This window comes from Podarcis bocagei, assembly GCF_964188305.1.
Source record: "Podarcis bocagei genome assembly, chromosome: Z".
NCBI classification, from domain to species: Eukaryota; Metazoa; Chordata; class Lepidosauria; order Squamata; family Lacertidae; genus Podarcis; species Podarcis bocagei.
In genome coordinates, this window is record NC_138140.1 from 18,922,500 (window position 1) to 19,194,814 (window position 272,315).

The following is a 272,315-nucleotide window of genomic DNA, read 5'->3' on the forward strand; positions in this document are numbered from 1 at the left end:
GCAGAGGCTGGGAACATCCCCTGCCTGAGCAGAGGCTTGACAACCATATGTCAGGAGTGCTCTGATGGTGTTTCCTGCTTGGCAGGGGGTTGGACTCGATGGCCCTTGTGGTCTCTTCCAACTCTATGATTCTATGAAACCCTAGAAAGTCCCTGCCAGTCATTGTTGACGGTACTGGATTCACCAATGGAAATCATAGAATAGTAGTGTTGGAGAGGACCCTGGGGATCATCTAGTCCAGTCCCCTGCAATGCAGAAACTTGCAACCTTGGCATTATCAGCACCACACTCTAACCAACTGAGCTATACAGGCTCAGTGCACTTACGGTACTTTGGTACAATCACACAAAGATTCTTTAGTTGTGCTTCCTGCATTGCAGGAGGTTGGACTAGGTGACACTTGGGATCCCTGCCAACTCTACAATTCCATTGTTCATTTGCTTAAGCTGTACAATTGGGCTAGTCTGCAAGTCCAGGTATGCTCTTTCCGTCCCTCAAATTGGCAGAATGGGTCAATGGGTCTTCTCGATTGAAAACTCCTTAGCAGACTTGTTTTGTACAAAACAACAACCACCTCCCTCCTAGAGCAGCTTCTACATTCCCACATGAAATGTCACAATGCAAGATGCAAAGCTGATTGTAGACTTGCATTTGAGGCAGTGAAAAGAAAGTCAGGTGGTTGGATGTGGGGAGGGAAATGATCTCCCACTCACCAGCCACCCCAGGAGGTGTGTCGTTGAGATTAGAAGGCCTTTCGCTCCAGGCCACACACATCAAAACCTTGCCTTCATTTGCCTGACACTGTACCTTCTGCCAGGGGTGGATTAAGTTGGAACGTGTTTTTCCCATGTTTTTCCCCACCTCTGAAAAAGAGCAAAGGCAGCAGAAGATCTGGGCACCCTGCCCCTGGCTGCATCTTTGAACGCTTTGCTGTTGATTGATGGGAGAGCTGGGTCCCCTTCATTTGCCAAGTCAAACCCACCTTCCAGTCCCTGCTGGTATTTACCAGTAAAGGGACCCCTGACCATTAGGTCCAGTCACGGACAACTCTGGGGTTGAGGCGCTCATCTCGTTTTATTGGCCAAGGGAGCCATTTACCTTCCCGCCAGAGTGGTACCTATTTATCTACTTGCACTTTGACGTGCTTTGAACTGCTAGGTTGGCAGGAGCAGGGACCAAGCATCGGGAGCTCACCCCGTTGCGGGGATTCGAACCGCCAACCTTCTGATCGGCAAGCCCTAGGCTTTGTGGTTTAGACCACAGCGCCACCCCCACCCCTCTTTTACTGGTACTTATTTTTTAAAAAACACAATTCACTTTTCATTGTAAACCACCCCAAGGTGTTGTACGATAAAAGGCAGCTTGGAACGACCTCAATCATAAGGACATAAGAAGCACTTGCTGGATCAGTCCAATGGCCCACCTAATTCAGCATCCTCTTCTCAGAGTTGCCAGCTGGATGCCCCAATAGGAAGCCCACAAGCAGGAGCCAAGTGCAAGAGCCCTCTCCTTTTCCAAGGCTTCCAGCTACTGGTAATCAGAAGCATTTACTGTCTTTGACTGTGGAGGCAAAGCGTAGCCATTCTGGCTGGTAACCGTTTATAGACCTCTCCTTCATGAATCTCTCCAGTGTCTTCTTAAAAATCATCCCACTTGGTGGCCATCACTGCCTCCTGTGGGAGTGAGTTCCACAGTTTAACTATACATTGCATGGAGCAGGACTTTATTTTATCCACCCTCAATCTTCCAATATTCAGCTGCATTGAATGTCCATGAGTTCTATTGTTGGGAGTGAGAGAGGAATTCCCTTCTCTATCCACTTTCTACATATCCGGCATAATTTTATAAATTTCTAACATGTTGTCTTGTCCTCTCTCCAAACCCACCTCCCCGCAAGTCCCAAACTCTGCAAGATTTGTGCAGTTGCTCCATCCCCTTGATCATTTTGATTACCCTTTTCTAACTTTACAATATCCTTTTTGAGGTGAGGTCACCAGACATTTACACAGTTAATAAACTTTAATAAATAAATAGCTAATAATTGAGGGGGAGGGAATGTTTAGGCAAGTGTACCCAGATATGTAGTTTGATTTAATAATGAACATTTTTAACTGCTGGTTTTATTTCTGTTTTTATTATTCTTTTTAGACCAGCTTCCTTTCGGCTACTGGAAAGAAAACCATGATGTCCATCAGATGTAGATATTGCATTTCAGCACCCTTAACAAACTATAGTTCCCAGGATTCTTTGTGGGAAGCCATGACGGTTTAAAGTGGCATGGCACTGCTTCAAATGTACAGTGCGGATTGTTCGAGAGGGACAAATTGGGTCAGTTCAGGCAAAATTCTCCCCAAGCCTAGCCTAGCGAGAGATGTTCTGCCTAGCAGGTTGCATCAGAACAATCTAACGAATCTGCCAGCTCTCTCTTTCCCTGCCTCTAGATCATAATGCTTTTTGTCTTGCTCTCCACTAGCAGATAAAAAACGTCAGCCAACTGTACTCATCAGCTCTTTATAGGATCAAGCCCTCGCACTGCAGGAAAACGTTCCCCCCCCCCCAGTTTATTAATTTGGTTTGCGACAATCTGCTCTCCATGTGTTTGACTGGAGATGGCTTTGTTATTCTGGCAAGCCTGTTGACAACTGCAGTGCATTGAAGCCACAAGCCCCCACCCCTTTAGCTGCTATTTTTTTTCTGGATCCCAGTCTCCAGTTCAAACTTCCAGAGAACAGGATGCTACACTGAGATACAGTCAGGAATGTCCAGCGTGTGTTTTTAATCCATAAAGGTTTTTTTGAGTTGGGAAATGTAAACCAAACAGGGTGTTATCCAGTGTTGGTCCTACTACAATCAGTAGACCCACTGAAATTGATAATACATTTCTAACCTAGCCACAATTATTTCAGTAGGCGTGCTTATTGCCTTGCAGGCGATTGGGTCATATAGGCATTTGCAAAAATTCTCTCTGGGAATAATGCATTATATCCCAACTAAGTTTTACTCAGGAGTACCGGTATATCCACTGAAATTAATGGACCTAAGGTAGTTGTGTCCATTAATTCTGTATCACACCAAGTAGAAGCAAGGAGCCCCACTTCAGATGGTGGTCTTTGAATGCACAAAGGACTATGGGGATAGGAGGTGGAGCAAGCACACTTGTCTCCATACACACCCTTTTGCGTGTGGAATTTCCTGTTTATGATGATAGAAATTGTGCTTCAATTGGGAAGAACAGTCGCTAATAGATAAAAGATGGTGTAAACGAGGGCTGTGCTCTTGCACACGCAGAGCTCAGTGGCAGAACATCTGCTTGGCATGCAGAAGGTCCCTTCTTCAATCCCCCATGGCATCTCCAGTAGGGCTGGGAATGTCCCCTCCTTGAAACTCCAGAGAGGCATTTCCAGGGAGCGTAGAAGGCACTGAGTTAGATGGACCAGTGGTCTGACTCAGTAGAAGACAGCTTTCCTTTGTTCCTATTGATATCAGCCCTATATTTAGAACTGTGAAGACTACAGGCAGCCATGCTTCTGAATCCTAGTTGCTGGAAGCCACAGGAGAGGATAGTGCTCTTGTGCTCAGATGATGCTTGCTGGTTTCCCATAATAGGCATTTGGGTGACTATGGTGAAAACAGGATGCTGGACTAAAGGTAAAGGTAAAGGGACCCCTGACCATTAGGTCCAGTCGTGGCCGACTCTGGGGTTGTGAGGCTCATCTCACTTTATTGGCCGAGGGAGCCAGCGTACAGCTTCCGGGTCATGTGGCCAGCATGACTAAGCAGCTTCTGGCGAACCAGAGCAGCGCACGGAAACACCGTTTACCTTCCCGCCAGAGCGGTACCTATTTATCTACTTGCACTTTGACGTGCTTTTGAACTGCTAGGTTGGCAGGAGCAGGGACTGAGCAACGGAGCTTACCCTGTCGCGGGGATTCAAACCTGATCAGTAAGTCCTAGACTCTGTGGTGTAACCCACAGCGCCACCCGCGTCCCTGGTTTCCCATAATAGGCATTTGGGTGACTATGGTGAAAACAGGATGCTGGACTAGACAGCCCATTAGCCTGACCCAGCAGGGCTTTTGCTATGGAGGCCTATTGTGATCGCAGAACCTTCGTGCTCAATGTCAGCCTACCTTTGAATACCAGATAATGGGGAACAAAAAATGGAGAATATTTTTTGTGTGCTCGTGTCCTGCTTGTGGGTTTCCCACTGGGGGCATCTGGTTGGCCACTGTGAAAACAGGATGCTTGTCCTAGGTGGGCTAGCAGGCTCTCCTTCGTTTCTGTCTTCCTCGTCTGCTCCCTGCCCCCCCCCCCTGTATAACTTCTTAGTTGGAGAGCAACTTAGGCTCAGCTTGAGCCATACTGTTCCTGGATGAGATGTTTTGCTGGAAAGAAGTGGGTCTCTTCTGGCAAATTTTGAAGTCTGATCATCGAAGACCGTGATGTCGACCCTGGAGGAGTCGAGCAGACTTCGAACTCTTCTCTGAGGACGTACCCCACCTTCATATCTCACCTACGTCAGGATTACCTCATGTTCATAAGTTTAGGAATTTCCAGTCAGCCCTGCCAAGCTGTTCAGCTGCTGCATTAAAAGTTTTCACCTTTCTTTGGACTGTACTTTGCCCCTTCCCCATTCATTCTTTCTTCCTGTCATTCCTTTCCCACCAGGCGGTAAGAATGAAAAATGGTTCAAGTTACACTGTCTGTGGCTGGCTGCTGTGAGGGCAGAATCATAGAATCACAGGGCTGTGGAATTTGAAGGGACCCCAAGGGTCATCTAGTCCAATCCCTTGCAATGCAGGAAACACAGCTAATGGAAATGACTAATCACAGGGTGGAGACATTGGAAGCTGTTGTGCACCAAGTCAGATCCTTGGTGCAGCCAGTTGAGCACTGTCTATGTTGACTGGAAGCACCTCTGCAGGCTTTCAGGCAGAGGATATTCCCCACTGCACTTGCAGATGTGAGATTCTAATCCTCATTTGTTTAAAACAAAGGGCTGAAGTAAATAAGAATATAAGAAGCTGTCTTTATTGCAAGTCAGGCCTTTGGTCCATCTAACTCTGTATTGTCTACACTGACTGGCAAGCACTTTCCAGAGTTTCAAACCGGGGTCTCTCCTAGTCCTGTCTGGAGTTACTAGGGATTGAAGCTGGGACCTTCTGCATGCAAAACAAATGCTCTACTGCTGAGCTATGTCCTTTCCTGTTATGTACAGTGGTACCTCGGGTTACATACGCTTCAGGTTACATGCGCTTCAGGCTACACACTCCGCTAACCCTGAAATAGTGCTTCAGGTTAAGAACTTTGCTTCAGGATGAGAACAGAAATCGTGCTCCGGTGGCGCGGCAGCAGCAAGAGGCCCTATTAGCTAAAGTGGTGCTTCAGGTTAAGAACAGTTTCAGGTTAAGAACAGACCTCCAGAACGAATTAAGTACTTAACCCGAGGTACCACTGTACTAAGCTTGGATCCTAAAACAATTGGCAGGTAGGATCCTAGAATGCAACAACTGATTGGCCTGCAGGAAAAGACCAATCAGGCTCCAGGAGGGGAGCAGAATCAGCCAGTCAGATGGGATTCATTGTGTAAATAATGTATATAAAAGTCTGAGGTTTGGGGGGGCAATTCAATCACTGTTTTACAAGCTGCAATAAAGAGCATGAAATCACTACAGGACTCTGAGTATCTTTCATTTCCCCTAAACATAAGTTTCTAGTCCTCCTTGTTCTGGATGAAAGACTAAATTAAGTGTGAACCTGGGAAGCTGTCTTCTAGATGGGCCCCAGCAGAGCTCATCTAATGTTTGGGACTTTAACTTCCACCATCTCTATACTGGGACAGGGGACTGATGGGAGTTGTGGTCCAAACCAGCCAGGGAAAGCTGCCTTGGGACTATTCTCCCCTACCTCCCCTATTCTCATCTACTTTTTTAAATTCCGGGGGCGGGTTTCTGTTGTCATTGCTATTAAAACGGAGGAACATTCTGGCCCTCAATCCCCCCACTGGCATTCTGAACTGATTCAACCCAGAAACAGTTTTACCAGCTCATTCTGTGAAATACGGAATAAATTTGCTTTCTCTGTAACCTCAGACACACAGAGAGTATTTTCTTCTACTTCTTGGACAGGTGCTCCATAGGAACAAGATGCCAGCCGCAATGGGCTATGTATGAGTTGCAGGAATGAATGAGGTCACTGGAGCAAAACTAGCCAGCCTGCATTTTCCCAGTTGCTCATGTGCTCAGCCTATTCCTCTCCTCCCAACTTAGCCCAAGACCTTAGCAGGGACATGTTCTGATGGTGGTCCATAAAGCCAAAGGAAAACTTGAGCCTTGATACTCATCAGGCTGCCCAAACTCTCCCTCTTCCCTCAATATAGGAAGTCACTCATTTGGCGCCTTCCAGGATTGTGTTACATCTGTGTTTCTAGCTGTCCAAAGACTTCAGTGGAATCGAAGTCTACTTTGGCCCGCTGAAGAGCAGAATGTAAGAAGAGCACTGCTGAATCAGGGCCAATGGCCCATCTGGTCCAGCATCCTGTGACTGAGCAAATGGCCATTATGGGAAGCCCACTCAATGATTTTGGTATAACATAAGGTTAATAACCAGAAAGCGAAAATGTTAATAAAGAGTACGACAACAGAAAAAAGCAGGGTTTCAAATTTGAAAAAGTAAAATACTCGGGTATTACTACAACAAATATGAATTGTATGTTGTTTCAAATTAACTATGTTAAAACATTGGCTGAAATTAAAACAAGGTATATCAAGATGGGAGGATCTAGAACTGTAATTATTGAGTAGAATCTCAGTGATAAAGATGAATGTTTTGCCTAGAATGTTTTTTTTTATTTCAAAAATATCTATTTTGACCAATGATTTACCATTTAAACAATGGCAAAAAGAGCTATCTAACTTTCTATGGCGGGGGGGGGGATTAAAGTATTGAACAATGCAAAGGAAATGGGAGAAATGGGTTTACCTGACTTGAAATTGTGCTTTGCTGCTTGTTGCTTAGTGTGGATGAAGGAGAGGGGGACACTGAGGAATAGGAAACTTCATTCAAGATTTGGATGGCATGGATATTTTTGTTATGATAAAGTCAAAGTTAATGTGGATTTTAAAAATCAAATTAATACACATGCCATAGAACTTGGAGTAGATGTAAACCTAGGTTGTGTGAAAAGATACTCTTACGAATTTCACCACAAGAAACTTTTCACACCAAAGAGAAATGGTTAACTCACTAGCGGAGGAAGAGGATTGCGGGGGGAGCGCACCGCCCCTGGCAGCGCGATCCTGGTGGGGTGTCATCATGGCTGTCTCCCCACCTGCGCTGGGCGCCATGCCCCCGCAGGCAGCACACCACGCCCCCAGGACAAGCGCCACGCCCCCAGGATGTGCGCGAGCCCCGCCCCTGCCTGCTCTCCGGCCCCCCGCCCCCCCCATGCCAGAGCATGAAGTTCCACCACTGGGTTAACTTATCAAGAGTTATTAGAGTGGAGTCAAGGAGATTATAACATCAAAACAAGGGAACAGTTAACAGTGGAATGTGATAGTTTCCAGTGATTTTCTCATTTACAACTAACACAGAGATTTTAGTTGGATAAAAAGACTTTTGGCACAGAAGAAAAAAAGATTTTGAAATACAATCGTGTACAGATGATGAGCACGTTATAAACTTATTGAAATTTGAAATACAAGAAGAACAAGTTAAAGAATGCATGATTAAATGGGCAAAAAACAACAACCTGGTTATAATATGGAACAGTGGGAACATATATGGATTAAAGGGTTAAAATATGTATTATGTTATGATCTAAAATTTTTACAAAATGATGTATCATTGGCACCTAACTCCCAAGAAGTTATTTAGAATGTATAAAAATGTTCCAAATGTATGTTGGAAGTGTAAAGAACATGAAGGGACGTTTTATCATGCTTGGTGGACATGTAAAAAAGCTAAAACATATTGGATACAAATACATACACTGATACAGAAGATTTTGAAGGTTAATGTTCAATTGAAACCAGAGCTCTTCCTGCTGGGATTTATGAATATACAATTAGAACAAGACAACGAAACATTTCAGTACATGATCACTGCGGTGAGACTTTTATATGGAAAGATTCTTCATTACGTACCATGGAGGAATGGTTGTCAAAATTATTGAACTTAGCTGTGATTGCAAAGTTAAATGTGTTTATTCAGAGAAAATTCACTATCAATATTTACTAAAGATAGGAAACTCTTTATATACCTCTAGCTTGAAAAAGAATATGAACTTATTCTATCTGGGTTTAAGGATTGAAGAAAATATTGGTTTATAGATAGTGGAAATGTTGAGTGTTATCTTCAAGTAGATGCTTTGAAATATTTTCTTAGAAACAAAAGCTCCTCTCCCCTTGCCTTTTCTTCTATTTGTTTTTTTATTATTTAAAAAATGGTTTATATCTTAAAAAAAAGATATTGGGTATTTGATATTCTTTTTCAAACTTTAATTTACACACACACACACACACACACACACACACACACACACATATATATATATATATATATATATTTGCTTTCGTAGATTTTCACGGGTACAGGAATGCAGGTTTTGGTGTCTTCGGGTGTCTTCCCGTGTAAGAGTTGGGGTGTCTAGGCGACGTTTCGACGAGGTCTCACTCGTCATCTTCAGGCTGGTGCTTTCGGCTTCTTGTTACTAGAACAGAGCAGGATCTCAGTGTTTGAGTTCCTATAAATACTGTTGAGGGGGTGTGGTGTATAGCCTCCAACGTTCTGGGCAGAGAGGAAGTTCCCAGGTTATTGTGCCTTTTCTTCTTTTGTTCATTAATTACTTGAGGGATATCACTCAAGATATCAGGATCTCAGTGTTTGAGTTCCTATAAATACTGTTGAGGGGGTGTGGTGTATAGCCTCCAACGTCCTAATCTACAAAAAACCTGATGGCTCCCTAGGACACACTATCTACCGGAAAAAAACACACACCAACCGCTACTTACATGCACAATCACACCACCACCCTGCACAAATAAACTCCGTAGCCAAGACTCTCATCTCCAGAACCAAACGCCTGGCTGACAAAGACCACTTGACAACTGAGTTACAGAATCTTTCAAATGTGTTAATCGCCAACGGATACCAGCAAAACAGGGTTACGAAGCTAATCCAAAAAGAAACACCCCCCAAAAACCAAGACACAGAAGAAAACAATGGCATGGCCCTCCTTCCTTATATCAAGGGCACTACAGATAAAATTAGCAAAATCCTCCATAAACACAATATCAAAACAGCCTTTTGCACCAACCAAAAAATAGCCAATATCCTCAGAAACCCCAAAGATAAAATCCAGTTAGAAAACCAAGGGGTCTATGAAATACCCTGCAAAGTCTGCCCAGCCACGTACATTGGACAAACAAACAGACGAATAAATGCACGTATCGCAGAACACAAGAATGCCGTCAAAAAAGAAGAAAAAACTTCCTCTCTTTACCAACACATGAAAGAAACAGGACACGAAATTAATTTTTCAGATTCCAAATTGCTCTTTAACATGGAACACCACCACAAGAGAATAATCATGGAAGCCATCGAGATAGAGAAACACCCTCACAACATGAACAAGCGTGACGATACGTCCCGCCTGCCAGACATCTGGAAAATAGCCCTCCCCACAAAAACCGACACCAGAACCAGAGGCACACAGAACGCCATCTCCAATCAACCACACCAGACCCAAACCCAGACCCTCTCCACAGATAAATTACAGACACCATCCAGTAGCCAAACCATAGTGGCACCTCCGGATGCTGCACCCCCCTGCAATCCCTACACAGATCTGGCTGGCACAGGGCACAAAACCACAGCTCGCCCCTATACACGAAGCCAAGCCAGAGCACAACTAAGTGCAGTACAGCCATCTTCTCAGAAAAAAACTCTTCACAAGCTCAAGAGGTCAAGACACGAAAGCTTTAGCAACTAATCCACACCTAATGACCCTCCTAAGTGGTACTCAGAATATCACTCAAGAAATCACTCAAGATATCCCTCAAGTAATTAATGAACAAAAGAAGAAAAGACACACTAACCTGGGAACTTCCTCTCTGCCCAGAACGTTGGAGGCTATACACCACACCCCCTCAACAGTATTTATAGGAACTCAAACACTGAGATCCTGCTCTGTTCCAGTAACAAGAAGCCGAAAGCACCAGCCTGAAGATGACGAGTGAGACCTCGTCGAAACGTCGCCTAGACACCCCAACTCTTACACGGGAAGACACCCGAAGACACCAAAACCTGCATTCCTGTACCCGTGAAAATCTACGAAAGCAAATATCTCACCTCTACGGGGAGGAAACCTTCCAGCTGACAAGAACCTACGAGAAACTAGAAATCCGAAGAGCCACCATCTTATGTGATCTCTTGTTCCTACGCAACTGCCGAGACAACAACTTAATTCCCACATGCTTCCAACTTAAATTCCACTCTAAAACCCCAGCTACCGAAAGGATCCTGAAACGAACTGAACTATCCCTAATCAGAAACGAACTACATAAGAAAAGATACCTACTAAACCAAACCAACAAAGATCTGCTCACTCTTCACCTCAAACTTTGTAACAAAATCCACCCTGCACTCTGGGACAAATGCAAACAACTAGCCGTTTGGAGAGCTGAAACGGAGTCCGCACATAAGACAGACACACACACCAACAAACTCCACAAACTAGAGAAACGCCAGAAGCCCAGCCACCCTCCACAACAACCCATGAAACAAACAGTACATAACATATCAGACAGGATCCTCACCTCAACTGAAACCAAAGTACTCTCCAAAGGTTTCAACTTTGCAGTCGCCCCGAGACGCATCCCCACGGAAAACATCATATGCGGAGTCGAAGCTAGCCTAACCAAAATCAACCCAGATGAAGCCAATAAAATCAGACTTGAAGTCACCAACATCCTCTGCTCCAGCAAACCACCCAGAAGCAATTTACACAAAGAAGAACAGAAAGCACTCACCAACCTGAGGAAAGACAACAACATAATCATTCTCCCAGCAGACAAAGGTAATGCCACTGTTGTGATGAACACATCGGACTACCAAGCAAAACTATCAAATCTACTCCAAGACCCTACCTACCAACCTATAAAAACAGATCCCACCACCTATCTGGAAAAAACCACCAAATCCAAAATAAAAGCCTCTCCTATCAGTGAAGAAATCCAGCTAAGAATCATCCCCAGAGAAAAATCATCCAGATGCCCCAAACTCTACGGTCTCCCCAAGATACACAAAGAAGGAACACCACTCAGACCAATAGTCAGCTCCATAGGCTCACCTCTACAAAATCTCGCTAAATTTCTCGCTAAGCAACTTCAGCCCTATGCAGAATCTATCGCTTCACACGTTACAAACTCCTTCCAGTTCATAGAAACAATAAAGAAGCAAAACCTACATCCCGACGACCTACTTGTGAGCTTCGATGTTGTATCTCTCTTCACACAAGTGCCCATTAATGAAGCCTTGACAGCCATTCAAAACAAATACAATCCCCCCGAATACATCCTGGACCTGACCAACCACTGCCTAACCAACACGTACTTCATCCACAATGGACAAAGATACAAACAGATAGAAGGAGCACCTATGGGATCACCCCTCTCACCGGTCATCGCAAATCTGTACATGGAACACTTTGAAACCAATGCTTTAGACAAGTCAGAACACAAACCCAAACTTTGGCTCAGGTATGTTGACGACACCTTTGTAATTTGGCCACACGGGAAGAAAAAACTAGATAGCTTCCTCACACATCTCAACAGCCTACACCCCAAAATACAATTCACTATGGAAATAGAAGCCAACAACCAACTTCCCTTCCTTGACGTCCTAATCTACAAAAAACCTGATGGCTCCCTAGGACACACTATCTACCGGAAAAAAACACACACCAACCGCTACTTACATGCACAATCACACCACCACCCTGCACAAATAAACTCCGTAGCCAAGACTCTCATCTCCAGAACCAAACGCCTGGCTGACAAAGACCACTTGACAACTGAGTTACAGAATCTTTCAAATGTGTTAATCGCCAACGGATACCAGCAAAACAGGGTTACGAAGCTAATCCAAAAAGAAACACCCCCCAAAAACCAAGACACAGAAGAAAACAATGGCATGGCCCTCCTTCCTTATATCAAGGGCACTACAGATAAAATTAGCAAAATCCTCCATAAACACAATATCAAAACAGCCTTTTGCACCAACCAAAAAATAGCCAATATCCTCAGAAACCCCAAAGATAAAATCCAGTTAGAAAACCAAGGGGTCTATGAAATACCCTGCAAAGTCTGCCCAGCCACGTACATTGGACAAACAAACAGACGAATAAATGCACGTATCGCAGAACACAAGAATGCCGTCAAAAAAGAAGAAAAAACTTCCTCTCTTTACCAACACATGAAAGAAACAGGACACGAAATTAATTTTTCAGATTCCAAATTGCTCTTTAACATGGAACACCACCACAAGAGAATAATCATGGAAGCCATCGAGATAGAGAAACACCCTCACAACATGAACAAGCGTGACGATACGTCCCGCCTGCCAGACATCTGGAAAATAGCCCTCCCCACAAAAACCGACACCAGAACCAGAGGCACACAGAACGCCATCTCCAATCAACCACACCAGACCCAAACCCAGACCCTCTCCACAGATAAATTACAGACACCATCCAGTAGCCAAACCATAGTGGCACCTCCGGATGCTGCACCCCCCTGCAATCCCTACACAGATCTGGCTGGCACAGGGCACAAAACCACAGCTCGCCCCTATACACGAAGCCAAGCCAGAGCACAACTAAGTGCAGTACAGCCATCTTCTCAGAAAAAACTCTTCACAAGCTCAAGAGGTCAAGACACGAAAGCTTTAGCAACTAATCCACACCTAATGACCCTCCTAAGTGGTACTCAGAATATCACTTAAGAAATCACTCAAGATATCCCTCAAGTAATTAATGAACAAAAGAAGAAAAGACACACTAACCTGGGAACTTCCTCTCTGCCCAGAACGTTGGAGGCTATACACCACACCCCCTCAACAGTATTTATAGGAACTCAAACACTGAGATCCTGCTCTGTTCCAGTAACAAGAAGCCGAAAGCACCAGCCTGAAGATGACGAGTGAGACCTCGTCGAAACGTCGCCTAGACACCCCAACTCTTACATGGGAAGACACCCGAAGACACCAAAACCTGCATTCCTGTACCCGTGAAAATCTACGAAAGCAAATTATATATATATATATATATATATATATATATATATATATATATATGAAGCCCACAAGCAGAACCTGAGACAACAGCAATACTCCCCCCTACTGCTGTTTCCAGCAACTGATATTCAGAAGCATTTCTGCCTCTGACTGTGGAGGCAGAGCACAGCCACCTTGGCTAGTAGACCTAAACAGCCTTATTTTCCATGAGAGAAGTTGAGAAGTGGAGGCTTTCTTGGTTATGCACAGAATGCTCATCTTGCAAAAAGCAGTCCTCTGCTTGGAGCAATTTCTGGACCAATGCTGGGTACACACCAGACATCTAAAGCACATTAAAGGTAAAGGTAAAGGGACCCCTGACCATTAGGTCCAGTCGTGACCGACTTTGGGGTTGCGGCGCTCATCTTGCTTTATTGGCTGAGGGAGCCGGCGTACAGCTTCCGAGTCATGTGGCCAGCATGACTAAGCCACTTCTGGCGAACCAGAGCAGTGCACGGAAACACCATTTCCCTTCACGCCGGAGCGGTACCTATTTATCTACTTGCACTGGCATGCTTTAGAACTGCTAGGTTGGCAGGAGCAGGGACCGAGCAACGGGAGCTCACCCCATCACGGGGATTCGAACCGCCGACCTTCTGATCAGCAAGTCCTAGGCTCTGTGGTTTAACACACAGCGCCACCCGCGTCCCTTCTAAAGCACATTACTTCCCCCCAAATCCTGAGAACTGTAGTTTGTTAAGGGAGCTGAGAATTATATCCTGGGAGGGGTAAACTATGGTTCCCATAATGTTTTGGGGTAAGCTATGTGATCCTGTCTTCACAGTGGCCAACCCCATGTGCATTATGTGAAACCCACAAGCAGGACCCAAACACTACAACAACTCTGGGCGGCTCCCAACAGAATATTAAAAACTTGATAAAACATCTAACATTGAAAACTTCCCTAAACAGGGCTGCTTTCAGATGTCTTCTAAAAGTCAGATAGTTGTTTATTTCCTTGACATCTGATGGGAGGGAGTTCCACAGGGCAGGTACCACTACCGAAAAGGCCCTCTGCCTGGTTCCCTGCAACCTCACTTCTCGCAGTGAGGGAACTGCCAGAAGGCCCTCGGAGCTGGACCTCAGTGTCCGGGCAGAATGATGGGGGTGGAGATACTCATTCAGGTATACTGAGCCAAAGCCATTTAGAGCTTTAAAGGTCAGCACCAACACTTTGAATTGTGCTCGGAAATTGGGAGCCAATGTAGGTCTCTCAGGACCGGTGTTATATGGTCTCTGCAGCCACTCCCAATCACCAGTCTAGTTGCCACATTCTAAATTAGTTGTAGTTTCCGGGTCACCTTCAAAGGTAGCCCCACACAGAGCGCGTTGCAGTAGTCCAAGCGGGAGATAACTAGAGCATGCACCACTCTGGCGAGACAGTCTGCAGGCAGATAGGGTCTCAGCCTGCATGCCAGATGGAGCTGATAAACAGCTGCCCTGGACACAGAATTGACCTGTGCCTTCATGGACAGCGGTGAGTCCAAAATGACTCCCAGGCTGCACACCTGGTCCTTCAAGGGCACAGTTACCCCATTCAGAAAGAGGGAGTCCTCCACACCTGCCTGCCCCCTGTCCCCCCAAAACAGTACTTCTGTCTTGTCAGGATTCAGCCTCAATCTGTTAGCCGCCATCCATCCTCCAACCGCCTCCAGGCACTCACATAGGACCTTCACTGCCCTCACTGGTTCTGATTTAAAAGAGAGGTAGAGCTGGGTGTCATCTGCATACTGATGAACACCCAGCCCAAACCCCCTGATGATCTATCCCAGAGGCTTCATATGGATGTTAAAAAGCATGGGGGAGAGGACAGAACCCTGAGGCAAACCACAAGTGAGAGCCCAGGGGTCTGAACATTCTTCCCCCACCACCACTTTCTGGACATGGCCCAGGAGAAAGGAGCGGAACCACTGTATAACAGTGCCCACAGTTCCCAGCCCCTCTAGACAGTCCAAAAGGATGCCATGATTGATGGTATCAAAGGCTGCCGAGAGCTCTCCCCACTCCTTCAGTATTATTCAAAAGCACTGCTGCCTCCCAACTGTGGAGGCAACCTTCCCTGGTGAATCTGGGGACTGAATCTGGGACCTACTTCATGCAAAGCACGTTCTCTACACTCAGCTATGCCCCTACAGGTTATCTATACTTTGCTACTTCCCTAAACATAAAGTCAGGTTCTAGTCATCATAAAAGTTCTGAAAATGGGCTGGATACTGTATCCATAAATTAAATAGGAACGTAGGAATCTTCCTTATCAGATTATTGGTCCATCTAGTTCAATACTGAATACACTGAGTTGCAGTATAAGGAAACCCTCCCTGTGCCTTTACTCCATTCATGTGGTATGAATCTGAGTGTGATTTTGCTTAGGATTTTGAAAATCTTCAAGCCAGTATCACTGTGGAGAATATTACTAAGATGAGAAAATAATAACCATCCATGCAGACAGTACCCAGTCAATGGAAGAATTAATCTTTCCGCCCACTTCTTAGCTGGTTCAACATTCCCCTGTGGAATAACCAACAGAATACGAAGACAGTTACTTACACTTTCCAGTTTTTTTGGACCTCCTTTTTTGCAACACACAGGCCCCACCCCCAAATTGCTCTGTAATAATGAAGAAATCTATTTCCAGTAGCTGAACTCACTCCGGACTCTCCTGGGATTAATTAAGTATCCTCACATTTCTGAGAAGTCTGTTTTCTGTCTGAGGAGGAACCTTGGCTTGGCAGCTGCCAGATAAATCTGCTAAAATATACCACAGGATTGAAGCACACTTTGCTGGGCTTTTTCTTTTTCTTTTTTGTAATAAAAAGGAAAGGCACAGACTATTCTTGGTGTCTTAAAAAAAAACAAATAGGATTAGGAAAATGAGAAATTAGCATACAGATTTAAGACCGTGATTTGGGACTCTCAGAATGAAATGGGTTGGAGCTCACAGAATAATGGAATTGTACATTTGGGAAGGAACCCAAAGGTCAACCCCAATGCAGGAACCACAGCTAAAGATTCCCAGATGGATGGCAGCCCAATCTCTGTTTAAAAACTTCCAGCAAAGGAGAGTCTATCACCTTCCAAGGGAGTCTATTCTACTGTTGAATGGATCTTACTGTTAGAAAATCATTCCTAATGTTTAGTCAGAATCTCCTTTCTTGTAACTTGAAACCATTGGTTCGGGTCCTGCCCTCCAGAGCAGGGAAAAACAAGCTTGCTCCATCTTCCATGGGACAGCTCTTGAGATATTTGAAGATGCCTATCAGGTCTCCTCTACTCCAGGCTAAACATTCCTTCAGCCTTTCCTCACAAGGCTTGGCTTCCAGACCCTTGATCATCTTGGTCGCCCTCCTCTGCACACATTCCAGGACAAGCTACATGTTATATTTAATGAAAAACTTGCAATCAAAATAATTTATTATTGTTATTATTTTTTGTGGTGGTGGGAAACTCCCCTGTGAGAAAGGGTACAAAGTTCAGGGCTTTTTCGTTTAGAGAAAGGGCACGCAAGAGACAACAAGGTCAGCCTTTATAAAATTATGCATGGCATGCAGAGAATGAACAGAGAAAAGTTCTTCTCCCTCTCTCATAACACCAAGACTTATGGAAATCTAATGAAGCTCAACATTGGAAGATTAAAGGCAGAAAAGAAAGTCCTCCTTCACCCAAACTATTTAACTTCCCCCTCTAAGATGCAGTGGTGACCAACAACTTGGATGGGTTTAAAGGATTATTGGACATATATCAATGGCTATTAGCCACAATGACTATGGTTCTGTATTCACTGCCAGAGGCATGAACACAAACTGCTGGAAACTACAGGAGGGGAGAGTTGCTGTTGCTCTTGGGTCCTGCTTGTGGGCTTCCCACTGGAGCATCTGGGGGGGGGGCATTTTGATATTGGACTAGATGAGCATCTCTTCTTATGACTCTTCTTATGACTTTCACTGAATCAGATCATTGGTCAACACTGGTTGCGAATTGCTCGGCAGTTTCAAGCAGGAAGTCAGTCCCAGCCATTACTGGGGATGCCAGAGATTGACGCTGGGGCCTTCAACCCACAAAACAGATGCTCTACAACTGAGCTGCAAACCTTCCCCTAAAAATAAAGTAAAACCGTAGTCCTCATGGTTCCAAGGACTATCAGTGCTCTAGCATTCCTTCCTCACCAAGGAAACCCAAACTTCCTCTTGCATTCCCTCCATATCTCTTGTGCATAATGGAATGCCCCAGGACATGAAAGACCCTCCCCTGCCATCTTCCTCTAGCAACAATCTTCATCCAACATCACAGCACTTATGGTAAGATGTATGAATACCCCTCAGACAATCAATGCCCTATTCGATTTAATTGCAATGTTCAAAGCATGTTGCCTTGTTGTATGTGGGACAATTGACATAGTGACATTTTCTTTGGGCCCAGGGAACAGCAATGAAAGACAGTCTCGGAGTTGTGAAGGGAAAGCAGTCCCTACTGATAGAGCAACAAGGCTGGTTTTAAGAGCGGTGGACTTGTAATCTGGGGAACCGGGTTCGATTCCCCGCTCCTCCACATGCAGCTGCTGGGTGACCTTGGGCCAGTCACACTTCTTTGAAGTCTCTCAGCCCCACTCACCTCACAGAGTGTTTGTTGTGGGGGAGGAAGGGAAAGGAGAATGTTAGCCGCTTTGAGACTCCTTCGGGTAGTGATAAAGCGGGATATCAAATCCAAACTCTTCTTCTTCTTCTATAGATCAAGCTTTCGTTTTGCTTTTCCAGTCTTGCCCTTGTAATGGGAATGCGGAGAGACATGGAGGAGCACTGTGCTCTCAGATGTCCAGATTCCAACTGGCAATCAATTGGCAATGGATATTCTTTAACCTTGATATGCAGCTCAAAAGTATTGCGTTTGGTACACCTGCATAAATCCCCAGAAAAACACACTGCAGAATGTTGCTGTCACTTCAGTACTGTTTAGAGATGGATAAATCTCTCTTATTTTCCAATTTATCCAGTCTTAAATTCAGTTTTTCGCATTTCTGTAGCAATTTATGATTTAAAAAAGAAACTTTTCTCATAGTAAACACAATTTTGTATGCAGTTCTGGCTAATTTACATATTTTAGCAGTGTGGTGTAGTGGTGTGGTGTAGTAAGAGGAATAGACTCGTAATCTGGGGAACCGGGATCGCGTCTCCGCTCCTCCACATGCAGCTGCTGGGTGACCTTGGGCCAGTCACACTTCTTTGAAGTCTCTCAGCCCCACTCACCTCACAGAGTGTTTGTTGTGGGGGAGGAAGGGAAAGGAGGTTGCTAGCCGCTTTGAGACTCCTTCGGGTAGTGATAAAGCGGGATATCAAATCCAAACTCTTCTTCTTCTTCTTCAAATGCAATGCATTTTTATAACTTATTTTCATTGATATCTGCGGATTTTATGTCCATTTCCACCTACCATATGCATTCTTGATTGGACATCTCCATTGCGAAATTCAGAGAAGTGTGAATCTTGAAGGATTTGCTTATTCTATGATTTGCTTATTAGTTTGATCATAATTAGTCTTTTCTAATTCAAATGCAAACAATTTCTCCTCTAGTGCTGTTAGGCACCTTTTTTCTTCTCTTTGGTTGTTGCTCCTGCATCTTGACACCAATTTCCTTCTTCTCTATTCACAGGCCTTAGAAATCATCACCCACATGGACTATTGTCTGTGGGACACACACACACACACACATATTGATTATGAACATGCAAAGTTGGTTAAGGAAAGCCATGATAGAGATGTAAAATTATGTGTGGCATAGAGAAAGTGGATAGAGAAAAGTTTTTCTTCTGCTCTCATAACACTGAGAGCAGAAAAATCTCTACTAAAGCACCCATGACAGATGGCCATCCAGCCTCTGCTTAGAAACCTCCAAGGATGGAGAGTCCACCACCTTCCGAGGGAGTCCACTCCACTGTTGATTATCTCTTACTGTCAGAAAGTTCTTCCTGATGTTTGGTTGGAATCTCTTTTCTTGTGACTCGAATCCATCCAGAGCAGGAGAAAACAAGCTTGTTCCATCTTCCATGGGACAGCACTTCAGATAATTGTTGACAGCTGGAGATTCAGCACAGATAAAAGAAAGACCTTCCTCACACAGCACATAGCTGAACTATGTGATGGCCACCAACTTGGATGGCTTTAAAAGAGGACTGGAGAGATACTAGCCACCATGGCTATGTTCTGCCTCCACAGTCAGAGGTAGCAATGCTTCTGAATGCCAGTTGCTAGAAACTGTAGGAGGGGAGAGGACTCTTGTGCTCGAATCCTGCTTGCTGGTTTCCCAAAGGCAACTGTTTAGCCACTGTGAGAACTGGATGATAGACTACCTGGACCATTGGCCTGACCCAGCAGGTCCTTCTTATGTTCTTATGCGCATGTCTGATCAAGAACTCATGGGGGGGCTGAGGGCCCCCAAAATTTTCAAAGAAGGGGCTGGGCCTCCTCAATATTAGGCCTTCTTGCAGCTGTGGCAGTGTTGGGAGACGCTGTGCGGGTCAGTGTGACCTCACACCAGACACACTGGTCCCCACAGTGTCTCCCAATACTGTGGGGAGCAGCACAGCTTAGCTAGGCTGCACTGATTCCTGCGATGTCTCCCGATGCTGCAGGGACCAGCATGAAGGCTGCACTGGCCTGCCCAGCATCGGGAGATATATGTGACATATGTGATGTCACATGTGTGTGCCAGGCTCCTTCAATCTTGGGGGCAACCCGGTTCCTGTATGGCTTATGCAGCTGGATCTACCAATAGCCTGACCTGGTATAAAGTCAACAGAGCTGCCAACATTTCTAATGACGGGCAGTGTTTGACAAATTCGGAGGGAATTCAGGTGGGATAGTAGTCTTCATAGATCTGGGTATTCAACAGAAATGGGGAAGTTAGACGTTCCAAGTGTTGCTGGACTACAACTCCCATCATTCCCGGACCTTTGGCCATGCTGGCTGGGGCTGATGGGAGTTGGAGTCCAGATAACCTCTGGAGGGCCACAAGTCCCCTCGTTTCCTGCGTTAGACAGATTGGAGTCATGGACTGTGGAAAAAATCTGTGCAGGGAAGTCGAGTGAAACATACCTCACCAGCCCCTCTTTCTCTCTCCCCCTTTTAAGGCCTGTTGTTGGAAACAGTGAACAGACAGAAGTTGGAGTTAGTCATGTTTGAGACCGCTTGGAAGCTGGATCCGATCCTTGGAGTGACTCACCCAAGCAAAACCACCGCTTTGCTTAACATTCCTGTGTCGCCCTGCAAAGCCTCATTTGCTGCCTTTGTTACCGAGTCTCCTCTAAATGGAGGGGTCGTTTGCTTCCTTGCATTGTGATTTGTGAGCCATCAGTGCCAACGGGGGCAGAGTGTAACATAAAATGCTTTTTTTAAAAAAGCCACAAAAATGAGAGGATTTGGAGCACTGCATAGTTCTTGGAAGAGGGAAACCTGTAATCTTGGGGCATCAAAGCTCTGACATGCGCTTCTCTTGGGGCTTGTTCTCATGCAAACAGATTTTTTGAGTGAAGGAAGGGCTGACATATTCAGAAATTCTGATCTGAACTTGGTAGGCAACTTCTGCCTCTGAACTTTGGCTCTTTTTATATTCCTGCTTTATTTTTCAAAGAAAGGTCACAACTGGATATGAGACCCTCCAAGTGTCCCTATTTTCCAGGGACGTTCCTGGTTTAGAGAAGCCATCCTGGTTTCCGATTTGATCCCAGAATGTCCCGCTTTTCCTTAGAACATCCCTATTTTCATTGGAGAAATGTTGGAGGGTATGGAGTTATCCAACCCCCAGGCCATCTTAAGGCAATCCTGTATGGGGAAGATTTTTTTTTAATGTTTAATGTTTTGTTATGTTTTTATATATGTTGGAAGCTGCCCAGAGTGGCTGAGGGAACCCAGTAAGATGTGTGGGGTATAAATAGTAGAATTATCGTTATGGAATGGGACGGCCCTATTTTCATCAGAGAAACGTTGGAGGGTATGGGATATGGGTGAATCTGTCAATCTTAAGTTTTCTCAGTTTCCCTCCTGCCCCCACCCCCAAATCATTGCATAAGAACATAAGAAGAGTCTGCTGAATCAGGCCAATGGCCCATTTAGGCCAGCATTCTCTCCTCACAGTTGCTGATCAGATGCCCCAATGGGAAGACTCCAAGCAGTATCCAAGCACAATAGCTTCTGCCCTTCTGTGGCTTCCAGAAACTGGTATTCAGAAGCTGCCTAAGCCAGTGGAAGTAGAACATAAGGAGAGCTCTGCTGGAACAGGCCAAAGACCCATCTACTACATCATCCTGTTTTCCCAAGGGCTAACCAGATGCCCCAATGGGAAGCCTGCAAACTGGACATGAGTATAAGAGCGCTTTCCCCACTTGTGGTTCCCAACAACTGCTGTTCAGAAGCATACTCAGTGGATAAGAGTAGCCCTGCTTCTGCATCTGGCCAACTGCTTGTCTGGTCCAAAATCCCACCAAACACCTCTGGGAAGCTGGAATCCAGCTCTTCTTATGGATGGCTTTACAAGGGGATTTTAAAAATTCATGGATGATAAAGCTATCAATGGCTGCTAACTACGATGGGTGTTTGACCCCCATGGTTGGAGGCAGTAATGCTTCTGAATACTAGTTGCTGGAAATGGCAGGAGGGAAAAGTTGTTCTTGCATTCAAGTCCTGCTTGTGGGCTTCTTCCTACTGGGGCATCTGGCTGTCCACTGTAAGGACTAGATGGACCCCCTTCAGTCTGATCCAGCAGCCAGGCTCTTTTTGTGTTCTCCCTTCACTGTTGGAGGCAGGAAATGCCTCTGAATCCCAGTTGCTGGGAATCCCAAGTGGGGAGAGTGCTGCTGCTGCATTCAGGTCCTCCTTTCTCATTGCAAAGGAGAGAAACTAGCAGGGCCTCTTTCCTCCACCACTGCCAAGGCAGCTTGTCTCTTACTTCAGTCTCTGTCATGTTCATTCATCTGCTCTGTTTGTAAGACAGTCTTGGAATTGACACTGCAAATGACTTTTCCAGCTGATTTGGGGCCATTTTTAATGTTTGACAGATGTGGACGGACTTTTTTTTCTGCCCCACCCCCTCTTTGTTTTCAGCGGAGCTGGAACTGGTGATGTTTTTGTTCCAAAACTCCCTGGCCTTGCTGAGAGCCAGTTGCCAAGCTCAATCTGTTCCCTTGGTCGAGGGGAGGCTGCCAGCACAGCTTTGGAGATGCCTCGTTATTGATGAACCGCTGCTGTGCAGGACAGGAGGAGGGCTCAAAAGCGGTGCTGCGCAGAGATTTCTCCCACATTCCTCACTCCCTCTCTCCAGAATCATAAACTTTTAGGGTTGGGAGGGGATCCCAAGAGTCACCTAGTCCAACTCTTTGCAATGCAGGAATCCCAGCTAAAGAATCTCTGACAGGTGACCATCCAAACTCTGCTTAAAAACCTCCTGTGAAGGAGAGTCCACCTTTTTCTCCTGACCAGGTAAGGTTATGTTTTCCTCCCTTCTCCCTTAACCCAGAGCTTGTGGACAGTCAATCAAGCTGAGTGTGTTGGTAGATTCAGGACAGACAAAAAGTCCTTCTTCACACAGCAAATAGTCAAAACTGTAGAACTTCCTCCAGCAGGAGGCAGTGATGGTCACCAACCTGGGTGGTTTTAAAATAGGATGAGACAGATTCAGGAGGAGGAGGCAGCTATCAATGTCTATGCTGTGCCTCTACAGTTGGGGGCAGCAATGCTTTTGAATAGCAGTTGCTGGAAACTTCATGGGGGGGGGGGAAGATGGCTCTTGTGCTGGGATCCTGCTTGTGGTTTTCCCACAGGCATCTGGTTGGCTTCCATTAAAGTCATTCTGATTGGTGGCCATCACTGCCACCTGTGGGAATGAGTTCCACATTTTAACTCTGTGCTGCTTAAATTAGTTCTTCATTTTATCTGCCCTGAATCTTCCAACTTTCAGCTTCATTGAATGTCAACAAGTTCTAGTGTTATGAGAGAGGGAGGAAATTTGTCTCTATCCTATGGATGGTACCTGACTCCCAGTAAATTAGTAGAAATGTATAAGTTGGAATCAGAAACCTGCTGGAAATGTAAAAAGAGAAGGGGTGTACCTTTTTCAATATGTGGTGGTCATGTAAAGTAGCAAAAGCTTTCTGGGAAATGACTTATAATGAGTTGAAAAAACTGTTGAAGATAACTTTTGTAAAAAAAAAACCAGAAGCTTTTCTTTTAGGTATAATTGGTGGAGAGGTACTTAAGAACAGATATATATATATATTTAAGTACGCTACTGCAGCTGCCCGAATGCTTTATGCCTAGAGATGGAAAGAAGAAACATTTACAATGAAGGAGGACTGGCATTTAAAACTGATGGAGTATGCAGAAATGGTGAAACTTACCAGAAGAGTAAGAAACCAAGAAGAGAGACTTTAAAAAAAGGAATGGGGAAAATTTATTGACTGTTTGGAGATGTATTGTAAACAACGTAAAACATTAGCAGGATTGACATAAACATGTGCAGCAATAAATAATTAAAAGGGAAAACAAAGGGAAAATTATTAAATAGGCTAGAACTGGATATGCAGTAACAAAAAGATATAAGCTAAGTAACTGCAGAAAGGAGGGGAGGGAAGTCGAGGGAAATGCAGATCAATTGTATAAAGACTCTGTTTATTCGTTAAAATATTTGTAAAATGAGAAAAAAAAGAAACGATAGTTCATTAGTCCTCTTGGGGGCCCAGCACTTACTAACAATGATACAAAGCAGTGTTTTAATGATACATTGTTTGTTTGTTAGACTATACATAACTCAGAGATTTTTTGAAATATTAATCAGTATATTAATGCTTTAAAATAAAAAATACATGACAAAATTTGCCTCCCTCCGCTTTCTCCATGCCAAGCATGATTTTATAAACTTCTATCGTGTTGCCTCTTACTCAGCTTTTCTCTAAATTAAACACTTCAACTTTTCTGCATGGGGGAATCGTTCCATCTTGTCGATTATTTTGGTGGCCCTTTTCTGAATCTTTCCCAAGCCCACATTATCCTTTCAGAGGTGAGGCAATCAGATGTGTACACCGTATTCAAAATGTAGTCACGGCATAGATTTGCATAACAACATTATAATATCAGCAGTTTTTGTTTGCAATTCCTTTCCTAATTATCCCTAGCATGGGATTTCCCTTTTTCATGGCCACAAAACACTGGGTCAACATCAGGACATTTTCGCTTTTTACTATCTGTCTTGGACAGATTCGAATTCCATCTTTGGTGATTTACATTCTGCTCATCAAATGATTGCAGTTTCTCAGACAAGCGAAAGCTCATCCTGCGTGTCAAAATGAACAAAGAGATTTTCATTTGGTAAGTACAGTACTACTGAGTTGGAGGAAGGGGGGAAAAAAAGACAAACCCTCCTAAAACATCAGAAAGCAAAGCTGTTGGCTAGTTTAGGAATTGCTATGTTAACAGACTCCTCTCTCTCCATCAGATTTCCAAGAGTTTCCCAAGAGCATTGACTTTATTTTCTTGCTTGTTCCTTAGCCATTAAAAAAAACCCAAAAAAATATTTAGGCTGTAGAATTGTATGGAAAGATTTGGAAGTCAGATTACAGTGCAGCCTTAAGACTCAGATATGAGTGAACAGAATCCAAATGATTATTTTTATTTTTTGCTTTAAGTAGCCTGGGCCAAAAATCCCTCCCACTTCTCCACCTCCTATCCATTCTCCAACAGTTAATGAGAGCGAGTGTTGCATAGTGGTTAGAAGTGTCAGACTAGGACCTGGGAGGCCAGGGTTCAAATCCAGCACTTGGCCAGAAGCTTGCTGGGTGGCCTTGGGCCAGTCACTGCTTCTTAATTCAAACTACATTGCAGGGTTGCTGTGGGAATTAATTCAGGATGGGAAGAGCCATGTGCGCCACCTTGAGCTTCTTGGAGAAAATGGTGGGATATAAATGCAATAAATAATAAAATAAATTGTATTTGCACATTTTCAAAGAGGAGGGGAAATTCTGGTGAAACCCCAGGGCTGCTGTGTGCAATAGAATTGCTGACCACGGACTCAGAAGGCTTACTTTCCCTTTGCCTCTCAACTACCTTCAGCCTGGTTAACACATTGAGCGTCTACACTCCCACAATGTGCTCTGACCAAGGACTAGTTCTACAAGGAACTGGACCAGGCTGCCAGGAGGGTCCCAGAGTTGGGAACCATCACATATGGGACAACTGCCACTTTGATATTGACAGCATCAATGAGAACGGACAAAGGCTCACAGTCTCTTTATCGCAAACACATTCTTCTCTATCAAGGCAAAACACTGAGTGTCCTAGAAACATTCAAGGTCAAGGCCACTGGCACCAGCCAGACTTGATTGTCACTAGGTGAAGAGCACTGAACTGTGTTTGTGTCACACAGAGTTACCGCAGTGCTGACTGGGACAAGCAAGATCCATCTCCAGCCAAAGTGAGTCCCTGGTGACAAGCAAGATCCATCTCCAGCCAAAGTGAGTCCATAGCACAAAGCAGAAAGTGTAGTCTCAAATCAACGCAAGAACAGTCATACCTGAACTTTGTGAATGCTTCTCTGATTCTGTCAAACAAGCTGTACTGAACTGCCTCACAGATAGCGTTGAAGCAAGGTGGAACCACATCAAAGAGGTAGCCTACAACACAGCTATGTCCTCCTTTGGCAAACGAGAACAACAGATCCCAGACTGGTTTGAGACTGACATTGAGCCTCTTCTGGCTGCAAAGTGTGAGGCTCTTGTGAACTACAAGCATCTGCCCTGCAGGAAGACATTCACTGAAAAAGGCAGGGAGCAGATTGCCAAACAATGTGCCAGTGACTATTGGCTAAAGCTGTGTGAGAGCATCCAATTCACTGCTGACACTGGCAAAACTCACATATGTACGAAGGCATGAAGGAAGCCTTTGGACCAACAGCCAGGAAAACTGCACTCTGAAAACTTTGTCTGGAGAGATCATCACAGACCACAGCAAGTAGATGAAGCAATGGACCAATCATTATCAAGAACTGTACTCACGGACACAGCAATCGACAGCATCCAGACTTTGCCTGTCTTGGAAAAGCTGGATGTTCCTCCCTCCCTCAACTAGCTGAATAACACCATCAACTCCCATGACAATGGCTTGCCTCTCCGAAAAACTATGAAAGAATGTCATGAAGGTCTACAAGGCTTGCATGTTGAGCATGCTGATTTTTGGAAGTAAGTCATAGGCAACTTACAACTACCAGGAGCAACACCTCAACTTCTTTCACATGAGCTGCATCAGAAATATTTTGGGTATCGCATGGCAAGATAGAGTCTCAAACAAAAATGTGCTCTCCCAAGTCCACATTCCCAGTATGTTTCCACTCCTGTCTTAATGATGTCTACACTGCCTTGGTCACGTCCACAGAATGGAAGGTGGCAGGATACCCAAGAACGTGCTCTATGGGGGAGCTGGCTTCAGATACCAGGCCCATTGGCAGGCCAACTCTATGCTACAATGATTACATGTCTGTAAACATGACATGAAGCCTGGCAACCCTACCATGTGGGAATCCCTTGCAGATAACCACAGTGCCTGGAGACAGATAGTCAGGTTATAGATCCACAGCAGTGACCACAGGAGAAATGACCCCTGGGAGGAGCGCAGGGAAAAGCACAATCAGATGTCTTCATCTGTCCCAGATGTAATAAAACATGTCTGTCCCGTATCAGTCTCTTCAAATACATGAGAGGTTGTCACATGGGAAATGGAGCAAGCTTGCTTTCCACTCCCAAGGGCAGGACCTGGACCAGTGGATTCAAATGACAAGAAATGAGATTTCAACCAAACAATAGGATAGAACTTCCTGAGGGCAAGAGCCTTTTGACAGTATGATGGACTACTTGGCCCATCTAGCTCAGTATCCTGTTCTCACAGTGGCCAACCAGATGCCCGTGGGCATGACAGACCTAAAATTCCCAGAGTTCCCTGGGAAGAGGTTCTGATGGTTAAACCACTCTGGAAATGTGAGAGGGGAGTTGTCTTCCAACACTTCTCAGAACCTTGAATAAACTACAGCTCCCAGGATTCTTTTTTTTGGGGGGGGCATGACTGTTTAAAGTGGAATTGTAATGCTTTCTATGGATGATGTGACCAGAGACATAGCCAACGTCCTCCTGTCAGGGGCGGTGGAGGAAGCCGCATGGGTGCCTGAGGCGCTGCACCCATAGGGGCAGGGTGCACCATGGGGCCTTTGGAGTCTGCCTGCCTCCTCCCACTCAGCAGCCCTACAGCTGTGGGGGAGGCAGCAGGCGGACCATTTGGGCAGCGCAGGAGAGACACATGTCTTGGGCGTGCTGCAGGCACCGCAGTGAGTTCTGCCCAGCATTTTGTCATCCCCTCAGTGGTGACACTCAGGGCAGACCGCACCCACGGCACCCCCCCTTCCTCCATCCCTGCCCATCAAATGTCAAAGAGAGAAATAATTATATGACTTTCCACCGAAGGCAATGCTGTATTGGGAAGTTTTTAATGTCTGGTGTTCTCTTATGTTCTTTTATATTCTGTTGGAAGCCGCCCAGATTGGCTGGGGTAACCCAGTCAGTTGGGCAGGGTGTAAGTAATAAATCATCATCATTGTCATCATCATCACCACTGCCTTGCACTGTCAGAACATTGGTCCACCAGCATCATAAACTCTGACTGGCTGAATGAGACTGAAAAACAGAATCCACATTCCCAGAGAAGAAAACTTTGGAGAACTTGGAGGGTAGATTTTAGACCAGCATCTTACCCTTATGAGAATAGGAATCTGCCTAATGAGTCAAACCCTTGGTTTATCTGGCTGATTATTACCTACACTGACTGGCAGCAGTGGATTTCTGGGGTTTCAGACAGAGGACATGCCTCGCCCTCCTTTGGAAAGGCCACTGGGGACTGAGCCTGGGACCTCCTGCCTGAAAAGATTGGGCCCTGGCACAGAGCTGTAGTCCATCCCCATAATATAAAGTAAGTTTATAGTCATTTTTCTGAATACAGAACAGAAGTTAGTAGGAAGGAAGGCCTTATGCCAAGTCAGACTCTTGGTCCATCTAGTTCAGTATTGTTGATGCTGACTGGAAATGCCACCCTAGAGCTTCAAGTAGAGAAATTCCTAGTCCAAGCTGGAGATGCTATCGAGGCTCAAAGCTGGGACCTTCTGCATGCAAAGCCGGTGCTCAGCTTATGAGCCATGGCTCTTCCCCTGAAAATATAGATTCCAGTCTTCATGGTTCTGTATAAAGGACTGGATTAAAACAGGAGCACGGATCCATCCATCTCAGTGCTGTCTACACTGAGTGGCAGCAGCTTTCTAGGCTATCAGGCATGGTGCCTTCACCAGTCCTACCTGGAGATGCAATTGGGGATTCAATCTGGAGCCTACTGCGCTAAAAGTTATTGCTGGCATTCATGGCTCTGCTTGTGGACCCCAGGTTCTCAGAAGGCAATGTGGCCCTCAGGATGATAAAGTTCATCCACCTCTGTGCGAATGTGGATCTGCTTTGAGAGGTCAGTGGCTGGGCCTGTGTTTGGCTAGCAAGAGCTCCCATGTTCAATTTCTGGTCTCTCCGGTTAGAAGAATAAATTGCCAGAAAATAGGAACAGAGGAAGTTGCTTTATAGTAGGAGTCAGGCCTTTGGTCCATCCAGTTCAGTACTGTACTGAGGAGAAGGAGCAGCAGTGAGATCCCATGAGAATTTCATGAGAACTCTCAAGATTTTGCTGGAAACTATCACTGCTTCACTATTCACTAGCAGCAGCAGCAGCAGCAGCTGGAATGGAATGGGGTGAATGGTAAGGACATGGGTGTGTCACCCCCATGGGATTCCTCTGCCTGAGCCCTCTCATCTGCGTGATCCAGCAGGCTTTTCTGACCATAGAAGCATATATTGTAGAGTTGGCAGAATCCCATAGGTCATCTAGTCCAACCCCCTGCTATGCAGGAACCTCAACTAATGCACCCATGACAGATGGCCATCCAACCTCTGCTGAAATCCTCCAAGGATGGAGTGTCCACCAGCTCTTCTCAGAGTTTATTCCATTGCCGAACAGCTCTTCCCACCTGAAAGTTCTTCCCCATGTTTAGTTGAAATCCGCTTTCTTGTAACTTGAAGCCATTGGTTCAAGTCCTACCCTGAGTCTATCTAGCAATACAGCTCTGTGGTCCTTAATCCCTTCATGTACTAACTAGCAGTTGTGCATAGTTATGCTTGACTGTAATCTCCGGTACTTTCCTGCTGACCAGTCTGTAGTCACCTGAGTCTCTCCCCCCCCCCCTCATTTTTAGGAGATGGGGACATTTGCCTGCCTCCTGTCTGCCGGTACCTCACCTGTTTTCCAAGAATTCTAAGATTACATTAATCCTTGGTTGCAGCTCATCAGGCCCTGGAGACTTGAATTCTAGGTGATGTAGCTGGGTGGTGTTCTTCTGCAAGCAGCAATGGTGCTTCCAAAGCAGACTTCAGCAGGACTGAACCCTCTTCCTCTAAGCAGGAATAAGTCCTCCAAGCCCTCCTGATATGTGTTTAATTAGGGTTTGAAAACCTCCCATTAATTTTTAGCACCGTCCCCAAATTGATTCAGACCTAGGCCAGATGTGGGTAGGGTGTTCCCCAAGGCTGGCCACAGATTTGGGGTCTGGAGGGTGTCCCTAGCGCTAGCCACCACCACCAGATGGATTATTAAAAATGAACACTGTGGCTGAAAACAGTTCACTAACGTAACAACTTCAGAAACCTGTGTAGTGTTGTTGCAAAGTATCAGCAGAGAGAGATGAACCTTTTTCTTTTTCTTTTGGCACTCAGACATCTCTCTGGCACAACAAACAGATTTCAGGTATGTGCAAATTCTGGATGATGGTTTGTCAAGAAATAAGCAAAATACACTAACATCCTATTCCACTTTGGTTGTTTTTATTTTATTGATTTGTTTGATTTGCTCCAACAAAGTCTAAAAAAAAACAAAAACAAAAAAGAATAAAGGCTGTTCCCACTAGCAACTATCTTTGTCTCTGAAATGTCAGAGGGCGTGCAAATGAGGGTGTGGGTTTGCACATTTCTATGTAACTGGGACGCTCCTAAGGAGGTCAGTGACCCTTTGGGCTCAAGTGATCCTCTCCAGTGGGGAAGATTCCAGCTTTTACCACAACAAAACCATACTTTTGACACACTGGAGAAATCAAGAGGGGAGTTGGCTGGGCTGCATTTGTGACCTCTAAAATGACAGCATGCAGGTCCTGACCAACTTTGTGATTCACTTGATATTTGTCATTCTTCATCTCTCTCTCTCTTTTTTTTTTGGTCTCCAGATGTGGGGCAACTCCCCCGCCCCTCATTTTGGTCGGCACAAATAGCTCATTGTCTGGAATCGTGACCTTTTCAGTTTAATGGCAAAGCACCAGCTACTGCAAAGGGAGATCTCGTGGATACCTTGATAGAGTCTCCATCGAAACTGTGTTGGAGACACTTCCCTTAGGGATACAGGGATGTGTGCATTTCAGCTTCTCATATTTAAAATCTTCTTTGGTCCACCACATTTCCAGCAACGCTTGCATTTTTTTTTAAAGTACACATGAAAGTCCATGCATATGTTCATGTACATTTCACGTTCATACTTGGTTGAATGGGCTGCAGATCTTCTTATTCTTGTATAATAAACATACCCAATAAGTCTCTCTCGTCTTTTTTTCTGAAGCTTTGTACTCTACAAAAAAAAAAAAAAGGTGAGTAAGGGGAGACACGATAAAAGTGAATGACATGGAGAAACTGGAGAGAGAAAAGATTTTCTCCCTCTCTCATAACATTAGGACTTTGTGTGGGCATCCAATGAAACTGAATGTTGGAAGCTTAAGGACAGATAAACGAAAGGACTTCTTCACATAGCGCAGTTAAACTTTGGCACTTGGGCTAGATCTAGACACATCCAACGTTTCAGTTTAAAGAGTTGTCAATTTAAACAGGGAAAACAGGTAGAGAAAAACAGGATTCCATATCACCATCTGGTGGCTCAATGTTATATTGCATATACAATGCATATAAATCACTTTTCCTTTACCAGTCTAGCTGACTCCTTGCTCCCACAGGAGGCAGTGATGGTCACCAACTTGGATGGCTTTAAGAGATTATTTGACAAATTCATGAAGGAACAGAAGGCTATTGATGGCTACTAGTCACAATGGCTATGTTCCACCTACATGGTTGGAGGCAGCGATGCTTCTGAATACCAGTTGCTGGAAACAACAGCGGGAGAGAGTGCTCTTGTGATTGGTTCCTGCTTGTGAGCTTCTTCCTATCGGGGCATCTGGTTGGCCACTCTGAGAACAGGCTGCTGGACTAGATGGGCCATTGGCTTGATCCAGCAGACTCTTTGTATTTTCCATCTCAGCTGTTGGGGGAAGTATGTTTCTGTATACCAGCTGCTGGAAATCAAAGCAGAGGAGAATGTTTCTGTTGCATTCAGTGCTGGAGAAAAGCTAATACATTTCATTCTGTTGAATTTGTAGTTAAACCACCAGCGGGCACTGCTTGTGTAGCAATCTAGCCAGCATTTGTTTGTAGCCCTCTGTTTAAGTTAATTCCACCCCCAAAAGCTGAGCTATTAAAAAAAAATCTCTCCACTTGTTGAGGCAAAATGTCTGCTGTTTCTCTGTCTCATCACCACTCATCCTATAAACAGTTCCTGCATGAATAAAACCTTCAAACTCCAGAAACCATAAGTGATCTAATTCTCCAAGCTGCAAGCTCTCCTAGCAGGTTTTGGGCCCAGACATTGATTTAGAACTCCAAAGTTTCCCTGAATTTTCCCTTCCAAAAGCCTTTTCATCTAAGCTGCCCTTCCTCAACAAGAAAGCAAGAAAGAAGGAGAGTGGATTTCAAGTGAAGCGAAAAGAAGCAGGTAGTGAGAAAAAAATAAAATGGACTAGAAAGAAAAGAGCAGGCTGCAAGATCTGCTAACACTTATATCCTGCTTGTGGGCTTCTTTTTTGGGTTCCTGTTCAGCCACTGTAAGAATAGGATGTTGGACTAGATGTGCCATTGGCCTGATCCAGTAGGATCGTCTTAACTATTAAGTTATTATTATTTATTAAATTTGTATACCACCCTTCACCTGTAGATCTCAGGGAAGTTAACAACACAAAAATAGAAGCAAAAACACAAAATATATAATAAAAAACTAAAACAAAACAATAACCACCCTCACCCCCTCCCACAAACCCATTAAATAGAACGTCTCGGTTTTCGAACGTCTCGGAAATTGAACGTTCTGGTTTTCAAACGCCGAAAACCTGGAAGTAACTGCATCGGTTTTCAAATGCTTTCTGGCTTCCGTATTGAGTTTTCTGTAAGTAAATGCTTCTGGAAGTAACTGCTTCAGTTTTCGAACGTTTCGTAAGTCGAACCATCTTCTGGAATGGATTATGTTTGAAAACCGAGGCACCACTGCAAAGGATGTTACTGAGCCAAAGGCTTGGTTGAAGCGGAACATTTTACCCTGGCATCTAAAGGTGTATAATGAAGGTGCCAGGTGAATCTCCCAGGGGTGAGCATTTCACAAACAGGGAGCCACTGCATAAAAGGCCCGTTCTCATGTTGCCACCCTCTGGACCTCTCTTGGAGAAGGCATATGAAGAATGGCCTTACATGATGATCACAGGGCTTGGTAGGTTCCTATGGAGAAAGTCAGATTTGGTAGATTTCTACATTGCTGGCTGGGAAACAGCTTTCCCTGCAGTCATGGCCAATTGCTGCCAGCCAGTGCAAACAGTACTCAGCTAAACAGATGAAATCTCTGTCTCTTCTACCCCGTGCTTGATCATTTTGCTCTGTGATTTTATTTCAATGCATCATTTTTCCAATGCACGATTTTTTATTTTTAAATGCATCACTTTTAATGCATCAATTCTCCAGCGACTGGATTTAAACTTCCCGCTGGGGTCTCCTCTGCCTGCCTGTTCTCACGCCCTAGTTGGAGGGGGAGCTTGAAAGGGTGGGGAAGACAGGCCTCTCTCTTTGCCACACACACAAAATTTTCTTTGCAAACTCCTTCCCTCGCCTCCCCCTCCCATCTGCGGAGAAGGGAAGAAGAGGCGGGGATTAGGGCTCTTCCGAGATCCTGATTGGCCGAGGCACCTCTGGATTGACATCCTATCCTCATCTGCTCTAAGAGGAGAAAGAGGAGAAGGAGGAAAGAAAAAAGTTTCACTCCCAGATCAGAGAAGGGAAAGGGGAACATCACGGTGTAGAAAGTCATCCCCGGAAGGCAGATCAAGCAGAGGGCCACTGGCAGAGGTGGAAGAGGACAGCAGTGGGCTCCCTTAAGGAAAGAAAGGAACGGCCGATCTTCCAAGCAAAGCAGCCACCAAGCAAACTTTTTGGAGAAGAGGCAGAGCAGCTGGAAGGAGACGTCCAGTCTCCTCCTCTTCCATCCCAAGCATCCAAACTCATGGCTTCGTAAAGAGAACATTCCTTTGGGGGGTGGGGAGGGATATATATTAAAAGAAAGAAAGAATATTCCACCAGGCTTGAGGCTGCGTCTTTTGCACAAGCAAAATAATAATTATCCCTGTTTTGTCTCGGTGGACGATGGATACTCACACAAGATGGAAAAGGAGGACTTGGGTGATGAGGTCCATTCACCCTTGGAGTCTAGTAATGTGTCTTCTCTATTCAGTAGCCCAGAGCCACGCAGGTAAGTGGGACCAACAACTCAATTGTTTTTGCTATAGATGCAGGTTGTTTATTTTACTTCTTTTTATTTCTAAAGAGTTTTTGCCCTCGGGTCACGCAATTATTTTTTCCCCATCGTGTTCATACATGATTCCTAGAGGGAAAGGTTTGAGGCAGTGCTTAGATTTGGAATTGCCTTATATATATACATATATATTCTCTCACTCACTCACTCACACACACATACATACATACATACATACAGTATATATATATGCAGCAGCAACTGAAAGAGATGCAGGAGCAAATCTAGGTTTTGCACTGTTTTTGCACTATCATGAATAATTTTAGCAGCCCCAGTCCTTTGAATGCCATTTATCAAGGGCTGGGACGGGCAAAAGGAGAAAACTTCAGAAATGCAAAGTGTTTCTTACCCGTTTCTAGGGAGGGAGAAAGGTTTCTTGCGGAAGATGATCTATACAGTTTGCAAAGGTCTGTTGCTTGGGATTATCTCTCCGTAGCGTAACTGTGTCCAGCTGCAAACTCCCGCCCCCCGCCCCGCTCCTGAGGAACAATCTGGGGATCAAAGGCAGGAACTTTGCAAACTCAAATGAACTTAGAAAACAGACGCCCCCTAATGTGCCTTAAGTGAACTTTATGGAAACAAATTCTTGCGTCTAAAACTCAGAGCGGGTCAGTGAGACCAACGCAGGAAATCATGTTACTCCAACCCCAAATCTGGGTTTCATGAAAGAAGACCAAAAATGTTCCATGATATATGTTGCCTTTGACTGGTGGGTCGTGGAAGAGATGTTTTCTTACTGTTACACCTGGATAGAAACCAGCTCAGACAGACTGTTCCAATAAGGATATCTTTGGAACAGTATTAAGTTTTGTTTTTCAAAGAAAAAAGTTGGACTGTTAGTTTTGAGACTGAAAAATGCCATGAAGTGAAATATTTGTGATAAACATTTGTTCTGGGCTTCCTACTGCTGCTTATGTATGTACAGTATTTACAAAGCGCCAGCAATGGGTCTGGAGTCTTGTAGAGAAGAAAGAGGAACGTCTCTGCCGCCTTAGGAAATAACAGGAGGGAGTGATGAGCAGAGACACCTGTATTACAGTGGGTTGGGGTCCATAACCCTTGGGGATCCCTTCCAACGCTTTGCTTTGGATTCAGTTACAGCAGGGTTTATTGCAAGTCATAAGAACATAATAAGATCCTGATGCTGCTGAATCCCCATCTAGTTCAGCATCCTGTTCCCACAGTGCCTGTCAGATGCCCTTAATGCAAAATCCACAAATAGATAGGACCCAAGCAGGACATAGGCTCACAAAGGCTACGCTCGCTTAGTGGTTTCTTATCAGTTTCTTGGAATTCATGGAGGACAACGCTATCAGTGGCTACTAACCATGATGCTCCATGTTGGACCTCTGGTACTGGGGCAGTATGCCTCTGAATGCCAGTTGCTCCCGTTTCTGCAGGCAGTAGTGCTGGAAGGTTGTCGGTAGTGTATAAAACAAGCTCTCTACATAGGGCTGGCCCTTAAACTGGGTCTCTGCATTTGCATGCTCTGCTTTGCATTCTGAAGGTCCTTGGTTCAATCTACGCCCGCATCTCCAGGTAGGGCTAGGGAATGCCTCATCATGGATACCCTGGGAAGCTGCTGCCAGTCAGTGTAGACAACACTGAAGGAGATTGACCAACAGATCTGACACTTGGTATAAGACAGGCTCCTATTTCCTATTTATTATCCAAAACAATGAGGATTAGAATCTTGCTTTATTGTAGAGAAAGGGCGGTAGCTCCAAGGTAGAGCATCTGCTTTGCTTTGCTTTCAGAAGTCCCCAGGTTCAATTCCTGCTGGGAACTCCAGGTAGGACTTGGAATGTTCCCCACCTGAAACCAGTTAGTGCAGATGGTCCTGAGCTAGAGAGACTAATAGTCTGACTCAGGATAAGGCAGCTTCCTGTGGTCCTATGTTCAGAAGTTGTTGCACTCCATCATCCCTGCTCATTGGACATGTAGGCTGCTGAGCCTGCTGGCAGCTTCTGTGGGGCTGCTGGGAGTTATACTCTAGCCGTTAATTAGATGGCACCACGTTGGGGAAGGCTGCTTTATGAGTTGTTTGACAGTGTGGCTGGGCGATATATATTGTCCAAAACTGTTTTGAAGTCCAATGTCATGATATCAGTTTCATAATTTTTGACCTGGCAATATATCATGAATCATGATGTTTGTGTGTGTGCGCGCGCACGCTATGCAAAAATCACAATGCAGGAAAAAGTGTGAAGCCATAGCTCTACATAGCTCCATCCTTATTTCAAACATCATGATATATCTGTATATCACAATGTATAGCTAGTGAAATATCATGATGTTGAAAATCAGATATTGCCCTGCTCTATTCAGCAGTGGAACAAACAAGAAACTTTATCCTTTGTTGGAGGTTTTTAAACAGAGGTTGGGTAGCCATCTGCCAGGGGTTCTTTAGCTGTGAATCCTTCATTGCAGGGGATTGGGCTAGATGATCCTTGGGGACCCCTCCCAAATCTACAATTCCATGATTCTATGACCTCATTTATCGTTCTGCCTTACTGAAAGCCTCTGGACTCTAGAGAATTCTGGAGACCCTTATGGGTATTCTGCTGTGGAGCCCTGACATGGGCTGCAGCATCTCTCGTAGATTATACAATCCATGCCAGAATTTTTGGCAGGACAGACCCTGTTTGCTAACACTTTTTGGAGAGGAATCCAGTGGTGTCCCTAAGAGTGACATGTCAAGAACCATCCAGTGAGTTTCATAACTGCACTAGGAACACAGGAACACAGGGATCCGTTTTGTACCACTGGTCCAGCTACCTCAATACCATCTATGCTAGCTGGCAGCAGCTCTGCAGGGCTTCAGGCAGGGGCAGAGCATGTTTTCATAGCCCCTGGGTGGTGCACATGTACCGGAGGGTGCAGAGGGCAAACAGAGCCTGCCACGCGCCAGCCCAGCCCTTGCCGCTGATGCTGCTAGAGCAACACCAACCCATGAGCCACTTTTCGAGTCTGGGATCTGGGGAGGGCGGCATGAGGGTGAGGCTAGGATTGAAGGGCACATAGTATCCTTCTCACACTGCCTTCCCCGAGCAGCTTTAGATCCCAGCCTCCTAAAGTGGTACAGGGCTGGCTCAGGGAAGGTGGCATGAGCAGCCAGCAGCTCCCCCCACCCTCTACTTCCCTGGGCATTCCTGAACCTATCTGGAAATGCCACCAGGGACCTGGGACCTTCTTTGTGCAAAGCAGGTGCTCTGCCATTGAGCTATGGAGGCCCCCGGTTCCCCTTTCTCAGAGCTACAATTCTCAGAGCGGTTTAACACTCAATCCCTCTTCACAGGGAACTCTGGGAAATGTAGCTCTGGAAGAAGAAGCAGGGTTCTCCTACCACCTCTCGCCACCCCGAACAAACTACAGCTCCCAGGATGCTTTAGGAGAAGCCATGAATGCTTAAAGTGGCATCTGATGTGAAATGTGGCCTTGGTCACCCACCCCAAATCCAAGCTGTCTTGCAAAATAAACGAAACTGAAGGGAAAGAAATGTGATTCCCATTTCCTTCAGCTTTACACCCCCTGTGTGCCAGGCGTCCAGATGTGACAGATGAAAGGCTCTGAGTAGGCTTGAATGGGCGGGGGAAGGGGGGCTCTGGGGAGTGACCTAATATTACAGGCTTGCGGTCCAGGTCCTGTAGGGTGCCAACTTACAAAGTTAAAACCCTCAGCGACTACCGAATAGAGCTTTGTGTTGGGAGAATCCCGCCCACACAGCTTTTAGGCTTTCTGCAGACAGCAGTTGTTGGAAATATTTTCACATGTAGTACAAGATGCATTTCTCATCCTTAGCTCTTTGCCATGACTTTGTTAGGCAAAAGCACATAATCTGCAACCAGAGGCTGCAGGCTAAATGGTTATTTTTTTTTAATGCAGCTTCTCAATTGCAAATGATATTCAGAAGAAAAACTTCCAAGTGGAGTGTCCTGCATGCAAGAGCTTCCCATCAGAGCATCTGGTTGGCCCCTGTGCATAGGCACCATCTAGGGTGGGCCTGGGGTCCCCCCCAATTTAAGGCAGGGGGCCACATCTCCCCAAAATCTGCAGGGGAGTGAAAACTTGCCACATTACATGCTTACATTAACCAAGCAGTCCGTGTGGCATACTCGTGTCACTCACACCTGCCCTGTGGCATATGTGCGACACGTCAGCACATCATGCGATCTGCGCACATGATGTCATCATGTCACATGGCGTGCTGACGTCACTCATGCATATCGCGTGGCACCAACCCCTTCAATTGCAGGGGCAAGGCGGCACACTTGCTGCTCTGAGAACAGGATGCTGGACCAGTGATCCAGGAACCAGGCTCTTTTTGTGTTTCACAAAGAGGTGTATTAAATTCTCCCATGGGAAATCCCTGAAGCATTCAAGAATTTGAAGGGATAGGTTAGCCTTTAACTCAGCACCCACTTCAAACATTGCAATAAAATAAAATAAAATGCTGGTGGGAGGGAAACCTCATACTCTCCAAGTGTCCCTATTTTCCAGGGACAGTCCCAGAATTACAAAAGACAACGGTGGGGTGCACAGGGTAAATAGAACACACCACACTAGCCCAATGCTTGCCACCAATGCTGTTGGACGGGTGCAAGCAGGGTGTAGAGGATTCACAGAGCCTGCACTCCACCCCAGCCCTTGCCACTGGAGGCAAGTGGGACCACACTGCGCCACCTGCCTGCCCATCCAAGGAGGAACCCAGCTAGCCAATAAGGCCCATGGAGAGTGAATCCCCCCAACATTGGCTGGGCATCCATTCAACGAGGCAGCTGGGGAAGTGGCGGCGAGGCCAGAGATCCCTTGCGGCGGACAAGATGGGATGGGGATCTTTGGATGTGTGGGGTGCCTGGGTTGCCCCCACACAAATTGTGCACCAGGGACTACAGTTGCTTCTGGCTACTGCTGAGCTTGGGGAGGAGGAGGAGGAGGAGCTGGCACTTGTCCCAAGAGGTGGTAAGGGAACTTCCCGCTGCCTCTGCATGGTCTCTCCATGGCCGCTGCTCCATGGGGAGCTCATAGTGACTGCTCGAGAATGGGTGAGGAGAGGCTGTGGCCGCTGAGGCCCCATCCCGTGTGACATGCTGACTCTGAGGGGCAGGCAGAGGGCAGGGCTGCCCTGGGTGAGAAGAAAGGGGGAGCAGAGCAGAGCACAAGGAATCTAGATTTTTTATTTAAAAGCCCCCCAAACCCTTTACATCCACGTCTAAACTTGCCCCTTTTGAAAATTTATGTACACTCGTACCTTGGATCCCAAACGCCTTGGTACTCAGACGTTTTAGCTCCCAAACACCACAACCCTGGAAGTGAGTGTTCTGGTTTGCGAACGATCTTTGGAACTCAAATGTTCGACGAGGCTTCCTCGGCTTCCGATTGACTGCAGGAGCTTCCTGCAGCCAACCAGAAGCTGTGCTTTGGTTGCTGAATGTTTTGGAAGTTGAATGGACTTCCAGAACGGATTCCGTTCAACTTCCAAGGTACGGCCGTTTTTGTGTATGTGCTTGTAAATCTACTGAAGAATAAAATAAAATTGAGATTAAGAGGGTGTCTCAAGACGGTGGAGGGTGCATGTGCTGTGTCCTGTTTGTGCAGTCGTGGTGACACCCAGCCTTCTTCAGATAGGAAATGCCTTGTGCTGGGAGCGGGGAATGGGGACTGAGAAGTGCCCCTATTTTCATCCAAGGAATGTTGGAGTGTATGAAACCTTAAAAAGAGTAAGGGCTGTCATTGGCTTATCTGGACCCTTCTTGAAGGAGCTGTGGAAAGAGATTAGAATCAACCAAGATGGAAACAGACTCAGCCTCCAGACAAATGGGATATACTGTTAAGATGCCTTCGGCTGAGTCACTGTGGAAGTGAATTTGCTTCTGTTTAACTTGGGTCATTCCCCATGTGTCAAGATAGGCTTGGGAAACTGGAGAGGTGATGATGTCACAGGGGCAGCCCTGGGGCTTGTCTGGGGCGACAGACTCCCTCCCCAAAGATGGGCATTCTGAGGCATGGAAACCTCACTCAATGCTGTGTTGTTAATTCTAGTGATTTCCCAGCAAAGTGTTTGTTCTGAGCAGGATGTGATTGAAACATATCAGGTGAATAATTGAAAGCATCCCTCTGCCTGTTGTGACTTTGGATAGAGTCCACTGTATGGCTTGCAGCATAACACTTGCCTGGGGATGGGGATCCTGGGATAGATAGGGCTGTTGCTTAGTGGGTAGAGCACCTACTTTGCACACAGGAAGTCAGAACCATAGGGACTAGGATTTTACTTTATTTTTAGGAGAGTAGCCATAGTTCAGTTGTACAACACCTGATGCTACAATGAACACTGGACCTTCTTCTGTGACCAAGTCTCTCTGCATCAGCTCAAGTTACCACTGTACCTGCCTCCACAGCTCTCTTTCTGCATTATCCAACTCCCTATTGCTTTGAGTTGTATTCTGTGCCTATCTTTGGGGCAGGTGGGAGAAACAACTCCATTTTGCTTCATTTTACCAATGTTTGATTTGCGTGGCTTTGTCCAATCTCAGCTTCATTGTCCAAGTGTCACAAGCCCTGCATCAGCATGCCAAAGGCACTCTGGAGTCAGATGACTCCCAGGTAGCTGGCAAATAAATTCAATTCAGTTCTGCTTTCATAGCAACTCAGTATTTTAGTGTGGCAGCACCTACACTTTGGAACTCCCAGCCTATTGATGTCATGCTGTATTCTTCCCTGTACGATTTGCAGTGCCTGCTAAAAACATTTTGTTTAGGCAAGACTACCCAGATGCTTAAAGGACGTGGGTGGCGCTGTGGGTTAAACCACAGAGCCTAGGACTTGCCGATCTGAAGGTCGGCGGTTCGAATCCCCGCAACGGGGTGAGCTCCTGATGCTCGGTCCCTGCTCCTGCCAACCTAGCAGTTCGAAAGCATGTCAAAGTGCAAGTAGATAAATAAGTACCGTCTGGTGGGAAGGTAAACAACATTTCAGTGCACTGCTCTGGTTTGCCAGAAGTGGCTTAGTCATGCTGGCCACATGACCCGGAAGCTGTATGCCAGCTCCCTCGGCCAATAAAGCGAGATGAGCGCCGCAACCCCAGAGTTGGTCATGACTGGACCTAATGGTCAGGGGTCCCTTTACCTTTACCTTTACCTTTACCCAGATGCTTAGAAAACGGATGCAAGTTTTGATCTGTTTTTAGGCTATTTTTCAAAAGACTTAAATTATTGCTATTAATTATTATTACTGATAATCTTATTGTTTTATCTTTTTGTAAACTAATTTGAGGTTGTTGTGTTTTTTTACTACCAAGTTCTGTATAATTTTTACAAAACAAAACAAATAAATACAAACCTACCTAGTTTGCATATTCTGAAACAATATGCGAACCGAAATACAGCCATCCTTTGCAATTCACACTTTCCTGAATTTTGTAATCCCATTTTCCATCCAAACAATAAGGTCAGTGGTTCAAATCCCTGCGACGGGGTGAGCTCCCTTTGCTCAGGCCCTGCTCCTGCCAACCTAGCAGTTCAAAAGCACGAAGTGCAAGTAGATAAATAGGTACCGCTCCGGCGGGAAGGTAAACGGCATTTCTGTGTGCTGCTCTGGTTTGCCAGAGGCGGCTTAGTCATGCTGGCCACATGACCTGGAAGCTGTACGCCGGCTCCCATGGCCAGTAAAGTGAGATGAGCACCGCAACCCCAGAGTCATCCGTGACTGGACCTAATGGTCAGGGGTCCCTTTACCTTTGCCTAGTGCTGGGTGCCATCTCGCTTTCACCTTCACGGTTTTTCCCACATTGTGATTTTTACATAGTGCGTGCCCACACACGCATCATGATTAATGATATATTGCCAGGTCAAAAATTATGAAATCGATATAATGAAAAACCAGTTTTGGACTATATATCACCCAGCCCTAGTGTATACTAGGATAAAGGGTTTATACATTGCATATATGCATGAAAACCATTTCCCCCAGTCATTGGAAAATCATTTCCCCTATTATAATGGATGTTTGTATGAACATCCATTATAATAGGGAAAATGGTTTTGCAAAAAAATAATAAAAAATGTTTATGTCAGGCAGATGTGTTTACATATTGAGAAATTCCTGCTAAAATTCTGGTTCATGAAATTCATGATGGCTGTTAAAAAAGAAAACCATATAGTGGAAGCTGATGTAGAGGTGTGGAGAACTTCAGAATGGAAGAATGGGTAACTTGGGGAAACTTAAATCAACAGATTTTGGAATTCACAGGCTGATAACAGAGCTGAGTGTGACTGAGATCTCAATGCCATGTGAAGCTGAATGTTGGAATATCCAGGACAGATAAAAGAAAGCCCCTCTTCATGTAGCGACTAGTTAAACTATGGAACTCACTCTCATTGAAGGCAATGATGGCCACCCGACCTGGATAGCTTTAAAAGAGGATTGAATAAATTCATGGAGGATAGGGCTATTCGCAACCACTAGGCATGATGGCTGAGCTCTGCCTCCATAGTCAGAGGTGGTATGGCTCTGAATACCAGTTGCTGGGAACTGCTAGTGGGGAGAGTGCTGTTGCACTGAGGTCCAGCTTGCAGAATTGCCATTGAGGCATCTGGTGGCCACTGTGAGAACAGGACTCTGGACTAGATGGGCCATTCGCCTGATCCAGCAGTAAGGCTCCTTCTTATAAAGAGACAGACAGTCAGGTCAGGTATCCATAGCAGAGACCAGAGTAGGAATAGCCGCTGGGAGGAGCGCAGAGAGAAGAAATGCAATGGTACATCTGCATCAGCACAAACAGATGCCCTCATCTGCCCCAGCTGCAACAAAACATGTGTCTCCCATATCGGTCTCTGCAGCCACAACAGGTGCTGTAACTTTCCAGCGCTTTGACTTTACCTCTGATGGTGCACTCTTCAATTGTCTCCTGAGACAAACAGATGCCAACTAACAACAGCTAAGTTCTTAAAGTAATCTGTATTTGGGTAGGATTTGGCTCCTTGAGTGCCGAAAGTCTGCCTCAGCAAGATATAATCCAAAAGGACATTGACCCAGATTTGTTATCTGGGCTGGGATTCTGGGACTCCTGATGGTGTCTGCTTGAGGGGTGAGAGACAGCATGTTCCACTCTGTTTGTTTGACTGTGCTCTGGTATCCAGGAAACAGATCTAGAGCAGAGGTATAGAAGAAGGCAGTGCAGAAAGGGAGCCAAAGGCAATGCAAACTCTGCCAAGGAGGTCTTGGCCATGGTGCTCTGACTCCCTGGCCACTCCTTGTTGGCTGTCAATGCTAGGGTCTGATGAGGGTCAGGAAGCGTGTGCAGAGTGCATTCAAGAAGGCAGGGCTTGGATCCAGCTGCATCTCAATCAGAGGGCTTTTAGGAGAGGGTAGTGGTGATGTCCTGCCTCCTTATCTGAGTTGTTGAGGTTCCTCATTCTTGACCTAAAGGATATGGCTTCTGTTTGTGTGATACTGAACATTGCCAGGCATGTTTGTGTTTAGATTAATTGCATTTGTGATCCTGGGAGCTTTGATTCCTATTGTGGACCATCGGAGCTAGTGGTTTTCCTTGGTACATTCTGAACAGAGCTAAAATGGAGACTCTTCCCTCAGTTAACCATATTATCTGAGCCTTGTGGAATCATAAAAAACCAGCAACTGGTATTCAGAGGCATACTGCCTCCAGCAGGGGAGTGCAATTTCTTACAGGCCTGTTTCTTCATACAGGTAAAAGGTAAAGGGACCCCTGACCATTAGGTCCAGTCGTGGCCGATTCTGGGGTTGCGGCGCTCATCTCAATTTACTGGCCGAGGGAGCCGGCATACAGCTTCCAGGTCATGTGGCCAGCATGACTAAGCCACTTCTGGCGAACCAGAGCAGCGCACAGAAACACTGTTTCCCTTCCCGCCGGAGCGGTACCTATTTATCTACTTGCACTTTGACGTGCTTTCAAACTGCTAGGTTGGCAGGAGCAGAGACCGAGCAAAGGGAGCTCACCCCATCGCGGGGATTCGAATTGCCAACCTTCTGATTGGCAAGTCCTAGGCTCTGTGGTTTAACCCACAGCGCCACCCGCGTCCCTCTTCATACAGGAGAAAATGCTAAATTGTCCCTTAGAACATAAGTCTGCTAGTTCGGGCCAGTGCAATCTATTCCAGCATCCAAAAGCAGGACCCGAGTACAAGGGAACTCTCCCTCCCTGCTCTTTCCAGCAACTGGAATTCAGAAGCATTTACAGCCACTTCCTACTGAAGCATATGCATATATAAAATAAGAATTCAGAATTCTCCCAGTTTTTAATATCCTCCAAAATTTCATCAACAAAACTGAGGATGTCAAGGAAAGAATGGAGCTGGAGAGCTCAGTGTAATTTCACCTAAAACTGAATGGCCACAACTTAGATGGCTTTAAAAGAGAATGAGATAAATTCATGGAAGAGAAGGCTTTTGATGACTGGATGGCGCTGTGGGTTAAACCACAGAGCCTAGGACTTGCCGATCAGAAGGTCGGCGGTTTGAATCCCCGCAACGGAGTGAGCTCCCGTTGCTCAGTCCCTGCTCCTGCCAACCTAGAAGTTTGAAAGCATGTCAAAGTGCAAGTAGATAAATAGGTACTGCTCCGGCGGGAAGGGAAACGGCATTTCCGTGCACTGCTCTGGTTCGCCTGAAGCAGCTTAGTCATGCTGGCCACATGACCCGGAAGTTGTACGCCGGCTCCCTCGGCCAATAAAGCGAGATGAGCGCCGCAACCCCAGAGTCGGCCACGACTGGACCTAATGGTCAGGGGTCCCTTTACCTTTACCTATAAGGCAGCAATGCTTCTGAATTCAAGTTGCTGGAAGCCACAGGAGGGGAGAGGGCTCATGTACTCTAGTCGTGCTTGTGAGTTCCCCACTGGGGCATCTGGTTGGCCACTGTGAGAAAAGGATGCTGGGCTTGATGGGCCATTGGCCTGATCCAGCAGACAGGCTCTTTTTATGTCATTATGAGCAAGTAACTCCAGATGGGCAAAGCAGCTGACCCAAATAATTGTAAGTGACTATATGCCAAGTAAAGAACATGGTGTATATGCAGGTCAAGGTTGGCCAGAGCACTTCTCTCCAGATGCGTGGACCACAAGTCCTACCTGCCTTGCCTAGTCTTGATTAGGGCTGGGTGATAGCTGGCTTTCAAAAATGTCACATACCGATATATCATGATGTCTGAAATAAGAATGGAACTGAATATGTTATCCTTGGGATATGTGTGTGTGTGTGTGTTTGAAAAACGAGACATTTTTGTGGCAAGACGTAAAACAGTAAAATACAGCTCAATAATTGGAAGCAGGACTCTCCTGGAGGGAGCTTTGTTGCAGCTTTATTTCACGATGCTCGGGAGCTGACGTCTAAAATGAACTTCTGTTCCGATGTCCGATTCCTGGCTCAAAATAGCAAGGGGAGAGAGTTTCTGTTGCTCAGATCCTGCATGCGAGTTTCCGACAGGTTGGCCACTGTGAGAAGTGGATGCTGGACTAGATGTGCCATTGGCATGATCTAGCAGGGCTCTAATTATGTTTCTCCTCCACTGTTGAAGCCAGAATGCCTCTGAATACCAGTTGCTGAGAACCACAGGAGGGAAGAGTAGCCCTTGTGCCCAGATCCTGCTTGTAGGTTTCCCATAATGGGCATCTGGTTGGCCACTGTGAGAACAGGAGCCTGGACTAAATGCACCCACCACCGCCTTGGCCTCACCCAGTAGCCACGTTGTTCTGACCCTCTTATCACATACACACAGAATTCAGGTTATTAAACTGGCATGCCCCCCAACATTTTGGGAGGGCAAATCAGGGCGCACACACCCCATTCTGCTGATCTTGTTACTTGCCCCCTTGCCCCCTCCCTGCTGCCACCATCTTCCTCACCAGCCTGCCTGTCCCCTTCTCCTCCTCTGCCTTGGGAAGGCTGCCCCCCCACACAGCCTCAGGAGGCGCTGCTCTGAGTGGTGCAGTCTCTTCCTCTGGTGCCACAGATATATCTGGAAGTGCCACAATGGAAGGAGGGAGAAGAGTGGTGGTATGTGGGTCAAGGTAAGTTCTCCTTCCATTTTCTGGTCCCATGCTCTGGTGTGAGCCAACTGTTTCGTGTCACAGTGCAGAACCAAATAAGTGTCTCTTTTGGTCCCACACTTTGGCACAACCAGAGCATGGAAGCCCAAATGGGACATCCCAGATTAGGGTCAGAAGCCAGGGTGGCCTCTGTCCATCTGGGATGTCCCACTCAAAACAGGAGACATTTGGAGGGTATGGGATGAAGTTGGTGCTTCACTCAGCAAGTAGTTTAATTATGGAATTCTCCCCCAAAGGTGACTGACTTGGATGTTGTCAAAAGAGGATTAGACTAGTTCATGCAAGGTATGGCTATCTGTGGCCATTAGCCACAAGGACTATGGGGATACTAGTGCTGTTGGGCTAATTGAGACAACTTGTTGGCTACTGAGGGGGTAGAATGCTAGCCAAGAACAGCCTTTGGTGTGATCCAGATAGCAGACCCTTGTTATATTCTTGAGAACACGAGAAGAGGCTGCAGGATCAGGCCAATGGCCCAACTACTCTAGCATTCTGTTTTCACAATGACTGACCCAGTTTGTGCCCCAGTGTCAGAAAATGGGGTAAGCAATCACACACACACACGGGTTGGGTCATGTTTTGTTTGCAACATGGTGATATATCACCAGCTAAACATATACCAATCTATCACAATGCAGGAATTGAAAGAAGCATTGTCTGGTTTCACATTGTGATTTTCCCCCACATTGTGATTTTTGCATAGTGCGCGCGTGCGTGCACACACACACACACACACACACACACACACACACACACACACCATGAGTCATGATATATTGAAAGGTCAAAAATTCTGAAACCAATATCACAATATGAACTTCAAACCGATTTTGGATTATATATTGATATATTGCCCAGACCTAAAACACACACACACACACACACACACACACACACACACACACACACACTTTATGACCAGCTCTGACTGCTTAGGACCATTTATTATTTTGAGCTAAAATGCATGATTCAGAGTAACATGGGGAACTAATTCTCTCTCTCCCCACCCCCAGTTAGATTCCTTTTGGGAGGCTGATGTCATCATTTTTCAACAGGGGAGCTGGCAAATGTTGAGTCTGCCAGAAGTGACAGCCTTTATTCCAAAGGAGAGCAAAAAGTGTTCAGTAGGACAATCTGTCAAAATTGAAAATAATAGTTGCTGGATTAATATTTTTCTTAAAGAGGGCGTCCATAACATTCAGCTTGTCCATGATATTCTCAGATTCCTCTAAATAAAAATAAAATCTGGCAACCATATCAGAAAACTTGAGTCAGCAAAAATAAACCCAGGCAGGCTTGGAACTGGATCAGTGGTCTCCACAATTTGACTTGTGTTGCACTTGATTAAAGGACTGGGAGTAAGATAAACTTTTTTGTTTTTAATTTCCTTCCCCCAAAGCATCATTTTTAAAAAAAAAAAAAAAAAAATTTGCATGACTTTAGAAAACCATTAATCAAAATGGGAGCTTGAGGCTTCGGGGAGATGGAAAGGGGTATATTTGCCTGTGGGTTTAAGACTATGGGCACTTGATATAGAAAGCTTGGGTAACAAATGGACCGTTCTGCTTGGATGAAGGCATGTTGTTGACTTAAAGCATGGAGTTGGTAGTACCCACATTCACACCATACATTTTAAGCACTATGATGTGATGTAGTGGTTAGAGTAAGAATATTTTATTTATTTGCTTATTCATTTATTGCATTTATATCCCACCTTTTTCTCCAAGGAGCTCAAAGTGGCACACATGGTTCTTCCCCTCATTTAATGCCCACAACAACCCTTTGAGGTATGTTAGACTGAGAGGCAGTGACTGGCCTGAGGTCACCTACTGAGGTCCTAGTCATCATTTAATCCCCACAACAATCCTGTGAGGACAACAGCATACCCATTTCTCCAAAACAAACTAAAGAAAATCCCCACAACAATGCACAAATCCACATGGTCCTGGAAGGGACAAGTAGGCAAGCTGTCTCCATTCCCATCCGCACTAACTCCCATGGCCTATCACCCACTATTCCAACACACAGCACAAAACCTCCAGATAAAAACCTGGCAAGCCAAAGACCTACACTGTCTAAAATATTTCTACAAAAACAACAAACCCAAACCAACACAAGAAATACAAGACAAGCTGGGCGACACCCAAATACCTTGGCTAACACACCATCAGCTATATGCCTTCTTAAGTAATCCAGTAAAATCAGCAGCCACTAGGTCCTTGACAACCTTCGAAAACCTTCTCCTGACAGCAGAGGGGCATGGAAAAGGGATAGTATCCTCAATATACAAAATACTGCTCCAAAACCCTAAAAAAACCCTTGACACAATCAAAGAACAATGAGAGCACAACATAGGCTATGAAATTAACCCAACCCAATGGACTAGAATGTGGTCTAAACCTCGCTTTAAGTCCATATCAGCCAAAAGAAGGGAACTCACTCTGAAACTCACCTACAGGTGGTACTTAACACCATGGGAACTGGTGCTGATATGCCCAGGAACCTCACCAAGACGTTGGAGAGGCTGCACCTCTAAAGGCACATATCTCCACATGTGGTGGGAATGCCCTAAAATCCAACCCTTCTGGACAGCAGTCCTATAAGAGATGTGCAAAATAACTAAACAGGTATTAGAACTCACCCCAGAACTGGCCCTACTGAACACCTTCCAAGATCATAATGACCACCCGCATTATTCAGAGCTTATAACCCACCTACTCTCAGCAGCCAGAAGCCTCATAGCCAGACACTGGAGAGACCTGTCAGGAGGAAACATGGACCAATGGTATCAAATTGTATGGGAAACAGCCTTACTAGAAAAGCTAACCAATAAACTGAAACTGACACAGGGACAAATAGGACTCCTTCACCCCAGTATGGCTCCCCTTATCAGCCAACCACAGCCAACCAACCACACCCTGCCCCCCAATACCTCACGACCAAGGAAATGTAATAAGAGAACCTACCCAGTTGACGCTGACACAAAACCCTGCACGTACACTTTACAAAATAATAGAAGCCTCACCACCCCACCTCTCCTCTCCCCCCCTCTTCTTCCCCAAGCTTATACGGTACTCAACACTAATGTCTCACAACAAATGTAACTGATTTGTAAGAAAGACTGTACATTACAACCTGAAAAAAGAGACAAGGCATGTGCTTTTGTAAACCAAGAAAATATTTAATAAAAATATTTTTTTAAAAAATAAAATCCTGTGAGGTAGGTCAGGCTGAGTAGTAGTGGCTGGTCCAAGTTAGCTTCCATGGCTGAGTGGCATAACTGAACCCTGGTTTCCAGGACCCAGTCTGACACTCTAACCACTGCAGCAGCAGCACACAGGTTCTCTTCACCACTGCATATGGTAAGGTATATGTTGGCGTTGAGTATCTCTGAACTTCTGCGTTTTTATTCTTCAGTGCCTGGCGTAAAAAATGCCTGGAATGATAAATTGTTTTGTCACTGAGCATGTTTTGCATTAATGTTGGCGTCGGGTCACCGTAGTGTCTCACTCAGGGGGTTGGAACATTCAGACGGAAACTGTTGTCACAGTTAGAATGCTGGAGGCAAAAGGCACGTCCAACACAAACATGGAAGCTGTCAAACCGTCCACCGACTTGGAACCAATTCTGAGGGGGAAATGGGTCTCGGTTTGCTAGCAAGGCAATCTGCTAAGATGTCCCCAGTGCCAGCAGGGAAAGGGAGAGGGCGATTTGACCTCAACTCCTCACCCCAGTTTAAAATATTCATCTGAAACCAATGCACAAATCGGTAAACATTATTATTCTTCAAAATCTGCACTGCTCTGTCTTTTGCAATGTGGTTCTCCAGTTGGTCACCTCACTTCAAAGATGATACAGCGGTATCTCTGGTTATGAACTTAATTCATTCTGGAGGTCCGTTCTTAACCTGAAACTGTTATTAACCTGAAGGCCACTTTAGCTAATGGGGCCTCCTGCTGCTACCGCAGCACAATTTCTGTTCTCATCCTGGGGCAAAGTTCTTAACCCAAGGTACTACTTCCAGGTTAGCAGGGTCTGTAACCTGAAGTGTTTGTAACCTGAGGTACAACTGTATTGCAGAACTGGAAAAGGTTTCAGCAAAGGGTAACCAAAATGATCAAGGGGACAGAGAAACTCCTCTACCAGGAAAGGCTGCAGCATTTGAGAAAATGCTGCCACATTAGAAAAAAAAGGTGACTAAGAGATGGCATGTTAGAAGTTTTTAAAATTATGCATGGCATGGAGAAAGTGGGCAGGGAATAGTTTTCCTCCCTCTCCTAACCCTAGAACCCAAGGACATCCAATTAAGATGTTGGAAGATTTAGGACAGATAAATGAAAGTTCTTAAACTATGGAACTCACTCCCACAGGAGGCAGTAATGGTCACCAGTTTGGAGGGCTTTAAAAGAGGATTGGCCAAATCCATGGAGGAAATTAGGCAACCGTTGGCTACTTGTCATGGTGGCAATGCTCTACCTCCATATTTGGAGGCAGCAATGCTTCTGAATCCCAGTTGCTGGAAACTGCGGGGCGGGGAGAGATCTGGTGTTGAACTCCGGTCCTGCTTACTGGTTTCCCACAGGCATCTGGACAGACAGCGTGAGAAGTGGATGTTGGACTGGATGAGTCTCCTTTGCCCTTATGCAGTAGCCACGCTCTTCTTATGTTCTTATCCGAACAGCATGTTTGAAAATGCACACATATGGGCATGGTGGTGCAAAAAAATGTGCATTACTGAAAATAACAGGACATGCATTATATATGGGGAAATCTGCTTGCTGAAAAGCTTGTAAATTAGGAGAAAGTAGGACCAAACAGGTGATGAATCTTCACAAGGGTGCAGTTCTTTGTGCGGAAAGATAGTGACTGTGCTCAACTTTTGAGGCCAGGCAGCCCTTATTTATTTGTGTACTCCTCATTGTACAGGGGAACAACTTATCTGTTCTTCAGAGATGTGTACTCTTGTTATCAAATGATGGTGCATCACTGCCCTAGTTTCTGAGTGTCAAGTTCCTCATCTCTTAGGAACACAGCGAGTTGCCTTATATTAAATCAGGCTTCTGAATGTGCTGCCATTGAGCTATATCCCGGCCCCGAAACACAGAGTGAGATTCTAGTCCTCAGCATTCTGAAGAATGGGCTGAAGCTCTACCACTGAGTTACAGTCTGCCTCCTTGAGAACTGATGCTTACATAGGAAGCTGCCATATACAGAGACAGGCAATTGGGTTCAATCTAGCTTAGTATTATCTACACTGGCAGGCAGCAGCTCTCCATGTTTTCAGGTAGGGAGTCTCTCCCAGCCCTACCTGGAGATGCCAGGAATTGAACCCAGGACCTTCTGCCTCTGAGTTATAGCCCCTCCTCTAAAAGCAAGATCCCGATCCTCATGGCTGTAAATAAATAAGCTGTCTTACATTGGTCTGTCTAGCTCATTATCGTCTACACTGATTGGCAGTGTCTTTCCAGGGTTTGAGGCAGGGGTCTTTCCCTCCCGGCAGGGAGATTCCAGCAGGGATTGAACCTGGGACCAAAGCTGCCCATCCAACAACCACCAGCTACCAAGTTACTGGAACATACAGTTCCTGCACCAATGAATCCAATTCAGAAGTAACCCTGAGGAAAAAATTCTGATACCCTGCTTATGATTCTCAGCAACCGATGGAATGCCCAACTACAGAGGAAGAGCATGATTACTTTATTCTCCATGAATTTGGCTAACCCCTCCCCCTTTTTAGGGCCACTTGAGTCTTTGGCTATCACTGCCTCTTGTGGAAGTGAGTTCCACAGATTAACCCTGTGCTACAGGAAGAAGGACTGCCTTTTCTCTATCCTGAATCTTCCCCCATTCAGCTTCATTGGATGTCCACTAGTTCTAGTATTTAGGAGAGAGGGAGAAAAACCTCTCTCCATCCACTTTCTCTATGGCATTAGCTTGGCAAGTTAGCATAAGTGCATCAGGATGTGGTGTGTGTGTGTGTGTGTGTGTGTGTGTGTGTATTAGGTTTCATGCCTGGTTTTGTCCACCTCATTTCACAGGGGACTGGGAAACTAGGTTAGAAATTTGAGGAAAGTACAGTCATACAGAGGGTTTTCTTTTTTTAAGGGAACAGGAATTCATTGTTCTTCAAAGGAATTTCCTCCTGCGAAGCAAGAAAGGTGGAATTGTGTAGCCTGCGGGCGAGTAGGAAATCATTGTCTTAACCAAATAAATAGAAGTTGGCATCCAGTGGGCTTTAGTCTCTCAGTCTCTCTTACAGTTGCTGTTTCCACCAGGGAGGAGAATGCAACCCTCTTTGGTCATGAAGCAATTGGGCATTTCAGAAATACTAGGAATTCTGAGATGTTCCAAGGTACTGTGGATCAAGAAATTGGGGGTTCATTGTTGCTGCTTTGCCGACAAGCTTTGGTTGGTAGCAAGCATACGAGGAGGAGGAGGGGCTTGTTGGATCTGCTTTTTGCAGAGGACTGGCCCAAACTGATGCTCATGAATTTGCAGATTGGAACACCAGGTTATTTAACTTAGGTGCATAAGATGAGCCTTGCTGGATTGGATGATAGGCCCACCTAGCCCAACATCCTGCTCTCACAGTGGCCAGTCAGATGCCCCAATGGGAAGTCCGCAAGCAGGATCTGAGCACAACAGCAATTCTCCCCTCCTGTGGTTCCCTGCAACTGATATTCAGAGGTATTCTGTTTCCAACAGTGAAGGAAGAACATTCAGCTTCACTGAATGTCTGTGAGGTTGAGAAAGGATTGAACTCCAGTGGGCACATGGAGAGAAGCAGTGATGATCCTTGCATAAGGCTAGCATGAAGAGAGTTCTGGAGTTCAAGAGGGTGAGGAGGCAGCCAATGTTCAATGAATCCCATTACATAAAACACATATTTTTAAAGGGCCCTTCTTGCCCATCAGAACTACATCACAACTTCAGGACGCTTGTCCAACCCCATAATACCATTCTGGTTCCATTTGGAATGGTTCCATTTGGTTTCATCTGTTCTTATCATTGTAAATTAACTGTTGTAACATACCCTGTGAATTTCTAGTGAAGAGCAGGTAGGAAATCTTACGACTCGAGGCAGCGATGTTTACCATGTGGACAGCTCAGTTGATTAGAGTGTGGTACTGATAGCACCAAGGTTGCAAGTTTGATCCCCATATGGGACAGCTGCATATTTCTGTACTGCGGAGGGTTGGACTAGATGATCCTCAAGGTCCCTTCCAAAACTACATTTCTGTGATTCTATGCGGAATACCGGTGGCTGGAAACCACAAGAGGGGAAAGCGCTCCTGTGCTTAGGTCCTGCCTGTGAGCATTGGGGTGACCACTGTGAGAACAAGAAGCTGGACTAGATTGGCTATTGGCTTGATCCATCAGCCTCTTCTTATACTCCTGTGATTACAAAGTGGACATGCTGAGCAGAGATGCTGATTCCAAGGCAAAGGCCTCTGGATCCTGTTACTTCAGTTAGCTGAACAAGGCTCTGTAGCAGGGGGTGGGGTGGGGGATCATTGTTCGGTTTCTTTGGGAGTGAGTGGCTGGAGCAGGACTGAGCCAGTTTTTCCATTTTAGCAAGCAAGGGCTGACAGCAATGGGACAGATTCAGTCAGGTAATCCACATCTGCTTAATATCACTCAACACATGATTAAATGAGGCATGGTGGAAATTCCTGCTATGAAGCAAAATGGAGCATCTGCAAAGAGACAGAGGGAGCTCTGGAGTCTGAGAGGGTTGGGAGACAGGCCAATGTGCCCCCACCGTCACCCAGTTCCCTCCTCCCAACTAAAACAGAGGAGGGAAATGCAGCTTAGCCCATACTTTTCCTGCTGAGCCACAGAGGTTAGGGAGGCCATTTTTGATGGATGGGTAACTTAAAATGTTCCTACGTTATTATGGCAAAACTATTGGCTGTTTTGCAGAGATGGCTTAGCATCATAGAGTTAGAAAGGACCTTGAGGGTCATCCATATTGGTGTTATGTGAACCATGGGTTAAATTTCACAGTGCTGGATGTGATGAGATAAGGGTGCCAAGCGCACTGGGTTACCATAGCAACACCAGTTGAGGTTGACTGCATGCCTTTCTGAGACATTCACCCTCCCATTGGTCCAGGCCATATGTGTAGAGATGGGTATCATAGTCTCTAGTCCTGTTGCATGTTTGTGTCCTGCCCTGTTTTGCTGGCAGGGTCTGACTGAATCTGTGAGAGTCAGGGGAAGAGACTGTAGGTTTTCCATGGCAGCATTAGCTAGCGTGGTGATAGTGTTGATGGATCTCTCGGTACATATGTATCTTTACCTCAAAGGCCATAAGGACTGCACATAGTAGATAGCAGTGTTTAGCTTTGTCTTGCATCTGGAGACAATAAACACTTGATTACTTTGAACTGTGTGGGAGAGGAGTTTTCCTCTTAATTGGGGGCTCTGGAAGAGGATGTTCTGCTGGGAGCAAGAAATCTCTGAAGACTCTGCTGGGGCTCCACATACTCTGCTGATAACATCAGACTGGTTGAGGTGTGGTGAATGACCAACTGACTTCCACAAGTCACCAACAATCCAGTCCAGCCACCTTCAGTTCAGGTAGCACAGCTAAAGAATCCCTGACAGATGGCCATCCAACCTCCACTTAAAAACCTCCAGTAAATGAAAGTCTATCACCTTCTGAGGGAGTCCGTTCCACTGCCTGGAGTCCCTGTCCAGTTCTGGGCGCCGTAGTTTCAGACTGATATTGACAATTTGGAACATGTGCAGAGGAGGGTAACCAATATGACAAAGAGCCTGGCAACCAAGCCTTATGCGGAACAGTTGAAGAAGTTATGAATGTTTAGCCTGGAAAAGAGTAGACTGGGCTCAGTGTTAGAGCATCTGCATTGCAAGTAGAAGGTTCTAGGTTCAGTCCCCTGTGGCCTCTCAAGGTAGGGCTGGCAAAGGCCAGCCTAAATGCCTTAAACTCTAGAGAGCCACTGCCTGTGTGGACAATACTGAGCAAGGTGGACCAGTGGTCTAACTCAGTATAAGACTGAGTATAAGAGTGACTAGTGGGGTGCCACAGGGTTCTGTCTTGGGCCCGGTCTTATTTAACATCTTTATCAACGACTTGGATGATGGACTCAAGGGCATCCTGATCAAATTTGCAGATGACACCAAACTGGGAGGGGTGGCTAACACCCCAGAGGACAGGATCACACTTCAAAACGACCTTGACAGATTAGAGAACTGGGCAAAAACAAACAAAATGAATTTTAACAGGGAGAAATGTAAAGTATTGCACTTGGGCAAAAAAAATGAGAGGCACAAATACAAGATGGGTGACACCTGGCTTGAGAGCAGTACATGTGAAAAGGATCTAGGAGTCTTGGTTGACCACAAACTTGACATGAGCCAACAGTGTGACGCGGCAGCTAAAAAAGCCAATGCAATTCTGGGCTGCATCAATAGGAGTATAGCATCTAGATCAAGGGAAGTAATAGTGCCACTGTATTCTGCTCTGGTCAGACCACACCTGGAGTACTGTGTCCAGTTCTGGGCACCACAATTCAAGAAGGACACTGACAAACTGGAACGTGTCCAGAGGAGGGCAACCAAAATGGTCAAAGGCCTGGAAACGATGCCTTATGAGGAACGGCTAAGGGAGCTGGGCATGTTTAGCCTGGAGAAGAGGAGGTTAAGGGGTGATATGATAGCCATGTTCAAATATATAAAAGGATGTCACATAGAGGAGGGAGAAAGGTTGTTTTCTGCTGCTCCAGAGAAGCGGACACGGAGCAATGGATCCAAACTACAAGAAAGAAGATTCCACCTAAACATTAGGAAGAACTTCCTGACAGTAAGAGCTGTTCGACAGTGGAATTTGCTGCCAAGGAGTGTGGTGGAGTCTCCTACTTTGGAGGTCTTTAAGCAGAGGCTTGACAACCATATGTCAGGAGTGCTCTGATGGTGTTTCCTGCTTGGCAGGTGGTTGGACTCGATGGCCCTTGTGGTCTCTTCCAACTCTATGATTCTATGATTCTAAGACAGGGGTTCTTTAGCTGTGGTTCCTGCATTGCAGGGAGTAGGACCAAATGACCCTTGCAGTCCCTTCCAACTCTACAATTCTCTGATAGCCATATTCAAATATCTGAAGGGCTGTCACATGGAATATGGAACTAGCTTGTTTTCTGCTGTTCCAGAGGGTAGGACCTGATCCAGCAGAATCAAATGCCAAGAAAGGAGACGCTGACTAAACATTAGGAATAATTTTCTGATAATGAGAGCCATTTGACAGTGGAAATGACTCCCTAGGAAGGTGGTAGACTCTCCTTCTTTGGAGGTTTTTCAACAGAGGTTGTATGGCTACCTGTCAGGGATCATTTATCTGTGACCCCTGCATTGCAGGGGTTTGGACTAGATGACTCTTTGGATCCCTTCCAACTCTACAACTCTGTGAGTCTATGATTCACTACTACCACTGATATTTAATCTACATTTGTGCTCCTGAAATGTGCTCCTCACCATATCAGAAAATATTTCCTCAAGGAGGAAAGGGTATGACCTCCTCCACATAAATTTATGGTGCTTTGTTGTCTTCAGTGAGCCATGAATGAGGAGTGGGTGTGTTATAGGTCTTCTCCCTCACCCTACCCTGGCAATTCAATCTAATTTAGTTCTTTCCTCCTGGCCCATATCTCATTTGTCAAAATCTTCATTATTCTTGGAATCAAAGTTCTGGGCTTTGTCTATAATACTCTTTTCTGGATCTGCATTCATAGCCGTTTTCCTGGAGGCTTAGGAGTGAAAGGTCCCAGAGGCCACACTTATCTTCTTATTCCCTTTCAGGCGTATTCAAAACCAGTAAGTCAAAATATTTATGTGGTTCCTTTCTGTGGTTCCTGGTTCATGCTGTGCCAAATGTCACAATTCCCTTTTGTGCATATTTATTTTCTTTGCACATCCAGGAAAGTTGTACTTGAGTTTCAGAAGCCCACCTCCACGGGGGGGGGGGGGACGGACCCTTTGGGCAGGTTGGTCACCTGCTGCAGCGGGGGCTTCTGTTCCACGACATAGGATCTCCATGTGGTGTAGATCTCTTATACAGTCCTTTTGCAAGCGGTTGGGGATCATGGTTTCCATTGGTTTGTGCAGAGGCTCCTTTGAAAAGCTTAACCCAGGAAAACTGTGAGTGAATTTGATGTGTACAGAATAGGGAAGGAACAGTCTGTCAAAGTCACTTCCCTGTTTCTCATTTTTTCTATCTTAAATTCAGTTGTCAACATTTACTTAACAATTTGTGATTTAAAAAAATAATTACAAAAATTCATCAGCATTTTAGTGCGACTCTTCTAATTAAATGTATTTGTGTGCAGCTATATGGATATATAGCCCAGTCCTATAGCTCATGTAGTTTCTAAGCCAATCTGATGTGAGATATGGGGAGCTGTTTGTGGTGGATTTTTAAAACAAGGCTTGACAAATGTAGGGGAAATGGAACCTCCAGAGGCAGGGGATGTATTACTTTGCATTCTCAATGTGACTGACAGATGATCAGTGACAATCACTATCATGGGCTGTTTGGAACCTCTTGGAGCAGAGGTGGATGGGGATCTTCTTTTTCAGTCTGAGGGTCACATGCCCTCCTGGGCTATAGGGCTGGGCGATGTTTATCTATCACCAACTAAACATTGCAATATATTGAGATACCGTATTTTTCCATCTATAAGATGCCCCCATGTATAAGACGCCCCCTATTTTTGGGGTCTCAGATTTCAGAAAATGGGGAAGATGGCCCCGTGTATAAGATGCCCCCTATGTTTTGACATTATTTTTTAGGAAAAAAACCTAGTCTTATACACAGTAAAATACGGTACACGACCATGTCTGAAATAAGGATAGAACCAGGCTTTTTTTCAGGGAGAACTCACAGGAACTCAGTTCCAGCACCTCTCAGGTGGGCGCCATTGTCATTCTAAGAGAACAAGGGAGGTTTCATGGTGAGTCCCAGCACCTCTTTTTCTAGAAAAGTCACACTGGATGGAACTATATAGAGGTGAACAGTAGGGGTGGGTAATATCTGGTAGAGGTGGACTGGGCCAGAAGCAATAATATAAAAAGCAACAGGTGTGACCCTTACATTTTGCACAGTAAACTGTGCTTCAACCACACCTGGAGTCTGCCCTGAGAATCCTAAGCACTGCATAGGTTAGTCTGGAAGTTCCTCAGCTCTGTCTTAAAGCCTCTGGTCAGCCTCATTAGAAGCAGAATGATAAATAAGACTGGGCTTTTTTTAAAAAAAAAAATCTGTTCAGAATGATTTAGAATCCTGTATATTCATGGGAAGCTAAACCTTGTACCTTATCAGTATTTTCATAGAATTACAGTGGACACTTGGGTTGTGAACATGATCCGTGCAGGAGGCACGTTTGCAACCCGCAGTGCTGTGTTTAGCACTTCTGTGCATGTGCGAGCACCAAAACCGGGAAGTAACCAGTTCCGGTACTTCCGGGTTTGCAGCGGTGCGCAACCCAAAAACATGCAACCCGAAGTGTCTGTAACCCGAGGTATGACTGTATAGACTTGAAAGGGGCCTAAAGAGTCATTCAGTCCAACCCCCTGCAATGCAGGAACCACATCAATTTGTTCTAAGAACTAATTATTATTATTTATTGAATTTATATACCGGTCTATACCCCCGGAGGTCACAGGGCAGTTCACATAAAAGATCAACATAAAAGCCACAACATATATAATCAAAATAAAAATAAAAACAACAACCTAATAACACACACATACACACCAAATTAATTGTGTATCAGGGCCAAAGCCTTTGCAAACTGATCTTCAGGGGGTAAATGAAAGCAAAGAATTACAAACTCATAGAGTTGGAGGGGGTCTGAGGGGTCATCTAGCCCAACCCCAGCAATGCAGGAATCATAACTAAAGGATCCCTCACAGATGGTCCCCCAACCTCTGTTGGAAATGAAAATGCATTTAAAGGTGTTGGAAAATGAGCATTTGTTCATAAAACACATAAAGTTCAAATGTGAAATTTTCATACGATCTTGGGGTAGGACGTGGCGGTGTGTGGAATCTGCACAAAACAGAATGGAATGGAGCAGTGTGACGGAAACAGGGTGGGATTTTACTCTTTAGTCCTTCCCTTGCTTGTGGAGCTGCCTGTACTGTTGAAGCGAGTAGCAGAAAAGGGTGGATTCTGCAAGTTAAATTAAAAACCTGGCACCCTAGACCAGGGAAACAAGTCCAATGCTCATCTGAAGCAAAAGAACACCGAGTCCAAGTAGTTTATTTTGCACACAGATTGGGTAAGAAAACAGCCTAGATTGTAAATCGAAAATTTCCAGTCATTTTCTGTTGGGCAGAACTTCGTCACTTGACTTTGCTCCCTGCATCTGTGAAATCTAAAAAGTGGTGGTTTTTACCCAAGGGCAAGCAAAGCTGGAAAAAGGCTTTGCTTGTTAAGCCTGAGTTTTTCATCTGATTTTGCAAAAGTCAGTTTAGGCAGTGGAGGCAGCCAGCTCCCTCTACAGGCTGGCGGTGTCAGCCAGTTTTGTGTTTCACACACAAAAGGTGCCAGAAGTTCCCTGTGAAGAGTCACTCTGGGCCATGGGACTGCCTGCATATCCGATTTAACATCCTGTCCTTGAAAGGAAATGCATAAGTGGGGGGAGGGGCTCCCAGACTTAACAGAAGTAAATAAATTTTAAAAAGGCTTCTTCATGCAGTGATGCAGTACATACTTCAACTGTGGAACTCCCGCAGAAAGTAGTTATTGCCACCATCTTGGATGGCTTTAATGGAGGATTAGACACATGCAAGGGGATGCGGGTGGCGCTGCGGGTTAAACCACAGAGCCTAGGACTTGCTGATCAGAAGGTTGGTGGTTTGAATCCCTGCGATAGGGTGAGCTCCCGTTGCTCGGTCCCTGCTCCTTCCAACCTAGCAGTTCGAAAGCACGTCAAAGTGCAGGTAGATAAATAGGTACCGCTCCAGCGGGAAGGGAAACAGCGTTTCCGTACGCTGCTCTGGTTTGCCAGAAGCAGCTTAGTCATGCTGGCCACATGACCCGGAAGCTGTACACTGGCTCCCTCGGCCAATAAAGCGAGATGAGCGCCGCAACCCCAGAGTCGGCCATGACTGGACCTAATGGTCAGGGGTCCCTTTACCTTACCTAGACAAATGCATGGAGGAGCATTGCTTCCCACAATGCTTTTGAACACCAGTTGTTGGTAAATGCATGAGGGGAGAGCTCCTCTTGTGCTCAGGTCCTGCTTGCGAGCTTCCCCCTGGAGCATCTGGGTGGCCACTGTGAGGACAAGACGCTGGGCAATTTGGCCTGATCAAACAGGGCTCTTCCTATGCTTCCTGTATTGCAGGGGGTTGGACTGGATCAGTAATGGCCAAATTTGGCCCTCCAGCTGTTTGGGGACTACAACTCCCATCATCCCTAGCTAACAGGACCAGTGGTCAGGGATGATGGGAACTGTAGTCCCCAAACAGCTGGAGGGCCAAGTTTGGCCATCACTGGACTAGATGATTCTCAGGGTTCCTTCCAGCTCTGCAATCCTATGATCCTGATGTGGTCCTGATCTTTTATCTGACTTGAATCAGATAACCCAAGGTGTTTCAGGCAGTGGGTATCTTTCCCAGCCCTCTCTGGAGATGCCAGTGGGAACTGAACCAGGGGCCTTCTGCATGGCAAAGCAGATGTTCTTAACCACTGAGCCAAGGCCCTCTCCGATTTCTCTAAGCTCCTGCATGGCTGAGGAATTTCAAGGGAAATCAAAAGTTTTATGCCTGTATGAAATACTCTTTCAGTTCGATTTTGGGTTTTAAAAAGAGTAGTTTCGGTGGTGCAGAAATATTTCCTGCTTGATCCTTGTAGTGAATAGTCACACCTCTTAACAGTGATGTTACGAATAAGGACAATTTAGATTTGGGGTAGGATCATCACAGTTAGATATCACTGGCAAAATACTGAGTTAAGATTGAAGACTTAGACATTTCCAAGGAAGGAAAAGAATTCTGTTGAGGCTTGTGGATTTTTTTTCTTGGGGGCAACTTGCAATCCTCCTCACGCATCTCATTTAAAATTATTCTCTGTCCAAAAGGACAAGCTGGCCCTGTATTTTTTATATTGTTAGCCATTTAAACTGTCCTTATGGTTAGCCTCTTTCCAAGGTGTAGAAGGTCATCTTTATTGCACCCGTAGAATGACTCTGGATCCATCCAAAGTGCAGCTGTGGGTGGTCCTTTTTCCACTCAACACAGAACTTTCCAATTAAGTCAAGGTGTCCCCTCCATGCCCCCTGGTCCTGATGGACACCTCATTAAAGTCTGCTTTTCACCTTATTTCTTTAACCTTGGTGGTCTAACAACAGGCATAACTACAGCCAAACATTTCCCTTATGTGGACTGGTTTGTTTGTGTCCTTTTGATTCTGACTACATTGTCAGTCAATAGGATGTTGGTGGAGGAAACAGGCCCATAGCTGTATGGATTCTGAGAACATCTAGATCCATCCTTCAGCACCTGATAGGCATGGTGTGGTCATAGGGTGGAGGCCTCCATGCTATCAGGGGCACCAACTCCATAGATGCAGATGCTCTTCCTCTCTTGTGATGCAAGAACTCATGGGCAATCAATGAAGCTGAATGTTGGAACATTCAGGACAGAGGAAGGAATTATTCACACAGTGCATAGTTGAAATATGGAACTCCCACAGGAGGCAGTGAAGGCCACCAATTTGAATGGCATAAAGAGAGGACTGGACAACTAAAGGGAGAAGGCTGTCAGCGGCTACTAGCCACAATGGCTCTGTTCCACCTCCACAATCAAAGGCAGTCAATGTCTCTGAATTATACCTGTAGCTGGAAATCACAACAGGGGAGAATGTTGTTGCTGCTGCCACACTCAAAGTCCTGTTTGTGGCTCTTCCCTTTGTGGCATCTGGTTGGCCACTGTGAGGACAGGATGCTGAACTAGTTGGGACATTGGCCTGATCCAGCAGGCTTTTCTTATACGGTAACTGTCTGAAAATTGCTTTTAAAAACTGGCAAATGATGTGGGTGTATGGTGTCTACAATTCATAAGAGCTGCCAGCTAGGAAAGGCAGGTTCGAATCATGCAAGCCTCTCCCTTACAGCTTCAGGCATCCCAGCTGTAGCATGGGAACAATGGAACATAAATATTAATGTCATCTAGAAGGTGATCACATTTATTCTAGCACATACTTTAATGGCTTTTTGAACTGCTTTTCTAATTCTTAAGAAAATCTAAAGTAAGAGTGAGCAAATCAGTTTTTTCCCCTCATACATGTATCACTTTAGCACACATTCACTCATATTTTTTCCTATTTCTGAATTAAACCTTCAGGGTTTCTTTTTGGTTGTGGTGATGTTTTAACAATCCACATGAAAAATTATTTTTAGGTGTGTATTCCCTTAAAAAAAGTAACCATCCTTTGAAATTTGCCTGCCTCCGAGTTTTGCAGTGCAATTCTCCATTCATTCATTCATTCATTCATTCATTCATTCGATTTATATACTTCCCTTTATCATAAGATCTCAGGGTGGTTCACAGAATAAAATGCAGGATAATAAGTAAATAAATAGAACAGCAAAACAACCCCCGCCCCAGTAATGAGTACAAAACTGCATATCCTTATGTAAAGTGTTCATAAAAATGCATATGTTACCGAAAATAACACTTCGCTGCCTGTACCCCTCCATTTCCCGCTCCTGGCACTGTTCCTGGATTACCATGGACTGCTCATCCATTTTCAACTTCAGGCACACATCACTCCTAGCCCTCTCTCCAGGAAACACAGATCCCACGACTGGCTCCAGTGTTACAAAAGCTGGGTGCCTGCCCCTCTCTCTATCCTGAGTGGTGGCAAGAGCCTATGAGGTCCCAGGCACACACCCAGGGTCCATTCTTCTTTGGAGAATGGAAGACACGGTGGAGACTGTCATGCTTTGAGAACTATGGTTTATTCACCTGTTTACACCTTCAGTTGGCATGGGGGAAGTCCAGATGTTACTGTATACACATTTCCAGAGGCTGCACTGAAGGCAACCTTTAGGCTGCCTCCCTCCAAGATGGATCTCAGCTCTTTCCTCCCATTCTTCTTCACAGAAAAACTTGTTCCTGTCCCCTCAAACACTCCCCATCACTTTGGTAACCTTTCAAACTCCTGTCTTTGTTCATACCTGGGAGCGGGGGTGGGTGTGGGTGGAGAGGTCTCTTACATTGGCAACCACCCACAATGGGCCCTCAATGGCCCTCTATTGTTGCCTTAATGACCCTGGCTTGGCCAATTTACCCAGGAATTCCTCTACAGTTTATATTTCTCCCTTCCCAACCCAAGCAATCACAAACCTAGAATTGATTAATTTCCAGGGTTTACCCTAAATCTATAACTATTTATTTACTTATTTATTTATTTGTTTATACACCACATTTTTCCCTGACAGGACTCAGGTGTGCTATTTTAGGCAATCTTGCTTTGCAATTATGTGTATATTAGAGGAAATTGCATTTTTAAAATGTCCTTGGAGAAATCTGCAGCAAAATGCACCTCTGTAAATCAATCAATCAATCAATCAATCAATCAATCAGAGTGGTTTAACAACAATTATATTTAAACCATGCAATAAAAACACACACATAAAGAAAGTTAAAATTGGAAATCAGCTAACTACTATGGACAGATGTATTCTTAATTGTTTTATGAATTCTCATGAGGCTTTAAAAAAAATAATATTATCAAATTGGTGTTGAAATGCAGAGAACTGAACTGAAAAAAATGAGAAATGGGGAGAAATGGAAATGGAAATTGACAAATTCACTGCTCCCCGACTCTGAGTATGGCTAACAATGGATCTCCCTCTCCCTCTCAATGTCCTATCTATATCCCGTTGTAAATAAAAATATGCCTTTTTCCCTTATGGGGTATCCAAGAGCCCATATAGAGTCCTTACATAGGTTGCCTATTGGTAGGAGAAAATAACAGAGGCCAACCAGAGAATATTGAGAAGCAAAGCAGCTAGTAAGCTTGATCTTTATTGATCTGTTGCAACAGGGTACTCCCCTCACACGCAGGAGAGGAAGAGGACCCAGAACAATGGCCTGCAAGGCCTTATAAAGACTTTTGAAATTCCCATCCTCTAGATCAAGACCACCCCCAGAAACATTATGCATACATCACAGAAGGGGTGTAACCTAAGGCCACCCCTCAGATACATCCCACCTACATCACAGAAATTTAAATGTTGTTTTTCTCTTGTCCTTGTTTATCTCCTGTCTAGCAGGTTACTTGATTGGATTTTCTGGGGAGCCTGGCCATTCTTTTGTAGTGGTAAAATACTTATTTCCTGGGCCAGGTCACAGGCTCACACCTTATTCAAACACAGATTAAGACAGGATTTGTGAAGGAAGAGACAATGGGGAGGCTTTTCCATTTTTAACCTTGCAGAGAAAGGATTTGGTCAGTTTAGGAATCAAAATGGTTCCAGGTTGGCTTTCCTGTGCTGATCTATGTATGTGCAGTTATGAACATTACTATATATCTAAGACCATAAAATTCCTATCACATTATTCCCCCCTTTGGGGCTAGAATGTTTCTTAAAAAATTTTGCCCCACAAATAATAACATCGTATGTTGTAAATGGATGTCTTTGTATAAATATATCATATAAAAATAACACATGTTGCGTTTTGCTACTAAATTACTTGTGGCATTCTAACACTTTGGGAGAGACCATTTACTCAATAGTGTTCTATGCTTTACACCTAGCAGGAAGGTCCACTAATGACTGAAAAATGCAGTTGGAGTTTTGTCCTTCGCCATTTTTGTGTGTTTCTCAGGTGTCAAGCTAGCTCTTCTGTGGTCTCACACTGACATAGTGCTACAGCAACACATCCTGTCTGTTGAATCCCCTCAGGGCTTTCAATTAACCATGTTGCCTGGCATTCACCATAGGTGGCACAGGTTTGGGCATCTCGTGAGGGAGAGGTCTTCGCCTTGGCCTTTAGCTATGGGATTTTATTATAGGCTGTGGTCTCGCACTCATGGGAAGTTGCTCACTTGCACTTAAAGGACCAAAAAGCTAATTGCAGCCTGGATACACTTGACCAATTCAAACTGAGTCCAATTTGAATTTATCTTGCCCCATGGTTCTCAACTCTTCAAACCAATCTGTTAAAAGAAAACCATTCTTAACAAGGGCAGTTGTCCAAATAAGTCAATTTAAGTCTATAAGGGATCATTCCTGCTAAAGCAAAGCATATGCACCTTCATGTACCTGGTGTTTTATGGATCCAGAAGCTTGTCCTTGGCAAAACGAGGTTTAACACATTTTAAAATGGATAGGGAAAGTTGGCAGAGTGCCAGGTGGAACAATGAAATGTGGTTATAAATTGATCTAAACATTGGACTACACAATAGTGTGAGCTATTAGAAAGTATAAAATGCATGAGAATTCTCCATTGGTGTGTAAGCAATAAGACATTAAACATAAAAACAATTACACACAAAAATTGCCCCCCTTTGTGGAAATCACACTGTCAGACACATTTCAACATTCTTACATAATAACACATAATACAAAACAAACTAATTAAATATCAGTTACATATCTTGACACAATTGTGATCTTTTATGCATGTATCTTTTGAATCCTGGAGCACAGTCTTAAGGTTCAAAAGTGAGAAAATGTCCTTGCAATTCAACTCCTCCCCTTTGCCATGAGGGGTTGTTGCTGCTTTTCATCATTGCACATCTGTAGAAGTGATATCCTGTAAGGGGCAGGGTTTTTTGGGGACTTAAACACACAGTTAGACAAGGAAGGGGCAAAAGGCAAAAAGGATGTCCTTGAGTTTTCCGTGGGAAGCTGCAGATAATTAAAAATCTTAGCACATTAAGCATTTTATTTATTTCAATATTATTATCACATTTCCACATAATTACTGTTATTATCTGCTAAGTTTGTTTGCTTTCCTTCACTTAGTTTTTGTTGTTGTTGTTCTTCTCATATTATAAAATAAAAATTACTCCACATGTATAGAAAGAGAACTGTAAAAAATACAAAAGAAAGCAAAAAATTAGATTACCAGTCAGATGAAAACAAACTTGACACAAGGACATCAGATTTAGAAAAGAATTATTATTAAATATATTATCAAAACCACGCAGATTACTACTAGACTGAAAAAAATGGGAAAACAATGGGGGAAAAACTTTAAATTCACCATGTGCTATCTGATAAAAGAACTTCATGAAACTGACTTTCAACATGTGATGAACATGTCCCCAAAGTAGAACACACAGACACAAAATGACCTATGAGGAACCAAAAATAAATAAATGCTAAGACACGCAATTAATAAGAAACTTGAAGTAACCTGAAGTAATCTGTTTTGGCATTTTAACATCCCAAATGTCAGCTGTAATGTTAATAGCGAAATACTGGGAAATGAGTTAATACCAAGAAAAATGAATGGCAATTTAAAGTTGTGCAGGTACCTTGCACTAGCCAAAATGACAGAATTAATAAGAAATGCTCAGGCAAAAAGGTAAACAAATACCATTCCACAAACAATGTCCACATACTTCCCTATTTTATCTACCTCCCTATCTATCTCAGCCATTCTGATTACAATTTTTCAGCCTTCTGTATCACAGCATCTTCTTAGCATTAATGCTCAGTTCTTTTTTGTAGCTGAGTGGAACGAAGCAGGCATGCAGTTGAGGAATTTGGAGGGGGGGAGCCTTTGCAATCGTGGTTATGAGGCCATTCCAAAGGTGAAATTCTTGTAGAAAGTCCCCCATCTCCTCTCTGGCTTAGCAATGGAGCGTTTTTGTGCTGTGGAATGTGGCAGTTTTCCCAGAATGACTAAGCAAGCAGGGATCTCCCAAATGGCCTCTCCAATGGTTGGTCTTTCTCAGCCACTCCATGCGACACTAAACCTCTCTCCTCCCCACCCCTAAACCTTGCAACTGAGCATTTGCACAAAATCCAGAGAGCGCTGCCTGAGCTGGTTGCCAGTGAACTCGCTTACATTTGTTTATATTTGTTTTTTGGTTTTGTATCATCACATTGGTAAGCCCAAGGCACAACTAAATTAAAAAGACATTTCACAGAATCACAGAGTTGGAAGTGACCGCAAAGATGATCTAGTTCAAACCCCTACAATGCAGGAACCTTTCACCCAAAGTGGGGCTCAAACCCACAAACCTGAGATTCAGCATTTCATGCTCTACTAACTGAGCTATCCCACTTGGCAAAAATGTCTGGAACCTGAATGAATGAGCAGTAATACAGCAAGTGCAATTCATTGTAAACAAGTGTAAAGTGATGCATGCTGGGGCAAAAAAAAACCCCCTTAAATCTATTCTCATGGCGTCTGATTTGACAGTGACAGACCAGGAATGAGACCTTGGGGTTGTAGGAAATATTTACTCCCTCATTCAATGGACATCCAATGAACAGAGGTTGGGTAGCCATCTATCAGGAATTCTTTAGCTGTGATTCCTGCATTGTGGAGAGCTGGACTAGATGGCCCTAGGGGGATCCCTCCAGCTGTACAATTCTGTGGTTCTATACCATCACATAACAGCAATGGGCACAATCTTTGTGGTGACAGCCTGGAAGTGGTCCTAGTAAAGACATTCTGCCCTGCTGAGCATAAGGATTGTGGAGGACACAGGAGAAGCTTGGATTACACCATGGAGCTGCCATTGACAGACCCTGATTGACAACCTTAGTCAGTGTTTTATTACTCCATTTCTTGTAGGATATTGGAAACTGCCTTAATGAAAATGGTGCCTCCTGATTAGTGGGCCTGCTATTTATTTTTTAATAAAAAGGTTGCATTATTTTTCAAACCAGAAAACATAAATGACAAAGAGCCAGAGAGAGAGAGGACACATTTCCAAACACGTCACCAACTGTGGCAAACTTTCTGTATCAGCTTAAAATCAAAGTTTGTTTTTGTTTTTTTTAAAAGGGAAACTCCATATCCAGATTTAATGAATTAACTGAATTAATGGATTAGCCAATATTCCAAAAAGAAAGAAACAGGAAACACTTTTAAAAAACACCCAATTGCTTGGGATTTATTTAATCGGAAGACATATTGACATTTTACCTTGGAAAGACAGCCCCTGCCACATTCCATAATTGTGATTGCTGGATTGGAGTAATATCCATTGAATTCCTTGTTCATGAAACACATATACAAAGTTACCCGATTTGCACCTCTCGGATTAAGGGCGCAGACGGTAATTATTCTGTGCACCAAACTGAATATATGAAAGAACACATATTAAAATGTTTTGGGGGGAGGTGCGAAATTCTTTCAAATATGTGTTTCCCGTATTTGTTAAAGAAATAATTTGCAGATCAATGCAGAAATGGAATACAATGGAAGTATGGATAGAATCATAGAATTGTAGAGTTGGAAGGGATCCCAAGGGTCATCTAGCCCAACCCCTTGCAAATGCAGGAGTCACAGCAGGTGACCATCCAAACACCCAAGGTAATAGAATCATAGAGTTGAAGAGTTGAAAGGGACCCCGAGGGTAGTCCAACCCCTTGTCCACCAGCTAGTCTGCTCCACTGTTGATAAAAAGGGGAAGCTCCATGTAATGGAACTAGACATAGCTGTAGGAAAAACCTTAGCTTCCTGAAAAATCTCCTGTTTCTATTTAAAACCAAGCTCAAGTGGCTAACTCTCATGGTTACAAAGATGACTACTTGATTGTTAGGTCCTAACTGCCAGCTAAATTAGAATAAATAATGCCTATGTGGTTAATTTCCATGACATGCCTGGAATTTTATTCATTTAATCCAAATTTTGCACAGTTTAGCTAAATAGCAAACAGATTCCTTTGGGCTCAGTGCCTGGCTGCTAAGACGCTGCTTTGCCAGAAGGCAATACAATGGGCAATAGGTTAGTTCTGTGTCAAAAAATTTATCCTGGGCTTTTCCTCTTTCACAGAAGCCTCTTTCACAGAATTGCAGCACTGGAAGGGACCATAAGAGTCATCTAGTCTAACCCCCAGCAATGCAGGGACCTTTTGCCCAATGCTGCCTTCAAATGTTATCAATGGAGAGAGAAAAAATGCAGTGAAATTCTCATGGGCAGGGTTCAGGATTTTTGTGGCACTTACTTTTGAAGTGACTGAGTAGTGTTTGTGGGTGCCATTTATTTCTGCCTGCAAATCCAGACTCCCTTGGAAGGTGGTGGACTCACCTTCATTGGAAGCTTTGAAGCAGAGGTTGGGATGGCCATCTGTCATGGATGCTTTAGTTGATATTCCTGCATTGCAAGGGGGTTGGACTAGAAGACTTCAGCATCCCTTCCAACTCTGCAGTTCTATGGTTCTATGGCTGAATGTGAATTTGAACCCTGGTCTTGCAGTCCCTGCACTCTGAGCACTACATGACTCTGGCTGTCATGAACACAGGAGTGGCATGCTTCCACCTTCCTTTTACAACCTGCTGAGCTGAACTTGGTTTAACTGGGCAAATAGCTGAAAAGGGGATTTGATTCCACAGGAGATCTTGGCTTCAGCTGTGCTGGCAAGTGATGGCTTGCTATACCAGAACAGCGAGGGAGTTTTTGGGGCAGAGATGCCTTTGCAAAATCTGTGGTGCATTGTGCCAGGTTTTGATATTGAAATTCTAGCCTGTGGTTTGTTTGGGCTGGTTGAGAGCCATGCTTAAACACACACACACATGCACACACTTGGAATAGAAGTGCACATTCCTCCTCCACAGCTGGTTCTAGCCAATGGTTGAATGGACTATAACTTACATTAGCTCCGGCCAGTATATCTGCCTGGAAATCGCCAGGTAGAGGGAAAGGCTCTGCTAGATGCCTTGTGTGAATGCAGCCAGGTTGAGCTCTGTCACATGTTATGAGCTGGCATTATGAGGAGGGAAGCTGTATGTTATTGCCCTGCCATACCAGTTCAATAGCAGTTGTTAGAGGGAGAGGAGGGGTGCTCTTGTGCTTGGGTCCTGCTTATGGCATTCCCATTGGAGAATCTGGTTGGCCATTGTGAGGACAGGATACTGGACTAGGCTAGCAGGCCCTTTCTATTTCCTTATGTTCTGTAATTTAGGCACTTGGGGCTGCCCTGAAAAAGGCCCTGTCAAGCATAGATTCTAGCTGGAAGATTCAGGACTGATAAAAAGAAATCCCTTCTTCATGCAGCACACAGTTAAACTATGGAATTTGCACCCGCAGGATAGCCACCAACTTGGTTGGCTTTAAAAGAGGATTGGACAAATTCATGGAGGAAAAGGCTATCAATGGCTATTAGCCACGCCAGCTGTGCTCTGCCTCCGTGGTTGAAAGCAGCTGTGCTCCTGAATACCCGGAGCTCAGGGCGATGAAACAATTGCTGAGATGGCTAGAGTGCCGGTGGTGGAAAACTCATTCTGAATCTGAACAGACACAGGTTAGAGCTCAACATTGAGCCTACCAAGTGGTGATATTGACAGCAAAGAGGACCTTCTTCACCACCTCTATTGCATCTGTAGAAAACAGCAGCACAAGTCTCTTTCAGGTGGTTCACAATTTAGAGAAACCACCTGCATCATCGGGCCTAGTGAGGACCCCAAGATCTCCTGCAATGACTTTTGCAGATAAAGTCGCTCAGATTCAGAAAGAGGTAGACTCCACCGTGGGAGTAGGGTGGGGGCAGGAGAGTGCTAGAGTCCTGTGTAGTCAAGTTGTGTGGGATCATTTCCAATCTGTTACCTCTGAGGATGTGGACAGGCTGCTTGGATGAGTGAAACCCACCTGTCTCCTTGATCCTTGCCCATCCTGGCTCATAAAAGCAAACCGGGAAGAGCTGGGCAGTGGGCTCCGCAGGGTGGTGAATGCTTCCCTCTGTGAGGGAGCCTTCCCAGACACGCTGAAAGAGGTGGTTATTAAAACACTTCTTAAAAAAAATATTTGGACCCTGCCAATATGGCTAACTATCGCTCAGTCTCAAATCTTCCATTTTGGGGCAAGGTGATTGAGCGGGTGGTTGTGGAACAACTCCAAGCATGCCTGGAGGATGCAGACCATTTGGATCCCTTCCAATAGGGATTCTGGCCTCACCCTGGGACTGAAACTGCCTTGGTCATGCTGGTCAATGATCTCCGGCAGGCGAGGGACAAAGGTGAAAGCTGCTTCCTAGTTCTGCTAGATATCTTAGCGGCCTTTGTTACCATCGACCACGACATCCTTCTGGACCGTCTAGAGGGGTTGGGAGCTGGGGGCACTGTTATATTAGGTTCCGCTCCTTCCTCCTGGGCCATGTTCAGAAAGTGGTGTTGGGGGATTAGTGTTCAGTCCCCTGGGCTCTCACTTGTGGGGTGCCTCAGGGTTCTGTCTTCTCCCCTATGTTTTTTAACATGTATATGAAGCCGCTGGGAGAGATCATTAGGGGGTTTGGGCTGGGTGTTCATCAGTATCTCTTTTAAATCAGAACCAGTGAAGGCGGTGAATGTCCTGTGTGAGTGCCTGAAGGTGGTTGAAGGATGGATGGCGGCTAACAGATTGAGGCTGAATCCTGACAAGACAGAAGTACTGTTTTGGGGGGACAGGGGGTGGGTGGGGGTGGAGGACTCCCTGGTCCTGAATGGGGTAACTGTGCCCCTGAAGGACCAGGTGTGCAGCCTGGAAGTCATTTTGGACTCACAGCTGTCCATGGAGGCGCAGGTCAATTCTGTGTCCAGAGCAGGTATCTACCAGCTCCATCTGGTACGCAAGCTGAGACCCTACCTGCCCACAGACTGTCTTACCAGAGGGGTGCATGCTCTCGTTATCTCCTACTTGGACTACTGCAATGTGCTCTACGTGGGGCTACCTTTGGAGGTGACGCTGAAACTACAACTAATTTAGAATGTGGCAGCTAGACTGGTGACTGGGAGTGGCCGCCAAGACCTGAAAAACCTACATTTGCTCCCAGTACGTTTCCGAGCACAATTCAAAGTGCTGGTGTTGACCTTTACAGCCCTAAACAGCCTCGGCCCAGTATACCTGAAGGAGCGTCTCCACCCCCATCATTCAGACCAGACACTGTGGTACAGCTTCGAGGGCCTTCTGGCGATTCCCTCACTGTGAGAAGTGAGGTTACAGGGAACCAGGCAGAGGGCCTTTTCAGTAGTGGCACCCTCCCTGTGGAACACCCTCCCATCAGATGTCACGGAAATAAACAACTATCTGACTCTTAGAAGACATCTGAAGGCAGCCCTGTTTAGGCAAGTTTTTAATGTGTTAATGTAGGGAAACCCAGCCAGATGGGCAGGGAATAATAATAATAATAATAATAATAATAATAATAATAATAATTAAAAAAAATACCAATTGCTAGAAAGAACAGGAGGGGAGAGTGCTCAAACGCTCAAATCCTGTTCACAAGTTTCCCACAAGTTGACCACTGTGAGAAGAGGATGCTGTACTAGATGGGTGTCTGGCCTGATCCTGCAGGCTCTTCTTATGGCTAGTTGGACCAGTGGCCTGATCCAGTAGTCTCTGCTTATGTTCTTATGAAACCTATCCAGGCCGGTGCCACTCTAATGCCAGTGGCATTCCACCACTGGGGCACCAGCATCAAGAAGACCCTCATGTGTGGCTGTGTCCCAAATGCTCAGTAAATGCTGCATGGATAAGGGGGTCTCTCTGCACAAATGTACCACCTCAGCAGGTGTCTGTGGGAGCAGATGATCCACCAGATATTTAATATTTATATCCAACTAAGTTCTACTCAGAGTAGACCCAGTGACATTAATGGATCCAAATTAGTCACCATCTGTTAATTTCAGTGGGGCTATATATGTCAGAGCAAGCACCCTGAACTTGGCTCAGTAGCAAATTGGCAGCCAGCGCAGCTGCTCCTTCACCGTCATTAATATGCTCCTGGCAAGCTCTCCTGGTTAAGAGCCTAGCTGCCACATTCTGTGCTGGATGCAGCTCCTGAATGGAGCCAAGAGGCAGCCCCATGTGCAGTGCCTCATGTAAAGCCTGCCCTGGCACAGCCTGTTTTATCTCACCCTACGAGCCTTTGCATTAGGCAGGTGCCATCTTCAAGGGTGGCATTAAGAGGGAAGCCATGTGGCATCCATAGAAAATGAAAGTTGCTTTTGATCAGCGGTTGAGCAGAGGCATGTGCCATGGCAGACTTCCAACAAGATACCCACTTCTTCCTTCCTTTGTTCTTGTCTTTTCCTCAGGCATATTACAGCTAGTGATTAGCCAAATCATATTTTAGTCATTTTCCCTCTGGCAATGAAAATTCAGGCGCCTTCTTGTGTTAGCAGGCCACAGAGTAAACCTAGAGGAAAGAGGCAGGGGGGTCTGAATATTATGGAAGCCTGTTCCTGAGTCCCATTGAGACTTAAGCACATAAGAAGAGCCTAATGGATCAGACCATTGGTCCATCCAGTCTAGCACCCTGTTCTTACAGTGGCCAACCAGGTGCCTGTTGGAAACCTGCAAGTAGGATTCGAGCAGAAGAGCAAATTATCTCCACCTACCATTTCCAGCAACTGGTATTCAGAAGCACTGGTGTCCTTTCCTCCATGAATTATTCTAATACTCTTTTAAAGTCATCCAAGTTGGTGGCCATCACTGTCTCCTGCAGAAGGCAGTTCTGTAGTTCGACTATGTGCTGTTCGAATGCGTTCTTTCTTTTCTTTGTCTTTAATCCTCCAGTATTCAGCTTCACTGGATGTCCACAAGTTCTAGTGTTATGTGAGAGGGAGAAAAGCTTTTCTCCATGCCATGCATCATTTTATAAACTTCTATCGTGCTGCCTCTTCCTTGCCTGTTTTCAAAACTAAAAAGTGCCGAATGTTGCAACTAGGGCTGGGCGATGCCTGGTTTTCAACCTAGTGTTATATCACCAGTTAAACATCGTGATATACTGATCTATCATGAGGTCTGAAATAAGGATGGAACTATGTAGAGGCATTGGCTGGCTTCATGGTTTTTACTGCTTCGTGGTTTGTGCCAGTGCCTGCTCTTGTGATTTGCTGCCCCCTGCAGGAGCCGGCAGAGTAAACAGGGGCTGCAGGAATCAAGAGAAGCATTGCCTGCCTTCACGGTTTTTCCCACATTGTGATTTTTGCTTAGAGGGTGCACACACACATAATAATTCGTGATATATTGCCAGGTCAAAAAATATGAAACCGATATCACCATATGGACTTTAAACTGGTTTTGGACGATGTATCAGTATATTGTCCACACCATAGATTACCAGATTTTGTTCTTTTCCTATTGATCCCAAACACTGAATCTGTAATTTTCACAACTGCTGCACACTCGCACTTACTGGGGTGATGGTGTTAACCACCCACAACCTACACACCTGGCAGAGCATGGTGGAGGACTCATTGTTGGTTCAGGGTTACTTCCTCAGGCGAGAACTTCAAATGTGTTAGTTGGGTTCTCCTGGCTGGAAGGCACACCCTTCATGCCATCCTCTGGCTCAGGAGAGGAGTCCCTTTCAGGACCTTGTAGAAACCACTCTCTCTGTGGTGAAAATGAGCTTTCCATCTGTTATTTTGAGCCATCAAAGTCAAGCAGGCCATAATGCTGGCCAGTTGGGCATCCTTGCAACAATCTCACCTTTGACTTTCCCCATGGCACGTTGCAAGATGAATTTTGTAGTGATAGTGGAAGTCGGGGGGTAGGGGGCGTTCTTTTAATCTCAGACACTCTTTTTTTTTCAATCTCAGAAACAAAACTCTGCATGGCAGTGGTATTGTTGTTTACGCTGACATGTTACATTGGTTGTATATTCTTTTTGTAAAGCGCTTTGGGTGGTTTTTTTAACATTGTTTATATATATTTAATTTGTATACCATCCTTCATCTAAGGAACACTGGGCAGTTTAAAATATAAAAACAGAAGAATATATAACATAGTTACAAACAAAACAATTCCTCCCCTACCCACCGTTTAAAAGGCCATAGATTGTTTACCGGTAATTAGCCCAGGGTTTGGCAGAAATGGATACATTTGAAGAAAAGAAAGAAAGAAGAAAGAAAGAAAGAAAGAAAGAAAGAAAGAAAGAAAGAGAAATGCAAATATTTGTTTGTAATTTGGGGGGTAGTTTTTGTTTTAAACACTTTTTAAAAAAGAAAACTGTTACAGAAAACGATATAGGGAATATAATAAGTCGCTGAAAAGAGGGGACACTGTTCTTCTGTTGAATGGAAACAACTGGGGTTTGGGATATTGAATGCATTTAAAAGCCAGGGAAAGCTTACAACATATTGAGGTTCCTGAGGAAAAGTGCCAGCGAGAAGGAGAATTTATTTTCCTCAGCCAAAATAAAGAAGTCACTTCACTATATTGAGTTAGCCCCGTTTACCTTGCTTCTGAAATTTCACCTGATCATTAGATTTGGGTTGTATCCAAAAGGAGAATAAGAGGTGACATGACAGAGGTTTGTAAAATGATGCACGGCCTTGAGAAAGTGGACAGAGAAACATTTTTCTCCCTTTCTCATAACACTAGAAATCGTGTACATCCAATGAAGCTGAATGTTGAAAGATTCAGGACACACAAAAGCAAGTCCGTCTTCACACAGCGCAGAGTTAAACTATGGATCTTGTTCCCCCGGGGAGACAGTGATGGCCACCAGATTGGATGGCTTTAAAGAGGACTGGGCCAATTCATAGAGAAGAGGGCTATTGATGGCCACTAGCTTGCGCTTGGGTCCTGTTTGAGGGTTTCCCATTGGGGCATCTGCATGGCCATTGTGAGAACTGGATGCTGCGCTAGATGATCCAGGAGGGCTCTTCTTATGTTCATAATGCTGGTTCTACTCAAAGCAGAGGAACTGAAACAGATGGGCATGGCTAACTTAGGTCCATTTAATTTCAATGGGTCTACTCTTATTTGGATAAAACCTATTTGGATACAACCCTTTCTTTCTTTTCCTTGGAAATAAATTATTTGATGCTTTTGTTGCTGTTCTGTTTCATGCATGTGGTCATGTGGAATAACCAAATGGCAATCTCTTTTCACCTTTTAATCCGGGTGCTTCTTCTCCCCCCCCCCCCTTACAGCTGAACCTGCAGATCTCTTGAAGGTATTAGATTTTCACAACTTACCCGATGGCATATCGAAAACAACAGGTTTCTGCACAAGCAGGAGGTCTTCAAAAGGCGCAGATGTGGCATATCGTGTGACCAAGGATGCACAGCTGAGTGCCCCAACCAGGCAGCTCTACCCTGGTAAGGCCTGTTTTTATTCTGAGGTTATGCAGAGTTAGACCATGTATCCATCTACCTACTCTGACCAGAAGCAGGTCTCCAAAGTTTCAGACAGAAGGCATTCCTTGCCCTACCTGGAGATGACACTGAGAATTGAACCCCGGACCGTCTGCATGCACAGCAAATGCTCTGCCACTAAGCTACAGCTTCCCTTTAAAAAAGAAAGAAAACAAGATTCCAGTCTTCATGGTTCTGAGGAAAAGGTCTAATTTAAAAAGGAGCCCGAGGAAGCTGTTTTATTATCAAATAGAACTCTAGGAGGTTTTAAATCTATTGTTACTTTTAAATTTGGGGAATTTGAAAGCCTTTAAGATACATGTGTAAAAACTGTCTCGGTGGCTTCTCTCTGTGAGTTAGTGCTGCAATTCTTCAAAACAAAACGCCATAAGTGTTTTCCCACTCCCCATGTTTTGCCACGCTGGCAGTGGCTAATGCAACAGGATGCAAAGACCCTAAAACTACCAGCTTAGGAGAACAAAACCTTCTAATTATCTCAAAATATGCTATGAGGCAGAGGGCGCTTGGGTAGAAAGAGCTCTGTGGCTTTGTCTTCATCTCCCCATCTCAACACCCTTGATATTCAAATCCCCCAACCTCCATTTCCCTTGGAGATGCTCTGCAATTACTTCTGTTGTCTTTCTTTTAGCATCCCATCATTTGCTTGCTTGTGAGCTAGAGTAACATCTAGTTATTGGGATGATGTGTGTTATTAAAGAAGAAAAGGGATGAACGGTTTCAGAAAGTCCTAGGCAGCTGGCCAACCGACACATCCAAGGTCTAAACAAGGCCCTTTGGCTTATTGAGGGGTTTCGTACACAGGGCTTGACTTCATGGAATCATGGAATTGTAGACTTGGAAAAGCCTCCAACAGTGTTTCCCAACCACTGTTCCGCGGCACACTAGTGTGCCGCGAGATGTTGCCTGGTGTGCCGCGAGATGTTGCCTGGAGGGAGGCGGGCGAGTCGGGCGGCGAGAGGCGGGGCGGCGGCGGCGAGGAGAGGCTGCCCAGCGCGGGGCTCTCGCCGTCTGCCTGCCTGGCTGCCTGCGAGCTCGGCGGGCAGCGCCTCCGTCCGCAGCGCCCGCCTCGTGGCTCTCATTCCCTGCCCCTGCCAAAGCTCACCCAGCCAAGCCGCGCTCTCCTTCCTGCCTCGCTTTGCTGCCTCCTCCCCCCCCACCCCCAAAGCTTGGAGGTTCCCCGGCAAGGGGGAGGGAAAAAAATTGAAACTTACACTTTCGTGCGTCCCTCCCGGCGTGACGCTGCGCGCTGACGTCACGGGGCTGTAATGGTGGTGTGCCTCGAGATTTTTTTCATCAAACAAGTGTGCCTTTGCCCAAAAAAGGTTGGGAAACACTGGTCTAGTCCAACCCCCTGCAAGGCAGGACTCACAGTTAAAGAATCCCGGACGGGTGGTCGCCCAATTGTTGTCAATCTGCTTTGCAAAGCTCTGCCCCAAAATATGCAAAAATTCAGGAGAGTTGAGGGACATCATAATAGTCTTCATAGTTCTGAAGCATGGGCTGAATTAAATAGGGCCACCAGAATCTGCCACACCAAGTCAAGCCATTGGGCTTCCCAGTTCAGTTGTCTATACTGACTGCTAACTGTTTTCCATATTCCAGACAGGTGCTCTACCACTGAGGTTATGACCCTTTCTCTAAAAATAAATAAAGATTTTAGTCCTCATGGTTCAGAATAAAGGACTGAAATAACTAGGAACATAGGAAGCTGCCTTCTATCAAGCTAGCAGATTGGTCCAAATAGCTCAGCACTGTCTACGCTGGCTGGCAGTGGCTCTCTAGGGTCTCAGAGAGGGAGTCTTTCCCAAGCCTTACCTGGAGGCTTACCTGCTATTGAACCTGGGGCCTTCTGCATGCAGAGTATGTGCTCTTCCAGAGAGCTATGGTTCCCCCCACACACACACACACATTAAAAAAATGTTCTGGTCCTTGTAGTTTTGAATGAATAGCTGGATTAAATACAATGTAGGCAGTTGCTTTCTGTTGAGTCAGAACATGGCTCCATGTAGCTCAGTACAGTGGTACCTCAGGTGACAAACACCTTGGGTTACAAACACTTCGGGTTACAGACTCCGCTAACCTGGAAGTACTGTATTTTTCGCTCTATAACACGCACCCGACCATAACACGCACGTAGTTTTTAGAGGAGGAAAATCCGTAGGCATGCCACCCGTAGGCATTCCCTCCATAACACGCACAGACATTTTCCCTTACTTTTTAGGAGGAAAAAAGTGAGTGTTATGGTGCAAAAAATACGGTAGTACCTCGGGTTAAGAGCTTTGCCCAGGATGAGAACAGAAATTGTGCGGCGGCAGCGGGAGGCCCTATTAGCTAAAGTGGTACCTCAGGTTAAGAACGGTTTCAGGTTAAGAACGGACCTCCGGAACGAATTAAGTACTTAACCCAAGGTACCACTGTACTATTATCATTGACAGCTAGTGACTTTCCAAGGTTTCAGGCAGGGATCTCTCCCAGCCCTACATGCTTGTGCTACTGGGAATGGAACCTGGGACCTTCTGCATGCAAAGCAGGTGCTCCACCACTGAATTACAGCTTTCCCCCAAGGAACACTGCCTTCTCTGCACATTTTGAACTCATTGCTTTGGGTCCAACTCTACAATTCTGTCATTCTATGATATTTGGTCCCATTCCCATTTCCCTTTTGAAAAAGCCACCTAAGCAAGAGGCCTTTGTCACCAATCTTACAATATTGTGGTTTGGGGGTTATGCTTCCATTGCAGGGAATTAACCACTCTCTCTCCCGCCCCCCTTTTCCAATGCCAGCCTCTCCATTCCCTGAAGACTTCTCGATCCTAACCACTGTAAAAGCAAAGAAAGGGGGCCAGTCCTTCTTGGTGTCTATCTACAATGAGCAAGGCATACAGCAGATTGGTGTGGAGATTGGGAGGTCTCCCGTATTCCTATACGAGGACCACACAGGGAAACCAGGCCCTGAGGACTACCCTCTCTTCCGGGGCATCAACCTCTCAGATGGCAAGTAAGTCTGGCTTGGAACAGGTGGGTGAGACAGAGGGGTGTCAAAGATTTCTAATAAAACAGAAATGGGAGAGGACGTAGCCAGGGGTCATTTCTTCATCCCATGTCCTGAACCAAAACAAATGCAGCAAATAAGTACCTAAGAATAGCCCGCTGGATCAGGCCATTTACCCTTCTAGTCCATCATCCTGTCCTTACAGTGGCCAACCTTGTGGATGAAACCCACAAGCAGGATCTGAGCACAAGAACATTCACCCCTCCTCTGGTTTTCAGCAACTGGTATTATTCAGAAGCATTATTGCCTCCAACCATGACCACTGAGATGCCTCCAGGATATTGTAGAGTTGAAGAAGGTTCAGAAAAGAGGATGGAGCGACTTCCCTATGAAGAAAGGCTGCGGCATTTGTGGGGCTGCAGCATTTGTGGGGCTGAAGCGCTTGTGGCTGTTAAGCTTAGAGAAAAGGTGATGAAGAGCAGACACGATAGAGGTTTATAAAATGATGCATGGCATGGAGAAAGCAGAGAGAGAAAAATGTCTCTCCCTCTCTTATAACGCTGGAATTTGTGGGCATCCAATGAAGCTGAGTGCTGGAAGCGTCAGGACAGATAAAAGAAAGCCATTCTTCATGCTGCATGTAGTTAAATTGTGCAACTCACTGCCACCGGAAGGGGTGATAGACATCACCTAGCTTTAAAACAGAACTGGACAAATTCATGGAGGATGAGGCTGTAAATGGCTACTAGTTGTGACATCTGTGCTCTACCTACACAGCTGGAGGCAGCCATGCTTCCAAATATCAATTTCTGGAGACCACAGGAGGGGAGAGTGCCCTTGTGGTAACTGCTTGCAGGTTTCCTATTGAGGGCATCTGGTTGGCCACTGTGAGGACAGGATGCTAGACTAGATGGGCCATTGGCCTGATGCAGCAGGCTCTTCTTCTGTTCTTAAGAAGGACCTGAGCAAAGGAGCACTCTCCCCTTCTGCATTTTCCAGCATCTGGCATTCAGAAGCATTATTGTCTCAGTCCATGGAGGCAGAGCATAGCCTCCATCATAGCTTCTATCCATTGATAGCCTTGTCCTCTATTAATTTGTCTTTTATTGACTGTGGGCATTCTGACAGGTTGTCCTCCTGGAGAAACAGGCTCTTCATAAGATTCGGAGTCTCCGTTTAACGTTCCGGTGGGGCTTCTTATTTCCCAGGTGGCATCGGATAGCTATCAGTGTCCACAAGAAGAACGTTACCTTGATATTGGATTGTAAAAAGAAGGTTACAAAGTTTTTGGACCGGAGTGACCATCCCATCATCGATGTCAATGGCATTATTGTGTTTGGAACAAGGATCTTGGATGAAGAAGTATTTGAGGTAAGCGTGAGAGAGAAAAGAGCTACTGAGAAGCCAGAATGGCATTTCAGGTTGTTGAAATATTGAGGGTGCTATCTTTCTGTTGGAGAAGAATGTTCCAGATCAGAAATTGAGGGGTCACCAATATTGGGGTTTTTTTAATTTCAGAGTGGCTTACATTACAAATGGTTAGAACACAACAGTCCCTGCACTCAGACACACATTGTAAAAGACATGGCATGAGAGAAAAAATGGATGAGGAGGGAGAGAGGTACCAAAATCTGGAAGGATGCTTATGATTCAGAAATGCATTTTCCTAGCCCTGTCCAAGTTAACTATAACAACCCCTGTGTTGGGTGGGGGGCAGCTCCACCCCACCCCACCTAAGGGGACACTACTGATGGAGGGATAGTTATCTAGAGTATCAGGTATCTGTGTTTTCCAGCACATGTGATTAGCAGAAAGTTGTGTGTTGTGTACGAAAGCAAGCATTCCATGTGGATCTGTCCAGTGGAAGGTGTGATCCTTAATTGTCAGTAATGGTGCACTGTAGCTCATGGCATGGAGCTTTCTCCCACAAGCCTCTAAGAAGCTCCAATCTAGATGTACCCAGGATGCCTTGATAAGAGCGAGAACAGGCAGAGCGGAAGGGTTTGTATTTTTCCAGAGGCTGTCATTCACCATGCATATCAGTGACAGAAAGTTCCTTGTTGTGAATTATTGTAGGGCAAGATCTGTAAGGACCTGATGGAACTGTTTTATGGAGTATTTAATTATGTATGATTTTTATAACTAATTTCATGTGTGTAGAGCACTTAGAAGCCATTCTTTTGATAAAGCAATAAACAAAAACAACATCATTTCAGCAGGACACATAGATACCCTAAACAAATCTGGAATGTTTCTAACCACGAATGGTTGCAGACTTGTTCCATAATGGTGGCTGTTTTTAAAATAAAATAAAATAACATACCTTTTGGCTATACTGACTAATGAGGAAGCAGATTCCATTAAAGGATAATGTATTTTGGTACTGATTTCCATCATATTGTAACAGGATCCTCCAAATTGGACCATTTTTATGCTTATGACCATGTAGCTGAATAGCCAAGGTTGGTTTTGGCAGCTGATTCAGACACCAGGCGGCAGATTTCATCACTGTCCCAAAAGCTAGACTTATTCCCTGCAAACTGGCTGGTCTTAAGTATCAACCAGACACCTATATTTTCCTTCTCTCCCCCCCCCCTTCCTTTCCTCCTCCTCACTTTTTTAAGATATACATTTTATTGCTTCACCCACCACCACCCAGAAACTACCTTGCAAGCATTTACTCATTCATTATCATTATTTTGGTCAATGTGTGTTCACATTGAAACAAAAGCCCTGCCAGGTCTTCATGCTGGTGTAGCTGGGAGAGCATGGAGGCTCCCTACAACCAATATTTCATTATTTCCACATATTTATACAAGAAGCAGCAATCAGTATTCAACCATGCCACCCCCCACCCTGCAAAAGCACCAAATGTCCATTTAATTGCATTTAACTTGCAAGTCATTTCAGTTGCCAGATGTCCCCAGAGGCCTATAACCATGTACTATCAGTGTTGCATATATTACAGAACTGTGCCAGGTTGATTGAATAGTAGTGGCTTGATTGTTAGTTTGACTCTCTAAGACATGTTTGCATTTGTCCATTAATATTAAGCCCCAGAGTGGTGAAGTCCAGATATGAAACAGGTCTGCACTTAAAGTCTACCAATAACTTGCAAGAGTAAGTCAAGGGAGTTTCTGAAATGGACTTGAAATAGAAATTCTTCCTTGCTGGTAATTCCAAATGTCACCTAGAATGAGGATTCAGCAACAACAAAAATCTGTTGGTAGCTCTCAAGCTGCCACCTACTTTCTCTGCTGATCAGTGCTCCTTAGCTCATTAGCTCATTAGCTCACCCATTCAGGGTTTATATAGGAACACAGGAAGTTGCCTTCTGTTGAGTCAGACCACTGATGGTGCAATATTATTGAACCTGACTGGCAGGGGCTTTCCAGGATTCCCAGCCCCACTTGAAGACAGTAAGGGCTGAACCTCATACCTGCATGCTAAGAAGATGCTCTGCCACTGAACCCTATAAAGTTCCTATCTCTTGCAGTTCTGAAGGAAGGACATCATCAAATAGACTGACTGGCAGGGACTCTCCAGGGTTCCAGTCTTTTCTCAGTCCTAACGGGAGATGTTGCAAAGGATTGAACCTGGGGCTTTCTGCTTGCAAAGCAGATGCTCTACCAACGGCACCCCTGCTGTTCTCCATAGGCCCCTTCCTGTTAGTGTCAGGATAGCTTTAAGATGACAGTTCCTGAAGCCTTTGTCTGAGGGCCTTGTCAGACAGGCCAGTATCTAAAACAAGCAGCCTAACTCTTGGCTTGACAGGAGGGGTCATAATAATAGCGTTAATAAGCTCTGTGTCCATTGGGCTGTCATAAAAACTTAATCTGTCCACCCTGTCGCTAATGGCTTCATGGAGAAAAGAGAGTTTTCCAACTGTTTTTTTCTGACACCATAGGTACCAACTCTTAGGTCTGAGGTGTCTTCAGCCCCACCAAAGTCTGCTGGAATGGGGCTGAGCCCCCACAATCTTGAGGGGCCAGGCCTCACAGCAGCAGCAGGCCTTACTGGACATCACAGGAGTGGCAAGCCTTACCGGGCCTGTGACAACAGTAGGCCTCACAGGGCCTCGCTGTGGTGGCAGCAGGCCTGACCAGGCCTTGCAGTGGTGGCAAGCCTTGGTGGGCCTCACAGCAGTGGTGGTCTCACCGCCCCCCCCCCCCAACGTTGGGCAGAAATCTGCACCTCTGATCTCAATAGAGGATGGGGGCTCATTTTACGTTCTTATGATTATAGACCACTTTGGTTGCCCTTATCTAGCTCCACTGCTTTGTATAATACATTTATTACGGTATTTACTTGAATGTGTCTTGGCCAAATTACGTCACAAAAAATAGGGTGTGCATTAGATTTGATGGCGCATTTGCATTCACCAGCAAATACTTTCTTTCGGTTTCAAGGTTTTGAAAATGGAGGTCCACATTAGATTTTGATGGCTCATTAGATTTGTGTAAATACGGTTCTTTTAGAATCATAGGACTGAGGAGTTGGAAGGGACTGCAAGGGTCACATCTAGTTCAGCCTCCTGCAACTCAGGAATCCCAGCTAAAGAATCCCTGACAGATGGCCATTGACCCCTGCTTAAAAAACCCCAAGGAGGGAGAGTCCACCACCTTGCACGACAAGGCCCTTTGACTTATTTGTTTCCCTCATTATGAAATAACCAGACAAGACAGAAAATATATACAGTGGTACCTCGGTTTACAAACTTAATCCGTTCCGGAAGTCCGTTCTTAAACCAAAATCGTTCTTAAACTGAGGCGCGCTTTCCCTAATGAGGCCTCCCACTGCTGGTGCCCTTCCGCCATTCAGATTCCGTTCTTAGACCGAGGTAAAGTTCTCAAACTGGGAACTACTAAACTGAGTAGTTCGTAAACAGGGCTGTTCTTAAACCGAGGTACCACTGTAGAATGGGTTCAAATTAGGCCACAACTTTATTGATTACAGATGTGAATGGTTTGGCTTAGGCACAGGGTGGAGCCATCCCCTCCAACCCCTCTGCTGGGAGAGCATTTAAGGGTGAACTACCACTAGAGGGAGCCCTAATGAGCTACATCAAATAGGGGTACATCTGAGGGGTCCCAGTTGGAAGGAGTGCTATGGCCCTGGCTCCCACCTGGGCATTCGGATAGAAGCAGCTCTTCCTGGATCCCTTTACCAGGATACCCTTAACCAAGGAGGGGCAGGCAGAGGCTACAACCTTCCCTCGAACCAAGACTAGGCTTAAAGGTAAAGGTGCCTCTGACTGTTAGGTCCAGTCATGGCTGACTCTGGGGTTGCGGTGCTCATCTCACTTTACTGGCCGAGGGAGCCGGTGTACAGCTTCTGGGTCATGTAGCCAGCATGACTAAGCCGCTTCTGGCGAACCAGAGCAGCGCATGGAAACACCGTTTCCTTTCCTGCCAGAGCAGTACCTATTTATCTACTTGCACTTTGACGTGCTTTCGAACTGCTAGGTTGGCAGGAGCAGGGACCTAGCAAAGGGAGCTCACCCTGTCGCGGGGATTCAAACCTCCGACCTTCTGATCCCCACTGCCTAACCTCACAAAGTTGTGAGAATTGCTGCATTTGTCCTAAATAATAAGAATAAGAATAGGAATTTTATTTATCTGCCTATCTGACTGTGTTGCCCTAGCCATTCTGGGCAGCTTCCTATGTATATAAAAACATCATTAAACATTTAAAAGCTTCCCTGTACACAGCTGCCTTCAGATGTCTTCTAAAGGTTGTATAGTTACTTATCTACTTCGCTCAGAGGTCTCATAACTCAATACCCTTCAACATTTCCCTGATGAAAATAGGGATGTCCTAAGGAAAAGGACATTCCGGGATCAAGTCAGAAGCTAGGATGGTTTCTGTAAATCTTGGACTGTTCCCTGGAAAGCAGGGACACTTGGGGGGTCTGTTGCTACGAGGTAGGTGGAAACCCAATGGCTGGTGCCAATTTGCCAAGTGGAAATCTTCCTACCTGGCCCTGAATATGGCAACCAACAGTGCCATAGCAAAGTCTAGCCTGCAGAAAGAAACTTACGAAAAAGTGAAGGGAGGGTGGGAGAACTGATTATGGTGAAGTGGGAAGGAGGCCTGGTCAGGCCTCAATTTATCGCCCCTGGGTGCAGACCCAAGTGGCATTTATTGGTTGGTTGGGTCTGCCCCCATGGAGAATTCCACCTCACACTTGCCTGCTATTGGCCAATATTTAGGCAGGCAAATCCACCTAGACAACCTTCCCAACTCGCAGATGTGGGCATGGTCAGGCTGCAATGAGATCTGACTAAGGAAGGTAAGTGGACTTCTGAGACCATAGAATTATAGAACTGAAGAGTTGGAAGGGATCCCAACGGTCATCTAGTCCAACCCCCTGCAATGCAGAAATCACAGTTGTTTTTATTTTTGGATCCCTTTTCTAATGATCCCTAGCAAGGAATTTTCTTTTTCTCAGTTGCCATGTGCTGGGTGTGTCTTGTTGAAAACCTCTCTCTGCCCACACCCCATCTCCCAGCTGCAATTCTGCCAATTCTTCAGATATTATATCAAGGGAGGGAGGAGATGGTTGACTTTATAAAACCCGCAATTATGGCTAAAGTCAATAATCCCCCGTTTCATTGTCCCTGTTCACAAGCTTCTATTCTCACCCAATGCACCACCCTTTTTGCCATCTGTCATAGTTTAATGGGTTTATAGCAGGGATTATTTGGACTCATCCGCCTGTCAGATTAATGTGTCATTATCAGACTGAATGGGATCACTCAGCCTGAACCAGTCTAGGAGAGACGCTCTGAGCTCATTAAGAGAGATCATAAAATGCTCTTGAAACCTCATCTCCGCATTACACACTGCGAGCAGATAACTGAAAAGTCTAAGCTGTCGGAGTCAGGAACGGGTTGTTCTATCTCAGCGGTGGAGTTCACACCTGGCATGGGTGATTTCACTGTCAATGTCTGGCTTACACACACACACACACACACACACACACACACACACACACACACACACGTCTCAGTAGATTTAGGGAAGCCACATCTGTGTTTGTCCACATGCCCAAAAGAACATGAGAACAGTATGCTGGATCAGGCCAATGGCCCATCTAGGGCAACATTCTGTCCTCACAGCTGCCAAATACCACACAGAATCTAGGATTCTGGATAGACTGCTTTTGGCATTGGAGGTTCCACAAGAACATAAAAAGATCCTTTTTGCTGGATCAGGTTGGTAGTAGCCCATGTAATCCAGCACCCTGTCCTCACAGTAGCTGACCAGATTTAGTTATTCATTACATTTATTTCCCACCCTTTCCCAAGGAGCTCCATTTCCCCATTTAATCCCCACAACAACCCTGTGAGGTGGGTTAAAATGAGCAGCATCCCAGTGCAGGATGCTTCCCTTCCCCTCCTTTGTTTTCCAGCAACTAGTATTCAGAAGCATTGCTACTTCCAATTGTGGAAGCAGATTGTAGTCATCGTGGCTAGTAGACATTGATAGCCTTATCCTCCACAAATTTGTTCAGTCCTTCAGTAAAGCCACCCAAGTTAGTGGCCATCCCTGCCTCCTCTTTCTCCATAGAGCTCAAGGTGGTTTGCATAGTTCTGAGCCTTTTCATTCCCCAAAACAACTGTGCAAGGTAGGTTAGGCCAAGAGTGAGCAACTGGCCCAAAGTGTGCTTCAAATGGCCAAATGTGGGAATACGAACCCTGGTCTCCTAGGTCCTAATCCAATACTCGACAGTTCCTCTTTTCCCAGGCCTTTGGCTAATTAAACCATTTATGCCCTTTTAAACTGTGTGGTGGTGGGTACTGTTTTTGTTTGTTATTACAGGGTGTGTGTGTGTGTGTGTGTGTGTGTGTGTGTGTGTTCATATTGTAAACCGCCCAGTGTTCTTTGGATGAAGGGTGGCAGATAAATAAAACAAACAAGCAAACAAACCATTACACCACACTGGCTGTGTAGACAAGGTTGTTGGGGAAACTAGGAGAACATGCCAGCAGAACTACCCTTCCCCAATATGCTAAAAGAGTGGGCATGGCCAGGGTAGGACATCATAAATAGATGTGGAAGGAAGCCTCCTCTTTGCAGGTGCCTGCTTTGGGTTCACAGCTATGTTTGAATGATCCATTTCATTTGTTTCTGCAGCCTGGTGGCAACTCTCCCTCTCCCAGCTCACTGTTTTGGAACAATCACTGTAATTTGGCAGTGAGGCTGGTGCTCTGAAATGGGGCATCCTCCATCCCTCTGTTGAGTTGAGATCCAGACACCTACTTTAGCTATTCTTCCCCCATCCCACTTGAGTTAGCTGCCAGAGGGAGTAAATTTATGACCTTGGCTTTGTGTTGGACCACTTCGGCCAACAGTGATTTCACTTTTCTTCCTGCAAAGCCCTTTAAGGAAGTCTCTTTTTTAAAGCCTCCAGTACATCACATGGAGCGATGGAAAAACTAAAACAGCGAGCGCCAGCATTTATTCTGGCACTCATTACATTACAGGGAAATGGACGGTTCTTCTCCACAAGCTCGGGGTGTAATTTATGGTTTTCATCATTGGGGTTTTGCTTTGGTTTAGCTCCCCCTATTGTTATTGTTATTTTTCTTTTTTTAAAGAAAGAAGGGTCTTATTTTCTCCTGGAACAGGCAGTCACTTTGAGCATCTGGATCAAATCACCAGGATGGTGTGTGTGTGTGTGTGTGTGTGTGTGTGTGTGTGTGTGTGTAGGTGGTGAGTCGTAAGTTTTGCCTATTGGAAAAAAATGAATGTTGTCATCTATCTGAGGTTCTACCTCTGGAAAAGTTTATGATTGCGTCGAGACGGCCTTGCGCTGACTCCAAGCAATGCTGCCACTTCAAGAAAAAATGGTCAGCTACTCCAGTTCAGGGCAGACTCGAAAGGAATTGGGATTTTGTGGCACCCAGGAAGGCTCAGAAGCCTCCTCTGGTAGCTGCCTGGTGGTGTACTGACTAGAGTGTAATGGTTAGCAATGGGAGATGGAGAAAAATCCAGAGTGTAGTAGTTGGATTGTCTGACTAGGACCTTGAGAGAGGCCAGGGTTTAAATCCTCACTTGGCTGTGAAGCTCACTGTGTGTGACCGTGTGCCAGTCACTTTCTCTCAGTCTAGTGTACCTCACAGGGTTGTTCTGAGGATAAAATGGGGAAGAGGAGAGCCATGTACACCACCTTGAGCTCCTTGCAGGAAAGGGGGGGGGGCATAAATGCAATATATAAATGCTTGCTCTTCCCTCATGCCTCTGCAGCTTGGCAAGAATCCAGGGGTGGGCCAGAACAATCATGGGTTCAGTCTTTGGCATTTTCAGGTGAGTCTGGGAATATCCCTGTACAAAACCTTGGAAAGCTGCAGCCCTGTGTTGACAAAGCTAAGTTAGGTGGATCAAAGTTCTGGTTCAAAATAAGGCAGCTTCTTAGATTTCTCTTTAAATCACTTCCCGTTTATACAGATGTATGAGGACGAGAAGCCTTTTTGAGTTATGTAGCTTAGTGGCAGAGCATCTGTTATACTCACAGAAAGGTCCAGGGTTCAATCCCTGGCATCTCCTGGTAAAGCCATGGTAGCTTTTTATGCTCTTACCAGAGGACAGTGTGAGGAAGCTCACAAGGGCAGCAGCACTGAGTGTGTGTGCACTTTTGTGTTGGGAGAGGATGTTGTTGGGCATTTGGATGAAAACACCAAAACTGAGAACACAAGAATGTAAGAATAGCCTCCTGGATCAGGCCAGTGGCCCATCTATTCCAATAGCCTGTTCTCACTGTTGCTAAGCAGATATCTGCCTATGGTCAACCTGCAAGCAGGACCTGAGCACAAGAGCAACCCGCTCTCCTCCTGTAGTTTCCAGCAACTGGGATCCAGAAGCATTGCTGCCTCCAATTGTGGCAGCAGAGCATAGCCATCATGGCTAGTAGCCTTCTCCTCCTCTATGAATTCATCTAATCCTCTTTTAAAGCTGTCTAGGTTGGTGGACATCACTACCTCCTGTGGGAGGTAGTTCCATACTTTGACTATGCACTGCGTGTAGAAGGACTTTTTAATGTGCCCTGAATGCATTCAGCTGCATTGGTTGTCCATGGGTTAGGAGAGATCCACTCTATCCACTTTCTCCATGCCCCACATAATTTTACTTAATAGGCAGCAGAAGAGGATCTGAATATCCTAGTCCAATCCTCTGACCTAAAACCAACTAAGATTTTTTTAAAAGCAGGCCAAACTCATTATGGAATGCAAACCGAATTCTAATAGACTAAAAGCAAATGGAGAAACAAAACGAGTCGTTCTTGGTTCCCTGCTCTTGCATTTCCCAATGAGACAGGGAAAGAGGAACTCTTTTCTCAGGATGCAAATGTTTGAGAAATCAGAGGATGGATTTGAGCACGGCACCAGTGCTGGCAGAGCAGACCCCCTTTGGCAACCAGTGGAGAGCAGTCCATGCATTGGCTCATTACAGGGGATGGATAACATGAAGCACAGCTCACCATCAGTCTTTTGGCTTGTGGCTGCGTTTTGGAGGTTAGGTTTCCCTGATGGATAATGAGAGAGCAAGGGTGTAATTTGTTCCATGGAAATTATAACCTTACCATGGTGCTGCCTCTTTGGATGCTCATATTCCCTCTTTTCCCGCCTGTGAAACAAACAGCTTCTCTGCTCCCCCACACCATTTCCCTGAGACAATCCTTTCCTATACAAACGTAGTGCAGTCCAATAAATCTGAAATATTGTTTTCTGTTGTATAAGTCATAATTGAAGGACACTTTTGTTATAGAAGTTTAAACACTAGGCAATATAGGAACATTAGTTCCATTCCTTCCATAACATCTGCATATCAAATTGATTTATTGATAATAAATATCTATAAAAAGTAACCATGGGGTGGGTTTTTTTAGTTTTAAAGGATTTAACCAGTCATTCTAGTATCTCAGATGTCTCAGAAGCTGAATAAAGTTGTTAAGAAATGTTGTAGCTGTAGATATTGCCATTGGGTTGTATACTATAGCTGATATTTAGCTCTTAACACAGCGTACGTTAAAAATTCATCTTCATCATGCATCAGTTGATCCAAGCACCATCTTTTCTCCAATTTTGAAAATTGGGGTTTCCCATAAAGTAAATTTACCATGGGAAAATGGGTCAAATCTTTTTTTATTAGATATTGTATTGTATATCTTTCCAACTGATACAATTGTTTCCAGAGATAGCAACATTCTAATGTATTTTGATACTAATACTGTCCATCCAACCAAAGGTGCACTGTATGTATGTATGTATGTATGTATGTATGTATGTATGTATACAGTGGTGCCTTGGTTGCCGAACGGCTTGGCTCCCAAACAAATCGGCTTCTGAACACTGCAAACCCGGAAGTGAGTGTTCCGGTTTTCAAATGCTTTTCGGAAGCCGAATGTCCAAAATGGCTTCCATGGCTTCTGATTGAGTGCAGGAAGCTCCTGAAGCCAATTGGAAGCCACACCTTGGTTTTCGAATGGTTCTGGGAGTCGAAAGGACTTCCGGAATGGATTAAGTTTGACAACCAAGGTACCACTGTATTCCAGAGTTGCTTCTAATATTTAATGCTTGACAATAAATGAGCATGATGATATCGCTGAAAACCACGAGCAGGTGCAGAAGAGAGTGGCTCCTGTGCTTGAATCCTGCTTGGGGGCTTCCCACTGGGGCATCTGGTTAGCTACTGTGAGAGGCTGGACTAGATGGACCATTGGCCTGATCCAACAGGCTCTTCTTATGTTTTTAAGAAATATAGAAACCATCCACTTTGGTGGGGAGTGGAATTATTAGTAATAATAATACCCACCAATCTGGTTGGATCTTCCCAGCCACTCTGGGTGACTTACAGCATATATTGAAACATAGTAAGCTGATTCCCTCTGGCCTGTGGGAGCATCCAATTTTTCCCTTCTATTATGCTCCTGAGATTGAAACACCGTTGAGGTGTGTCATTGTTCTCTTTGAGCTGATGGTTGAAAATTAGCCACGGCTTGTAGTAGTAGCAAATACAGGATCTTGGAGGAGGTTGAATTCCTGTGCCACCACCAGGATTATATACTTCCACACACACCAGAAATTAGTGGAATTTACCCTCACCCCAAAGAAAAGGCAAGCCCTCCTGCTCATATACACCCCAACCAACTGTAAGGAGGAGCCCAGTCAGATAGGCAGGGTAGGTAAAGATAAAGGTACTCTTGACCGTTAGGTCCAGTTGCGGACGACTCTGGGGTTGCGTGCTTATCTCACTCTGTAGGCCGAGGGAGCCGGCGTACAGCTTCCGGGTCATGTGGCCAGCATGACCAAGCTGCTTCTGGCAAAACCAGAGCAAGCATGGAAACGCCGTTTACCTTCCCACTGGAGCAGTACCTATTTATCTACTTGCACTTTGACGTGCTTTCGAACTGCTAGGTTGGCAGGATCAGGGACCAAGCAACGGGAGCTCACCCCGTCGTGGAGATTCAAACCGCCAACTTTCTGATTGGCAAGCCCTAGGACCTGTGGTTTATTATATCATAAATCATAATTCATAAATCACGATTCATAAAATGTAATTCATAAAAAGTAGTTCATGAATTATAATTCATAAAAAGTAATTCATAAATCATTACTCATAATTCATAAAAAGCAATTCACAATTCATAATTTATAAATTATAAATCATAAATATCATAAATACCATGATTCAGGAATCAGGAACCATAAATAAACCACAATTCATAATTCTTAATTCATAATTCATAAATATCATGAATCATAAGTCATAAAAGAATTCATAATTCACAAATATCAGTAATCATAAATCATGCTTCATAATTCATGATTTAGAATTCATGATTTAGAATTCATAATTCATAAATATCATGAATCCTAAATCATGAATCGTGATTCGTAATTCATAATTCATAAATATCATGAATCATAATTCATGAATCATAATTCATGAATTATGAATTCATGAATCATAATATCATGAATCATAATTCATGATTCATAGGCTTGATTAGCCTCTCTCTGTTCTTCTCTCTGCACAAAATTACCTGTTCTTTTGACAGTAAAGGGCATCTCTGTCACCATAGAAATAGGCACGGAATGGAGTGAGATTTGTTTAGTCTCCATTTGAAAGAACCATGTGGACTAGGATCTTACTTTAGTTTTAGGGAAAGGGCCGCAGCTCAGTAGTGGAGCATGTGCTTTGCATGCAGATGATCCCGGGTTCTTGATGGCATCTCCAGGTAGGCCTGGGGAAAAAATCCCTGCCTGGAACCCTGGAGATCCAATGCTACCTGTCAGTGCACAGAATACTGATCAGTGTTCTGAAAGAGTGTAAGACAGGTCCCTAAGTACTATGAACAGCTGTCCTCCCAAGGAACACTCCCAAAATAATCAAAATGGACACCTCCATGGATTGGCTAATTGGAATCCCCATTTAGTCTCCATCCTAAGAAAGACATGCCTAGTCCTCCTTGGAGTGAGGCAGATTTCAGAGTAGATGGGAAGCATTAAGTGCATCATCACTCAAGGGACAGGATGGGGGCCTGTAAGAGTGTGTTCCTAATGAGTTCCACAGGCTTTTTGGAGAGAAGGCTATGTCTCGTTTTACCTCTCTGCCTGTGTCTGTTGTGCAAACGAACCGGCTCCAAGAACATGGAAAATCCATCTCCTGCCAGATGGATGGTTTTCTCCCTGGCACACAGTTTCCTACTGGATCCACTTCAGGAGATGAAACCCTTTTAAACAAAACCGTGTGTGTGTGTTTCTCCCTGAGTCAGGAAGACTAGAGCTTTGAGATGGGGATGGGGACATTGCTTCAGCATCATACAGAGAAGGCTCCACCCCTTCCTGGCTCTTAACCACTCAGCTGAAGTCAGGGCACATAAAAGAAAGTTCTTAGTTATGCAACTATGGAACTCACTCCCACAGGAGGCAGTGATGCACACCAACCTTAAAAGGTAAAGGGACCCCTGACCATTAGGTCCAGTAGTGGCCGACTCTGGGGTTGCGACGCTCATCTCGCTTTATTGGCCGAAGGAGCCGGTGTACAGCTTCCAGGTCATGTGGCCAGCATGACTAAGCCGCTTCTAGCGAACAAGAGCAGTGCACGAAAATGCTGTTTACCTTCCTGCCAGAGTGGTACCTATTTATCTACTTGCACTTTGACGTGCTTTTGAACTGCTAGGTGGGCAGGAGCTGGGACCGAGCAACAGGAGCTCACCCCATCCTTCTGATCGGCAAGTCCTAGGTTCTGCGGTTTAAACTACAGCGCCACCCACCAGTGGCGTAGCGTGGGGGGTGCAGGGGGGCTGGCCGCACCGGGCGCAACATCTGGGGTTAGGGTTAGGGTGCGCAAATCCACGGGTTAGGGGGCGCAAATTACTTGCCTTGCCCCGGGTGCTGACAACCCACGCTACGCCACTGCCACCCACATCCTTGCACACCAACCTAGATTGGTTTAAAAAAAGATTGGACAAATTCGTGGAGGAGGAGAGGGCTATCAATGACTACTAGCCACAATGGCTGTGCTCTGCCTCCCGGTATTCAGAAGCATGACTGTCTCTAATTGTGGAGGCAGAGCATGGCCATTGTGACTAGCAGCAATTGCTAGCCTTATCCTCCATGAATAAATACATGATTATTCAGAAATAATGAAAGAATGAAAGAAGAGACTGCTAGATCAGGCCAGTGGCCCATTGGGTCCAGCATCCTGTTCTCCCAGTGGCCAACCAGATGCCTCAGTGGAATGTTCTCTCCTCTTGCAGTTTCCAGTAACAGGTATTCAGAAATATTGCTGCCTCCCACCATGGAGGCAGAGCACAGCCAACCTCGCTAATAGCCCTCATTAGCCCTCTCCTCCATGAATTTGCCCAGTCCTCTTTGAAAGCCATCTAAGTTGTTGGCCATCACTGCCTCCTGTGGGAGGGAGTTCCATAGGCTCACTATGCATTGCTTGAAGAAGGTTGTTGTTGTTTTTTTAATCTGTTCTGAATATTCCTGCAGTCAACGCTGTTGGATGTCTGCCAGTTCTAGTAATATGAGAGAGGGAGCAAAACTTTCCCCTCGACTTTCTCCATGCCATGCATTGCATCATTTTATAAACTTCTTTCATGTTGCGTCTTACTCACCTTTTCTCCAAACTGAAAAATCCATTCCCTTGATTGTTTGGGTTGCTCTTAGATTGTGATGATTTCATTGGAAGGCACTAATTTGCTTTTTGAGTTCCTGATTTGACGAATTTAGAAATATATTGCACCCAAACATATGCTAAGTGTGCATGCAGTGTAGTGCCTGAGCTGTTTTTCTGGCAATCATCTGGGGCTCCTCCCTCTTAACCCCCCAACCCACCCCTATGGCCCTCTTCAGCTATTCATGACTCACGGTGGAAAAATGTCAAAACAAGTGTAAGGACATTTAATTTGATTTGTTTTGGCTGGTTGGAACACAGCAAACCGGGCATCTGAGCAGGCTGTATTTTCCACACACACCCCACCCCCTAACAAAGAATTCAAGAATGGAATAATTTGGTGAGTGTAAGTAGCTCTTGCTTTAATTGGCCCAGCCTCCTTAGTCACTTTTGGAAGATCAGAGACCATCAGTAGTCTAGGACTGCTGAATTAACAAGACAATTTGGCCTGATCAACTAATTTTTCAAGCGAGCTTCGTGAGTATCTGAGTTTGGAGGAGCTTTGGGGGAGAACCACTGTCATGAGCCCCCCTCCCTCAGTGAGCCTACCTGCTTGCCCCTATTAAAAAGGATAAGAGCCCTGCTGGATGAGGTCAATGAGCCTTCTGGAAGAAAAGACTTAGAGGAGATATGATAGCCATTTTCAAATATCAAATTAATTCAAGTTACAAGATAGAAGGCTCCAAATAAACATTAGGAAGAACTCTCTGAGGGCAAGAGCTGTTCGACCGTGCAGCAAACTTCTTTGGGAGATTGTGGAGGCTTTTAAGCAGAGGTTGGATGGCCACCAGTCATGGATGCTTTAGCTGAGGTTCTTGCATTGCAGGGGGTTGGACTAGATGACCTTTGGAGGTGCTTTCCAACTGAACAATTATATGACACAGTGAAAAGTTTGGGGAAACTGGAAGACAAATTTAGGCACATTTCTCCTTAGAATAAGCTCATGCTGGGCTTGGGGGCTCTTCAATGTGTAACACCGGTAAGATTTCGAAAAATTAAACGGCCTGTTTCGCTGGGGCTGTTTTGATGGTTTGGAGGCCGGGGAAAATTTGAATCCCTGGATTAAATGCCGAAACCAAGACCCAATGGCAAATGGGGACTTATGCCAAGGAAGGAAACTTAATATCCAATTGAACAGAGAAAGAAAACACCAGAGTCAGGGGTTGCGACTTAACTCCCGAGAAGCTGCAGAGATGAAACCAGGGTCTGGGCAGCCTTTGGCAGTGCAGAGCCCCTTGAATTTGGCTGACGGAGGCATTTTTGGGATCCCTCTGGGCCCACTCCGTTTCTCCAACAAAAACTTAGCAATTTCCATCACAACAGCAGCCTGTTTTGGATCAAGGGGCCAGTTCGGAGGAGACAGCCGGTTCCCGCATCGATCTGTAGCGGGCAGGGAGGTGCCAGCAACAACATCCCAGTTCCCAGCCTCTATTTGGCAGCCAGCAATAGATGTGGAAAGGATCCGAGCCTTATTCTTGGCTGCTTCAGGACGCCATGTAGGAATGAGAAGTTGGTGATGGGGAACCAGGAATGGTACTGTGTTTTGCTGGTTCCTGGCTCTGCCTGGTTCTTGTTATAATTTTATGATCGACTATGGTGTCGATCATGCCAACCTTACAAAGTAGCCCACAAACTACCTGGGCTGCCCACACAATACCTATGCGGGATTCTTGAGCTGCAATTCTTGTATTGCAGATGGTTGGCCTAGATAATCAGTGGGTTCTCTTCCAACTCTACAATTATATGATTCCAAGTAATTTGTGTGGGGTCAGCTCAATACATTTTTGCTAACCAGAGATAAAGGGAGGAATGTGGCTCAGAGGAAGAACATCTGCTTTGCATGCAGAAGGTCCCAGGTTTGATCCCCAGTGGTGTCCTCATGGTGTGACAGCAGAACACTTCCTTCTGTAAAGTTGGAGAGTTGCCACTACCGCTCAGTGCAGACAGTAGTGAGCTGAATAGACTGTCTGAAGGCACCTCCTATGCTCCTTTTTAATTCAGCCCATTGTTATACAGAACACTGAGGACTCAAATCTTACGTTATTCTCCTCATCAGCTGTAGGGACGGCATGCCAACCTATGTCCCTTATGTGTCAATCATAGGTCTGTTCCATCCAAGAGAATGCATGAAAACATATGCACATAAAACATACATTTTTTGAACACACCTCTTCCCAGCCTCTCCAGAATTTCAGATAAGGATGTTAAGTCTCTTCCTTTAAATTCCTGGGAGTCCATCTTAGTGAAGACCTTACTTGGAAGGTCAATACAGCCCAGGTGGTTAAGAAGGCCCAACAGAGACTACATTTCCTTAGGGTCTTTTGAAAGAACAATGTTAGAAAGCAACTGATGATTTCCTTCTATCTGTCCACAATAGAAAGTGTTCTCTCATACTGTATTACGGTGTGGTACGCTGGTTTGACAGCCATGGACAGAAAATCCCTACAGAGAGTGGTGAAGACAGCACATGATATCATGGGCTGTCCCCTGAGTCTGCTAGATGTCATTGCAAGACACCGTTGCCTCAGAAGAGCGAGGAACAGCCTCAGGGATGACTCAAACCCTGGCCAGCACCTTTTTAATCTCCTGCCCTCAGGCAGGAGATATAGAAGCATGATAAGCCGCACCAACAGGTTAAAGAACAGTTTCTGCCTGTGAGCCGTGAGGCTGCTGAATGGAAGACAGCAACATTGCAGCTGGCGTTTGGGATTGGTGGTCGTAGGACAGCATACAGAGTGTAACAAGGACTGAGAGATTGGGGGGGAGCGGGGGGCTCGTTTAATCTCACTGTAAACAAGTGGTACAGTGACAATAAAGTATTTCTATTTTTTTCCCCTATTCTCAGCCCTACCTGGAGAGGCTTTTGGGGTTCAAACTGGGACCTTCTGAATGCAAAGCAGATGCTTAGTCACTCAGCCTTGACCTTTCTCAAATAGATTGTGTATGGAATGGAGATCAAGGAAGGGCTTTTGGTGGTGCCATTGACCTGTGAACATAAGGATATGGATGGCTCAGTTGGTTAGAGCGTCATGCTGATAATGGCAAGGTTGCAAATTCGAGCGCTATATCGGATAGCTGCATATTCCTGCATTGGATTAGATGATCCTCTGACTCCTTTCCAAGTCTATGGTTTATCATCATAGTTGCCCATACAAAAGGTTTGAAGCCGTATTGTCAAAAACCACTACTCATTTCTACTTATCAGTAAAGTGTGTACGTGTGTGAAATACCTGTGCAAATGCAGGGGGGCATGTTTCACTCATCTCTACGCCTTAACACACTTTCATAACCCCATGCTTGATGGAGGCCATATGATAAGTGGTTGGAAAGGGATTTGTATGTCACTGGGGGGCCCAGCCAGAATCATGAGGGTGCTAGCAAAGTCACTTAAACGATGCTGACTGAGTCCAGAGAGAAAAGAAATGCTGATAACGCTTTACTGAGGAAGCAAGGCATGTAATTTGAGCAGAAAGAAACAGATGTTCTATCTTCCTTGAGACCTTGTACATGACAAGGAGATGTTCAACCAGACATGGGAAAGGGTACTCCCTCTCAGCCACACAGCCAATCGGAGCACGGGTACCTCACAAAATAACATTGCACCTTCCCTGGTTGCTAAGCAGCACTTCTAACCGCTCCACTCTTGGCCAATTGACTTCCCAGCAGCAGAATTAATTCTTAAATTCCAAACTGAGTGATCCCTGCCCTTGCACTTCCAGTGAAGGGTGCAGGGGGGGGGTCTTACCTACAAAAAGTAGATACAAAAAGCACCCAGATTTTAAGATCTATAACAAATGGGAAACAAGGTTTGACATTATTTGTCCTGTTCTTTTTCCTTTTTATAGGCTCAAGAGAGGTACTTGAAAGGCTTTGTCATTTTTGTTAAAATAGATTTCTGCAGAAAGAGAGAATATGGATTTATGGGCAGCAGACTTGACAGTCTACAGGCAGGAGAAACAAAATAAACTAGCTTCCAAATTGCAACCAAACCACTTTTGCAGACTGGAAAATATTAGGATGGGCTGTTTAGGATGGACTATTTTGGTATCTGATTTTTTTCCCCATTCTGCTTTTTTTTTTTTTAATTGCACTGCCATTTTGCCTGGTTTGGCTGAGGTCAAATTAATCCACTACAAGATGCTTGTAATGATAGAGCTTGTAATTTGTTGACACCCCCTTAATGTTCAGAAGTTGACAATTTGAGGACTTACCCCTGAGTCACATTACCTAGGCAAAATAAAAAAATTCCTTCCAGTAGCACCTTAAAGACCAACTAAGTTAGTTCTTGGTATGAGCTTTCGTGTGCATGCACACTTCTTCAGATACACAGAACTAACTTAGTTGGTCTTTAAGGTGCTACTGGAAGGAATTTTTTTATTTTGACTATGGCAGACCAACACGGCTACCGATCTGTAACATTACCTAGGCAGTTCCTTAGGTCTTCACTTTTGAGTTCTAGCAGAGATTACAGGAGGCTCCTCTGAATGAAGTTTCTTTAGAAAACTGCTACTCAGTCCTGGTGCCTGTTGGTTGGACTCAGAAACATTACAATACTCCTTGAAAATGTTTGCTCTCTCTAGAATTGTTGTTGCAGAAGGAACAACACCCTCAAAAGGTGGTAGTGATGAGAAGAGGAGGAGTCTCAAAATAGGACAGGGGATATGAGCTGTGACAACACCTATCCCATAAGCAGTGTCACTGCATCTTCTCCACTATGAAGAACCTTCCATAGAGTGACACCATCCAGACTGACCATTGGTTCCTTCTGGCCAGGAAGCAGTATAAAATGACTTCCTGTTTCAGGAATTTATTTATATCAGTTTGAGAGTCAAGGTCTACTTGTGCTCTAGTGTCTGGTACTGATCTTTAGTCCTCTTGACACCTGGTCATTAGTCTGGTTCAGTTCTAAGGCAGCTTTCTATGTTCTTACTTAATTCAGTCCTTGATTCAGAACGATGAGAACTACTATCTTGCTTTGTTTGGGGATGCAGCTGGGTGCCAGAGTACCTACTCTGCATGTAGCAGGTCCCAGGTTCAATTTCCAGAATCTCCAGAAAGGGCTAGGAGAAAACCCCACTACCAGAAACCCTGGAGAGTGACTGTTGGTCAAAGTAGACCAAGCTAGATAGACCAAGCATCCGACTTAAGGCAGCTTCTTACATTGCTATTTAACTCTGTCCTTATTTCAGAGCCATGAGGACTAGAGTCGTATTTATTTTTATGGGAAGGTCTGTAGCTCAGTGGTAGTGCATATTATTATTATTATTATTATTATTATTATTACTACTACTACTACTACTACTACTACTACTACTACTACTACTATTATTTTGCATGCAAAAGGTCCCAGGTCCAATTTTCCACTGGCATCTCCAGGTAGGGCTGGGATGGTCTCCTGTCTGAAACCCTGGTTAAGTATTTTCGGGTTGTGCTCCGCGGCGACCCGGAAGTAATGGAGCACGTTACTTCCAGGCTTCGCCACTCACGCATGCGCAGACACTCAAAGTGTTACGTTCTACTCAGGATGCGAACGGGGCTCCGGAGGTACCACTGTACTGAGCTAGGTGCACCCAGTGCTCTTCAAGCACCATCATTGTAACAATAACAGCAATCCCTGCTAGCTCATGTTAAAAGTCTTTCCAGCAGAGGAAGAAAATGTTGACTGGAATGTGGTGAAATTTGAATGAAAAGTCACACCGCTTAAATAACAACGCACATACACACACACACACACATGCCCTAGCTGTTTTGGATTCTGTGGCTTTTCTCCATGTGTTTTCAATCAGCCAGGGTTTTGGAACAGGAGCCCAGAATGCCTTGCTCCATTCGAGGCGAGAGAGAGGAAAATGCTGATCTTGCAGATGTAATAACAGAAAGAGCTGTTCCCCCCTCCACTGCCCCGTAGCAGAAGAATGACATCTGAGAGCTCAAATAAATCAGCCTTCCTTAAATCAACCTTCCTTCCCCTTTAAAGGAGCATGAATTGGTAACTAAATATTACTCTAACAAAAGAAAGAGAAGAAGGAACTGCCGAGCGTGTGTGTTTGTGTGTGCTGCTTATTCAATCATCACACCAACCCACTACATTTTTGGCCCAGTGACTGAGAGTCGGCTGTAGAATTGTTATTTTTCTTATTATTTCAGCTATTTATATACTGGAATTTTGAAGGAGAGAGGAGAAGGCTATCAATGGATACTAGACTCTACAGTGAAAAGAAATCTTATGCCAGAAATTCTGGAGAGGTGCTGCTAGCCAGTGCAGACAATATTGAGCTAGATGGACCAGGGGTCTGACTCAGTTGAAGGCAGCTTCCCATGCTCCCATCCCTTTCTTCTGAATGATGAGGACTAGAATCTGATATTGTTTATAAGGAAAGGACCATAGCCCAGTGGTTTGAATGTCTGCTTGACATGCAGAACGTCTCGGGTTCAGTCCCCAATGGCATATCCATATAGATCTGGAAGAGACCCCTGCCTGAAATCCTGGAGAGCTTCTTGCCAACTGCTCCTCAAATCCTGGTGTTAGTTGTTTTGCACAAAAGCTCCCATCAGTCCCAGCTGATCCAGAGCATCTGGCAGACTTTGGGTTGGAAAGGCAACGCTGAGCTATGTGGGTCATTAGTATGACCTGGTATAATGGTCCTATATGATCTGCAAGACCAGATCAAGGATTCATTCAGGGGTGCAACAGACATCAGGGTGAGCACCTTGGTCTCCCTCTCAGTTTTAATTGTTTAACTTACTTACTTGCTGGATCGTGTCATCTGATTTTCAAGCCGTATTGGAATTGCTGTTATGCAAGTGCATTAAATTAATACGGACTCTTATTTCAGAAAAGGGTATTAAGGGGGCAGAGTGACTGGCCTGTGTGGAAAAGTTGCAGCATTTGGGACTTTTCAGTTTAGAGAAAAGGCAAGTAAGAGGCAATATGATGGAAGTTTATAAAATTATGCATGGCATGGAGAAAGTGGCTAGAGAAAAGTCCGTCCCTCCCCCCTCATAATATGAGGACTCATGGGTATCCAGTGAAGCTGAATGTTGGAAGATTCAGGACTGATGAAAGAAAGGCCTTCTTCATACAGCTCATAGTTACATCATGGAACTGCCCTCCACCCCCGCATGAGGCAATGATGGCTTTAAAAGAGGACTGGACAAATTCATGGAGGAGAAGAGGGCTACTGAGAGTTTATTAGTCACAATGGCTGTTCCCTGCCTCCACATTAGAGACAGCAGTGCTTCTGAAAACCAGTTGTTGGGAACAGCAGGAAGGGAAAGTGCTCTTGTGCTTAAATCCTGCTTCCAGATTCCCCAAAAGAGGCACCTGGTTGGCAACTGTGAGAACAGGGTGCTGGACTAGATGGACTAGCAGCCTCTTCTTATCCTCTAATTTTATCTACAGTCATACCTCGAGTTACAGCCGCTTCACGTTGTGTTTTTCGGGTTGCAGTCCACCAAAACCCAGAAGTACCGGAACAGGTTACTTCCAGGTTTCGGCAGTCGCGCATGCGCAGAAGCACTAAATCGCACTTTGCACTTGTGCAGAAGCACTGGGTCACAACTCGCGTGTGCACAGATGCACAGACGTGGGTTGCGAACGCTGCGGGTTGTCAACGTGCATCCCGCATGGATCATGTTCACAACCCAAGCGTCCACTGTATTTATTTATTTAAGTACATTAATACGGACTCATTTGCCCAAGTGCATTACTGTCTACCACTGAACTGGAATGATAGTGCTCAGGCAATCCATTTCTGGAGTCAGCCTGGAGTCTCTAAAACTGTCACAGTGATGAGTGCAAGCAAATAGCCTAGTTTACTGTGAGCAAATTGGCATGGCATTTTAAGCACAGCATTTTAAGACTTGGCCGGCAATGATCAGTTAGCACCCCTCATTCGCCAGAGCCTTGCCAGTCTCAGTTTGTCAAGAGTTGAGGTCCTGCTGTACTGATGCTGTCTGCTGAGCAATGTGCTTTTGCCAGTAGTGTCTTATTCCATTGGGTGAGCCATCAGTGATGGACTGGAGCTGGGAATGTCGTGCATGTCTCCAAGCCTAATACAATGCAACGTAAGCCACTTCTAAGTGGTTGGTAGATCAGCATGGTGGCAAATGCATGTATTTCTGCCTCCCCCCCCTTTTTTTAAGAGGGTGCGATAACTCAGCGGGACATGCCCAGGCTTCATTCCTTTGGCTCTTCCTTTCTGCTGCTAGGTTACTTCTGGGTGTCCATGAAACCCAATGCTAGCAGAGGGGAGAAAAACCTTTCTCTATCCACTTTCTCCATGCGCTGCATGGATTATTACCTTCTATCATGCCATCTCTTGCTTGCCTTTTCTCTAAACTGAAAAGTCCCAGAAACTGCAATGTTTCTTCATGGGGAAATTCCTCTATCTGCCTTGACCATTTTGGCTGCCATTTCCTGAACCATCCTATCCTTGATGGCGTTGGGCATCCGGACAGCTTTATCTGGAAAGAGGGTGCTGGTCCAGGAGGAAAGACTCTTCTGTTTTCATCAGAAACCTGGTGAAGTTTGTCATTTGCCAGAAATATTTCACTCCCATCAGAAGTCTCTGGCATCTTTGTTGAAATTGTCCAAAGCTTAGCAACCTGGATTATATACAGCTATGGAAAGATATTTTGGGGCAGAGGTGAATGATGCATATTGTTATAGGCCACCCCAATCCATGCTGAGCTGTGCATGGGATTCCAGGGGTCTTGACCCCAACTGTGCTCCTTTGGACAAATGATATTGCAGTGGAGACTGCCGTGCCTTTAGAAATATGGTTTAGTTAAACATGAGGGTGAAAGAGGAGAGCGCAAAATATGGTTTGAAGCTCAACATCAAAAAAATGAAGATCATGGCCACTGGTCCCATCACCTCCTGGCAAATAGAAGGAAAGAAATGGAGGCAGTGAGAGATTTTACTTTCTTGGGCTCCATGATCACCGCAGATGGTGACAGCAGCCACAAAATTAAAAGACGCCTGCTTCTTGGGAGAAAAGCAATGACAAACCTAGACAGCATCTTAAAAAGCAGAGACATTACCTTGCCAACAAAGTTACATATAGTTAAAGCTATGGTTTTCCCAGTAGTGATGTATGGAAGTGAGAGCTGGACCATAAAGAAGGCTGATCACCAAAGAATTGATGCTTTTGAATTATGGTGCTGGAGAAGACTCTTGAGAGTCCCATGGACTGCAAGAAGATCAAACATATCCATTCTTAAGGAAATCAGCCCTGAGTGCTCACTGGAAGGACAGATTGTGAAGCTGAGGCGCCAATACTTTGGCCACCTCATGAGAAGAGAAGACTCCCTGGAAAAGACCCTGATGTTGGGAAAGATGGAAGGCACAAGGAGAAGGGGACGACAGAGGACGAGATGGTTGGATAGTGTTCTCGAAGCTACCAGCATGAGTTTGACCAAACTGCGGGAGGCAGTGGAAGACAGGAGTGCCTGGCGTGCTCTGGTCCATGGGGTCATGAAGAGTCGGACACGACTAAATGACTAAACAACAACAAATTCAGTCTACACAGAGGGAGTACATCTCAATAGGAGCTTGCTCCCCACAGTCGTGCAGCACTGGAGTCCAAGGCATCCCTCCCAGCCTGCCTTCAGCCAGCCGGCCAAGACCATTCTGCCCTTTCTCAGCTTATTCCAAGCCTCATAGCAAAGGCCCCCAACTCTTTCTGACACCTCACACCCAGTTACTCTGGCAACATTCTAAATCCCCTATGTCTGTTCACACCTCAGGGCAAGTGGGGAAAAGACTGTTCTCTTGAATTGCCAGTGGCCCTCAGTGGGTCTGTATTGATTCTTAATTGCCCTTAATTGGTCAGATTGTTTTGCATAGACTAGCCCAGAAATTCCTCTACAGCTTGAATTTTCCTTTCATATCCCAAATAATCAAAATGCTACCATTTATTAATTTCTACTATTCACTAATAGACCCCAATGCCTCATATCTCTAACTATATATTTGACATCTCCCTGCCAGGGATGATAGTGGGTGGGAGAAGATAGGTTTTCTCCTGATATGTTTGGATTAAGACTTTGAGGGGGTCTGGTAGCCATCAGCCAGGAAGTAACACAAATTAACCTTATGACCTCTGCAAATCTCAGCTGCTAAATAAAGAGCAATAGGTTATTCTCAGAGTTGTCTGGTTGGGTGAAGATTTGGGAAGAGCCATGTTTAGAAAGTAAGCCTGCACAACAAGCTTTGCAGATTGTGTGTGTGTGTGTGTGTCTTACACACAGACACACAGGTAGGTAGCTGTGTTGGTCTGACACAGTCGAAATAAATTAAAAAATTGTCCAGTAGTACCTTAAAGGTAAAGGTAAAGGGACCCTTGACCGTTAAGTCCAGCCGTGAATGACTCTGGGGTTGCAGCGCTCATCTCGTTTTTCTGGCCAAGGGACCCTGCGTTTGTCCGCAGCCAGCTTCCGGGTCACGTGGCCAGCATGACTTAGCAACTTCTGGTGAACCAGAGCAGCACATGGAAATGCCGTTTACCTTCCCGCCGGAGCAGTACCTATTTATCTACTTGCACTTTGATGTGCTTTCAAACTGCTAGGTTGGCAGGAGCAGGGACCATGTGACGGGAGCTCTCCCCATCGCAGGGATTCAAATCACTGACCTTCTGATCGGCAAGCCCTAGGCTCTGTGGTTTAGACCACAGCACCACCAACCCCCTTCGTAAAGGTAAAGGGACCCTAGACCGATAAGTCCAGTCGCGAACGACTCTGGGGTTGTAGCGCTCATCACGCCGCTTTCGTGTGCATGCGCACTTCTTCAGATACAATGAAACAGAAGTCGCCAGATCCTTATATATAGTGGGAGGGTGGGGTGGGGTTTTTCTCAGAAGGGTAGTAGGAGATGGGTGATTGACTCAATGGGTATGGTACACCTGTTGATGACTGTTAACGTCTGCAATTAGTCCTACAGCTGTGCATGCGCAGGTTGCAATTCGGCACTTCTGTGCATGTGCAAGCACAATCGCCAAAACCTGGAAGTAACCCATTCCGGTACTTCTGGGTTTGGCACAGTGTGCAACCCGAAAACGCGCAACCTGAAGCGCCTGTAACCCAAGGTATGACTGTATTGGATTCTTGGCTCATTACACATGCTAAAGCTATTTTTGGTCATCTGCATACTATCTCTTGCTTTTTCCTGTAGGACTAATTGCAGTTGTTAACAGTCATCAACAGGTTTACCATACCCATTGAGTCAATTAGCCATCACCTACTACCCTTCTGAGAAAAACCCCACCCCGCCCTCCCACTATATATAAGGGTCTGGTGACTTCTGTTTCAGTGTATCTGAAAAAGTGTGCATGCACATGAAAGCTTATGCAGGGGTAGGCAAGGTTTACCTCACCTGGGCCAGTTCACTCCAGCAAAGATCCCTCTGTGGACTGGATTGCGCGTGCGCATGAGCGCCCACACCCGCAATTTCCAGTGTCTGTGCAGACATGATTTCTGACACCTGCATCTGCGCAGATGCGATTTCTGGTGCTGCGGAAGCAAGTCGCTGTGCCGCACTGCGTTGGTTTAGCGCAGCGCGTGGGGACTCGTTGAGCGGGCTGCTTGGTTCGGTGGTGGCTCATGGGTCAGTTAAATAACCCCCGTGGGCCGCTTTTGGCCCATGGGCCTTAGGTTGCCTACCCCTTGCTTATACCCAGAACAAACTTAGTTGGTCTCTAAGGTGCTGCTGGAGAATTTTTTAATTTTTTAATTTATTTCAACACATACACACAGAGAGAGAGTAATTTCCTCACATTCATTTCTCTGTCACTGAGGCACATACAGCATCTCAGCTGAGGGCATGGCAGATGCAATGGGAACAGGGATAGGCATTATTTTATTTATTGCATTTATGCCCACCTTTTCTCCAAGGAGTCAGGGTGGAATCCAAGGTTCTCCCCCACCCCTTTTAAACCCTACAACACCCTGCAAGGTGGGTTAGGCTGAGAGGCAGTGACTGGCCCCCGAGGTCACACTCAGTGAGCATCATGGCAAAGAGGGGATTTGAACCCTGGTCTCCCAGGTCCTAGTCCAGCACTCTAACCACAATGCCACCCTGGTTCTCCTAACCAAACAGTGTCCCTGCATGCATCCTTTAATCACTCCACTCTCTGCTCCCCCTATACCTAGAGATTTTGATAAACCATGACTGGGTACAAGCTGGAAATTTGCAGGGGAAGCCCTAATCATCATAATCACATTACTACTACTACTACTACTACTACTACTACTACTACTACTACTACTTCTACTATTGTTATTATTCACCCTTCACCTTAAGGTCCAACATGGGTTACAGCATTACAACACAATATTAAAAACAGTTAAAAACAACTTACAGGGGGGGAAAATAACAGAATATATTACTCACCACCCACCCTAAGGTTCTGAGATGGGTTACAACAATGAAAAACAGTTTAAAACAATTTACAATCAGAGAAATAAGGTGGGTTATACAGCAATAAAAGCAAAAAAAACTATACAACAAAGCCATTATTGTTTTCGTTTTTGTTGTTATTTGAACAGACATCAGTTAACCATTGTGGGAGAATGCATTCTTACTTGCCTACATAGGCCTGGCAGAATTGAAAAGTTTTCAGCAGGCATTTAAAAGTTGGCACAGAAGGTGCCTGCTGAATCTCTAGCAGCAGATAGTTCCACAGGGATGGCACTCAAGGCTCTATATACCCCCCCCCCCCAGGTGTCAGAAGGCAGGGTAAGGAGGTGCATCTTCAGTACAGTGGTGCCTCGCAAGACGAAATTAATCCGTTCCATGAGTCTCTTCGTCTTGCGGTTTTTTCGTCTTGCGAAGCACGGCTATTAGCGGCTTAGCGGCTATTAACGGCTTAGCGGCTTAGTGGCTTTAAGAAAAAGGAAACAAACTCGCAAGAACTTGCAAGATGTTTCGTCTTGCGAAGCAAGCCCATAGGGAAATTCGTCTTGCGGAACGACTCAAAAAACGGAAAACTCTTTCGTCTTGCGCGTTTTTCGTCTTGTGAGGCATTCGTCTTGCGAGGTACCACTGTATCATCCAGAAGCTTCAGTATCATCTGGAAGTAATGAAGGTGTCAGATGCATCTGTGTGGGGAGATTGTTCCACAGCTTAAGGGCCTCCTCCCCTGGGCTGCCACCTTCTGAACTTCTGAGGGCAGAGGAACAGCTAAAAGGGCCCCCTCTGCTGATCAGCTAGCTGGCAGCAGACTATTTATTTGGAACCTACATTTGTGTCCACCACCCACATGCCTTCTAAATATTGAGCTCACAGGATTTCAAGGATCTTTTTGCTAGAAACATAACCTGTGTTTGTTTATGAATACTGGCAACTCCCCATTTACGTGGGGGTTACACTCTGGGCTCTCCAAGCTCTTAAGTGAAATGCATACCCTCCAACACTTCTCCAATGGAAACAGAGACGTCCCATTCCATAATGATAATTTATACCCCACACATCTTACTGGGTTGCCCCAGCCACTCTGGGCAGCTTCCAACATATATAAAAACATAAAGCATTATTATTATTATTATTATTATTATTATTATTATTATTATTACTATTACTATTATTATTAAACTTCCCTATACAGGATTGCCTTCAGATGGCTGGGGGGGGGGTGGATTGGATAGCTCCATACTCTCCAACATGTCTTCAATGAAAATAGGGACATCCTAATTCAAAGCAGGACATTTCAGGTTCAAATCAGAAACCAGTACAGCTTCTCTAAATCAGGGATGTCCCTGGAAAATAGGGTCTGGAAGTGGTGTAAGTGGGAAGCACCCTGGCGAGTCCTCGTTGCTCATGAGGAGACCTTTCCCTGTCACTCTCATTTCGTATAATAAATAAACCTTTTTAAATTCATTTTTTGTGTGAACCTTTTGGGGCATAAGGTTCAGTTTAAGGTTAACTCCCCACTTGCGTGCAATCACACACACAAACAGCGCTTGGAACCCAGAAGTGGCGGGCAGCTCATGAGGAGACCCTCCCCAGAACCCACTCTAGGGAAGGTCTCCTCGTGAGCCGGTGGTGCATGGAGGCTTTGTTGAGGCTGATCAGTGCGCATGGTAGTGCAGCAGACTCTTTCCTGTGCTCAGCTGAGCAGCCTCAACAAAGCCCTGCTGCACCTCTGGCTTGCAAGGAGAGGGAGGGTCTCCTTGTGAGTCGCCTGCCACTTCCAGGTTCCCAGCACTGCACGCGTATGCGGTTACGTGAAAGTATATCACATGCAAGTGGGGAGTTGCCTGTATGTGTTTCACCTTAACCTTATGGCCCAAAAGTTTCACACGTAAATGAATTTTTAAAAGGTTGATTTATTACATGAAATGACAGTGGCAGAGTATCTGGATGCTGCTTCAGACATCAGAGTTACAGTACAGTGGTGCCTCGCAAGATGAAATTAATCTGTTCCGCGAGTGTCTTCGTCTTGCGGTTTTTTCGTCTTGCGAAGCACGGCTATTAGCGGCTTAGCGGCTATTAGCGGCTTAGCGGCTATTAACGGCTTAGCGGCTTTAAGAAAAAGGAAACAAACTCGCAAGAACTCGCAAGACGTTTCGTCTTGCGAAGCAAGCCCATAGGGAAATTCGTCTTGCGGAACGACTCAAAAAACGGAAAACTCTTTCGTCTTGCACGTTTTTCGTCTTGCGAGGCATTCGTCTTGCGAGGTACCACTGTATAAGTAGTACAGTACAGTACATACTGATCAAGAAGTTGCAGTTACTGCAGAATGCTGCAGCACGATTGCTGACAGGAGTGAGGCCTTGTCCACGTATCTGCACTAGTAGCCGATTTGCTTCTGGGTCAAGTTCAAGGTGTTGCTATTAGTATATAAAACCTGACCCTGAGATCACCTTACTGCATAGGTGCCCACTTGACCGATCTGATCAGCAGAATTGGCGCTACTACAGTTTCCACATAGTACCTGTTGCACATTTAGGGGGGGGGGAATATTTTAGTGTGGCAGGACTTATACCCTGGAACTCCCTGCCTATTGACATCAGACAGGTGCCTTCATTGCACTCTTTTTGGCACCTGCTAAAACATTCTGTTTAGTCAAGCCTCCCCGGATGTTTCAAAGGTTGATGTGATGAATTTTGATTTGTTTCCATCCACTGTTGCTTTAACTTCTTGTATGTTTTACAGTATTGTTGTAAGCTTTTCTGGTGATAATTTTATTTTTTATTTTTTTGTAAACTGCTTTGAGGTTTTTTTTATTTCCGCAATTAGGCAGCATATACATTTTATAAAATAATAAACAAGCAAACAAATACAGTGGTACCTCGGGTTAAGAACTTAATTCATTCTGGAGGTCTGTTGTTAACCTGAAACTGTTCTTAACCTGAGGTACCACTTTAGCTAATTGGCCCACTGCTGCCACCACGCCGCCGGAGCACGATTTCTGTTCTCATCCTGAGGTAAAGTTCTTAACCTGAGGTACTATTTCTGGGTTAGCAGAGTCTGTAACCTGAAGTGTCTTGTAACCTGAAGCGTCTGTAACCTGAGTTACCACTGTAAAGCACACATTGAGTTAAAGAGTAAAAGAAGGAGACCTATCAAAAGCCTAAAGAGAGAGTAACTCTGACATTTTTCAGAGACTCGTATGTGAAGTAGAAAAGGGAGGGAAAAGGGTAAACCTGTCCGGAAGTGAAGGAGAGTGTCAAGCTTGTCCTTGAGAATGCAGATTGAAAAGGCGGCACATGTTGAAGCTGTGAGAGCTAACCAACCATGGACAATCTGGGGCTTAAATACTATTCTGAGCCCATGTTAGGTTATGGACAAGGGATGAGTGATTTGCATTAACACCTATATTCCTTTGTTCTGTTGTTTCTTTTCCGTTAAGTTCCTGTCTGCTGGTTATTCTGTTTTTCCTTAGTTGGTAACTGAAAGAATACAATCCCAGTGAGAAATTACTAAACTGGTTATCTTTATTTCCTGAGTTCTGAATTTACCTCACTACTGCCTATGTGGAACTCATTCATTTTACAGGAGATGCAAATTAAATTTTGCTTGTGACACCAGATTGCTGTCCTGATCTTTACATAAAATCATAGGAGATCAGGAAGCCTTCCTGAACACAAGAAATTTCACCGAGGGGTATATTTTATATCAAGTTTATGCCAACAGTAATGAACAATAGGAAAAGCTAAGATTGGCATGCACCAACTGGCACCTGTCCTGGACCATGAAGCCCCTTGGTCTTTTGAGGGCCTCTTACTTTGCCCTGTTCTTGAGTGACTGCTCTGATGCCCTCCTATTGGCAGGGCCAGATTGTGGCTGTGATGCTGTCCACCTCCCTCCAGATGTTCTCGCTGTCTGGATAAATTTGGTCATTGGCATGGGAAAGCGAGCAAGAGTGGTCTGTTTACACACCTTCACGTCCAGCCAGGGCTAAAGTGAATTTTTGACCATCAGCCAAACAACAGCAAAATGGGTTTGCTGAGGCTTGGTGTTGGGGAGCCAAATTGAAAAAACGAGAAAGGGAAGAGAAGCCACATAATATCCTGCTAAGGATGCACATTTTTGCACATCATCATTATTATTATTATTATTATTATTATTATTATTATTATTATTATTATAAAAAAACTCTTCTAAGGGCTGGTTTGCCTAGGAAACTGTAAGGCCTGGTGGTCAGGCCTATTATGGATGAGACACTTCTGTTTGTTCCCTGTGGGTTAAGGGAGAGGAAAGGCGGGGTGGAAAAAGAGAAGGGGTGGCTCCACGTACTCCTTGCTCTGTCGCTTGACAGATTACCTCTGAGATTATGCAGCCATCCACACACACACACACACACACACAGAGAGAGAGAGAGAGAGAGAGAGAGAGAGAGAGAGAGAGAGAATATTTCAGTTGTACAAGATAAAGTGAAAAAAGAGAAAAAGAAGAAAGAAAGTACAAAGAAAAAGAAGAAAATGTGCAATAAAAATACATAGTATAGCAGAATAAATGTTACACTTTCATGCATATTATATAGGTAAAAAGGTAAAGGTACCCCTGACCATTAGGTCCAGTCGTGGCCGACTCTGGGGTTGCGGCGCTCATCTCGCTTTATTGGCTGAGGGAGCCAGCGTAACTAAGCCACTTCTGGCGAACCAGAGCAGTGCACGGAAACGCCGTTTACCTTTCCGCCGGAGCAGTATATAAGTACAATTATTCTCCTAATACGTATATAATTGTTGATAACCTACAATGTTCATTCCAAATGTCAATATGTTTATCCAAACAGAGTCTGTATCTTTAAGCAATCCATTCATATGTTGCATGTGCTGTCATGTCTTTAGTCCATTGATTAAAGGGGACCATAACGTTATTCTTCCAGTTCATCAATACCAGTCTTTTGGCCATAGTTGGGGCACGTAGAATCTATTTTCACTGTTCAGTTGTCAACTTCCATACAATAGGTATATAAATCAAAAGAAAGGGTATGCAGCCCTTGACAATAAAAATACAGTTCCCTGCTCACAGCCCGGGTGATGGGGATGGTGTCCATCTTCTCTCTCTCTCTCTCTCTTAATAAACTTTATTAAACAAGAAGATATCTTAAAATACACACAAAACAAACATACAGTACAAACATTCTATAAGAAAAAAGAACTTAATTACATATAGAATAAAAAATAGTAAAAGAAAAGAAACTTCCGACTAAACCCATTGTACTATTTTGCATTCAAATTTTTTCACACAGTTTCTTATTAATATTTTTCTATATCTTAGCTTAAACTTTTTAAAATACTTCCTTATATCACAAGACTTTGTGATATACCCTTTGAGATGTTCCTTAATCATTATCCATTCCTTGTTACGTAACATCTTGTGTTGAGTTTCCTCTCACTGTCCCAGTTCTCCTTGCTAGCTGTAAATACTCTATTAATTTGGCTTGCCATTCAATCTTTGAAGGGATGGTATCACTTTTCCAATTTCTTGCTATTAGAATCCTTGCTGCAGTTGCTGAATACATGAATAATGGTCTGATTTTATTCTTGATCTCTGATGTCATGATTCCTAATAAAAATGCCTCGGGTCTTTTAGTGAATGGGATCTTAAACATTTTCTTTAACTCATTATAGACGGTGGGTGTCTGCCTTGCCACAGTGTGGTGTCCCATCCTTTTGTGTCATATGCATCTTTTCTGTCTCTCTCCTCCCAGGGTGACATCCAACAGCTCTTCGTGGTAGCAGACCACCGAGCAGCCTACGACTATTGTGAGCACTACAGCCCGGATTGTGACACAGCTGTCCCAGATGCGCCGCAGTCCCAGGACCCCAACCCTGATGAATACGTAAGTGGAAAGAGATGAACGACTGCCACAATGTCGGTGCAAAATCTGGAGGCAGCCTGCTGGCTCAGCAGGGAGACAGAAGATCCATTGCTCCCCATGGAATCCAGAGCAAGGGATGGCAAGGCAACCCCAGTGCAACCCCTTCATGGAAGTGGAGTGATGAGCTGAAACCACCTCTTTCCCAAAAAACACACACCACTTTCCTATGGGGAGGGAGGGATCTGCCTCTGCTTCAGTTTCACATGGGTTTATTCATAAACCCACTCCAGACTGTTTTAGATACCATTCGACTCAGGGTAGACCCACTGAAATTAATTGAAATTAATTTTACTGGGTCTACTCAGAGTAAAACTTAGGTGAATATCACCCTGATTTTTTTGCTTTAAATACCTACGAAAATTCTAAGTGGTTAACAAATTGTCTTTTTTTTAACATGGGCTGTCTTTACAAGCAAGTGTAACAGACTTTGTGTAAGCATATACACCATGCATTCAAAGCATATTCCTTCCTGCAAAGAATCCTAGGAATGGTAGTTCACCCTTGCATAGCTACAATCTCCAGCACCCTTAGGTAAAGGTAAAGGAACCCCTGACCATTAGGTCCAGTCGTGGACAACTCTGGGGTTGCGGCGCTCATCATGCTTTACAGGCCGAGGGAGCCGGTGTACAGCTTCCGGGTCATGTGGCCAGCATGACTAGGCCGCTTCTGGCGAACCAGAGCAGCACACGGAAACACTGTTTACCTTCCCGCTGGAGCGGTACCTATTTATCTACTTGCACTTTGACGTGCTTTTGAATTGCTAGGTTGGCAGGAGCAGGGACCGAGCAACGGGAGCTCACCCCATTGCGGGGATTCGAACCGCCAACATTCTGATTGGCAAGCCCTAGGCTCAGTGGTTTAGACCACAGCCCCACCCGCGTCCCTTAAACTACAGCTATTACTACTACTACTAATGCTACTATGTGGGGTGAGCTTTAAAAGTATGGTGGGTATGCAGCCTAAGCTATAGCAAAAGAAAATAAAAAATGGAAAAAGCATTAATGGGCAAGAGCCATGGCTTTTAACTGCAATGAGCAGACTGTTCCATGGAGTCTACATTCACACAAGATTCCGTTGACTAACACATCCACTCCCAAAGAAGGCTCTGCTTCAGCCATCTCTATTTCATTTGCAGATATTTAGGTTAGAAGAGCCCTTCTAGATCAGTCCCATTAAAGTCCACCATCCTGTTCTCACAGTGGCCAACCAAATGCCCCAAATAGGAAGCCCACAGGCAGGACCTGAACCCAATAGAGTACCCTCCCCCCCCCCCTTGTGATTTCCAGGAACTGGTAATTAAAGGCATATTGTATCTGACTTGCATCTGAACTTGGCCACTGTGGTTAGTAGATGTTGATAGCCTTTTCCTCTCCAGATGTTTGTCTAATCCATCATTTTAAAGCCATCCAGGTTGGTGGCCATCACTATAGCTTGTGGGTAACAAATCCCATAACTTAACTCTGTGCTGTGCGAAGAGGTTCCTCCTTTTGCCTCTTCTGATCCTGACTCAGTGAAACTGTGGATGGTGGTGACAATGCCTCACAGCCTCGCCATGTTCTAGCTGCTGTGCTTTCTGCCTTGCAGTACCCAGATGGAGATGGGAACCTCGAAGTGGAAGGAGAAACTTACTACTACGAATATCCCTACTATGAGGACACAGATGACACAGGCAAAGTGGTACCACCTACGACCCCAACTACAGATACTGAAGAAGTGGCACGGGAAACGGCTGAAACCACTGAGGTATGGAACAGGGGGCCACAGCTGGATTGGTGAACTGGTTCCAATCCAACCCCCTCCCCCTATTTTCAGATGCTGCACACATGGCATAGAAACATAGGCCATGCTTGAAGAAGCTTTCCCTGTGGCGTAGGGTGTAGAGATGCTATTGGTTCTCCCAGAGTGGCTTCTGTAAGCCCTGGTATTAAGATATTCTTTGAAATAACAATTTAATTCATAAGGGACACAGATGTCATCTATTTTTACTCTTTTGACATGTTGCAGCACTAAGCCAATGGTGTAGGGGGTGAAATATCCTAGCCTTTATAAATCCTAAAGTGGGGTGTCCAGTAAGCAGCAGTGCCCCCTCTGAGATCAGGTAACAGGGCACTGCAGAAGGTCATGCCTGGGCTCAGGCAGATGTTTCCAGATGCTTATTATGTGATATTGATATACAGAACTGTATGGCTCTCATTTTGGGGTGCCAACCCAATCCAATGTGCAAAGGTTTTAGTATTATTCCTGGAACGGTACCTCCTGATTTGCCCCTTGTGCATTTACACAGGCTCTGGTGGCTTTTGACAGAATGTAGGTTAAATGCTCTGCAGGTGATGGGGGCATTATAGGACTCAGAACGGCATATATAAATATTTCACGGCCATCTGCTTTAAAGAGGAGAGCATGGTACAATTCTTAACAGAGTATACCTTGTGTTAGGAGAGCTTGAAGCTTGGGTGAATTAGATTGGAATAATCACTTACAGTTTCTGGAGTTCAAAGGGTTTATTTATATAGGAATATATTTACAAGATGAGTGTAGATGAGAAAGAGAAAATAGCAGGCATCTTTCTCAACTAGTCATATAGAACCGTCACATTTGTTAAACAGGATTCAGAGAAGTGAGGGCCATTGATTGCACCTAAAGATCACACTGAATAAAATGGATTTGTTGTTCTGATTTTGTGGGGGAAGTTTTGTGAACGAGTCTTTTATGACAATGTACTTACTTTGATGCTTACTTTTTTGCTTTGTGATTTGTCTATTAATATGATGAGCGTGCGGTATGGTTTAGGCTTGGTTGGCCAGAAATCAATAAACTATTCCTTTTCATATTTTAAATATCTGTTTAATTAATTAGGGGGCACAGGTATCAGCCAGTTTGATTCGTCTGACATGCTGCGGTGCTAACAGTGTAGGCGGGCACGTGTCTCCTAGCTTGTGCGCATCCTAAGAAAGGGTATCCTAAATATCAGGTAACTGTGGCCTCTTCTTCTTTTTGTGGAAACAGGAACTTGCCCCTCCATCTACAGCATCCCCACCCATTGTGGAGAGAACTCAAGAGGAGACCACGGTGAAAGAAAGGATAGAGGATCCACTGGTGGATGAATATAATTATGGAACCATAACTGATGAATATTACACTCCACTCCCTGATGAAGATATCAGCTATGATGACCTTGATAAGCTCCCAGAGGGAGGCGTCGAGGTGGAGGTCCCCACCAGCACAGTGATCACCCTCAACGGAACCAATGTAATTCTTTGTGGCCTCAAAACTATGATCCATGTTCTGGCTCGGTCTGTAGCCCAGGCATTTTGGGTTGTTAACCCAATCAAGTTCTACTCAGAGTAAACCCACTAGAATTAACAGGCCTGATTTTGTCATAAGGAGAACCTGCTAGATCAGGCCATTGGCCCATCTAGTCCAACATCCTGTTCTCACAGTTGCCAGCCAGATGCCTCCATGGGAAACATACAAGCAGGGCCTGAGCACAAGATCAGCACCCTCTCTTGTGGTTTCCAGCAACTGGTGCTCAGAAGCATTACCATGGAGGCAGACCATAGCCATCATGCCTTGTAGTTGTTGAGGCCAGTCAGTTTCAGATGAGTCTACTCTGTGTAGGACTAACATTGGCTACAGCCCACATTCTTGAACTGCCTCATGGGTTCTGAAGTTGTCTTTAAGTTGCATTTTAGAAAGTTGATGGCTGATGGTGGATCCTAGTAAATTGGTGATTATGCTAAAGACCACGGCTCTTTTGCAGGGGAACATTATGCATACCTGGATCAACACAGCTGCCTGCATTTTCAAACCTTGGAGGTGTAGCTGTGCTGCTTGAGTGGGGTGGGATGTCCTCGTGATGAGTTAGTGCTTTTCAGATTTTACAGTGAGAGTATTCAGTTGGGTGTCTGTTCATGTGGGGCAGCAGTAAGGCCTAATCTACAATAAATCCATAAGTTAGTGTGGCAGCACCTACACTTTGGAGCTGTCTTCCCTTGACATCAGGCAGGTGTCTTTGCTGTACTCTTTTTGGCACCTGCTAAAAATATTTTTGTTTGGGCAAACCTTTTCAGACATGGGAAATGCTGACAGGTGTTTTAATCTAGCCTTTAGCTTACCATTGACTCTAATTATTTTTTTGAAAGTTTTAAATAGTCATTATTCTATTCTTTGCATAAACTGTTTTAAGGTTGTTATGAATTTTGGGAAATTAATGAATCATAGAATTGTAGAGTTGGAAGGGAACCCAAAGGCCATCTAGCCCAACTCCCTGAATTGCAGGAATCACAGCTAAAATGTGCCACCCCCCAAACTTATGTTCTAGAATCCTCTGCAACCAGCAACAGCTTTGGTATGCAGAAGCTTATACTGGAATGGTCCACTGATGGTAGGAAATCTGGAAATCCCTCTGGCTTGGAGGAAAAGGTCTTAGCGCCTCCTGTTTTCTGTTCTCTTCCACTTAGGACGCAGAACAAGGGCGTGAAGGAGGAGAAGACCCCAACAAGGACTTCACGGAGGAGACCCTCACAGAGTATGAAGATGGGTACTATTACGGCAACTATGACCGGACAGACTCTCCAGACATTGGACCCGGCATGCCTGCTAACCAGGACACGATTTATGAAGGGGTAAGGGAAGACTTGGTTCCTGAGAAACAAGGAGACTGGACTTCACAGTCCATGCCGTGTGGAGGTGAAGCCAGGGCCTTGGATTAGTGCAGTGGTTCCTACGGTGAGCAGTCATTCCCCCTGGGGAGACAGTGGGATTACAGTGGGACTAAGAGGCAGGGACGCGGGTGGCGCTGTGGATTAAACCACAGAGCCTAGGACTTGCCGTTCAGAAGGTCGGCGGTTCGAATCCTGAAACGGGGTGAGCTCCCATTGCTCAGTCCCTGCTCCTGCTAACCTAGCAGTTCGAAAGCACGTCAAAGTGCAAGTAGATAAATAGGTACTGCTCTGGCGGGAAGGTAAACGGCATTTCCGTGCACTGCTCTGGTTCCCCAGAAGCGGCTTAGTCATGCTGGCCACGTGACCTGGAAGCTGTACGCCGGCTCCCTTGGCCAATAAAGCGAGATGAGCGCTGCAACCCCAGAGTCGGTCATGACTGGACCTAATGGTCAGGGGTCCCTTTACCTTTACTAAGAGGCAGGGGAGCACTGGAGGTGGGTTCTTCCAGGAGCATGGATCGCTTATTTACAATTAACTGGGCTAGAGTCTGGAGCAAAACACTTTCCTCGCTTCATATTATGGTAGTCTAGTAAGCTGTTAAATACTGAGATAGGTAGATAAAATATTTTCTTTCTGAGTTATTCTTCTAAAAGGATCTGTTTTAAAAAATATGTAGATGTCAGAGTCTCATTGGACAGATGAGATGTTCTGCTTCTGCAACACTCTGCTCGGTGGCAATCGATTTGGTGACAATGAATGCAGCCAATGAAGTGGAGCAATGCTCATTGTTCAGTGAGTTCTTGCTTTTGTTTCCTGTGTATGCTGCAGATTGGTGGGCCACGAGGTGAAAAGGGACAGAAAGGGGAACCAGCCATAATTGAACCGGTAAGAGCTGTCGCTTTGCCTTTGCCTTGCAGCTGGAGAATCCATGTGGAAATTGTGCAATGATAACATTTAAAAATCGATCAGTTTATCAAACCAGGGTAAGGGTGGGGAATCCTCAAGCCTGCAGGTCAAATGTGGCCCTCTGGGCTGCTCTGTCTGGCTCTCAGGACAGACAGCCTCAACCCACAGTCTCCTTGAGTGTTTTTGCCTGTTTGGAATATGTCCTTGAGCTGTGATAATGTCTCTTACTAGCCAGGATGGGAATGTGTTTGTGTATTTGGCCCTGCCCACACCTGTTGCTCCACCTACTTTTTTTGCTTCTGGCCCTGTCCACCACTAGGGTTGCCATATTTCAAACAGTGAAAATCTGGACAGAAAAGTTGTGAGCTTCCTCTCTCTTTTTTTAGTTTTGCCCAAAGTTGTTGAGCTTTTTGGGCAAAATAGTGGAGGAAAAAAAACACCCACCAAATTTTTGAGCTATTTTTATTGAAAAACAGCAAAAACGGCACTGCTGACACGGGCAGCCATACGGCTGGATTTTCCCAGACATTTCCCCAATTTTCGCCCGGACACTGCTGCCGACTGCAGTATTCCGGATGTATGCACCATTGACTTATGACCCCTGGAAGGCTGCTCTGAGTAGAACAAGGCCCATGGACTGCTGAAGTTCTCAACCGCTGAAATAGTTGTAAGAGGTTCTCCAGTAACAAGAAGGGATAACTACAAAGTGATCTGTTCTGCATTTCTGTAGTTTGGTGGCAGGGTGGAAGTCTAGCCTATCTTTCTGTCTTCTCCTTTCCCAGCCTCCAAAAGTTCTCTGCCCAAGAATATAGAAATAAGAACATAATGGCCCATCTAGTCCAGCATCTTCTTATCACAGTGGCCATCCAGATGCCCAATAGAAAGTCCTCAAAGCAGGTGCAGACCACAAGAACCCTCTCCCTGCCTGCAGTTTCCAGCAGCTGGTATTCAGCATTGCTTCCTCTGACCATGGAGGAAGAGCATAGTGACCCTGGCTAGTGGCCATCAATAGCCCTCTCCTCCTCCATGAATTTGTCTCCTCCTCTTTTAAAGCCATACAGTCTGGTGGCCATCCCTGCCTCCTGTGGGAGAGAGTGCTACAGTTAAATTATGTGCTGTGTGAAGAAGGCCTTTGTTTTATCCATCATCTTCCAACACCCAGCTTCATTTGGATGTCCACATCTAGTGCTATGAGACAGGAAAGAAACTTTCTTCATGCCTTGCATAATATGATAAACTTCTATCATGTTGCCTCTTACTTACATTTTCTCCTAAGCTAAAAAATCCCAAACGCTGCAACTCACTCCTAGGGGAGTCACTCTGTCCTCCTTGATAATTTCCATTGCAATTCTGGTTGCTACAACATCTGGCTGCTGTCATCACTGTACATCTCCATATTGGATCTGACCTAGGTTCTGGACAACAGAGGCAGGAATGAAGTTGCAGAGTGCTTAGTGCCGAATAACTTCAGGCTGCAATTTGCAGATCACAATTTGGAGATCCTCCCTTAAGGTTAAAAAAAAAAATTCCTGCAAGGAGAAGTCTAGAAGAAAAAATCCCTGCAAGAGGAAAACTAATACAGTGGGAGGGAGTGGACTGAGCCAGATCCTTTCTCTCTGATGTTGAGGTTCCCGTCTTTTTTTAATTTGCACAGCATTGTTTATATGGGGGGACATGACAGAACAATGCCATCTGTTACATGCAATCTCAGGTCTTATTAATCCAATTCATAGAGGGGAAGGCCATCAGTGACTACTAACCACAATGGCTACATTCTACTACTGCGGTTGGAGGCAGTCAACGCAGCTTCTGAATACCAGTTGCTGGAAGCTGCAGGAGAAGAGCTGCTTTTGCACTCAGGTCCTGCTTGTGGGTTTCCCCTGTTGGCATCTGGTTAGCCACTGTGAGAGCAGGATGCTGGACTAGGTGGGCTCCCTTTGGCCTGATCCAGCAGGCTCTTCTTATGTTCCTCAGCCCAGCTGCTTCCACACCCTTTCAACAGCTATGCCTTCTCTGTTCCGTAAAAAGGAAAAAAGCAACTCTGTTTTTCCAGCTCAGCCCTCCCCATCTAACATTTTCTTCACACTAGCGACCTAATTAACCCAGTTTTTTTCCTGGCAGACCCGCCAAAGTAACAGCAACCTTGTCTGACTTGCAAAGTTGAAAGGTCTCCGTTTGCTGCTTCTCCCTGATGATTTCCCTACAAGGGGAAATGAAGTCAGAACCAACTCCACCTCTTAACTGTTTTCTAGCTGCTTCCCATTCTACCCTCACTCCTGTCTGTGAGGGAGCTTGCAGCTGAAACACGTGTGTGTGTGTGTGTGTGTGTGTGTGTGTGTGTGTGTGTGTGTGTGCAAAAGAGAAAAATCAGAGATGCCCTCAGCATGGAGGGGGAATCTGCTGAAAACGGTTGCATAAGAATTTGGCAGCTCTGAGCAGGGTTTGAAAATGCCAGACCACCGAGAGGCTGCTAGAATGTAAACAAGACCAAATGCTTGTATTTTCTCTCTCTCTCCACTATCCAAAAAAAGAAACATTCTGGAGCTTTTTGCTTTTTTTTTTTAATGCACTCCTTATCAGGCTTAGATGCATTCCAAACTAGGCTTGCTGGATGCCTTTCCCCCTCCCCTCTTCAACTCTCACAGAGGCCCTGCAAGTCACTACATAATAAATTTACTTGAAGTTGAGGCCTTGGTGTTTTTTTGGATGGGTGGGGGTTGCATTTCAGCTGCTTACTGTACCTTTCAGAATGGCCACTGTGTGTGCCAGTTTTCTTGAGCTCAATGTCCAGCAAGATATTGGAGCCCTGTCATTTTTGCAGTGCATAAGGGGGTTAAAAGCAGCTGCTGCTGCTGCTGCAGAAGAAGAACATAAGAAAAATAAGAAGAGATGAGTTGCTGGGTTAAGCACCTAGTCCACCATCCTGTTCCTACAGTGGCCAGCCAGATGCCCCAAATGGGAAGCCCCCAGGCAGGATCTGAGCAGAACAGCAACTCTTTCCTCTTGCAGTTTCCAGAAACTAGGATTCAGAAGCAATTCTGCCTCCAGCTGTGGAAGCAGAGCATAGCCATTGTGGCTAGTAGCCATTGATAGCCCTGACCTCAATGCATTTGTCTAATCCTCTTTGAAAGCAATCCAAGCTAGCGACCATCACAGCCTCCTGCAGGAGGGAGTTCCACAGTTTAACTGTGCACTGCATGAGTAACTCTTTCATCTGTCCTGAATATTCCAACATTCAGCTGCACTGGATGACCACAAGTACTACTGTTATGAGAGAGGGAGAGAAACTCTTTATCTACTTTTTCCACAAAATGCAGTTTTGTACAGTTCTATCTTACCTTTTGTCTAAGCTAAAGGCGTCTCAACTACTTTCCTCATAGGGGAGTTGCTCCATCCCCTTGATCGTTTGGGTCGCCCTTTTCTGAGCCTGTTCTAACTCTATTATTCAAAATATGCAATTTTGTACTATTGCAGAATTCAGTTTTTAGACTGCAGATTTTTTTATTTTTTTAAAAAAACAAGTTTAGATTCCCCACTGGCCTGTTTGTTAACTGTATTGCAATCTCTTTCTCTGTTTCAGGGGATGCTCATCGAGGGCCCATCTGGGCCAGAAGGACCAGCGGTGAGTTGCAAAATATGACCTATATATTCTGTGCTTTCCCCCTACTTTCTCTCACTTAGCACAACCTTGTCTCTTTGTGTGTCTTTTGACTGCTGCCTGAGTGCAGCTGTTCTCTGGGTTCAATTACTTCCATATGATGGGCATGGTTCTGCAAGCCTTGTGAGGTCAATTTGACCATGCTAAAGTAAACACATCCTTCTCATACTTTTCCTGTTCAGTGTGTGCACGCACACACACACACACACACACACACACACACTTCCTTTTGTCTTGCAGCTAATTTTCCTTCTTTTTTTCTTCCACATCAGGGTCTTCCAGGTCCTCCAGGTACGACTGGTCCAATGGGTCAAGTTGGAGATCCTGGCGAAAGGGTGAGTTATCTTGCAAATTCCCGATGCTCAGAGCACAGGGAGTGAGCCCTAGTACAAAATGCTGCTGCTGTCTTTCTGTAAATAATTTTTTCTGCCTTGATCTGAAATCACCACTAACCACACCTCTGACATTGATGGGACCCAGAAGATGTTCTTTCTCAAGGATCAAAGTGACTGGGCAGGTTCACATAGGGAGACAGGTAGTTTGGGCCCAATTTCTCCATCTGAAGTTGTTCCCTAAGGAGATTCTGGCTGAAGCTGAATCAGAAGTAAATGTTCAAAAGTTGAGTTGAAATATGTTAGCATAAATCACACAGGATGACATTCTAAGCAAATTTGATTCCCACCAAAATTGGATTTCATGGGAAATGGTGGTTTCCTTTGCTGGCCTGCCAGAGCAAACTCAACAAAACTTCTTTGTTATTATTATTACTACCCAGTGTCCAGATCTTACTTGGACCACAACAATTGGCATGGGTTTCTGTTGCAATAAGATGCTTGCATTTGTAAGATAATGTATTTTGTTGTTTTTTAAAGCATGCTTAACTTGGGTTTTTGAACATAAGGAGAGCATGCTGGATCAGGCCCATGGCCCATCTAGTCAGCAGCCTGTTCTCACAATGGTTGGACAGTTGCCTGTGAGAAAACAGCAAGCAGGACCTGAGCACAAGAGCCCTCTCCCATTCCCATGGTTTTCAGCAACTGCTATTTAGAAACATTACTACCTCCAACTGTGGAGGGCACAGCATAACCACCCTGGCTAGTAGCCATCATAGCCCTCTCCTCCTCCTCCATGAATTCGTCCAATCTTCTTTGAAAGCCATCCAATTAGTGGCTGTCACTTCCTCCTTGTTCCCTGGATGCCATGTAGTTGCAGGGAGAAGGTGCCCTATGTGATTCTGACAATGGCCAGCAGGAGGAGCTCCAGTATGCAATCTGTTTCTTCTAAAAGGATCCTCCCCACCACTGCCATTGGTGTAATAATCTGGGATAAATTTTCTGCTCAGTTTGGATTATTTCCTGGGCTGGCAATTGTTTCCGCTTGAAGTTCAAAAGCAACTCTGGATGCCTTTCTTATGACACCTACTCTAAGCCCATGTGACATGGTTTTAGAGCTCTTGTTCAATAAACAATGCAGATTAATCTGCAGGCAGCAGTCAATATACCATGTTATATTGTGTGCGCGTAGTTATATGCAACTCGTAATGCACAACACACAAACACACATTTCAGGTTGTACCTAGGGAGGTAAGATGGTAAAGAGGAGACTGAGAGGAGTTACAATTTGTTGTTGTTGTTGTCTAGTCGTTTAGTCGTGCCCAACTCTTCATGACCCCATGGACCAAGAGCACGCCAGGCACTCCTGTCTTCCACGGCCTCCCGCAGTTTGGTCAAACTCATGTTGGTAGCTTCGAGAACACTGTCCAACCATCTTGTCCTCTGTCGTCCCCTTCTTCTTGTGCCCGCAATCTTTCCCAGGGAGTCTTCTCTTCTCATGAGGTGGCCAAAGTATTGGAGCCTCAGCTTCAGGATCTGTCCTTCCAGTGAGCACTCAGGGCTGATTTCCTTAAGAATGGAGAGGTCTGATCTTCTTGCAGTCCATGGGACTCTCAAGAGTCTTCTCTAGCACCATATTTCAAAAACATCAATTCTTCAGCGATCAGCCTTCTTTATGGTCCAGCTCTCACTTCCATACATCACTACTGGGAAAACATAGCTTTAACTATATGGACCTTTGTTGGCAAGGTAATGTCTCTGCTTTTTAAGATGCTGTCTAGGTTTGTCATTGCTTTTCTCCCAAGAAGCAGGCATCTTTTAATTTCCTGGCTGCTGTCACCATCTGCAGTGATCACGGAACCCAAGAAAGTAAAATCTCTCACTGCCTCCATTTCTTCCCCTTCTATTTGCCAGGAGGTGATGGGACCAGTGGCCATGATCTTCGTTTTTTTTGATGTTGAGCTTCAGACCATATTCTGTGCTCTCGTCTTTCACCCTCATTAAGAGGTTCTTTAATTCCTCCTCACAATACAATAGCCATCTCCAAACATCCCAAGGGCTTTCCCATGGAAGATGGAGCAAGCTTGTTTTCTCCTGCTCCGGTGGGTAGGACCCAATCCAATAGCTTTGAGTTACAAGAGAGGAGATTCCTACCAAACACCAGGAATAATTTTCTGACAGTAAGAGCTGTCTGACAGTGGAATGGACTCCTTTTGAAGATTGTGGACTCTCCTTCATTTGGAGGTTTTTAAGCTGAGGCTGGATGGAGATGCTTTAGTTGAGATCCCTGCTTTGCAGGGGTTGGGCTAGATTACCTTTGGTGTCCCTTCCAACTCTTTCAGTTCTATCATTCTGCTATGATTGGAGATATAAGAAGGCCTCATTTTTCATCCCACTTGCATTTGTTGCACGAAGCACTATTTCTCTTGCACTGCAGTTTGTTTCCCATGAAAACCAAACAACGGTTATTCATGTCGCTGTCCAGTGTGACAAAATCATGGTACATTCCTAGTTCCTCTGGGCACAGTGGTGGAGGAAGCTGCTCGGGTGCCTGGGGCAGTGCGCCCAGGGGTGGAGAGAGCCCCCCACAGGGGTGAAGTGCACCTCAGGGTCTCCGGGGTCTGCCTGCCTCCTCCCACTCATCTGTCCTACAGCTGGGGGGGAGGCAGCAGTTGGACCGTTTGGGCAGCGCAGAGCCTGCGCACGCCCAAGTCACCGCTTCTCTCCCAGGAGAGACGCCTGGCTCGGGTGTGCTGCAGGCCCCACGGTGAGTGCCGCCTGGCATTTTGTCACCCCCCCTCAGTGGTGACACCTGGGGCGGCTCGCACCCACCGCATCCCCCCTTCCTCTGCCCCTGTCTGGGCATATGCTGATGCCCAATGGTGGGAAGATAATTGTGCACCTTAGAAATGCAAACATGTAGGGATTCAACTTGTGTGAAATTGTACGGGAAAAATACGGAATAACAGATACAATCTTGCTTAAAAATGTATATAGGAAGTGCAGTGTAAGCGAGGGAAGTCAATCAATGAAATTTTATTATTATTTTCATATTGAGATATCTGTAGAATAAACTTGGAAGAAATTCTTCCAACATTTTTCTTCTTTTTTTCTCTTTATTTTTTCTTCTTTCTTCTTTCTTCTTTTCTTCTTTCTTCTCTTTTGTTCCTTTTTTCATATATATGTGCTTATTTGAAATATATATGTATGTATGTATTTGTAACATTTTGCTTATATTTTGTAACAATCATGGAGGGATTCAAAGAGACCTACTGGGTTTCCTTAGTAGATGAGTATTACTGTCACATCTGTTTTACAGCAATTGATTTAGGCCTGACACCTAGTGGCATCCTTGGAACACTGCAAGCAGTTTCTGGGTGATTGTTTTAGACTTTCTTAAAACAGAGCTGCACTGAACGTTACAAAAATATATTTCCTTTATTTTAACCTTTCATTGAGTGGGTGGGGAGCGATACAAAACCCTCCCTAAAAATAAGTTTTTTAATTGATGCTTTTGGGAGAGATTGCCCTGTACCATATTTACAAGGTGCAGGTAGTTTCCCTTAAAAAAAAAAGTATTTTAAACATTTAAGGCATTCTGTGCAGCTTCTCAAAGGCTGAAGTTCCTGAAACATCTTGGAAATGATGCCATCTCACATTGGATTGAGGAAGTGTGGCCAGCAGGGGGCAGTGTGTGGCTCTTTCCACAGCTTACAAATGTCTGCATTCCCTGGTTGATACCCAGTTTTCTTTCTTTATTTTTTTTTAAATCAGCATCCTCCCTCTCCTAAAATTTCAAATTTTAGAGAAATTCCTCTCTCTCTGCTCCCAGAAATGAGGAGGAATCTCATTCGTGCTTTAGCTGAAGTAGGCCTGGGTATATCATGACATCTAAGAGATAATTTTTGGGCTTCTTTGTTTCTGATCACGTCTGATCAGGTTTCTCTTCTGTCTGGTTCAAGACAACGTGCAACTGTTTTTCTAAACAAATAAGTATGCTTTGCATCTATTAAAGACACAAATCCCTTTATTTTAAAAGGAAAAGGGAAATGGTGCTCATTGATGACATTGCAAAAGTATTTTTAAAAATCACAACAAAGGCTCTGAAAGAGTTTAGTAGAATAGATTGCTAGATCAGGCCAGTGGCTCATCTGGTCCAGTGTGCAAGCAGATTCTGAGCACAACAGCACTCTCTCCACTTGCGATCCAACCCTGGGATTCTATAAATAACACAATGATGATGTAATTTAAGTAATTAATTGTGTAAGTCGTGTAATTTCACCACAGTGCATAGTGAGATGAATAGCATAGTTTCTGGTGGAAGACGCATTGCAGTGGAATGGAAACAGTCCTAGATGAATACATCCTTTGTACATCCTTGGGAGAATAAACTTTGTTATGTACTGAAGTTCTCACCCTGGGCCAGCAGGGGGATACTGTAGATAGTTTTCACTCAGGTCTACATATGCAAATAAGGGATTGAAAGTGACGTTCAGTGATTGGATAGTTACAGAAAGTTGTTACAGTTGCGTGGTAGTGGAGCTTTATATAAGCAGGCTGGCTGAACCCTTCAGTTCAGTTCAGTTCTGGCCTGTGAATAAACAAGAGCTGTTGAAGAATCGCTGTGTCATCTGATATGTTCACCCACAACTTAACAAACTTCATTCTGAATCCTCTAATAAGAACTGATCATACCATTGGTCCATTTCAATGGGGTCCAAATGTCCCTGTTTTCCAGGGACTGTCCCTGTTGTATGGCATCCAAGACCCCTATTTTTGTCCAGACCTACAAACCTGGCCAATCACCTTGCCCCAAAAAAAGTTGCAGATGTAGGAGAAAACGCAGGCTTTTGGCCCAAAGAAGGAGTGGTTGTCTACCAACCTAATAACCCATTGGACAGCAATAGGCCAGAAAAAGCCATGGGTGAGACCTGGCCACTATAAAAAACATCCTGATCAAGTTGTGCTCTAGTCTGAAAAATCAGGCGATTGCTATAATTTGGGTGAGGGATTTGGGGAAGGGCAGAGTATCTGCTTTGCATGTGCAAGGTCCCAGATTGAATCCCCAGAAAAGAGACCTCCTACTTGAAGCCCTGGAAAGCTGTTGCCAGTCAGTGTAGGAAATCTTGAGCTATCTGGACCCAAGCATCTGACATGGGATAAGGTGGCTTCTTACATTGCTATTTAAATCTGCCCTTGATTTGGAACCATAGGGACTAGAACCTTTTTTATTTTTATGGGAAGGGATGTAGCTCAGCGGTAGAGCACTTCCCATCTTCCCAAGTTCAATTCTGGCATCTTCAGGTAGGGCTCGGAATACCCCTTGTCTGAAACCCAGGAGAGTCTCTACCAGTCAGTGCAGACAACCCTGAGCTAGTTTGACCAGTGCTCTGACTCTCTGTCCTTTGTTCACATTATCATTTGTTTTCTCCCAGGGCTTCCTTCTGCTCCCAATCCTGTTGAGGGTTGGGTCTGTCAAATGGGTGGCACTGAGCTATTGCTTTTCCGATGCAGCCTCTTGTATTTACGACTCTTCGAGGGCCCAGTAATAATCTTCCCCACGGTTGTGACATGACAGAGCATGAAAGACTCAGCCATGCCGCATCAATCCTGCCTTGTAAGGAAGTCAATACTGCAGCTTGTCCTTTCGGAAGGGGCTGGAGCAGGCAGCTCTCTTGGTGGCTCCACCCAGCTGCAGGCCTCAATTCCCTCTGACTTTGTATGGGGGAGGAGGAACAGGACTTGCACTTCAGGGCAGAGGAGGGAGAGGAGTGGGATTTGTTCGGTCTGCTTTTCGAAATAACATAAGGGTACCCAGTGGGTCTTCTGGTTGGCCACTGTGAGAACAGGGTGGTGGATTAGATGAGCCCCCTTTGGCCTGATCCAGCAGGGCTCCTCTTGTGTCCTGAAGTAACATTTGTGAGATGGTTTATAATCTAGTGAATAAAGGAAGATCTATAACAGGGGTCCCCAAACTAAGGCCCGTGGGCTGGATAAGGCCCGAGGGACTCGTTTATCTGGCCCGCAGCAACCCCTGCTGCCTGCTCTTACCGGTCATGCTCTGCACGGCTGCCCACTTCCGGGTCGGAGGAGCACCGGAAATAGCTTGTGCACATGCGCAAGCGTTATTTGCGCATGCGCAAGCATTATTTCTGGTGCACATCCAGGTCAGAGGAGGCCTGTGCACATACGCACAAGCTATTTCCGGTGCTCCTCTGACCCAGAAGTGTGCTGGAAATAGCATGTGTGCAAAAATATGGGCACGTGCTCCCCCACCCTCCGGCCTGCCATGCGATTGGCGCTGGAGACACTGGCCCGTGGCGCGGTAAGTTTGCTGACCCCTGATCCATAAATTTCCCTCTGCTTCCCACCACTTTCCCTCTCTCAACCAGAAAGTTCCCAAAAGGAAGAGAATAAACGCTTGGGTCTCCACTTGACTCCTGCATCCTTCAGTCTCCACACCATTAATAAACCCAAAATAGTTGCATTGTCCAAAGTTTTTAACACCTGTTCTATGTTCTGTTCAATTTGCAGGGGCCTCCTGGACGAGCAGGCCTGCCTGGGGCAGATGGTTTGCCAGGACCTCCTGGGACTATGTTGATGCTGCCGGTGAGCACCCGTTAACTGGCAATTTTGGTGGTTTGCAACTACAGTGTAAAGACAACTTTTTTCACACAGGCATTTGCTGTTACTTGATACAGCATCTTAAGGTCATTCGGCTGTGTGGAGGAGAATTCCAGTGACTGTCAGTGGGGGGAAAGACCTGACTGTTGTAAGATGAGGTGGCAGAAGATTATTAGACCAGGTGACACACACGTCTTTCCTTTACAGTCAAAAAGTAAATCTCACAGCCACTTGAAACAGCAGGTGTTGGGGTTTTTTGCCCCCTACCATATCCTGTTGGGCATGGTGCTACCAATCTACTCTCATTCCCAGCAGCCCTCCAGAAGTGAGATAATGTTGTCTCTCTCTCCCCACCCCCCCAAGGATGTCATTCTCCAACTGATCCTCTTCTCTCTGCTTTGTCCACTTCAGTTTCGGTTCAGCGGGGGAGGTGATAGCGGCTCGAAAGGCCCCATGGTGTCTGCTCAAGAGTCCCAGGCACAAGCCATCCTCCAACAAGCCCGGGTAAGTGACAGGTGCCACTTTGGCATGTGGGACACTGGGCCAGCTTCTCTCTACTTCGTTCGCATGGTGGTGGATGGCATAAAAGCAGTAATGAAATTGGTGTTCGTAAAACAACTACGAAATATATCACCCATCAGCTGATGAGCTCTGATTCCTGCATTGCAGGGGGTTGGGCTAGATAACCCTTGGGTCCCTTCCAACTCACCAATTCTCTAATTCTGTGCTCAGCTGAGTATGCCAGATATAGTTGGATCACCCCTAAGGGAAAGGCTGTGTGAGCAGGTGAGGTTTAGGCAGGCACCTGCATGACATTAGTGTAGACATCTGCTTGCTCTTTGCTCAGGGTGCATTCCAAAAGGAAGGTGCCACCATGCTAAACACCCTGTTTTAATCAATGTAAGATGAATCTCAGGAGCATACAGCAACCCTAAGAGTGCCTCTCCTGAAAACTGAAGTGACTAGGCAAGGATACACAAGGTCAGGCTTTCCTGGGCAGGGTTGCCAGGTCAGAAACTTACCAGCCTCTGAGATTTCAGGATTCAAAAATCCTGAGACTTGGGGGAAGCCCCATGTGATGTCATTGCGGTGGACCCGGGAGACAGAGGTTAATTGGGAGAAGGGAGCAGAAGAGGGCAGACCCAACCAGAGTGTCTGTGCTATAATTTGCAGTGGTCTCTTGCCTGGCTGAAGTTTGCAAGCTGCATTCTTAGTCTTCCTTTAAAAAATAAAAAAAATAAAATAAAGAGACTCTCACCCATAGTCCCTGGAGATGAAGGTTAATTGGGAGAGGGGGCCGGAGGAAGGCAACCCTCCACCACTTTGTAGCCAGCTCCTGGTGAGCTGAAGTTTGCAAACTGCATGCACAGTCTTCCTAATATTTTTTAAAATTGTTATCAAAGGCACTTCTGTCCACCTGGAGATTCAAGACCTCCCCCTGCTACCTGAAGGGGGCCAGGCAAAGAAAGAAGTTTCAGGTCAGACTAGGAGGTCTGGCAACCCCATTCATGGAAGTTTGTAGAACAGTAATGTCTGGCTCCAGAAGTCACTATTTTAGCATTCAAGTGGCCTGCCCAAATCCTAGGCTCAGGGAAAGGGCCATAGCTCAGGCATAGAGCATCTGCTTTATATGCAGAAGGTCCCAGGTTCAATCCCCAATGGTGTCTCCAGGTAGGGCTGGAAATTTCCCCTACTTGTGGCTCTAGAGAGGCATTTCTAGTCTGTATTCCTGGCATTTCCTGACATTATGGAGCAAGATGGATCAAGGATTTGACTCTGCATAAGGCCTCCTACTTACCTCAGCCCCTGTATTCAGAACTATGAGGACTAGAATCTTACTTTCTAGGGGATGGACCACAGCTCAGTGCCAGGGCCCAAGCTTTGCATGCAGAAGGTCCCAGATTTGATCCCAGGCATTTCCAGTAGGGCAGAGAGAGACCTCCTGTCTAGAACTTTGGAGACACAATGTCAGTCAGTGCAGATTGTATTCGGCTAGATGGACCAATGCTCAGACTCAGTGTAAGACAGCTTTCTGTGCGGCTGCATGAGATTTAAGTCAGGTCTCAAATCCCACCGATATCAGCTAATTGTTCTTTGCTTTTCACTTTATATATATTTCTCCATAATTTGGATTTGGCCTCCTAAGACCAAAGCGGTGACTTTCCCCCCATTGGCCTTTTAATGGTGGAGCAGTTTAGTTAAACTCACAGCACACAGCTCACTAAATTATCTTGCACTTCTCTCCGCCACCGCCGCCCCTCCCCCATGCATTATGATTGCAGCCCTTGGTTGGATTTTAATTACTGGAGAACACAGATAATTACAGGTCTTTTAAGGGATTGAATTCTTGCAATGGAACAAATTTGTCCTGGCGACGTTATAAAGTGCGGACAGGCCCATTACCTGCCAAAAGATTTATTGACTCTGGCCTAGCTACATGACTTTTTAATTAGTAGTTGGAAACAAAAAACCAAAGATCCCTAGACTGTGACAATTTCTGAAGTTCTGGATCCTTGCTCTTTTCATAGAAGGCAGCGTTCCCCAACAAGGCACTCTGTAGGTGTTGTTGGAATCCAAGTCCCATCAGCCCTGGTCATTGCCATCAATATTCAGAGGTGATGGGAGTTGTAGTCCAAAAATATGTAGGGAGCACCAGGTTGCAGGAAGCCTGGCATCAGGGTACAAACAAGGAGCTGATATTCCTAGATCTGCTCTCTAGTCCCAAGATTCTACTCCTGTAAATGTCGCATTTACCTATTTATTACGTATTTACCGTATTTTTTTGCTTTACAAGACGCACCAGACTGCAAGATGCACCTAGTTTTCGGAGGAGGAAAATAAGAAAAAAAAATCTGAATCTCAGAAGCCAGAACAGCAAAAGTGATCGCTGCACAGTAAAAGCAGCAATCCCTCTTGCTGTTCTGGCTTCTGGGATAACTGTGCAGCCTGCATTCACTCCATAAGATGCACATACATTTCCCCTTACTTTTTAGGAGGGAAAAAGTGAGTCTTATAGAGCAAAAAATACGGTATTTATTCCATAAAGTGTATGTGCCACATGATTATTCCATAAAATGTATGTGCTGCACGATTGTAAAAAGAATTTCAAAGTGATTATAGAAAAAGATAAAATGATAACAATTCTTACTAACAAAAGTTAAGCACAATAATTTAAGACTTTTGAAAAGTTGAATTAACAATAGGTATCTATCTATCTATCATCTATCTATCTATCTATATATATATAGGGACGCGGGTGGCGCTGTGGGTAAAACCTCAGCGCCTAGGACTTGCCGATCACATGGTCGGCGGTTCGAATCCCCGCAGCGGGGTGAGCTCCCGTGGTTTGGTCCCAGCTCCTGCCCACCTAGCAGTTCGAAAGCACCCTTAAGTGCAAGTAGATAAATAGGTACCGCTTTATAGCGGGAAGGTAAATGGCGTTTCCGTGTGCTGCTCTGGTGCCGGTTCGCCGGAGCAGCTTCATCACGCTGGCCACGTGACCCGGAAGTGTCTGCGGACAGCGCTGGCTCCCGGCCTCTAGAGTGAGATGAGCGCACAACCCTAGAGTCTGTCAAGACTGGCCCGTACGGGCAGGGGTACCTTTACCTTTATATATATATGTGTGTGTGTGTGTGTGTGTGTGTGTGTGTGTGTGTGTGGGTGTGGACTCAAACACACATCAACTTTCTGAACATCTGGGGTGGCTTTTCTAAGCAAGAATATTTCTAGCGGGCACTGAATAGACTGATGTCAATAGGCAGGGAGGTCCAAAGTCTACCGCCGCACTAAAATATTGAATTGATACAACTGCGGACAGGGTATTTATGCGGCGGCCCCTGTAATAGTGTCAATTCCACTGATCAAAGTGGTCAAGTGGGCATACGTGGGGTAAGGCAATGTAAACTGCAGGTAAACTGGTTCCAAGTTCTAGTTACAGGTAGGTAACGTGTTGGTCTGCTGTAGTCGAAACAAAATAAAAAAACTCCTTCCAGTAGCACCTTAGAGACCAATTAAGTTTGTTATTTGTATGAGCTTCCGTGTGCATGCACACTTCAGATAACTTGGTCCCAAGTTGTTAAGGGCGTTATATGCTAATGGCAACACCTTGAATATGGCCCGGTAGCAGATCAATAACCAGTGCAGATCTCTGAGCACAGGTGCTACGTGGTGACAAGGCCTTGCTCCTGTCAGCTGTCGTGCTGCAGTATCCTGCACTAACTGCAGCTTCCAGATTGAGCAAAACAGGAGCCCCCACATATTTATCGTCAACACTTTCACCAAGGTAGTGTCCAAAATACTATATAATGTATTTATATAATGAAATCAATAAATACTGGTTGGTTAATATGAAAGGAAAAGATTCGTAATTGCAAAGGCACATCCATGGAAGACAGTTTTCAGAAGAGTTCTAAAATAAAGTGTGGTTGGTTTCTGCCAAACTTCCACTGGCAGGGAGTTCCATTGGGCAGGGCCTGCCACATTGAAGGCTCCCTGTTTACCCCTCAACCCGGTGCTTTCTTAAGGCTTAAAAAAAGAGTCCCAGCTGCATTCTGATTTTATCATTTTAACTGACAATTGTAATGGGATAGCATATAAATTGTCTAAAAAAGTAAAGTCGCTGGGTTTTCTAGCCAATGCTTTTCCTACGCAGAGTAGACCCCTTAAAATTAATGGAAATGACTACCTTAGGTTGATTCATTTCAGGGATTCTTCTCTGAGTATAATTTAGCTTGGTAACAACCCAGAGGAATTACTTCTGAGTAAACCTAATTTGGAGAGCACCGTGTGGCTTCACCACTATGAGTAGCTATGTCCTCTAGTTGGCATGCAACTCTAGCAAGGTGACAACTGCAAGTGCCATTTTCACACCCTCTTTTCTCTCTCCCCCCCCCCACAGTTGGCGCTGAGAGGACCAGCGGGCCCAATGGGTCTTACTGGAAGGCCAGGCCCCATGGTAAGTAAGCAGTGCAAAGCTCGCTATTTTATATCTTTCTGTATACATAAAAACCTGAGGCTGTCATCACGTTCTGCAGTCTGCAGCAGCAGGCAGGAAAGTGAGGAAGTAGCTCTGGTGGCTCGCCTTTCAGCAAGCAGGTAAAGGTGCTTTGAATGGTGGTTCAGCAAGCCACCTCTCCGTTTTAAAGGGGGGCTGGAGTTTAGGAAAAGCTGTGAGTAGAGGGGGAGGGGCTTTGGGAAGACTACTAGAGGAGCAGTAAGGGACAATCGTGGGACATAATGTTCTGCACCCGCCTCCACTGAAGGCTCTAGGTGTAAATATGTGTAAAACAAGCTGTATTTCTTAAAGACACTAGTCTCTCCTGTGTCCTGCGTAAGCATCTGTAACCTCCTGGAGTCTTGTTACCACTCAGCAGAAATTGGGAGTGGCATGTAACAATACGCATGGGGCTGCAGGGGGGAAATGTGCATTGCGATGCACACGTTGGTGCAATTGATGTGCATTGTTATGAGTGGGAAATTACTTTCAAAAACTGGTGATTTGGGCATGGAAAGGATGTCAAAATCACCAGTAACCATCAGCCAGGAATGAGGAGAGTTGGCTGGGGTGCGGTGTCGGGGTGGGCTAAGAATTTACTGATTAATTTTTCAGTTCGTTCCTTTTCCCTTTCTTTCTGAATATTCCTCTTCTCTTAGGGACCCCCAGGCAGTGGAGGCATAAAAGGTGAATCAGGAGACATGGGACCGCAGGTAGGTTTGTTTGTTTTTGTTGCATTTATAGCCCACCTTTTCCTCCATGGAGCTCAAGGCGGCTTACATAGTTCTTCTGCTCTTCATTTTATCCCCACAACAACCCTGTGAGGTAGGTTAGGCTGAAAGGCAGTGACTGGCCCAAGGTCACCCACTGAGCTCCATGATTGAGTAAAAAATTGAAACCTGGTCTCCTAGGTCCTAGTGCAACACTCTAACTGCTCCACCACATTGTACTTTCTTTAATCAATCAACACTCGTTTTGAAAAGCCTCTGTTGACTAGGTCTAGATAGGCAGGTGACGTTTAACTCACCTCCTCCCTGGATGGATCACAAGGAAAGATCTGACTCGCAAGCTCTGCTATTAATTTAAATCATACACAATAGAACCATTTTTACCTATAGGGTGTGTGTGTGCGACTTTGCCCTCCTAAGAAAGGCTGCTCCATTTATCTCAGAAAGGATATGGATACCTAGCAGCTTAATAAGCCCTAAAGGGCCATCCCTACAAATTAATCTGAATGTGGAGCTTGAAGAGAGTAGTTAGAGGAAGCTATTATCCTCTTACTTTCCCTTCTGAGTTGCCTGTTCAATGCCTTCATCTCACTGCATATAACAAAATGAAATACCTTTAGGAGGCTTAAGTGCTCAGGGGCTGGTGATAAACTGTGCTTATCCCTTTCCACCTTGCAGAGCAAAGATGTTGCTCTTTGCACATAGGTACTACATGGAGCCAGGGATGCGGGTGGTGCTGTGGGTTAAACCACAGGACTTGCCGATCAGAAGGTCGGTGGTTCGAATCCCGGCGATGGGGTTAGCTTCCGTTGCTCGGTCCCTGCTCCTGCCAACCTAGCAGTTCGAAAGCACGTCAAAGTGCAAGTAGATAAATAGGTACTGCTCCGGCAGGAAGGTAAACGCCGTTTCCGTGCGCTGCTCTGGTTCAACAGAAGTGGCTTAGTCATTCTGGCCACATGACCCGGAAGCTGTACGCCGGCTCCCTTGGCCTACAGAGCGAGATAAGCACGCAACCCCAGAGTCATCCGCAACTGGACCTAATGGTCAGGGGTCCCTTTACCTTTACCACATAGAGCCAGGATGACTGTGTCAGTGGCCCTCTTTGAATGGTCACTTGCTAGGTTTTGCATCCTTGCCCTCCTTTGTGCTTCACTTGAGGGAAGGGCTGTAGCTCAGTGGCAGAGCATTGGCTTTCCATGCAGAAAGTCCCAGGTTCAATCCATGTCATCTGTTCAGGTTCATGAGGACTGGAGCCTTACTTCCTTTTTAGATGAGGGGCAATCATTCAATGCAAAGCATATAAAAATATCAACAGTACTGAACTAGGTTGACAAATGGTCTGTCTCTGTGTAGGCAAATTCCTATGTTCCTGGTCCTATATCGCAAGTAACTGGGAATAGCCATAGCTCAGCAGGAGAGCATCTGCTTGGCATGCAGAAGGCCCTAGGTATAATCCCCAACATCTCCTGTCTGAAACCACACAAAGCCACTGACGCTCAATGTAGACAATACTTGAATTCAGTGGACCAATGATCTGACTTGGTGTAAGGCAGCTTGCTAACTTTATTATTATTTATTAAATTTCTACACTGTACTGCACAAAGACCTGAGGAATGAGATAGTCACCCCACTCGTACTAACCATTCCCAGGGCACTCAGCCACTGCCACAATGTCCTTTCTTCTATCAGATCAAAAGGAGCAGATAACAGCAAAGGTTGCTAGGTTCGTAGCAGGGGCAATCAGAATAAGGGCCACTAACTGCTGATTCAGGACTTTAAATGGTGCTCTTATATCAAATTTCCTTTTCTGCGTATACTGTAATGTTTTACTGTTGCTATGGCCATTGGCTAATGCGAATAAAGTTTTATCTCTGTTTCTCTCTACTGTTCTGCCCTTCGTCTGAAGATTACAGGGCAGTTTACAATATAAAAACACAAAAATACATATCATAATAACAAGCAACAAGGACACACCCACCCACCCCACAGTTTAAATGGCCATAGATTGTTTGATTAGCCAAATGCATGTGAGAAGAGGAATGTTTCTGCCTGGTGCCTAAATATATTAAATCATCCCTTCATTCAGAGCAATGAGGACTAGAATCTTACTTTATTTTTTTATGAGAAGGGCACATGGTAGAGCATGTCCCAAATTCAGTCCTCACTGGCATGGTGGATGAGTCATTGGTCTGCCTCCATATACAGCAGCTTCATGCGTTCCTATGCTTATCTCTTTTTCCCCATGCTCTGTTCCATTTGTTTCAGGGACCACGAGGTGTGCAAGGACCTCCAGGGCCATCGGGGAAACCAGGACGACGAGTATGTGTGCAGTGAGATTAAAAGCATGCTTGGTATGGTCTTATGAATTGGGTCCACACAGAGTGATCTGGAGCTGTCAAAAAAGTGCAGCCTGGTGGCAAAATGCGGGGAGGAGGAGATGTGCAGGCATGTTTAATTGTAGGGAAACATTTTCCACACTACTCCTGGCTGCATGACTGTGGAAGGCCCCCTGAGGCCCGGATTTGGTTGGCCCTCGATTATCCTGCTTTGGAGCTGCTGGATTGGTCTCCAAATCAGACTGAGGAGAAGCCTCTGTCCAGCCCTAAAGATGGTTGGTTGGGAGGGTGATATGAGATTCAGTCAGCCCCGAAACGGGGATCCAGAGCAGCAAACAGAGTTCAGAGGGGGCAGAAGCAGTGGTGCTATCAATGGCCCTGTTGACCCCCTTTGGCTTCCTTTAGGGAGGGATTCCTGACTCCCCAAGTTCACAGCAAATTCACTTTTGGGAAAACGCAGGTGTCCATTTCTAATTCCTATTCAGTGGAGGTACCGCCATCTGCACCTCCAGCTGTTCCTGAGTTGCATTATGTAAGAGGGAAGCAGATCCTTTTGTCAAGGCTTTCTGCAGAAACATGTGACTCTCGCAGTTGACTTCTCTCTGCTTAATTTGAGTTAGTGGCCAGTCCTTGTATGTTTAATTGAAAAATTAAGAGGCCGCTGGGCACATATTTGCACTGCTGATCTTGGCAGAACCCACCAATACTGAAGTCATCATCTCTTTGGAGTGGTGTTCCATGGACCTATTCTGTGATCGGGATTGTGAGCTGTGCCAGTCCTCCATGTTCTGCCCTGCTCTCAAAGAGCTGTAGAATTGGAAGGGACCCCAAGGATCATCCTGTCCAACCCTCTGCAATGCAGAAATAACAGCTAAGGAATCTCTGGGAGGTGTCCTTCTGACATCTGCTTAAAAACCTCCAGTGAACGAGAGTCCATGTTCCAGGTTCATAGAATGATAGAATTCAATTCATCAAAGTTTATTGAGAATGATAGAATTGTAGAGTTGAAAGGGACCCAATGGTCATTCAACCCTCCCCCCCTGCAATGCAGGGATCCCAGCTGAAGCACCCCTGGCAGATGACCATCCAACATCTGTTTAAAAACTATAGTCCACCTCCTTGTAATGTTGATTCATCCTTATTCCTCTGGAATAAGACTAATGCACCATATACCGAGCCATTCAGCTAATCATGATCAAAGTCATAGTGATGTGCCCTTTGATGCCTTGCTAGTGTTGGTGCTTTGTATAAGGTTACCAGATTATTTTTTCAATGAATCTGGGGACACTTTAAATAAATAAATAAACAAATAAACCAATACATACATACATACATACATACATACATACATACTACACGTTCAGGACATTGATGCTGCAGTGATGGCAGTGGCAGAGGGGCCACCACCACCTTGACCTCAACTGCCATGTTTCCCCTTCCTCTGAGGCTTCTATCTCCTTTCTCCATGAGCCTGGGCAGCCCCTGAGTTGTTGGTTCTTCAGTGGTGGTGGTGGGGAAGCGATGTGCAGTGGGTCAGGCATGGAAGGCGGAGAAGGAGGGCCGAGAGCGGCGGCGGCGAGGCTCAGGCAGTGTGATGCCTCCCTTCCCATCGGAGCAGCCCCAATCCCATTCCTACTTGCGTGCAAGCAGGAGGGGGCAGGGATCCCTCAGCTGGGAAAGGAGGCTTCCCATTGCCTAACTGAGAGGTCCCTACCCCCTCCTGCTGCAAGTAGGAGTTGGGAGGCTGCTCCTATAGGCAGCATGAAGCCTCCCTTCACAGCTTAGTTGCTGGGGTCAGGGAAGGTGGAGGCAGCCCGGAAGCAGCATCTTTGAACCCCTGCGCCACCATCATATGGGGACTTCTGAGCAGCTCCTGGAGCCAGCCAGAGCCAACTGCTCTGGGCTGCTGAGACTGCCGCTGCTGCGTTTCCCAGGGACATTAGATGAAATCCGGGGACATTCCAGGGATGGAATTTGTCCGGGGACTTATTCACAAATCCGGGGACTGTCCCTGGGAAACAGGGGCGTCTGGTAACCCTAGCTTTGTGCTTAATTTCTTCCCCTCTCTTTTTAGGGACGTGCTGGAAGCGACGGCGCTCGAGGGATGCCTGGCCAGACTGGGCCAAAGGTATTTGCGCCAAATTGTTCAGGGTCTTTTTTTTAAAACCCCCATTTACTCTAGGAAACATACTACCATTTACAAGGAGCAATCGCATTCCGGGTGGGATGAGCCTGTCGCCTAGGGGCCTGGTGCTCCTGTCAGCCCAAAAGCTGAAGATTCGCAACTGCAGATTTAATGGCCGCACCTGCCCTTTGTGCTAATTTATATATCTAGAAAGAAATTTCCCTTTTTCCTTTGCTCCTCACTTCCTTCAGAGTTCGCTCAGCTATCATCAAAAGGGACAGAAGCCACTAAACAGGAAATTTGAATATGGAGACATTTTGCCAGTGAGCTGCATGTTAGAAGGTTTAAGTGTTTGATTAAGTTGGTACTTAAGGTGGAAATGGATGGAGACAGGGACTGTTGCAAAGGAAGAGGACCACAAATCATTTGTCCCTGGAGATGTGCAGCCACCATTGCCTGGTCCCAAAAATATTGAAAATTAGGGAGACGTTTCAGGGTCAGGGTAGAGGAGAGGTGGCTAAATAATTTTAAACTACAAAGACAGAGATTTTTCTGTGTACAGGCTTGGTGGTCTGTATCCAGCCCCTGGCCCAGAGGTTGCCCACCCCTATTTATAGATCATGGGTAGGAAACCTGCATCCCTCTAGATGTTATTGGACTACATATCTCATCCATTGCTAGCTGGCACATCCAATGCTCATGCATAATGGGAGTTGTTTTAAATTACTTTTAAAATTGTATTTTAATGCTGTAACCCGCCTTGGGACCTTCAGGTGAAGAGCAGGTAATTTTTTTAAAAAAAATTATTATTATTATTATTATTATTATTATTATTATTATTATTATTATTATTATTCCAATAATGCCCAGAGGGTCAAGGTTCCTGACCCCTCTTACAGATAAATCTTGTTTGAAAAGCTTAAATATTGTGGGTGGTATTCAACAAAGTTTTGCACAGGGTAGGTCTATTGAAATGGATGGACCAAACTTATTCATTTTAATAATTTAATGGGTCTACTCAGAGTAGAACCTAGGTCCTACCTGCACCATATATTTAAATCAGCATTGCACTTAAAAGAATGGTGCCTCCTTTCAAAGCATATTGGGAACTGTAGTTTCTTAAGGGTGCCGAGAGTTGTTAGAAGACCATTATTCCCATAAGTAAAGGTAAAGGGACCCCTGGACATAAGTAAGTCCAGTCGTGACCGACTCTGGGGTTGCGGCGCTCATCTCGCTTTACTGGCCAAGGGAGCCGGCGTACAGCTTCCGGGTCATGTGGCCAGCATGACTAAGCCGCTTCTGGCGAACCAGAGCAGCACACAGAAACACTGTTTACCTTCCCGCCAGAGCAGTACCTATTTATCTACTTGCACTTTGATGTGCTTTCGAACTGCTAGGTTGGCAGGAGCAGGGACCGAGCGACAGGAGCTCACCCCGTCGCAGGGATTCGAACCGCCGACCTTCTGTGGTTTAACCCACAGCGCTACCCGCATCCCTGTTCCCATATTCCCTATTCCCATAGCAGAGCTTCAATTCTCAGTTCCCTGTGAAAAAGGATTGACTGTTAAACCGCTCTAGGAATTGTATCTGAGGGATAATAGGGGGCCTCCTGACAACTCTCAAACTAGCAAATTACAGCTCCCAGAATTCTTTGGGGGCAGCCCTGACTACTTAAAGTGGTATGATGCTGCTCTAAATGTGTAGTGCATATGCAGCCTTCATTGACTACCACCATATGTGCTAAATATCTGCTAACTTAGCACAGAATTAGCTGTTGCTCCAAAGCTGTGGCTATTGTGGAAACAGAGGCCCTGAGATGAGATACCTTCCCCTCATCCTTCCATCTTCCTTTGCTCATTGCAGTCATGCCATATGTGACTTGATGGACATCCTCCATCCATGCCTGTTGTAGGCAGCATCTATTCTGGGATGGGTAGCTCCCAATGATTTAACCAGGCAACAAAACCTGGATGTATTCTGTCTGAATGCTCAGCATATTTGGCAAGAAGAAACTTTGCCATCTCTTGATCTGACAAGCTGCTAGGAGAGCTCATTCACTTACAGCTTTTAGGAAATGGTAGGTGATTTTGTTTTTGTTTTTTTAAAAAGTTACCTCTCCTTAAAATTTTACTGTAGGGTGACCGAGGTTTTGATGGTCTTGCTGGATTGCCAGGGGAGAAAGGCCACAGGGTAAGTCTATTACAGGTTTATATCTTGTTCTGGCTGAATTACTTTATATGCCATCATGAAGAGGCTGACTGGTTTTGATAACCTCAACTTGGGATGGGGGGGCGGGTGGGATTCAGTTTGGTTCATTAACCTACCTAATTCAAAATGCCCAAAGCAGGGCATTAAACCAAAATACAGCTATCCTTCAAAACTCATGCTTCTCTGAATTTTGCAATGCAGTTCTCAAACATTAAAAATGTGTATAAAAAATGCATACATTAGTGAAAGTAATATGCATTGTTTTAAGGGAAATTGTTTGCAAAGATGGATATATTAAGATAAATAACATTTCACATAGCCATTTGCAATTTTATAATGCTGGAAAACTGTGTACTATGGAAGGCATCTGAATAAAATTCTTTATATTTTTTCTATAAAAAAAAAATTAGAGGCTACAAACCCCAAAGACAGAATGCCAGTTGCTGGAATCCACAGGAGGGGAGATCCTGCTTGCATCCCACTGGGCATTTGGTTGGCCATTGTGAGCAGAAGAAGCTGGACTAGATGAGCCATTGGCCTGATCCAGCAGGGCTCTTTCTAGGTTCTTGTGTTCTTCAAGAATGTGGCTGATTCTGTCCTTTGTTTTTCTTAGGGTGAACCAGGCCCTTCAGGACCCCCAGGAGCCCCTGGAGAAGATGGCGAGAGGGTGAGTCCATTCCGCTCTTCTTTTGTCTGCAAGGAACCCAGGCAGGTTCAGATGTGCTTGTTCCTCACTCTCTGACTGCAACCCCAAGGGATAGCCCATGTGTGCAAATGGAGCTCTTGCAAATCATTCACTACATTTTCCATGTTTTTAGGGATGTGAGAAGGCATCGCTTTCTGTCATGCCTTGAATCCATCACACGCAGCTCTGTTTCCATTCTGCTGCAGTTTGACTTCTGCCCCAAACTCCCTTTTTCATCCTGCTGTAGCAAAATGACGTAACTTACGGAATTGATTACAGCAATTCCATTATAATTACATTCTTACACCTCATTCATTTCAATTCAGTGCAAATTTGGGGAGTAATCAATTACGTAATGTTTGCAGATGGACAACAGCAGCAAATACCAGTTGCATTCATTGGATGGATTTCCATTCTAGATATGAACAATAGCAATTTCTGTTCCCATTTCTATTTAGATTTAAATTCTTGAACATCCTTACATTCATTTCCTGTCCAATGGAGACCTGTTGGTATAATGGGAGAAAGAGAGGAAGACCCTATATTTAACCCCCCTGTTGAGTTTGGATCATTTGATTCGTTAGCTGGCTATTTTTCAATGGTTCCCCCATTGGTTCCAGCCATTTCTTCAGTGGTTCCCCCTACCCTATGCTATAAAAAGTATTATTCAGGTCAGTGGTTTGCAGGGCCCATTAAGGAACATAATAACACAACAAAATATACTGTAAAACAGTAACAATTAATTGCCCATTTATTCGAAATCCAATTAAAACTAGTTTGATTAATTCAACAAAGCTGGTGAACTTGATTCAGTGATACCAGGGGTCAGAAGCACTTTGGGAACCACTGTGTAACATATTAACCTTCATTTATCAAAATTACACACACACACACACACACACACACACACACACCCCTTTGTTTAAGCAAATATATCTTCATAAATGTTGGCATGGATTATGATGATATTTCTTACAGTTTCTCTGATCTCATCAATTCTACACATGCTGTATTAATACTCTTAGTTGACAAGGTATTCTTTATGCATGGGCTACTCCTTATCACTCTCACAGAGCTGTTTTGCCTGTGCAATTATTTAATCACAAATGAAAACACCTGTGATACAGTTGGTAGAGCCCATTTCTGATCTGTCTCTCTCTTGCCTTCTTTCTTCCCATTTCTTTGCATCCAAATAGGGCGACGATGGTGAAGTTGGACCCAGAGGTCTCCCTGGCGAACCCGTAAGTCATTCACCACAGCAATAGAAACAAAACAAAATACAGCATGTACTGCATTAGCTATGTATTAGAGGCGTACACCAAAGATTCTTCTCTAAGATAGCATAATGTATGAATCGGACTGCCCGGTGTCTCACATGAGTGCTCATGAAGTGTTGGAGATGCGATGTACCTCCCCACCCCACCCGCAGAGCATATACTCAAAGGCAAACCCAGGTTTGCTAAAAGATAATGTGTGAAAAGGTCCTCCGCAACTTACTTTGTCCATTTTGGCTAGCTCCCCACCGAGTCCCCATACTGCAGACAGGAGGACTGAGGCTGAATGAGAGAACAGGCTTCCTTAAGCCAACTTGATGAGTTCATGGCACAAATGACACTAGAACCAGGTGTTTCCTGGGTCATATCTCCTATTCATACCAGTTGGACTAGTACTTGGGAGAGCCAGATTCAAATTCCCCATTTAGCCGTTGGGTGACCTTGGGCCAGTCACTGTCTCTCGGCCTGACCTACCTCCCAGGGTTGTTGTGAAAATGAAAATATGGGGCAGGAATCATGGACCTTGAGCTTTTTGTAGAAAAGAGGGGGTTACTCATGTAACAAAAAAATACATAGGTAAATTACAGAAGCTGTCGATAAATCTGAGTGACAGATGCACGACTCTCCAGTTTTTTCTCTCAGCTCTAACAGAAAGCTGTCAATGGAGTTTTGAAAACATTTTAAAAGATTGCTGCTGTTGCAAAAACTGAGCTTACCAATATGACAGCCTTTGTCAAAAATGTTAGGAACTCTTCATTTGAGGCAAGGAGCAAAAAAGTGTGTGTGGTTTTTGTAGCGGGGTGGGCGTGGGGAGGAGAGATGAATATCAAAAAGCTCCATCATATCTGGATGAGGTGAGGTGGCTGGTTAAGATCTGCCGAGGTGACGTCATCCTTCCTGTTTTCTTCAACATACTTTTCTAAACAATAACTTCTAGGCTGTTTACCTGCCTTTAAAAACTGCTTTAAAATCCAGCAGGTGCTGACAGTAATTAGGAAGGCATTTAGATGAGTATAAATAGCCAGGGCACTTTTCTGGATCATTCATGGCTGGGGGAAGAAGGAAGAGGATGGTGATGAGGGAGGGACGGGTGGAGCCTGACGCTCTTAATGTAGCTGCCTCTCAGTCTACCTCATAGGGTTGTTGTGAGGATAAAAGAGCGCAGGGGAAGTGTGTACACACCACCTTGAGCTTCTTGGGGGAAAAGTGGGATATAAATGCGATAAATAATGATAATGATAACAACTTCACAGTATGAGACCAGGATGCAGCTAACTTCACAAAGGGCCTGGATCCCTCTTTAGCCACTGGGGCATGATGGATTGTCTTAAAATGCTAGTCCTACTTAGAGTAGCCCTATTGGGAAACAGTGGACATTACTAAATCAGATCTATGGATTTCAGTGGGTTTACTATGAGTAGTACTTGATTACAATTTTATAGAATAAAAATAAATGCAACCAGAGAGACAGAGAAAGACAGAGACAATGTGTTATAGTTAGAGCGTCAGACTTGGACCTGAGCCATGAAAGTCACTGGGTGCTGACTTTCGGCCAGTCATTGCTTCTCAGCCTAGCCTACCTCACAAGGTTGTTGCTTTTTGTTGACCCACAAAACCACATAGTCTTTGACTGGGCTGCAGCTAAGGAACTCCCTGTAAATTATAGTTTCTGCACAGGCTTTGGCACTGAAGGTACCGCAATGGGTTGTCTCCAAATGCTCATCCTACTTAGAGCAGACCCACTGGGAAATAAATGGGCATGTGGGGATTAAATGGGGGGGGGCAATGTGTGCAACTAGGTGCTTCTTAGAGAAAAAGGTGGAATGCAAATGCAATAAATAAAACAATAAATAAATAGTAACCAACTGAGTTCTACTCAGAGTATACCTGCTGAAATTAATGGATGTAAGTCCTGTCCATTATTTCCTTTGAGGAAAAGGTGGGATAGAAATGCAAACAATTTATCAATAAATCACATGCAATTAATTTCAATAGAAACAGAAATTTCAAAACCAATGCAGAGAATAATGTAATTATATCTATGCAACCTTTTTAAAAAAAAACCAAACCCACAATGCTGCTCATTTTCACTTGCATGATTTCCATTCCTGACTTCAGATGAACATGCGGATTGGGGGGCAATTTCTGTTCCCATTTCTGATAGAATTCTCCAACATCTTTGGTGGGCACTGAACAGTCCTTGTTTGGCTGTTGGGGGAAAGTCCCACTCATTTGTTTGTTTGTTTGTTTGTTTACACTCCGGCAAACCTCAGGATCACCCTGAGACTCCTGCTGTTTCACTCCATGTATGGGTGAAATGTTTTTCAGCTACAAAAGTGACAGCACTCAGAGAAATGGATCAGAAGTCGAATACAGAACGTGATCTCCGTCTCACCCTAATGGACATGTTCAGACTCTTATTTGCTTCCTCTTATAGGGACCCCGTGGTTTGCTGGGACCCAAGGGACCTCCAGGACCCCCAGGACCTCCAGTGAGTAGCATTAATTTTTTAGTGTCTCCTTCCCCTGGCTTTGGAGCACGTCCTCATCTTACAAAAGAGTCATCTTAGCTGAGATAGCAAAATAATAATAATCAATGCTCCCACCCCCCTGTTTCTGTCCTATCAGATGTTACAATGTTGTAATGGAGGGGATTTAAGTAATTGGAGAAGAGCAATAGTGCATTGATGTAGTATTGTCCCTGGGGAGCTTATGGGAAATAAAAATGGGAGCAGGGGCATAGGTCAGTGGTCAGACAGTTGCTTTGCATGCAGAAGGAGCCAGGTTCAATTCCTAGAGGCACCTTCAGGTGCGGTTGGGAAAGACTCCTTGCCTGAAAACCTGAAATGGTGCTGCTGCCAGTCAGTGTAGTTAATTCTAAGCTAGACACCCTACAGATTCGCTGCTAGAGATGTGAGCAGGCAGCAGTTTCCAATCCATTCTGTGTTGGTCATGCTGTTTTTGTTCCACTACAGTTCCACTTCCTCTGAAACCTATACTAAGGTTACCAGACATCCCCGTTTCCCAGGGACAGTCCCCGGATTTACAAATCAGTCCCCTGACATAATCCATTTATTAGGAGGAAGTTGAAAAGTGCCCCCAGAGTCACTGAAAAAAATCTGGTAAACTTAACCTATACTGTATGTCCCTCTGTCCTCTGTGGCTGAAACCTATGTGATAAATCATGTGATGAATTTCAATGGAAGGGAAATGTCAATAAAACATTGCAGAAATTTAACACAATTATTGGAGCGATAGTGACTACCACTCACAAACGCAGGATTTCCTATCTTCCTACGTTTGCAAGCCCTCCAAGGGGACCATTCCTGCCTCTGTGCCTGTTGATTGGAAGGAGAGAGTGCTGTGATCCCTGCAGAGAGATGGCATCCAACCTCTTGGAGGCTGACTGATTAGGGCAAAATGGGACACTGCCTCACTATTCTTGCTCTGAGTTTGGCCAGCCTCCACCCGCTTTCCTTCTTATAGAATGTGTGGCTCTGGCTGTCATTGTTTCTGGCTCTGGCTCCCATTTGCTGTGGCTCCTCCCACTGTTGGTCTTCTCACCTTCTGTCCCCGTGGGAACCAGCCTCACTGATCCAAGGTGGTGTGGAGTCTCCTCGGCTGGAAGTTTTTAAGCAGAGGTTGGATGGCCATCTGTCAGGGATTCTTCAGCTGTGATTCCTGCATTGCAGGAGTTTGGACTAGATGACCAATGGGGTTCTTCCCAACTCTACAATTCTATGATTCTACGTACCTCATCTGTAGCTAGAGCTGATCATGACACACTGGCAGTTCTGTTACAGCACGAATGGGGAACCTTTGACCCTCCAGATGTTGCCAGCGTACAACTCCTATTAGCCCCTAGCAAGCATGGTCAATTGTGGGAGTTGTAGTTCAGCAATATTTAGTTGGTCAACATTTCCCCACACCTTTATGCCCTGTGTTTTGGGAATATTAGCCAGTTAGGAAGTTAGATCAGGTCTGGAGCTTCTTGGTTCTGTTTGATTTTCTCAGAAGATGCTGAAAACGTCTCACTTTGCCTTGATTACCTATATTAAATTTCCTCCCAGGGCATAGCTGGCATGGATGGGCAGACGGGTCCCAAAGGGAGTGTGGTAAGTTCTTTCCTCCACTCTGTTTAACTATCCAGGTTTCGTGTGTATGTGTTGTGTAAATTACATTTACTAATTGCTTTCCTGAGCTGTGTTCTTTTCACAGCCGGTGAATGTTCAAGGTGCTGTTTTCTGGAAGGAAATGGTTGCTAATTACTGTATTTTTTGCACCATAACACTCACTTTTTTCCTCCTAAAAAGTAAGGGAAAATGTCTGTGCGTGTTATGGAGGGAATGCCTACAGGTGGCATGCCTACGGATTTTCCTCCTCTAAAAACTACGTGCGTGTTATGGTCAGGTGCGTGTTATAGAGCGAAAAATACGGTAATTTTTAATTTGAAATTGATTTTCCAGTAGTGTTGCACATCCCTTCCCTTTGTGCGGGCAATATATCAACTAACACACTGGGGTAATTTATGGGCATCAAAACAGCCTTACACCAAATGCCAGTCTCTCTCGCTCCTTCTTCCTTCCTCCCCCCTCTCATTCTCTCTGATACACATAGCATTTGTCAGTGTGCTGGGTTGTATGTATGACTTATTCATCCCATACAGTAGGGCACTGAGAAGGAACACTAGAATTTGTGGCCATCTAATGAACTTAATGTTGGAAGATTCAGGACAGATTACAGAAAACCATCTTCATGCTGTACAGTTAAAACTATGGAACTCACTCCCCCAGGAGGCAGTGATGGCCACCAGCTTGGATGGCTTTAAAAGAGGATGAGACATGTTCATGGAGGAGAACAAGGCTATCAATGGTAACTAACCAGGATGCCTATGCTCTGCCTCCCCAGCTGGAGGCAGCAGCGCTTCTGAACACCAGTTACAGGAAAGTGCAGGAGGGAAGAGGGGTCTTGTGCATGGGTCCTGCTTGCAGGTTTCCCATAATGAGCACCAGGCTGGTCACTGCGAGGACAGGGTGCTGGATGAGATGGGGCCCCTCTGGCCTAATCCTGATGTTCTTGTGTGATGTTCTAATCAACCCCTTTAATTAGGAGCAGAGGAGAATCTCAGCTGAGTTTGCAGCTAAGTGCAAACCCTACCCAACTTGGATGGCTTTAACAGGGTATTGGACAAATTTGTGGTGGCTGCTAACCATTAAGGTTACGTTCCACCTCCACAGTCAGAGGCTATAATGCTTCTGAATACCAGTTGTTGGGAATCCTGCATGTGATTCCTGCATTGTCTTGAGCTAAATGACATTTTGAGCCCTTTTAACTCTACGGTTCTATGGTTCTATCTATGTTTCTATGAATCACAAGTGAGCAGAGTTGCTATTCTGCTCATGTCCCACTTGGGGGCTTCCCATTGAGGCATCTGGTTGACCACTGTGAGGACAGGAGGCTGCGCTAGATGGGCCATTAGCCTGATCAAGCAGATTTTTCTTATGTTCTTAGGGACCTAATTTAACCTCAAAATGATCCTTGTACAATTGTAACAATCCTCTACAATGCCCTGTCTTTGTTGTAATTGCTTTTGGGTTTGTCTGAAATTAATGAAATGCACAGTGTTTTCTGGGCATATGGATTTTAAATTTGGTCTTCTTCTTCTTCAGGGTCCTCAAGGTGAGCCGGGACCCCCAGGTCAACAAGGAACTCCAGGTGCTCAGGTGAGAGAATGCTTTTTGAGCCAAGTGAAAAGAAAAACCTTTGTGTCCATTAGATTGAAGTGCATGATGCAAAACTGGGGGTCAGTCATCTTGCTGCAGGATTGGAAAATGGAGATCAAAAGGAGTTTCGTTTTCCTACTGTGGTTTAATTGCTGTGTCAGGAAACTGCTGCATTTAGGGAAGCAACAAAGCTCAGTGATAGGACACCTTTGTTGCAGGCAGGAGATCCCAGGGTCAGTCCCTGGTATCTCTAGGTAGGAATGAGAAAGACCCATTTCAAAGTGCTGGTACTGATGTATAAAGCCTTAGATGGCCCAGGACCTCAGGACCTCAAAGACTACGTATCCGCATGGTAATCATCCTCTGGGCCCCTTCTTCACGTGCTTCCTCCATGAGAGCTCCAGGGGGTGGCAACACAAGAAATGGCCTTTTCTGCAGTGGCTCCCCATTTGTGGAATACTCTCCCCAGGAAGGCTTGCCTGGTGTCTTCATTAAATATCTTTAGGCACCAGGAGAAAAAGTTCCTCTAACCAGGCCTTCGTTCTATAGTCTTATATTGAATGGGGGGGGGTAGTGGTTTGTTTTTGTGTTTGCATTTATTATGTATTTTGTGTTCTCATTTCATATTTTTACGTCGTGAACCACCCTGTGATTTTGGATGAAGGACCATATACAAATTTAATAAATAAGAATAATAGATTTATATGTGTTATTTTATAATGAGTTAATTTAATCATTGTTACTGAACACCAAATGTTATCAAACTGTTCACATGCAGCAGATGTACATTTTCCATAGTTCTTAGTGATCATAATTTTTGCTGCTTTTATAATTTCCTGATCGTTTTCAGAGATAATATCTTTCAAATAACAGAATACAACAATTTGGGCTTCTTAGGGTGTATGCTATCCCTATGTGTCTGAAATATCCCTTTGTTTTCTAGGGTCTTCCTGGTCCTCAAGGTGCAATCGGTCCACCCGGAGACAAAGTATGTTAATTAAAAGTAGTTGCTCTTTACAGTATTCTCTGCTGCTCTGAGTGCATATTCAGTCTTTGAATAAGTGTTTGTTTCCATGTTCAACATCTGCTTATTAAGATTTCTTGAGACTGTTCAGACTTGATAGAATCAACCCCAAAACAGTATGTTGTATTCTTGAGTTGCAACTTAGCCAAAGAGTGAGAGACTGAAAACAGAAATCAGCCTCTGGTGAGAGGTTGCTTCTGTAAGGTAAATATACAAAGGGACGCCCTGGGCTCTCTTTGTTCATGAACACATGTTCAAAGTGATGTTCTAGCACATACAAATAAACCATTACGGTTCCATCAGTCTCCACACAAAGAACTTTCCCTCCGAGGTCACATCCACACCACACATGTAAAGCATATTTAAGACCCCTGGCTTCAGCAAAAGAATCCTGGGAACTGTAGTTTACCCCTCATGGAGCTACAATTCCCTGAAGCCTCAACAAACAGTATTGGTTCATGCATTGGTTACTTCAAGACTGGATTACTGCAATGCACTCTGTGTGGGGCTTCATCCAGTGCTTGATCCAGAAACTGCAGTAGGTGCACAATGCTGCAGCACAATTGCTGAAGGAGTGAGGCTTTGTCAACATATAGCATCTGTGCTCAGAGATCTGCACTGGTTGCCCGTTTGCTACTGGGTCAAGCATGGGCATAGCCAGGGGGTCAGCTGCCCCCCTAAATCAAGAAAATATATAAAAATTCTTAACTAACTGACCAATTGCATCACAGATAACTTGGTTCTGCCCCTCCCATCCCCCGTGGGTCTACTCTGAGTATAGTCAGTGTTGAATACAATCTATAAGATTGAATTGAGATATGATGAATCGTGTCAAGGATCTTTGTAGTCAGAACACTATCAGCAAGGCAGTTCAGGTTGATGATGCTTCCATGGTGGACATCAGTTGTAGAAGTGACTCACCTTCCTGTTTCCTTTTTTTCTCCCTTAGGGTCCACTGGGGAAACCTGGACTTCCCGGTATGCCTGGCGCAGACGGTCCCCCGGTAAGCCTTCTTGGGGATTTTTGGTGACCTTTCTTGATCCCAGGGCAAGGCTGGGGAACCTTTTTCAGTCTGAGGGCCGTGTTCCCTGGTCGATGATCTTCTGGAGGCCACATGCCAGTGGAATAATAATAATAATAATAATAATAATAATAATAATAATAATAATAATAATTTATTACTTATACCCCGCCCATCTGGCTGGGCTTCCCCAGCCACTCTGGGCAGCTTCCAACAAAATATTAAAATACCATAATACATCAAACATTAAAAGCTTCCCTAAACAGGGCTGCCTTCAGATGTCTTCTAAAAGTTTGGTAGTTGTTTTTCTCTTTGACATCTGGTGGGAGGGCGTTCCACAGGGCAGGCGCCACTACCTCAGTGTCTGGGCAGAACGATGGGGGTGGAGACGTTCCTTCAGATATACTGGACTGAGTCCGAGGGCTTTAAAGTTCAACACCAACACTCTGAATTGTGCTTGGAAACGTACTGGTAGAAGTAAAAGTCAGAGCCTCTCCACCCTGGGAGGCACTATCACAGTTCAAGGATACAGTCAGACAGAAGCAGCCCAGGAAGGTGTGAAGCTGAGCTGGTGAGAGGTTTGGCATCAAGAGAGTTTGGAGGGCCACATTCACACCCTGGGCCTGAGGATCCTCACCTCTGTTGTAGCAGGCAGCATTCCCTCCTGGGTGACCTTCCGACAGCAACATCCCAGTTGTGGGCAGGGCCAGGGGGAAAGGTGGGTGGAGCAATCAATTGTATTTTTGTACAGTAGGCTAATATATACTAAACTTACAAACTCCTCTTAAACTGGAAGCATGATGAGAGTTTGCAGACATGTTCCATCCAGCCAAAAACATTTGGGGTATGAAGCTTGGCCAGTGGGGTGTGTTGCCTGGGGAGAGACTCCCAGGCTCCAGATAGATAGACCTGTAGGGCCACATTTGGTAATACAGTGGTACCTCGGGATGCGAACGGGATCCGTTCTGGAGCCCTGTTCACATCCTGAATGGAACACAAGATGTGAAGGCGCAACGGCGCATGCGCAGGTCGCGTTTTGCTGCTTCCGTGCATGCGTGTGATGTCATTTTGAGCATCTGCGCATGCGCAAGCGGCGAAACCTGGAAGTAACATGTTCCGTTACTTCCGGGTTGTCGCAGAGTGCAACTCGAACACGCTGAACCCAAAGCACATTCAACTCGAGGTATGACTGTAGTGGAAAGTGCCCGTTTTGCATCACTGCCTGATAATGTTCTGTAGAGTGCCATGCCTTGAGTCCAATTTCCCTTGGAAGATCTAAATAATTGTTCTTCAACATTGGGTAGGTGAACTGCAATTCCCATTGTCTCTGTCCATTAACTAAGCTGTCTGGGGATGTTGGGAATTGTAGTCCAAGAATGGATGGGAACCCAAGATTGGCGAACACGGATCTAAGCCAATTTGGGCGGAACCACTGATCTAAGTGACCTTATGGGGTTTATGCAGGGTCAGGCGGTCATTCAGGTAGTAATACATCAGCTGATGTAACCCCCCCCCCATTTTTCTTCACAACAGGGTCACCCTGGCAAGGAAGGTCCACCTGGTGAGAAGGGAAGTCAGGTACGTATCTAGCCTACGGACAACCTTCAGCATGCTTGAATTGTGTTCCTTAGTTAGAAGTGTGTGTACGAGGGGGAGTTTAAAGACTGGGACTCAATAATTAGTGAGATCAATATCTGAATGGAACACCCTCCCACAAGAAGCAGGGATGGCCACCAACCTAGATAGCTTTAAAAGAGGATCAGACAAATTCATGGAGGAGAAGGCTATTGGTGGCCACTAGCCCCAATGGCTTTGTTCTGCTTTCACAGCAGACTAAGGCAGCCTTCTGAGTAGAAAGGCCTGTTGCTCCCTCTCTCATTAAACTGGAACACATGAGCATAAGAATAATAGATTCTAAGAATAGAATCATAGGATCATAGAGTTGGAAGGGCCATCTAATCCAACCACCTTCAGTGCAGGAATGACAGCTAATGATGGAGTCAACAACATCTGGAGGGCTACGAGTTCCCCACCTCTCCCTTAAGCAGAATGGATGGAGAGGTCTCCTAACAAGCCCCTACAGAGTGAAAGAACACAAGGGAGAAGAGGGAAGGGAGTCTTCCACTCACCCCTTTCCATTTTAAGGCTACAGGGAGGTGTCGCCTAGCCTTATAGCAACATGAAGGCCTCTCAGTAGTCTCTGTTGAGGCCATGGGTCTGTTTCCCTCCCTCTGCCAGCTGCTGCACCTTAGCACAAGCAGGTCACAGGGGGTTGGTCTAGATGACTCTTTGGACCCTTCCAACTCTATGATTCTATGGTTTAGCTCCCTCCTCTCCAGCATGAGGGTTGACCATAATTTAGAAAGCTTTGCTCAGGGACTTCAATTATTTGGCTGGCCAGTCTGCACACCCCATCCATTTATTTCCAAAGTATTTCATTATGGGTGTGTGTTTGCTGAGCTGATTGAAGTTCAGAGCAGCCTTGCCTTGGGACTGAAAGAGAGAGAGAGAGAGCCATGAAGAAATTGCAGCTGCGACTTCACTCGGAGGGCGTCCTGTCCCCATCTTGGCTGCTCACAAGGACAGGAATCTGCAAAGCGTCTGCGCCCACAGAATCCTCAAGCAGGCTCATCCATCATGGAAGTCACTGGCAGGGCTGAAAGTCATTTAGCAAATGGCAGGCAGTCCGCAGGTGTCCCTGGGATGGGAGAGGCTGCCACATTCTCTGCAGATTGCAGGACAGGCTGTCTTGACCTCGGAGCAAAAGCTGCCCACCTAAGGCTGTTCTCATTGACTTGGATATGAGATGATGGAGACACCTGGGGGGTGACGGTGTGGGCTGGTTGGGGGTGGAGAGGAGAGAGGCAGCAGGCACTTCCTTTCTTCAATCTGAGGGAGAACTGGAGCCAAAGTGGAAACCATGTCAGTGTGTAAAAATATATATTTTCACATTGAATGGAGGGAGGGGAAGCAATGAGGACTGGGGCATGAGGGGTGAGAAGCTTGAGAAGTACACTGACACACACTCTTTGTCTGTCTGTTTCTCTCCCCCCCCCCAATTTTCTCACACACTCATACACACTTTCTCTCACACACGTTTTATCTGCCACACACAGAGACTTTCACTCACTCAGTCATGCAAACACCCACACACATCCACACACATCCACACACACACCTGCCCAAAGGGGAAGAGAGTCTTACTGTGGGAAGCCTCTGTTGGTGCAGCAAATCGGCCTAAAATAATTCCTTAGGAACAAGAATGCAGAAGACAAATGCATAGCGCCACCAGAGCAGTTTCTTGTTTAAAAAAAGAACGCCCAGAATACTTTTAAAGGGGTCAGCGGGGACTTCTGTTGTTGAGAAATCATTAATTTATGAACTGTGCTTTTAAAACACCAACACCCACACCAACACCCACCCACACAACACAGCTGGAAGTCAGTTTGAAAAGTGAATCATAGAGAGCTGTGTTGTGAACAAAATTCACAGAGATAGATTTCAAAGGGCCCTGGCTGAGTGGGTAGAGCTCCTGCCTTGCATGCAGAAGGTCCCAGTTTTAGTCCTCATTAGCACTGCAAGACATGGCAGAGAAACAAAACCGTAGAGAGGCACTGCCAGTGTAGGCGATACTGAATGGGAATAAGGCAGCTTCTTGTGTTGCTATTTAAATTAGCCCTTCAGAAAATTCAAAACTATGAGGACTAGAATCTTGCTTTATTTCTATGGGAAGGGACACAGATCAGCAGTAGAGCCCCTGTTTTATATGCAAACTGTCCCAGGTTCAATCCCCAATAGTATTTCTAGGTAGGGCAGGAACTCTCCTTTGTTTGGGATTCTGGAGAGCTGAAAGGATGTTTTCTCTGGGTGGGGTGAGAGAATGAGAATTACCACTGCTGAATAAAACCAAAAAAATCTCTTTTTGTTTTAATCGTAGGGTCCAGCTGGCCCCCAGGGCCCAATTGGATATCCTGGCCCTCGTGGTGTAAAGGTAAGAAAGTGGAGGGAAACAAAGCTTTTGGTTCTGCTGAATACAGAGATGCCCCTGGAAAGCAAAACATTCCCCTTCTGACCGAAGCACAGAAGGTTGAATGAGCACTGGAAGAAATCTTTTGTGACCCAGGTGAAAAAAATGGGTGTTCCCGCCCCACGCATCATCACTACCATCTGGTCACATAACATGAGAATTGGTGCTGAGAAACTGGAGTTAAACAGGAGTGCTTGAAGATGCCTTTGTGATGCAGGTCTTGTCATAAAGACCTAGTTCACACCTAAGGAGAGCTTTGTTGAATTCGACCAATGGCCCATCTTAGTCCACCATTCTGTGGTGAAAAATGTGTCTCCAGTTATGGCTGGGAAAGACCTCTGCCTATAACCACCTACCTAAACAACAACACAAGGCCTTGAAAATTAAATTAGATTAATATTTTCTGTATTTTTTCCAGTTATTTCCTTTTAAAAACAGCAACCCTCTTAGCACAATGGTTGGTCTTTTGCTTGCCCAGCAAATAGGAATGTTTTCACAAAATGTTGTATCCTCAGCAAAGGCAACCCTAATGCCGCCCCCGCCCCCTGGCCTGGCCCCTATTTTTAAATTCATTTGGTTTATTTTTCTCTTGGTGAAAAGAGCAGACCGCCAATTGCTTACGAAAGAAGCTGCCTTCTGAGTGGGGGGAAGGGCACCCTTCCTCTGAACCGGCACAACGCATAATTTGATCTTCCTTTCCGTTTGATCAGAAATTTCTTTCCTGCCACCTGAGGGATGAGGCAAGCTCCTTGACGAGAGCTGATCGTGCAAAAAAGCAAAACAAAAACCCAAAGTCTCAATAAGAGAAAATGTCTTGGGTAAAAGCAAGAGAGTGCGTTGCAATGGTGTTGCAAACCAGCTTCTGGAAACCAAAGGAGGCAAGAGCGCTCTTGTGTTCGGATCCTGCTGGTTGTTTTCCTTTGGGGCATCAGGTGGGCCACTGAGAGGACAGGATGCTGGACTAGATGGGCCTTTGGCCTGATCCAGCAGGACTCTCCTTAGACAACCACTGTGATAGCAGAACCTCCATGCTCAGGGGCAGTCACCTTTTGAGTACCAGACAATGGGGGACACAACTGGAGAGGGCTCTTGCACTCAGGTCCTGCTTACGGGTTTGCCATTGATGCAACTGGTTGGCCATGGTGAGACCAGAAGGCTGGACTAGATGGGCCATTGGCCTGATCCAGCATATGATGGGGTGCATCTGGTCAGCAGCAGGTATGTTCAAAAGCAGCTGGAAAGAGAACCTTTGGCCCTCCCAGTGTTGCTGAATTCCAACTCTCATCAGCCTCAGAATGTAGCATGGCCAATAGTCAGGGGCAACCAAGGGTTGTAACCACCCAGAGTGGCTGGGAAAACCTAGTCACATAGGTGGAGTACTCCTACTACAACTACCCAACTAAGTTTTGCACATTAATGCACCTGTTATTTTATTTAACAACATAAAATGCCCTAAAGGAAAGCCCTCAAGCATCCAAGCACCAGAGCATTCTCCACTCCTTTGGTTTCCACAACTAGTACTCAGAAGCATTTGCCACCTTTGGCCATGGAGGTGAAGCATAGCCATTGTGGTTACAAGCCATTGGTAGCCTTATCCTCCATGAGAGAAGTTGAGAAATAGCAGCTCTTGCATAGGGTGGCCACAGGAGAGGAGAGGGCTCTTATGCTCAGGTGCTGCTTGAGGGCTTCCTACAGATTTCTGCTTGGCCACTGTAAGAAGAGGATGCTGGACTAGATGGGCCATTGGCCTGATCCATCTTCAGGGATCTCCTTAGGTTCTTAAGATGGGCAGTGCTCTGCACTGCATTTTGATATTATTATTATTTTAAAAAAACAACAACATATGTATGCAACAGTACCTTAGAGAGCTCCTATTACTAATGCATCTCATCCACTTAAAGAAATAATACCAAGGATTTGAAACTTTGGAATCGAGGAAGAATAATTTCTGACTGACTGATCCTTTTTCCTCCCACTGGACTCTCCCAAGGAACGGCAGATGCCTCCTTCCTGTCTGCTATTGGCTTGATGATGCTCCCTAGACAGAGCCCCTTCTTGCAGCCTTTGCCTTCCTCACCTTTCTTGGCGCCGCAACAGCCAGCTAAGGATTTTGTAGGCTTTCAAATCTATTAATATTGACTACATTCTATGCCAAGCAAACTCCCCACTCCCACCCCTCAAGCCAATCCCTAGAGAAGCTGGCAAGATTGTTGAAATACATGTTAAAATGTACACTGAGCCTGCCTGTGGATGAGATTCCAAAGCTCTCTCTCTCTCCTTCTCCCTCCCTCCCCGCCCCTCTTTCTTGGGCCTCTACCCAAAGGGCACAAGAAACATCAAGTAGGCATTAGTTGGAGTAGTGATAGGAATTGGCTGCCAATTCAGCCAACAGGGGTTGTATCAAAGTCTTTTGGGCCATGGTTCAATGGCATAGCAACTGTTTTGCGTGCAGGTCCCAGGTTCAATCCCCAATGGCATCTTCAGGTAAGCCTGGGAAACACCTCCTGCCTGAAACCATGGAGAGCTTATGCCTGTCAGCAGGGGTAAATCTTTCACGCAGCTCAAAGACCCACCTTTGCACATTTGCACACACACACACAGGCTGAGAGCCTCAATGGCAGCCCTCTGGGGATTTCACCTGGGGCAAAAAACCTGGCTACACAGAGAGAGAGAGAGTTATGGCTCTGCCTGTCCGTGTAAACAACACTGAATTAGATGGATCAGAGCTCTGCCTGTCTGTGTAGACAACACTGAGATAGATGGAGCAGAGGATCTGACTTGATATAAGATGGCCTCCAGCTTCCCATTTAATTCAGAACCATGAGGACTAGAATACTTTGTTTAGGAAAAGGTCCATAGCCCAGTGGTAGAACATGTGCTTTATATGCAGAAGGTCCTGTATTCAATCCCCAAGTGCTTTGCTAGGTAGGGTTTGGAATGTCCCTTGCTTGAAATCTTGGATAGCCACTGCTGCCAGTCAGTGATGACAATGCAAAGCTAGATGTACCACTGGCCTCATTTGGTATGGACCTTAGTTGCAACTGGCAGCCAAATAAACAAGGATTTTCTTACCTTTGTAGTGTTTGCTTGATTCTAATGGCAGGCATGACACATTTGTGCCACAAGAGGGGGCTTGGCCAATTGAGTCTCCCCCAACTTCTCCTTAATGCAAGTCTCTTTGATCTGCCTTAGAGAGAGAGGTGTAAATTATGAGTGGAAGAAACTCACCTACCTAATACAAATCACAGCTTGAACCCCCTTTTTCTTATTATTATATTAAATAAAGGGGTTAAATAATTCAGAAAGAGAAAAGTGTTTAAAAGAATCTGTATGTACAATGGAGATGGCTAAGGAGGTTTCCTCTTAGCTATGGGAGCAGCCTCAGATTCTGGCTTCAAATCTTGGAAGAAAGGCTGGCTGAGGGCAGCAGGAGAAACTGGAGGCAGGAGAGAGGAGGCAGCAGGAGAGGGGGCGCGGGGGGGATCTGCCCCCCCCAATCAAGTAAATAAAAATACATATACTTAACTAAGAATAGAAATTGTATAAAGTTATTTGACAGATTTTTCTGAGCACTTAGGGTCAAAAGAAAGTAATTTAAAACAACTGTTGTTGAGACAATTCATTTTGAATTTGCCAGACAGCCAGACAGAGGATGATGACAGGTGGGTGTCCTGCCCCCCCCCCCGCCACAAATCCTGGCTATGCGCATGGGAGGGAGTGCAATCCTCTGGTTCCCAATTTACTCATTATAAATCCCGTGATTCCCAGTCTTCTCGTTTTAAATCTCATGTCTCCCGATCTTCTAGTTTTAAATCCTGAGGTTCCCAGTCTTCTATTGTGTGGACTGTTCTTTGTAGTTCATGGAAATCTTTAATAAAAATTATTTCAAAAAATAAACAACCTGCCACTTGCTTAGTTCCTAACTGCTGTTAATTTGTTTTGTTATTCAGTTTGCATTTGCCTTGTTTTTAGGTCACATTTTTCTCATATTTTGCATCTGGTCAATTATTATTTATTATTTATTTATGTCATACGAATTATACACCATTTGATTGTTAAAAATACCCTCAAAGTAGATTAGAAAAAGATAAAACAAGAAAACCAGGGGGGATCACAACCATACTTTTGTGTGTTTTAAAGTGTGGTTGTGAATTTTTCTTGATTTTATTTTTTAGTATTATTGATTTTATTGTTTAGTATTACTATACTAAAACATATTAAAAATCTCCTGAGCTTCCTAAGCAAATTGGTAAGTGAAGTAGCACAACTACCCAAGCTTTATATTGCTCTAGACACAAAGTAAGAACAGGAGTGCCTAATCTTAAATTATATTCTAATACATTTCAGGTTAAAAAAATAATGCATATTCTTAATGATTCACTGGAGATCCCGTGGGTTCAAGTAGAATCATTCTGCACCCTTCCTTCAATTAATGCTCTGCCTTTAAAAAAATCTTCCTTGGGTACAGATTGGGAAAATATACAGCCCGTTTCTTCAACTGACTTTTAGGGCATCTTTTTTTCCAAAAGACCAAGCCCTTCCTGTCTCTGCGTGTGAATGTTTGCTTCTCTTGATGTATGTTTTCAGCAGTTGAAATATTGCCCAATATGTTTTGTTTTGTTGTATTATCTTGGATACTTTTAGTTGTAGCCTACTCATAGTAGAACCGTTGATTTTGCTGTCGCTTTCCATGAAATTGACTATGTCTTTCAGCTACCCTGTAGATGTGTAGATAATTTATTACGGTCAAAGACCAGCTCGCATAACACAATAAAAACAGCGTTCATAAAGATAAAATATGCAATTAGAGCAGTTTACCCTGTAGCCTGATGCTATATGAAGAGAATGTCAAATTCATGTCAAATACTTCCTCCTCTTCATGGCAGAGGACCATAGCTCAGTGGCAGAGCATATGCTTTGCATGCAAAAAGTCTCAGTTTCAATCCCCAGCCTCTCTACCTAGGGCTGGGAATGCCTTCTGTCTGTAAACCTAGAGAGCCAGTCTGTGTAGACAACACTACACTAGATGGACCAATGGACTGACTCAGAAGGCAGCTTCCTATGTTCATCAGAAGCACCCACAGCTAATCAATAGAGCAGCTGCCTTGCATGTAGGTTCCAGTTTCAATACCTGGCATCTGCAGATTGGGCTGGGAAACCCTGGAGAGCTACTGCCAGTTAGTGTGAATAGTACTGAGCTAGAAGAAGGTAGCTTCCTGTTAAATTCAGCTGTTCACAGCCAGTAGTGGTGTAGTGGATAGAGAGCCTAGGAGACCAGGGCTCAAATCCCCACTTAGCCACGCAGCTCACTAAGTGCCCTTGGGCCAGTCACTGCCTCTCAGTCTAAGCCATCTCACAGGGTTGTCTTGGAGATTAAATGAAGACAGGGAGAACATTGTATTCTAGCTTGAGCTTCTTGGGAAGAAAAGGTGGGGTAGAAATGCAGTAAATAATTAAACTTTGAGAACTAGAATCTTAATATATATATATTTAGGCACAGGGGTCAGCAAACTTTTCCAGCAGGGGGCCGGTCCACTGTCCCTCAGACCTTGGAGGGGGCCGGACTATATTTTGAAGGGGAAAAAATAATGAATTCCTATGCCCCACAAATAACCCAGAGATGTATTTTAAATAAAAGGACACATTCTACTCATGTAAAAACACACTGATTCCCGGACCATCCACAGGTGGGATTTAGAAGGCGATTGGGCTGGATCCGGCCCCCGGGCCTTAGTTTGCCTACCCATGTTTTAGGGGAACGGCCTTCGTTCAGTGGGAGCAGTTCCGTAGTTCAATCTTTGACATCCCCAGGTGGAATTGGGAATTTCCATTGCCTGAAACCTCTGGGAGTGTAAACCATCCTGAGCAAGAAAGGACAATGTTTTGACACCATATAAGGCAACTTCCTGTGTTCACTAGGAGTTTTAAACCATCACTAATGAACAAGTCATGTTTCTTGCCCCACCTCCATTCTCTCTGTGCCAGACTTCACTAATTTATTTTGATGTTGTTTCTCTCCCCCTCCCCACCCCCACAAAGGGAGCTGACGGCATCCGTGGCTTGAAAGGAACCAAGGGGGAGAAGGTGAGTAAATGACCATTAGTTAAATGACACTCTCTCTAGGAAATGGACCACAGAAGGCTGGCCATAGCAGAATGTGGCCCTCGTGCCAAAAAAAGCTTCCCCATCCCTGATTGACAGTCTTTCCTATTCCTTGGTAACAAAAAAAACAAACCCAAATTGTGGAGGAGGGGGAACTTCTGCAATGCCTGTATCCCTAAATGCAGACTTCTGTGATTAATTTGCATGATAACCCTCGATGCAGAATTTCCTTGCTATAGAACCTGGAGGTCTTAACACACAGAGGTTTCCTTTCATATTTTCTCTTTGCAGAGCAGAAACCACACACACACACACACACACACACACCGATGCGACATTCCCAATTACAGCTATAGATGTTTCTGAGTGATGCCGTTTGCAGAACGAGCTTAGGAGATTCCCTGGGAATTTGGCATGTGCAAAGGACTTAACAGCCAGAGGCAGCAGCAGCAGCATCTATTAAAATGCTGCGTTTAAAGGCTTTTTTGACAAGGAGGCTTTCTGTATATTTTCAGGTACACAGTTATGTTCTCCCGAAGGATGAGCAAAGGCTGTGTAATATTCCAGCCTGGTCCAAGCTTTAAATCCCCCTCACTTTTCCCTTTGTTCATGCCCATAGTCCATCACAGGGAAATCTGACAATTATAAGCAGGAAGCCCATCTACCAGCAGCCTCCTCAACCCCCCCCCCCCCATGTTGTTTTTTCATTACCACATCCGCATTTTAGCACCTGACAGGCTTGCTTTAGGACTTGATACACTATCGATTGGAAGTCTGCGGTTAAAACCTGGAAGAAATATTAGTGCTGTCCTCGAGCTCTCTCTGAAAAGACTGGCGCGAGATGGCCTCGATGAAAATAATTTGTTGCTGGAGTGCCGGCTAGTTCCTGGTATTTATATCAGTTGAACTGACAGTCCTGCCTTCAGCAGCTTGAACAGACAGAGGGCACCCCTGGGTTTTTTAGTTGGGGGGGTAGGCAATGGTAGGGAGCCTTCGACAAGGTTCCTACACAGAAATTGATCGGATATATTGTTCAGGCCAAAGGTTTCCCTCTGAGAAAACATAGCCTTACACTACAGAAGCTTATTTCTGGGAGGTGGGAGAGTGAGGAGGGGCACACTGCTATGTTGTTGCTGTTTTTTTTATCATCACAGTACTAGCTGGTCCTCCTTTGCCCCAGGCAGGACCTGGTTGCTGTGGAAACGAGGCCTTCCTTTCTTCCCACTGGACCGAAATATTACCTGCCTTACCTCTGTGTGGGAGATAAAAGCCTCTTTGAGGAGATGGGGGGCAGAGAATCATTTCTCCCGAGAAGTGGGTTTAATAAAAAGAACATTGGGGTTCCTTAGTAGCTAATTGGGGGGTCCTTCAGGAAGGAAATCTGTGCTACAGGGCAGGCATCCCTAGTAGACAAGCTGTTTCCTAAAAGCAACATGGGCTGTTGAGGTGGAGGGAAGATTGAAGATCAGGAGTAGGTAATATGATACATCTCCCCAAAACTGCAGCATCTCCCATTAACCCCGGTGGTAAGGAATTATGGGAATTGTAGTCTTTAATGTGAGATCCTGTGTGGTGCAGTAGCTACAGCATTGAGTTAGGACCTTGGAGAATAGGGTTCAAATACTTAGTGATGAAACTTACTGGGTGACCTTGGGGCTAGCCATAGTGTCTGAGCTCCCTTGGTTGTGGAGGGCATAGATAAATCTGAGATGTAGGGGGAGGGTTATGATGTCCATCACTACAATGGAGGATTCCTTGAATAGAAGTGTGGTGCCATTTCAATCCTTCCCTCTATCCTTTAACTGTGGAGAACCCTCAAATATGACTTGCAAACTTCAGTTGATCCAAAATGCAGTGGCCAGATTCCTGGCGGGGATTCCATTTAGATCTCTCACAACCCCTGTTTTGAAACAGCTGCATTGGCACACTCCTCCATTGTCTCCAACCCATAACTATGTGCCAGTTCATTTCCAGGTCCAATGAAAGGCAGTGGCGTAGCGTGGGGGGTGCAAGGGGTGCAAGCCGCACCGGGCGCAACATCTGGGGGGGGCGCGCTCGCTGCCTCCGGAGTCGCCGAAGAGCCTCGGGCGCAGGCTGTAGCAGAGCCGCATGTCTCGCGGCGCCCGGCTGAAGGCGCCCGGCAGGCAGCGGCTCTCAGCGCTCGCCGCGGAGGACGCGCCAGGCAGCCCCTCCTCACAGCCCCGCCTCCGCCGCTGCTGCTGCAGCTGCTGGGCCGTTGCATTTTCCTCGCCTCTCTGCCCCCCTCCTCCTCCGGGCAAGCGGCGTCGTTTGGGCAGCAGCGCCAGCGGCAACTCGCAGGTTAGGGGTTAGGGGGGCGAAAATTACGTGCCTTGCCCCGGGTTAGGGGGCGCAAATTACTTGCGTTGCCCTGGGTGCTGACAACTCACGCTACGCCGCTGATGAAAGGTGCTCACACTGATATTTAAAGCCCTAAACGACTTAAGCCCCAAATATCTGAAAGGCATCTTCCTTTCCTACAGACCCTCTCAGGTGCTGAGATCAGCAGAGGGAGTGCCTCTTGGTAGTTCCTCCACTCTCAGCCTCTCACCCCCACTCTGCTGGGGGTGGGGTGGCCCAAGGGAGGCGCCTTTTCTGTGGTGGCCTCTAAGCCATGGAAGTCCCTCCCCACAGAGGTGTGCCTGGCACCTTCATTGCACAGCTTCTGGAGGACGCTGAAGATGCACCTCTTTTCCCTGCCTTTTGGCACTTGAGGTGTATATTTTTAGGGTCCACCTTACTTTTGTAAGTCATTTTAAATTGTTCTTAATATTGTATTTTAAAGTTGTCACCTGTTATGGGACCTTGGGGTGAAGAACGGGCAATTAATCATAATGATGATAATGATTTGTCCTCATCCAGGGTGAAGATGGCTTCCCAGGTTTCAAGGGCGACATGGGCATCAAAGGAGACAGGGTGAGTTTTTTTGTAAACATGGTCTTCAAAGCTGGTCGTGATACTGAGGTTGCCACTGGGAGTAGATCCCAAAGCTGCTACCCTAGAATAACCCCTTCTGCCTGCAAGAACGAGGCATTCCAGAGTGTTTCAAAGACATAAGCTTTCACTTCCTGCCTTCTTCTGAAATTCATCTGAAGGTATACAGATCCTCTGGGAAGGGACAGTTTTTCTCTAGACAGTGACAGAATCTGACACTCCCTTCTTCAGAGAAGGCCTGAAAGTTGGAGAATAGGAAGTATGTTTTGTTGCTGTGACTTTCACATAACTTATGTTAACTTATAGCAGGGCAGTCCAGGAACTGCAGGCAGTTGAAGATGGGATCTCCAGTCATGGGGCAGGGATATATGGATTCATTGGCTCTTTCCGCTTGCTAGCAGTATAGGATCTGCTGGGGGCAGGGTCCTCATCCATTTGCTCCTTCTCCTCCTCCTCCTCTTTGGAGACCTCAGTTTCCAGGTCTGGGCAGGGCTGAAAACTGACACCTTGGTAGTTCATTGCCAAAGCACACTTGGTAGGGATGTGGGAGAGGGCCTTCCCAGTGGCAGCTCTCAAACTTTGGAATTCCTTGTCTAGAAAAGCCAGACTGGCTTCCTCAGTGCTGTCCTTCCGCCACCAGTGAATACCATTTTATTCCAACAGGCCTTTGGGAAGTGACTGTTTCTAAAGGAACACGCTCTTAGTAGGGCTGTGCGGTCTTTTATTATATGCATTTTAATAGATATTTTTATATTGTTTTAATTGTGTTAAAGTTTAATTACTGCTTGATTATGATATTTGCTCTTTACGCTTTTTGTATTTTATATGTGATTTGTATTTTTATCTGTAAGCTGACTTGAGTTCTGCTCTGGAAAAATGTTGGGATGTTGTTGTTGTTGTTTTGCAATTCTGTTTAACATTACCCTTAAAAATTAACCTACAGCTTAACAGTGAGTGTGAGATGGGCTTTGTAAAGGATCAAGAAATTCATCTCTCTTCTGATTCTTGACAGGGGGAAATCGGACCCCCAGGTCCACGAGGCGAAGATGGCCCTGAAGGGCCAAAGGGTCGCGGAGGCCCCAACGGCGACCCTGGTCCTCTGGGCCCTGCAGGAGAAAAAGTAAGAGCACTATGTGAATGGTATTGGGAAGCATGTGATGAGTTATGATAGAGCAGAGTTTGCCAGACTTTTCATGTTGGTGGCACACTTTTTAGACATGCATCATTTCGCAACACTGTAGTCCAGTTTTACTAGCAAACCAGAGGTTAAACTAACCCCTTTCCAGCTCTGGGAGGAGTGTGGGGAGCGTTCGCATGGCACTCCTATGACACACATAGGAAAGCTCTGTGATAGGGTTTTGAACAGTCAGAATTTAGGATTTATTCTACAGCATCTATGTCTGTTCCAATCAGACTTCCTGCTAGTTAAGAGATTTGCGTGTTCAGACCCAGAAACCTCCCCCCTAAATAAATTCACACTTTACTCAAATTTTGGTTTTTGGCAGAATTTAGGCCACAACTTTATTGATTACAGAAAGTGTTTGGTTGCATAGGCTCTGGTTCGACTAGCTCCCTGCCATGCAGGTAGCGCTGACCCAGGGTTCCAGCATAGGTCAGCCGAGGGCGAACACCTGGATAAGCGGAAAGCCGGGAACAGGCTGTCTCCACCACCCAAATGTCCCCCTGGACTCAGGCACAGGCACAACTCCCTCTCTGGGTTGGCCACACCATCGAGTCCCTGGATTCCTTTAACGGAATACCTTTCACATAGGAATGGTGAGAGCGTTCTCCCATCCCTATCACCTGAGCCAGAGCCTATCCGCAACCTTGCAAGTTGTGACGATTTGCTACGCAGCAGGCAGAACCCAAATGTCAACAGCCAATCAGCCAAGTGAGAGAAATTCCTGCCATGCCCCTGTCCCAACAACAGATGACACACGACGGCATAGCATGGTCAAGTGCAAAACCCTAAAATTAGGGAGAGGTGGGTGAGTGTTCCGAATGCACACGCCGAAAGAGGAAGCTCTGGGTCACATGCATGGGTATAAATAGGCCCCTCGAACCGTTTGGATTGCGTCCCATTGACCAGTTTGCACCCAGCTACGAGGGACCTTCCAATCGGGTGTTGTGGCTGACCAATCATACTCACCCACAACACAGGGTGTCGGTTTCCAGGTCTCACTGCAATACATGCCCTCTTTAAGGGAGGACCCGATATACCAAATACTACCTGGATCGTTTTACTGGTGCCACTGGTAGTGTCTTGTCCAAGCAGAACTTTCTAGGTTCAGGAGACCAGGGGTGGATCAAAACCTATTCTGTTATTACTGTTACTATTTCTTGGATTACCCTGGAACCATGAAGCCGTGTAGAGAAAGGGCTGCCCATCATTCACCCATCCAATGCTGGCCTAGTCTTCATTTTGGATCATGTCCCAAAGCTAGGGATTCCTTCCCACCCCAAAAGTACTTGAGCTGTGTCACAGTTTTAGTCAAAGCAAATGAACTGAAACTAGCAAACCAAGGTTAGTCAGGTTTTTTTTTTATTTTAATGGGTCTATTTGTCCTACTCAGAGCAGACCCATTGAAATTAATGGCTCTAAGGCAGTCATGTCCATTAAATTCAGTGGATCTACTCTGAGCAAGGCTTGCACTGGGTACAACCGCACCACCCTGTTCTGAATAAAACGAATGATAGATACAAGTCCGTTTTTGGTATTGTGTAAGCATAAAGGTTAATTCTGGATTTAAGTTAAATATAGAGTTCCCCAAATAAAACCTGTTCTCTTCATTTCTTAAATATTGGTTTGTTTTTACAGGGCAAGCTTGGCGTTCCTGGGTTACCGGGATATCCTGGGAGACTTGGCCCCAAGGTAAGCCTTGTTTTGTTTGTGGAGAATTATCTGTTTGGGATGCTCACATTAGAAAGTTTCAGATATTGCTATACCTCTAGGAAGAAGGTCTTGTATCTGAGAGATGCCTCTCATCTCAAGTTTCTTTTTAAATTGTCCGTATTTATCCTCCTGTCGGAATGATGTATGGTCTAGCAGTGGAGCCAATGGTGAGAGTTTGGGGGCCAGAACTGAGTCCTAGTCCCTCCATTCCAGCAACCTTTAAAAATGGAGTATGGATCTTTCGCCACTCTGTCCGGGATAGTTTTAGGAAAGGAAGTGCCCCTACTGATGGTGAAGGGGGAGGGGCCTTAATGTGCACCCATGGGATGTCATTTTGTTCCCTAATCAAGGGGATCTGAGATTTAATCTGAAATGCTCCAAGACGTCCCTTATTATGACATTTCATAATTTATTCTAGATTTTTTTCCCCTGAATGAGACAAATAGAATTAGCTTTCATTGCCATTTTTAAGCAGAGAAGAGAGAATACAGATAAGCAAAACCAGGAAAAAAATATGAGAACTTTAGAAGAATAGACATTTTAATCACAGCTATCCTGCCAAGCCAACTGAGATTTGAATGCTTCCATTTCACCAATTCTTGGGAAATATCTTTGAGCGAGTTTTATAGTTTCTGCAGCTAAGCTGCTTAAGATCTGATGTTAAATTAATGCCAATATATTTAAAGACACCGTGAGCAATACTAAATTATGATTGTGATATTAGTTGTTCAAAAGTCATTGTGGGTAAGTTAATTGGAAGAATGGCAGATTTTGCATAATTTATTTCCAGTCCCACAGCTGCATGAAATGCATTCAATTGTGTTTTGAGTGGTTGGAGTGCATTAAGAGAGTCAGAAAATTAACCAGTATCATCAGTGAACATACTGATTTTGTGCTCAATATTTCTCATTTTTACACCCTAAATAGTTGCATCTGCCCGCAAATGAATGGCAAGCACCTCTATCACCACTACAAAGAGCAGTGGTGACCTTGACAAGTGCCCCTATTGAGGTGGATGGGTTTGGTGTCATACCCATTTACTGTAATGATGATGTTAGACTGTAGGTAAAATTGATTGATCATATGCAGGAATTGCTTACCAAATTGTCATTTAGATAATAAATATTTTTTAAAGTGCCATTGAATTCTGTCAAAGACTTTGAAGGCATCGAGAGAAATTAAAGTTCCAGACGAGTTTTGTGTGTGGAGCTCATGAATAACAATAAGGATTTTCCTTACTGAGTCTAATATATTCCTGTATGGTATAGAGCCAGTTTGGCCGGTTGAAATATATTGTCCAATATTTTAATCTTTTCAGCCATTACTGCCGTGAAAAGTTTTGCATCAACGTTAATAAGAGCAATAGGTCTAAAAGAGTCCCTGGTTTCAGCAATAGGGTCAGTTCTGAGGTTCACCATGTTTGGAGAATTTCACTTCAATCTAAAATTGAATTAAATAGTCTAATTTACCAGAGTGAGAGCTCCATTTCAAATGTCTTATAACAGGCATAGGCAAACTCCGGCCCTCCATATGTTTTGGAACTACAATTCCCATCATCCCTAGCTAACAGGACCAGTGGTCAGAGATGGTGGGAATTGTAGTCTCAAAACATCTAGAGGGTCGGAGTTTGCCTGTTCCTGCCTTATAATATTCCCCTGAGGAGCCTTCTGGTCCTGGTGATTTGCCCAATGTTAGTCTTTTTATTGCTTCCTGTACTTCCTATTGGGATATTGGTTGATTCAAATAATCCCTGTGTACCTCCGACAAAAGGCACACTTGAGAGAGATAAAGTTCTAGAGAGGATTGTGAAGGATTGTCGGGATGAGTACAGGGAAGTATAATGTTTTTGAAAGATTTTACCAATTGCCAAAGTATCAATGGCCCTTCCTGGAGGCTTTCGTCAAACACCGGACTATCATAATTGGTATGATACAGAACCAACTTTGCCAAACATGCAACCTTTAGCTGCCCTGGGAGCAGAAAGCTCCACTTGTGCAGAATCACACGAGCAGTAGATATCTGCCACACAAATGCCCAGGCAAACATGGGAGCAAGCAGGGGCCATCAGCTTTACTCCAAGCCTTCCATTCCCATGACGGGATGATAAACACAAATACAAGTACCTTAAAATTTTTGACACTGGATAACTGCACTCTTGATAGATGAATAAAACAGAGAGTATTGTGATCAAGTGTGTGGTGTCCTGTTTTTCTTGTTTATCTTGACGTTCCAGGGGAGATTGCCTTTTCCTAAGTTGTGAGAGGGCACCGTCAGCTACGTTAACCGATGTTGAAAGTTGAAGATCTTTTAGCATATTTTCAGCTGCTTGGTTGTCACCCAGCACACACTGTCTGTGCTGAGCTATTAATATTGAAAAGAAAGCCTCAATGGTAGGCAATGCCAGCCTCCTTCAGGGCAGCTGTATAAGGGCGAAAATCTCGTTGCTGGGCGAGAGTGACCAGACCAGATTGATTTCTTGAAATATGGCAGTGCTGGATTCTTCATATTTTAAGCCCCTGATATTACAGAGTGCTTTAAATGTTTTAAAGTCTATAATGCTTAAAGCAGATGACAATATTACGCGAGGCTTCACCCATTTTGCTTCGGCCTCCAGGGACTCTGTGTGCCCTCTCCACATCTGCTATTGACATGGTGGTATTTATATTCCAAGTAAGTATCCAATCCACCAAAAATTGAGCCACACCTCTTCTTTCCTGATTCTCTGGGTAGGCCTATGTTTTTTTGGGGGGATACATCTATTTCTGTCTGATTGTTCCTTGAGCTTCAGGGCACGATCCTCCATGGCCTTACGCATTAATTGTATTTCAGATTGATTAGTGGTTGCAAGATTCAGCACTACATTTGCACTTTGAGAGCTGGTTAATTAGAAAGGATTTTAAATTTCTGTGAAAATGGTGCCAATGCTGTGGTCTAGTCACACGTTAGGGCATGGAAGATTCTGTCTATGTATAGTTACAGGTAGGTAGCCATGTTGGTCTGCCATAGTCGAAACAAACAAACAAAATCCTTCCAATAGCACCTTAGAGACCAACTAATTTTGTTATTGGTGTGAGCTTTCGTGTACATGCACACTTCTTCAGATACCTTCAGATACCTGTCTTCAGATACATATCTGTCTATGTAGGCATCTGAGTCTCTATTGGCCTGCATAACTGCTGCCACTTTTCTGCCATTTTGTGGGCAACCGTTCCCATTAGACATATCGGTGTCTGAGGCCTTGTCTGAGTCCTCAGATATTGAGCTTTGAGTTTGCTCAGACATTAGATCGAAATGTGTGGACTTGAGTTTAGATCCTCAAAATCCTTGAATCATTACTGTTCCCATGTGTTACTTTTTTTGCTGTTCCAAAGCCTATGGTTGTCCCTCAATGCAATTATCACCCTGTTGTGTTCAGAGATGTAAGATTATGCTGCCATTTAGCTTTGCAGTTAGCTACGCCACCCCCCGCCCCACAGTTTTAAACACAAAAGCAATTTTAAATAAACAGATCTTCAGAGCCTGCAAACCTTTTGCAAATCTCTAGGAAAATTTACACTCATAATAAATGCCTCTTCAAGACGAGAGCTCGTAGCATTCAAGCTGCCTCATCAACCTTAAATTATTAAGCAGGGATGCTACTCCAAGCGCCAGGAGTGCACACGAGAGATCCGACAGGGTACCAGGGGAGTAAGGAAACAAAGCATCCCGGGTGATGCCGCTGTAGGCACTCTGAGGAAACCCTTTGATGCCGGCATCGACTGCCTCCCTCTCTGTGCTTCCACTCTGAGCAGTCTTAAGGAGGAGAGCACCAAAGCCAGGCTCCCATATTACTCTCCATGCAAACTGTTAGATAATTAATTAAGGATAATGATTACAAAGGCAGTGCCACTGTAGCATAAAAGTGGTGGCCCCATTTCTAGGATAAAAGGGGGTGCCCACCCCATGCTCACTTTCATTTTGAGTGGGTGTCCACAAATTCTCTTTTTAAAGAAAATGATAAATACATCCCTCTCTCTCTCTCTCTCTCTCTCTCCCCCTCTCTCTCTCTCTCTCTCCCCCCCCCCACCATATTTTATCACAGCCTCTAGAGATACTGTGTGTTTGGAGCAATGTTAATGTTGTTGTTTTCCTTTGATATTTTTTTTAAGCATGGTGTTTTATTATTTTTAATGCTTGACGGGTGGGGACAGATTTGTTTGATGTTTGAGACATAATTAACCAGGAAGATTCGTTCCTTGCCTGTATATATTTCACAGAATCATAAAATCATAGAGTTGGAAGGGACCCCAAGGCTTACCTAGTCCAGCCCCCTGCAATGCAGGAATCAGAGCTAGATAATATTGTTTGTCAAGTAATATTCCACATAGCACTTTCAGTGTCCTTTCAATGTGTTTCCTCATAACGGGGCAAAGTCACCTATCATGTTCTTCTCTGTGAAGATGACATTCGAAAAAAGCATCACCCATAGTTTTGACTACAACATTGGGCAATCTTTTGGGCCACCTCACCTCACCATGCCTTGCTCTGGGAGGACTCTACCATTTCCTTGTTTGTCCTGTTGCAATTGGATTCAATAACTTTTTTTTTCTTTTAATCATTTTTCTTTTATTTTGACAAAGTAATAATCATAAATAAATAAGAATAAAAATGTGCACCCCACCACCGAGACCATTCCATTGTAACTATAAAACCTCCCAACATTTCAACACCTCTTGTGATGGTTTGTCCCCTTTCCGTTTTAACAGTACAAATTCTACATATCTCCTCCATATCTCCTCAGAATCATTTCTCCTGCATATTCCCAGTCTTACCTTAATGGCACATGTTAATTTAATGGCACGTGTTAATTTATCATTAATAGCTATATCCCACACCTCTTTATACCATTCTTCCATTTTATATTCTGCTTTCCCCTTCAACTTCCTAGCTATAATAATTTGTGCAGCTATCAATAAATTTGTGAGCAAGTCCTTCATAGCCTGTGAACCTTCCACCCCATCGTAAATTAATAATAATGCTACCTCTGGACTTTCAGCTTTAACCCAGTGATTTTTGTTATCTCCTTAAAACCCCTTTGCCAAAGAAATTGCACATATTTACAGCCCCACCACATGTGAACATAATTTCCTGTTTCCTGGATTCAATAATCTTGTTGTAGTGTTTTACTGATCACTATCTGATGCATTCTAGTGATTGTAAACTGCTTTGTGAGAAGATGGGTGCTGGGTAGAGCTGGTATGGTTTGTGGCTAGAGTGTCAGACTAGGACCAGGTAGACCAGGCTTCAAATCCCAACCAGGCCATGAAGCCTCCTGGGCCAGTCACTGCCTCTCAGACCAGTGGCGTAGCGTGGGTTGTCAGCACCCGGGGCAAGGCAAGTAATTTGCGCCCCCTAACCTGTGGATTTGCGCCCCCTAACCCGTGGATTTGCGCCCCCTAACCCTAACCCCCAGATGTTGCGCCCGGTGCGGCTGGGCCCCCCTGCACCCCCATGCTACGCCACTGTCTCAGACTAATCTACCTCACAGGGTTGTTGTGAGGATAAAATGGGGAGGAGGGGAACTATGTAAGTCAGTATAAGAGTTTAAAACAAACAAAGGAATGGTCTTGGAAATTTCACTCTTTTTGACTTGTTAAGGGCCCCACAACAACTTCATTTCCTTCTCTTCTCCTGGAAGTGCGATTCTTTGGTCGCTAGGGTGCCTTGTGATGTTATTTTGGCAGCTACAGAATGTTCACAGTGACTTCCTTCACTCTCTTTCTCTCTCTCTTTTCTCTCCCTTCAGGGCTCCATTGGATTTCCAGGGTTTCCAGGAGCAAATGGTGAGAAAGGAGGAAGGGTAAGAGCCTTTTTTTCTTTTTATGCCAATGCTTGACTCATTCCTATTGCAGAATTGTAGAGTTGGAAGGCACCCCATGGGTCATCTAGTGAAACCCACATCACTCTTTGCCCTGTTCCGAAGCCCCCATTTTTCCTCCAGTGCATGTTTATGACACCTGAGGATGGGTAAACCAAAGCGTAAGGGACGTGACAAGGATCCCTTGTGATTAGGATAACACTGATGGGCTGGTTAAAAGGCTTTGTGTTTATTTGTCCAAGTGCAAAGCAAACTCCATTTCCATCATTATGAGACCGACTGGCAGACGGGTGGGGGTGGGGGGGCTCTCATGTTCTTCAACAGCACCCATGTTACAATGAGAGAGCATGGACAGCGTTAAATTTCCCCTTTGCTCTCATTTAAATTCAAATTGCTTCTAACAGGCATGCTTGATCGGAATGCAGGAGGTATAAATTGCTTTTCAACATGTTAATATTGTGCCATCTAAATTTAGTTTACATAACTTGAGGACGGGAGGGGGGCCATGTACTTTCTGTCTCCCTCCCCCCAGCCCGGCTGCTCTTATTTTTCTGGTGCACAATTTTCATCCCTTGATTGTTAACCACAAATCACTTCCCCACCCCACACCCCTAGCCCGCTTTAGGGGAGGCTTTTGGCAGCATTTCATTCCACTGAGTCGTGTCTTACGAAATGCCACCCTCTCCTTGCTGAATCATGGGATAAATTCAAATGCTATGCAGTGAGGAAAACTAGCAGCGAAAACACCACTCTACTGCAACTGTCTGAAGCCCAGCCCAGCTCATAGAATTACAAAGTTGGAAGAAACCCTGAGGGTCATCTAGTCGAATTTCCTGAAATGCAGGAATCTTAACTATATAAGACATGACAGATGACCATCCAACCTCTTCTTAAAAACCTCCAAATGAAGGAGAGTCCACCACCTTCTGAGGGAGTCCATTCCAGTGTCAAACAGCTCTTACCTTCAAAAAGTTATTCCTGATGTTTAATTAGAAACTCCTTTCTAGTAACTTGAATCCATTAGTTTTGGTCCTACCCTCTGGAGCAGGCGAGAACAAGCTTTATCCATCTTCCATTTGACAGCCCTTTAGATATTTGAAGATGGCTATCATATCTCCTCTAAGTCTCCTCTTTTTTAGGCTAAGCATACCCAACTCCCTCAACCGTTCCCCATAAAGCTTGGTTTCCAAACCCTGGATCATCTTGGTCACCCTCTCATCCGTTGAAAATCAACAGAGTTCAAGATAGTAACATTTCATTTTGTCCTGGGTAGCATTTGACTGAACTGATATGATGGAGCAGAATGTTCATTAACATTCTGGTGGCTCAGAGTAGATTGCAAACATTTGCAATCCAGATAGGGGAGAAGATGGTGTCAGTTTGGCTGGGGGAGCCTATAACAGCCAGGAGACAAGAGGCAGGGGTGGGAGAAGCTGCAGGACTGGAGAGTGAAGAACAGGTACAGGAGGAGGGAGAGATCGGTCAGGCAAGTGTAAAGTCAAAGGTTTCCATACCTCCTCTACCTGCCCATATCTCTTCTACTCCACTGTCTCCTGGAACCAGAAAAGGATTGAAGCAGGAGGAGCAGAAACAGGTTACACACAAGCAGAATCTTTGTCTGCCTGTGCGGAGCTTGGGTGGGGCCAACACATAAGCTGAGGTCAGGGGCAGGGCCTCTCTTTTGCCGCAGCTGCCTCATTGGGTGCATACCTAGAAGTAGCTGAGAAACATACGACTGATGGACATGCCTTTTCCTAACTTGCAAGTATAGTTTTGATGATAAAGAGTGAATTCCTCACTCGGGACACCCCATGCCTGAGAGTGCCATGACAGCCAACCTCTGCTTGAGCACCTCCGATGAGGAAGAGTCCACCACCTTCCAAGGTACTCTGTTCCAAGTGATTTAAGGTCACCTCTTTTTTTCTGGTTCTAGGGTACTCCTGGTAAACCTGGACCAAGAGGACAGCGGGGCCCAACGGTAAGCCACCCTGTCCCTTCCTGCTTCTTGGCTTCTCTGGGATTAGCTTTCGGGCCAGTTTCTGCATCATCAGACAGGTCACACCGTAACAAGTTTCCTTCCTTATCTTAAGGGTCCCAGAGGAGAACGTGGTCAGAGAGGCATCACCGGAAAACCAGGACCCAAGGTATTTGGGATTCCAGACACCCTCCCCCCAGATCTATGTTGTGTGCTCAAACTGATGTTTATGTCCTTTTGGCCTTGGTAGTGCTCTCATTCTAATGTCCTTATTTTTTCTTCATTAAAAGGGCAACTCTGGCGGTGATGGGCCCCCTGGTCCTCCAGGCGAAAGGGTAAGAAAAAAAACAGACTGAGACAGGAGCTTAGATGAGAGATAAACATGGACTTTTAGGCAGTAAGGGGCAACTTGATACAAGTTCATAAAATGATGTCACAGCAGGAGGGAGAGAAGAGAGAGAGGTTTCCCACCCACCTCTCCTGACACTGGAATTTGTGGACGTTCAATGAAGCTGAATGTGGGAAGATTCAGGACAGAGGAAAGAAAGTCCTCCTTCACACAGTGAAACTAGGGTACTTGCTTCCGCAGTAGGCAGTGATAGCCACCAACCTAGATGGCTTTAAAATAGAATTCGACAAGTTCACGGAGGAGAAGGAGGTTATCAATGTCTGATAGCCATAGTGGCTATGCTATGCCTCCATTGAGGGAGACATTAACATCTCTAAACATCCATTTCTGGAAACCTCAGGAGGGGACAGGGGTCTTGTCCTTGAATTGTACTTGCATGTTTCCCTTTAGGACAGGATGCTAGACTAGATGGGACATGGGCCTGTACCAGCAGGCTTTTCTTATGTTCTTATAAAGGGAAGTTGTAGTAGTAACAACAGAAGATCCTCTGATTGATGGATCTTGAGGTTCTACCAAACCTGCCCCACCCCTTGCTCTGGAGCCAACCCCCAAATGAGAGGCCAATTGCTTTAGCATCACCAGGTGGCAACACTAACTTTCTTGTGTTCTTTTGTCTCTAAGGGTCCTCCAGGGCCCCAAGGACCTACTGGCTTTCCTGGACCCAAAGGCCCTCCAGTAAGTACAACAAGGAGAGAAGTATCTGCCCTTGACCCACCAATGCACCCAGTAAACCAAAACAGAGCTTTAAAAACTACTACAAGACAACCCACTGGCTCGGATTCATCACACCTTGTATGTGAAGAAAATCTTGCTGGCTGTGTCCTCTTAGCATTTTCTTTCCTCCTCTAGGGTCCACCAGGAAAGGATGGGTTGCCAGGACATCCTGGGCAGAGAGGTGAAACTGTAAGTACACAGAGATATTCCCCATTCTGATAGGTACTTGATGTGTGGTTGTGTTCTGTGTATTTGTATTTGTATGCTTTGCAGAGGATTCTTGGGCATGTTCCATTGCAGAATGAGAGTTCAACTTTCTGCTGGGGATATGTGTTGGAAGACCAACTGTGGCAGTCAAGATATCTTGGAAGGCCAACCATGGCATTCATTATATATTGTAAGACTAAACGTGGTCAAGATCTCTTGGCAGATAAACCATGGCACTCAAGATATATTGAAACACCAACCATAGCACTTAATAAATCTTTATGGGGCCTTGTCTGCCATTGCTGATCTTTTCATTGTGAGGAGCCACTGATAAACATCTAAGGGTCCCCCTAGACATTATTTGAAAATCAGTGGTAAGTACAACAGGCAACCCTATTCAGAAGGAATAAAAGGGGGACATTTCAGCAGTTTTCAGGGGACAATAAAATGAGTGGGGGAATGTGGACCATAGCACCATCATCAGTATTCCTTTGGTTGGGTTGTAGTCGGTTGCCACCATTCTTCTTTAAATGACAACTGAGAATTCCTGCCTTCTTGGGAACAGGAGTTTATGGCTTTACTCTACTGCTAAGGTCCTGCTTGTGGGCTTCCCATTAGGGCATCTGTTAGGCCACTAAGTGAATAGGATGCAGAACTAGATGGACCACTGGCCTGATCTAGCAGGCTCCTCTTATGTTCTTAAAATTCCCTTTTTCTTCTTAGAGCTCATTCATCAGAGTCATACAGTCTAAACCAGCCTCCTCTGCTGAAAGCTGGTGCCCTTCTGATGTTTTGCACCCCAACTCTCATCCTTACCAGCCAATTGTGCTGGATTTGGGGGAGTTTTGGTGCAAACCATCAGTTCTGTTGCACTTGATTCACACACCTTCCAATCTGTGGAAAGTTTTGGTTCAGTAACAACCAAACTTTTGAACCTCATATAATCTGCTTTCCCATCTGATAACCTGCAAATATTCAGATACTCCTTCTGTCACCTTTCATTTCCCTATCGCTATCTCCTTCAGGATTTTATTTTTTTTATAATGTATATAAAACAGACAGAACAGTTATAGCAACAGATGAAAATGAAAACAAAATATGACAAACATAACTACAAAATAGGCACCTAGAGTGAGTCCACTTGCACATGGGTTAAAATAGCAAGGTCACTCTTAAGTAAAAACTATCAATATTATCTAATTATCAAGTCTAGTTCCAGATTTGCCAGGCTGGTGACAAGGCTGTCTTGAAAATGATGGCTCTATTGTATATGTCATGAATGCCAAATCATATTCAAAGTATCTGGAGGTTCTGGTCCTTGTCGAAATTTAAAATTATGCATAATTTTATCCATTTTAGCTATATTCCAGAGTAAGTGGCACCAAGCATCCAGTGTCAGATTTTGCGCTGTTTTCCACTGAGTTGCAATTACTATTTGAACTGCCAATAATATAGAATCATAGAATTGCAGAGTTGGAAGGGACCTTGAGAGTCATCTGGTCAAACCCTTTGCAATGCAGGAATCTCAACTAAATCATACATGACAGATGGCCATCCAATCTCTGCTTTTAAAAACCCCAGTGAAGGAGAGTCTACCACCTTCTGAGTGAATTTGTTCTACTGTCATACATAAGACCAGTTCTTTTGACAATATATCTACATTGGTACCATCAAAAATATTCACTAAGGTTAATTTTGGACAACAAACAATAGTTTCTTTAGTAATACCTATCATTTCTGTCAAAATTAAATTCCAAGAATCTTGCACCAACTTACATTCCAAGCATAAATGATAATATGTATCAAGTCCTTTGGGATTTCTCCCTCTTTCTAAGATGATAAGAAAACTTATTTGGAGAAAATAAGCTAATCAATGTCAGCTGGATCATTATCTTGCATGATAAAAGATTAGCAATTTATTTAGCTACCCACTGCTCTTTTAAAACAGTAATTTCTTATTTACTTTTTTCAAACAGGGTTTCCAAGGCAAGACAGGTCCCCCTGGGCCTCCGGGAGTTGTCGGTCCTCAGGTAAGCACCCCCTCCCCACCCAGCCCAAACCACCCTATTCTCTTGCCAATTTCCTTCTCCCAACCTTACAGGGAGAGCTGCCAACTATCCAATTATCTAGCAATTAGTAGACCCTGTCGGATTAATGGCAGAGTTAATTCTGTAAGCCCATGTTTGTGTCTGCTTTCTGGGGTGTAAAAGTCGACTGCCTGGTAATTATTGTTTGGATATGCTAAAACGTAATTAGTGTAATCTTTGGAAATAGCATCTTTGCCAAGGCATTGTTAATGGAGTCAATGAGAAGTTTTGCGATGTTTGCTTTTCCTTTGTGAGGAGATGCAGGATTGGGACACTTAGGGATCTGCCCACACTCCCATTTGTCTCATGCTTTCTTATAATTTGTATCGGGTCAGTAGCACTGATCTGAAAGCTTATCATTTCTAAGCCCAATGCAGAAATGCAAAAACCGTCGTTGTTGTTGTTTTTACCAAAAATTGGGTTTTTTTTTACAGAACAAACGAAATACCCATTAAAACCCAATTAGAAATTGGTTGTTCTTCTGATCCATTCCTTCTTGGGGGGCTCCTGAATGGAAAAACACACACTTTCCCTTGTGACACCTTGTGTAGGTGTTCCTCTTTCACCTCCCCCCTTCTGTCTCCGCCCATGCCTTGTGTAAAAATTTCCAGTTGTCTCAAGAGCCTCTTGATGTGCACTTCTGGTTCTCTGCCCTACACTATTTTTTTTAGCAAAAGGGTTCCCCTTTTGCGCTCATGTGGGCATTTCAAATATATGTGTACGTGTGTGTGAGCGAAAGCAGCTTCCCTTTCCAGTGCCAATAGTATCAGATGTGTGACCGCAATGCAAAAATGGGGAGTAACAGGGGAATGTAAACCATCCACGTAGCCCCCCATTCCTTGGCTGCAGCAGCGGTCAGCACCCTGTGCTGTTGACACCTTAAATGTTTATATTATGGGCTATGTGAGTGGTCTTCCTTTAATATTAATCAAATTGCAGTCTATTTTTAACTTGTTCTTGTTGGACTTCCCCTTGGGAGTTTCAGAGAAGTGGCAATATTTTCTATTATTATTATTATTATTATTATTATTATTATTATTATTATTTGCTTGTGAACATGGGCACAGAAACAAAATGGACTTCAAGGACCTCTGAAAAAGAGCAACAGTAAAGCAGGGCATGCACTGCAGTGCTGTGGCACAAGGGGGCAGAGAAAGGGGTGGTTAAGAAGGAAGAAAAGTGGAACAGTGATGGGCAGGATATTGTGAGCTTCCACAGGTGCCTCCTTGAATAGTTGTGGAGGAAGGTGTGGCATGAGGACCCAGAATCCCAGACAAAACTTGTGGCAATACTAATCTGCACTGCAACAAGCAGTAGAAAACTTGGGACAAATGGAAAAGTGGATAGGCCCTTTCAGTGCTGTTGCTCCCTCTCCACTGGTCTGAGAGTGGCTAAGGGAGCAGAAAGGTCAGGACCACCAAGATGTACATAGATGTATTCATTCATTCAGTTGCAGATTGCATAACTATTTAAAACAATCCCAGTCCTTAGGCAGAATATACAAATATGCACAGACTTTTATAGATGTGAAAAGGTTGCAGCACTTGGGACTTACTTATTCTTGCTAAACCACAGAACTTGATATACCTCTCAGATCAAGCTCCCTCTCTCCTGTTCCGGTATTTTTGCATGTGTTGTTCTTGCTTTCAGTGTCGTATGGAAAAGAAGTGTCTCCTTCTGTGCACTTAATTACTCTCTGCGCTTTCCTCGTAGGGTCCTACTGGGGAAACTGGTCCAATGGGTGAGCGTGGCCATCCAGGGCCCCCTGGACCTCCAGGTGAACAAGGACTTCCTGGGTTAGCTGGAAAGGAAGGAACAAAGGTGAGTCTGTTTTGATGCAATCAAGGATTGAACCTGAGCGAGACCTTCTGCATGCAAAACAGATGCTCTACTTACCCCTGAGCTATAGCCCCTCCCCAGATAGGATTGGTCTGTATTGACCATAGGGGAGATCTTAATGATGTCCCCCATCAATTTGATTTCTCTCTCTCTGTTAAATCAAGAAACTTTAAAAAAAATGGCCCAAGGAATAGGAATTGCTTTTTAAAAAATGCCTCTTGCTTTGTTGTTTTTTAAAATACATTTTGTTAATTATTTTTATTTTGCTAATTTCTGTTCTTAACATTTGAATCCTCACATTATAAACAGAATGTTAACAACAAAACTTTTGTTTAAAAAAAAATCCAACTGTGCAAATAAGCAATGAGTTTCTCCTTCCAATTCTGAACCTTGAACCTTTCCTTGCAGGGTGACCCGGGTCCTGCTGGCCTTCCTGGAAAAGATGGTCCATCTGGTCTGAGAGGATTCCCAGGAGATAGGGGTCTTCCTGGTCCAATCGTAAGTAACAGGACTTACGTTGGAAGCATCACGGTGTGCCTTCTGCTAATTTCCCCCAAACAATTTTAATAGTTTCTGCATACCAGTTTGAGTCTGAGATGACAGAACCATATAATTGGTGTACATCAATATGTTCCTTTTCTGTGAGCCTGGGAATGCTGGAAGGGTAGCTTTATTGGATGAGTGGACAATGATATCATTCACATATATGATAACCAAAAAAGGGGCCTGCAAGCCTTACACATTTGTTGACTGTACAGCTGACCGCTGACATTGTCTGTCTGCTCTAACTTACATTGTATTTCCAGTGCACAGGTTATTAATTATGGTCACCAGTCGACTATCCATCCCTAGCTTCCATAATTTGAGCCAGAGCATAGCTTTGTTGGTTATATCAAAGGCTGAGGTCAGATAGCCAAAAACATCATTTAAATATTTCTTGAGGGTGCCTGCATATTTCTCTCTTAAATGGTTTTTTAAAAAGCACTGGTACACAGTTGACTTCCCCTAACAAAAGCCTGATTGGTCATCTGCTAATTTTCCATTTGGGTGACCTTTCTCCTCTTTCTCTCCCATCTTCTTGCCTGCAGGGACCTGTGGGATTGAAGGGCAATGAAGGACCTCCTGGACCCCCAGGCCCAGCAGTAAGTACAAAACTTAGAATTGCCTTGAATCTTCACATTTGCCAACAGCCAAATTCTTCCACCTTAGAAATGCTGCAGACTGTTCAGTTCTTGGTTTGCTTATCTTCTCATCAAAGCAGATTGCTGCACCTAAACTGTGGCATCTGGTGTCTGGCCCTGGGTTCTTTGGTAGGACTGGATTTCCTGTATTAATTCTACATAAAGTGGGGTTCTATGCTTGTTTGAGAGCCAGCAGTATGTTGACCCATTAGGAAGCTGGAAGAGTAGCCCTTATGTAGAGGGTGTAACGAGGCTGTGATTTTGGTTTTGACCTGCATTTGTCACAATCACTCCTGTTTACATGCTGCTGCAGTTCAGTTTCTTCCCAATACGATGTTATTAGTCTCACTATCCACTACTTAATGTAAGCTAGGTAACTTTTTACATCATGTAGGTAACAACTGACATTGATCTCAATGTAATGGAAACATCAGTATGATGTTTAAAAAGCCGTTATACATTGTTTATGGATGTTAATTTTTCTATTTTGAGAACTAGTAGTTGTTAGAAGCATAAAAGCATAGAAAATTGTAGAATTAGAAGGGTCCCTGAGGATCATTCTAGTCCAACCCCCTGCAATGCAGGAATATGCAATTGTCTCATACAGAGTTTGAACCTTCAATGCTCTGTTTACACAGTCAGAGGCAGTAATACTTTGAATAACAGTTGCTGGAAACCACAGGAAACAAGAGAGTGCTCTTTTGCTCAGGATTCTCACTGACATCTGGTTGGCCACTGTGAGAACAGGGAACTGGACTAGATGGTCACTGGCCTGATCCAGAAGAGATCTTCTTATGTTCTACCTCCACAGTTGGATGCAGTAATGCTTCTAAGTACCAGTTGCTGGAAGCCACAGGAGGGAAGAGTGCTCTTATGCTCTGGTCCCCATCCCCTCACTAAAGAGGGCTCCAGGTCTGCAAGCAGCCTGAAAGAGATCACTGAACCTGAAGTTAGCAAATGCTGTTCACACTCAAATTATTTTTGATGGTTTCATAGCAGCCTTTGTCTTGTTGTTGAATGTCCACCAACCCTCTCTCCATCCTCTCATCCAGGGCTCTCCTGGTGAGCGAGGTCCTGCTGGCTCAGCCGGCCCCATCGGTCTGCCAGGGCGGCCTGGACCACAAGGGCCACCTGGCCCTGCTGGTGAGAAAGGGACCCCGGTAAGTCTTACATTCAGATCACGGTCAGTGGGTGGGGCTAGGGTAGTCTGATCCTGCAAGTGATGCAAGTGGTTAGTTAGAAGAATAGAATTTTAGACTTGGAGTGAACTCCCTGCAATGCAGGAATCAAAGCTAAATTGTTTAGAATGGCAATATTTTTTTTAGGGATGTAACTCTGAGTTGAAAGGGTCATGCCCTAAGTTCTGCTTGGTGTAGGCCAATGAGAATGAGCAGACCTGAGCGAGTGGATCTACTCTGAGTAATAATAATAATTTTATTATTTGTACCAGCATATACAAAAAATAATAAAACATTGAACATTAAAGAGAAATGGGACAGGGCCCATTGAACTCGCAAATAATGCAATCTCAGCAGAATTCAGCAAAATAGCCTGTAACGTTGGGTTATATATTTATTTATTTTCATATCATTTATACACTGATTGATCTTAAAAAGACAACAGCCTCAAAATGAGCTTACAAAAAAAGACAAAACAGTAAGAAAAGATGAACGATAGTTTAAGGCTTTCAAAAAGTTAAAATCACAATAGGCTAAGCAAGATTAAAACTTGGATCAACCATCTAAACATGTAATGTGGTGAGATGCGTGGGGGAGAAGCCTGTGTGTGTGTGTGTGTGTGTGTGTGTGTGTGTGTGTGTGTGTTTTAAAGGTATGATAATTCAATAGAGAGCTTCCATGTTCAGTAGCAGTGTATCTCCTGGCTCCCAGTCACTGGGGATGTACCACTGGGCAGAATGGGTGGGTAGGTGTTGATGTTGATGGTTGATGACCCTTCTTACAGGAGAATATCATTATTATTCTTGCTTTCCTTTCCACTCCACTCTGGGCCATGATGATCTCTCTCTCTTCTTTCCCACCACACACAGCTTGTGACTTTCAGAGGCATGGAAAACACAGCCTCAGTAAGGCCTTTTCCCTCCTGCCTGCCCGCCACCTCGAACTGAGTGTTGGTGTAGAGTTTTTGAAAGATGGCAGCCAGGCCTGAGGCACTAATCTCCCTCTCCGAGCTGTGTCGCAGACGTCTGCACCGTAGCGTTTATATATGTAATGTTTTCAGAGAGCTGAAATGGGTAGTTTATCTGATGCCAGATTGGTTACTGCAGAGAGCGCCTGGAATTCAAGGGAGAGGATGAAGTGATGCTCTTGGAAAGGAGAGAAACATCAAACATTCATCCTGTTGCAGGCAGGGGGAGGGAGCGCAGGGCAACTACCTCTCTCTGCTCACACTCTAAATCTAGGCCTTCAAGTAAAGGAAATGCTTTGAAACAGCAACTCATAAGAATGATAAAGCCTTAGAAGTCTAGAGTTGGAAAAGACCCAAAGGGCAATCTAGTCCAACCCTATGCAATGCAGAAATGGCAACTGAAGAAGCAAAGCTAATTTCAAAGTTTGCAGTATTTCTTCTCCAGTCAATACGAAGCATCAGTAACATTTGAAGCTAAAAGTCTGCCCACTGAAATATAGCACCTCGGCTAGGATGTATGGCGGAATATTTCCACTGCGGAAGGCTTCAGCCCAGTGGCAGAGCATCTGCTTTTCACGCAGAATGTCCCACTTTCAATCCCCACTTGTAAGGCTGGGAACACCCCCTGCCTGGAACCCTGAAGACTGCCTGTGGTCAGTCAGTGTAGACAATCCTGAGCCAGACGGACCAGCAGTCTGAGTAAGGCAGCTTCCTATATTCCAAATTAATTCAGCCTTTTCTTGAGAACTATAAGGACTAAAACCTTACTTTGTGTTTAGGGAAGGGCCATGGCTCAGTGGCAGAGAATCTGCCTTGCATGCAGAAGGCCCCATGTTCGATCCCCACTGGTTTCTCCAGGCAGGGCTAGGGAAAACACTCCTTGCCTGAAACCATGGATATAATCCGATAAGACATTGTAGAATAGGAATGCAGCACATTTGGCCCTCCAGATGTTGCTGTACATTAACTCGCATCATCCCTGTTCATTCTGGCAGCAAGGGCTGCTGGGAGTTGGTGTCAAACAACAACTGGAGAGCCAAAGGTTTCCCCATCCCTGATTTCTGACTCAACATAAGGCACCTTCCTGTATTGTTATTCAGCGTCTTGGGTCAGTGGTACTTCACATCACATTCAGGTTCAGTTCCTGGTGGCAACTCCAGGTGCAGCTGTGAATATACTGTGCCTGAAATCCTGGAGAGGTGCTGCCCGTCAGGGTAGACAATACTGAGAGATGGACCAGTGGGTTTCACTCTGTATAAAGCTGCTGATATATGTGCTTTCTTAATATATGATATATTTTTTTAAAGGAAAAAAAAAGCTTTAGTTGCACATTGATGGAAGGGGAGATCCATCCTGCCTGAGCTCATTACTTACTCTCTGATATAGATCTCCTCCTCATCTTCTTGAGGTAGAGACAACTAGAGAGTTATTAATTTTTGACGTTTTGTTATATTCTTATATGTGTTGGAAGCAGCCCAGCCAGATGGGTGGGGTATCACCATCATCATCTTACTTTATTTTTTATTTCTCAGAACAAGGATTGGAGTTAGGCTTGTTTTAAAATGAGCAAGTTACACGTGTCAATATAGTGGAGAGGAATTTGATCTGGGATTTTGATTTCTCCTCCTCCTCTAACCTTTCTTAGGGTGAAAAAGGCCCTCAAGGACCAGCTGGTCGTGATGGTATCCAAGGTCCAGTTGGGCTACCTGGCCCAGCAGGGCCTGTTGGACCACCAGGGGAAGATGGAGACAAGGTAGGAGACATTTCCCAATACCACCCCCTGCCACCCCCCAAATAATCAGGTTAGCAAAACCTGCCACTAATCAATTATCAATCTAGCATGTATCCAGTGAAGGATATCCTCCTCTCCTTGCTAATGTTCTTACTGGGTTTTGTTTAACCTGCGTTTTACAGAGGGATTGCCCTACATTGTTGTGGAAATGAGCCCACAAGATAATCATTTGAAACATACACCAGGGTATCCCTTTGTTTTCTGATGTGCATGTCTGGAGAGTCACCTTGTCCATCTGTACCAAGGGTACTCTGAACATTGTACAGAGTGCAAAGGATTAAATCAGTGGTTGACACATAACAAGCAAATATACTGGAAAATTAACAAAAGTTGCAAAAAAGTTTCAACAAGTTACTATAATCAGTTTGCCCTTTTAAAATCAGCTTTCTTAGCATTATGTGGCAAGCTGTGGTTATACATGATAGAGTGTTTTTGCACAACTAGTGCAGGATATGAACCAAGCTAATGCCACCCTCACACACGTAACCCTTATCAATTGCTGACCAGAGCAATGCTCAATATCCTTAATCCTGAAACCAAACTTCATTGATTGCTCTAACAAAATATAATGCTGTTTGTGTTCTCCCCTTGTTGGATAGGGTGAAATTGGTGAACCAGGACAGAAGGGAAGTAAAGGTGACAAAGGGGAACAGGTAAGGTGTGGTTTTCCTCTTGAGGTGGGTTGTTGCAAGTGGCGATGTAAAAAGGTATTATTTTCTGTTCCCTGTGGGAATCAAACCACAGGACAACTTTTGTTCTTCACCTGATGCTCCTCTTTATTCCAAGTATCTGGGAGAGGTCCCTGAACTCTTGAGATCCAGAGTTCTCTGAACACACTACAAAGTGCACAGTATGGATATAGTCATTGTCATTGCAAATCACAGAGACTAACTTCCTCAGATGTAGTGGAATACTACAGAGTGTCCAAAGCAATGTTGCAGAAATAGTTTTTCACCTTTTAGATTCAGTTTGTGTAGCAGTTATTTAGCTCTCCTGCAGTCTGAGGTTATTCATGTTAAAACATTTTTGCACAGCTTTGTTTTGTGTTGCTAAAGCAGTACATGAATCACCAAATATCACCCTCATCCTTATTCCATATCACATTCTCTCTTGTTGTTGGCCAGCACTAAGTTCATTATCCTTAATCCTGAAGCCAAACCTTATTGATTTCTCTTACACCTGTACCTGAAAGATGGTATTCCCTCAACCAAACCTGCCCAGGTTTTGAGATCTTCAGGGGAGGCCCTTCTCTTGGTCCTGCCACCCTCGTAGGGCCACTTGGTGGGGATGTAGGAGAGGGCCTTCTTGGTGGCTGCTCCCAGACTTTGGAACTCCCTCCTTAGAGAAGCCAGACTGGCTCCCTCCTCATTCTGTTGGCAGGTGAAGACTTCCCTTTGCCAGTAGGCTTTAGAGATCTGCCTGCTCTTAATTAAAGAGCTGGTGCCAAGCTGTTTTTATTGTAATTATTGGTATGGTTTAAACTGATTTTATATATGTATATAGTTCTAATTCTATCAGTGTATAATTGTTTTTTAATTATGGTTTTTGTAATATGTTTTTAGTAGTTCTTGTTTTTATCTGTAAGCTGCCTTGAGAACTGTCATGGGAAAAGGCGGAGTATAAAGAAGTATATAATAATAATAATGGTCTCATGCAGCATTCTTTTCATTTTGCTACCAAACCTGAATTTCATTTCCTTGTGTTCATCTTCCACTGAACCTGGCATTATTATGTAATTTGGTTATCTTGTTATTACTTCATTCCACCCTGTTTGTTTCAATGAAAAGGAAACGCAGTGTGGGGGAGAACATAATCAATTACATGTCGTTTGCAGGTAGGCAGCTTGCTATCCCCTTGATCATTGCACTGAGCATGCATCTCTTTTTTTCCAGGGTCCACCAGGCCCTACTGGTCCACAGGGCCCAATTGGTCAACCAGGTCCAGCTGTAAGTATGGCTACTATTTTAAATCATCCAATATCTTGTCAAACTTCACTTATATGGGAACTGTACTGGACTTCATTTGAGGAATCCTTGAATATGTGAAGATCATAGTCTCTGATCATGTTCAGAGTGCCTTCCTCTACCACTGAAAAGTCACAACCTGTTTCCTAGGATTAAAGGATCTGGTCTTCTGGCTTCAGGCTGAGTTGGGACCTCACAGCCCTTTCTCCTCAAAATTAAAGCAGGGGTAGCCAATGTGGTGACATCCAGATGTTTTTGGACCACAACTCCCAAAAGTCAACATATTCAATGATCAGGGGTGGTGGGAATTGGAGCCCACAACACCTCAAAGGCCACCCCGAAATCAAGCCCTGGGTGGGGACATGACTGTAGAAACAAAAAGAGGAGAGACTCATTTCCTTAAGGTTCTCTCTTCCACCAGTTACCAGCCATCCAAATGAAACATGCTCCATTTTGAGATGGCAGCCACAGTAGGGTAAATTTGCTGTGCTGAAATCTGTCCTTCCTTCATGATCTGAAAAAGTTCCAACCATGTCCTTCATCAGGGATTTACTCCATCCCCTCATCCATTTTGGTTGGGTTTTTGGGGGGTGTTTTTTAGGGAGCTGATGGTGAGCCTGGCCCTCGAGGACAGCAGGGTCTCTTTGGTCAGAAAGGGGACGAAGGACCAAGAGGATTCCCTGGCCCTCCAGGACCTGTGGGGTTGCAGGTAATTTCCAAAACAAGTTAAAGGAGATTTATGGGAGGAAGGGAAAGGAAAGAAATGTGTGATTCAGATGCTCTACTCACTCTTCTGACACTGTTCCACAGGGCTTACCAGGACCTCCTGGTGAGAAGGGCGAAACAGGTGATGTTGGCCAAATGGTAAGGTTCCCATTTTCCCTGAAGTGTTGCTATTGCCGTAGTCTGCTTATGTCAAAAGGTTGACTTGTTCACCAATTAAATGTCTCTTTTTTCCTATCCTCCAGGGTCCTCCAGGGCCTCCAGGGCCGAGAGGTCCATCTGGGGCCCCAGGAGCAGATGGGCCTCAAGGTCCACCAGGTGGGATTGGAAATCCTGGATCTGTCGGTGAGAAGGTAACCTATCTTTGGCTCATCTCTATGCCCAAGTCCTTTGGGGTGGGATTTGAGAGGAGGAGATGAGCATCTGAGCAGTGTTGTTACCTGGATATAGGTAAAGTCAGGCAAGCGATGGACCTTGCCTAGGCTATAGCTCAAAGGGAGAGACATCTGAAGGAAAGCCAAGAGTATGGTTAGCTCCAGTGTTTTGAGCGGTTCCTCTCACCAAGAGGCCATCAGGGGACCATTTAACCATCAAAGGGTGGAACTGTGCACGGCAAGGAGATTGAGAATCTGCTCAAGCATCCTCTGCTACTTAAACCTTTAAGCTAGACAAGACAGTTGCTAGATTCCTCTTTTCCAGTGGCGTAGCATGGGGGGTGCAGGGGGGGCCAGCCGCACCGGGCTCAACATCTGGGGGTTAGGGTTAGGGGGCGCAAATCCACGGGTTAGGGGGCACAAATCCATGGGTTAGGGGGCGCAAATTACTTGCCTTGCCCCGGGTGCTGACAACCCACGCTACGCCACTGCTCTTTTCAGCTCTTGGTGGTCATGCAAGAGATAGCTATGATCTGCCTCCATGGTCGGAGGCAGCCATGCTTCTGAATACCAGTTGCTGGAAACCACAGAAGGGGAACTGCTCTTCCTCTTAGTTCCTGCTTGTGAGCTTCCCGTAATGCGTTGGCCACTGTGAGGACAGGGCACTGGACTAGTTGGGCCGCTGGCATGACCCAGAAGTCTCTTCTTATGCTTTTATGCCACCATGGAATCAGGCACGCTTGTGGTCTGAGGGGTTAGGAAGTTTGGTTTCTAAAATACCCAGAGTGGCTCCTGCAGAGTGAGGTCATACAGGCCACTGGGTGGAGGTTTGAGCTCCAGGATTGTCAGAGAAAGGAGAACAGGTGGGGTAGGAAGGTCAGTGGTGAGGGCTAGAGTACAGCTCTTCCCAATATCAAAAGCAAAGGGCATGGCTATATTTCATGGTCCTGACCTACAATTTTTACAGGGTGAACCTGGAGAATCTGGAGAACCTGGCTTGCCTGGAGACGGTGGACCCCCGGTAAGGCCTTTATCTTCTTATAAAAATGACTATGTTTGGAAATAAGATGGTATGAAATGGTGCTGAGGCTTTGAAGTTGTCCTTTCTAAAGTTTTCAGTGTGTGGTTCATATAACCTCAATAGCAACCCAATCCACTTTTCTGCTATAGGCACGATAATGGGACATACAGGACATTACTGTGTTACTGTAGAATAAGTAATTAATAGAATCACAGAATTGTAGAATTGGAAGGGATCCCAGGGGTCATTTAGTCCAACCCTCTGCAGTGCAAGAATCCCAGTTAAAGAATCCCTAAGAGATTCCTCTGCGTAAAAACCTCCAGCAAACCAGAGCCCACATTAACTGAAAAGATAACTCATCAGTTATGTGTTGCCAAAGGCCAGGAGGACTGAAAAATATGCTGTTTGGTGGGATTTTACCTTACATGCAGATACGCAGGGTAGCCTCTCCATCTCACAATATCAGATTTGCCTTTCCGGATGGCCTTAACTACTCTGCCCACCTGATATTAAGTCCCAGATATACTGTGCTGCTTTTGTGGACTTCTGTTGTTTTTATTGTATTGATTTCTTCTATTTACTTTAATGAAGTCTTTTGCCGTGAGGAGAGGAAGTCTTTCAGAAAAAGAAGAAGCAATTACTACTTGTCTTTACTGAGGACCAAGGCATTTCTGATGGGGAGGGGATTAGGAATAATAATAATAATAATAATAATAATAATAATAATAATAATAATAAAGATGCTGAGTTGAGGATGATCCTTTTCATCATTTCCTTAGGGATTCTGTGTATTACCTTTAACTGAAGTGGCAGGTGTTTCAAGGAGTTTGTGCCTAATGTGATCTCTTCTCTTCCATTTTCAGGGTCCTAAAGGCGAGAGAGGGGAAAAGGGAGAAGCGGGCCCCTCAGGTGCTGCTGGCCCCGCAGGACCCAAAGGCCCCCCGGGTGATGATGGACCCAAAGGTAGCCCTGTAAGTAGCCCCCACGTGGATTCCATAGGCCGTGATCCCCAAAAGGAGGACAGCTTTCCCCATATCTACATAACTGACTGATCTTGGCCAATCAAGAATTGCGTTTGCAGTGTATTCTGGAACAATCACTCGTAAGGGTTGCTTTTGCTTCAGTTTCATTAATCAATTTTTGATGAATCGAGTCTCAGTTTGCAAACTTGAGTGGTGGCCTCATGTTCTGATACCGTTTGAGTAACTGAAACCACAGCTGTTGCATGGAGCTGGGTGTGTTCTGTACATCCTTGGATTGGCTCTAGATGTCTGTGGGTTGTATCCAGTGTTAGCCCAATGTTAGTAGGCCCATTAAAATCACTGGGCTTAAGTGAGTAATTTCCATTGATTTTCAATTGACTGGCACCATTACATAATACCTGTTTCACATTTGTAAGAAATCAGTCTTTCGGTATGGTAGCACCTACACTTTGAAGCTCCCTGCCTATTGACATCGTTGGCATTTGCCATATGCTTTTTTGGCACCTGCTAGAAACATTTTTGTTTAGGCAAGACTGTCCAGAAACATTGAATGTTAATGTGCGTTATAATCTGCTTTTAATTTATTGCTGATTTTATCATTTGAATGTAAACATGGATGACTTTGTTGCTTTATTCTCTTTGTAAACCACTATGAGGATTTGTTAGTTTTTTAACAACCAAGTGGTGTATAAATTTTATGAAATAAATATAAATACATGTTTTTAATATTGTTAAAATGAATTAACAACTGAGATCTAATATTTGATACAACCCTGTGTGCTGCTGAATCAGTGGCATCAGTGGAATGTAAACTGAATCAGGTTTCAGTTTACATTCTTTGTAAGATGCCCACCCAGGAACTGTAGATTTACATGGTTTCATTCTGCACATTTTTATTTTTTTTGTAGGGTCCGGTTGGTTTTCCTGGTGATCCGGGACCTCCAGGCGAACCTGGCCCAGCCGTAAGTACCAATTATGAAGCTGTTAATTTGCATAACTTCCTCCTCCTAGTTTCCTCTTTGAAATATGCCTCACAGTGCAATATTCAGAAGTAGGTCCCGGTGGGTTTGGTGGAACGGACTTTCTTGTAAGCGTGCATAGAATCAAAGACTTAACTTTCATTTTTACTCAACTGCCTCTGTAGCCTTACTGCAGGGGAGGGAAATGAAGGTCACAGAGGACATTTTCCCTTGTAATGAGCAGAGCAGGTAGTAGGGATGTGAGAAGCCATCATTTTCTGTTCTGCCATGTATCCGTTGAATGCAATGCTGTTTCCGTTTCACTGCCGTTCGTCTTCCGCCGAAAAACAACATTATTTGCCTCACTGTCTGCTGTGGCAAAATGTGTAATTTAAATAATCAATTATGTAATGGTCGCTACACTATTCCACCATGCTCATTTTAATACAAAGGAAAAACAATGCAAATGAGGAAAGGGACATCCATGAAAAGCATAAAATCATAGCATTTGGAAGGGAGCCAAAGCACTATCTAGTCCAACCCCCTGCAAAGCAACCAGTGGCGTAGCGTGGGTTGTCAGCACCCGGGGCAAGGCAAGTAATTTGCACCCCCTAGCCCGTGGATTTGCGCCCCCTAACCCGTGGATTTGCGCCCCCTAACCCCCAGATGTTGCGCCCGGTGCGGCCGGCCCCCCCTGCACCCCCCACGCTACGCCACTGAAAGCAACAACTGCAGTAGATTCTGATCATATTCTTTGGGCTGATTTCTGTCCTGGGTATGGAACAAATAAGCAAACATTGTAAGTTTCCACTCCTGTTGCTTTTTGCTTTGGAATTTTTCTGACATCTCTGCTTGTGAGTCATTTGAGTACAGACAACACTGTTCCGCCTTCATCCACCAAGCCTTGTTGCCAAATTCCACCCCACTTACTCAGGCAAAAAATGGTTTCATTTTCACCAGTGAAATCGTGGCGGGTTTATGATTCTGCCTTTCTTATTTACCCAAGCCTCTGTTATCTATCGTATCCTTTTAAAGGGATTATTTAATAAGATGTGCAAATATAACAAACGAGACATCAAACTAAGCATATCACCAAACTAAACACCATCAAAATGGACATAGAGGCAAGATGAGTAGAAACACAACAATAATAATATAAAAACTTGTAAAAGAATGAGTAGCATAAAATATATCCCACAAAGGATTACAAGGCTTATATTTATGCAGTACATATCAAATATTCATGAACATTGCTGGATAAAATCAAATTTAGTAGGTAGGTGCCAGCCATGAGATTCTTTGGCCAAATCAATCAGAAACAGCCACCCCAAAAGATTCAAAGTCTGAGGTGTCTGCATCACCCCCTTGGGACCAGTTTTTCAGAGATAAACATGACTTTTTTAAAACTGCAAGTCTAAAGAGGAATAAGATATGTCCTTCTATCCTTGAGAGATCACTAGGTAAGCAGTAGAGGTGGAATTAGTTGTGGTCAACAATTATCTTAAAACTAGGGCTTTCTGAATGCAAAACCCATTTCAACACTGAACACAATCAACCATTTTTATTGCTGTCCAATAAACATGCATATATTTTATAATCTTTGCTTTTGCAATGTATTTGCAAGATATGAAACTCTTCAAATAACCCTGGGAATCATAGTGTGGTAACTGGAATGCTGAAAACTGCTAGATTCTTAGCGCCCCTGCACAGAACAATAGTTCCAGAATTCCTGGGTTGGGAGAATCAAATCTTTTCTGTAAATATGACCATATCTCCATATTATTAACAAATGTCATATCTTCATATCATTAACAAATCTTCTCCATATCATTAACAAATGTCAAGCCAAGTCCCTCATCAATTGCCAATTAATGGATCCTGTTTCCATTTTTCTTGAAATGTTCTGGCATAGGTTGCAATATTTTATTTTTAATTAGTTTTTATTGATTTTTTTCAGATAAACAAAAAACACATAGTAACATACAAGACACATACAACAAAGCTTGACTATAAGCGTAGGTGCTGCTTATAAATGCACAGAAAGAAGGAAAAACCCAAACAACATTTGCTGTAGAAACAGCAATCTGATAGACCAAGATATTTTTTAGATTTTAATATAAAGACCAAAAGTATACAGTATAGGTATAACACCAGTCCATAATAGACAATGGAGATCTGCGGGGAAGACAGCTCCTCGTTGTTTCAAAACAAATATGACAAATGGAGAGCAAATAACTGAGAAGAGTGTTTTGGATTTAAGCCCTCTAAGCTGCCTGTTATGCTCCATAACTTTTCCTGCAACTGCCAACAGCCATACCTTGTTCCACAATCCCTTTAGAGTACAATGGGAATAATGTCTCCAATGCTGGACCAGTTCCAGCCTAGCCTAGCCATTGTTACAAGGTGGATGATTAGATCTTTATATAACAAATTTTGCATAGTTTTCTGGAAAGAGTGATAGCAGTGCAATTGTAAACAGAAGGAGAAGAAGATCGGGGTCTTTATTCAGTGGGGCTCCCCTGCTGGGGTGTGGTCTTCAGCAGTCACTCAGTCATAGCAACCCTTGGTTTCCATATCCTGTGATTGCCTTCAAAGAACATGAGTTGGTGGATGGCAGAATATGAATCTCTTGCCTTCTTTTCAGGGCCAAGATGGTCCATCAGGTGATAAAGGAGATGATGGAGAACCCGGTCAGACTGTGAGTAACCATCTGTGTGTCACATCTGTTTGTTACAGACCAAATTTACCAGCTGTCAAGCATTTGCCCTCCTCCTCCCCAGAAGGAGATGGTGGTGGGGAGATGACACCAGCCTGCTAGGGTGAGGGCATGGGCAGGAAATCAAGGGGTACTTACCTCTCCCCTTCCCTGCCACTAGCCTCTGATTCTCTCCCCTCCTCCCTGGTGATGGCCCCCCCAAAACCCATTGGGCACCCACTGGTATTGCCCTGTCCCCATTTTGTGCTCCTCCCAGACCCATCCTCCTTCTGGCTCTGCCAGCTCCTGAGACCTTTATAGGACAGCTAATGGCCTATCTTGGTTGGTTGCATGGGGTCAAACTATTTGGCATCTTCCTGTATCATCTCAGAGGTGCAATGATGAACTGGCTCTCATATTCCTTTCATATATACAGGGCTCTCCTGGTCCAACTGGAGAACCAGGTCCTTCAGGTCCACCAGGGAAAAGGGTAAGTCATCGTTTTACGTGGTGTCCTGTAGCCTCGTGGCAAGGCTTATCAGAAACTTTCAGGGGAAGACCAGCAATGGTAGTGGGTGTCAGAGAATCATAGAACTGTAAAGTTGGAAGGGACCTCAATGATCCTCTTGTCCAGTCCCCTATAGAGTGACAATGTGAAGCTCAGTTCTGTTGTTGTTGTTGTTGTTAATGTGAACAGAGACCATATCTGTTGCTCAGCCTGTGTATGGCAACATCAGAATCACACATGAGACTCTTCATTCTGGGATGGGGAAGGCTTTCAGCCTTGTGAGCAACCCTTCTGGGGGGGACACCCAGCAGAGGTGGGAGGGGCCAAAGGCAAAAGTAGGGAGGACAACATACATGACTTCCCTTTGCACATTAGGCTACATTCTAGCCACACACATAAGTGAGAGGTTTCTACACATAGAGGTTTCTACCCTGCACAAAGGCCTTCTTAAAGGGTCAGGTCTGGACCCAGCATCTGCTGTTCCAAAGTGTTAAGTCCTCCATGGAGTGGATGTTGGTACCACCACTGAAAAAGCAGCTGCCATACTTCCATTGAACAAGACATGGGGGGGGGGGAGAGAGAGAGAGAGAGAGCAGGGCCTTAGATACTGGATGAAACACACAGGGACATAGAGGCAAGGGGCTTACATATAAGGAGAATCATAGAATTGTATAATCAGAAGGGACCCAAAGGGTTGTCCAATCCGCTGCAATGCGGGAATCACAGGGGGCATATGGATCTGATTCTGTTTGCTTATCAACCTTCTTTATCTCTTTTAGGGCCCACCTGGGCCAGCGGGTCCTGAAGGCCGACAAGGAGAGAAAGGTGCCAAGGTAAAAAACGTAATTTTATTGAGGGTTCAGAAGGTCAAATCCATGTTCAGTTTCAGCCTCTGTTTCCCTCCAACAACAGCCTGATTCTCTTTTGCTTTTTCACCACAGGGTGAATCAGGCTTGGAGGGACCTCCTGGGAAAACGGGGCCTGTTGGCCCTCAGGGACCACCAGGAAAGCCTGGTCCAGATGGACTTCGAGGGATCCCCGGCCCAGTGGTGAGTATTAAGAGCACAGAGGTCATCTATAGGAAAGCCTTCTGTTGTAAGAGAAGCAAACCATTACATCAGCATCCTAGACTCTGTGCTGGCTCCCTGAAGTCCAAGCAGTATAAAAAAACATGGATGGGTTCTGCATCTTCAGAGGCTGCCACATAACACAGGGCCATAGAAGGTTGCCATGTATCAAGAGAAGCTCTCAGAGAAGCTCAGCATGGGCCTGAATTGAACTATGGAACTTGCTTTAAAAATTCAACAAATGAATAAAAATGAGTAATCCTTGTTTTGCAGGGTGAGCAAGGACTTCCCGGTGCTCCAGGCCCAGATGGACCTCCAGGACCACTGGTACGTCTGGAAGTTTTGCAGGATGTTTGTTATTTGTTTGTTTGTCGATAATGGGGATGGTTGTGGAAGTTCACTTAGAATCATAGAATCATAGAATCATAGAATCATAGAGTTGGAAGAGACCACAAGGGCCATCGAGTCCAACCCCCTGCCAAGCAGGAAACACCATCAGAGCACTCCTGACATATGGTTGTCAAGCCTCTGCTTAAAGACCTCCAAAGAAGGAGACTCCACCACACTCCTTGGCAGCAAATTCCACTGTCGAACAGCTCTTACTGTCAGGAAGTTCTTCCTAATGTTTAGGTGGAATCTTCTTTCTTGTAGTTTGGCTCCATTGCTCCGTGTCCGCTTCTCTGGAGCAGCAGAAAACAACCTTTCTCCCTCCTCTATGTGACATCCTTTTATATATTTGAACATGGCTATCATATCACCCCTTCCACTCTGATTCCACCATATTCCTGGGATCCGCTGTATTTCCAAAATCAGGTGTCATGATATTGTTAAGGAAGTCTGCTTTGTAATGATGGGCATTGCAGTCATAAACTGTATGCCAGCTTTTACCAGGCTGCTACCCTAGATGTTTCGGACTCCCAACTCCCATCAGGCAAAGCTATTGCAGAAGCTTCTGGCTGCAGTCTTAGCTGCCCAGCATGCCTTTGAAATGAAGGGTGCATTCCCATTTGCAGTCAAAGTGCAGCTTGGAATTCCACTCTTCTTTCTCGCATAACTTGGCTGTATTTTACAAAACCTTGTTTATCTGGGCGGAAGAAGCACCACTGTGGTTGGACTAAAAGTCTGCCAAAGAATCTTTATTAAGAAGAAGCAATTGCATTAGAGAAGACTCCCATCATCATCTCTTCTGAATTGTTAATTCAAGTGTTCTAGGGATGACAAAGTTATCACAACCTGGTTAATAAGAAACCACAAGAAACAAGTTACACAGGAAAAACAGCATTCCATCCTTCCTTCATTCTGACTTCTTCTTATACTAGAACAGAGATGTGGGCTTAAGATAAAAGCAGGCTCAAGCCTGTTGCAGGTCCAGATCCTTGCACACCCCAAACCCACACATTCTGCTTCAACACGTATGTTGCTAGAGCTGGGTGGTGGCAAGAAAGTTTGGATCTGAGAATATTATGAGATTCCAAAGATACTGGATTTACTTTTTTGAAAACATGAGTATAAGTAGATGAGTTGGGTCTGGATTAGGTCTGGATGGGGGAGAAATTTGATTCAGGTCATATTTAAGGGCAAACCTACATCCTTCGTACTGTTGCATGCCACCCCCATCTCTGAGTGATGCAAGATTTCAGGGGTTCCAAGCTCTTGCCAGGGTTTGTGTTTCCTTTTGGAATGAAGCACAGAGGAGACTGTGGTGTCTTTATAATATATGGTTTATTTTCATTTATACAACCTGAGCCTACGATGGAAGGGTTCACAGCATTAACACCCCAAAGGGAGGGGCCCCACTCATATTTTATCTTGCACAGAGCCCCCTTTCCTTTGTTCTCTTGATTCATCACTGAGGTGACCATAACACAGGAATTATTATTATTATTATTATTATTATTATTATTATTATTATTATTTATTTATACCCTGCGCCCATCTGGCTGGGTTTCCCCAGCCACTCTGGGCAGCTCCCAACAGAATTAAAAGCACAATAAAACATTAAACATTAAAAACCTCCCTAAACAGGGCTGCCTTCAGATGTCTTCTAAAAGTCAGATAGTTGTTTATTTCCTTGACATCTGATGGGAGGGAGTTCCACAGGGTGGGCACCACTACCAAGAAGGTCGTCTGCCTGGTTCCCTGCAACCTCACTTCTCACAGCGAGGGAACCACCAGATGGCCCTTGGAGCTGGACCTCAGTGTCCAGGCTAAACGATGGAGGTGGAGACGCTCCTTCAGGTATATTGGGCCGAGGCCATTTCGGAAGGCCGAGGCCAGGAAGCTGACCTGGCTTATATTTTAATACTTGCTAGATCCAGGAATGAGAAGGAACTGCATACAGCCTACTTCCTCCCCCACCCTCAAACTCATAACAGCACTTTGAAAACAATTTGAGAACTGAAACACAGCCCTCCTTTGAACTTCTCCAGATTTTGCAGTGACGTTTTCCAGCTAAGTAATGTGTACAAAAAGGCAAATGCTAGTATAAATTATCCCTATAAATGCATGCATTAGTGAAATTGGCATGTGTATATCAGGAAAGATTTGCACCTAATGTTTTCATGAGAACTTTCTATAGAAATCACAAATTGATGTGGAAATAATGGAGAACCAAACTATATACGGCAAAAATAAGAAACCAGAATCTGACATATTCACCCCTCCCTCATAATTTCCATCTAAAACAAGTTTAAGCTCTTGATTATCTAAAGGAAAGTTTATGGTGTGGTGCTATTTATTTATAGTATGTTCCTCTTTCTTTCTTAAGGGACCGCCTGGTTTACCTGGCTTGAAAGGAGATTCTGGTCCAAAGGGAGAAAAGGTAAGTGGCCTGATTTTGGACTAGACTTGCAAGTGTACTTTTCATGATAAAGAGTTAATTCCTCACTCCAGGCCTAACAGCACTGTGACACACAGGTCCCAGTCCAGCACTCTAACCACTAGGCCATGCCAGCTCACTAGTCCACAAGAATTGCTTACATCTCTTTTTTTAAAAAAAACATTTTAATGGTTTTTTAAGATGTTTTAAATTGTTCTTCAATACTTCAGTTAATGAGATTATATTATAATGAGATTATATTATAATACTTCAGTTAATGAGATTATTTTATCACTGATTCATTTCCTGTCCTGGGCTCCCTAGAGAGGAAGGGGTGGGATATAAATTTGATTAATGTGTTAAATTTAATAAATAAGCTTTTCTTTACCTTCACATGCTTGAGATTTTGAAATGCATCATTTGATCTTTCCTAGGGTCATCCAGGTCTGATTGGTCTGATTGGGCCCCCTGGTGAGCAAGGTGAAAAGGGAGACCGAGGCCTTCCGGGCCCTCAAGGAGGATCAGGGCCTAAAGGAGAACAGGTGAGCATCCAGGAGCTTGATGGGAAATTTCCTTTCTCATTCTTATGTCTTCCGTTCAATCAGCAAGACTGATTTCTAAGTGGTGACTGGGGGAGAAATTTGATTTTTGCTTGTGTTTTAATGAGAAGCTACCTAATCTTCACTACTCATACCAATACACTGTGCAGCCATCCAAATTTCCACATTCCTATATTTTGCAATGCACTTCTCATACCAAACAACCTGTACAAGAAATGCATTTGTGGGGGGAATGTGAGAACCCATTAGTAAAAATAGCATATAAAAATATATTATATAAGGAGAAATTGCTGTCAAAACTGTTATTCATTTGGGGTAGAGTGTGTGGAAAATCATGCTAAGATGCTGATGAAATTTAAATTAATAAAATTGCTAGATTGGATTGAGAAAACATGGTTTTCACAGATGTGGGGAGTCTGTTGTTGGATGTTGCCAGACTCCTATCCCATTAGCCCCAGTCAACGCGGCCAATGACAATGGATGAATGACTTTGTAGTTTAGCAACATCTGCAGGGCCAGAGGTTCCCTACACCTGGTCTGTTGTAATGATGATAGCATTAACTTATTTTAATGCTATCAATCAGCCAAAGAGATTTATGGGGAAATGTTTTGGAATGATAAATATGCAACATAACATAAAACCATACATTCCTTTTAATTTACTGTATTCCTATAAATATTCACGAGTACTTCTGTATTGTATAATAATTAATTAGTTTGATTAAAAATGTAAATATTTTTAAACATCCAAATTTAGAATTGGCTCCTCCAAAGCTTGTTGTTAACAACAGATACTTTCTGAATTCCTCTTGAATAAACATTGATTTTGCTGTTTGGGTTTCTTTCTATAGGGTATAACAGGTCCGTCTGGTCCAATTGGGCCTCCTGGTCCTCCAGGTTTACCGGTACGTAGCAAGTTCTCAGAGATCCTTATTCCCAAAACGATGGTGCAAATGAGTCACTTGTGCATAAGAGAGGCGAACTATTCAGAGATCCTTATTCCCAAAACGATGGTGCAAATGAGTCACTTGTGCATAAGAGAGGCGAGCTATTCAGTAAATAACCTGGTAGGCTACATGTCATTGTGTCCTGTTGTGGGTTCAACAAGAAAATGGGAGGCCTGGAAACTACCAGAAACCCCCTGTTGCACCAGATATTTCTCAGATTCTACTGATCAATCCCTAGAATTCACTGACCCTCTTCTATATAGAAGAGCAGCTTTCTAGGGTTTCAAGCAGAGGACATTTCCAGCCCTACCTAGAGATGTTTGGATAGAACCTGGCATATTCAGCATGCAAAACAGATGCACTAAAACTGAGCTATGGCCCATCCCGGAGCATACCTAGGAGTTGGCTGGGTTGGCCCCCGAATAGAATGAATGGACATGACTAACTTCCGAACATAAATTTCTGTGAGTCTATGGTTCTATGATACTCTGAGTAAAACGTAGGTTGGATACAACCCATAGTAATTCTGGAATTTCTTTTTTTAAATGTTAAACAGATGTTTTAAAATATTGCTTGGGGGCTTCATAGAATTGTAGAGTTGGAAAGGACTCCAAGGGTCATCTAATCCGAACCCCTGCAATGCAGGAATCTCTCAACTAAATCATGCATGACAGATGGCCATCCAACCTCTGCTTAAAAACCTCCAGTGAAGTAGAGTCCACTGCCTTATGAGGATGTCCTTTCCACTGTCGAAGAGCTCTTACTGTCAGAAAATTCTACCTAATGTTCCGTTGGAATCTCCTTTCTTGTAACTTGAATCTATTGGTTTGTGTCGTACCCCATAGAGCAGGAGAAAATAAGCTTGCTCCATCTTCCATATTTGAGGAGAGATGAAGTATATCCCTAGCACATTCATTTGAAACCTGCAATAGTGTTTGGGTTTTAAATCAGTAGCTTACATTAATGTGAGTGATAATTTGTGTATGTGTGTGAATCTACTAACTGTTGGTTTGGCTCTCTCCATGGTCTAGGGTCCCCCCGGTCCAAAAGGTGCTAAAGGATCATCGGTAAGTCAAACCTATGCAACTGGGAACATTAATTTGGTGGATTCATGCCTGTCAGGGGTTCAGGAGCAGAGGCGAGGGCAAGGGAGGAAACAGAGAGCGAGGGGGAGGAGGCAGAGGAAAAGATGAGTGATGACGACGACCCGAGATCTCCGAGTCTTTCCAGTGAATCAGAAGATTCACAGAAAGGAGCACCAGTGGCCAGAACAAGGGGGGAACCTAGGGGGACACCCCAGGAAGAAGGGTCCAGAGGGGGCTCAGAGGGGAGCAGTTGGAAATCGGGACCGGCGTCACCAATAGAGAGCAGGGGAGAAGAAGGGCGCCAGGTATCAAGCGCTGGCAGCTCGCAACAGGAGGGAGGGCACGAGTCAGGAGTAGCCACACCTCCATCAGGGAGCGAAGAAACGGTCAGGAGGAAAGTGGAAGGTTGGGCGCGCGCGCCAAGTTCAAATACACAGGAATGTGGCGCAGTAAGCAGCCCGGAAAGGGAGCCAGGTCCTAAAGCCCGGCGCAAGGAGACAGGAGGGTCCGGGGGGTCCGCGTCAGAAGAATCCCGGAAGGAAGAGACCACGGGGGGCAGAGGGACCCAGAGAAGAACGGTCAGGCGGAAAAGGTGCAGTAAGACTAGGTTAGTAAGCTGGTGCACAGGGGGCGGAGACTCAGACGGAGCTTCGCCGGTCTAACCCATAAGACGTAGAGCTGCACGCAGCAGCTTGAGAATGGAAACTGTAACTCAATAAAGACTTTTATAAAGTGAACGCTGGTTAGCGTGATCCTCTGTGAGCTAGTATCCAGAAGCAGCTCTGACAATGCCAAAGGCACATTTTGGTCTCCCATCTTGATTCAAAATGGCACCTGGCTTCTGAACATCAAAGATCCCTGCCCAAGGAACCCTTGAATTGAGTTTGGAAACGATATCTTGAGAAGCAGCCAAACCTACACCAAAAAAATGTGCAAAGTCACACCAAAGTTGTTTTCTGGGCTACCATCTTGAATCAAAATGGCTCTCTGCATCCAAACATTGATGAAAACTGCCACCCCTATTTTGAGAATTCTTGTGTTAAGAGGTAGCCCTACCTGGTTCTTTTAACTACACTCAGAAGGCTATCTTTGTTCATCATGTAGCTGCTCCCATATAAAGGACTTGGGGCCAGAGGCCCACAGCAAATAGGAGCTATCCCTTGATGACAAGCCTCTGATCTGTGGATATCTGTATTGCCCACCTAACTAACATGTGCTGGTTTCTGTTTCTTTGTCTTTCTAGGGTCCAACAGGTCCAAAAGGGGAAACGGGTCACCCTGGGCCACCAGGGCCTCCTGTAAGTACTGGTCACCATGTCCTTTGTGGTTTTGGAACACCTCTCCCCTTTTTATTGGAAATATTTACAGGCAGCTTTTTCATAAACAAATAACAAAGTGGTTTACAAAATGACACAGGACCATACAGTTAATACACAGGAAAGTTAAAAGCAGACATCAGTTAAACATTGTGAAAGGATCTCTTCTTAACTGCCTGCACAGGCCTGGGAGAATGACAAATGTTTTCAACGGGCATTTAAAAGTTGGTATAGAAGGCTCCTGCTGAAACTCCAGTGGCATAAAGTTCCACTGGACTGGACCAATGACACTAAAGGCTTATTTCTCTTTGTTGTCAAACAAGCCTCCCCAACTCAGGGGATGACTAACAATCCTCCTGCAGATAATTTCATTGTTCAACATAGAATATAAAGGCTCAGGCGATCCCTGAGGTACCCTAGATGTTAGTTGTTCAAGGCTTTGTAAATTAATACAAGGACCTTGAACCTGGCTTGGTATAGATGGGCAGCCAGTGAATATGCTTTAACAGTGGTTCCCATGTTCTCAGCCAGATGCCCCCATCAGCAATCTGGATACCACATTCTGCACCAGCTAGAGCTTCCAAACCAGGCCCAAGGGCAGTCCCTTGAAGAGCAGCTTACAGTAGTCCATCTTTGATGTTGCCCCTTCCCTACGTGTTGTCTTTCTCTGTCTTCAGCACCAGTTAAACCGTGTCACTCTACTTCTTCCTTGCCCCAGGGTCCTCCAGGGGAAGTGATCCAACCACTTCCCATCCAGTCCTCCAAGAGGACCCGGCGGAACATTGACGCCAGCCAGTTGGTCAACGAAGGCAATGCTGACAACTACATGGACTACGCTGACGGCATGGAGGAGATCTTTGGCTCCTTGAACTCTCTGAAACTGGAAATTGAGCAGATGAAGCACCCGCTGGGCACTCAGCACAACCCAGCTCGCACCTGCAAAGATCTGCAACTCTGTCATCCGGATTTCCCAGACGGTATGGATGGGCATCAGTGGATATGCAGGAAGGGGAAGGAGGGTTTATCTGGGAACCAGAACAGTGTTGTACACATCTGCAATTTCTACATGCTTCAGATAGGGATGGAGGAGACGTTCAATTCGGTAGCTGGGATTCCTGCATTGCTGGGATTGCTGCAGGTATTCAGACTAGTTGACCCATGGGGTCCCTTCCACCTCCACAACTCTTGAGTCTAAAGCTGATTCCATCAAATTCACACTTTCTGAAACAATAGGCAAATCAAAAGTTTGCACTTACCCAAATTTCGTGATGCAGTTCTCCAATCAACCTGTGTTTCACAAAATGCATAGCTCAGGGGAAAGTGTGCATAAAAAATGAGGGTATTAGTGAAAATAACATACAAATACAAATAACGTTTAGGGAAATCTCTTGCAAGAATGTATTTGTTAGTGAAAACTGCACATAAGCATTTGTTGCATAAAATTGGTTTATTAGGAGAAATTCACTCCAAAATGCTGGTGGATTTTCATGAGGATTCTTTCTAAGAGAGATTGCAAATTTCTACTTAGAAAACAAAACATCCTTCCATCCCTAGTCCCTTTTTATTGTTGCGAAAAGAAATTGGTGTCATATAGTAGGATTTTCACAAACATAGGAATGTGTTAGATGATTAAATTGTAGGATTTGTATCAACTCTTCCTGTCTTCCTTCCTCCCCTCAAAAAACATGGTCCCAACTCCAGGTGAATACTGGGTAGATCCTAATCAAGGTTGTTCCAGGGATTCCTTCAAAGTTTACTGTAATTTCACCGCTGGTGGGGAGACCTGCATCTTCCCAGATAAGAAGTCAGAAGGGGTAAGTGATTCTTGTGAGCTTTTTCTCTTTCTTTCTTTCTTTCTTTCTTTCTTTCTTTCTTTCTTTCTTTCTTTCTTTCTTTCTCACTAATCTGGGCATCCCTTTCACTTTCACGTTGGAAGGCAGGCAGAAAAGTTGACCTGTCCATTGGATCCTTGATTTGGTTCTATGGGAAGCTTAAAATCATATAACTGTAGAGTTGGAAGGTCCCCCGAGGGTCATCTAGTCCAACCCCCTGCAATGCGGGGATCACAGCTAAAGAATCCCTGATAGGTGGCTATCCAACCACTGCTAAGAAACCTTCAATGAATGAGAGTCCACCACCTTATTTAGAACCAAGCGGCCCCTATCTTGTGCCTAATTGCACTCTAAAAAAGCTACTCAGTTCCTAATAATGGCTTGATCTCCAGAACTATATTTGAAGTGAGAGGCCGTAGCTCAGAAGGCCTGTGTATAAATTATTGCGATAAAGAAAAACTACTTGCTTATTCACAGTACATATTTTTTATAAGCCTAATAGCTCACTGTCCTGAAAGTAGCCTTGTCCCATGTTTGCATATAAAATGCAGGAAAAATGTAGCTGTGTTGCATTTCATAAAGAAATCATGAGAGCAGTTAATAGGCTGGGAGTGGAGAAATTATGTAGAACTGTATTAAGGCGGAACAGGAGACTTGGATAATTTTTTCCAGTGGGCTGTTATCAACATTTTAGGAAGAAAACACGATTTCCTTAATCATTCCACTGTTCAGGATATAGTCAAAGCCCTCCAGGTCAGATCCTTTAAGATTATGCTTCAAAGAACTCCAGGCTTCAGGGCTCCATGGCAGAGCATCTCCTTTGCATGCAAAAGGTCCCAAGATCAGTCCCCAGTTGCGTCTCCAGCTAGGACTGGGAAAGACCCCTGTTCAAAATTCTGAAGAGCTTTTGGTAATGCTAAGCTGGGTGGACCAATGGCCTGGCTCAGTAAAACCATATTTGATAGCCGTCTTCAACTATCTGAAGGGTTGCCATGTGGAAGATGGAGCCAGCTTGTTTTCTGCTGCTCCAGAGGGGAGGGCCTGAACCTATGGATTTAATTGACAAGGAGATTACAACTAAACATTAGGAATAGCTTTGTGTCATTTAGTGGTGGAACAGACTCCCTCAGAAGGTGGTGGCCTCTCCTTTCTTGGAGTTTTTTAACATCCAGTGGTTGGATGGCCATCTATCAAGGATTCTTTAGCTGTTATTCCTGCATTGCAGGGGGTTGGACTAGATGGCCCTAGGGGGACCTTCCAATGCTACAATTCTATGTTTCCATGATTCTAAGATAGCTTCCTATATTCCTATTTAACTCAACCTTTTATTCAGAACTACGAGGACTAGAATCTTTGTTTTTAGGGGAAGGACCACAACTTAGTGATGAAGCATCTGGTTTGTATGCAGGAGGCCCCATGTTCAATCCCCGATGGCATCTCCAAGCAGGAATGTCCCATGCCTGAAACCCTAGAGAGCCACTGCTGCCAGTCAGTGTAGGCAGTACTAAACTAGATGGACCAATGGATTTCGCTCAGTATAATCAGCTTCCCGTGTCCCTTTTTCAACTCAACCCTTTCTTCAAAAGTATGATAACTAGACTGCTACTTCATTTTTAAAGGAAGGGCTCAGTAGTAGAACATATTATTTGCGTGCAAGAAGATTCTGGGTTCAGTCTTCCGGTAAGATTGGCACTGTCCCGTGCCCAAAATCCTGGAGAGCCTCTGCCACTGCATATTGGAAATACTGAGCCAGATGGACCAATGGTCTAACTCAATAGAAGGCAACACCCAATTTCTTGTCTTTCCCTAAGGATGGAATTGCTTCCAATTTCCTCCTTCAGCTCTGTGCACTTTTCTTCACTTCTTCATGCAGCACATAAACTATGGAACTTGCTCCACAGGAGGCAGTGGTGGCCACTAACTTGGGTGGTTTTAAAAGAGGACAAATCCATGGATGAGAGGGCTATTGATGGCTACTAACCACAATGGCTATGTTCTGCCTCCACAGCTGGAGTCAGTAATGGTTCTGAGTACCAGTTGCTGAAAACCTCAAGAGGGAAGAAGGCTCTTGTGCTTGGGTACTGAGGGGTTCTCCTAATGGGCATCTGGTTGGCCACTGTGTGAAGGTGATGCTGGACTAGATGAGCCACTAGCCTGATCCAGCAGGTTCTTTTGTTTTTATGACAACATGATGCTGGATTAGATGAGCCATTAGCCTCATTCCAGCAGCCTCATGTTCAAGGTAATCACCAACCTATGCAGTTAGCAAGTGGATTGTGTGGCATCATGGGTGCCCAAGGAAGATGTCAAGGACACCATTGCTCCGACAGATTCAACACTGGTGGCTCCTGTGATACAAACCAATTGGGCTGTGCTCTTCATTGGTTCTGGGCTCAGAGTAGCAGTTTTGCCATTCTGACCATTTGCTTCCAAACCTTATTCAGCCACCTCCAACCTTCCTGGATAAATGGACCATTTAGCCAGGAGAGTGATATTTCTGCTTGTTCTTTACTGGCAGGGCTTGCTGATGGTTGTAGCCCAACACCTCTCCAGAGGTTATACAGACCATTAACCCCAAAGTAATGAGAGTTGTCACCGGGGGCATAATTGTTTTACAGCTGTGCATTCGTAGGGGTTGAAAAGTTTGATCTTGAAGTCAAGCAGTTAACTTTCCAGTTCAGGAATTCTTCCAAGATAAAGAGAGAGAGAGAGCTCAGATTTGGCACCAGGTCACCTTGATTTTAAACAGAAAGGAGGAACATAGCTGTCATGGTAACAAAAATACCTCTGGGTGGGGGGGGATTTGAGCCGCTTATATTTCTAATGTGAACTTTTCAGAATTGCATTTCCAGAACCAAAACACCACTGTCCTTTTGAAATCAACAGTTTTCTGAATTTTGCAATGCTGTTCTCCTACCTAACGGGGGGGGGGGGACATTTTTAAAATATATTTACAGGAGACGAGAATTGCTGTTGTGGTCACATCCTGCTTGCTGGCTTCTCCTAATGGGCACCTGGTTGGCCACTGTAAGAACAGGCTACTGGACTACTTGGGCCCCCTTTGGCCTCATCCAGGAGGGCTCTTCTTGTGTTTTCACTCTATTGGAGGCAGTAATGTGTCTGAATACTAGTTGCTGGAAGCCACAGGAGAAAGTTGCTCTTCTCAGGTCCTGCTTCCAAGGCTTCCCACTGGGACATCTGGGCGGCCATTGTGAGAATAGGAGGCTGGACTAGATGAGCACCCTTTGGCTTGATCCAACAGCCAGGCTCTTCTTATTTTCTGTGTCAAGGGAGTGGGGAATCTGTGGCCCTCCAGGTGTTTCTGCACTACAGCTCCTATCATCCCCGACCATTGACCGTGCTGGCTGGGGCTGATGGGAGTTGGAGTCCAACAACAACTGGAGGGCCACTGATTCCAAAATCCTATCTTATATTCCCCCTCCAGTGTCTGAGTTGATATGCCTCTGAATACCAGTTGACGTTAATCTCAAGTGGGGATAGTGTGACTGTTGTACTCGGTCCTGCTTGTGGGCTTCCCATTGGAGCACTTGGTTGGCTATTGTCATGAAAGGATGCTGCACTAGATGTCCTTATGTGTATTTTGGGGAGAAGTTGGAGATATTTCAATGTGAGTCTGTGCCCCTCCAAATATAACTCTTCTCTTTCTTTTTCTCTCTCAACCCTTTTTCTTTTCTTCCTCCCCGCCACGCCTCTTCTGCCACTTTCAGGCCAGGATTACCACATGGCCCAAGGAAAACCCAGGCTCCTGGTTCAGTGAATTCAAGCGTGGTAAACTGGTAAGGCACTCCCCCTTCTCACTTTCCAGTTTTGCTTTAAACGTGTCTCATATTTTGCAGAGCAAAATGGCTCGATGGCCCAAAGAGCAGCCGGGCACATGGTATAGTCATTTCAAGCGGGGGTCCCTGGTAAGTTGCTCAGCTTTTGGCACCCCACCACGCCTCTGACTGGGAGGAGACACGCCAGACACGCCCGCTTCTTGGTTATGGCCATCTCCTGAAAAACCCGCCCGCTCACACACTGCATGATGAACTAACCAGCACGAGCATTGGGGGGCTCTAAATGACTACAGAGGAACAGTTTAAGGAGGAGCTGGGGTGTATCCTTGCTTCATGCCTCCTCCGAGATCTGCCTGTCACCATCTGGCTGGCTAATATTAGCCACAAGTGGCTGGCTAGGGCACTGGCGCAGCACACATGCACCCAGACCCAATCTAAGGCCCCAACAGCTGACCTAGATGTGTCCCTGAATCAGTTCTAATTAAGGTGTGTCTCCTTCCACCCTCCTGACAACACTGAAAGCACAGGAGGATCCAATAGCACTGGGGTCTGATTCCCCAGTGCCTTCAGCCAGTGAGTGAATAGAGGGTTCATGTTGGTGTTCCCCTGCTGGGAATAGGTGTGTGCAGCTGACACAGTTTCTTTTCCACCCCACCCTGCAACACCCCACTCCTGGGGTACTCCAGATTGCCTGATGCAACTGAGGGCAACCTAGGGCTGTCTCCACCTGACCTGGCCAAAGCCCAGATCTCAAATGAACTGATTTTGGATTTGGGCTTGGGCTGAATCTAGTGCACAACTTGTACTCAGTTCTGCATAACTTAGACAAGTCTCAGGATTCAGCCTTTCATGGTTCTGAACTTGAAAGTCTGCAAATTCGAACTTGAGCCATTGATGGAGTGGGAGCAATAAAAAGATTTTACTGACTGCTGAAGCTCCAAATTCATTAGATTCCTTAATTAAGGTACCAGTTAGTTTAATTAATTAAATGGGTTGGTTCCAGCTAAGTTGTATTCAGAGGACACCTACTGAACTGAACATACCCAAGTTAGTAATGCCAGTAGGTCTACTCAGAGCAGCCCTATGGAATATGAGAATCAGTTGGTTTTGGTTTAGATTCTTCCCTCCAGTTTATGGCTCTCTTGCAAAACCTCTTTGAAGCTTATTGCTTGCATTTCTATATCACCTTTTTCACCAAAGATCTTCTGCATGGATCTCCCACTCCTCATTTAATCCCCACAACAACCCTGTGAGGTAGGCTACACTGAGAGGCAGGGACTGGCCCCTGAGATCACCCAGTGAGATTCATGACCAGGTGAGGATTTGAACCCCGGTCTCCCAGGTGCTAGTCCAACCCTCTAACCACTACACCACATTAGCTCACGATGCTTCTGCCTTAAATCCTCAAAACCAAACAAAATAGGCATCCTGGTCCTTCAGCCACCATCACTTTGCATGCAACACTCTTGAATCTGAACCCACATGGCTGGCAAGAGAGCTCCCACTTAACAGAGCACAACTGCCATCTCCTGTGTACGTGTTAAGAGCCCCTTCCCTCCCCATGCAGGGGAGAGAGTTGTTATGTCCGCAAATGCACAGCACTGTACTAATTTGCAGTATTGGTGCTGCACCACATGTAGTCTTTGTGCCTTGGCCAGTTTCTCTGCTCTATGCTAGCCATAGGCAAACCTATTTGTGCTGGGGACAGGGAGACCTGAATGGTTAGCAACTCCTCAAAATCTTCCTTCCTGCCTCTTTGCACATTTTGATGTCCTGCTGCTCTCCTTCTGCTTTAGTATTGCATCTTCTGTTCAAAATAGCTACCAGCATCTAGAAGACACCCCAACCCGATATTTTGGAAGGAGCAGGTGACTTGTTGGAGAAATGTCACTAGCCTCACAGCAGAACAACCCCCACAAACTCTTCTGGTGCAGAGAAGATTGCTGAGGTCTGTGGGAGAGTTTCTCCTGCAAGTCCCAAAAGGTCTCAGAAGACTCCAATCCTCGGTGATGCACTGCAGGGCTTTTAATGTGGCTAACCCCATTTCTGAACATACTGTAGTTCTCAAGATTCTTTGGGGGGAGAAGCCATGACAGTTGAATGTGGCATCACTGTGCTTTCAATCTCTGGTGTGGATGTGGCTCTCTGAGTGCCTTTAAAAAGGTAAAGGGACCCCTGACCATTAGGTCCAGTGGCAGGCAACTCTAGGGTTGCAGAGCTCATCTAACTTTACTGGCGGAGGGAGCCGGCGTTTGTCCACAGACAGCTTCCAGGTCATGTGGCCAGCATGACTAAGCCGCTTCTGGCGAACCAGAGCAGCACACGGAAACGCCATTTACCATCCTACCGGAGCTTTACCTATTTATCTGCTTGCACTTTGACATGCTATTAAACTGCTAGGTGGGCAGGAGCTGGGACCGAGCAACAGGAGCTGACCCCATCGTGGGGATTCAAACCGCTGACCTTCTGATCGGCAAGCCCTAGGCTCTGTGGTTTAGACCACAGTGCCACCCATGTCCCTTATTCACCTCGAAATTCCTAAGCTATTCAGAAGGAGGGTTTCCCCCCTCCTTTAATTGCCCAGAGCACCTTTTCCATCCAGGAGAGTGAAAAATGGGATTACAAATTGTGAGTTTCACCTTGGGGGGTTCCCCCCTCCCCCTGCTCCAGCCCTGGAACAAATGCATAACTCCCATTAGATTTTTATGAGCTTTTGCACCTGTTCAAGCTCATTATAATCTTGCAGCCATATGGCTCCAGTCACGAACTCTTATTATTATAATATTATAAGTAAACAAGCAGCTCTGAGGACATGTTGTCCTGTTGGTTTAATAATAATTATTATTATTTCACAAAATCTGCTTCGTTAAATATCCGCCCCATTCCCTTCACAGAGTTACAATTTCCAGAGTGGTTCACCTCTTTCCAGGAACTGTAGTTCTGTAAAGGAGGAACAGAGATCTCATAACAACTCTCAGCACCTTTGACAAACTACAGCTCCCATAATTCTTTGGGGAAAGTCCACACAACAACCTTGTAAGGAAGGTTAGAAGTTGTAGTTTGTTCAGAATGCCTTAATAATCAATCAGTCTCCCCAGAAAACCATGGAGATTGCAGTTCTGGGAGAGGGAATAGAGGTCTCCTAAGAACTCTTAGCACCCTGAATAAACTCAAGCTCTCAGAATTTTTTAGGGGGGACCATGACTGTTTAAAATGGTATCACTGTGCTTCAAATGTACGGTGGCCTGTGATTTGGAGAATTCTCCTGTACTAGAAGAATTCCAAGGAGGATGATAAGGCTAGTGACATGTTGCAGGAGATGCCCTACAATACTCGTTAAAAAGCAGTGACCTGTAATAGTCTTGGAGAATGGCACAAGTGAGTTCCATTATCTTTTCCAATTTGATTTGGGATCCTCTGTTGGGTGAGCATTCCTCTTTCCCAATCGCCACCATGGCTATAAATCAGTGCCGCCTCCCCAAAATGACTAAGAAAGGAATATGGCAGCTCTGAGGTGGTTACAGCTGGTTGGCTAGTTCGTCTTCTAAAATGCAGGTAGCGCCTTCTCTGTTGGCATACTGAGCTTGCCATGATTAGTCATGTTGATCTCTCCGGATAAGCGTGGACACAGATCCAGATCATTGGTTGGTATACCCTTTCTTTATTTCTTTGTGATGCCTTCCTTGTGAAGTTGCTCTCACTATGAGTCTCTCCTGTTTTCATTTGGTACATCCCTATTTCCTTCCGCCCCCTTCCAGGTTCTTTCAAAGGAACAGGCTGTCTCCAGAACACGTTCCTAAAATGCAGTCCATAATATCTAGCGAGGGCAGGTACTTCTGTCTGAGAGCAGTTGCAAAACCAGAACAGAATGCCCAAATATACCATCTGTTACACCCAGTAGCCTGTTCTTTGCTGCATACACATTTCCCTGCCTACCTACCCGGAGAAGATCCATTGAAATGAACTGCGATTCCTGCATTGCTGGGGGTTGGATTTGAGGACCCTTTGTGTCCCTTCTAACTCTACAATTCCAGGATTCTATGAAATTACCGTATTTTTTGCACCATAACACTCACTTTTTTCCTCCTAGAAAGTAAGGGGAAATGTTTGTGTGTGTTATGGAGGGAATGCCTGCGGGTGGCGGGGGGGATCTGCTTCAGTCGTGAGCAGAGGATCCATGGTTCCCCTTCTTTCCCTCCTCCGTGGTAACAAAGCATGGATCCACATGGATCCTTAGGATTTTTGCATTGGGCTACTCCAAACTCACTGTCAGATCACAAGTCTGTGGCCACAGCATGAACCACAAAAATCATATATCCACTATTTCATTTAGAATATTTTTTTTCTTGTTTTCCTCCTCTAAAAACTACGTGTGTGTTATGGTCTGGTGCGTGTTATAGAGCGAAAAATACGGGTAATGGAAGCCACAGTGGGTGGAGAGTGCTCTTGTGCATGTGTCCTACTTGACATCATAGGCATCTCGTTGGCCTGTAAGGACAGATGAGCCATTGGCCTGAACCAGCAGGGCTCCACCCACTGTTGGAGGCAATATGAATAATTCTGAATTCTAGTTGCTTGGAATCACAAGTGGGGAGAGCTCCGCGGTTGCGTTCAGGTCCTGCTTATGGACTTCCCATTGGGGCACCTAGTTGGCCACTGTAAGAACAGTATGCTGCCTTTGGCCTGACCCAGCTTCTTATGGTCCAGCTTTCTATACGCCATCTGTTGTTAGCCCAGGATGCCTCCCAAGTTCATGGAATCATAGAATGGTAGAGTTGGAAGGGACCCCAAGGGTCATCTAGTCCAAACCCCTGCAATGTAGGCATCTCATCTACAGCATCTCTGACAAATGGCTATCCAACCTCTGCTTCAAAACCTCCAAGGGAAGGAGAGTTCCACCACCTTCCAAGTTGTTGCACAGCCTTGCCTTCCCTGCTTCCTCCCTCTCCTCTTCTTCTTTCCCCCTCAGCTCTCCTATGTTGATTCCGATGGCAACCCCATTGGCGTGGTGCAGATGACCTTCCTGAGGCTCCTGAGTGCTTCCGCCCACCAGAACCTCACCTACAATTGCTTCCAGTCGGTGGCCTGGCACGACGCCACGGCTGGCAACTATGACAAGGCCATCCGCTTCCTGGGCTCCAATGACGAGGAAATGTCCTATGACAACAACCCCTTCATCAGGGCTGTCCTGGATGGCTGTGCAGTGAGTATCTGCATGTCTTAGAATCATAGAACTACAATGGTACCTCTGGTTGCGAACAGGATCCGTTCTGGAGGCCCGTTCGCAACATGAAAAGAGTGCAACCCACAGCGGTACATCTGCGCACGCGCGGGCTGCGATTTTCTGCTTCTGCGCATGCGCATGACATCATTTTGTACATCTGTGCATGCGCGAGCAGCAAAACCCAGAAGTAAGCCTTTCCAGTACTTTTGGGTCGCCGCAGGACGTAACCTGAAAGAAGGTAACATGAAGTGGACATCTGCTTTGCAAACTGAAGGCAACAGACCTTGATTTTTGGCATGTTTTCTAAGAAGGATGTTTGATGGCGAGACTGGTAAGGATTTTAGCCCTGAGGTTCCACCCCTCTGGGTTGGATGCCACCTCTGCTGTTAAAGGCAGGATGCCTCTGAATACCAGTTGCTGGGAGTCCCAAGTGGGAAGAGTGGCCATTCAGATCATGTTCTGCTTATGGGCTTCCCACTGGGGCATCTGGTTGGCCACAGTGAGGACAGGATGCTGGACTGGATGGGCCCACTTTGCCCTGATCTACCAGGCTCTTCTTATGGTCTACCTCCACTCTTGGAAGCAGTATGCTTTTGATTGCCAGTTGCTCAGAATCATAAGCGAGGGGGCCTGCCTTTCAATTTTCTCCATTTCCCCCCAGGCAAAGAAAGGCTACCAGAAGACGGTCTTGGAAATCAACACCCCCAAAGTGGAGCAGGTCCCCATTGTCGACATCATGTTCAACGACTTTGGAGAAGCATCGCAGAAGTTTGGGTTCGAGGTGGGACCAGCTTGCTTCATGGGCTAAGGGACCACTCAGAAAACTAGTTCTCCAAAATGAGCAACCTCGTAACCTCATCGCGCCTTCGGTTTTTGGTTCCATTTTTGTGTCATCGTCACATGCACGTTCTAAAACTGGACAGTTTGATGGGATTGCTATCTATTTGGGTTTTTCTTTCCTCCCCCTGCTTCTGTTTTGCCTGCACTCCAACTCTGCCGCTGGATCACCCTTCCCAAACCATTTTTAAGCCCCAGGATCATCATTCCCACTGCAGACTCCAGAATCACATGACCTAAGGACATCCACTACCAGCAAAGGCCGTCTCTCCAAAAACCCTCTTGCTCTGCATCTCCTCTGAGGCCACCAAAGAGTTTCCTGCACTTGAACATACAGCTGTTGTTTCAACACACTGAGACCACAAAACCAGGTCTTGTTCTTCCGTAATTTTGACAACCTTGCCAAAGCTGGGGGAAGACCAGGTACTGTGGATCGTTAAAGTTCCCCATCTCTTGGAAGGTTCTGGAAAAATCCCACAGAAAACTATTCTCCAGGCGTGACACAACAACTCACTTGTCCTCGGCATAGGAGCGTAGACTTAGGATGCTCCAGAATCCTCCCAGGTCAGATTACCAGACCGCTGGTGTTTCAAACAGAACTCATATGGAATAAACTTTTTTTTTTAATTGCTTTTTGTAAAACTTTGATCCTAAAAGTTACAACTGAAATCAATTACAGGAAAGAAAACTTTTCCCAGGTTCTGACTGTCTTCCCCATATGATAAAGGTGCTTCTATTTTTGTATGTTGTTAAGTAAATATTTGTATATTATTATATTAAATATAAAATGCCTCTGGTTCAAAGCATGCATGTGACTTGCCCCATGTCCCTGATTGATAATTTAACGAGCCCACATTTCTTACCAGCAAACCAGCCCATCTGATGAAAAACACCAGTCCAGGAGGCATAAAATCATGTAGAGTTGGAAGGCACCCCAAGGGTCAACTAGTCCAGCCTCCTGCAACCCAGGCAATGAATTGCTGCTGCGGTTCCCTCCCTGCACCCGTGGGGTGGGTGCACCTGGTAAAAACATTCAGGCACTTTGAGCCTTATGCATAAACACAGATGTAAGGCTGCACTTGAGTTTCTCCTCCTTACTCCTGAGTAAGCGTGTCTTCCAGGATTTTACCCTTACTTCTGACTAAGCTGGTGATTTCTCTATTGATGATTACACAATCAATATACACAGTATTCCTCATGTGCCTGAGTGGTTTTACTTTTGAAGTGGTGGGGAGGTGATCAGATAAACCATGCCGCAGCTCTCCAAAGGAAAAGAGACCCTGAGGAATGTCAGGATTGTGTTTTTTTTTTAATTAACAAAGCATATTGTTATACTGGAAATCCATGACACTGCTGCAAAAAGAAAAAGAAAGTGCCTTTGTCAGCTCTGACAAGTAGTACAGACTTGGGGTCAGCTGTCACTCCATTTGATTTCAAGGTACAGGTTTCATTTTTTTAAAAAATATATCCCCCCCCAAACTAAAAGCCTCTTCCCCCCTCCCCAAAATTCCACCTCCTCCTCCCTCGTTGGAGGATTGTACATGGCAGGGATCTCCATTATTATTTTTACTTTAAAAATAATTAAAAAATAATAAAAACACAGGTGCTTATATTTTTTATTATTATTATTTACATTTTCTCTTTTTTTGTTGGTGCTATCTCTGACGACGACACTGGTGGACACCCCCCTGCCATTTACCTCCCTCCAAGGCTCATTTAATGATGTTCTGATTGAGCACCTTTCCAGCACCCCATTCTACCCCCCCCCCTCGACCCCCACCCCATCCACAGTCTTGAATGGAGTTGCATGCTAGTCTGATTATTTCAATGCATAGACCAACCCACTTCTGTAGAAAAGTATTAAAGCTGTGCTTGCTTGCGGGGAGGGGTTTTTTTGTTTTGTTTTTCCTTTTGTAACAAATAGAATATTCATGCATTTTTATAGGATGATTAACTATGCCAGATTTGTACTCGTGCGCTGAATATTTGTGGTGCTAATTTATGTATTTGTTTGATGTCCTGAAGTCAAGCTTGCCCCCCCAACCCAAAACAACTGCATTGCAACAGCAATAAGAGATGGTGTGATCCTGTGTGCCTTTTACCTAAAGACCACTGAGGAAGGGGAGGGCAGAAGCTTGCTAGCAATAAACTGTTTCAGTTGGGGCTTTCACTTTTTTTGTTTCTTCTCTCCATGAGTTGGGTGAGTGGTACTCCGAAAGAAGGAAAATAAGAAGCAGTGCACTTTTGCCAAAGACCCCTGTCCAAGGAGGTCAATTGGAGGTCAGTCTTTGCAAAGGAAAATACATCATGTATACTGTGAACAGGAGCCTTTATATGATGTATTTTCCTATTTTTTTAAATGAACCAAGGGGACAGGGCCCTGAGGTGCTCCATGGTGCTTTCTAGTTCAGACTCCATTCATATTTGTACCATAGAATTCTCAGAGCATTTTGTGTTCTCTTGGGCAAGCTTGGAAACACACACCAGGGATCCCTCATTGAGAAGATCAGGGAGAGTGAGGCAGCTTCCCTGGTGGATAGAGAACTGCTATCACATAGCATTCCTTGAGCTTCCCCCCCCCCAAAATGCAACAGGTAGAGGCAGGAATGCATTAGCTTAAGGATAACGACACCCTGAAATGAACGAGCAAGCCTCCCTTCTCTCACCCCCTTTGGTTAAGGTGGTGTTTGACCCCAGATTGCACTTTTGTTTCATGGGTATGAAGAGTCAGCCCCAAAAGGCTCAACTGGTGCCTATGTATCAGACCATCCCTCTGCAACCTGGTGCCCTCAGGGCTACAATTCCCAGACATCTTGAGGGCACCAGGTTGTCAAAGGCAGTTTCTGAACAGCATGGTGGACATTCAGCCCCTTTGCAGCTGATGGATCAGGTTCCCTGAAGGTTTAGCCAAAAAGACAATTTAGGAATACCATACCTTATTTTTATTTCCTTGCACCTTGAAAAATGCTAGGAAATCCAAAGGCTTGAGTGTTTGCACCTGCAAAAGAAATGGCTTATTAATATGGATGGATGGAGATACCTACTAAGCACACCCACACACTTAGGTCATGTGATTCTGTTCTGCTAATTTCTCTTCAATGAATCTTTAATTCCCCCCCCTTTCTTTCTGTTGGGTGTTTCTGTCAAAAAAAATAATCCTACCAAGTGTTGTAAAACTGTACTGAAGTTTTGACCCTTTTTCCTTCCTCCCCTCCCAGACCACTTACCTAACGGTATATTGCAATAAAAAATTATTCCTTGTATTTGCAGACATATATTTCTGTGTAATTTTATCCCCTCCCCTTTTCCTCTCTTAATATATATTATGACTTGAACAAATGTTGATTGAGAAAAAAAATAAACCTATGAAAAAACAAAGTTTTAAATACATACTCCTCCCCCGGTTTTTTTTAAAGTATTATGGGATATGTGTGTGAATGCCCAGACCTCTTTGTACAGGTTCGAACATTCCAATCCAACAGTGCCCATCGAAAGGTAATTTTTTAAAGGGGGAAAACAAAATTTAAACCTGTGTAATAAAGGAATAAATGTAATAGTTTTTTCCCCAATAAATCAAGTTTACTGTTTCCACCTGACCCACCCTGACGTTGAATGCTTCTTGAACAAGATAGGCTTTAACAGAGGATTAGACAGGTCCCTGGAGGAGAGGACTGTCGATGGCTGATAGCCACAATGGTTGTACTCTGCCTCCATGGTCAGAAGCATCAATGCTTCTGAATTCCAGTTGCTGTAAACCCCAGAAGGGGAGAGTTGCTCTTGTGCTTGAATCCTGAGTAAGGGTTTCCACTTGGGGCATCTGGTCAGCTACTGTGAGAACAGGATCCTGGACTAAATGGGCCATTGGCCTGATCCAGCAGGCTCTTCTTATGTTCTCATGAGTGTGATTCCATCTGTCTTCCTGATTTGCTTTCACTTAACCTAAGCAAGATGGATTGATCACAATTAGTGGGAAAGGTGAGCCAGGCGATAGATTTCCAAATGAAGACCAATGCCCCAAGAAGGCCCTCTTCGAATTCCTAAAACAACTGTGGTGGAGATCTTCAACGAACACACCATTGTGCCAGCTTTATTTTGGATAATGCAGCAGCAGCAGCAGCAGCTGTGGAACCCACAAAGGTAGAGTCCACAGGCCTATAAATCACACATGCTTATACATAGGTATTTTTTTGCCCTAGCTTTACACAGGTGCAGAAATTAAGTCCCATTCTTGGAGGAAAAGCATGCCTGCAGTATCAGAGCCGGATGCCTGATTCAGCAAAGAGAACAGGGTGTCTCTTCTCTACCAGAAGCTGAGTTTTCCCTGCACAAATATTCTTGACACATTCTTAATACAAGAATGAGAAAGTGGATTATCCTAACAACATCCTCTCACATTCTCTTTTACAGGTTTTATATCTCTTAGCATGCAGGCTATCAAAGCATATACTGTTATTTCCACTACGCAACCCTTTCCACCCTTCAGTTGAAATCAATTACACTGTGTATATTTGACAAGGGATCTTTCTTGGAAAAGATGTATAGAATTATCATGTATTTATTGCATTTATATCCCACCTTCCAAGAACCTCAAGGTGATGTACATGGCTCCCTCCCCCCCCCCATGTTTTATCCTCACAACAACCTTGTGAGGTAGGCTGAGAGGCAAGGACTAAGCCCCCAAGGTCCTCAAGTGAGCTTCATGGCCGTGAAGTTCAGATTGGAACCCTGGTCTCCCAGGTCCTAGTCCTCATTTTAACCCGCACAACTATCCTGTGAGGTAGGCTAGACTGAGAGGGTGGCCACTGTTGGACCTAGATGCTGGACTAAATGGATATTGATGGCCTCATCAACCTGAGACACTGTGCCTTCTCCCATAGTGACCCACAAATCATCATCACACCTCCCCACCTCTTTTCTCTTCCTGCATTCAAGATTCCAAATGAATCACCTGCAACGGATATCAAAGCCAATTTGGGCTTGCCCAGCTCCAGGGCAATGTGCTCAGAGCTCAGATGTGGTGCTTGTTCCATTATGCAAGACAGATGCGGAAAGGGCGCATTTTTACCAAAGGGGGGAGCATCAGATCGAATACCTGCTTTGGAGCAAAGCAGGAGTTTCTGCTGACATGGCAATATGGTGGGAGGGCAACTCAGCTGCTTGATTGATGGTGGGGAGTGGGGGAGACACACCTGTATTGAATAATAACTAGCACTATGCCAAAAAGGGCTCCATATCCCTGCCACCCACTGGTTTGCTATCAGTTAATGTGAACAGAAATTGCATTATTACTATTATTATTATTATTATTAACCTTTATATCCCGCCGCCTTTCCTTCAAGGAGCTCAAGGTGTCATACATAGCTGTCCCCATTTTTTCCTCCCAACAATCCTGTGAGGTAGATTAGGCTGAGAGTGCATGACTGGCCCAAGGTCACCCAGTGAGCTTCATGGCTGAGCAGGGATTTGAACCCCAGTCTCCCAGATCCTCAACCAACACTCTAGCCACTGCACCACACTGCCTCTCCATGAACAAGGGGAAAAGAAAGTTTTGTAATAATTCTCTTTCCTCACTTTTATTCACCATCTATTAATGCAAACACGGATTGCGTTTGAAAATGATCCAAGGAGAGTTAAAATGCTTGAGAAATTCTCTTTCCTTACTTTCAAAGAGGCCAGGAGTGTCCCTGTGAGTACCCTTTTTTCCTTTGGCAAATCGCCTTGCCAGCAGCTCACATCTTGCAGCTGCTCCAGATGCCTGAACATTGAGGATTAAACCTGGGGCCTTCTGCAAGCACAGCAGATGCTCTGCTACTGAGCTATAGCCCATCCCAGAAACATATAAAGCTGCCTCTTACATAGTCAGACCATTGATCCATCTATCTCCATATTGCCTATACTGACTGGCAGTTGCTCTCCAGGGTTTCAGGATGTAGGAACAATTCCCAGCCCAACTTGGAAATGATATTGTGGATTGAACCTGGAACCTTCTATGTGCAAAGCAAGTGCTCTAACTACTGAGCTACGGCTCTGTTGGAAGCCAGCAGGTTGGAAAACTTCGCTGCATCTCCAAGAGCCATGCCAGATGGGAGGAAGAGCCTGTGGCCCACTTAGCAATTTTATCCGGGAGGCTGGCACTTGCCCGTTCTGCTCTGAGGAAATGTTGCAGTGTTTGGCAACAAGAAGTTTATAAAATGATGCAACACATGGTATGGAGAACGTGGAGAGAGAAATATTGCTCCCTCTTTCATGACACTAGAACTGGTAGACATCCAACAAAACTGAATGGTGGAAGATTCAGGACAGATTGAAAAAGAAAGGACTTCTTCTATACCCTCCAACAGTTCTCTGAAGAAAATAGCGGTTTCCTATTCCAAAATTAGGGACGCGGGTGGCGCTGTGAATTAAGCAGTTCGAAAGCACGAAGTGTAAGTAGATAAATAGGTATAGTACCGCTCTGGCGGGATAAATAGGTACCGCTCCGGCAGGAAGGTAAACGGCATTTCTGTGCGCTGCTCTGGTTTGCCAGAAGCGGCTTAGTCACGTTGGCCACATGACCCGGAAGCTGTACGCCAGCTCCCTCGGCCAATAAAGCGAGATGAGTGCCACAACCCTACAGTCGGCCACGACTGGACCTAATGGTCAGGGGTCCCTTTACTTTACCTTTATTCCAAAATTACAATAATAATTTTACCATTTATGTCCCACCCATCTGACTGGGTTGCCCCAGGCACTCTGGGCAGCTTCCAACATATTAAAAATAATAATAAAACAGTAAACATTACAAAAACCCTTCCCTATAGAGGGCTGTCTTCAGCTGGCTCAGGGGTTTGATAACTCCATACCCTCCAATATTTCTCTGATGAAAATGGGGATGTCCTAAGGAAAAGCAGGGCATTCTGGGATCAAATCAGAAACTGGGATGGCTTCTGTAAATCCAGGACTGTCCCTGGAACACTTGGAGGGTCTGTTCTTCATTCAGCACAAAGTTAAACTACAAAACTCTCTCCCACAGGAAGTAGTGCATACCACCAAATGTGGGTAGCTTTAAAATAGGATTAGACAAATTCATGGAGGAGGAGAGGGCTATTTATGGTTATTAGTCACAATGGTGGGAGGGCAGAATACTGGGTGAAATCAGCCACTGGCCTGATCCAGCATCAAGGCTCTCCTTATGTTCTTATGTTCACCTGTGAAAGGAAGGCACACCCCAAGGAGGCTGAAAGACATGGGATTTTCTGCTGTGCTGGAGTGAACAATTCCAAGGGAGCACAAAAACCTGACAGTCTGTGTTGTACAAGATGTAATTTTAGCACTCACAGCTCCCTTTTAGCAATGCATCATTGGGGGGAAACAGCAGGTTTACTGCCGCTGCTTCATTAAGTATAATTTGCTATTTGGAGGGGGAAACAAAATCACCTCAGGAGGGATGTTCATTTGTCACGTGGGGGAGTTTCACAGCAGGCATTTGGGGGGGGGGGGTTTGGATATATTATCCTGCAGAGAGAACAGAGCATGTTATCTGCATGTTGACCCAGCCCTGGAGCCGTAAGTGCCTGGAAGCCACGGGCAATGAAAGAAACCAACTGGGGCCTGCAAATGGCTCCTGGGTTAGTCCAAATGACAGAATGCAGGTTTTCTCTCCTCATATCTGGAGCCCATGTCCAATACTAAGTTCCAAGAGTAAAGTTGCACCCCTGCTTCCGAAGTCAACAGCTTCTTCTGCTTCAGTATAAGAGAGCTTCCTACTTCTTGTTTATTTCAGAACCACGAGGACTGGAATTTTTTTCTGATTTTAGAGAAAGGGCCAAAAAGAGTGAACTTTGCATGTACAGAGTCCCAGGTTTAATCCCTGACATCACCACATAGGGCGGGGAATGTCCCCTGCCTGAAATATTGAAGAGCTGCTGCCAGTCAGTGCAAGCAACACTGAGCTAAATGGGCCTGTGATCTGACTAGGTATAAGCAACTTCTTCTGAAGGATTTTAGTTTGGTTTATATATATAATAATAATAATAATAATAATAATAATAATAATAATAATAATAATAATAAATTTTATTTATATCCCGCCCTCCCCAGCCGAAGCCGGGCTCAGGGCGGCTAACAACACTAAAATAGTGCAACATTATAAAAACATCATAAGAATTAATTAAAATCAAAATTGATGGCAACCATAAACTAAAGTATTGTAAAGATTGCCAAAGGAGGGAGTCAGGCTGTGCCCTAACCAAAGGCCTGGTGGAACAGCTCTGTCTTGCAGGCCCTGCGGAAGGATGTCAAGTCCTGCAGGGCCCTTGTCTCTTGTGACAGAGCGTTCCACCAGGTTGGAGCCGCAGCCGAAAAAGCCCTGGCTCTAGTTGAGGCCAGCCTAACCTCTCTGTGGCCTGGGACCTTCAAGATGTTTTTATTTAAGGACCGTAAGTTCCTCTGTGGGGCATACCAGGAGAGGCGGTCCCGTAGATACGAGGGTCCTAGGCCGTGTAGGGCTTTGAAGGTTAAAACCATCACCTTAAACCTGATCCTGTACTCCACCGGGAGCCAGTGCAGCTGGTATAGCACCGGATGAATGTGATCCCGCAGCGAAGACCCCGTAAGGAGTCTCGCTGCGGCATTCTGCACCCGCTGGAGTTTCTGGGTCAGTCTCAAGGGCAGCCCCACGTACAGCGAGTTACAATAATCCAGTCTGGAGGTGGCCGTCGCATGGATCACAGTGGCTAGGTCAGGGCGAGAGAGGTAAGGAGCCAACTGCTTAGCTTGGCGGAGATGAAAAAATGCCGCCTTTGTTATAGCTGCAATCTGCGCCTCCATGGAGAGGGAGGTATCGAAGATTACACCCAAACTCTTAACGGACGGTGCTGGCACTAATTGCACCCCCGCAAGAGATGGGAGTTGCCCCCTCAATCCCATATCGTCCCGTCCCAGCCAGAGGACCTCTGTCTTCGAAGGATTTAACTTCAACCGGCTCCCACGTAACCATCCAGCCACAGCTTCCAAGCATCTGATCAGTGTGTCTGGGGCCGAGTCAGGATGGCCATCCATCAACAGATAGAGTTGGGTGTCATCAGCATACTGATGGCAGCCCAGCCCAAAACTCCGGACAAGCTGGGCGAGGGGGCGCATAAAGATGTTAAAAAGCATCGGGGAGAGAATCGCACCCTGAGGCACTCCACACACCAAGGAGTGGCGGGATGACAGTTCCCCCCCAAGCGCCACCCTCTGTCCCCGACCAGAGAGAAACGAGCGCAGCCATTGAAGGACTGTGCCCTGGATCCCCACGTCGGCGAGGCGGTGGTCCAGAAGTTCGTGATCGACCATGTCGAAAGCTGCTGACAGATCTAGAAGAATCAGCAGCCCCGACCCGCCTCGGTCCAGCTGTCTACGAAGATCATCTGTTAGGGCGACCAGAGCCGTCTCGGTCCCATGACCAGCGCGGAAGCCGGACTGGAATGGATGATGACTTGTTCCCCAGTTCCTCTGATGTAAGAATTTGTGGGCCATTATGTTATTTTTAACCCTGGGTCCTTCATGCTTTGGAGAATAAATCCCATTAAAGGTGTGGGTGTCAAACTGCTTACAGGTGGAAGAGGAGGAGGAGGAGGAGAACCAGGCATATCTGGAGGTTCTGAATTCGGCTCCTTGATCTTGATCTACTCTCTCTTAAATAAAAGAAAATGTTTTAGGTGTGTTTTAAGTGCAATATACAATGTGACACTAGATGGCGATAATGAGCCTTATGGAAAATTCAATGTATTTTAAAGCACTTTTTGTAAAAAAGCATTTTCACAACATTTTTTTATATGTGTGTAGATTCCACCACAGACATATGCAGCATCGCTGCAGAAGAGAGGTGTGGTGCAGGGCTCTTGAGTTCTACAAGTGCTTTGTTGAATATTCCTCCAATTCTCCACTAACTAACAGTAAGATTAATTGCACTAAGCAGATGCATAGGAGGGGTGTGGGGAGTCAAGCTGATGACTTGATCACCTCCATCATCTGTTTTTCACTACTGTATGCTTTCTTTTTCTTTTCTACTTTTGCTACTGACCTGTTTTAGTTGTTTTATCAAACTGAATTTTTTTAAATGATTGAAGGGTGGCAGGGATAAATTTTTGTGGGGTAGGTTTCTGCTTTTCCACCTCATTCTTGGGGCACTCAGAATAATTTCACTGCTCCTGGGAATGGATTAAACTATGGAACTCGCTGCCACAGGAGGTGGGGGCACACCAACTTGGTCATAAAAGAGGACTGCACGAATTCATGGAGAAAAAGGCTATCCACAGCTACTAGCCACCATGACAATGTTCTACTTCCACAGTCAAAAGGCAGTGATCCTTCTTAATACCACTCGCTGACAACTGCGGGAGGTGAGAATGCTCTTGTGCTCAGGACCTGCTTGCAGGCTTCCTGCTTGGGGCATCTGGCTGTCCACTGTGAGAACAGGATGCTGGACTAGGTGGACCACTGGCCTGATCCAGCAGGGCTCTTCTGAGGGTCTGGTGGCTATATGGGTTTTGGCCTGATTCAGAGAGACTCTTCATATGTTCTTCCTGCATTGTTCCCACCCCGCCCAGCCATCAATAGATCATTATATTAAGTCAAATCCCCTCCTGGGAATCCACTCACGCACCTCCAAGCAGGGGCAGAGGAAGGGGGTGGGGGCGGGGGCGGTCCACCCCAGATGTCACCACTGAGCGGGGTGACAAAATGCTGGACAGCACTCCCTGCAGGGCCTGCAGTGTGCCCAAGCCACACGTCTCTCTTGGGAGTGACACAGTGGCTTGGGCGCCTTGCAGGCTCTGCACTGCCCAAACAGTCCACCTACTGCCTCCCCCTCAGCTGTAGGGTGGCTGAGTGGGAGGAGGCAGGCACACTCCTTGGAGGCCCCAGAGAGTGTCCTGCCCCAGATCACCCTGCCCCTGGGCGCAGGGCACGCACGCCACCCCGGCGCCCAATCGGCTTGCTCCACCGCTGCCTCCTAGTAGACCTTGTTATTGCAAAGGACAAGTTCCCATAAGGTGGTCTCTTTCCTTACATCTTTGTTTTTAATTTCACAGAGATAGGAACACCCACCTGTGAGGCAGTGGAAGACAGATGCCTGCTGTTTGCACAGTAATAGTTTATGTCACCATAAATTGGGATATATCTTCTTCTGGGTATACAGAATCTCAAACCTGCTCTGCCGGCTCAGGGCTGGTAGACCAGAGAACATTTGCTCACGCATTTGTAGTGGCTCTAGTTTGCTACCTCCTGTTAAATCCTTTATTGGTCTTTCTCGGGCACTGGAAATGCAATGTTAAGGGGGAATAGAGAGTCAAGAATGGGAATGTCTACAATCAAGGCTGGACTGGATCAACCCTTGGCCTGATCCAGGCGTTCTTCTTGTAACCTACATTCTTATGAAAAGCGCCTGCTATCCAGCTGCAATAATAAATTCAAGCTTGGGGGAGCGGGTTAATGAGGGGGAAAACCCTAAAACAATTCTAGAGTGCATCAGCAGAAGACAAGTGTCCAGATGAAGGGAAGTAAGAGTATTGCTCTATTCTGCCTTGGTTAGACATCACCTGGAGCGTGTCCTGAGCATCACAATTTAAGGAGGATATGGACATGCTGGAAAATGTGCAGGTACAGTTGAGGGAGCTGGGCATGCTTAGCCTGGAGAAGAGAAGACAGGAGAGCCAAATCTAGAATTACAAACTTACAATTCTATGAATCTGTGAGAATGTACCATCAGTCTTAGGCCACATTAACACCCTCCATTGAAACCACTATGATACAGTACCACTTTAAGTAGTCAAAGTATCCTGAGGATTGTAGAATCATAGAATCATAAAAGACCCAAAGCACAATTATTGCAAGAACCACAGCTAAATAATTCCTGACAGTTGGCCATCCAAACTCTGCTTAAAACCTCAAGAAGAGGAAGAGGAGAAGGAGAAGGAAGGAGATGGAGAGACTGAACTGGAGAGATTGTCAAGAAGGAATATGTGTTCTCTCTCAGATTTTAAAAAATCCAAGGCAGAATCTTTAATTTAGAATCCCCAATTCTAGCTGGTCTCAGCCAATTTCAAATCAGTCCCTCTTAAAAGTTTCACCTGCAATTCCTCTCCCCCTTGGTCCTCCTCTCTCTTGCCACTACTCATAAATTGCAGGTGGTGGGGTGTTAACAGAATTATATTTTCCAGATGTATGAGGTCCGTAAAAAAAAATGCTTAGCTCGGCTGTGTTCACGAAATGACCCTCAGCATTGGGAAGAGAAATTTCATGCTGAAATATGTCTCCTGAAACACAGCTCAGCTCCAAAACACCTTCTGTCATTCCCTAGGCGTGATGACTTTTAAGTGCCAGTATAATGGGTTTACCATCAGACTCCTGCATTGTTCCATTCATCACTTACGTTATGGCCCCATTCACCTCTGAACGTTCAGCTGAAAGCTCCTTTCAAAAGCAACCCAATCAAAAACTTGAAGTCCCATTAGCCCCTCGATGAAGAGCTATCGGCCCTAACAACTGATGGCCAGTGGCCTCAGATGCACTTGGCATTTCCATTTCTGAGCTTGAGTGTTTTCCCAACCTTCAGAGCAACTGCACTGCAACAACAAGACCTTGAAAGAAGAACCCCACTTGATCAGGTCATAGAGGTCCATTTAGCTCAAAACTTCATCATCAGTTTCCTCTGGGAAGCTCACAAGTCATCAGTAGGCTGGATCCCACCTGAGTCATTCTAAGAACATACTGGATTAGGCCAGTGGCCCACCTAGTCCATCATCCAATCCTTATTGTGGACAGTCAGCTGCCCTTAGAGAAAACCCACAAGCAGGACCTGAGCACAACAGTGCTCTCCCCTTCTGTAAAGGTAAAGGGACCCCTGACCATTAGGTCCAGTCGTGACTGACTCTGGGGTTGCGCGCTCTTCTCGCTTTATTGGCCAAGGGAGCCAGCATACTGCTTCTGGGTCATGTGGCCAGCATGACAGAGCCACTTCTGGCGAACCAGAGCAGCGCACAGAAACGCTGTTTCCCTTCCCAATGGAGTGGTACCTATTTATCTACTTGCACTTTGACATGCTTTCGAACTGCTAGGTTGGTAGGAGCAGGGACCAAGCAATGGGAGCTCATCCCGTTGCGGGGATTCGAACCATTGACCTTCTTATCGACAAGTCCTAGGCTCTGTGGTTTAACCCACAGCGCCACCCGCATCCCCTCCACTTCTGTAGTTTCCAGCAACTGCTGTTTAGAAGCACTTCCTCCAACTGTGGAGGCATAATATAGCCATCACTAGTAGCCATGGATAGCCTTATCCTCCAAGAATAGCCTTATCTTCCATGGCATAAGAAGAACCTTTCGGATGAGGCCAAAGGGGATCCATCTAGTCTAGACTCCTTTCTCGCAGTGGCTGGCCAGATACCTATTATAGGAATCTGTCAAGCAGTACCCAAAGTCAAGAACAATGTTCTCCCCCCTGTGGTTTCCAACAAACAGATATTGAGAAGCATTGTTGCCTCTGACTTTGGAGGCGAACATAGTCATTGTGGCTAACAGCCTCCTCCTCCTCCATGAATGTGTCTAATACTCTTTTAAAGCCGCCTAGGTTGTTGGCCACCGCTGCTTCTTCTGGGAAGGAGTTCCATTGTTTAACTCTGTACTTTGTGCAGAAGGATTTTCTTTTATCTGTCCTGAATCTTCCAACATTCAGCTTTATTGGATTCCATGGATTTTAATGTTAGGACAGAAGGAGAAAAACTCTTCTCTCTCCGCTTTCTCTGCAAATGCTGCAACAAGGGAAATGAGGATTCTGGAGTGTGATGACAGCATAGTTTGACTCCCTGATGTAAGGCATAAGGAGTTAGTTTCCAGCCTCCTGGGGTTCCCATTTGAAACCAGTGACACCCTCTGCATCAGCCATCCCCTCCCCTCCAAGATGCCCAGCTGAGCCTGCCAAGGTTTCACTTTTGGTTAACTGATGTAATGCAGTTTTGTTAAGCTGTTTGCTCTCCTGTTTCAGCTTTTATTCAAATGTCAGGACTAATCTCCAGCGAAAAGCCAATACTGGGGGTTTTTTAATAAAAAAAGAAGGAAAAGAAAAGAAAAGAAAAGAATCTGTGAACAGGCATGAATATTTGTTAATTTGCTCTGCAGCCTTTGAGATCCATCAAAATTGACGGATGCGGCTAATTTAAGGACATTAATTAATTTGGCTGTAAGTGGCTACTAACCATGATAGCTATGCCCTGCCTCCAAGGTCAGAGGTTGGCATGCTTCTGAATACCAGTTGCTGGAAACTGTAGGAAGCGGAATGCTCTTATAAGAACAGGATGCTGGGCTATTGGCCTAATCCAGCAAGGCTCTTCTTATAGAGGTCTACTGTGATAGCAGAACTCGTTGAAGAAAAGGAAATACATTTATTTCCCTTGAGTTTGTTGTTAATGCATGTTGTTACTTTAAGCCACATGAGAGCACTGTTTGCAAACTAGTCAGCATTTGCTTGTAGCCTCTCTGTCTAAGTTAACTACCACTTTAAAAAGCTGAACCAGCTTGTTCTTCCCTCCCAATGAGATGTCTTTATTTTCATCTCCACTCATTTTGTAAATAGTTCCAGCATGAATAAAGCCTTTGAACTCCAGATAGTTGTAAGTGACTATTCCAATCCAATTCACCGAAGCTGCAAGGTCTACTAACAGAACCTCCATGCCTAGGAACAGTCTACCATCAAATACTAGAAGATAAGGAACAACAACTGAAGAATTGCTGTTGTGCTCAGGTCCTGTTTGCAACAGTTTCCTATAATGGGCATCTGGTTGGCAACTGTGAGAACAGGATGCTGGACTAGATGGGCTTTTGATCTGACCCAACAAGCTCTTTTTATGTTCTTAATGGATCTACTCTGCATAGAACTTAGTTATCTTGGCACCATCTCTGAGATAAGAAAAGCCTTAGATTGACTGATTTCTTCGTTCTCCCCCCCCCTTTCTCTCTCTCTCTCTCTCTCTCTCTCTCTCTCTCTCTCACTCACACACACACACACACACACACACACACCCTTCGCTTCTGGATCATGAGTGATGCTAAAAATATACAAGTGCTGTCCTTTTTGCATCCAAATTGCATCCCACTTTCAATATCCTTCCCTCTCCCTTCTTCCTCCTCTGCTTCTCAGCTCCTTGAGAAGGGTGATAAATTAATGACTCCTTCCCCTGTAGCAAACTGCCAGGCTGCAATATGCGACTGATTACTCTCTGCACCTGTGATTTAGACTCAAAGATGACCTACAAAGGCACACACACAAACCCTCCCCAGCCCTCCTTTGCAAAAGGCACTCACAATGACTAGCAATGAGCCACAAAGCTGCAACTCAGCATGTTGGTGACTTCAAAGTATTCTGCCTTCCCCCCTCCCCGACTTCCTTCATCTTTGGCTTCTGGAACACTGCAAACCAGAGTTCAGTTTTTTGTTTTGTTTTGTTTTGTTTGCTTCTCCTACAAATGCAGAGGAGAGAACCTCCGAATTTCATTTTCTTGTTTTTTCCCCAACCTGAAATTTTGTTTGCCCCATTTCCACATCACATTGCAAGAAAGAAAGAAAATCAAAGTATGCACAAACAAATCCATATTATTAGTGGTATTATGAGCTCCTCCTGCCTAGGCAATGTTGGTGACCTCTGGCGAGGAATGACAGACTAGGAAGGGAAGCTTTACTACATTTTATTTTTGTACACCTATACCTGCTGGATATTGGCAGGCGTGCGAGAGCTGGATATGTTTCTGAACCTCAATGAGGCTGTGCTTGGAAGATGCTAGGTACTGTAGCTGCACCATAATACAAGGGCAGTAGACTGGGACAGCCAACTTCTATCTAGCTCAGCCTTTTGTAGTCTGTGGGGGGTGGCTGGGTGGATCCTGAGGGTTGATGGAAGGGGGTGACCTCAAGGTTTGCACTATGCCCACATGCGTACATTTACAACATAGTGTCAAATCCAAGAAGAATGACAAGTCTATTTCTTAACACTTGGGGGATACTACTACTACTCCCGTTGCTTGGTCCCTGCTCCTGCCAACCTAGCAGTTTGAAAGCACGTCAAAAGTGCAAGTAGATAAATAGGTACTGCTCCAGCAGGAAAGTAAACGGTGTTTCCATGAGTTGCTCTGGTTCTCCAGAAGCGGCTTAGTCATGCTGGCCACATGACCTGGAAGCTGTACACCGACTCCCTCGGCCAATAAAGCAAGATGCGTGCCGCAACCCCAGAGTCGCCTGTGACTGGACCTAACGGTCAGGGGTCCCGTTACCATACTACTACTACTACTACTACTACTACTACTACTACTACTACTACTGTTAAATTTATTACCTGCCCTTCACCAGCAGGTTTTGGGACATATCATTTTCCTCCCAGAGCTACAATTCCCAGAGTTCCCTGGGGAAGAGGGATTGAGTTCTAAACAGCTCTGGAAACTGTCACTCTGGGGGGAGGGAGGAGGAATGGGGGTCTCCTCTCAACTCTCAGCCCCCTGAACAAACTACATCTCTGAAAATTCCCCGTGGGGCTGTTTAAAGTGGTATGATACTGCTTTGAATGTGCACTGTCAATGTGGCCTTGGTGCTAGGCAGATTATTGAGATAATATATACCAAGTATTATACACCCGTGTTTATTAAAAGCAATTATTATTATGCAATAATTGCAATTATCAGAGGACTGGGATGCTGTTGAGTGCAGTGTGCATGCTAATTCTGTTGATTAATCACTGGTATTGCATTTAATCCCTGCAATTCACTGAGGTCTTCCCGTCCTTGGCTGTGGCTCTGGTTGCAACATGCTTTCAAGGGTTTCAGTTGTCACCTGTTTGACAAGGTGAAATTTTCTAAAGCTCTTCCATGCAGATTCCTCCCGCTCGGCCTTCAGCAGAAGAGAATCAGCCTAAGGCAGTGAGCAGCAGCACAGCACTGCTAATGAAGAAACACTGGGCTCCGTTGCCATTTTTAAAGTGTTTTCATCGGAAGCTGCCTTAGACAAAGCCAGACCCTTGGTCCATCTAGCTCAGTATTGTCCACACTGACTGGCAGCAGAGGCTTGCCTGGTTTTCAGGCAGGGTTTAATTCCTCAGCCCTACCTAGAGAGGGTGCTGGGGTTTGTACCTGGGACCTTCTGCATCCAGAGCAGGTACTCCACCCCTGAGCTAAGGCTCTTACATTAAAAAAATAAAGTAATATTCTAATCCCTATTGTTCTAAAGAAAGGCTTGAATTTAATACTACCACTTCCTAAATCAAACTGAAGGCTCAAATGGGTTTTTTTGGGGGGAGGGGGCTCTAGCAAGGTGTTCTGCCACTGAGCAACAGCCCTTCCTCATTAAACAGGGAGGCATGTCAGCCCTTGATGCTCAACTAAAATAGCTATGCAAGTCATGCAAAACAATAACACAGAAATTGTGGAAATTTCATTTCTACTTTAGGAGAAAATTATATTGAATGTGCAGTGGGGGGGCAGGGAGAGAATATACTCCAGGATGTTTTTAACATCTGCATTCAGTGAAATGTCTCTGGTAGTTTTCAGCGCCTCCTCCAAGGTACACTAACTGCCTGTGTCAAAACAGTTTGTTAGCAAAGGCACCTGCATGTAAAAATGAAAACTTAAAAGCCCTTATCCAGGGTTTGTCTTCAGGCCTCATAAATCATGGAGTGAGGGATCTGAGATCTTGAGATATTCATGGAAAACTTCTGAATGCTGATGATCCAGGAACAGTACGCATTATGCCTCAGGTTGGCAAAAAGGGGTTGTGTAGTGATGACAGAGGTTCAATAGGATTGGCTGAGATGCTATGATGTAAAAGAGGAGCAGAAAGATTCACTTACTGGATCCAAATGGTTTCCAGAGAGTGGTAGGGGATGTTTTATCCAATGTTGATGGCCTTTCAGCTGTTTCCCTGGTGACCCGTTGAAATGTGGAGTTAACCAGGTCTCTTGACTGTCTGGCTCCAAAGCGTCCTCTCCAATTGCATGGAGCCCGGACAGCCCCATGGTTTTCCCCGGAACTGAGGGTGATGAAACAATCATTGAGATGGCTAGAGCCCTGGTGGTGGAAAACTCATTCTGAATCAGACCAGACATGGGTTAGAGCTCAATGTTGAGCCTACCAAGTGGCGGAGGCAGCAAAGAGGACCTTCTTCACCGCCTCTATTGCATCTGTAGAAAATAGCAACAGGAGACTCTTTCAGGTGGTTCACAATCTATCAGAACCATCTTTGCCATCGGGGCCTGGTAGGGACCCCAAGATCTCCTGCAATGCTTTTGCAATGTTTTTTTGCAGATAAAGTTGCTCAGATTCAGAAGGAGGTAGACTCCACCATGGGAGCAGGGCCAGGGTGGGAGAGTGCTGGAATCCTAACATAACTAGTTATATGGGATCAGTTCCAATCTGTTACCTTCAAGGATGTGGACAGGCAGCTTGGACGAGTGAAACCAACCACCTGTCTTCTTGATCCTTGTCCATCCTGGCTCATAGAAACGAGCCATTATCAAGGCAAAAGAACAGTCCAGCACATCCACTGCTACACCTGCAGATGTTAGGTAGGGCTGTGTGTCATCAGCATATTCATGACAACGTACTCCAGAACTGCCTGAATAGCTCAGTCAGTAGAGCATGAAACTCTTAATCTCAGGGTTGTGGGGTTTGAGCCCCACATAGGGCAAAAGATTCCTGCATTGCAGGGGGCTGGAGAAGATGATCACTCTGATCCCTTCTAACTGTGATTCTACAAATCCAGAACTCTGGATGACCCCACTCTGTGGCTTCATGTAGATGTTAAAGAGCATGAGTGATAAAAATTTAACCCCGTGGCTGAAGAACACTCCCCACTGGAAACAACCATCCAAGTAGGATCAGAACATAGCTGTCAACGTTTCCCTTTTTTAAAGGGAAATTCCCTTATTCCAAATAGGATTCCTTGCAAGAAAAGGGAAAAGTTGACAGCTATGGACCAGAACCAACATAAAGTGGTGCCATCCACCCTTAACTCAGAAAGCTGCTCCAGAAGGATCCCATGGTTGATAGTATCTAAAACTGATGAGAGGTCAAGGTGAATTAACAGGGACATATTTCCTTTGTCTCTCTCCCAACAGAGGTGGTCATGCAGGGCTACCAAAGCAGCTCCTGTACCAAAACTGGGCATAAACTCTGATTGAAATGGATCTAGAAAATCAGTTTCATCCAAGAGTGCCTATATTTGGTTTGACCACCCACTCAACAACCTTGCCCAAGAAGCAGAGATTGGCAGCTCCCTGGTAGTTACTTAGATTTTCCAAATCCAGGGAGGGTTTCTTGAGGAGTGTCTCCTTCAAGCAGGCAAGGACCACCCCTGGCTCCCTGGCCCAGTCAGTTGTCCCCTCCCTTCTAGTTTTTATCTGCCAAGAAGATCAAGGGTCCAGAGTGCAAACAGTTGCCTCCACCTCTGCACATGTTCCAACTTGTTAATATCTTTCCTAAATTGTGGTGCCCAGAACTGGACATGGGACTGTAGGTGTATTCTGACAAAGGCAGAATAGAGTGAGGCTATTACTTCCCTTAAACAGGACACTATACTTTTCCTAATGCAGCCTGGAATAGCATTGGTGTTTTTTGCTGCTGCATCACACTGTTGGCTCACGTTAAGTTTATGGTCCACTAAGACTCCCAGATCCTTTCAGGTGTACTACTGGTAAGCCAGGTGTCTCCCCTTTCACACTTCTCAGTCATCAAAGAAATCCTGATGAAGGAGGCAAGATTGGAGAAGTTCTACTTGTAATAGAAAAATTTATTGTGAATCACCTAGGAGATGATTAGTATAAGGCAATTGCCTTAATAAGCTTAATAAATAATAAGATTTCCTGATGTATGTGAGAACAAATGTACTCCTCCCACGCCTACTGTAATGAAGCCCTGGGAATAATTCCTCCCTGCAGTTAATTACAGATGTATTTATAACAAGGCTAAATAAGGAAGAGAAATATAACCCATTTATGAATGTAGAGGCAAGTTTGCTTGTCCGTTACATCATTTTTTTGCTCCAGTTCAGATGGCAGATAATTGAAAGGAACATTTTCAGAAATAAAATTTCCCTCATGGAAATCCACATTTTCCTCTGCAGCTTTAATTAATATAATGCATTTCTGTATGCTTTTTTCACTAGTATGAGAGCATTTACCAGGCCTACTTGCAGATGCTGCAAAGGGCTGAAATTTGGGCTTTTTACATACAATGCAGAGGTGGGGAGATCAGAATGGTTAGCAGATTCCCTGCAACAATTTTGTAAGCCATAAATTGTGAATCCCTTTTATTATATTTATGCCAATGTAATGTGCTTGCTTCAAATGTTGCAAACCTCAAAAGCTTTCAGCTATATTAGTCACTGAATCATTCAACACCCAAGAAGACTGAGCTGGTAAGAGCTAAGAGATGCTGCTATACTTTCTTCTGCTTGGCTTCCTGTAATCTGTGGATTCATGGATAAAGTCAAAACCCAAGAAGAGCCCAAGCTAATGGTCCATCTAGTCCAGCATCCTGTTTTCACTGTGGCCAGTAGTATGCCCCAAAGGGAAACCTGGACTTGCAACAGAATTTGAGTGCAATAACCCCTCCTGTGGTTTGCAGTAACTGATATTCAGAAACATTGCTAGCGATGTGGAAGCAGGGCATAGCCTCCATCATGGCTAGTAACCACCCAGAGACTTCTCCTCCATCTAACTTGGTAGTCACCACTGCTTCCTGTTGAAGGCAGTTCCATAGTTTAACTACGTGCTGCATGAAGAAGGACTTTCTGTTGAAGAAAAGCAAGCATATTTCCTCCTTCTGAACTTCTAGTTAATGTATTACTTTAAACCATATGAGGTCATTGTTTGTGTAGCTATCTATCCAGCACTTCCTTGTAGCCCTTGTGTTTAACTTAACTCCAATCCTAAAATGGCTGAACCATTTTGTTTTTCCTTGCCCAATTTGCTGATAAAAGATGTTTGCTGTTTCTCTATCTCTTTTCCATTCATTCTGTAAATAGTTCCTGCATGAATAAGCCCTTTGAACTCCAGGAACTGTAAGTAGTTATTTCAATCTAATTCACCCAAGCTGCAAGCTCTCCTAACACTTTCTTTTATCTGTCCTGAATCTTCCAGCATTCAGCTTCACTGAGTGTCTACGAACTCTAGTGTTCTAAGAGAGGGAGGTAAACCTTTCTCTTTCCACGTTATCCATGCCCTGCCTAACCTTATAAACTTCTATCATGTCACTTCTTAGTTGCATTTTCTCTAACCTAAAAAGTCCCAAATGCACCTTTTTCTCATGGGGCCATGACACCTTGATCTTTCCGGGTGCCCTTTTCTTAACCCTTTCCAGTCTCCTTTTTGAGGTAAAGCAAGCCATCTGTGGGAATTTTGAGGGAAGTAGATTTTTAAAATTATTATTGTGCTTGAGTCCTGCTTTCTCTATTGTGTTTCAGGTCACTTTGGCCTGACCCAGGCAGGCTCTTCTTATGTTCTCATTATTGTGGAGGAGGGTAGTGATATATGAGTGTGATCACAAGTGCGAAACACCATTACCTCTTCACAGATACAAAGCCATAAATGCACCTACATGTCTCCTCAAAGCACAACATCACACACACCACCCCAAAAACCTTAACGGAATCCTCAGTAAAGGCTCGCACCTGAAAGGACTTTAAAATTTAATGGGACAAGATGTCCAAACCTCTGCTGTCAGAGTTGTTGTGCCATAGCACACCTAATGGCCAGGCTGCTGTAATAGCAGGTAATACTGCTGGTCTTTATGAATGGGACCACTTGCTGTGAAAATGTAGCAAGCAGCACAGCAGGGTATGGAGGCTTTCCATTTCAACCAGAAACAGTTAATTAAACTGGTTTTGCTACAGAAATTGTGTACTTGTGAATGGAATACTGTATAAAATCGTTTGTAAATGACTAATTCTGTCAAATGAACTTCCAAAATCACATGCATACTATTGTGTTCTGGGAAACCGCTGCTGCCATAATCCCTGGAGTGTGAGGTCACACGTAGGCTGCCGCTCCTCTGGGGAAGTGTTCAGGCAGGGTTTCTTCAATTACAATGGAACCTAATGGAGGTGACTGATAACACAAATAATGATGTTTGCCCAGACTGTCCAATAAACAGGACGAAGCAACCCTGTTGATCACTCAAGCTGACATGTGAAGGAAACTTGCAAAAACTGTTCAGAATGTCAATACCAAATGAAAATTCTGCCTGGAAGGTGCAAGATCTGTAATTCACAAAATGCTCTGATTGACATATTGTAATTTTGACCTGTCTGACCTGTGGAACCTGTCAGGGACTGGCTGGATGCAAAGGACTTGTGGGAGGCACCAGGCAAGGAACCCCCACTAGCTCAAAAGTGAGCCATATTTTCGTGTATCATTTTGAAATCCCTTAGCTACGCTTGGGCAGTGGCGTAGCGTGGGGGGTGCAGGGGGTGCCGGCCGCACCGGGCACAACATCTGGGGGGGGGCGCGCTTGCACTCGCAGCTCTCTGCCCCTACCTGACTCACTCACTCTCTCTCACTGCAGTGCTGGCTATGCGAATCCGATCCGAGCCGCTGGGTCGCCGCCCACTGTGGAGGGGGTGGGTGCCAGGCGTGCGGTGCAGAGAGAGAGCGAGGGACTATCTGGGGGAGGGACAGTGCAGCGGCCGCCCAGCGCAGCGCTGAGCGCGGGAGAGAACCACACCAGACCAGACCAGGCAGCAGCAAGAGGAAGCTGGCAGCGGCGGCAGGTTAGGGGTTAGGGGGCGCAAATTACTTGCCTTGCCCCGGGTGCTAACAACCCACGCTACGCTGCTGCACTTGGGAGTCATTTTTGCTCTTGTGTGTGTGTGTTTTTTGAGGGGGGGGGTTGTATTTGCAGACTCAAGGCCAAGGTACCTAAATACTGATGATAATTGAACAGCAAGAGCTAAAAACAAGTTTAATGGCCTTGTATTATCCTTTAATGGAGATGTACAGCTCCTGTTTATCGCTGGATGGCTGGCACCCAGAGGAGGATTAATTGGCTCTGGTGGTAGGGAGTATCATGCTGTGGGCTTGGTGGGCGGGGAGCTGGAGATAATGGCCCTGATCACAGGAGATGCTTCTTGGCATGGAGGCATAGTTTGCTTTTATGTTGGAAAGGAGATAAAAGCCATGTGGCCAGCCCATGAGAGAAATAGCTGAGAGAACACTTAGTTCTCACACATGAGTCTGAGAGGAGAGCCTTGCCTGTGAATTTCAAGGAAAGCTTTCTTACACTTAGTCAGATCGTTGGTCCATTGGCTCAGTGTTGTTGGCGTTGACTGGCACCTGCTCTTCAGAGTTGCAGGCAGAGATTCTTTCCCAAGCCCTACCTGGGAATGCTGTCAGGGATTGAACCTGGGACCTTCTGCTTGCAAGGCGGATGCTCTAGATAGACTACTGATCTATCTAGCTCAGTATTGTATACCAGCAGCAGCAGCTTGCCAGGGTTTCAGCCAGGGAGTCTTTTCCCAGACCAACCTGCAGATGTCTCTTTTTTTGGTTCCAAACTGGGACCTTCTGCATCCAAAGCATTTGCTCTACCACTGAGTCCATCCCCTAAGACTCTAGTCCTCATTGTTCTGAATAAAGGGCTGGATTAAATAGGAACATAAGAAGCTGTCTTATATTGTGTCACGCCAATGGTCCATCGAGTTCAGGAATGTCTACACTGTCTATAAGCAGGTGTCAGGCAGGAGTCTTTTCCCAGCATACCTGGAGATACCTTTGAAGATTTAACCTAGGATATTCTGCATGCAAAACAGGTTGCTCTGTATCTATGGACCTTCCTGGATTTTGCAGTGTACACAACAAGGTAAACAATGCAGAAAAATGAATCAATACTTGCTCTTGACGTCCTTTCAAACTGCTAGGTTGGCAGAATCTGGGACCAAGCAACGGCAGCTCACCCCGTTGCAGGGATTTGAACCACCGACCTTCCAATTGGCAAGCCCTAGGCTCAGTGGTTTAGACCATAGCGCCACCCACATCCCTTTGATTTGTTAGGAAACCCCTATTTCCCCTTGCAGAACTACATTTCCCAGAGTTCCCTGGGCAGAAGGACTGTTAAACCACACTGTGAATTGTAGCAATGGGAGGGGGGTAGAGGGAGTCTCCTAATAAGCAACTTGCACTTTGACGTGCTTTCGAACTGCTAGGTTGACAGGAGCAGGGACCGATCAACGGGAGCTCACCCCATCACGGGGATTCGAACCGCCGACCTTCTGATCGGCAAGCCCTAGGCTCTGTGGTTTAACCCACAGCGCCACCCTCTGACCCTCTTTTAAAGCCATCCAAATTGATGGCTAAGGCTCCTTCTTTTGGCAGCTGGCTCCACAGTTTATACGTTGTGTGAAGAAGGGATTTCCTTTGTGTATCCTGAATGCTCTATCATTCAGCTTCAGTGGGTGACCCTGAGTTCCAGTGTTATGTGGGGGGGACCTTTCTCTCTCCCCTTTCTCCATGCCATGCGTCATTTCATAAACTTCCATCATGTTGCCTCTCCATCGCCTTTTCTCTAAATTACAAAGCCTCAAACGCTGCAACCTTTCCCCACAGGGGTACTGTACGTTAGAGCCCAACACCTCTGTTCAGTGCAAGCAGCTAAGTTAATTTGAAGAGATGGGAGAAGACAGAGAGACAGGTCAGGAAATGGAGGAGAAGACAGACGGTGATCCTAATAAAGTCCCTAAATTGTTTGGCACCTTGGGAAAAAGAAATTGCTCACAATTAAATGTCTCAGGTGAATGATTTAATTTCACTTTAATAAGACAGCGCCTGTATGTTGATTTAATGTCAGGCCATTATTAAAACTAGATTTAATGAGTTTCAGGGCGCTGGGAAGCTGTATAATGAAACATGACTACATCGACTACCTAATAGTTGAAACACAGAATCTTTTATATTATTATTCAACTCCTAAGAGAATGGCTGAGCCCCGCATAGTAATCCAGGGCGCATCTGTGAAGGCAGCAGCCTAAGCCCCTAATTTCCCAGATGTCTGGAGCTTGAGTAAACAGGAGAGAGAACCTTAACTCTCATAGAGTCATAGAATTGTAGAGTTGAAAGGGACACCAAGGGTCATCTAGTTCAACCTCCCAGTGGCGTAGTGTGGCGGTTGAGGGGCATGGCCCTGGGGACTTTTTTTTTGAGGGGCCGCAACCAGGCATCCCCTGGGAAGCTGCACCTGGGCTGGGCCTTCCCTTTTAAAATTCATTTAGTTAGTTTTGGCGCAGATCTCCAATCTGTTAAGGTAATCTTGAATCCCAGTTCTGTCATCTATGATATTAGCTGCCCCTTAAACCATCAAGGTTTTTTGTTTAATCACCTCTTACTATTTACTCCAGACAGATGTGCAGTTGTCCTTCTACCCTACTGTACAATTTAAGGCAGCAATTTTTAGAGATTGGTGCTTTTGTCTGTTTCTTGTCATGCATGATGTTGTCTTGCAGACAAGAACATCCTCCCAGCTTGTAAGCCAAATGCACTCCAGAAAAAAAGACCGGGATGGTCTGAGTCTGGGGGTGGGGGTGGAAAAGCAACACATAATCCACATTACCACACACTTCAGCAAGCTGCCTGCTGCACCACCCACACACCCAGGAAGCTCCTTTGCCCTCACAAACCCTTTAAAGTTGAGCAAACAACAACTTTCTGAGTTGCAGAGAGGGAGAGAATATAGCAAAGGAAGCTCAATGCTTAAATAATGTTTAGGGTTTTTTATCAGAGGACAGGTAAAGGTAAAGGACCCCTGAACAGTGAAGTCCAGTCAAATTCAACTATGGGAACTCACCCCACAATGCAGATTTGAACTGCCGACCTTGCAATCAGCAAGCCCAAGAGGCTTGGTGGTTTAGACCACAGCACCACCTGTATCCCTAAGGGGATGGAAGGAGAGACATGCAATGCAGTCATCTGCAAATTTACTTGGAGATCCCACAGTATCAAATGAAGCTTGTGATTACATGGGCAGGTTTGGGAACAGCCAAGAGATGTTCACTGCTCCTGTGTCACCTTCCACTAGTCAGATTGCATGGTATTATTATTATTATTATTATTATTATTATTATTATTATTATTATTATCATCTTCATCATCATCATCATCAAAATTTGTATACCACCCTTCAAAGTCAGGACACTTTCCAACATAAGATTACAATACAAAAAACACAAAATACATAGCTAAGATAAGAACAAAAGCCAACCAACTATTTCCCCTTTTCACAACACATTTAAAAGGGCATCAGATATTAATCATCCCAAGGCCTAGTTGAAGAAGATTGTTTTTGCCTGGCGCCTAAAGGTGTATGAAGGCACCAGCTGAACCTCCCTGGAGAGAGCATTCCACAAATGGGGAGCCACCGCAGAAAAGACCCGTTCTCATGTTGCCATCCTGTGGAAGAGGCACACAAAGAAGGGCATGAAAGGATGATCTCAGGGTCCAGGTAGATTCCTATGGAGAGTAGCAGTCCTTAAGGTATTGCAGTCCTGAGTAGTTTGAGGCTTTATAGGTCAAAACCAGCACTTCAAACAGTACCCTGAAACTAATTGGTAGCCACTGCAGTCAGGCCAGGATCAGTGTAATACTGTATGCTCAAACTGTCTTGCCCCAGTGAGTAACCCGGCCACTGAATTTTGCATTACCTGAATTTCCTGAACCTTCTTCAGAGGCAGCCCCACACATAATAAGTTGTAGTAAACTAACCTAGAGGTTAACAGAGCATAGACAACAGAAGTTAAGCTATTCCTGTCCAGATAGGGCTGGGCCAACAGCCAGAACAGATGGAAGATACTCTGTAACCCCATCAAGAGCAGGCAGCCTCCCCGCCCCCCCATTCGGTCTAGGGAACTGCCCACTAAGAGTGCCTCCGTCTTACCTGGAGTGAGCTCCAGTTTGTTGGCTCGCATCCAGTCCATTACCAAGTCAAGACGACTGTCCAGCACATCCACTGCCTTACCTGCAGGTGTAAAGGAAAGGTAGAGTTGTGTGTCATCAGCATATTGCTGACAACGTTCTCCAAACCTCTGGAAAACCGTGCTCAGTGGTTTCATGTAGATGTTAAAGAGCATCTAGGGGATAAAACATAACCCCAAGGAACCACACACGTTGAGGGTTTCCTGTCACTAAGAAAAGGTAACAACAATAATTTAAGACATACAAAATGTTAAAATAGCAATAGGCTAAAACAGATTGAAAACTCACAACAACTTCTAAACATAGGCTTGTCTAAACAAAATGTTTTTAGCAGGGGCCGAAAAGAATACAGAGAAGGCACATGCCTAATGTCAAGGGGGTTCCAGAGTGTAGGTGCTGCCATGCTAAAAGATGGAGTTCTTACAAATGTGGAATGAGTATTATGTGGCACCTGTAACGGTGCCCATTCCACCAACTGAAGCAGGTGGGTGGGCATATATGGGGAGAGGTGATCTCATAGGTAAACTGATCCCAAGTTGTTAAGGACTTTATATACTAATGGTAACACCTTTTGTTGCTGGATTGATGTTTTTTGACAGCCTGCTCTGCCTAGTTGGCCACCAGCCAGTGTGCTGCACTCGCTCTGAGGAGGCAGGATGGGATAATGACTTTGTAATGTATTCTGGGCTGACAATGGCCTTTCTCCACAAACGCGTGACCTTCAGCTCTTGAATATTTTAGGCTGACCTTTCAGGGGTGGAAGCATCCCTGTGGTTTTCCCCACCAGTCGACCGGGAACACACTCCAGAGTCCAATCGGAAGGGCCACGAGGAAGCTTATTCCTCATTTGGTATGAAGGTGTCACGGCAGCCATTACTCAGGAGGGCAGCAGCACGTTGCCATCCATCTTTAATGAAACAATAATTGCTTTATCTCTGTGTGACAAGGCTCCCTTTCTTCTCCATCTTGTGCTGGCTTCTCCCACTACCTCCCTCCAGCGTCATTCAGGGTCTTGAATATGTACAGCAATATAGTTGGCTTAATAAATCAGGACCTTTTGAACTAACTAGAAAATTTACTAGTGGTGCTTCTGATGTGGGTAGTGCAGGGTGTGGTTCAAAGGGCATTCCAGACCAGATCACTGAATCACAGGGCTGTGTCCATTGTTCACTGTCCACTAGCACATGGGTTCCTGTGCTAGAGCAGTGGTTCTCAAAGTGGGCAGTAGCACCTCCTGGGGTGGTGGAATAACTTGGGGGCTCCAGAGAATCTGATCCCCTTCCCTCACGGCTGGCAGCTAGAAATGGGGAAACAAGAAGTTCTTACGATGGTATTTTATTCACTATTCACAGAGAGAGACGGATGATGCCGACTCTCAGATATTGGTGTTGCTCCAAGTAAAGTCCCACCACCTCCATCTCTCCTATTCTACGTCATACCTGCGCCAGCTGATCTGTGCTTTCCGCCTCTGAGCATTCTGTTCTACTGCTCTCAATGCATGCAGGGTCCTGGGGGGGGGTCAGGAATGCTTTCCAAAGACACTGAATCTGTCATCTGTCTCTCCCCTGGTGCTTCTTCTTCCTGCTGCTCTCCCAATATCTCCCAGCTTCTCCCCTCCTCAGCCTCTGAACCATGACCTTCTGCAAACCACTGTTCTAAATCTATACTGTCCTCCTCTTCTCAGGAAGGTTCGGGAAGGGGGGGCAGTCCCCACCATTCTTCCTCAGTCCAGTCCCTGACATTGAGCATGTTGATTGCTTATTTTCAATTGACCAGGTGAGAGCCTAGAGCAAAACACCTTCCTCACTTCTTACTTAAAGCTCTGCTGCTCTTATCACTTTCAAATCTGTTTCCTTTGATCACGTTTGCTTGAGATTTTGTTTCTGTGTTGTCATGATAAAAAAAAAGCTTGCCACTAGTACATATGAAAGGCTCTAGCTTCACATGAGTCAGCAGTGTGATGCAGCAGCACAAAAGACGAATGCTATTCTAGGCTGCATCAACAGAAGTCTAGCGTCATGATCAAGGGAAGTTATAGTCTCGCTCAGTGCTATTTTTCTAGAAAAAGAGGTGCCAGAACTCACCATGAACGCTGCCCTTGTTCTTTATACTGGCAACAACACCCACCAGAAGGATAATGGAACTGAGTTCCGGCTAGTCCCGGCTGAAAAAAGCCCTGGTCCCACGTATTTCTGCCTTGGTCAGACCACACCTGGAGTATTGTGTCCTGTTCTGGGTGCCACAATTTAACAAGGATATTGACAAGCTGGAACAAGTGGGCATATCGCCATGCAGGGGCTGAAGGGCAACAGCCATGCTGGCTGGCTGGAGCAGGCTGTTATAGAGAGACATGGGGGTGGAGCCTAGGATCAGTGGCGTAGCATGGGGGGCTGAGGGGGCCATGGCTCCAGGTGCATTTTTTTTTTAATGGGCATGACCAGGTGCCACCACAACAGGCTCCCTCATCAGAACCTAGCTCTGGTGTGCCTGATCCAGGGGTGGAGAGAGGCGAGTTGGCAGCAAATTCGCCATCCCTCTCCTCGGCTGGGTGCCAATGTGCAAAGATGCTGTCGAGGCAGCTTTCTCGCGACCAGTCGCAGCTCCGCTCCCAGGTCAGGTGTACTCCCTCAGCATCCTACCCCCCTTGGGGACACACCCCATGCACCTGGCCCAGGTAGCGGTAGCATACATTCCACTGTTGCTTAGGATGATTCTAAGTCCAATTCTATGCCTCTAAGATGTGTTAGTCCCTCCTGAGGTGTCAGTGCTGTGAATTCCTCCTGCTGCTGCTTTTGGCAACCCCAATTTTGGCCACAGATGCTTGTTTGCTCTCCCCATCCTCCACTTACCTTACTGCAAGATTTGAAGAAGGAGGGAAAAGGTGTCGGTACTGCATAACATTGAGTACCACCTGGGGGGGGGGAACACCACTGCCTGTAACAATATCAAACATTTCAAAGCATATCCCCATAGTAGGTTCAGGCAAGCAAGAAAAGGAGGATTTCAAGGCAGTAAATGAAACCATTCCTTTTGTATTTGGTAATTAATGATCTGAATCTCGTCCTTCCAAGACAATTTGGGGGGGGACATAAAGTTGAAAGTCAAGCCGTTGACACCCACTGCCTCACAGCTCTGTTTGATGGAGAAGGGATTTAATGCCATTCATCATAATTTAATTTTAAAACATATCTCTTAATTAAATGGATTTATTAAAATCCCCCAGTGGCAAACCTTTTTCATGATTTGAGGAGGGATTTCCTTTGAATGTCACAGAGCAAGTTCATCAATGGCTTTGCCATAATAGCTGGGCAATTTTTCCTCTCTTCGCCCTTCCATGTCCTGAAATTTTGAGGATAACAAGCAGCAAAGGAGGACCAACAAAAGAATATTGGGGCGGGGGAGAACTTGGAAATTGTGAATGGGGTCAGATGTCACAATGTGGTTTGTCCTCACATTAGTGTATTAATAATAATGATGATTATTTATTTATACCCCGCCTTTTTTCCTGATGGAATGCAAGGCAGCTTACAGATACAAATAAAAAGGTAAAGGTAAAGGGACCCCTGACCGTTAGGTCCAGTCATGGCCGACTCTGGGGTTGCAACGATCATCTCGCTTTATTGGCCAAGGGAGCCGGCGTACAGCTTCCGGGTCATGTGGCCAGCATGACTAAGCCGCTTCTGGTGAACCAGAGCATGGAAATGCTGTTTACTTTCCCACCGGAGCGGTACCTATTTATCTACTTGCACTTTGACGTGCTTTCGAACAGCTAGCTTGGCAGGAGCAGGGACCAAGCAACGGGAGCTCACCCCGTCACAGGAAATAAGAACCACTAAAAACATAGGGGGGGGGACAATCATTAAAAAGCAATTAAGTAAACATTAATAGAATCAAAACTATATACAGTTATAAAATATGTTTTAACTATATCAATGATTACAATAAAAACTGCATGGCACCAGCCCTTGAATTAAAAACAGTCAGTTCCCCAAAGCTTGTTGGAACAAGAATCTTCACCTGCCAGCAGAAAGACAGCAAGGAGGGAGCCAGTCTGGCTTCTCTTGGGAGGGAGCTCCAACATCTGGGAGCAGCTACTTTTGTCTCCCACAACCACTTCCTTTACTGTTTGGTAGTGTGGGTGAACATTAACACCCCATTGGTACCATACATTTAAAGCACTATGATACCACTGTGTACAGTTCTGATCATACCACCTCAAAAAGGATATTATAGAGTTGAGGGAGGTTTAGAAAACAGCAAACAAAATAATCAAGCAGATGGTTGCCCTCCCAAACCAATGGCTTCAAGTTACAAGAAAGAAGATTCTAACTAAACATCAGGAAGAATATTCTGATGGGAAGAGCTATTTTACTGGGGACTCCTTGGAAGGTGGTGGGTTCTCCTTCATTGGAAGTTTTTAAGCCGAGGATGAAAGGTCTCCTGTCATGGATGCTTTAGCTGAGATTCCTGCATTGCAAGGGGTTGGACTAGATGACCTGCTCACTAGTCCTGCTCACTAGTTTCCCATAATGGGCATCTGGTTAGTCACTGTGAGGACACGATGCTGGACTACATGGGACATTAGCAGGGCATTTTATTTTATTTTTCATCTGGAGCTCATTGGAGTTCAGTTCTGGCACCTCTCAGGTGGACACCATTGCCATTCTAGGAGAACAAGGGAGAAGTTAACGTTGAGCTACAGCACCTCTTTCCCTAGAAAAACAGCACTGGGCTGATACAACAGGTGGTTCTTGTTTCTTACACCTATGAACTCGTCTTTCTCCTGGGCCAACCTTTGACAGGCATCTGCTCCAGGTTGGCAAGATGTCTCCAGCACTCTGCATCCGCTCCTTGGTAAGCCCCCAAATCCACATGCAGCTTCAAAGGGGAGATCAGAAGCCTTGGTAAATCACTCATAAGTGAGTTCAAACTTCTCTAATAACTTTCCTCCTGAAGCCTTTTAAGTCTTTCCTTAGGAAGGATGAAATTTTGCGACGGAGACTGGCCTTAACAGCCTTAGTGAACACCACTTCCTGAATACCAATGAAGACTTTGGGGGCTGCTGTTCCAAACACTCTCACTGGTCTTGCATGCTGGGAAATTTACGGAGGGAGCTGCACACCAGTCCTATTAACTAGAGGTGGAGAAATCTAATTTGCAGCACTCATTTGTGTCTGCTTGCATCCAAAGTCACACTCAGTGAGCTTCATGGCAAACTGTGGGGATTTGAACCCTGGTCTCCCTTAGGTCATAGTTGAACCACTAACCCACACTGCCTCTCACTTTCCTTTCCAGAAACTTGCAAATATTATTCTTGCAATCAATATTGCATGGGGAGGACGTCCTTGCATCTTTTCAAAGGATCCATTTTCTGTTTTGGTTTGGGGGTGTAATAAAGGAACGGGGATCAATTGCAGCCACAATGTTTCATTCATATCTCCTGCTGCTATTCCCCAATATCTATTTGGTCTATTATATTCCCAGAGCATATGATAAAAATCCATTCCAGCTTTTCAACAATGGTTGCAATTACTCTTTTCAGTATCAGACTTACTGTCTTCCACTGACGGCTTCCTTACCATGGCTTGTGAGACAGAATTGTTAGCTTGCTCTGAAAGACCAGCAGTTGCTCAGTACATAAGCAGGACCTGGGCACAAGAGCCCTCTCCCTTCCTCAATTTCCAGCTAGCATTCAAGTCACAACATAGAATAATATAATAACAAAAAAGCCTGAAGCCTGATAATCAGGCCAATGGCCCATCAAATCCAGCACCCTGTTCTCACAGTGGGTGACTAGATGTCTCAGTGGGAAGCCATCCAGAAGGACCTCTGAGGGCAACAGTAGTCTCCTCACTTCCGATTTCCAGCAGTTGGTATTCAGAGGTAGACTGCTCCTGGGTATGGAGGTTCTGCTATGACAGTAGATGTTCATATGGAGAACCATACCCGATTGGGTCAAAGGTCAATCTAAGTCCAGCATCCTGTTCTCAGAGTGGCCAAGCAGCAGGGGCAGAGGAAGGGGTGTGTGGTGGGGGCGGACCGCCCCAAGTGTCTTCGCTGAAGGGGGTGACATTTGGCAGTCGCAGACGGGTGGTGCACAGAATGACCGCCATTGGTGACTCGCTCTGCCCCCGGCTGCAGGGCGCGTGCGCTGCTCTATGCACCTGAGTGGCTATCCTGCGCCTGGGAGGGCACCCTCCATGCCACTCCCCCCTCAGGAACACGCCCACCCTGGGCAGTGCAGGCATATGCTCTGTCGCTGCCAAGCAGTTGCCCCAATGAGAAGCACTTTCCCCTCCTGTTGATGGCATAGCAGTCATGGCAAGCAGATGTTAATAGTCTTATTGTCTTCCAGGGATGTGTCTAAATCCTCTTTAAAAGCCACTCAAGCTGGTGGTCATTACTGCCCCCCATGCGGGTAAGTTCCACAATTTAACTATGCACTGCATGAAGACGCCTGGGTAACTCAGTTGGTTAGAGTGTGGTGCTGATAGTGCCAAGGTTTGATCCTCGTATGAGACAGTTGCATATTCCTGCATTGCAGGGGGTTGGACTCAACCTTTCTCAACCCCAGATGTTGTTGAACTACAACTCCTATCAACCCTAGCTAGCAAGGCCAGAGCTCAGGGTTGATGGGAGTTGTAGTCCAACAACATCTGGGGGCCCACAGGATGAGAATCGCTGGACTAGAGGATCCTCAGGGTCCTTTCCAATTCTATGATTATATGAAGGACTTTCTTCCATCTGCCCTGGGTCTCCCAACATTCAGCTTCACTGGGTGTCCACAAATTCTAGTGTTATGAGAGAGGAAGAAAAACTTTTCTCTCTCCACTTTCTCCATTTTGGGGATGATTTTATAAACTTCCATCTTGTTGCCTCTTCCTCACCTTTTCTCTAAATTAAAAAGTCCCAGACCCTGCACACTTTCCTCAAAGGGGAGTCGTTCCATCTTCCCTTGATCGTCCTCAGAGGTTTCCCTGCCTGTTGCAGTTTTCTCACAAAAGATGTTTTAAGTGTGATGACGGGACCCCTTCTCTTTGTTTGTTCCCTCATGAGGTTCCGCAACGAAACTTTTACTGTCATCGTTTTTCTGAGGCACCAAGATTGAAAGCGGAGGGGCTCATTTGCATGATAAGTTGCTAGGAAACCATTAAAAGGCTGAATTAAATTACAATGCCCTGAATCTCCCCCCGCCCAACCCAATATTTAATTAAAACCTTTCGTGTGACATTTTTCAAGAGCGATATTCCATCATCTTTTAATGGCTTATGTTGCAAAGAGAGAAAAGTTTTCTCGCATGGGGAGAGCAAAAGCAGACACCAAGAACAGAGTTGGGGGGGCACCTGGCTGGGATCCCACCCATGAAGGGATCCCCCTGCCATTTTTCGGAGCCTTCTGACTCCACAGCACCTCCTTGTTTAATCACTACCTGTACAACTTTCCTCTCTGAGGTGAAGAGTTGGAGGAGCCACCATCTGGGATGTGAGCGTGGGGACTTTTTTAGTCCAAGCACCATGTTCCCTTCTGGGTTACCATATACAGTGGTACCTCAGGTTAAGTATTTACCATATTTTTCTCTCTATAAGACGCACCAGACCACAAGACGCACCTAGTTTTTGGAGGAGGAAAACAAGAAAAAAATATTTTGAATCTCAGAAGCCAGAACAGCAAGAGGGATCGCTATGCAGTGAAAGCAGCAATCCCCCTTGCTGTTCTGGCTTCTGGGATAGCTGTGCAGCCTGCATTCGCTCCATAAGATGCACACACATTTCCCCTTACTTTTTAGGAGAGAAAAAGTGAGTCTTATAGAGCAAAAAAATACAGTAATTCATCTCAGAGGTCTGTTCTTAACCTGAAACTGTTCTTAACCTGAAGTACCACTTTAGCTAATGGAGCCTCCTGCTGCTGCTGTGCCGCCGGAGCTCGATTTCTGTTCTCATCCTGAAACAAAGTTCTTAACCTGAAGCACTATTTGTGGGTTGGCGGAGTGTGTAACCTGAAGTGTATGTAACCTGAAACATATGTAACCTGAGGTACTACTGTACAAACTGGCAGGAAGGACTAGAGAAAAAGGAGGAGCAAAGGATGTGAATTTTCTTCCCTCTGTACTGTAGGCCAGTTTCTACACACAGAAAGCTGCCTTATATTGAGTGAGACCTTTGTCCCATCTAGCTCAATATCATCCACACTGGCTGGCAGCAGCTCTCCAGGGTTTCAGGCAAGGGACTCCTTCCTAGCCCCATCTGCAGATGGCATTGGGGATTGAACCTGTGACCTCCTGCATAAAAAGCAAGTGCACCTCTGCTCAGTTATAGCTTCTCCTGATGAACACTAGAAATTACATTACTGTATATCAATTATTATTATTATTATTATTATTATTATTATTATTATTATTATTATTATTATACCCCACCCATCTGTCTGGGTTGCCCCAGCCACTCTCAGCAGCTTCCAGCAAAAATGCATAGTGAAAGGGAAAGGCAAAAACACACACATAAAAATCAAACATTAAAAGCTTCCCGAAACACAGCTGCGTTAAAATATCTATGAAAAGTTATATACTTGTTTATTTCCATGACATCTGATAGGAGGGTGTTGCACAGGGCAGGCACCACCCCCAAGAAGGCCCTCTGCCTGGTTCCCTGTAACCTCACTTGTCACAATGATCTGGGCTGAGCGATGAAGGTGGAGACACTCCTTCAGGTGTACAGTGCAGGGTCAAAGCCATTTGGGGCTTTAAAGTTCAGCACCAACACTTTGAATTGCACACAGAAACATACTGGGAGCCGATGTAGATCAATTATGACTGCTCCCAGTCCCCAGTCTGGCAGCCACATTCTGGATTAATTGTAGTTTCTGAGTCACCTTCAGAGGTTGCCCCAAGTCAGACCACTGGTTCATCTAACTCAGTGTTGTCTACTTTGGTGGGCAGTGCTTCTCTAGGGTTCCTGTCAAGGAGTCCCTCTCATCCCTACCAGGATATACCACTGGCAACTGAAACTAGGAACTTCTTGCATGCTGAGCCGATACTGTGGCCACTGAGCAACTTGGCCTTTCCCCAAAGGCCACCTTTGCAGGTACTCGAGGAGATGAAATGTTGATTTTCAGTGTTTATACAACAGTGAACATGGAGGAATACAGCCAACATGCTCGACTGAACTGCCTGGAATCCATGCTGGCACTTTTGCATCTAAGAAGGGCACCCACCAGTATTTATCCACCATCAAAACTTCTGTTACTCTCTCTGGAGTAAGGCTAAGCTCAATCTAGCGTGGTTGATGGGGTACACACTTTCCTGTGTGGCCAGTAGCACACAGAGGCTCAGCGGGTGGTTGGGAAGAGACCAGCTTGCTTTGAATTAATAAAATGTTCCTCTTAGAGGCTGGCTCCTTGTTGCAGGCTAGTACAAATCTCTCTTGACAGCACTTATCAATTATTTGGGCTCCTCTTCTGAAGGAACAGCTCTGTGCTGGTGAAGGATACGGTAGCAGACAGTGGGATTTGCAAACAGCATTTTCGGCCGTGCAGATTTGTTCATTCCTGTCATTACCTGTAAATGTTTTGGAACAGCCAAGAGAAGGTGGCAGAACCACCCCCTCCCACTTTCTGGGATTCTTATTTGGGGGGGGGGTATTAGTTGCTTTTTTAAAATTAAAAAATGTGGAATTCAAAGGGCCAAGCCATATTCTGGGAGATTGCAAATGCATAAATGTTTCCACTTTTAAACATTTTATTATAGATGTGGTTAAAAATAGAATTCTTTCTCCGATCCCCTTTGCAAACTGATTTTATTGCATTCCTTATCTTTGTTATCTGGCTTCCTTCACTGGAAACATCTAAATTTGCATGAGAAATTAAGAGAGCAAATTTAATGGAAGTCAGTGGTGGTATAGTAGTTCATGTTAGACTAGGACCCGGGAGACCGGGGTTCAAATCCCCCCACTTGGCCATGAACCTTACTGAGTGACTGTGGAGCCAGTCACTATGCTTCTCAACCTGACCTACTGAGGACTCAAAGGGTTGCTTAATTTTTGTTTGTTTGTTTGTATGTATTAACACCCTGCCCACTGCTTTGGAAGCATTTGGACCAAAAAGCAGTGTCCAAATGAGCTATGCCATATCATAGAGAAACAAAGAATTATAGAGTAGGAAGGGACACCCAAAAGTCATTATAGAGTAGGAAGGGACACCCAAAAGTCCAACCCTCTACAATGCAGAACGCCAGGTAAAGATGGTTGTCTAACCTCTGTTTCAACACCTCCAGTGAAGGAGAGTCCACCACTTTCTGAGGGAGTCCATCCCATGGTCAGACAGCCCTTGCTGTCAGAAAGGTCCTCCTAGGCTGGATCTAGACACATCAAAAAAAGCGTTTCAGTTAAACGTGTTGTAAACTTTATAAAGGGAAATCACATTGATGAAAGTCAGGACTCCACAGCACCATCTGGTGTCACAGTGTTATAATGCGTATAAAGCACTTTTTCTTTACGACTATAGCTGAGTCCCTAATGTTTAGTTGGAACCTCCTTTCTTGCAATTTGAATCAAAGGATTTTTTCCCTTTCAAATCCCCTTCTATTTAAAGCTCCTTTTCAAAAAGAGCAGCAGTTAAAAATGAGTTACATGAGTTTTCCTTCCAGAGAACATGTCCTCCATACCCAGGAGAGGCCCAGTTTCACCATGTTAACATACCAATCAATTTATGTTGTAGTTTATTACTTGGCAAGTCACTTTAATTAACACACCGTTAATATTATTTGAGATGTATTGTCACATGAGTCAGCAATATTCCGGCTCCCCCACCCCTGCACACACACACACACACACACACACACACACACCCTCCCAACACGAATGTCCAAAAGTGGTAATTGGAGACCAGTGCAGACTGATTGCTGTTGATTTAGTTGTAAAGTGGAGTAGTTATGTAAAGTGATTTATGAAGCTGTAAAAAGAAAGGGTTTAAAATGATTTTATAGGGTTTGGTGGAGAGAGTGAGGGTTTGCTTGATACAGAGAAGTTTGGCACAGCATGCTTTGAAAATCCCGCAGACAAATTAGCCTCTACAGATGACAGGGCTTGTGGAAAACACACACACACACACATATATGGACCTGTATAATGCCATGGGGGGAAAGGGACCTACATTTTGAGGGTCCCTTGAAGCTTGAACTGTTATGGGCGCCCTTTTGCAACCAGCAATGAGGTCTGAGTAACCACTGCTATCTTCATCAATGGGGCTTTTCCATGACAGCTCACAAAAAAACTACTAGTCTTATATTTTGATTAAAATTGCTGTACTGAATTATCTCACATGTCACAGTGACTGGTGTGAATAAATTTTCCTGTGCCTTACAATTTTCAAGTTACCGTGACATTCCACCTTTACAACATCTCTGCCACTAACTCTCAAACTTTGGGGTTGTTGAAGTATTATCAACAACAAAAAATTAATCAATATGTGTCATGCAATTTCGCACTGGGTTTATTGGACCCATTTTTTAAAAAAGAAACCTGAACTAAAGTCACTTTTGAGGCCCCTCCGCAATTAAGGGCCCTGAAGCTTAAGCTTCATTAGTGTCATAGTAGAACTGTTCCTGCATTAACATATACATCGTATAATAATATGACATATAATACGTCCTGGGACTGATGAGCTGCAACCAAGGAGTTTGCAGAAGTCATTTCAGAGCCTCGGTCTATAATCTTTGAGAATTCTTGGAGAACAGGTGTGGTCCCTGCAGACTGGAGGCAGGAAAATGTTGTCTCCATCTTCAGAAGTGGGATGGAGGAGGAGACCCAGATAACAGCTTGACATTGATACCAGGAAAGGTATCAGTGCTATTCTAGACTGTATCTATTGAAGTCTAGTGTCCCAATTAAGAGAAGGTACTGTACTACTCTATTCTGCACATGTGGAGACTCCACTGGAAGGTGGTGGACCCTCCTTCATTGGAGGTTTTTAAGCAGAAGCTGGATGGCCATCTGTCATGGATACTTTAGTTGAGGTTGAACTGATTGCTGGGATATTCCATTCCACCTTAAGAACAGACGTGTGGACCTATTAATTAACTCAGCAAATCCTTTCCATCTTTCACTATATTCTGTCATTCAATTTACCTTAATTTATTTTAACCTTATCTTACCATAAAGTACCTTAAAACTTAAAACTTAATACCTATTTATACATAACTCCTTATATATTTCTACTAAAGCCAAATAGTTTCATTCCAACATTTTTCCTAATAATCATTAATTTTACACTAATTCTCAAAATAATTTTTTAAAAAAAACTTTCTTCTAATCCTCATCCAACGTCTCTTCTTCCTGGTCTCGGGTTAAGTCAGTCCTTACTGTCCATTCCATCTAGTCCATCAACCTGGTGATCTTATGTCCGAGGCTCTTAAGTCTTTTCCATGTCCCTTCTGCAGATCTTCTTCTTGTTTATACCTGCACTTTACCTTGTCTTTTGTTGATCTTTTTCTTAATTTCTTTCCTTTCTCATTGAGGAGTAGGTCTCGGGGAGACTCCAACCCAACAATATCTCCGTCTCCCTTCAACCAGCCCATTCTTCACAGTCAGCACTGTAGTCCAGTAAGTATTTAAAAGCATGTTTCAAAGTCCCTCCAAAGTTAAGAGCCCCCACAACTCCAGACCCCCCCCCCGGCCCAAAACCAAATCCCAAAAACCAAAACGTCCCTGCCTAGGGGGATCCATCCAACTTCCCATCTCCCAACCAGACGATACTCCCTCTCTCCATATCTGACTTTCTCCAGGTTCAGTCTTCAAAAACAGCAGCTTATGCTCCTGCAGGGCCTCAGGTTTCTCCATTTGTGTTATTTGAGGTTCAACAGCAACCTCCTCCATTATCTTCTGCCCTTGCACTTGCCCTGTCAAAACAGATTCCTGGGTTGGTTCCTGAATGGTTTCTATATGAGTATTCACTGTTTGTCCAAAGTTTTTGACTGCAACAGTTATCAAATCCATCTTCTCATGCAGCTGCTCCAACAAAGCACTTGTCTTGCAAAAAGCAAGCACCAAAACTTCTACTAAACACATTTTTATCCAAGGTCAGAGTCTGGTCTCACGATCCTTAATCTCCAAAGCTGTGAAATCCCCAGATCGACTCCAGCAACAGTTTAACAAGCTCCCTCTAGAGGAGACAATTTCTATTTGTATCCATCTTTTGAAAGCAGGTCCAACAAAAGAAAGTTACTTTCATTTTTCAAATATTTTGTTTCTTTTGAATGCAAAAGGCAACATTGGAATCAATATGTTTCTCTTTTTTAACTATCTGTCAAAAGACGTTCCATTCAGTCAATGAACTTCCCCCAAAATTTCTGTCTCTGACACCCCGTTCCCAGGTTTGAGACGGTGGAAATTTATCTTTCTTTACTCTCTCTCCTGCAGGCTTGAACAATCTAAGATTTCCCCCCTCTTCTCCTGCTTCCAAAGGGGTTTTGATGGTTAAAACAGAAGGAAACTTAGTCCTTTATATACGACTTTCCTGACTTTAGCTTGCAAAGTTTTGCTTCAGTCTATTTACAAAAGCGGAAGGCGGACTTCCTGTTTAGAACCTTCCCGCTTCGGTGCCAAATTAAAATGTTTCGTAGTCCAATTTTCCGTTCTACTCACGGGTACTTGTTTAGAGTCCAATTGTCCACAGGAAAAAAGTCAGCGCTCTCCGGCAACGGCTGTGTGGCTTCACTCCGTAAAAGTAGCGGTCGATTCAAAACACCGCGCCGCTCACCCCACGTCGCTTCGGATCCCCGAAAAAGGGTTTCCCTGCAAGTAGGGGAGGCGCTCTTGGTGTCAGCCGAATCCCACGTCCCCAGGCTTCCTCAGCCTGGGATTTTTGAGGGGTCTCCACCTTCACCACGGCGGCAAGACCCGATTTTCATGGAGCGGGTTCCTCTTGGTCAGAGGAACTCTGCCATTGCCGAAGTCCCTAACCCGGAAGTCCGTTAGACCGTTAAGATAAATTATTCAACAAAAATTGAGAAAGATGGAAAGAATTTGCTGAAATAATTAATTAAACTAGAATACAAAAAGGGAGTGTGAGGAGGTCGATGAAACAAGTAAATGAAAGATAAAGATATGGAATATTGGATGTGTGTTTTAATGTTATTGTTCTTTTTTGCTGTATTGTTGTATTGGTTCTTATGTGTGTTTTTTATGTATTGTAATGTATGTCTTGTTAATTTTTTGTTGTTTTCTTTTCTTCTTTTTTCTGTAATTTTTAAACTTCTAATAAATATCATTTTTTAAATAATAATAAAAAAGAACAGACGTGTGGAATTGTTGTGTGTCACGTGTCTGTTAACACTCCAGCACTGCTTGCTGCGAACTTCGGTTTGTGTATAACTTTTGCTTATGTTGTTCTTGCTTGGGACACGAAGGGGATCAGACATGTTTTCCTTTTGTCCTGCTGTATGCTGAATAAACTGCTTGTAAATATGCTCACACAACTTCTCCTGCCACTTCTGTTGCGTAGCTTTTACTCTGCTGAGTAGCGTGCCCCAGCTTCTGAAGCTCAGGTCGCAGATGCTGCACCAAGGACTGGAGATTGCCCGGCACACTGGCCAGTTTGCTGGAGCCAGCTGGGGGCCTGCCAAATGCCACCATTTCCTTGGTCCCATGTCAAGATGGATGACGCTCCGAGTTCCTTCCAACTCCATGATTCTATGATTCTACATAACTTATGGAAAAAACGTGACTGCATTCGGTATACAGTGAATAGTTCTGGTTGCTTTACTTCAAAAATGATATTGTAGAGTTGGGGAAGATTCAGAAAAGGGCAACCTAAATGATCAAGGGTACAAAATACCTCCTCTGTGAAGAAAGGTTCCAGCATTTGGGACATTTTGGTTTAGAGAAAAGTAAAGAAGTGACACAAAGGGGCGCAGGTGGCGCTGTGGGTTAAACCACAGAGCCTAGGACTTGCCGATCAGAAGGTCGGCAGTTCGAATCCCCTCGACGGAGTGAGCTCCCATTGCTCGGCCCCTGCTCCTGCCAACCTAGCAATTCGAAAGCATGTCAAAGTGCAAGTAGATAAATAGGTGGGAAGGTAAACGGCTTTTCTGTGCGCTGCTCTGGTTCGCCAGAAGCGGCTTAGTCATGCTGGCCACATGACCCAGAAGCTGTATGCTGGCTCCCTCAACCAATAAAGCGAGGTGAGCGCCGCAACCCCAGAGTCGGTCACGGCTGGACCTAATGGTCAGGGGTCCCTTTACCTTTACCTAAAGAAGTGACACAGTGGAAGTTTATAAAATTATTTGTGACATGGAGTAAGTGGATAAAGAAAAGTTTTTTCCCCTCTTTCAAAACTAGAACTTGTGGACATCCAAAGAAGCTGAATGTTGGAAGTTTCAGGGCAGATAAAATGAAGGACTTATTCATGCACCACATAGTTAAACTATGGCTCTTGCTCCCCCAGGAGGCAGTGATGGCCACCAACGTGGATGGCTTTAAAAGAGGATGAGACAAATCCATTGAAGAGTGGGTTATGGATGGCTACTAGCCACAATGACTATGCTCCACTTCCACAGTTGGAGGCAGAAATAATACTAGTCGGAGGCTTCTAAATACTCGTTGCTGGAAACCACAGGAGGAAAGAGTGCTGCTCTTGGGCTTGCTTCCTGCTTGCTGGTTTCCCACAGGGAACTGTTCAGCCACTGTGAGGACAGGATGCTGGACTGGATGGGCCATTGCCCTGATCCAGCGGGTCCTTCTTATGTTTTTTTATCTTCCTTCTTCTGCTCCTGGTTATTCAGCCTGTAGGTTCAGCTCATTCAGCATAAAGATCTATTCAGAGGAGAAGCTTGCCCAAAAGCGAAACTCTGGAAAACTGCAATTCTGATGCGCTTGAGGATTACCCTGCACAGTAAGCAATTTGTTGTGATTCAGAGGCAAATATCAACTGTCCTTTTCAAGGTTTTTTCTATCCTCGGATGGAAACTAGTTTGCAAATAAATGTCTCTGATTACATGTATATCTGGGGTTCTTTGTTGGTGCATTGCTGGGAAAATTTGAATTCCCAGAATAATTTGTTATTTCACTCTTTCTCAATTCTGCTTTTTGAAATCCCTCTAGGGCAGCAAGCAACACTCTTTTTTCCTCTTTCTTAATCAGCAGGACATGGAAATCTGCTGATGTGAGCAGCTGCCAGTCAGAGCGTGTCCTTTTTTTCTTTGCAAACCATGAACCTTGTATCCTTAATTAGGACTCCCTGATGGGCTGTGAAATGTATTGTGCTGGGGTTCACACTGTAGGTTTCTTTGCTTATATACACAATTGCATGTTTCCATGGAATCCTTGAGTCACTGAGAACTTGCAAGGCCATCTAGCCCATCCCCTGCTTGATGCAAGAAATCCAAATACACAAGATTCCCAACAGATATCTGTCCTGCCCCGGATGCACTCCACATGGCAACCCTAGCCTGCCTTTCCCAAAATTAGTGTGCATAGGGTGGGGATGGAGAGGGCAAAACAATATTTAGATCAGAAGAATAAATAATTTGTTACTGTGGGGAAGGAAAGCAAGAAACACACTGCACAGGTCATTTCCTGCAACATTCTCCTTGTCCCCACAAAGCTGGGTGACTGTTAAGAAGGAGGTGGGTATACACAGCTGCTCAAGGGAGTCCATTCCATGGTCAAACAGTTCTTACTGTCAGAAAGTTCTTCCTGATGTTTAGTCAGAATCTCCTTTCTTGTAACTTGGAGCCATTGGTTCGAGTCCTGCCCTCCAGAACAGGAGGAAGCAAGCCTACTCCATCTTCCAAGTGACAACCCTTAAGATATTTAAAGATGGCTATCATATCTCCTCTCTGTTCGCTCTTCTCCAAGCTCCTTCAACTGCTCCTCATAAGGCCTGGCCGCTGGGGGAGGGCGGGAGACAGCTGCTGCTTCTGCTGACCAGAGCCCAGCAAGGACTTATGGGGGGGATGCTTCAGAGTTACATCCCCCCCTCTCTCCCCCCCTCACCTAATGGCTGTAAGTTTCCCTTTGTGGCATCTGGGTGGCCACTGTGAGAATGGGATTCTGGACTAGATGGACCATTGGCCTGATCTAGCAAGGCTCTTCTTAGGTTCTTGTCTATCCAGCCACTTGGGTGCCATCTCTTCCATTGAAAACCTATGTCACAATGCCCATTGGATCAAGTGACCCCCCACAACTCTAGCAAAAGCCAGCTCTACTATCATTAAAGGTAAAGGGACCCCTGACCATTGTGTCCAGTCGTGGCCGACTCTGGGGTTGCGGCACACATCTCGCTTTACTGGCCGAGGGAGCCGGCGTACAGCTTCCGGGTCATGTGGCCAGCATGACTAAGCCGCTTCTGGCGAACCAGAGCAGCACACGGAAACGCTGTTTACCTTTCCATCAGAGCGGTACCTATTTATCTACTTGCACTTTGACATGCTTTCGAACTGCTAGGTTGGCAGGAGCAGGGACCAAACAATGGGAGCTCATCCCATCGTGGGGATTCGAACCGCTGACCTTCTGATCGGCAAGTCCTAGGCTCTGTGGTTTAACCTACAGTGCCACCCGCACCCATGGCTACTATCATTAGCCATGTGCAAATGTTAAGTGACGGTCTTCCAGATAGAGATAGAGTCTCTGGTTATCCAAGCAGACATAATCCCACTAAGAGCATCTTTTCTCTCGCACAAGCAGAAATCGTGCCCCCTCCTTCCCCCCCCCAAAGTAAGAGGGTTAGCCAATCAGCTCAGAGCGCTGAGGTGGAGAGAGAAAATGTCTGCCTGATCCATACATCAAGCAGGCAAAGATGGCAGGGGGCACAAAGAATGAATTGAGCTCCCCTCTCCATACCGGCAACACTGCCAGCCTTTGTTTCTCCGCCAATTTCACCCCCTCAAGTATTTATTCCCCACTGCCCTCATTCTTCACTCGCCTAAAAATGGGAGACCTGCTCCCCAGCCCTTGGAAGTTGATTTAATGCTACTAAATAGGAATATCAAAGTTCCAGCATGGGCCTGGCTTTAATTAAAATGACAAAGGGAAAGGGATCTACAGGGGTGATTTACTGGAGTAGGGGGCAGCAGTGGGGAGGGGAGGGGAATGTTATATTTGCCTCCAGCTTTTTTAATTAAAAAGAAAGCATGCCAGGCATCTCAGGTGTGAGAAGCTGTGGGGGAGGATGGGAGAATGGGAGACAGGGATGCTTTCAGATTGAATCATGGTGGGGAAATATCAAGAAAGCCCCACTGTACATGATTGTTAAATCTCCCCGTCTGTAGCTCCGCCATCACAAAGCAGCCCAAAGCAGAGAGCCGTGAAGTTGTCCATGTCCACCCCCCCCAAAAAAAAAGTAGGGATGGTGAACAATAGACAGACATGGTTGTAGATGCCCTGGGGAATCTCTGGTGAAAATGGGCTCATTCATAACGGCCAGAGAATGTACAAAATTGATTTAAGATACACACATTCCCCAGGAATTACTGGAGAATATGCATACTTGCATTTGTATTGCATCTGTTTTATTTATATCCCGTCTTTTTCTCCAGGGATCTTATAGTGATATACATGCTTCTTCTCCTCTTCATTCAATCCCTGCAACATCAACCCTGTGAGTTAAGTTAGACTAAATGGCAACAGCTGGCCCCGGGTCAACCAGGGAGCTTGATGGTCAAGTGGGGATTTGAACCCTGGTCTCCCAGGCCTTAGTCCGACACTCTAACCACTACAGTACACTGGTTCTCATGGCTGGAGAGTGTACAAAGTTCAACTTATATATGCACATTTCCCAAGCCCTGTTGGAGATTAGACTGGGAAACTATGGAAGAATTATGTGCACTTTAACCACTCAACTTACACCCCCCTTAACACACACGTGCCAAGCCGGGGCCCTCACTGCTGGATGCTCCAAACCACAACCAGTGGTGGAGGAAACCTCTCAGTCACCTGGGGTGGCGTGCCCAGGGGTGGGGTGAACAGCTCATAGGGGTGGGGTGGGTCGGGGCGGGGCACACAGCACCCATAATCAGGGGTGTAGCAAGGGGGGCGTGCAGTGCCCATAAGGAGGGACAGGACAGGCAGCGCCCATAGGGATGGCATGGGATGAACAGTGCCCATAGGGACAGGGTGTGCCGTGGGGCCTCAGCAGCCCTACAACTGGGGGGGAGGCAGCAGGTGGACAGCATGGAGCCTGTAGGCACCGGAGATGCATGGCTCAGGTACGCTGCAGGCCCCGCGGTGAGTGCCATCCGTTATTTTGTCATCCCCCTCAGTGGGGACACCTGGGGTGAACCGCACCTACTGCCCCCCCTTGCTATGCCCCTGACTACAACGCCCATAAGCCCCAGCCAGCGTGGCTGTATGATGCTAGGGCTAATGGGAGCTGTAGTACAACAATATCCAGAGCGTGCGAGGATGGTGAAAAGTGCTTTATCACTTGGCTAGCATTCTAACCTTGGAAAACTTACAGAGCTGTTGTCATGTGTGGGTGGCTAGAGCTCTAGACCCTGTAAAAACACAGGAGGGCTGGAGGTACTTTGCTGCTATATGACACAATTCTCTCCAACCTCACCTCACCCCACCCTCCAGCCCTGCTTTTGTTTTTTGAAGTAGCAACTCATGTTCAAGGCCAGCTTGTGTTCAACCTTGCAGAAGAAGCAAATTAGTGGATGAGGAGTTTGCAAGCCCCTGGGAGCCCTTTGCACCATCCTGCAGTCTCTCGCTATGTCTCTTCCTCCTGTCCTGATGTTTCTGCTTCCATCCTATGAACTGCATCTCCCAGGTCACAAGGGGGTTTGCTTTCTTCCCTCAAAAAGCTTCGCTGCCATTCATTTATTGCTTCATGTCTTTGAATCCAGCCTTTCTCCCAAGCTAGAATTCAGGGTGGTTTCTAGTATTTTAAAACTGTCGTTACGAAATACAAAGTAATAGAGCCCTAAAAACTGCAGAGTTGGAAGGGACCCCAAGGGTCATCCAGTCCCCACTCCCTTGCAATGCAGGGAATTGCAGCCAATAAAAGCAAAGAGTTATATCAGATACATTTTAAAGATACATCAGAACAAGCAAATGAAATCCAGTTCGCCCTGAAAGCAGTGCAGTGGATCAGCATCGCCTGGAACCTTAGGGCAATTCCACACTTCTACTTCCCTGTGCTTCCTAGGCATGGGTCCAAGAAATTTTCTGTTTGCTACTTTCCCTGGGAAAAACCCACTGAATCAGAATGAATGTCAATCCTCAGAAAACCCAACTGGCACTTGTTCTGATTCAGCGGTAAAGAAGGGGTTTTCCTAGGGAAAGCAATGGAACCTGTGGAAGTGTTGGACGAGCCCTTTGTTTCCAAAGGTCTGTTGGAACAGGGGTTAGGGGTTCAGGAACACACATTACAATGAAGGAAGGTCTTAGCCTTTCATATGCTGCTTGGTTGTAAAAAGAAAATGATTTCCGAAAAGAACGAAACAGTACTTAATCGTAAAAACAACTGAAGCTTTTTTTTTTTTTAAAAAAAGAATTAAAAGCAGCAATAAAGTAAAAAACACATTGGCATTCTAGATATATAGGCAGGCTTGCACAACTGTTTTCAAATGAGAAGAGTACAGTGGAGGTGATCATCTGATATCAATAGGCAGGGAGTTACAAAATGCATAGGTGTTACTACACCAAAAGTATCTATTTTTACAAATGCAAAATGCATATTGTGTGGCTCCTGTAACACTAACACACACGGGGGGGGGGGAGGACTGGTAGCCCGTGATGTTATTTACTCATATTCCAGTAGTTTATTGCTGTTTCAAGCTACAGGCAGATGATCTCAATCCTAAAATCATAGAATTGTAGAGTTGGAAGAGACCACAAGGGTCATCTAGCCTAATTCCCTGCAATGCAGGAATCTTTTGCCCAGCATGGGGCTTGAACACATTATCCTCATGCTCTACCAGCTGAACCCTTTGCAGACAACCAGATTAAAAGCAGTAAGAGAACTTTCTGTGCTTTGTCTATCCAAAGAACTCAAGGTGCGTTCTTCACATCACAGTCATCACAACAACCCTGTGAGGTAGGTTATTTCTCTCTCTCTCTCTCTCTCTCTCTGTGTGTGTGTGTGTGTACACACACATATACATATATATATACACACACACATACATACCACAGAGAGAGAGAGAGAGAGAGAGAGAGAGAGAGAGAGAGAGAGAGAGAGAGAGAGAGACAGACAGACAGACAGACAGACAGACAGAAACAGAGACAGAGAGAGGTTCTTTTAGACCTTACTAGAAAAAAGTAGATTGCTCTTGCTGTTCTTGATATTGGTCTGTGTGGCTGTGGGGAAGATATTCTGCTTGATTTACTGGTAGGCTGGCCTTGACAGGGACCAGATCCCCAGACATATTTTCTTTTAAACCCTGGGAGGTTGTCTGCTCTGCCTCACAAATGGAATTAAATAATTATTCTCTGTTCCTTGCCTCCCTCCAGGATGAGGCTTATTAAAGGCAAGAGCCGGATTGCAGACTGTCTACTATCTCCTCACAGCCTGTCTAGATTGGATTGTGTTCTTTTATCTCCATAATCCCCCAAGCGTTTTAATGCTGGGAAAGTAATGGCATCCTAAAGCCAAATTTAATTTAAGACTTTCCCTCGCTTTTCAGAGTTGGATTTTTTGCAGAGACAGCGATAAGTCTTGCTCACTGTCTGTATTTAAAATATCAATCATGTTTTGAAAGCGAGGGATCTTTGCGTGCGCGTACGCGCGCACACACCCACACCGCAGTCTGGGCTAAAGAGACAGCTGTATGGGTACGTGTTGTATTGAGATGTGGTAAAAAGCAGGAAATTGCTCATTTATAGAATCATAGAATCGTAAAGGGACCCAAAGGGTCATCCAGCCCAACCCCCTGCAGTGCACAATCCTTGAAAGATGACCATCCAACCACAAAAATATGTGACAGCCCTTTATATATTCAAAGATGGCTATCCTGTCTCCTCTCAGTCTCCTCTTTTCCAGGCTAAACATACTGTACGCAACTCCTTCAATCATTCCTCATAAGGCTCAGTGGGAGAGCATCTGCTTTGCCTGCAGAAGGCCCCAGACCCAATCCCCAGGTAAATCTTGGGAAAGACTCATCTCTGGAGAGCTGCTGCTGGTCAATGAACATAAGAACTCAAGAAGAGGCTGCAGCATCAGGCTAAAGGGAGTCACATCTAGTCCAGCATCCTGTTCTCACAGTGGCCAACCAGATGCCCTGATGAGAAACCCACAAGCAGGACCTGAACCCAAAAGTCCTCTCCCCTCCAGCAGTTTCTATCAACTGGCAGTCAGATGCATAACTGGTTTTGATGGTGGAGGCCAGATACAGTGGTACCTCGGGTTGCATACGCTTCAGGTTACAGACGCTTCAGGTTATAGACTCCGCTAACCCGGAGGTAGTACCTCGGGTTAAGAACTTTGCTTCAGGATGAGAACAGAAATCGTGCAGCAGCGGCAGTGGGAGGCCCCATTAGCTAAAGTGGTGCTTCAGGTTAGGAACAGTTTCAGGTTAAGAATGGACCTCTGGAACAAATTAACTACTCAACCCGAGGTACCACTGTATAGCCATTGTGGCTAGTAGCCATTGAGAACCTTGTCCTCAATGTATTTGTCCAATCCTCTTTTAAAGGCATCCAAGTTGGTGGTCATCACTGCCTCCTGTGGCAGTGAGTTCTATAGTCTAACTATGAAGAATGGTTTTCTTTCTTCTGCAGCATTTCTTCCTAGGGGAGTTGCTCCACCACCATTTTTGTCAGTTTGGTTGCCCTTTCCTGGACCTTTCCCATCCCTGCTTAATCTTCTCTAAGTGTCTGAATAATGAGCAAGATGGGCCTAAGGCAGCCTCTTATAATATGAATGACCAAAAATTGTTGGAAGGTTGGAAGGCATCCTGAAAAATCAAACACACATGAGGTTTTAATTTTAATTTTTTTCCAACCATTCTGCCAAGAAACATTCATGAAAAACTGTGAGCAGTTTTTGGCTCAGCCTGGACTGCATCAAATCTAAAAATATAATGCTATGTGTGAGATAATTACAGGCTATTGGACTTAGATCAATGTTAGCTTTTCAATGCAAAAACAGAGAGGCATTATGGGGGGGGGGGACAAGTGGGCAAGTTTGTTTAAGAACAGTTGCTCTGGCAGAGGCCCTTGTTCATAGAATTGAAAGAGAACCCTAAGGTCATCTAGCCCAACCCCTGCAATGCAGGATTAACATTTAAATAATCCCTGATAGACAGCCACCCAACCTCTATTCAACTAAAGCATCCTTGACAGGTGACCATCTAGACTCTGCTCAAAAACTTCCAATGAGGCACACCTTTCCATAATAGGTGGGATATAAATATTTTAATGAAATATATGTTATTCAGACTGTCATTTTTTAAAAAACCAACCGTTATCAACGGATGGCTTTTTAATTCCCCTCATTGATATTTTACCTGGCATATGTTGCCTTGCTGTAACTTTATGAAAGTGTAGATTACCAAATACCTCAATTGCATGGGGTTGGACTAGATGACTCTGTGGGTACCTCCCAACTATAAAATTCTATGATTCTATGAAATAAAATAAATAAAGGAATTACCACCCCCACCCCCAATTACAATTAAACCTGACCTTCATAAACCTTCTATCTGAGTGTGGGAGGTGCTCTTTCTTGCCAATATTCTTCAGCAAAACACTTTCTCCTGATTATGTCCACCACCCTGAGCAGGACTGCATGCTGAGCCTTGCCCTGGAAGAGATGAGATTCTCATGCGTAACAACTCCATCTGGCTATCTTCATGAGCGCAAACCCCGAAGAAGTGTCTCAACTCCCGTTAAAAACTTCAGTTGGGATATTTTGTTTTGATGCACACACATGCACACACAGAAAGTAGTGTGTGTGTGTGTGTGTGTGTGTGTGTGTGTGTGTGTGTGTGTGTGGTGTTGTTTTTACTGCTCAGTTATAATAAACAAAGTCATCTGATTCTCAACCATTGTACCTCAGTATAAGGAAGTTGAGAGCCTAAGCAAATGAAGATTTTGTATTCTGCAAAAACTCTGCAACAGTTCCAATAATTTTTTTTTTAGCATGAAGCTGGTCAATTATTTCCAGGTGTTACTTAATTTGGTTAAAACATGCACAAGAACATGAGAAAAGCCTGCTACTGGATCAGGACAAAGGGAGCTCACCCAGTCCAGCTTCTACTTTCCCCAGTTGTCAACCAGGTGCCTATTCTGGGCCTGAGCACAACAACAGCTCTCCTCCACTGCAGTTTCCAGCAACTGGTGTTCAGAAGCACTGCTGCCTCAAACCGTGGAGGCAAGTAGCCATCGATAGCCCTCTCCTACATGAATTTGTCCAATACTCTTTCAAAGCCACTTAGATTGGTGGCCATCACTGCTTCCTGTGGCAATGAGTTCCATAGTTTACCCAATAGGTCAAAAAGTAGATGGACATCCAAATCATTGTTGCATCTCATTATATACAACACATTTTATTGTGCAATGTCTTGCAAACCCATTTTCCACTCCCGCTACCCCAATAAATTCACTGGTGGTGATGATAGTACTAGTTTTGGATATTTATCCCTGCTTAACATTAATATCTCATAAACCATGGAACTTACTCCTACAAGTGGCAGTAATGCTCACCAGCTTGAACAGCTTTAAAAGAGGATTGGACAAATGAAGCTGTTGATGACTACAAGCCATGGTGGCTTGGCTTTGCCTCCGCAGTCTAGAGGCAGCAATGCTTCTGAACACCAGTTGCTGAAATCATAGGAGATGAGGGGACTCTTGGGTTCAGGTCCTGCTTGGAGACTTTCCATTGGAGCATCTGGTTGGCCAGTGTGAGAGCAGGATGGTTGGCTAGATGGGCTGCATTTGGCCTGATCCAGCGGGCCAAATGGACTTCCTATTGGGGCATCTGCTTGGCCACTGTGAGAAAAGGTTGCTGGACTAGATGGGGCATGGGTCTGATCCAAGAGGGCTCTTCTTATGCTTTTGCATTACAAATTGGCTAAAACATGCAAAACTCTTGTCAGCGCATTGCTGAACAGAAACACACATCCACCAGAATTTGCCTCCTCCCTTGCAACCTGCTCTGTTTCAATCCACTGCGTAGCACAAAAGCCCAGTGGAAGTATTTATTTCCAGACGGTCTCTCTTCCTACACTAACGGAAGTAAAATTAGACTTCGGGGAACAGATTGCTGGAGGGGCGGCAGACTGAGGCTGCCAAATCACTCTCCAAGCGCGCCATCTCAGGCTTTGTAGCAAAATGACTGTCATTGTCACCATGAATTAAAACAAACTCAACTGTTGATGGATGGTTTCTTGAGAATGGCTGAGGGAGAGAGGGCGGGTCTGATGGATGGATGAACAGTGCCGTTCTAATTCATGCACTCCAAGGAAATTTTAATTAACGCAAGCAGGAACCATTTTGTATTGATACAGCAAGCAGCGGTGGTTAAGAACATATGAATGCAAGTGCCTGCTGCGTCATCCCAAAAGGAGCCCATCTAGTCCAGAATCCTGTTCTTACAGTGGACCACCAGCTGCCCTAATGGGAAGCCAACAAGCAGGATCTGAGCACAAGAGCAGCACCCTCTCTTCCTGCAGTTTCCATCGTTATTCAGAATCATGACTGCCTCTCCAACTTAAAATAAAGAAGATGCTAGTCCTCATAGTTCCAAACAAATGGACTGGATTACATAGGCACATAAGAAGCTGCCTTAGACTGACTGAGAGAATTGGGCCCATCTAGTTCAGCGATGCCTACACTGACTGGCAGAGGTTCTCTGGGGTTTCAGGCAGAGAGTCTTTTCACAGCCATGTCTGAGACGCCATTGGGGATTGAACCTGGGGCATTCTGCATGCAAAGCAGATGCTCCACCTCTGAGCTACAGCCCCCTCCATGTTGCTATCATAGAAGCACTTGTTCTAAACCAAACAGCGCTTGGATTGACTTGTTTATTACATTTCTCTGTTACAAGGCAGCAGATGCTACATAAAAGAAAATTAAAAATCCTGCCATGTTAACATATAGTGGGAGTGGAATTGTAGGTGCAGATTAAATACAACAAACCTCCCTAGCCTCCTCTTCTCACAGTGGCCAGCCTGATGCCCAATGGCAGGAACTGAGGACAAGAACACTCTCCTCTCCTGCAGTTTCCACCAGCTGATATCTAATTGTAGAGGCAGAAAACAGCCATCATGGCTAGTAGTCACAGAAAACCTCCTCCTCCTCCTCTTCCTCCATGGATTTGTCCAATTCTCTTTTAAAGCCTCCAAGTTGGTGGCCCTCACTGCCCCCTGCGGGAGTGAGTTCCATAGTTTAACTACATGCTGTGCAAAGGACTTTCTTTTATCCATCCTGTATCTTCCTACACCCAGCTTCATTGCATGTCCCCAAGTTGGGGGGGGCACTTTTCTGTATTGACTTTCTCTGTGCCATGCATAATTTTATAAACTTCCATCATGTTACCTCTTACTCACTTTTTCTCAAAACTAAGAAGTCCCAAATGCTGCAACCTTTCATCATAGGGCTGTCACTTCTTTGATCTTTTGGGTTGCCCTTTTTCTCAACATTTTCCAACTCTACAGGGACCCCTGACTGTTAGGTCCAGTTGTGGACAGCTCTGGGGTTGCGGTACTCATCTCGCTTTACTAGCCAAGGGAGCCGGCATTTGTCCACAGACAGCTTCCGGGTCATGTGGCCAGCATGACTAAGCCACTTCTGGAGAACCAGAGCAGTGCACGGAAAAGCCGTTTACCTTCCTGATGGAGCAGTACCTATTTATCTACTTGCACTTTGACGTGCTTTTGAACTGCTAGGTTGGCAGGAGCAGGGACCAAGAAACGGGAGATCATGCCATCACGGGAATTTGAACCGTCGACCTTCTGATTGGCAAGCCCTAGGCTCTGTGGTTTAGATCACAGCGCCACCCATGTCTACAATATCCTTTCTCAGGCAGGTGAGTGACCTTCACAGGCCAGTCTGTAGACAGATAGAAAGATAGATAGTTAGATTTACTTACTTACTTACTTACTTACTTACTTACTTACTTACTTACTTATTTCAACAGATTTATACACCACTTGATTGCCAAAAAAACCCCACCCAAACCACAAAGCAGTTTACAAAGAGAATGAAGCAATTTGTAACTCATGTAAAATATTTGCCCCTAACAAGATACATTACCCAATAAACCATCAATTGCCTTTAGGAAGAGACTGTAGGAAGAGGCTGATACCAGCGTTAGCTGGTAGAGAAGGTGTCCAAGTCGACACTTACCTTTCAGAGCCAGAGGTTGGAAAATAAACAACAGGATGGGAAATTCACTTTCATGCCTAGCTTTGCAATCTCAGTGTTATTGTTATTATTATTATTGCGGTGTTGTTCCTGGAAATAGTAAATGGTATCAAATCTTTGCTGCGATCTAGCAAAGTCAGTCTTGATGCTAGGCCCAAGGACTGAGGAAGTTATAACTATCAATTATTTTATTTTATCATAAAATTTGTACACTGTTTGATTGTGTCTTTTTTTGGGGGGACACAACCTCAAAGGGGTTTACAAAAAGAATAAAACAATAACGTTATCAGTATATTTAAAAAATCAGCAGTACACTAAAAACAGATTAAAATGTACATCAACATTCTACATGAGGTAAAAATGTAAAGGTAAAGGTACCTCCTGATTGTTAGGTCCAGTCGCGGACAACTCTGGGGTTGCGGCGCTCATCTCGCTCTATAGGTCGAGGGAGCCAGTGTTTGTCCGCAGACAGCTTCCGGATCATGTGGCCAGCATGACTAAGCCGCTTCTGGCGATCCAGAGCAGCACACAGAAACACCGTTTACCTTCCCGCCAGACCGGTACCTATTTATCTACTTGCACTTTGATGTGATTTCAAACTGCTAGGTTGACAGGAGCAGGGACCGAGCAATGGGAGCTCACCCCGTTGCGGGGATTCAAACCGCCAACCTTCCAATCGGCAAGCACCACAGCACCACCACCCGCGTCCCTTCTACATGGGGTAGGCTTGCCTAAATGAAAATGTTTGTAGTGGACTCTGAAAAGAGTACAATGAAGGGACCTGCCTGGTTTCAAGAGACAGAATTCCAAAGTGCACAGGTGCTGCCACACTTTAAAAAACAACAGAGTTCTTGGAAATGTGGAATGGTTATTCTGTTCCAGTGGTTGAGTGAGTGCAGGTGGGGCAAGGCAACATTGCGAGTAAACTGGTCCCTGTATCTCGCAAGATTTGGCCCTTTTTCCCTACTGCAAAACTCACCTATTTCAAGCACTGTGTGCCATCAAACTTCTTCCTGGAAGATGCAAGTGGTGAGGAACAGGGCCCAGTTTCTCCAGACAATTAAAATCAGTATGTGTCCCTTTAAGAGGGGGCTCCCCATCCCTCAGGCAGAGCATAAAGCTAATGCAATGAGGCAGTTGCCACGGTAACAGCACCAACATCCTTTTTTGAAAGGGGTGGGGAGAAAAGAAAGCAAAAGGGAGTCTTCTAGAGCAAATTGGCATCCAGCAGTAAAACCCACATCTGATGCCAGCGCATGTGTTAATCTGGCCGATGGGTAACATCTATTTAAGAGATGGCTCTTCCTTTAAAAAAAGAAAAGAAAAAAGTGTATTTGTGTTTCATGAGTGTGTCTGTGTGTGCCAGAATTATGCGTGTTTTAAACTGCTGCTCACACCAGGAGATTCTTCCCTCAATCCCCAGAGCCTGACTGCTTGCTAAATATTATTTTTCCCCTATCCTCCTCCTCTTTCTCCATTGCTCTATGAAGCGCGTTAAGAGTACTGCCATTATTTATTGATTTATTTAAATTTATTATAATAATACCGCTCACTATGGAATATTAAATTATTTGATGTTGTTATTTATTTATCTATTTGTTTTTTAAAAAAAATATTTGTACACTGCTGTGTCATAATAAAAGCATCAGAGTGGTTTACAGCAACGAAAACATAAAACCATACAACAAAAGCATTAAAAAGTTTAAAAGAGACATCAATTAACCACTGTGGAAGGATAAACTCGTGTTTTGTTGGAAATAAATGCCATTCATCAAAAAGAAAAGATCACTTGTATCCATTCTATGTTTGCATCCGTGGTCAACACTGTTTCTCTTCTAGAAGAGTCAAAGATGAGGATGTCAAAGAATCATAGAATTGTATAACTGGAAAGGCACCCAAAGGTCACCTAGCTAAATAATCCCTGGCAGATGGCCACCCAACTTTTTCTAAAACGTCTCCAGTGAAGGAGAGTCCACCACCTTCTGAGGGAGTCCTTTCAACTGCCAAACAACCCTTGCCACCAGAAAGTTCTTCCAAATTATTCAGATTCTCCTCTCCTGTCATTTTTTAAAGACAGGTTAGAATCTCACAGGGATTCTTCCTGCATTGCAGGGAGCTGGACCATTCTATGATTCCATGCGTCTCACATGCGGAAGGTGTGTTGTGGTTTGGGATAAATGTCCTCCTTGGCCGAATTGGGAGCCAGTGCCTAAAGGAAGCAGTGGTGCAGCTGCTCACCCTTCTATAGATACCTACTCTAGATTTCCAGAGATTATTCTTGACAAGCTGTTAGAGCATTGCTGCCTATACATTATGCCTCTAAAGCACATTCTTTCCCTCAGAGAATTCTGGGTACTGTAGTTTGTGCCTCACGTAATTGTGATTTCCAGAAACCCTGAACAAACCACAGTGGTCACCATCTTGATAATTTGTGTCCTAAATTTGTGTCCTATTTTTATACAAAAAGTATAAGACAGCATGTGATTTTCTTCTGAATTTGTAAATATTTGGGGTTTTTTAAGCACTCTGCTGCTGCCATTGCAGATAAAGTCTACCATTAGATTGTGACCTGTTCAGGATTCTTTGGCTGTGATTCCAGGACTGAATGACCCTTGTGGTCACTTCCAACTCTAAATATTCGATGATCCTATTCTTATTATTATGTCCATATTGCAGTTGGAATGAACAAGCAAAAGGGGGAAGATGCTCTGAGTCAGGATCTCACTGGAAAACCCTACCACTGTGAGTTTCTGGGTGGGAAGAGGCAGCACCACCACCATATAGGGAGTCAGAGCTTTGGAATATAGGACACAGCTCAGAGGCATATCTAGGGGTTGGTGAAACTGGTCCCCACCATGGGCACAGGCCCAGGGTGGCGCAAAAACCACTCCAGAAAACCATCTCCAGTTATCTGTGTAAGGTTGTGAGTTTAGAAAAGAGCTGGGAGCTGAGCCGTAAGAGAAGTGCCAAGGTGATGTGAAGGTAGACCACTGGAGACTATGGCGTGTATAATGTATATTATTATGGCAATGTGACACCTCTGTCATGGTGAGATCTTGCACCATGGCACAAAGATGCGTGAGTTTTTTCGCCCTTCCTCCTTGCCACACAGTTACTCCAGATGCTTCGAGAACTTGAGTCACATAAAATGTAGTCATTTCTAATGTGGCTATTGCAGTAAAGTGTGTGGGTTTTTCCCCTGTGAGGGTGCTGATACAGCTTGCCAAAGGCAAAAGGGACCCTAGGTACACCTCTGAAACCTTCCTTATACAGAGTCATGCTGGTCCAACTAGCTCAGTGGTGCAGACACTGACTGGGAGCAGCAGCAGCTATCCAGGGTTTCCCGGCCCTATATGGAGACACCACTGGGCTTGAACCTGGGAACTTCTGCAACCAAAGCAGGTACTCTTCCACCAAGCTATGCATCGTCCCAGAAATATAAAGTACGATTCTGGTCCTCATGGTTCTGAATAAAGAACTGAAACAGGAAGGGAGAAAGCTGCCTTATATCTCAGCATTAATTCCAGGGTTTCAGGCAGGGGGCATTCCCAGCCCTGCCTAGAGATGCAACTGGGGTTTGAGTCTGGGAACTTCTGCATGCAAAGCAGGTGTCCTGTACGTTGAGCTACCTCTCTTCCACAGAGGGACTGCTCCTCCTGGGAAGGCTATTACTGCCAGGGCGTGTCCACTCAGTCGCTGCCCCCCACCCACCCACAAAGCTCTTTCACCTTGCATTTTCAAAGCAAAGCAGTTGTCATTATTGGAGGGGGGAGCACCCAGTATTTCCCAGTTTATCTCCAGTAAAGGTTCACTGAGCACGTGGATCTGCCCCTGAACTCCCCCATCCGTGGGAATTTTGGGGTGGGGAGGGCATGAAGCGTAGTTGAAACGG

The 272,315-nt window shown here is 45.0% G+C and overlaps 1 protein-coding gene and 1 long non-coding RNA gene across 5 annotated transcripts; one reads left to right on the plus strand and one right to left on the minus strand.

Moving 5' to 3' along the window:
- Positions 1–31,060: 31,060 nt before the first annotated feature.
- LOC308578487 lies at positions 31,061–34,724 on the minus strand. Of its 2 annotated transcripts, none has more exons than XR_014003932.1 (3): positions 34,450–34,724; positions 33,944–34,169; positions 31,061–31,764 (listed from the first exon to the last, which is right to left on the minus strand). It is a non-coding gene; the product is annotated as an uncharacterized lncRNA (long non-coding RNA). The 2 variants fall into 2 exon arrangements; XR_014003933.1 differs by having other exon boundaries at positions 31,061–31,767; positions 34,450–34,723.
- On the plus strand, positions 33,330–216,348 carry COL5A1 (collagen type V alpha 1 chain). Of its 3 annotated transcripts, none has more exons than XM_081178653.1 (66): positions 33,330–34,037; positions 76,258–76,425; positions 79,267–79,480; positions 80,683–80,845; positions 112,819–112,950; positions 114,574–114,732; positions 115,996–116,238; positions 117,450–117,614; positions 118,482–118,538; positions 122,140–122,181; positions 122,490–122,552; positions 129,084–129,158; positions 129,585–129,677; positions 134,071–134,127; positions 134,826–134,879; positions 137,160–137,213; positions 139,305–139,358; positions 141,492–141,545; positions 142,177–142,230; positions 143,445–143,489; positions 145,960–146,013; positions 147,592–147,636; positions 149,191–149,244; positions 150,188–150,232; positions 151,218–151,271; positions 152,823–152,867; positions 155,227–155,280; positions 161,356–161,400; positions 164,299–164,352; positions 165,383–165,490; positions 167,189–167,242; positions 173,049–173,102; positions 175,054–175,098; positions 175,211–175,264; positions 175,386–175,430; positions 176,126–176,179; positions 176,354–176,407; positions 178,402–178,455; positions 180,226–180,333; positions 180,760–180,849; positions 181,440–181,493; positions 182,585–182,692; positions 185,323–185,430; positions 186,069–186,122; positions 187,362–187,415; positions 188,035–188,142; positions 188,244–188,297; positions 188,402–188,509; positions 189,498–189,551; positions 190,415–190,522; positions 191,443–191,496; positions 194,138–194,191; positions 194,625–194,678; positions 195,476–195,529; positions 195,638–195,745; positions 196,037–196,090; positions 198,531–198,584; positions 199,016–199,123; positions 199,993–200,046; positions 201,120–201,155; positions 202,417–202,470; positions 203,207–203,465; positions 204,190–204,302; positions 208,049–208,246; positions 213,087–213,320; positions 214,003–216,348. In XM_081178653.1, the coding sequence occupies exons 1-66, from the start codon at positions 33,932–33,934 to the stop codon at positions 214,147–214,149; spliced, it is 5,667 nt and encodes a 1,888-aa protein (XP_081034779.1). In that variant the 5' UTR covers positions 33,330–33,931; the 3' UTR covers positions 214,150–216,348. The 3 variants fall into 3 exon arrangements, with proteins under 3 accessions (XP_081034779.1, XP_081034781.1, XP_081034780.1); XM_081178655.1 differs by having other exon boundaries at positions 33,331–34,037; positions 208,178–208,246; XM_081178654.1 differs by having other exon boundaries at positions 33,337–34,037; positions 208,049–208,117.
- The last annotated feature ends 55,967 nt before the right edge of the window (positions 216,349–272,315 follow it).

What these genes read in the sequence shown, in the direction of transcription:
- COL5A1 (XM_081178653.1), top strand. Translation starts at nt 33,932, where the DNA reads ATGGATACTCACACAAGATGGAAAAGGAGGACTTGGGTGATGAGGTCC. An exon ending in CAGGGGAGAAAGGCCACAGG is followed by an intron (nt 141,546 to 142,176) that starts GTAAGTCTATTA and finishes TGTTTTTCTTAG; the next exon opens with GGTGAACCAGGCCCTTCAGG. An exon ending in CTGGACCCAAAGGCCCTCCA is followed by an intron (nt 176,180 to 176,353) that starts GTAAGTACAACA and finishes TTCCTCCTCTAG; the next exon opens with GGTCCACCAGGAAAGGATGG.